At 42.7% G+C, this 282157-nt stretch overlaps 9 protein-coding genes and 2 long non-coding RNA genes across 21 annotated transcripts; 2 read left to right on the forward strand and 9 right to left on the reverse strand.

Moving 5' to 3' along the window:
* Positions 1-284: 284 nt before the first annotated feature.
* On the reverse strand, positions 285-141600 carry LOC147205231 (uncharacterized). 2 transcript variants are annotated; one of them, XR_015100947.1, is made up of 7 exons: positions 141520-141600; positions 141234-141400; positions 122742-122906; positions 59730-59836; positions 11931-11982; positions 1505-1801; positions 285-1226 (listed from the first exon to the last, which is right to left on the reverse strand). It is a non-coding gene; the product is annotated as an uncharacterized LOC147205231 (long non-coding RNA). The 2 variants fall into 2 exon arrangements; XR_015100946.1 differs by having other exon boundaries at positions 285-1801.
* LOC147205232 (uncharacterized) lies at positions 71362-72512 on the reverse strand. Its single transcript, XR_015100993.1, has 2 exons — positions 72322-72512; positions 71362-72237 (listed from the first exon to the last, which is right to left on the reverse strand). It is a non-coding gene; the product is annotated as an uncharacterized LOC147205232 (long non-coding RNA).
* Positions 141601-148841: 7241 nt separating the features above from the next.
* On the reverse strand, positions 148842-150727 carry gadd45ga (growth arrest and DNA-damage-inducible, gamma a). The gene is made up of 4 exons (XM_086112191.1): positions 150548-150727; positions 150355-150456; positions 150034-150244; positions 148842-149675 (listed from the first exon to the last, which is right to left on the reverse strand). The coding sequence occupies exons 1-4, from the start codon at positions 150598-150600 to the stop codon at positions 149562-149564; spliced, it is 480 nt and encodes a 159-aa protein (XP_085968317.1). The 5' UTR covers positions 150601-150727; the 3' UTR covers positions 148842-149561.
* Positions 150728-153426: 2699 nt separating this feature from the next.
* Positions 153427-161384, reverse strand: creb3l3l (cAMP responsive element binding protein 3-like 3 like). 2 transcript variants are annotated; one of them, XM_086111910.1, is made up of 10 exons: positions 161243-161384; positions 160487-160585; positions 159291-159660; positions 158503-158624; positions 158323-158415; positions 157527-157633; positions 157109-157177; positions 156960-157044; positions 156780-156873; positions 153427-156033 (listed from the first exon to the last, which is right to left on the reverse strand). In XM_086111910.1, exons 2-10 carry the CDS (start codon positions 160583-160585, stop codon positions 155621-155623), a joined length of 1452 nt encoding a protein of 483 aa, XP_085968036.1. In that variant the 5' UTR covers positions 161243-161384; the 3' UTR covers positions 153427-155620. The 2 variants fall into 2 exon arrangements, with proteins under 2 accessions (XP_085968036.1, XP_085968035.1); XM_086111909.1 differs by having other exon boundaries at positions 160448-160585.
* A 1745-nt stretch (positions 161385-163129) lies between these two features.
* nim1ka (NIM1 serine/threonine protein kinase a) lies at positions 163130-171789 on the reverse strand. 3 transcript variants are annotated; one of them, XM_086111784.1, is made up of 7 exons: positions 171673-171789; positions 170205-170324; positions 165424-165726; positions 165224-165336; positions 164776-164897; positions 164516-164662; positions 163130-164399 (listed from the first exon to the last, which is right to left on the reverse strand). In XM_086111784.1, the coding sequence occupies exons 1-7, from the start codon at positions 171741-171743 to the stop codon at positions 163644-163646; spliced, it is 1632 nt and encodes a 543-aa protein (XP_085967910.1). In that variant the 5' UTR covers positions 171744-171789; the 3' UTR covers positions 163130-163643. The 3 variants fall into 3 exon arrangements, with proteins under 3 accessions (XP_085967910.1, XP_085967911.1, XP_085967912.1); XM_086111785.1 differs by having other exon boundaries at positions 165424-165770; positions 171673-171701; XM_086111786.1 differs by lacking the exons at positions 170205-170324; positions 171673-171789 and adding an exon at positions 166612-166934 and having other exon boundaries at positions 165424-165770.
* A 652-nt stretch (positions 171790-172441) lies between these two features.
* zbtb35 (zinc finger and BTB domain containing 35) lies at positions 172442-178774 on the reverse strand. 3 transcript variants are annotated; one of them, XM_086111782.1, is made up of 10 exons: positions 178665-178768; positions 178425-178453; positions 177562-177697; positions 176922-177023; positions 176599-176743; positions 175651-175759; positions 175362-175547; positions 174454-174829; positions 174247-174377; positions 172442-173275 (listed from the first exon to the last, which is right to left on the reverse strand). In XM_086111782.1, exons 3-10 carry the CDS (start codon positions 177677-177679, stop codon positions 172745-172747), a joined length of 1698 nt encoding a protein of 565 aa, XP_085967908.1. In that variant the 5' UTR covers positions 177680-177697; positions 178425-178453; positions 178665-178768; the 3' UTR covers positions 172442-172744. The 3 variants fall into 3 exon arrangements, with proteins under 3 accessions (XP_085967908.1, XP_085967907.1, XP_085967909.1); XM_086111781.1 differs by lacking the exon at positions 178425-178453 and having other exon boundaries at positions 178665-178774; XM_086111783.1 differs by lacking the exons at positions 177562-177697; positions 178425-178453 and having other exon boundaries at positions 178665-178767.
* A 2784-nt stretch (positions 178775-181558) lies between these two features.
* Positions 181559-185896, forward strand: selenop (selenoprotein P). 2 transcript variants are annotated; one of them, XM_086111371.1, is made up of 5 exons: positions 181559-181661; positions 182814-183050; positions 183176-183388; positions 183614-183731; positions 183861-185896. In XM_086111371.1, the coding sequence occupies exons 2-5, from the start codon at positions 182845-182847 to the stop codon at positions 184161-184163; spliced, it is 840 nt and encodes a 279-aa protein (XP_085967497.1). In that variant the 5' UTR covers positions 181559-181661; positions 182814-182844; the 3' UTR covers positions 184164-185896. The 2 variants fall into 2 exon arrangements, with proteins under 2 accessions (XP_085967497.1, XP_085967498.1); XM_086111372.1 differs by having other exon boundaries at positions 181561-181661; positions 182817-183050.
* Positions 185897-187292: 1396 nt separating this feature from the next.
* On the reverse strand, positions 187293-227378 carry ghra (growth hormone receptor a). Of its 4 annotated transcripts, none has more exons than XR_015100936.1 (10): positions 212299-212760; positions 200406-200541; positions 200135-200307; positions 198932-199110; positions 197578-197737; positions 197380-197470; positions 197237-197306; positions 195622-195851; positions 193928-194690; positions 187293-193506 (listed from the first exon to the last, which is right to left on the reverse strand). XR_015100936.1 is itself a non-coding variant. In XM_086111368.1 (10 exons), the coding sequence occupies exons 2-10, from the start codon at positions 212408-212410 to the stop codon at positions 194006-194008; spliced, it is 1836 nt and encodes a 611-aa protein (XP_085967494.1). In that variant the 5' UTR covers positions 212411-212414; positions 227192-227378; the 3' UTR covers positions 187293-194005. The 4 variants fall into 4 exon arrangements, 3 of the variants coding, with proteins under 3 accessions (XP_085967494.1, XP_085967495.1, XP_085967493.1); XM_086111368.1 differs by adding an exon at positions 227192-227378 and having other exon boundaries at positions 187293-194690; positions 212299-212414; XM_086111369.1 differs by adding an exon at positions 213543-213561 and having other exon boundaries at positions 187293-194690; positions 212299-212414.
* A 9277-nt stretch (positions 227379-236655) lies between these two features.
* Positions 236656-240514, reverse strand: fbxo4 (F-box protein 4). Its single transcript, XM_086110811.1, has 7 exons — positions 240354-240514; positions 239195-239454; positions 238905-239125; positions 238476-238560; positions 238232-238404; positions 237687-237880; positions 236656-237538 (listed from the first exon to the last, which is right to left on the reverse strand). Exons 1-7 carry the CDS (start codon positions 240495-240497, stop codon positions 237446-237448), a joined length of 1170 nt encoding a protein of 389 aa, XP_085966937.1. The 5' UTR covers positions 240498-240514; the 3' UTR covers positions 236656-237445.
* Positions 240515-240660: 146 nt separating this feature from the next.
* rimoc1 (rab7a interacting mon1-ccz1 complex subunit 1) lies at positions 240661-244903 on the reverse strand. The gene is made up of 6 exons (XM_086110812.1): positions 244774-244903; positions 243582-243691; positions 242862-243008; positions 242545-242676; positions 241989-242103; positions 240661-241656 (listed from the first exon to the last, which is right to left on the reverse strand). The coding sequence occupies exons 1-6, from the start codon at positions 244865-244867 to the stop codon at positions 241421-241423; spliced, it is 834 nt and encodes a 277-aa protein (XP_085966938.1). The 5' UTR covers positions 244868-244903; the 3' UTR covers positions 240661-241420.
* Positions 244904-247565: 2662 nt separating this feature from the next.
* On the forward strand, positions 247566-280171 carry oxct1a (3-oxoacid CoA transferase 1a). The gene is made up of 17 exons (XM_086110810.1): positions 247566-247746; positions 248551-248659; positions 249553-249643; positions 250479-250614; positions 250806-250955; positions 251307-251413; positions 252205-252265; positions 262025-262132; positions 262333-262447; positions 262807-262901; positions 263351-263399; positions 263941-264013; positions 265182-265257; positions 272408-272497; positions 273061-273141; positions 279706-279807; positions 279883-280171. Exons 1-17 carry the CDS (start codon positions 247639-247641, stop codon positions 279916-279918), a joined length of 1587 nt encoding a protein of 528 aa, XP_085966936.1. The 5' UTR covers positions 247566-247638; the 3' UTR covers positions 279919-280171.
* The last annotated feature ends 1986 nt before the right edge of the window (positions 280172-282157 follow it).

Consider the following 282157-nt stretch of genomic DNA (forward strand, 5'->3'; position numbering starts at 1 on the left):
TAAGCACAATCATGAGAGAGGAGGAGAAAATAAATCACATCCTGAAGTTAAAATAATTCAACTTGGTCCTGTGAGGTTATTATAACAGCAAACTTTTCTCAGGAAAAAAAACCACACGAGTCATTGCTTTTGGCTACACGCGCTGGGCTGAATACACTAATATCTCACATATCCACGCCTCTTGCGATTGGCCCCCGAAACTCTGGAGGCCACGGTGCATTCATAGTGCTGCTTCTCACAATGCCAAAAAAAGTAAACATCAGCAAGCAGTGCTTGTTTTTTATTTTTAGGAAAAATTTATATGATAAGGGTGGGAATCACCCAGTTGGTGGGAATCATGAACACGCTACATCATAAACGTGAATGATTAGGTGCGCTTATACTGGGGAACGAATATTTTAACCAACGAATGTACAAATCATACGGAATGCCTGAAATACATGCTTATGTTGAAAAACAAAACACCTTTTAAATATACAGGAAATATACTTCACCTTCCGACCCCATTTGTCGACACTCCGTAACCCAAATTTTATCAGAACCCGCTTTAGCCTCTATCGCTAGTCTATGCTAACCCACTTTAGCCTCTATCGCTAGCCTATGCTAACCCAGTTAAGTGAGGAATTTGCATTTTCTCTCTTTTTCTTACACATCCCTGCCAAAAATCATGCCAGATTCATTGAAGACTCTCACATAGGTGTCAAAGTAAGTGTGAATGGTTGGATGTCAATGCCCAATGCCAGCGAGGCTAAACTCCCGCTTCGCTACGACACGAATGGGGGTATATGCTCCAGAAAATAATCGCCTGTCACAAATTTCTGACTCAAGCTTGACTATTACATGTAAAAGGTAAGCGAACAATCAAAATCTTTCCAATTCAGTACAATAGCTTCATTTTTTGATGGTTGAACACAATCAAAACAAGAAAATAAATAACGTTATGTTCACCCGTTGTGTGCTATCCGACATGCCAGATCTCCAGGCAGATGAAGGCCCATGAACGAGCGTGTGTTCTTGGCTCCGAGCGGCATACCCCCTCCTCCGGGTTCTCGGTGTGCTTGAGAGATATGAGATTAGACAGCTGCAAGTCACACTCATTGTCCTTCGTTAACAAGTGTAATTTGTGCCTCATTCTGTCATCCGGCTCGTCCAAGAGCGCCTAAATTCATTCTGGCTCTCCGCGGAGGTTGGAAGAATCATCGCGCTGGCATCCGCCGTGGCGCCATCTGTGATGAGGAGAGCCGTGTGCAGACACGTAAATAATCCAATCGAAAGAGTAAAAAGGCTCTCCGGTTGATAACATAAAATGCTTATCATCCTTAGGCACGCACGCACACACACACACACACACACACACACACACACACATTCGGTCCATACAGTACACTTGTATTCCCACGGTTGCTGTCGGTATGATCCCCCATTGTCATCGAATCCCATAATCCCCCCTCACCTAAACAAATTACAGCTGCAACAAATGACATGACGCTATTCTCTGATGTACCTCAAATGGGTGAGTTTGCACACGAGTGTTGACAGCCGATTGTAAAATAGATTCCAAATCACGCCATTGCTCAGACACTTGGAAGGATGTAGCGTCGAGTACGACAGCAGACAGGCTGCCAAGTTCACGCTCGGCTGACAGTTTTGCTGAATGGGCTGATTTCCTTGTTACTGCTTTTTAAGTATTCAATTGGCTCCTCCGATTCCCTTCTGCACAATTCACTGGCCTGCGTCATTCGGGTTTGCTTTGTGTAGGCCGCTTGAAGTCTTGCCACCGCCTCTGAATGCCGGCCCTCACCTGGCACAAGAGAGGAGAAAAAGGCGGTTTGGAAAACACTGACAGGATAAGTGCCAATGCATTCTAGAGTCAGATGTGGAGAATAATCTCTTTTCTTTAATTTCACAGGTCATCCCTCCATTTTTGGAAGGAGCGTATCCTCATTCACGTCACAGCTGAGCTGGAGCCTTTCATCTGACTTTGGGAAAGAGACGAGGCACACACCCTGGACTAGTTGCCAGCCAATCGCGAGACACGTTAAGACACCTTCACAACCGCAGGCACACCTGTGGACAAACTGGAATATTTTCGGGATGGGAAAGGAAGACGGAGTAACTGGGACAGAGTTCCTTATTCTACTGTTATGAACGTTGTTTAGAATCGTTCTTTATCTGGCTAATATGTGCTACACAAAGCCAAAGTAAAAGTACGTGTGGGTGAGCAAGTTTTTACTGTACCTCTGCAGATACTTCTTGTGAAACATTACTTATAAATATCATAAGAATACACTTAATGTTTGGTGGAGCTTGATGAGAGGCAGGCTTTGATTTCACATAAGAGAAATCAGGATGATATGTGCTCCTCCTCCAATCAGAGCTCAGCTGGTCCCACGGGTCACATTTGCACGACTTCAGTACTCGTTCTCTGTCGGAAAATATGATTTATAGTCCCTTTATACATGCTAGAATGAGCATAAATATTAGCAGTGTGACCTTCGTGTCCTCCAAACTGGCGCAAGCAATCATGGCTCAATTTAATGATGATTTAAATTGTCCCAAAGAGCTGCCGACCCATGGACGGTGTCACTTTAAGTCGTGGAAGTCGTAGGACGGAACCGGAGGGCTTTAATGAAATATGCAAATCTGGCGGTGAGGCAGAGTACTACTATTAAGCTTTAAATTTTCAAAACATAAGCTTGCGTCCTTCATATTTGGGTAACATTATCGAGCTCAGAGGGTTTAAAAAAATTGGAATAGCTCCTAGTATGGTGATATAGAATTGTACAACGCTAACAACAACACTGCACAGCGATGTGATCCGAGTCATTCATGTGGTACAGAGCAGAGACTTCCCAGCATCTTATTTTGAGCCGTCTGTTTGCGGTTTTGACAAACTTCATCGTGTCTTGCATGTGTAGCCGTTTACCCCAATCTGAGCAAAGGTGTGACTGTGAATTGTTTCAAAAGTGGGCCTCATTGTCACGACGAGAGCCAGAAGTCAAAACGATAACCTTGCGTCGCAAACCACTCGTCGCTCTTCGCCCTTCTTCTTCATATTGTTCATCCTTCTCAGTTTCGCTCTGGCTTTTGCTCCCGCATCCCCCCCCCCCCCACATCCATCCCCCGTCCACTTTCATGCATTTGAACACTTCAGTTGCCATTTAGGCCACAGAAATATGACATCTTGTGCTCTAATGATTTGCAGACTATAAGTGGAAATGCCCAGCATGAATCATGAAAACGCATTTTTCCATTTCCATTACGGAAGAGACGACATGCTCCCGGAGAGATTTACACCATCATTGCTTTCTCATCCTCTCTCGCTCTCTCTCTCACTCTGTAGCATCCTCTCATATCTCCCTCCCTCTAAAATGCACTTTCCTATTCAGCTCATTTACACTTTGAATAGTGCTTTGCGTCAGTCAAGTTCAGCCACGTGCGGGACAGGAAGAGTAGAATGTCTCACGATATTGCCATTTGAATGCGGTCCGTTTATACAGATCCATCCGAAAAATCATTATTTTAGCCCACTGGGCAAATCGACTTCAATGATTAAATGAATGAAAGATTACTTTGTGGGGTTTCAATTTGTGCAGTTGCATGCTTGAACGCAGACACACCAGACTAGAGCAATTATTGGAACTCGTGTTTGAAACATAAGACTCGGTCCTCGGAGCGCAACACGAGGTTTCTATTTTTTGGTCCTCTGAAAGACTGTGTGGGAATTTGCTTGGTAAGAAGGAATATAAGGGTGATAATGCCGCAGCTGGCTTGTTTGTAAATGCATATGCAAGGTTAAGCAATTCGATCTTTTGCGCAAAATGATGTAAATTATATTCAGACTCGAACAGAAAAAAAAAAGTTTAGGTCGTCATTTGTTACGAAATTAAATACATTTACATTTACAAAGACAAAAATACTTTACCCCCAGTAATTTTTTTTGTTGTAATTTGCCTTTGTTTTTTGGGTTCCGCACAACTGTATCTGGTTCAACATACATCCAAAAAAAAATAAGCAAATATTAGCTTTAATAAAATAGTGACACACAGCATTTATCTTTCGTAGCCAGTTCAAAGAGCATCTCAGGTAATGCATTGCCACTCTTGACACAAAAAAAAAGGAAAAAAAGGAAAGTCCTCTTTCGTCTACGGCCAGGAAATGAGCAGGGTTCAAATGGAAGTGTTCAACAGCTGGCCGAGCCGATCTATAAACAGATGATGGCGAGCCTGATTGCAACAGCGCACTGTGCTACGTGCGGCTAAAGTTTCAACCTTCTGCCGCGGACCGTAAATCATACGGCACAAGGTAACACAAGCCAGATGTTTATTCACCATAGAGCCTGTAAATGTGTGTGTGCCAATGTGAGGTTGTGGCGACTGTAAATGAGGTTAAAAAGCATCTTCAAAACGACATGATAAATGCAATACATTATGCACTCTTGCCCAGTTTTGACTGACACTGTGTGAGAGGTATTTGTTTAACGCCAACGTATGTTTAATATTGTGGTCGCATCGAGCAGTTGTGCACATCTGCATGAAATCATACCTGGAGCGGTTTGTATCTTTTTGTCCCAAACAAAATATTTGTGAATATCTTTTGCTTGACGTTGGATCTTTTGTAAGTGTAGTTCATGACTGCGGTTATGGGACAATTAAGTACTGAATGACTGCTGATATATGATTTTTAAACAAAGAATTGGAGATTTTCATCCATCCATCCATTGTCTGAGCCGCTTCATCCCAATGAGGGTCGCGGGCGTGCTGGAGCCTATCCCAGCTGACTTCAGGCAGTCGGCGGGGTAGACCCTGAACTGGTTGCCAGCCAATCGCAGGGCACACAGAGACGAACAACCATCCACGCTCACATTCACACCTAGGGACAATTTAGAGTGTTCCATTCACCTGTCATGCATGTTTTTGGAATGTGGGAGGAAACCAGAATACCCGAAGAAAAGCCAAGCAGGCACGGGGAGAACATGCAAACTCCACACAGGAAGCCCGAAGAAGCTGGAATCGAACCCTGCACCTTTGCACTGTGACGCTGACATGCTAACCAGTAGACCACCGGGCCTGTACATTCAGCGGTGTGTTAAGATCTAGTGGTTCCGTGACCACAGTCCTAACGCAAAACGCAAGCAAAAAATAAATAAACATTAAAGTCACCTTTTTCCATTAAATTCAATTCATCCATTTCAGCCACCCCAAAAATGCAATAAAACGTTTGTCTTGTGACTGCACAGAATAAAAGGACATTTTGCCACATTTTAGCTGGAATTCAATGGACATTTGAATGCCGCTCCTTCTGGTGTGAGCATCTTGGCCACCAGGGGCAGTATAATGCAGCGATTCATCCCTCCATTTTCTGAACTGCTTATCCTCGTGTACAAAGTACAAAAAGACAACTTCAGCAGTAGCAAGATCTTCACAAAGGATAAAGAGTAAGTGCCTGTGAGCATTGCTATATTGTCTGTCTGAACATACTGTGTGTTGTGCGGGTGTTTGTGTCATTAGCGTCATTAAGGCAGATTCACATTGTGCGCAAGTGCGTCGTCTTCGCTTTGATAAACGCGCCACTCACTGCGCTCTAACAGGACTTTTATTGAACTCTAATGGGTGGAGACAGCCTCTGTATTGGCCACTATGACGAGCAGCGAGAGGACCGGATGAATATTGAAGGCGAGAGCTGAAGACGCCGACAGTGATAGAAGTGATTTCAAAGCTGACAGGACAAAGCCACTGGAGGGAAAACAGACGACTGACAAGACTTCGGGCAGCTGATTGCACCGACGGCTGCACACTGGACTACAAACCTGAGCACAAATCGATCTGAAGTTAGACTTGGCCAACTTCTTCAGGGGCACACTTGCTAATAGTCTCCCATTTACCGGTAATTCCTTTAAATTACACTGCACAACAGCAAATTTTAATCAGACCTGGCATAATGTGACCCTCAACATATTTTTGGTGCTGATTTTTAAAAAATGTCTTTGCTTCGGACTGTGATGCCTGTGCCACATTCCTACATGACATTCTGGTTTGAAAGAAATTCTCTACGCTGAGGCCTCACATGATGTCATAACAGACTAAACTAAATCGCCCGATTTTTGTTGTTATTGTTGTTGAACTCCGATTTGGTGTTAGACTTTAGACTCCAATTTAACCTCACGTACCTCAGGCGTTGTTGTGCCAGATACATCGATATGTTTTTAACGACAAGTAAGTAAAGGAAAATGAAGTCTGGTAAAGATCACTGAGCACCAAGTTGAACACTAAATCCTGGTCCTTTTGTTTTGAAGGGAGCAATTAATATTTAGTGACTTGTTAGAAATGTGTGTGTCAGTGTCCATAAGGCGCTTAGAAACGTTGCACCTATCCTCATAATTAGACTGAAAAATGGAACCCTGAATGCTAAAAGAAATGTTTTACATTTAAAGAGCTTCAGTTCTGTGCCCCCATGAAGGATCCATTTGGTGCATTAGTCCAATATTTTGGCATTCTTCATTCCGGTATTCTCCAGCGCTCTTGTTCCTGCCTTCTATCTTGTTCCCATCAGCGACAGGAGGGACCATCTAGGCAATCTGCTTCGGTGACACTTAACAGGATGTCCACATTGACCCGTGACGTGTCCAAAAAAAAAAAAAAAACGTCACAGCCGTTGGAAATGTCACATGGATAAGCACCTGTCAAAGATCCATCTGGCGTTGATTTTGAGAAATGCTTTTCAGAGCCATCTGGTTAAAGGGGATGACGACTTAACAACCCCTTGCTGATTTTGACGACCCAGAGCACCTGTCAATCACATCTTCTTAAAATCTCTTCTTTGATGTGATGCAAAGTGCAAGTGACACGTCGGGCCTCCGAGGGACAAATAAGTTGGGTTGCCGTACTGAATTAATCAATGTTGACGGGAGCAGAACTCCCTGAGCGGGATCCCCATGACGACGCATCATTGGCCTCACCTCCTAATTGCTTTTGCGCGGGTGTTATTAACTCATAACAAAACACAAAAGGCAATATAGAGGCGATTTCAGACATTTCCGTTAATTGTTCATTTTAGTGCAAAATATTACGGAGATGTGTAGCTCGAGAAGTTGATTGATGGCACAATGGGACTTATTGATCTGAAATGAATACGAATGGGCAGAAACTATTTCACTCTTATCTGCTATTTAACAGAAACATTCAGCAACTTGGTGTAGATTCATTGCTCAGGGTAACTTCAGAGGGAAATCTGTATGTTCATTGTTTTGTCCATCCTCGATTTGCGCTTTGCTAAACTCAATCTCCGCTCTCATTAAAAAACAAAAAGGTTTCTTGTTGAAATGTCAAATGATATTTCCCATGCGTTTGAGGAAGAGCTGAGGTACTTTGTGTACTGGAAAGAAACATGGACGGATTTAAATCGTTGACAAATGTGACGCCTGGATCAGATGTAGCTAAAATTTGGTTTGATATTGCAACAATAGCAAATGTTGAGATGTGCTTTTATCCATTTTCGATAAAATTAATGAAACTTATAGAGAAGCCGTGAGTGTGGATCCTCAACAAAATATAATAAGAAGCAGAATGGAAAAATGCCACCCTCCAAAGTTTTGAGTCATGTTCGCTAACTTGCCAATTGTTCGATTTTTTTTTCTCATGCGAAACAATGTCAAATCAATTTATTCCAGGCTCCAGTAAAAGATGAACCCTTTCATACACCCTGATAACATGATAAGCTGTCCACTGTCGTAACCGCTGTCCCCGGAAGGGTTAAAAAATTATGTGGAATTTTAAGCAACGCGCCAACATTCCTAAATCTCCTAGAAATGTAAAGAGAAGTGAGTGATTGTATAAGAACGCACACTAAAACAAGAAGTGAAGTAAAACTATTGACCTTTTTGCAAGGTTTGAAAGACATTTAATGGCGAAGGAGTAGGGAGCAATTTTAATAACCGTTTTGTAATTGCTTGATCATACAAGTGAAAAAACAAAACATTTTTCCAGAACTGTTAGCTTAACCTCCACACTGTACAACTTTCGAGGCGCTCAACAATGGAACTCACAAACATCTAAGTGATAAGTAAAAACTGCCTCAAAAAACACACAAAAAAAGAAGCAAATGGACAATTCATCGCCGATAAAAACGTGACCGCTTTTGTGGAGATAAATAAGAATGTCCTGCAGCCATGTTTGCTTTTAAGAAAGGACAAAAGTCAAACAGACACTTTGTGTACTTGTGTAATTTTACCAAAGTATCTTTTGATCCGTTTCTACGTGGGCGTCTACCGAGAGGCCTGCTGACTTCATGCTGTTTGCATTATAGACTCCACGTGTTTGGAGAAAACGCAGAGAATCTCAAAATGAAAGGTAATATCCGCTGACCTTTTTTCGACGGGACCTATCTACATTATTCAAGCGAGACGCACCGACCACATTTGATGCGGAATCGGCTAAACGACGCGCCGAGTCATCTTTTATTCATGCGCCTACTCCCGAAAGCTGCTGCTTCCCAAAGACAAATGTTGCGAGATGCGAGTGGGTGACGCTGATCTGAAAGAGCACTTTGAAATAATAGTCCAAATGCTGCTAATCATAATAATAACATAAATTGCATTTAAAAGTCCGATCGGCGGTGAATGGTTTTGGAGGCTTGATAGGATTGCTTTGATAAACGTAGGCTAGTATTTTATTCAAGAGCTGCTGAATGAAAAAAAGAGCACAAAAGAACACATGCTTTCCTTTCAGTGAATAGGACTGATGACTAAAAACTAGTAGAGCAAACATAGTTAAGAAAATAATCAAAGTAATGTGTTCAGGACTTAAACCATTCTGTGATTTTGAGACTGGTCGCAGACTTTTAAATTCTGTTCGACAGCTGACTGGCGGCCAGTGTAAAAGGCTTTAAGAGTAGCATGGCTAATTGTTTAGTTTTCATTGTTTCTTAATACATGTTCAAAATTAACACAGAGAAAAGTGTATGTCGCTGAAGTGTCTTAAAGAGCCATATTTTCCGCACTATAAGGCACTTCGGAGTAGAAGGCGCACCTTCAATGAATGGCCTATTTTAAAACTGTTTTCATATATCGGGCGCACGGTATTTTTAGGTGCATAGAATAGCAGCTCCAAGAGTGGTTGCCTTATGCATGCACTAGATGGAGCTACGCTATAGGGAATACAATACAATCCATCTTATATACAGCTTCCACAACCACTACAGCTGTAACAAAGCACTTTAAAATACTACGTCCAAGAAATAAGAATATTTATCCATATATAAGGTGCATCGGATTATAAGGCGCACTAGCGGCTTTTGAGGAAATTGAATGCTTTTAGTGCACCATATAGTACGGAAAATACGGTATGCTAACAGCGTAGTACCGAGGGAAGGAACGGCCGTTTGACCCGATCATTTATTATATCAACGCTTGTGGTCGTACGATGAAAGCGTGGTGGCCTTTCCACGTCGGCCAGTCTAATGATCTTCATCTCAGTTACTCTTTTCTTGTGTATTATTAAGTCTCCCAGGGTTTGGCCCGTTTAACCCTAACCCGAATGCCTCCTGTCAGTCACGGGCTATGAGCCATCCATCACCAAGCTTATAATTATTCCATCCAGCTTCCTCGCCTTCTCTCACTGTGGCCTCCACAGGCTGCCTCGGCCAGTCGTTTACCCTCAGATGGTCTGCAGAAGCGATTAGAGCTGGATGTGGGCTGGACAGCTTCATCAGAGAGCAACATTTTGGGTTTAAAGACTTAGCTGGACCCAAAAAAAAAAAAGAAAAAAAAGTGAGGTATCAATAGAGTGAAAGACGGAGGGGGAGTTTGAGAAAACTGTTTAGGCCGAGCGTCTGTTTTACATGAAGAGCAGCATGCTGCGACATATGCTGGTCCAGGTGGACGTGGTATCCAAGCAACTGTATCAAAGCCGCGGGGGTGGGGGGCATTGTCAATTGAATCCGAAGGACTTTACAAAGTAGCAACAATGCCGCAGGTGAGATCACCTGCTCGCACTATTCCTCCAGTAACTCCACAGGGAACTCATTCCCAAGCAGGACTCGCCTCAGAAAGACCGGCGTCCGGTCTACCGAGACTTAGTGGAACATTTGTCAGCAAATTCAGCACTGACCAAGTAGAAGCAATGACAGGGACGTTGGAAAAAGTTTACATTTAAAACTAATTGGTTTATTTAACCCTTTCATGCACCAATAACGGTTAACCTGTAACTTGATAACATAATAGGCTGTCCACTGGAGTGACCGCTGTCCCTGAAAGGATTAATTTTGAGATCCTCATCAAAGTTGCATTGGTCAAATTGGAGAAAAAGAAAATCAAAATACAGAACCCTCAAAAATTGCGTACTTTTGACAACGAAACGCTTCTGCAAAGATTTATTAAATACAAGTCCCCCCAGAATTCCCAAACAAATATTTATTCTCCTTTATTTATTCTCGATTTGACATTTCACTTTTTTTTCTAGATGTTTTCAGATTTCAGTATCGATAATTTGCATTTATGTGTCCACAGCTCTTATAATCTGCTTACATTTTCTAATGAGATCAACAAGTGTTTATTGTTTACTTGAAAATTAAATGGATTTGTTCCGTAAGTCAATGCAACGACCTCTGCGGCGGAGCGGGAATTTATTATTAAATTAATTGGCTCCTTTATGAAATCAGATGACGCAGCACTCTCACGCTGACGCGGAGCTGGCCGGCCGAGGAAAAGGGGAAGTTTCGGAAAAAACTTGGAAGGAATAAACGGGCTTAATTGTGCTGATGAAGAATTGCAGAATAGCCAACGAGCTCCTTTTAAGATGCAAATGGATAATTTGTCTGCCAGTATAAAATGTTGCATCCTGTCTGGCGTATATTCAGCAAAACACCACCAGCAATCCCCATAAAATACTTTATATAATAATCATATTAGGGGGGGGGTAATTTTCTCTAATTGCAACCACCTGATTCCGTGGTGAGTGGCTCGCTAATTAAGGGGACTAAACATGGGAGAATGACGGATCGACATGGAACGTTTTCAGGCTTTCTGGAATAAAGCCCAGACTTGCAGCAGCCCAATGTTCTGAGCATCTCGACTTTCTTGCACCGGCGGGGGCCCCCGCCCCCCAAACCTTCTGCCATTGGCGCTCCGTATGTCTACAAATTGCATTTTCAGCCATTTCCACAGAGTTTGTAAAGTTTGGTGGAAAATTAATCATTGGACTTTGATGTTTGAATATGACCTTTTCAACGCTGCACGGAAGCATTCTCTCTCCTGAGGTAAGTTTCGATTTCATGACATTATATGCCACTGAACCATGTCGTATTTTGCTTGAGAATTCCAATATGAATTGTGACTCATCTTCATTTTGTTTCTGAAACATGCCAATATCAATCCAATATTTATTTATTTATTTATTTTTGAGGTGTGTTCCTGCTCACGCATAGCATGTCATAACACCAAATTCCCAATTTCTTCATTTGGGAACCCCAATAAATGTGACTGGTTCTTTCTATATTTCTAGTTCCTTGTGGAGCAGATATACTGCAGACTTACCTGTAATCAATCAGGGAGATTGACTGAAATATTTAGCACAAAACCAGATCAAAACCTGTGGCAAGTTAAAAAGGGTAGCCACAGGCCCCCAAAATATGCCATTGTTTTTTCATGGAATTTATTTGAGAAGAAAATGCGGATGGTTGGGATAATGGGATACATGTGGAGATTTAATTTGTCTGCACTTTAGCCTGCAGCTCCACGTTAGCCTGAGCAACTTTGTAAACTGCAGCTAAACCTTTACGGTGGGGGGTGGGGGGGGGGGGGTCCACCGTGCAAAATCCATGAAAAAATATGATAATCAGTCAGTTAAATAGCTCAGCTGGTGTTAGTACTCTATGTGATGTTTTTTTTTGGGGGGGGGGGGGGTAGGATTTGACAAAGTATCTGGCCAGTTTACCTTCAGCTCGGCCTCGGAGAATGAACACTTTCTCCTCGGAGATGAACACTTCCTGGAAGAGGAAGAGGAGGAAGTGAGGCGGGCAGCAGACAGACATTACGAGAGTGCACGGCAACACGCTGACCACAGGCTATGCATGCTTGAACCTCGTGGTAAACTTGGGAAATGAGGTTGCCATTCCCCCTATATTTTGCCTGCGACGCAAACCGCTGCCTATGCGGTCGAGCTTTGTTCCACTTCAAAGAGAATAGCCAATTAGACACAGTCATCCATTTTGGCTGTGAAACATCACTAATATAAACGCGGAACAGGAAAACATCTGCAGGTAGCCTTTTGGGAATTAACTCCACACCATTTGGGGGATGATAAGGTTAATGTGGAAACAAATGCCTTGCTATTAAGAGATATTACAAGGTCAAGAAATAATTTTATGTGTTCATTGGGTCTGGAACCCAGAGGGTGCAATTTTAAAGATAATTTAGCTCAATGGGACCGAAATAACTCCCTTCAGTCTCGAGGACACCCAAGAACTTTGAACTCGCGTAGACCCTGATGTGTGTATTCTAGCTCATGACAGGGTAACCCGATATGTATGCGTGTGGACATGGATACATTAAGAGGAAGCTGGGTTCAATTGACAGTGCTGAAATAAAGTAGTCGCTGTTATGTTAAGAGATCGTCTATTGTTGACTCTAAAGCAGTGGTTCTCGTTTATTGAAAAAAATTGGTTCTCCAAGTATTTATATCATAACCAGCATTAAAATACAGTAGTGTACTAATACCAAGTGTTCATAAAAAAAAGCAGAAGTTGTATTCCTAAAACGTATATTATTATCGTAAGTCAAGCCATTTTCGAATCCGCTTATCCTCACGAGTGCTGGAGCCTATCCCAGTCTGCATCGGGCAGTAGGCAGGGAACACCCACCCTGAACCCGATTGACAGCCAATCACAGGTTAATATTATATAAACATATTGTGCTTAAATATATGATAATCATAATTTTTACAAATATACTTAAATTATGATTTACGCTTCCTGCCCAGGTAATAACAATAGACCTTTGACTTTTTTTTAGCCGTGAATGAGTTAACATCTACATTTTATTCACGCAATGTTAACTGGAACAAAAGCTAATTGCCAGGCTTAATATATCGAGTAAAGTATGGAAATATCAAAGTACTTGCGGTAGAGTTACAGTATCTAAGGTATCTACTCGAATAAATGCTGTGGCTTCAATATTTACATACACACCTGGTAAACAATAAAGGACGTGTTGAAAAGTATTTGAATAAATCAAGGTCAAACGTCACATTGCGCCGTGTCAACCTGCAGTTAAGTTTGCAGATGGGTTTTGGCTTTCTGTGCGCGCTATCCTTGTGAGTAATGCTTTCCATCAACGACAAAGGTTGTTTTATGGAGTTACAGAACTGGATATTTTCACTTTTTTTTTCTTCTTCAACTGCTGTGCAGAAAGCGGAGCTCCGTGAACAACTGGAAAGTTCCACAATGCCGTCGTCTGGCTCTCGAGTCTGGCAAACAGACCCATAAAGCTAACGAGATTATGGGTTTGTCCCCTTCAGAACATTCCCTGCTACCGCAAGCATGAAGCATACTTAGGATATCAAAAACTGAAATTAGAGGCGTCCCTCTCAGAACGCCGGGTTGACTAATGCAGAAACAGCATGCACACCACATGACGTATGTATTCATTTAGGGTTAGGGTGCAGGATGAAATTACAACGCGAACGCAGCAGGCTGGCTCTGATTACTGACGGAAATGAGAAGGGATGATTAATTCTACGGGTAATCGTAAGAGATAAAAAGAAAAAGAAATGACATCTTTTACGATGGCAATCGTTTATATTTAGTTATGACAGTCATGTACAATAAGAGTGATCAAATCAAATCGGATCCCAGCGTGTTGCACCGTCTAATTTCTCAACCAGCGTGAGCTCTTTGATATTGTCCCTGATGACATGCTGGCTACAGAGGTTCGGCGACCGTGCAGCAGTCGCGATGCTAGTGGGGATTCTTTCTCCGATGCAAATTGGGTTGTAGTCAACTCCGGATGTGCAATGGACTTGCGCCATTTGGTTGGATCGCTTGTTTGAGGACAGGTGTGTTGGCGCGTCAGGACAAAGCTTCTCTGTTCTTAAAAGTCATATGTGGCATGAAATCTGTCTAGGGCTCGTAGGTGGTGTATTTTCATTTCTTTCCTATCAAAAAGCGTCATTTGAAGAGACATTGTTTTCACTGGGCTGTGACAATATGTTGATTTCATAAATGATATGGCATGCAAACAGCACCCCCCATTGCTGGACCCGGCCCCGGAGCAGTAAAACTATTCTCCATCATGCCCCTAAAGAGGACAATGCTGTGCTGACATGCTCACCAGGCCAGAAAGTAACTGACAGTCAATGCCAAGTATTCCGTTTCCGTTTGGTCATCTTCGTTTGGTCACTACACCCTTTACTTGTCCTCTGTCCTTCGGCCCCTGCTCTTGTCTGGAGGAAAAGGGCTCTTGTAACCTGACAGAGAGACACTGATCCCTGAGCACAGCATCTGCTGACAAGCCAGTCTCCCATTCAAGTCTTGGCTGGAAGCATGGGCTGCCGAGAAACCCAATCCAGCTTGGCAGGGTCTCAACAATCGTTTCCTGCCCCGTCCGGGCCCACACAGCTAAGTACTCTTAATTAAAGAGGTTAACTTGTCTAAGATGTGACCAGAGGAGGAAAAAAAAGGATGGGGGGGGGGGGGGGGAGTGCAGAACAATCACCTCACTGTTTCCTCTCGTCCAACAAAAGAGGTTTCCCCCTCTGACAAGGTAGGACATGAGCCTTGATACCTAAACAAATACATTAAAGGAGAAGTGAGTAAGGGATCCTCGTTAAATGTCTCTTAATAAGCTCGAAGCCCCGCTACACACAGACATACACACACACAGACACACACACACACACACACACACACACGCATTTGGCCCAGATGGAAGGAGAAGGGAGAGGCAAGGGGATGAGGTGAGCGGGGAGTTCATGATGTGCTCTCGGACAGCTTTTCACTCTCTGTGGTGCACTCAAAGCACAGAGAGGCTGTAACAAGAGAAGAGCAATTTTAATCTTCTTTTTCTTTTTCTTTTTTTTGGGTCGCTTGTCAGCATACATATTAATGAAGAGTTAGGTCATTGCCAGAGACATCTGTACTGGCCTGTGGGGCTGCCTACTAAATGCCAGAGAAATTAGACATGTAAATTTATACTCAGAGATACTGCATAATATATTATATTGTTGGTTATTTTTTTTTTTTTTAGATTTCAGGGATCTTTGAGTCCCTACAGAATTGGATCCTCCTCGCAGACCTACCAGACCGCAACTGACAGCCTGTCTACTGTCGACCTGTTGAGTCGTCACAGGAAAACATGTGGAGCTCAACTAATTAAGCGGTTATGCCTTTGCTGTTTAAATGAACACCCACAATCCTGTTTGCATTGACGGTGTAAATTCATCACACTTTTCCACAGTATCACTTCAAGGTAGAATTGCAGGAAGCTGCAAAGACCTCTCCGTATTGAAGGAATCACTCAGCAAGAACGTCTCTTGTATTTACTGCTCAGCATGTGGCTTCCGGTCATGGTAAGGAGATAAATTTCATTGAAGAGGAGAAAGAGTTGTAAGCACACCAACAAGGGGGGAGAATGCAATAGCGATTGCTTTTATTTTTGTCATTTCTTGCTACGTGTCTTCAAATAGTACCACACGAGAAAGAGTATCTGGAAGCATCCGTAGCAGGTTTAGCTGTGGTACGAAGCGGGCGCAAGAAAACTCACGCGCATGCAAGCTCTGTACTTTTACTTTCAGAATCTTTTCATAAAATACAAGTAGACTCTCGCAAGCTCATGTGCCAAGAATAACGTGATTTGGAGACACACACACACAAAAAAGGTCTTCATTGGCACCTCCAGCGAAGTTTGGGAAGTCCACAAAGGGCAGTTTCTCTGCGTTATCCAAGCAGCAAATGCATTTTTCCAGCATATCCAGTGTAAAAAAAAATGCCTCGTTAAATGGATCATCACTAATATTCGATAGGTCCCACAGTGCTTCTTGCACACTCCCCATAAATACTCAAGTAACCACTATTACGGTGACGCCCACCCAAATGGACCCCACACACACACCATCAGGCAAGAGAATCATGTGGTACCGATCGGCCAGTTACTTTGTTTCTTCAATTCACAGATGGACGTGCCATAAAGAAACTGTTTTGAAAAGCAGTGGAGGGATCTTAAAAGTAATTCCCCAAATATGTTATTGACATTCTTGGAAGTCGTGTTTGTGTATGTAAGCCGTCGCAAACCACAGCGCACAGTCCAAAGACCTCCTCATCAATAACAAATCTTACTTGCAATGAAATATCGATCAAAACAGGCAGCGTATCCACTTCGTTGCGGCCTCTGTGGGTTTACTGTTAGACATGGGGAGACAGCCGTTGAGTCCGACAGATCGGATTTTGCAAATAAATGTTCATGGGCTCAATCAAAATAACATCTGGCTCTCGAGCGGATCCTGACGGGACACAAAGGGGCACTTTGTTATCATTGACTGTCAGAACCTAAGTCATTGTTGGCTTCTCGCTGAGACACAGGAGCCCAAACTTCTCGAACAAAAAACAATAAAACAAAAAAACCAAACATTTAGGATTTGTTGTAAAACCATACAAAGATCAAGCCACGACTAAAACTTGGAAGACCTGGGACAAGGTCTTGTATGATGTCCAACATATTCTCTAGGACTGGGTATGATCTGAACTCTGTAAATCAGGACAAAATTATTGACCTTAGAACAGAAAAATGACAACATGGTGTATTGTGATGACAAATTAATTGGCTAAAGCTCTCTTTGTGAATCTCAGATCACCCGAAGTACTGTAATATATACAGTATATATACCGGACTTTAGAGCGCACCTGATTTAAAGCCGCACCCACTAAATCAGGTTGTTTTTCCTCGGGTGTGGTGATTTCTTCAAAATCTAATTAGAGGTAGAAGCCAGAGGGGGCAGATTTTTTTTTTGCAAGATCATTACACTCGTGCACGACTGTCAGGTCAACTGCCAGCTGTAACAAATCTGACAAGTGTTTTTTGTTGTTGTTGTTGTTGTTGCTTTTTCCCCCTACCCAAACCTCCCCTTTAAAGTTGACAAGGGGACAGAAAACATTTCCGAAAAAACAGTGGCGTTCCCGCTGGGATGCCAGGGTGAAGCGCCACGCTGTTCCGTTGCTTTTGTTCCTGATTTCACTCCTGTTTTTTTACCCCGCTGGGATCAATGTCCACAAGAGATGGTAATCACCACGACAACATGCAGCCGCACAGCTCATTAGTGTACGTGCATAGCTCACATCGGGGTACTTGTCTACTTTTTAAAACAGGCGCATTAGTCTTTGCCACCGCGTGATGAAGCACTAGCATTGATCCGAGCACTGTGGAGGCGAGACTGCACGCTAGCTTGCGGCAAATGTCCACGGTTGCACCAAAAAACAGTCACTTCCAAAGCAACCGCCTCCCCCTCGTTCCTTTCTCCACTCTTGTAGTGCAGTCACATAATAAGATATGATTGCTGCTCAATCATTGTCTTTCTCAGAGCCCATTGGAGATGCCGGCACCCTGAATTGAGTCGGCATGTAAATACTCATTACTGGCGGGTGATAGATGGAGCCTTTCCCCTCCAGTACTGTGCAGTTGTAATAAACAATCAATGAGGAAGCATGTGTGCACAAATCATGCAGTATGCCTCCTCACTGGCATCAATATTCTGGATGAGTGGTGTTGTTTTCCACTCTCAGGGTCAATACTAATAGACCAGTGCAAAGATTGGACATTGGTACTCCACAATCCATACCAAACAGATACGATGGTGTTACCACTAAGACTAGTGAACACCTGTATTTCACAACGTACGTTATAATTTAGCTCCAGAGGCAAGTCATTTCCAACCAATGTGGCATGGCACACTTGTGTACTCTGAGTACAATTGTGCCACGGGGAATATTTCAATTTCACATCATTAGTCAGAAAATTATTTATTTCTCCAAATGATAAATCTTTGTTCATCTCCGGTCTGTAAGCCTGCAACACGTAGTGACAGACAGAAAAACTAAATGCCCTTGCACAAGATGGAGGAAGGTATACAATTAGCCTGCGTGTGCACTTTTCCTAATATAAAGTATTTGTTTAGTTGTGTGCCGTGAAATGTTTTCAAATGTAAGATATGTATGTGCCTTGGCTCAATAAAGTATGGTGCCTTATCTTTAAGATAAGAAAACCTTTATTTGTATCACAATGGAGAAATTTAGCCTGGACAACTGGAGTCTGTTTTCTCCATGGGACCTATTTTTGTGCTCAGCGCAAGTCTCAGAATCTGTGTACCGGCACCTCAATCAAATCCTCGCCAAATCAGAATCAGAATCAGAATCAGAATCATCAGAATCAGAATCATCTTTATTGGCCAAGTATGTAGAACACACAAGGAATTTGTCTCCGGTATAACACGCTGCATTAGTATCATCGTAAACAACAAAATCATTGAACCATTTTAGAGTAACCAGTAGCAGTATTTGTAGTACAAGAAGAGTGACTACGTCAGTGACTGTTTAAGGAGTTAATGGCTAGATCAGTAACGTTGCTAAACAATGCAGGGGAATCCCGCGGTGTACACTTTGTTCTTAAGCAAGGTCGCGGCGGCAGCTAGCTTCCTACGGTTCATTGCAACGAAGGCCTTGTCACTATTTTGTGGGAGAAATCCGGTCGTTATAATGATGTTTACGTTATTAAAGGTGTTCGTTGTCAACAAAATCGGCAAATGGAAAATGAACTACGTGAAATCAATACTTTATGTGAAAGTTGTAGGGGTGAAAACATAAACGGGGTACTGTACATTGAAAAGTGGATCGACTGTACTATGTCGTCCTCACTACAGCCAGAAATAATGGTAATTGTTTCATCCTTACAAGAATACAAAGTGATTTCAAGAGTATTCTGTCACTGACTAAAGGAAGTCCTTTTTGTGTCCTTAAACTGCAGTTGCCCTGAGTTCAGCGGCAGTTCAGAGAAGATGCTCCAAAAGGTCACAGGACAAAAGCTAACAGTTAATGAAACAGCTAATTATATTTAATGGACTGTAGCACATGCTAATTTAATAGGTGATGGCTAATTTCCAAAAAAATAATGAGATATCCTACTTCCAAATTACTCGAATAATTAATAAACAGTGTTAATGAAGCTTTAATTTGGAAGGTTATTAGCAGTGATGAGGTGAAGTCATAGCTTGTAGATGGTGCAAACTGTAACAATTTAAAATGTGATGAAATGTGTGTGCAAATCGATGGACAAAGAAAAGGACGATATACCACCAAGAATTCTTCTGTATCATCACAACTTGAAATAATAATAGAATAATAATTACAGAGAATGACCACTTCATGGATTTGCATTAATTGTGCTCGATTATCTTATCTTCGATTATCTTGTTTTGGCGTAACACAAAGAGTTTGTTGCTCTGTGTATTACTTTTTTTTATGTTGCTAAATTCTAGGTCCACAATTGCTTTAAAAAAAAACAAACAACAATTTCCAGTCAAGCAGGACAGTGTTACATTTATAGCAAAACTAAGCTTTGTTGCCTTCATTAGGTAAGTCGGATTAGTTGATACGTCTCTTACTATATATTGGACCTCATTACTGCTCCTGGGCTGTGTATGTTTTCTCTGCTTTTATATGTTATAGTTCAATGCCTACTTGTTTCAGTTCCAACTGTTAAAATAAAATGTGTGGAAAAAAAAGTGGCAGCTCTCATACAGCGGGAGGAACGAGGATCTGTTGAAGTTACGCTTGTGTCTCCCCCAAGAGGCAGGTGGAATTCGTGCGCCGACAGAGAATGACCACTTCATGGATTTGCATTAATTGTGCAAAAAAAAATAAAATAAAATAAGCCATTACAAACACATCAAACTCACTCAAGGTAGTTGACACTGAATCAATAGCATCTCTGCAGCCAAGCAGGGCACGCCGTCGCACACAGTTGTTTCAAGACATTCGTCAACAATCCATTCCTGACAAATGACGGATCTCTTAATGATCGCTTGAATATATTTGGTTGACATTCCAAAACAAACAACAACTGTTATAAGCTAACTGTCAAATGTAAAATGAGTTCAGAACAGAATGGAACATAAGACTAATCGTGGAGCCCCTTTTTTCTCTTGGAGAGTACCGTATTTTCCCCACTACAAGGCGCACCTAAAAGCATGCAGCGATTGGGAAGGCTCTATATAAATAAAGCTGTATTGTATTGTATTCCCTTTCACGTAGCACAACCGCAGCCACTATTGTAGCTTCTATTCTATGCGCCTTATAATACAGTGCACCCGATAATTGAAAACGGTTTTAAAATTGGCCATTCACTGAAGGTGCGCTTTATAATCCGAAGTGCCTTATAGTGCAGGTAATACGGTAATCCTGTGTCGTATTGGTGTTCCGAGTGTTTCTCTCAAAGACCGTTTACTTTGAACTGCAGACCATAAATTGCCATTTTAGGTGGGGTAGGGGAGCTGCGTTGCGAATCAAACTGCCTTTTGAAAATATGACATAATATCTTTGTCGCAAGCAGTAAATGGAATACTGAAACTTTTGTACCTCGTGCCACCCACCACACGGTGATTCTGTGAGCGCAAATAAAAACATTTGGGACTCCGGTGATGAATACCTGAGGCTGTCCGCCCTGCTGCTGCGCAATGATTAATATGTTGCCTGAAATGATGCACCTGCATTTTCATCCCACGGCAGATTATTATGAACTACAAAAGGCAGGAAACAAGTTTATTAGAAAACACGAGGTCCTAATTAGGGCCCCGTTGCACTGTCATGAATGAGTAACACAATGCAGACTAAACAATGAAAATAAGGTTGGCATAAACAAACAGCTAGCTCCCCTTGAAGACTGAGCAGGCGGTGATTGTGTTTACAGATGATCACGCGTTGTTCAAAGAGGGAAAGAAGTGGATTGATATCAAACATGAGACAACACAGAAACGACATCGTCACTTCTATTCCTTTTCCTCACGCGGTTTTGAGCAAAACATCACCCCAGATGATTTGATTTGATGCAACCATTTGAAATAATAAAGTTGAGTAAATTCAACACTTTTTTTTTTTTACCAGTGTATATTATTGTTTTGTTTTGTTGCATTGGCTAGATATTCCTGAAGGCCAAAGGAAAGAGAAATATTATATGGATGGTCACACCAATGTTGCATGTTGGTTCAAGTGCAGCACTTATTTTTCTTTCTTTCTTTTTTTTACATCAATAAGTCATCACATAACCCATGAAGCAACGATCAAAGCTAACACATATTGCCATTGTTTTGGTTGCTTCTCTATTCTAGTATGCACTTTAGTTGTGCTCAACCTCAAAATGAACTATGGACACAAAAAAAATGTTTTAAAGCATCAGAATTCTCTTGAGATCTTCTGCGTTTAAAAATAAAGATGTTTTTGAACCGGGCCTGACAATGGTAAACATACAGTCAAGAAACAAAGAAAAGATTTTGGATATATGGACTAATGTGGCTTTAATGCGTCATCGCGTTCTTCCATTTGACGTAAGTATAATTCAGTGTCTTAGTCCAAAATGGTCGTCGAGGGTCCTCCTTGTTAAACAGTTATTGTTGTTATTGCGAAAACACTTCCCTCCCTGCAGGCGGCTCTTTCACTGAGAACGTCATGGGCACTGAGCAGTGCAACAATTCAGGAATGGAAAATACAGTAAATAAAAAATAAAAAAAAGGGGAGTGGGCACTTATGATGAACTAAGCTGTAATATACAGTATTTGATTTTAAAAAGCCTCTCAACATATGCAAACATAGTCGACATGTACACACACGTGTACTGTGGTTGCATCTTTAACTCTGAGCCTCATGTGCATAAATACAAATGCGTTTAGGTTCCATGGAACCGACATTATGTCCATTATGGGCAAATACAACAATATCAGTTCGTGTAGATTGGGGAAAAAAAAAAACTTAGATTCAGGAGCAGCAAATGGAGCACAGCGGCAAAATGGACACTATAGAGCTGTATAACCTCAAACGTTCTGATGATGTGCTCGGCCAATGAGCGATCAACAGTGGCTTTGCATCATCCATATTAAAAACAGTGCCTGGTAGCACCAGATTTTTTTCCAAAGTAAAAGCACAATAAGTCATTGCATAAGTCTACAGAACCTCCTCGACAGAAAAGCACTGTACTGTATACATAGCACATTTTACAGACGTCTGTCATGCCAACATGGTGCTTGCACTAAAAGCCAATAAAAGTGTCCATTTTGCATGGCTGCGACGGTATTTACAGCCAAGAACATAATGTCTGAATTTCACCATTTCAGCGGGATTGCAAAGACGAGACATTTACAAGGATGTCTTACGGAGGAGAATATTCAAGAAAGAGGAGCGCGTCTTGCATTAAACGCCCAACACCGTCGCTACATTTTATTCTATGCTCATTTCATTTGAATCCAATGCAGAAGAATTTCGAAAGAGCGTCCAAATGAGCCCTCTGGGCTCCTGTGAACTGAATATAAAAGCTGCAAATGACCTGTCTGTTGGAAATGATGTTCACAGTAAATGCGAGAACTACTTTTACTGTTCTCGCTATAATCACGCAAGCTCGAGTCAGCTTCATCCCATTATGCTTTAGCACGAAATACGGTGGGGGCTAAATTAAATGTAGCCAATTTAAAGAGAAACATCAGATTGTGATGAGAAAGTACACGGCCCTTCCAAAGATCTTTTTAGTGTCTCCCTCCTTTTTGACCAACGCATACAATAAAACAGACGCTCCCAGCCAAGCATGCGTGCACTCGAACTCACGCTCCTACTCCTTTGGGAGTGTGTGCGTCTGTCTGTGTGTGTGTGTGTTCTCCAGAAGGCGAAATACAAATCTGTTCCTCTGCCTCCACTAAGGCCTCTCAGTCTTTTAACAGGAGACAAGCTGACCCCAGTGGCCTTTCCGAGGCGTGTTGAACATCTGAAAATTTCACCTTCACAGAATGAGAAACTGATAAGGCATCTGGAACTCCCTGAAACCGAAGACAGGTGGAACGTGACTGTCACATTAATGGAACTCAAGAAGCTACAGTATGAAATAATTTTGCTGAATAGAAACTCACTCATTCGGCGACATTTTTTTAGAGCTGAGACCAAATCAAAAAGCCGCTCGGCCCGGTTGTAATGCAGTCCATTTGCTTGAATTGCTCCAAGAAATGCTGAATCATTTCAACACAACTGACAATATGTTGAACATTCAATTCAGTTTTCCCAGAGCGAAGCTTTGAGACAAATGCTTATGAAAGCAGCAATCACAGTTTGTCAAGAGTTACTTTTGACGAAAAACTTTGTAAATAAACGTCCCTGCGGGTGCACCGTTTGACTCACTCCTAGCAGAATACGTTTACCTTTCCCCAAGCCAGCAATGCTCAACGGGAACCATATTAAAAGGTCGTGAGAGACGCGCGTGACCGTTTCAGACCTGGCTTTGATTACAACCCACACGATAAAAACGGGAAGGCAGCCGAGGGCTGAGCTGGAGCTGCTTAGCGGCTGCCGACAAATTGAGAAAGACGAGAGAGACCCTTTAACAAATGCACATGGGCATTTTTGAGGGCACGGCAGCTTGCAAACCGAAAAAAACAAAGACGGAAGAGGAAAGAAGCTTCCCCCTTTCAGAAAGGAAGAATTAAACAGCAAAGTGCGCCAAAGGCCAGATAGGACTTGCTGAATCATAACCCGAGATGGAGCTATAAAGGAGCAGTAAAACTCCTGACAATCAGCAACTTGGTGTTTAGCCAGCAGTGATATGTCACGGCTTCATTGGGCCCCTAATCTGATCAGTTTTTATGGTTGCATCTGCTATTAGCGCCATCTATTGTCATTTGAGGTGGCATGATGGCAGCCCGTGGCACTGACCTCTCCCACAGACGCCCGATTGAGTTAGGCATCGCGCCTCGTTCTGACATCCCAATCTATCTGAGAGGGTGCAGGAAATGTGGAGGGAAGCAGAATTCGCATCAAACTGATGTGGATCGCTTAAGTCGTCTTTTTTTTTTTTTTTTTTTTTGGAAGCACTAATAGTTGCCCATAAAGAATGGGATGCTTATCTTCGATTATCTTGTTTTGGCGCAACACAAAGAGTTTGTTGCTCTGTGTATTACTTTTTTTTTATGTTGCTAAATTCTAGGTCCACAATTGCTTTAAAAAAAAACAAACAACAATTTCCAGTCAAGCAGGAATGTGAACACAAAGTAGTTAAAATTCTGCAAACTTATTTTTTGCTCGCTCTTTAGTTTCAGCCCCCTCTCCAATCTATGATTGAATTAATTTATATTAAGATCCAATCCAAGACAAAACAAAAGCAATGACAAAAACTTGGCTTGTCAAAGACAATAACACTCCACTTTGATCGACACTCTCAGATTTATTGAGCAATATTTTTTCTGGTTTCATGGATTCTATTTCTTGAAAGCCATTTTTAGTATTCTGCCCTTCCAAACACAAAAAAAGGAAACTGTTATTCCTTTAACTTTTTTGTCATAATAGGTACATTGCAAAATTATTAGATCTATGGAGTATACCTTTTCATAATGATACTCTAATTATCACTCATTAAAAAGACAACAATGCTAATTATTTATGGCAGCAGTTGTGTTTTTTTTGTTTTTATCTTGATCAATGTATTAATGCACGGAGCCCAGCCAGGGTAATTTCTTTGACTTTCTCAGTCTGACTATTACTAACGTTTGGTACTATGTACTTGTATATTGACCATCCACAACAATATTACAACAACTTGCAAAAATACACATTATAAGGTCATAATATCCCAAAATAACTTTATAATGTCAAATTTTGATAGATATTGTCACAGAGGTATATTCTTTTCACTGTTGTTGATGCCGTGACTAAGATTGTGAAACAATTGACGTGAACAAAATACACCACCAACTACGAACCAAAAATAAGCACAGTGTTACATTTATAGCAAAACTAAGGTTTGTTGCCTTCATTAGGTAAGTCGGATTAGTTAGTCTTACTATATATTGGACCTCATTACTGCTCCTGGGCTGTGTATGTTTTCTCTGCTTTTATATGTTATAGTTCAATGCCTGCTTGTTTCAGTTCCAACTGTTAAAATAAAATGTGTGGAAAAAAAAGTGGCAGCTCTCATACAGCGGGAGGAACGAGGATCTGTTGAAGTTACGCTTGTGTCTCCCCCAAGAGGCAGGTGGAATTCATGCGCCGACAAGACCTTCTTTCAGTGGGCGCTCCTGTCGGCCGCGTCCGCGGAAAGCAAAACAGCTACCGGCTGACCCTGGATTCCCCAAGCTCCCCCTCAGCTTGACTTGGTGGACCTCCTAATTATGAGATTTGATTTACTATTTATGTTTCACATGACATATGTTGAAATCTGTCTTGATTCGTATCTTGCCTTGCTACTTTCATGCAACACTAACGCAATGCAATTTCGGAATTGACATATCCCCCGCAGGCAATTAGGAATTGGGAGAGGGGGAAAAAAAAAAACGAAGGATAACATCTCTCAAACTGTGAAGAGATGCCAATCCCCTTCCTATATTTTCACAGCAAAATGATTGTTATTCCCTTGCAGTATTTATTTGATCTTGTTACTTCTCTCCACGCCTACGCGGGAAACTCTGAACCCAACACCACCACCACTTCCCTACCGCTCATGTGCTCCCACCCTCTTCCGAGGTCGAACTAACTGAAAACATGCTTCCACCCTCTGATAAGTATCGGAGGGTACGGGCCACAAGATGACCGTGCGCCTCAGAAATGCTTCTATTTTTTTAATATGATTTTTCCATCTTGGCCAGAAGATAAGAAAGGTCTGAACAAACACGCCGTACGCGCCGCCGCTCGAAGGTCAAATGCTTTTCCAGTATCCCGCTCAGAAAGGAAAACTTTTCCGCTTCATTTAATACGACTTCACTTAATTGAGTCAAAAAGAATAATTTGCGTTTGACATGAGGTATGCTGTTTTTTTGGTTTTTTTTATAAACTGCAGGGAATACTTCCACAGACCTGACTGACACAGAGGTATGGAATGGAATTCGAGATTTGTGCTGATGGATGCCAAGGATGTATTAAAACGATGTCTGGTAAAGGGGCACTTTTAATATTATGCTAAAAGAAATAAGACTTGAATGTTCCTTACCCATGGGCAAGGAAAAGCAGCACTCCAATGTTGCTTTAAAATAAAAAAAAAGTGAATCTGTCAACAGACTGGTTTTGCAAAGACCATTACAATCATCAGCAGAGATGGATGAATGGCACACAAATGGCATTCAATCATCTGGATTCAGCTAATTTTTTTAGATCATACATCTACTAATAAAATGTATCTGGATCCAAATGATTTTACTTTGTGCAGCCACTTGATGAAATAAAATTGAGTAAATTTTATTTTATATATATTATATATTTTGTGTGTACAGTATTTTCATCGAAGTGACTTCCAAGTATTTTCTGTCTTTTTTTTCTGTCATGGCAGTCGAGCAAGTGAGGTTTTGCATCACACATAATGAGATGCTCATGCCCCCCATGACAGTCGCAGTCACTTCAGGTCTTAAAATGATCAATGACGACCCTCTCTCCCCTCTGACCCTTATCCGATGGTCAAGCTCTGCATCTGGAAGAGACATTAGGTGCTTTTCAAATAGTTACGGGTGAGGACGTGACCGGACTCAAATCGTCACGTTACTGCCAAGCCACCAGGGTTGCTCACTTCCTCCACAAGTTTTTCCATCCAGGGAAAACTCAGTCATGGTTAGGTGATGTATGAAGCTAGCGACAGGGTACAAATAGGAATGTAATGGCTGCGGGGGGGGACGTAATGTTCATTACAACCATTTGGCCAGAGATAAAGTCTAACGGTTCATGCCTCTCCTGGATTGTGATGCGTATGTGGATACATACTGTATATACATACACAGCATTTAAGTTGTCTTTGGGCAACTTAAGAATTCTTAGCTTTTATCAGACCACATGTTTCGAGAAAATGTTATAAACATGGTTGTCCTCTTTTCCAGTTGGTAACAGAACTTTGAGGAGTATTCCGCTCAACCTGAAATTGAACCAATGTCTGATGTTGGGTTCAGTCGTCCGAGTGCTTCAAGCATCTATGAGGTTCGGTGAACAAGGGTTTACCTTCCAACTAAGCAAGTCACAGATGGCCTCCAACCTGATCATCTACTTCTGACGCCATTTGTCACACAGCAAACGAGAGGTACATTCAACCCGGAATAGATTCCCGGTGTATTGGATTTCAGTTCTCCATGTGGTTCAATCATCTCCAGGGATTACGGCGCAGGAGTTACTTGTCCCAAGGGTGCTTCCAAATGAGCGTGTCACATATGACCAGCTCACTTCTGACACCATCGTTGAAGCCCGCAGAGAGGTACCTTCGGCTTGGATTTAAATGTGCGTGCATTGGGTTTCAGTCATTCAACGTGATAGAGCCATACGTACACAATAGCAATGACAGCTCGCCTGCTCGCTCTCTACCCCCTCCCTCCAGAAAACACATCGTCGCGCTCACCAGCACACTTGCAGTCATTTTAGTGCCTTCCCCATCTCCGGTGTGGATGGCAGTCTTCCACATGAGACCTGTACAGATCATCTCACAGCAGACCATAAATCCAAGTTCTGGCACATTTGTCATTAAAATGCGAGGAGTGGGACCATCGACTCGATTTGAACCCAACTACTGTACACTGACCAGGGTACCACAGAGCCAGAAATGTCTTCTATCCATCCATCCACCCATTTTCTACCGCTTATCTGGGGTCAGGTCGCGGGGGCAGCAGCTTTAGCAGGGAAGCCCAGATTTCCCTCTCCCCAGCCACTTCTTCCATCTGATCCCAGGCCAGCTGGTAGACATAGTCTCTCCAGCGTGTCCTGGGACGTCCCTAAGGCCTCCTGCCGGTTGGACATGCCCGGAACACCTCACCAGGGTGGCGTCCAGGAGGCATCCTAATCAGATGCCCGAGCCACCTCATCTGGCTCCTCTCGACATGGAGGAGAAGCGGCTCGACCAGTAAATTGAGAGCCTCGCCATTTGGCCTCAGCTGCTTCTTCACCACGACAGACCGATAAAAAGTCCGCATCACAGCAGACGCTGCACCGATCCGCCTGTCGATCTCTCGCTCCCTCCTGCCCTCGTTCGTGAACAAGACCCCAAGATTCTTTCATAGTTTTGGTTTCTATCATGGCAGGCAAATTGCATCGAAAGCCATAGTGATGGCTTGCTCCATGACACAGTTCACTAATCTCTCCCCAGAAATGGTCTTCAGGGTGGAGCGCACTTTCAGCGTGTCTCACAAGATCTCCACAGCAAATTTGTAAATAAAATGTGAATATGGCGGACAAAAGAACTGTAAAAAGTTCTGATCCCCAGTTAGGGAGAACAATTGCTAAGCGCATTGAAAAGAAAATAAATAGCAAATGACTCATTCACCTCCAACTAATGAGTATTACAAATAAAATAAGGCGCTGGCTCAGAAGAAAAACTGAGTAATGTTTCCGCCAAATTAAGTCCAGTGACTTGAGGATCGTAACCATATCCAAGTAGCTGCAATCTTTCAGATTCTTTCTTCTCTAAATGCCCTCAAGCAAAACAAATGAGTGTATTTTCCAAAGCTGTCGAGGTTTTATTTCGCTAATAAAACCTTTAGTTGTTGCCGTGCCTTGTTAAAACCCTGATAAAAAGTTTTCTTGGTGATCTAAAGGCGTTTGCTGTCCAGTACGTCCTTACGACTTATAACGCAAAGCAGTCGCTTTTTGATGCGCTCGTTGCGATGCAGACCTATTTGCAGGCATGTGTGTGATCTCGCATGTCACGGCATAATTGATCAACAATTCTTTTGTTGCTGGAAGCCAAGGATCTCCCAAGAACAGCCTCCCACAACAAAGCATACTCAACGCCGGATATGTAACCACAGACACACAACACACCGTTTCAATTAGGGCTTCATATTAAGCCCCCAGCAGGAGATCTAATTGCAAACGGTGTACCAGAGTGTCTTGGACGGGGGGGGGGGGGTTTAACAGGAGGAAAATTTGCCCACATTATGGCCATTGGCAGCGATTGAAGGACCACCGTAATGGTTTCAAATGTGTTTGTGAATTTAGTGCATATACAACGCAGCCAAGGACACCAAATTTTCAAAGCATTCTTGGAGCTTGACATCAACCCTGACACAAAGGGATGTTTAGTGTCAAATGGGTCGGAAGCGTGTATGAGGAGTAGTCGGCTCGGGGGATCGACGGTGATGTCACAAAGGCAATTAGGATTAGTCTTCATTTCAGTCCACTCAGGAAGTTTTCGGTTTCCTTTTGTTGTTATGCCCGATTGTGAGACGTTTGCCTGAAAGGTCTTGGATGGGCTAATTAGGAAATTAAGTCAGATAACTTTCAGCACAGATATGTAGAAATGTGTGTAAAGGTCCACTTTCCACCATCATAACTTTCTTATTTTCTCTTCAAGTTACTCTTAAAGTAACCTTGGCACAATTGAATACCATGTACACACAAAACCAAATTATTGAGTGCCTTGACTTGAGGGACAACGATTCGTTTTGTCTATGACATTTTGTTTGGGGTTATGAATTGGCGCTCAACCAGTTTGACCATCAAACATGAGTTCTGAGGCTTTACTGAAATACTTGATGGAGAACAGTTTTGTTCCAAAATCGAAAGATCGATAACTGTGGCTAATAGAGTACAAAATCGAATGCTCTTCCTGCTAGACGTTTGCGCTCAGCTCACTCAGTCACCTTGCGTTAGATCTCTTCAGGACAAAGAGAAGCAATTCCTGAAAAAAATATTACAGCTTCATATCTCTATTTCCCGATGACAAAGACGAATGCAGCTGAAGCATTCCCTGGGAGTTTGAAGAACATAAATAAACAGTATTTATGATTCAGAAGAAACACGCTCACTGAATAGAAATGTGATACGACGTCAAGAACATTCTATTAACGACTTCACATTTCATCCAAACAAGCCGAGTTGTGTCGAGAACACCCCCCCATCTTCCCCCGCCCCAACCTTACCGTGAATCATCCAGCTCTTTTATTGCACCACCAAAATGGTTTCGCTTTGCGTCTGCGTGTGAAATATCGTAAACATTGCATGAAAACCGCAACAAAATCACTTCCATGCCTCTCACTTTTGCTTTCATTGTTTCCTCACTCATGGCGGCAGAGATGCTTTCTTCCCAATTAAGCCCACACCGAGAGGTGGCGTTTAATATTCATAGCCGCTGTGAATGACAGGGGAGTGATGATCATCATCATCATATGAGGGAGGAAAAGCAATTACAGTCACCGCGACCATAAAGCGTCATTGCAGAAATCCCAACCGCAAACACTCACTTTGCGCAGACACAAAGAGGTGTGCTTGCGAAGGGAAGGGGCTGCATTTCCAGAAGGTGTTCACCCTTCCTTTTTTTTTTTTTTGGTCAATGGAAGTGCTATTTGCCAACTTTTACCCCCCAAAAAGCTGTTCAATAAGCACTTCAACTAAGTGCTGGCGCATGTTATTGACTCTGATCAGTGTTCAATCTTTTCGCCGTTGTTCCAGAAGCGACTCTCCAGTCTGAAGCGTTAAACAGGAGAACAGAGTCAATTCCAAAAATCGCTGCATGCTAATGACTTGTCTGATGACAATGAAACGAAGGCCACATGCAAACGAGTTTGGGCACACCTATTTGCATGTGCGGTCGCAAAGACTTGCAAGATTTTTCTGTGGAGTCTACCCCTACTTGCTATGAAAAACTCACCTTTTAGTGTGGTTTTTTTTTTCTGAAAGCGATCTAAAATGCCACCAAAACCATGTTTTCATAGGAAAGTAGTACAGTAATTGGTGGAAAGTACTATCCTGAAGTGATACATCCCAATTTCAAGAGTACGTTCTATACATCGGAGTAAAGTTCAAATTAGCCTCTGTTATCAGTGGAAATTACGGAGAGTTTTTGACGCATTTACATGTACGCAGGCAATTTTGACGCATTTTTTGGGAGGGGGGGGGATCAAATAATCTATAATCAATTTTCAAATGGTAATTTTGTAAGGTAAGTTTTAAATGATATTAAACCCTTTTAAGATTGTAAACCAAACAAACTTTTTCAACATAAGAACCAATTTGAAAAAAACTTTTACAGCTAGGACACTGATTTATACATATGCATGAACAAGGGGAAAAAACCCCACAGGAGACTTTTACTACCACAAACATGAATCAAAAAGTATCCTGTCAGAAAGTAGACCAGCTTGTCAATGATCGAATAAAAACTGGTCGGGAAGTATAATTAGTTTCTCAATGAACCTTCAATACTTTTTTTTTTTAACGCATAAAATATCAAAATGCAAGATAGAGTTCTGATATAAACAGTAAACAGGGTCCACTAAAACTGTATGTTCTGCTGTTGTGACAAACAAACCATCCAATTTATTCCAGTGGGATACACTAGTAAGCCGATCCGACCAAATTAGATGGCAAAACGCTGCGTTGTTGTGGTAAAATACCGCGCAGCATGTTGCTCGGGTTTGCGTGCGAGTTAGCTGCCACAGGACTCCCCAGTTTTTCGGAGCTGTGCAGTCATGTTATTGTAAAAAATGTACCAGTCGGAACGTAATCGTGCTCAACTTCAAATTCCCTTGAGAACATGTTGCTCTGTGTGAGCGTCCGCTCGAATGCGGGAGGAGAGTGGAGTTTTCGGAGGCCATGATTTATAGCGCTCTGCAGGTTATTACTCATTTCAAACTGAATTTCCTGCCTGTGTGATTGCATCCTTCCGAAATGCCCTTGACAGACTGGAAAGCACAACCGTTGTTCCATGTCTAAAGACAGACTTTCTACTTTTTTTTTTTTTTTTTTTTTAAAGAAAGGGTGGGGGGCACTTTTGATTTTGCGGCAATAAATTACTCCCTTACAAGGTGAGTTGATTGGCGCATGAAGACAATGGGCAATCCATTCTTCCATTAGAGAAACCATCTGCAAATGATTTGAGGCTATCATCCCGTGTCATCCCGTGAGAAATTATTTATGGGTCAAAAATGGAATGACTGATGGTCCAGTGATTTAGGGGTCTGTGACGGCCTCTCGTTTTGACCTTTGAGCCATCTCCAAACAGATCATGTTTCACAGAGAAGTGCTGAAACCAAAACTGACAACAGCAAAAAAAAAAAAGAAAAAAAAGAAAATGGTGATTGGACCGTTTGTGAGCCAAGTCCAGTTGCACAGAGAAAATTTGGAATTGCAATCAGAGGTTAAGCCATTCGAAGTAGCCGCAGCGGTGGAACCCTCATGTAACTGTGACTTTATTTGCAATTAAAGGCTCGTTTCGCATTTGGGAAACAAGGCGGCCTGCTGCAAAGTAACGCCATTGTGTGCATGAGGCCTGCAGACGTGCACTGACCAACTCTTAAAATAATCACAGAGTGGAAGCTCAAACTCTCCCCTCCCTCTGCTTGCACGGTTTGGGATTGCGCAACATTTTTGTGGTTGAACCAGCACAAAGCATGAAATCCTTGTAATGGAACATTTCATATTGTACAACTGTTTGCATTTTTGTAACTCCACGACGAAATCATAACACTTGGGACAACTTTTTTTTTTAATTCTAGTTCGTCTGATCAAGAACACGAAAAGTGGAGGGATGAGCCTGACAATGAGTTTTCCCCTTGAGATCCCTCTTGAATCCTAGCCCACTGTTTTCCGTCTGACTAATTACCCATGTTTGAAATCCCCTCCTGGCCAGACCTTCGACATGCACGTTTCCATGTTGAAATGTCTGAACTCTTGGTAAAGATAATGTACGGCATAGGTTAATTTGTCGTCAAAGATTTATCTCAGGTTTTCGCGACTGGAACGAGTAAACTTTTCCACAACGTCACTGAAAGCAGTCACTCAGAGTAGTACGTAACTTCAGCTGTTACTTGCTTGTTACAGTCATGATTAAAGTTAAGAAAGTTTCAAACTGTTTTCTTTTTATTTTTTTAAATGAATTAGGTGGTTCAAATAAGTTTCCTTAACCGGCTTTTCCACTTGTCTGACCATTAACAAACATTTAATTTAAAACATTGTGCGGGGAGCTGATAAAAGCTTTACTTTGGCAGCACTTTGACCCTGGAAGAGATTAATTAGATTTCATCTGATTTGCAAGGGTGAATTTGTTCCAAACAAATTTGGTGGTCGAAAGCATTGCGTTCAAACCAGGGACATCGCTTCGAGCGCAACAGTAGCACATATTAAATATTGTTTTCTATGTGCCAATTAGTTTTAATGAAAGCTCAACCCAAAGTCTGCACTTGCATCAGCATTCAATTAAATAAGCAAACATCTGTGTGGGTGGTTTCACGGTGTAATGTACCGTACGGGTCAGGTCAAAACATACCAAACATGAAGCCAGAGAAGAGAGTGTGAAGGCCAGTTCAAGACACACACACTCTGACGTATTGTGTGAGAATGGCATTCCATTCCATGTGTCTAATTTGCCAACACATTACAGATAGAATGACCTTGTATGACCCCAAATAAGGGCCTAATGTCCCGCTATTGATTTTCCCTCCCTTAAATTGTACCTCAGTAATGGCTACATGTCTCTGAAAGCAGAAGGAACAAGTGGCAGAAAGTCAGCAATGAGAAGAAAGCAACCCGGAGTGAAAAAAAAAAAACACCATTTGATGCTACACGCGTGCGCTTCCTGACATTCATCGAAAGCTTGAAGAACACATAGGCGGAGAGGGCTTAGACAGCAGCGTCTACACTTCTCCGAAGACGATAAGGTACGATATATCATATCTTCGAGTAATAAGTCCATGATTATGGTGTGTTTTCTTCAGGCGTTATTGAAGAGAAAATATCACTGGTTCTTTATCAACATCTGTTTCCGAAGGGTGCTCTGTCACCGGTATCTTCTTTTATTGAAGCAGTCGGCTTTTATCGGTCCGTGGAAAGCCGCCTCCGTGTGTACGCTCTTTTTTTTTTTTGAAACCTCACCTTGCTGCATATTTATGCAATTGTATTCTCACACAGAGAAATTTGCCACAGAACAGTCCAACAGTGGCATCTCCTTTGCTGCAGCAGGAAGGTTAAATGCCAAGGCCAGCAGCTGCTAACAGTGCAATCAAAAATCTGTCGTTATCTTTTCTGGTCTTTGCAAAAGCGATGCATGAATCACGTAAAAGAGATCCTTGGGTTTTTTTCATTGGTTAATTACACGGATAAAAGGACAAAAGCACCGATTACAATGACAATTTCTTGACTGACCACGGTTAAAATTACCCATCAATTAAACAATTGTGACTTTTGAAATAATCTGTTGAATGGAAAGCCTGAACTCTGATTGTTACGAGTCCCAAACCCTTGGAATCCCGGAAAACAAAATGATTTTGGCCGTGCCTGAACGACTGAGAGAAAACAGGTCATGCGGAGGAGTGATTTTTCCTCTCTTTATTACAACAAATGAATAAATCAGTTCAAATGTATTATGCCGTTTTATACAAAAATAGGTTTTCCTAATTCTACAACTTGCCGCTTTCAACCATTATTTGAACATCAACATTTATAATGGCTTCTGAAATACTCAAATGGAGGCAAACTATACCTACTGTGATTCTACACCAAATAAATGAACAAACATTTATAATTCACAAAACAATTAAACAGGACTTTCACAACGTTGTATTATGACATATTCTGTTCATATTAACATCACACTAATGAAAAGAAATTGTATTGGGAGCTTTAGCGCAGGTAGCAACGCTACCAAAGCTGTTCAATTACGTGATCGGGCTCCGCGCAAGCTAGCCGTCGACGTCACTGTGATCATTAACACAGGTCGCAAAGGTTAACGCAGGTTCCCTCATTGAACAAGGAACCTGGGCGCAACAACACTCGAAAATAAGAGTTCCATTCTTTCGATTCCTATCTGCATGTCTCCAAATGAAATTGAAACTTATCGTTCCATCTACATTTGTTGAGAAAATAAATTCTGAGTCCAAAATATGCTCCTGTCAACAAAATATTTGTGACCACATATTTTCGAATGTCACACAATTCTACGCCAGGTTGGGGTTTTTTTTCAGACTAGTGTTTCCCAAGCTTTAATGACCCATGGCATATATTTTACAGTCATACATTAAAATGTACTGAAATAATGATGATTCAGAATACCCACAAATTACTCAGTGTGAAATCTAGGCCTGTTAAGATGAACACAAAGCTACCTTCTGAGCTAGCTGTATTCATGTTCATGTTCATGCCAACTTTATTGTCAAATGTGCTACATGTGCAACATATAGCACAGATGAAATTTCTTTCCTCAGGAGAGTGAGGAGCCGCTGCGGGTGCCCGCGCCACCATTTACCAGAAGTGAAGTATAAGCTCAAAAAGACGGTGATCTTAACCAAATAGATGTGGCCAAATTCCAAATTGTTGGCCTTTCAATAATCACAACATGTAACTGATAACTGGCATTGTAGAGATAAAGCTGACAGCTTTAAGTGTGGTGCATAATTATGATGTGGAGGGGAAGCGCCAACAAGTTTTAATGGTGTTCCAGCGTAGAAATGATAGTTCACATAAAAGATGTTTTATCAGAAGTGGACAATGCGTCTTTATGAAAAAAAGGCTTGTGCAAAAACTAACCCAAATAAGCCTTTTCTTGATGGAAGGGTTTTCATTCTTGAATGATTTCCGCAAGGGACACAGATTGCTTGACTGGTTGACAAGGTGCAACATTGTACACTTCTTTTCAACTGACTCAGTCATAACAATATGACAGAACCCAATCTCCTATTTTGTGCCTGCACTTTTTTCCCAACCATTTCTGTTCGCCCTTGCTCAGGTGAATATGTGAAACAATTTGTCTGGCCATGTCAGGTTGCCCTAACTCTGCCAGATTTGCTAAGATTAAATCCTAATAGGTAAACAAGCAGGAGATATCATTTTTATGTTGAGTAGTATTCAACACTGGAACCTGACTTGGGCGAGTTGCAATTTTGTGGTCCTGATAGAGTTTTACGATAGCCAGTGTTTTTGACCTTGGCCTCCACAGGCCTGAACAGAATTTTACTGTGGCTCAAGAGGGTTATGGAGTAGCCTATGTATCAGCGCCGTAAAAAAACAATATGCCGGATGGCTTACGGGACACTCAGTACAGTGTGTTTGACGGTGTGCACTCAGTAAGCGTTGTCTGTGTGCATGCGTGTGCCAAGCTTTATATTGAGGAGGGGTATGAGGCGCAAAGCTGCCTCTAACAACATGAAGCGCAAGTTCCAATGACCCCTAAAAGCTTGTGTAAGGTTGTAATATTTGGACAGCCAAGTCCAATTTAGCCAGTCGTATCTCCATCTGCTTGGCCGGTGTATTTACCTCAAGCTGGAATTGAAAACCGAGACAGGCCAGCTGTATGCATTTAGAACAACTCACGCTTCCTGAGCATTGCCGGTTTTAGTTTGTTTGTTCTATGCACCAAATAGTGTGCCTCGACTGCCTTCAGTGCCTACAAACCCCTGCAGATCAACTCATTAACTAATTCTAACCTATATTTCCGATTGGATGTTAAAGAAAGTTGTGACTTTTGACAGCATATCTATCTTATAAGGTCATCGCAATCAAATGAAAAATACAGAACAACCCAACGGACTCTATGTACCCATCATTTCCTCATGTGGTGTACGCAGGCGTGCTAACATCCGGTCGCTAGTCTGAAATTGAGTGATTGCATCAAACTCTTGAAAATGTACTCGCAATAGGCAGAAATGGCATATCTCACTAACAGCAGGATGAGGATAGATCCTCTCATGAAGCTTCGTGCGGAGCGGGCAACTTCATCGCCTCTTTTATAGCCACCGGGAAGAGATGGAATGGAAAGTGCACGGCTTCGTGACTCGCCAGAGAGCCAAGCATAGAGAAACACAGAGAAAGACGGGCAGACCAACTTTGTGGATTTGATGTTGCAATAGTAAAATTGTCTCATCAAATGTATAAACTTTCTTTCTCCTTTGTAGCGCCAGCGCACTGGTGAACGTGTTCAAATCAAAAGCTGAACATCATTGCCAGCGTCAACAAAAGCTCACATGGAAACGTAACCCAAAAATGGGGTTTGCTTTGATTTTGATTTCCTCATGATAAACTCTCAGAAATTCATGTGCCGCTTACAGCATTGAAATGATGCACCACTATTTATTATCAGTTACCTCAGCACTTTGCAGTGTACACATGAGACCTCTCTGTGTGACAAACAAGCCCTGTGAACAATGATGTACGACTTTTGTTACACACAACCACTTTGTTGGTCAGTTCCTCAAATAAAACATTTAAATTATGCGGCACAATGAAAGCAAGTTCAACCTGCTGCCGCCGCCGCATTTTGCCGCGGGCAGCAATCACACGGATGTATCTGTCATAGCCGTAGACAATAAAACCCAAATTATGTGCAGGACACACTGAGGTGGACGGAGACTTTTTGGATGGGGGGGGGGGAGATAAACTGACCATTAAAATTTGTTTTCATGCTCCTTACAGCAAAATTCTTCTCACAACACTCATCGAGACCCAACACTATTTTCTCGGCGTAATTGCTCGTAATTGACTCATCACACAACAAATAAAAAGCTTTTCGTGGTCATTACTTAGAGGACTTATGTTGTGAATGTAGCATATTTTCTGCATGCGCTGTTTACTTTGCTGACAGTTTATTTGGAGGATTGTTTTTTTGTATTTTTTTTTTTGTATTCCATTCGCAGCGCAGAAGGTCAGCCACTCAAAATGATTACAGAACAAGTTGGCAGAGGTGGCGTCAAATCCCCTGGATAGGTGTGTTTACATAGTTGTGAAATACGTGACACGTTTTGAGCTGCTGTGAGCACACAAGTGTCACACACAATATACAGCATGTTAGGAGTTACAACAACAGGGCAAGCCTGTTGACGCCACTGTTGCCAACTCAGGTGTTTTAGCCCCAAAGCATCATAACGTAAAAAGAAATGTGCCTCTGCTCATGTCAGAGTATGTGCGTGAAAGAAAGAATAGCAATGTAGTACGTGATGGAAGAATGTGTGGTTTAAAGAAAAAAAAAGTGACTGCTATGCCATTTTCCGGGGGCCGTGTAACATTTCTGCTGAGCGCTGGTCACAAATGGCGTTCGCACGTGTGACAGCCGCGCTGACCCCGTCGGTCAATCTAACTGCCGTCGCTGCTGACGTTTTACTTTCAGAGCAGGTTACCGTTGCAAATTCAAGGCTGACATCACCACATTTATCATTGTGTACAGCATGCGCCATCAGCCGAGACATCGCGTCTTATACACAATTTTCCTGTTGCTTCCAGTCACCAATAACAACAAAAAATGAATATTCGGTGCATACAGCAGTGGCATGTTGTGTATTTTGCATTTCGTTCATTTTTGGTTGGTTGTTTGTAGCAGAGTATATACTGTACATCAGTCGTTTGAGTCATGTGTGTCGATTGAAGTAGATTTTAAAAATGAAGTACTGTCATGCCTTCGGATGTGGAAATGGAGAACCACACTCACCGATGCACTTTCAACATTTTATTAAATGTAACAAGGAGCTGCTATCTCAGTCAACTAAATCCACCTGATTGAAGCTCCTCACATCATTCACTGGACTACACCCCTAAAAAGGGAAGTCAACCAAAATTTTCTTGACAGTAATATATCCTATGCACCTCCACGAGTCTAAAGATGGCATTTTGGTTCATTTTTGGTTTGATGAATATGAGTTAAGCACCAAGTTCCACCCGTTTTTAGTCATCTGAGAGGGCGGCCGTTTTTCACTTTCTGTCAAGTGAAAATGACATCACAGTTGCGCAGGGCTCAGGTAAGGACCGATCACGGCTCACCTGTTTTCTGAAACGGAGCCATGATTGGTCGTGACCTGAGTCTTGTGCAACTATGATGTCATTTTCAGTCGACAGAAAGTGGCAAAATGGCCGCCCCCTGAAATGCACAAAAATTAGCCGATTTTACTGCTTAATTCATTTTCCACATACACAATATGAAATTTGACATTTCTCAAATATTGGCAAGAAATAATTCTTTTGGCAAATGGAGCGCAGTCCGCCATGAGTATATATCGTAACATATCACGCAACACTTTCAACCACCATTTTGGAAATATTATCAGTACACTATTGTTGGTCTTGTACACTGACAGCGTATAATGCGGCTTTGAGGTTGTGTTTGCAAAGTCAAATAAAGGGAAGAATACAAATTTCTGCCTACCCTCCACCCGGTGTTGAATATGAATCAGTTGATGTTCCCAGTAACAAGCTGGCATCCAAGCCAAACAGATGACGGATGAAGGACCAACTGGCTATTCCTCTCCTCTCATCCTGCTTTTTCGCCAATATATTTATTTGATTTATCATATTCTTCTGCTCCTAACAAAGCTTCACTCACTCAACTCCTCTTCTTCAAACAGAAAATGGAATCACATTCATTTTATTCGTTTCTTCATTCTTTCCCCCTTCACTATTAAACATCTGAATCAAAACTCATCTTCTTTTTCATCAAAAGAGCTGTTATTTTGCTTTTTCATGTCCCGATTCTCTTGAGTTTGGACTTGATTAGAAATGGCATCCTAACTGAAGAGGAATGATGGCTTCATTCAAAACTTTGCCAGTAAACAGTTGGCACTGCTCTTTATGAGTAACTGCATTCCACTCTGAATGGGATCAGCCGTCACACACGTCACCATCTTGACCTCAAGTGCTAATTGAAAGACTTGAAAACATTTCATTGGGAGACTTGGAGGTCACATATCATGCTTCAATATCCCCAACAGCAGCTTTAAAATGTTTTATTTTTATTTTTTTTAAGATGTTTCCACCATGTTTCACCAACCTCGCCTTGGACCACAGAGTCTCTGTGCCAAAGACGGAATGAAATCCCTTCAATCTATTGGCCCCCTTGAGTACTTTTGCTAGAAATAACACTCTTTGCCGTAATCCAATTTGAGTACAGTCATATGTCATTTTCTTACTCACACAGACAATCAAGAATTAGGAGGATGTCTTCAGGGTAAATACAAGGTAAAGAAATTAAAGTCATGGAGGCAAAAGTCATTCACATGGACCCCATCAACTCGCTACGTGCGCCTGAAGCCATGATTTCACCACTGTTGGCTTCAATTAACATGTCGTTTTAAAGAAAGCTTATCGCCCCTGACAAAAATCCGAAATTCGCAGAGGAGGACTAAAATCCTTTCTTTGAAAGATAAAAATGATAAGAAAAGAAAATTAGTTGAGGTGTCACTGCTATTTGTTTTCCTTTTATCCGTCCCTGAATTGCTCCAACAAACATGATTAGTTCCCGAGCTTTGATAAGTGACCGCTGGGCTTAAAGAATGGGAGAAAACAAAGAATAAAAACGGGGAAAAAAATGATACCCATCAGAGTCGTTTATAGCTCTGACCTTTCATTGCACAGCCCGCACACTTTATTATCCCTCTTTGCGAGTGAGGACTCATTAGGGATGACAGTTTACTGTGGCATGTGGAATTCTTCATACGCATCCTCGTGAGCCATGACGCACAATCCGGCCTTGTTGGGCGTCGTTAATTTGGATACCGTGAGCGGGTTATGACATCATGAGTCAGGCGACGGTAAACACGCTTGATTGCTGGACAGTTGACACTGCCAAGAGTGTGGGTGTCAGTGTTGGTGGTCCACAGTGTCCTGCTTAGGGCACAGCAACTGAAAGAAACAAGTACAGCTCAGTCTCTGCTTAAGGCCAACAAGCTTGTTTTTGAGTGCTGGACTGATTGGGGATGTTGTGTTTGTTTGAAATGAGGCCACTCACATTCACCTGGTATGGCCACCCTGGTTTTAGGCTGAGGATGAAGTTGCATCTGGTGGTTAAACCTCAAGAACAAAGCAAAAATTCATTCGGTGCCCAAGCTCGTAATTCAATTTACCGTATTTTCACGACTATAAGGCGCCATTAAAAGTCTAAAATTTTCTCCAAAATGGACAGGACGCCTTATGATGCGAAGCGTCTTGTCTATGCGCTGAGTTCCAAAACCTGACTGACAGCCGACACGCTGTTTATATAGAGAAAAGGCGGAAGTGACTGTGGACAGGCATGCGGCAAAGACGTCGGCCAATCAGTGAAGGGTGGGCGTGTATATATACATATATGGAGAGAAAGAGAGCGAAAAGGCAGACGTGAGTGACAGGCATGCGGGGAAGCAGTCCGCCAATGAGTGAAGGGTGGGCGTGTAAGTGGACGCTAAAGGCACGCTACAAGCAGGTACCAACACCTGTATAGAGTGTGGCTATGTGCATTGTTGCAAAACAACTTCGGTTTTGGTTTCTAAGAACCCCCGAAAATAAATTCTACAAAGAGACACGCCTACGAAGCTCAGTTCAAACTTCAAGCCATCGGTTATGCTTTTGGCATGCGTGCCCATCTCACAGCAGCGGTGAAAAACCAAGTCAAGCAAATGAACTCTGAGCTTGCCGTTATTCCCGGAGCCTTGCCTATTCATTCATTCATTCATTCATTTTCCGAACCGCTTGATCCTCACTAGGGTCACGGGGGGTGCTGGAGCCTATCCCAGCCGTCTCCGGGCAGTAGGCGGGGGACACCCTGAATCAGTTGCCAGCCAATCGCAGGGAGCCTTGACTAAAGAACTCCAACCGCTGGACATCGGCATCAACCGGGCGTTCAAAGTAAAGTTGCGAACGGCATGGGAACAATGAATGATCGATGGCAAACACAACTTTACAAAGAGTGAGAGGCAGCGCCGGGCGAGTTACGCCACAATTTGCGAATGGATTGTGGCTGCTTGGACGAACGTGTCTGCTTGCACTGTTGTTCGAGTTTTTGGCAAAGCCGGCATCATTTCTGTGGAGCCACATGGCAATGAGAGTGACTGACAACGAGAGGGAACACGGCGTTTTTGATAGATTACCGGTACTTGCACAATTGTTCAATTCTGATACAGAGGATGAGGACTTTGATGGATTTCTGGGTGATGATTGATCGAAAAACGTGAGTACATTGTACGATGGCTAAATAAAATACAACGGAACTCAGTTTTCCGTTGCCTTTTTAAAAACGTGTTTTTAGCTTGTATCTGTATGTCTTGGCATGCTACAAGCTAACGTGTTTTTAGCGTGCGCGCATGCATGCCGTATGTTTAAGCTGGCGTATGTTTTACCACTTTAAAATTGCGCCCAATAATACAGTGCGTTTTGTCTATGTGTAAAATACAGAAATAGCACCCATTAATGAGACTGCGCCCAACCATACGGTGCGTCGAATGGTCGTGAAAATACGGTACTCGTATAAATAAAGTGAAGCTGAGTACATTGGGTCAGTTTTCCCGGTTAAAAAAAAGATTTTGTGTTTTTTTTTAATAAAGAAAAACAGGAATACAGTTTTCATATCGCAAAGGCTGTAACATGAGCAAATACAAAAAAATGCGACGAGAGAACTGTGAGGTAAGATCAAGAATATCAAAAACAAACATGCACACGGAACATGAGTCGTGAGCAAGGCTGAATAATGCAACATCTAGCTGTCGGTGTGGTAGTCCTTTTAAAGGCAGAAGATGAAAACACAACTCAGGTGCGGCACTGGAGGGAACGCCCTCCGATCCCGCATCTACTAAAGGACAAACGAACAGAACCATGACAATTTTGGTTGGGGGGAGAAAGAGAGAGAGAGAGAGAGAGAGAGAGAGAGAGAGAGAAAGACTTACATGCAACACACAGAGAGAGAGAAGAACTTACACGCAACACGCACACACATCCTAAAATAAATTTTCCTGACCTTTTGTAAAAACTTAAAAGCACAAATAGTCTAACATGGTGGTATTCATCGGACTATTTTTACACCTGGATCCTAACCTATGCCTCCAACTACCAAGTATCTCCTTTCGTCCATAGCTTGCCAAACAAGTGTAACATATCTGGAAGGACTTTTGTCTTAAGGTCCCCAGCCAGGTTAGTTCAACAGCTGCTTGCTTGTGTTGCTGTGTTTTGCTTGCATTTACATGGGCGTGTAATTGTTGAATTTAGCAGTGTGTTCATTCATTACTGGCTGCTTACCTCCGTGGTCCCTCTCCTCATCTCTCTACATTAGCTCTGACAGTAATGACTTGCCAGGCCTAACCTCTTAACTGGCCTGATGCACGCCTGTGGCAAACCCACTCTGGCCACGCGGCCAAAATGGAAACCTGCTGCTTAACTTTTTCCCCTCCGGCTCCCTTGTGACCTTCTCCATCGGACATTTCTGGCGGTCAGACGAGTCAGAAATTCAACAGGATATTGAAATGTGATTATTTGCATAACTCCAAAATTACCCATGAGGCAAAACCTTTAATGTGGAATGTAAAAGAATAGCCTTTTCATCTATTGAAGTTTTCTTTAACATTGGCAAATTTGCATTGCTTCTTATTCTGTGGCGCGTCTTGTCCGTTTATTTTTACATAAACGCAGTCCTTGACCAAATCAAATTCCAATCAACACACTCAAAAACAAGACATGCAGCATATTATTTGTTGTTTTCCCAAGAAACAAATCTGTTGGAATACAAAAATGATGCGTATTTGTGTCCAAAACACGGTGGATTATATTTTTCCATTATCAGCCATACGCTGCAGATTTGTGGGTTATATTCACCAAGGACTTTTATGCTTCTAGAGCCCCTTTACCCTCAGTCTGTCCAGAGGGTGGAAAAGATACACAGGTACAGCTATGTGATTTCTGACTGGACTGCAGAGATAAGCGAGCCCAAATAAATCTGCGCCCCTCCAAATAGGTTCCAGTGACAGTCCAAATAAAGAGGTTTTGGTTGGCCAGCTAGATGACTGACATCTTGGTGCAGTTCCCGCCTCACCGAGCAGCGGATAAACCTCAGCTTCGACGCCGCTATAATAGACTCTAGCGTGTGCACAAGCAGCCAGCGTGCTTGCACTAAACATGCATGAGGCCACACGACAAGCTTTGAAACAGCATCTATTCAAACATTATATAAATCAGGGCTGGGCGACTGGTGGCTCGAGGGCCGCATTCGGCCACACTGAGTGGTCCTTTGATTTATTTTTTTATTTTTCAAGAAATAAATATGGAGGCTCGGCGGGTGGTTATTATAAGCATTATTCCTCTACTAAAGTATAAAGCCCATATTCTCGCAGCTCGGCACCCACGGATTCACTTATTCACTGATTTATTTATTTATTGTTTTTTTTAATACATTTTCAATTATTTATTTATTTATTTTGCGGGGCAGGGAGTCGAGTTTTGGGTGTGGAAAATATACACAGGAGATTTATCTGTGTTTTTTGGGGTACACAAAAAAAAGCAAGAAAAAAAATTCCTAATGCATTTCCACTGGCCATCAATTACGCAGATTTTGTCTATTCATGAGCCGGCTCAGACCCTCTCCTCCTTGGGCAGTCGAGTCTGAGGTTGTAATTTCACCATTCACCATTAGATGGCAGTTAGTGTTACTTGCACTTACACTGAGTCTAATACTGCCCTATATTAAAACATGAGTAGGCCTAATATTGTTTTGCGGATTTGGAATGATATGCAGGTACCTGAATAATATGACATTTGAAAAAGTTGATTTTTGTGATTTTTTTTTTAATTAGTTGATTTTGGAAAAAAATGCACAAAATTAGTTCTTGCACCTACTGATTCAAAGTAAGAAAAAAACTCAGGGACTAAATAGAATATACAACATAAAGACTAGATTAACGTGACACATGACGGCAACATCAACAAAGAACGGAATAAGACTGAGCGAAAACAGGGCATTAAGTACAACCAAACTAATGGGACAGCGACATACACCTGGACAAGGCACGAGTGACTTGAGGGAGCTGATTGGTTGACACAAGGACGTGAACAGCTGGAGACAAAAAAAAAAAAACGAAGGAGTTGACAAGACATAAAAAAGTGACACACGCTAAACGTGAAACAAAGCTAAATCAAATCAAAACAAAGTCAACAAAAACATAAATCATGACAGACTAGTTAACTAGCCAATACAAGCCCTAACCTGCCAAGAAGAGACACCAGGCCCAGTGACACGACCGTGATCCCGGACTACCCGCCCATCTGTTGGCCAGGCCAATGCAGTACACTGGAAACCACAAGCAAACTGAGGTTGGCACTGTCTATCTATGCTTGAACCTCATTCTCTGTGGTAGCTGGCGACCATTCTGCCCTCTTTGACCACCTGTTCACCGTCGACATCACTATTCATCACAATCTGCTAAAATACACAGTTGCGACCAGGGGCAAAGGAGTGAAAGGAACCAGAAGGTGAAAGAGGAAGGAATTTGCCATGGCTTGAGAGTGGAGAGATGTTATCAAATATCAAAGATTCCATCAGAGCTTGCAGACTTCTGTTCCTAATCCTGGCACCCGACTTGAAATCATTCCAATCATTCACTGGTCGCAAAGAGAAGGCATCCAAAAAAAGCACCAAAGTCGCCTTTTTGTTATACTGAAGACAGCCATGAGGAAAATTAAGCCCCGGTTTCAATGCCAGTGTCGTACTGAGCAGAATAATGCCCCTCTAAGGAGTTGCCGTTGTATGAATGTACAGTATCTTAATTCCCCATAGTTAATAAGTTGTCTTCCTTAAAGAGCAAACTTGTTAAAAGTGACTCAACAAACTCTAGCAAAAGCAGTATACACAATTTTAGCTTAGTGCTTAAAAAGAAAGAAAATGTTTGTACGAAATTATCTCAAATTGACTCTTCCCTGCGGCAAAGGCATCACGAAGAAAATGAGTGAAGTCGATCAATGACGGAGAACTTTTAAGCTCTACTTGCAATGTCCCCCTTAAATGCCATCATTTTGACAGAATCGGCCATGGAAGCAGCCTTAACTGAAAGCGTGCCATTACAGCAGCAGGCATAAAACACTTAAACGGCTCCCATTTCCTCCAAATGAGGGTCTTGTTGAAGGACCAATGGGGTGGCCGTGCATGCAAACGACACGTGTAACGTAAACACGTGCACCCCTGAGAGGTCCGCTCTTCATTAATGTGGTTGTTCTAATCAAATTAGCCGTGCAGCCTGCTGAGCTTGCGGCTGCTCGGGTCATTCCCCTCGTTACTTTTCAACTTTGTGCGCACGTTTATGAATCACTGCGAGTGCAGCACGATCCGTTAGAGTCACTGAGATTTCAGTATGTTGTATGTGTTTAGCCTTAAAAAAAAAAAAAAAAAGCATAATGGTTGACATCTGCACCAGGCATTCTAAAGTTATTTCAGATATACACACGTAGGCAAAATTGTTGGCGCCACTAATGAAAGAAAAAAAAATTGTGGTCGCAGAGAAAATTTGAATCTGACAAAAGTAATTACAAACCCAATTCCAGTTTCATGCAGAGATGGCATTTGCAAAGAGTTGGTTTTGTTTTCTGTAATGTCTGTCCAATGGCAGAAGCTCAGACAGCTGATTTCCGGGTCGGAAGGTGTCTCTGAAGGCAGACTCCCAGCCAGCCTTACTATTTCTGGTTGTTCTCATCTCTTCAGCATTTCTTTTTTTTGAAACACTATCTGCTAGCGAACAAGAGGCACAACTACCGTCGGCAGTCGTAGTTTTAGGTCCTCTGACCAAGACTTGTAAGACAAGGTCAGTGAACATGAGTATAAAATTAAAGGGTGTATCCCATCTGCTATTTTTGTCACATTGAAACTATAGTTTTAAGAGCATATGATCCATAAAAATTAAAAAAATTAAATCAGCAGCCAAAGACTTAGAACTATCTACCAGTGAGGTAAAACACAAGCAAGGGAAGACATACGTCACATTGACATTACCGATTCAACGGAAAGCTCTTTTTTTACTCTTGCATATCATGTCCTATTCCAGCAGACTGTTAATTACCTCTTGACGATAATGTGGTCTGCACCCTGAAAATAACCCTGTAAAACTCCAGCTGCTTGGCGATTGCTCACCAGGGTGCCTCCCGGCAGTGTTTGTTTTTGTTTCGGTTCTCTTTTTCGGTGAGGAGAGGCGGTAATGTGCTGCGCGTGCTGCGGAACTCCGAGGGGCAGCCCTGGTCAATAGAAGCAATACTCGCTCCTCCAGGGAGAGGGGCGGCTTTCATTTGTTTTCATCACCCAAAAGGTTTTTGTGGGCGGTGGAGAGCAGCATTCATTTGTTTGCTCTGATTTCTGGCCATCAAGCAGCCGGGCCATTCATCCATACTTTGGAAGTAGATTGCCTGGGAGCACAGCAAAGGGAATCATGTTGGGAAATGAATGAGTTATCGAATGCCTTTTGCTCTGTTTTGTCCTCACTCACATAATTACCGACTTAAGTGAATTAAAAAATAATAATAATCATGAATAAGAAGGAGCGGCCCGGTAGTCGAGTGGTTAGCAGGTCGACGCCACAGGGCAGAGGTTCAATTCCATCACCGGCCTTCCTGTGTGGAGTTTGCATGTTCTCCCTGCGCCTGTGTGGGTTTTTTCCGGGTCCTCCGGTTTCCTCCCACATTCCAAAAACATGCATGGCAGGCTGACTGAACACTCTAAATTGTCCCTAGGTGTGGGTGCGATGGATGGTTGTTCGTCTCTGTGTGCCCTGCGATTGGCTGGCAACCAGTTCAGGGTGTCTACTGCCCGAAGACGGTTGGGATAGGCTCCAGCACGCCCCGCGACCCTTGTGAGGATAAAGCAGATCAGAAAATGGATGGATGGATGGATGGGTGGGTTACACAAACACGTTATGTATTCATTTCATGGAGAGTTTTGTTTATATTCTTGGGCGAGCCTATTTTTCAATTGAATAATCCTCTACTGACTCAATGTTACGTTCGTATATTACACCATGAAATTGCTGCCCATTTCGGTATGTGCCACCAAATCTTTATTTTTGAATTTTTTTTTGTGAACAATACAGGTAAACCCGAATTATTCTTATTGTGGTCAAAATCTTTAGCTACTTTCTTGTGTCATTTGCGGCCAGAAGATAATGATTCTCCCCCCCAAAAAAGTCATTTCAGCAAATATCGCCAGGGGTTGAATAATTGTTTGGCTTTAGTACTACTGCACAGGACTGTGTATTCATTCTAAATACATCACCATACAGTATGTCATACGTTAAAATTACCTTGCATCAAAAGCCCATGGCTCAGTTTTCAAAGAGAATTTGCAAGACCATTCATTCTTGAGTGCCACTGCAATGACATGTATTATTCCAGACCGGCCGTCTAATCGCAAAGTGTGTGTCCTTAAACACTAAACAGCCCGGGGAGGGAAGCACAGTTTTGATGGATGACATTGTGGCTTTGGGGCTGAAATAAGCGGCCACGTCTCCATTTTCTACCTGCTTTTGTGAAGGATTGTCCATCTGGTCGACTTGAAGGCACTGATCCATCCTTGTCCTGGCGTCGTGTTCCACATCAAACCCAAATGTCACTTTAACTTTGAGCCAGCACATGTCACTTAAGGGCGAGCATTTGCAAGCTTTATCCGGAGTGGCCTCCATCGCACATTAAGATCCTTTTGCCCTGTTACGGCTTACTCCCGTGGTCAAGTGTGCGTGTGTGTGTGTGTGTGTGTGTGCGTGTGTGTGTGTGTGTGTGTGCGTGTGTGTGTGTGTGTGTGTGTGTGTGTGTGTGTGTGTGTGTGTCCTCTCAAGAAATGCTAACAATGAAACACTACTCTGGACAGGCGCACCCACCAACACACCTGATAGGTAAACCCATGCTACATTCTGTGGCAGCAGATACACAAACTTTCTCGGAAGGATTATTTTCGAGGACAGCAATTCCCAACCAAAAGTACTGTATGAGCAAGCCATTGTTTGAGAAAATGAGGTCACTAAATAATTTCACCTAAATCCAACCATAGAATAAACATTATTGTAAATTCAATAGCAGCATTATTGTCTTCATAAGGGCAGAATTGTTGTTGTATCGGTTCGCATTAAAATTGTGACAAAAAGCAAGTGGGATAATTTGGCCAGAGTCCAGCCCACAATAAATGAATCAGTAAATGTAAATATGTAATATACTTGCAACACAGTCTTGTGAAATTTCTCCTCTGCGCTAAAAAATGCCTTTGGCAGCTTTATGAGCGTTCATAAAATAAAGTGGAGACGATATGACACAAACATATGCTCAGGCCCTCGATGGATGTTTCCCACTCCCCACTTAGTGCCCTTAAATACACACTTTGAGGCTGGCCGTCCCCCACCTCAATCTGTGAGACATATTGCAACATATGGCTGCTTTTGACGACGACTGTCCAGTTGCTGCCACCAGCCAATATCGGCCAGTTTTGAAGCGAGTAAGCGCCATCTGTCAAAAAATATATACACTGTATATCTTTTTAAAAAATGGATCGCCACTGATTTGGGGACATATCGGAGGGAGAAACACTGCCCATAAAACTAGATACAAGATGGTAAATCACACAGGCTTTGATAAACACATCAAAAAGAAAAGTTATGATTCGGGAAAAACAAGTGCTGTTTGTTGAGTTTGTGAAAGAAGGAGCAGAGAAAAATGTGCAACCTCTCAAGTGGAATGCCCCCTGAGATTGTTCACTTGGCAATTCAACCAGTGTTCTGCAAAATGTATTTCTCTAAAATCACACACAATTTCAGAATACAAACCCCGTTGTGCATTATGTGAGACCGCAGATCAGTTCTGCTGTCCCAATCACACGAGCAGCGGCGAATCTTAACATAGCTTGCAACTTAAGTTTTGGCTCGCTAAGCAAAAATTCTGAGCTGCCATAAGTCAAAGTGCCGCAAATTAATTGTTGATTATGAAACAGAAATCCAGTCATCCAAATTCAAGCGCCCAAATGGATGGTGACATTCCATAGCACACATGCGTGTTTCAAAATCGTTTTCTTCCGCGGGGCTGTAAAAAAAAGTGGAGTCGACCACAATCAGGCCAGGCGTGAAATCGGTCGCCCAGAAGCTCAGAGCTGTAAAGACCACCAAGATGAAGGTGAGCAGCGAACTTTGTGGAAAAGAATGATTCTTCCATCTGTGCTGGTGTTTATAATTACTTGTAAACGGTGAAAGGGGAATTGGGGGTGTTGGGGAATAGAGCTAATCTGACAAAGGCAGCATTAAATCGAATAAATTGGCCAGGCATGGTGACAGGAGGTGTAGGTGGGGTTAAACAATGTGAAAATTATTCACACAACCTATGGTAATTATTTTATGCTTTGGAAGAAATGCTGAAATGATGAAACCGGCACAAACAATGAGAATGTATCACATAAGCCAGCGGTCCCAACCTTTTTTGCCTCACGGACCGGTTTAATGTCAGACAATATTTTCAGGGTCCGGATAAATACAACAAAATAATATGATATGACCGGCAACTGTGGAATCTTCTAAACATAAAAATAAACATCCTATCTGGCTGCAACATTCTCTGGTCGCTATGGTAACGTTCGAACGTGCCTTCAAAATAAGATACACAGCACATACAAAGTGCATGAAAAATACGACTCACCATCGCCGCTTATTATGCAGAGTGGACTTGGTGCGTGGGAATGTCCGGTTGAGATAAATCCACATTTTAAATACTGTCTATCAAATGTAGCCTTCTTCTTCTCGGAAGTCGTAGGCGCCTCTTCTGTCTAATGGCTGGGCCTTTTTCCCTTCCCAAAGAAACTTTCCAAATACCTTTGTTTTGTTTTTTTACTCATTTTGCTAGCTCCTGGGTTTCATTTTAGCGGTAATCTATCACGTGACTGAGAAGCGCGCCTTCACCTGGGTCAAGAGTGACGTGTTGTAGACGGATGTAACAGAGAATACGGTAATTTTTCAAAATAAACCATCTATCAGATCCCGAAATGAATAAAACGAAGTAATGTAAGTTATTTATTCTTTCTGTGTGGCCCAGTACCAATGACCCACGGACCGCTACCGGTCCGCGGCCCTGGGGTTGGGGACAACTGATGTAAGCCACTGTTTGGTACAATAGTACATACAGCTCTGTCTGAAACTGTCCCGATTCTGACACCATCTTGTCAAGCTCATGCTTGAGCCTGCCACTGGGTCTATTACACTGAAGAAAATGCTGGGTTCAATTTACTCCATTTTATTCTGTCAAGTGGTTGCACAAAGTAAAACCATCTGGGTTCAGATACTTGACATGTTTTCAGTAAGAGACGAATAGGAGTTGAGAGCTGGACGACTGAGTGGTACATGAGATTTCAACATAACTGACGGCTGGACTTGTTTGTTTACATTCAGCCATCAGCTGCTGCAGCTCAACGCCCGTGATGCCGTGCATGCTTTGATCAACAGATTGCAATTTCAGCATTCCGTCGCACTCGCGCTGGTCAGTGGAGACTTTGTCTTCCTCTTTCTCTTCAACTAAGAATGTCATACACGGGCAACGAGAGCGGATAAAACTGTGGCGCTCCTGTACGCCAACGTGAGGGGAGAATACGATTCTTCTTCTCCCCGCCGTCCGATGGAATCTGACCACTCAATTCCGGTCTTCCTGTGTGGAATTTGCATGTTCTCCCCGTGCCTGCGTGGGTTTTCTCCGGGTACTCCGGTTTCCTCCCACATTCCAAAAACGTGTATGGCAGGCTAATGGAGCACTCTAAATTGTCCCTCGTGTGATTGTGAGCGCGGATGGTTGTTGTTTTATGTGTGCCCTGCAATTGGCTGGCAACCGGTTCAGAGTGTACCCTGCCTACTGTCTGAAGACAGCTGGGATAGGCTCCAGCACGCCTGTGACTCTCGTGAGCATAAGCAGATTAGAAAATGGATGAATGGATGGATATTATTATTTTTCAACTGTTTAAGTGTTTTATTTGTTTGGGTTTTTTTGTGTTTAATTGCCTAATGTTCAACCGTTTAATTTTCAAATTTTATTTTTACTCAGCATTTTGGTTCAGAAACATTTTTTGGGGGAGTGGTTAAATAAATAATGTTGATTGAGTTGCGGAATTGAAAGTCTCGTGGGTTGGCTTGGCAGACCTAGAGCTCTGCAGTGATCCAGTTTAACAAGTACCTTGAGGGTTTCCGAACACTTGCAAACCTTTTAATGGCTGGCGCTTTATTGCTGACACTTTAAAGTCTCAAAATGAAACGTTAAAAAAGTTTTCATCAGTTTTTTTTTTTGTTGATGGAATTAAATGACTGATGTGGACAAATATTTAGCTCGAGGGTTTCGTGATTATTTAGACCGTTTCAAAGTTACAATTCATGCACTTTCAAGAGCCACATATATATAAGCTTGTACAGAGCCCGAAATATACATGTTCACAAATACTTTGAAAATTTGTTTCTGCATCAAGGTGGCACGGCAGAAAATTGGTGCGCACATCTGTCATATTGCTGAGGTTCAGGGTTACAATCCTGGCTCCTGCCTTTCTGTGTGGCGTGTGCTTGTTCTTCGAGTGTTTGCGTGGGTTTTCCCCAGATACTCGGGCTTCCTCAGAAATTCCAAAAACATGCATACTATTTACTTCTATTAATATTATTCTATATTTGTGGCTTAGTTTGTTAGCACACACTGGCGATGCTAACGGCATGCTCAAGCCAGACGGCAATGCCTCACTGAATATAAAACTAAAAAGGAACACTCAGACGCTAAAACAAAAACGTATGGGTTAACCCACTGTAAGGCCTGTGGTCGTTTAAGCCACAAATGTGCTAACATTATAAGCTTCAAGACTAGCGTTAGCCTAGCTAACATTAAATACAGGGGAGGGAAGATAGGCAGATGAACAGACAGACGGATTTTATATTATATATTATCCACCAGCGACAGTGCGAATTCCCCCAATGCCTCTCGGGCACCGGATGAAACTCCTCAGAATGCTTGACTGAATATCAGATCCCAAAATTTTCAAAGTGTAACTGTACAACTGACTGACACTTACTATATACTCTTGCACGTCAGTGCTAGATTTGTTTGAAAGTCAGTCAGGCTTTAACCTCTAGCCCGTCTTGTTCTTCCGAGCTGTGAGAAATCTCCTTTGTTTAATATACATGAATAACTTCTGCCACATAGCGCTCCACATAAACTAGTATTTCTTCTCCGAGAATACCAATGATGCAGTGACCCGGCCTACATGAGTTAACGCTATTCTTGGAGTTCTATTTGTATGCATGACGCTGCACCTACAGGGAGGCCAGGTAGTGTTCTCTTCGAAGACAGGACCTCACCGACAGAAAAATCCTAATTACCGTGAACAGAGTCAGGTCATACGTGTCCTACTGGGGTGAATAGTTAGTCTCGCTGTTTGCATTACGCAGCATGTCCGTCGACAGCCCATTACGCACGCATCATTCATTGTCAAAGCAAAGGAAGTCGGGGCAATCGGCACAGCTAATCTCACATCAACTCGATATGCTCTGTGCACACACATGACCGGGACGGGAACCCCTCACCCAGACCTCTCGCAACATCTGCAGACATGTGGTCAATAGCATGTACACATGCAAATCTTTTGTGGTTCGCCTTTGCATATTTGGCATTTAAAAATACATAGAGGTAATACCTGGAAATGCTTTATGGCAAAAAGATTGAGCTCTTCATTTTATACGGTCCAATCTGGGGGGTTTTTTCCCCCAAAACTGGCTATGTTCTGCCACATAGTCAAACCTGCTGGACAGAGTTCAACCTCAAGATGAACCCAAAACATGAATCATTTCACCACAACACTGTTCTGTAAAAAATAAATAAATAAATAAAATAAATAAATAAACATGCAATGCTTATAACAAAGAAAAGGGCTCCTCAAAGGAAAACTAACAGAAAAAAATCACAGCAGTAATGAAGATACAGAGCAACAAATGTGTTCTCCTACTTGCATGGTATTAAATCAATTGGCAACCGAAGACAACATTCCTCTGTGCATCCATGTCCATTCCAAGTACAATTTGTCCGAAAAAAACATCCATAAATCGGGGCAAAACAGTAAGCATTTCTCATACTCAAGGGTACGTTAGTCATTTCCTATTCCAAGTAATAATAAAGTACACAATAGAAACCTATTCACCAAAGCTACAATTGGAAATATCATTTCAGTGTGTTTCCCAATCTACTCAGCCAAGGCATATACTTTATACAAGAAAAATCGCACAGGACCACCACCACCCCCCCCCCCCCAAACTGAAAAAAAACTGAATTCATGATGATTGAGTCTCAACTGACTCAGAAATCTACTTATTCAGACTGTGAATTTGTATGTGATAAATATGCAAAAAAACATAAATCAGGAAGAGGGCAAATACTTTTTCACGGCTCTGTATGTTGACGGGATACAACATCAAATAGACCAGAGGAACCTAACAAGATACAGACCAAGGCCGAACAAAGAGAAGGCTAATACTAATACACCATTTCTGTTGTGTTTTTATTTCTTTTTGAATGAAGCATTGCTTTGAGTTTAAAAACCGTCCCATGGAATGCCTTTGTGATTATTGACTTTCTATTTCAACTGCATTCAGTTACAAATCGATTCTTAAACAATAATTCGCTGCGCATGTCGTGAAATCCATTCCAACACAGCACTCTCTTGCTTATCAGATTGTTTAATTGACCCAATCAAACGGGTGACTACACACGTCGAAAGACGTGTTGTGTTTGAATGCAACTGCTACATCGGCGTATGCTTTTGTGTGTCTGCGTGTTTCCACTTTCTTGCTTTTGTACATAAAAGAATGCGAGAATTGCCCTTTTTTTTTGTCGCCCCTGCTCAGAAAAAGGCGCACACGAGACATTTTCTGCCATATCATCAATGATGAGTAGCTCAGTTAATAATTCACAGGGAATTTTACATGCTGAGGAGTGAGTTACTGTGTTTTTGTAGACCCATTCATCTTCATAATGAATAATGGGCCCTTTGGCATAATGGCACTGAGAGTTTTGTGGGTGGAATGGGACATTTTCTTCAGATTTAAATCCACCCAGGTGTCATACACCACCGATCCCCTTCAAACTTTCAATTTCTCTCAAATTTGGGTTCCAAAGAAGCTGCCTGTAAGCCGGTGTTAACACAGGTGCTCCGAGTGCCCTCGCCCCTCCCCTTCCCACTATTTATCTGCTGTAAGTAAGCTACATGTAAGCTGTTATTTATGATGAGACTCGGGAGAATTATGGGGATCTAAGTAGCTTCTTGCTCATTATTGCCATAATGCGCATTAAAGTGATAAAGCCAGCTGCGCAAAGGCCCCCGGTGGGTTCGCTCATCCATATTCACGAGGATGAGAGAGTCAGAATTGCTTGGCTGTCAGTACATTAATACCTGATATGTCTCATTCTGTGTCTCCGGTGAGAGATTAGCGTACTCATATGTAAGGTGGGCTATTAAACTTAGCTATATACTGCATTATGCTGCGCTGTATGGCTAAGCTCTCTGGAAACAATTACACCGGACAGACATTGACTTGTTTGAGCATGTACAAGTATGTTTTCTTGTGCACAAGTTACCTTGGCTCTCACGACACTCGAAATCAAACAGCAAGAATTCCAGCGGGAGATTGCAGTGTTGAAGCTGCTAGCAAGAGTTGAATGAAGCCTCATTCACTCATCCCTTTCCAACCCCTTGCTGACGTGCACCGGGGTGATTGTCTAAACGTCGCCATCCATAATGGGCTGCGATTATGAAAGTGCATCATTGTGAAAATAGTCACAGGGAACGCGTATCCGGCTTGGACAAAAGAGCAAGGTAAGCAATTCTAAGCTAGCGATAGCGTCACTTCTGAAGTCTCTTTGCTCCCTCAGGTCCTTTGGACCTGCTTCTGTTTGCCCAGCTGTTGGCAACGAAGGGATGGGAATTTTCATTTTTCATAGGTGGATACTACGCCATAGCCCTTTAGGAAAACTCCTGAAGCCCACCGTAACAGGTGAGTGTGAGTGTGCTAGCGAGTACATTTTGTATTCGTTTCCATTCTCCATATTATTTCTTCTCTTATATTCCAACTTTAGTCTCATAATGTTTCGACTAATCTTTTTCTGTTAAAAATTATGTCTTTCTAGTGTGGGATCTATATCTGTGCGTAATTTATTTTAGAAAGCTTCTAAATTAATTATTTAATTACATCTTGATATTAAAAGTCCCAAGAATGCATCAGTGTAGTAGACTTGGCTAACGGTGCATGAAGTACTTAAAAGCAAACACGATTGATGCATAAGTATGTCAATGGGAACTGTAATAGTTTGTTGCAGATCAATGGAGCACGCATTTATGAGGAACAACCAGACCATAATTGGACAATGACAAACAAAGCCTCGCCTCCCATCATTAACAGTGTTGCTGAATTGGAACAGCAACTGAAACGCGGGTAGTTATTAAGCAGATGTGGGCTTAAGGAATAGCCGCAATGGTCTGGGGTAAAAAAATAAGGGAGATTATTAATTGCATCTGTATGATGCATATAAAGCACTATTTACATCCAGAAAAAACAGACTTTTGCATGAAGTCATATCTCACCTGCCGCCATCTAACTTTCCTCTTCCTCCCCATCTGTGCTCCTTCTGACGTAAATACAATAAAGTGTGACTTCTCCACATCTCACTCTGCAGTTCCTCCCTCAGCAGCTGCTGTCTCAAATACTTTATTGAGTTATCGAACAGAGACTATTTATGACAAAGGCTTCGGTCTCCAGCCTTACCCAACACACTCACTGGGAATTCAGTGTATAAATCTGTTAGCAGCACCTATGTGGAGAACAATTACTATGCTTTTGATGACTCCGGGTGTTCGTCAACAAATATGGATTGTCGTGTGGAAAAAAACCCAAACCATAACATCTCGCATCCTTTTCTGCTGTAACTATTTACACTTCTCCCTCAAGTGGACCCAACCCCTCCTCCTGCCTGTCCATGGGGAGTAAATGGGAGATGATAGAGGGAAAAAGGGAAATCTGGAAAAACGAAAAAAAAAAACCCTCAAATATCTTCACGAGAGCTTAATCCATGTCTCCACCTGTCACACTTCTGAAGTTTGTGTTTCCACAAACTACATCCACAGCGGAAACTCCAGTTGTTCAACACTATTTGTTTCGCAGCCTACCTTTCCGCAAGTTGTTCTCATTTCAAAACAAGTGTTCTTGAAATCATCGCCCGTGAATTACAAATTTCCAGGCTCAACATGTAGCCACCATAAAATGCTATTAATTAACTTTACAGGCGTGGTTTCAATCACATGGGGACATTTAAACTGTTATACAAGTCTAAAGCAAAGTTACCCACAAAAGAGCGGGCTGCTCTGAGGGCTCTCTGTCGGCAGGCAGCTAAAGAACTCATCTCAAGTTTTGTGCGTGGTTTGTTGTCGTATCAACTAAAATCTTGCGATTAGCTAGAAACCGCAAGTGATTGACACCAACACTAAAATGTACACAACAAATTTCTACAACACTTTAATATTGTATTCTGTGTTTTAAAAAAAAGCTAACACATCTTACATTATCCTTAAAATAAAATATCCTACAGATGATTTGAGTTAAAAATAACGTGCAGCAGAAGTGTGCATGTACAGTACATCCACATAACACTCTTTAACTTCAACTAACAACCCAAGCCTAGACTCCTCCGGGACATGTAGAGATGGTAGCTATTAGCCAGGGCCTTGGTGACCTCTTGTGGCATTTTAAGAGTCTTCTAGAAAGAGATGAAACAACAAACCCACAAATAAGTCAATTTGTGAACTACACTGTTTCAGTAATTGCATGTTGGCATAGCTTCTGTAAAAGTAGTGTATCTATATCATGTTTATTTATTCGACTGAATCGCTCATATTGTACGGGACAGCCACACCCGTTTCGCTGTCCAGCGTCAGTGTTCCAGAGCACCCCAAAAAGCAAAACACTTGAGAAGCTAATCCAGGAACTGACATGACTTTAGGTTGGTTTAATTTCAAATGGTGCCATTTTGGGGGCAATCGACACAGACAGGAGGAAAGAGTACTGCCCTGTACTCTTCCTGGCCTACCTAAATGTTTTTTTATTCCATATACAGTATATTAAAAATGAATGCCCCTGACTGTTCATGTCTCCCTGTTGTTCCGTGAAGTCACAAGCACTGAACCTTTTAGTCCCAGAGAGCCTCATTAGCCGTTGCCATTTCAGCTCTTCTCCTCTTGTTAATCACCTCAGTCGATCACCTCTGTCCAATCAGTACCATGCTGGTGATTAAAAGCGAAAAGATGCATCTTCGAAGCACTTGCGCGTGAAGGCTTTTAGTCAGGTGTGTCGATGGAGGGTCACCAAAACAATGTTACGTTTTAAGAACTTCCTGGAGTTTTTACCGAAATTTTAGACACCCAATACTCTTGTTCAACAGCCGCATCCAAAGTTTAAAAAAAAAAAAAAAAAAAAGCTCTAAAAAGATGCAAATTGCACAACGCAGCAGTTTGAGGAAAGTTTAGAGCAGAGTTATGACCATTAAGTGCGAAATAGTGATCATCTCCATAAAGGTGAAACGGTAGCATTAGTTGCGCTGTTGCTTTCCTTCTCCATACTTTGCCATCTTCATCACTTTGATGCAAGTCAACCTTATTTTATTCAGTTTAATAGCTGGTTATCCTGCGCATCATTGTTACCCAAAGTTTGCAGTTAAACCTTGTTGTCTGATTTATCAGAACCCAAATGGCAAACCATATGTTCGCTCACTCGAACAGATTGTGCACACTGTGTGCAACAGTTGTTTTCATATTCAGAGGCTTTTGTGGTTAAGGCAGCTCTGATGGTTTTCACCATTGAAAATTTTGGGAAGCACTGAAAGTGTAAAAGGATGTTGAAAATATAAAAATACTTTGAGGAAGCCAGCAACCAAATAAAAGCTATGTTTTGTTTGATTCACTGACTGATGATCACTCTGATGATTCATCTGTTATTTATTTATTTATTTATTTTCATTTTCTCTGGACAGTCGAGTCCCAATGCCCCATGGGACTATGGTGGGTTGGCGACTGCTGGAAAAGAGCATGCTTTTCACCGAGCAAAAACAAAGCATGGAATGCTTACATTTAGGCTGAAAGCCTTCACATCAATCACATCTGAGTCGCCATTTTGGTGGTGAATAAGAAGACAAAATCTGATGATTGATGAAGAAAAATGGCTAGCATTTCACTGCATTCAATTGATTGCAGCGCTATTATTATTCACAATTTAAGCTATTGGCTAGTTTAGTCGATTATTTCAGCCCTCCTTGTAATGTAAATAAGAAAATACTGAAAAATATTATCGACTGTACTTTTGGGGGTGGTCACAATTCAAAACATTTCACAGGTCTCTTAATAACACGTCTATGGCATGCTTTCATCAAAACACGGCAAGAGTTATATATTTTGAAAGAACTTGCAGTTCTGGGAAGCACACTCCCCCACAGGCTGATTTTTTAGCCTTGCTAATATTGGCATGTTTTGAGGCAAATGAGCCACTGCTCACCCCGGCCCCTCTACCACACGGCCGCCGTCAAGTACACTGCTATGAAGTGGTATATCCACAGACAAACAACATCATCTAAAAAGCCTCTCTTTTTAACCTCGTTTTCTATCTTAAAAGCAGCTGACGGACCCTGCTCCCGTATCTAAATTGAATTTGTTCTCTTAATCGAACATGTATGCTTCTTTTTCTTTTATCTGCCCGAGTAAACACCCCTACGCTGTGGTACGACCACCCAGTTAACTCTTTTGTGTGGACACATGGCGTCTCGGTCAAGGGCAGTTCACTCACCTTATCCTTGATCACGCAGCTCCCCTCCCCGGTGAGCGCCGCTGACCCTCAGTCCGAATGCAGATGAGCATGCGACCGATGCCAAGTCCGGATCATGACCTTTACTCCTACGGGTTCAACAACATAAGAGATTATTTTTGTTGTTGTTCTTATCATCTCTCCTCCTTTCCCCAAGATACATTGATATCGTTTTTCCTCATCTCATTCATCTTTTATCCGCAACCTTCCCATCACCACTTGGATCCAGCAATTCACATGTCCTAGTAACCTTGACAACAAGGGCTGCCATCTTATAAAATGGCAATACAAATAATCTCATAAAGTCATCATAAAAACCCGTAATGAATGTACAGACAACACTAAGTAAAAGTTCAATTGTCATTAGAAGGTAAACAAAAAAATGGATGATCATAAACGGTTGCCATTATGTTCAACCGTACGATAATGCACAACATTCAACTTTTCCTCCATTTTACTGAGGAGTTTTATTGATGTTGCTGAATTTTATTAAAGAGCCGCTCTGCTTGCAGCACATGACAACAAGTGCAGCGTTTGGCCTTGTAAAAATAAAAATAAAAAATCCGAGGCCACTTTTATTCCTTTTTTTTTCCATACCTCCATGCACCAGACCCCCCCCCCCCGCACCCCCCACTACTCTGGAGCGATACGCACGTTCTTCTTTAAAATTGGCAGAGCGCACTAACCTTTCACAGTGCAATGTGATAATGATGAGTTTAATGTCATGGTGTCGTACGCTGAGAGCCGATAGGGCAATCCGTTAGGAATCGGATACAAGATTAGGTGAAATAATTAGACGTTGTACAATTATGAGTGACACCACAATGACAAAATCCATATCAATCATATTTCAGAGCGTCACACGCTCAAGTTTAATTAGGGGCCTCGAGTGATGCGAGCAAGGAGTTTTAGGTACAAATACAGCTTTCGGAGAAAACGGAGACAAGAAGAAAAAGGTCGCTTTTTGCTGAATTCGAATTGCGACCATGCTCGATAATTCTAGTCTACATGTACTGAGTGTAAACTTTTGATTTGATTATTTAACTGTACTTTTTGTTTGTGCATGCAACAGTGCACTCCTGTAGGAAAGTGGATCAAAGAGCATGAAAGTGTTCTCGAAAATGTGTTATTGTATTATGTTTTCTTTGCCGGCTCTGACGAAAGACAGAAAAGAAGGTTGAATAACTTAAGCCTGGCCTGCTCTACACAAAAAGAAGAGTTGAATGAGGAGAAGACGTGTGGAAAATGTGTCTGCCGGAGCGTAAAATTCACAATTACATTGGGTGTCATCAGTAATGACAATTTCAGCCCAGATAGAGCGGGTTAATGTCCAACGCTCAAGACTGTAATTCGGCGGTTCCACCTGTATTCAGTCAGTGAGGCTGTGTGCAGCGCAACATGACTGGAAAAACAACACCACACACAGATAAGCCAAGATGGCCGCCATCTGCTGGGAAAACTTAGCGGGGCAATTTATTTTCAAGGCCCATGTTGACCTTGATTGTGACAGAACACATTTGTAGTCTTGTGACTGTTTCTGTATGTCTGAGGTTATTGTTTTTTTGTTTGTTTTTTTCCCTTTGCCCTTTTTTTTTTTAAATCTCAGTTTGGACACTAAAATATAGAAAGCAATAATATGGGATGTTTTTACTTAAACCACCGGACAAAAACATAATTGCCTAATCTTAATTAGCAAAAGGTTTGGTGATATTTGTAAATTAATACACACTAATGAATGGTTAACGTTAGCAATGGTACTGAAAATCAGTCACAGCAAAACGCATGTTAATCTGTCAAACTTGACATGGTGGAAGCGGCATACATTAGCAGTGGCACTGAAAAACAGTCAGAGTGAACAAACGAGTCAATCAGCTACAGCTAACGTAACATTACATTAGCAACGGCACATAAAATCTCACTCACAGCTCACTACACTAGCTAGTCAACCTGAGGCTATTGTATGTAGCTAATATTAGCACTGGCTTGGGATTTTGGTCTCTACTCATAATAAAGTGAAATTTAACTCCCTCGAATGACTTTACAGCAAGGAGAACCGGCTAAAATAGATTCCGTCAACCATGTTATATTAATGACATACTGTAGTTTAGCGTCAGTATTGTATTCACCTCCTAATGTGATGATACCTGTTGGAAAGAAATGAAGATGGCAACTTTTCCAGGAACTCACATCATCATCTTTTCACAATTTACACAAGCTCCTTCTTCAAAACAGTCCCATTCATTTGGTTTAATTATCCTGCAGCTCTCATAAAAAAAATAAATAAATAAATAAAAAATAACCATCTGTCCTTCCTTTCAGAAGAAGCTCTTTTTAAAATCCCCACGCCTTCATTCATCAGCACAATGTCACATCCATCCCCATGGCGACAAGAATGCAAATGAGGTGGATGCGCACTCAGTGGCCTGTTGTAAATAATTTACTGTTTTGTTTTATTGGAAAATGCGACACAACATTATTTCCCGCGAGCGCTCCCCTTGGCCAAGGTCTGCAGACGCATTCATTCTGGGAGCGACCAGCAAACCCTTGACTTTTATTCCATGTTCCTCCTAACTATTATGGAGGTCTCGCATGGCCCGGACACTGGAGTGTTAGTGCGCCGCCTTAAAGCCATATGGCAAACGCCTGTAAATATGATGTATTGGTTATGATCTGCCGAGCACATTTGGACTTGTTCTATCTTTTTATTGGGAGGAAGCAGAGATAAATTAAATGTTACCCAGAAGGCAGGGGGAACATTGGCACCCCACCCGGCCGAAAAAAAGGATCCATATGCTTATATGCACCGAGAACTGCCTCATCCTCTTCATCACGCTCTCCTGTCATACGATGTAAGTCACTCTAGTTTTGTTCAAGGCTAATTTTAAAAAAATAATAATAATCCTGACAGCCCTTCATAACCATGTTGGAGGTTGCCTTTTGGTAAAGGGGCTGTCACTTATGGAAGCGCCTTTCTTCCTCGGGTACTCAAAGCGTTTACACTGTTATCACATTCGCCCCCTGATGATGGAGCATCAGGAGGTTCACTATCTTGCTCAAGGACACTTCAACATGGTCGAAATGGAGATCGAAGCACCAAGAGACGACCATTCTACTATTGAGCCATGCCGTCCTAATAAAATTGGCTGTTCTTGTCAAGAAGACTCTAAATATGGATCAACTATCATGCATTAAAACGACTCAAAATGTGGTGAATTTCCAAATTACCAGCAGACTCCTTACAATAACCTTCAGTGTTTTCGATATTTTAGTGGTTCCATCTAGTTCTTTTACTTGTATCTACACTGGCTCAGGCCAGCGTAAGAAACATTGAGCCAATAAAATTGTAAAAAACTGCAGTGTTAACACAGTGGGAGTTTTAAAGATGAAACAAATACAGACATATTTTTTTATCAAGACAAGAGATAGGAACATAAAAATTTTTGAGGCGCACACATTTAAAATGTCAATTCATGACATTTGCTGTTTTATCTCTCCATTTTTAGACATTTAGTCTAATTGCATACTACGTACTGTACATAAAATGGATGATGATTATTGTTCTTATTATTACTGTTATTAGGTGAACCATTGAAGGTTTCGCTGGAAAGTACTCTGCTCTCTTCCCTTGCATTTTTTCAATTTATTTTTTTTAATGGTATTTATAGGTGGCCCAAAAGTGAGCTCGCATCACAATAACAAATTTTGCAATCAGAGCAACTAACTCTCCCATCGTGGTTGCTCTTTCGTTCAGTTTGAAAGGGTTAGCTGTACATCTCCTTGTTGCACCACAGAACATGATGAATCACAAAATTGTTTATAATCCAGAGCCGGGAAAACGGCATATTCACTGGGACGATGATGATGATGATAATGTGTCTGTAGGCGGCCAGCATTATTACTAAGTGACATGTGGAGGACGATCAGATTTGCGCTTGATGTGTCTCTCTGAGGCCTCTTTATGACAGACGACATCCATTGTTGTTAATGATCATGAGGAGTGTAATGGGAGAAAAGTGGAATCGGATTTCTCACAAGGACATTTTGGCTCAACTTGAATGTGCTCAGGCCGCTTCGCAATCATGCAAAAGTGACACGTCGTTCTCTCCGTGTGCGTATGGCTGCAGAAACATTGTGGCTAATGCGATTTTCCTCCAATAGAATATTGATGATAATTACAGCGATGTCACGGAGGGGACGTCTGATATGACATGCATCAACCACCGGGAGACGATGGGTCGTATTAGTGTTTTCGCCACGTGTGGTCGTGGATAATTCGACGAAGGCATGCAGAATTACAGCTTTTAAAAACTCCGATAATATCCGATTTGATGAATGGAGCGTGGCAGGCACAATGTGACATTGCCATCCGTGCAGTTAAGACGTCATCTCACAGCTTAAGCCGTGCTCTAAATATGAAGTCCTAACTAAATCTCTCAACTTATCTGATAGCAGACACTTTAGGGAAAGTGCTGCGGCGGTGAGTTTTTCATCCCGACTCTCGCCGATTCGTTCGGGCCACCCCTCTCAACTCCTGATTCCCATCTGCAGCTTCTCTCCATCCATTTTACTATGGTCCGCTGCCCCCCATCTCCTGCGGGATTAGCTGGCTAAACGTACGGAGGCATATGAGAGACAGTTCCTCCGCGGATCATAAATTCGCCCGTGATTGAGAGGAGCGGCGCAGGGGCCCCTACTGAGCAAGCAGACGCTTTGAGGCAGCGCAGCGAGCGGAGCGACCTCAAAGTGACTTTAAAGTGACCTTGAAAGGGGGACTTAGTGTGACAGAGCTCTTGCTGGAACAAGATGATAAAGCTCCAGATTAACCGACGCGACTGCCGAGGATAACGCCACCTCCATCGGAGATAGGGGAAATAATCGAAGGCGCGGGCTCTCATTCACATTCATGTGGAATGCGTTGAAAGGGGCCGGCCTGGTGGGGTGAGCGGGGGGCGTGCATATCTGTGCGTGAGTCTCTCGGTGTGAGCTCTGGCACACAGCAGCTCCTTCATGAATGTGCTGATTGTGTTTGTGTTTCCTTGTTCTAAGTGTTCAATAAAGCGCTGAAAGGCACATTAGCGACCTTTCCGCATGCAAAGGGGAAGGACATAGCAGTCAATCCAGACAGACAGTTACTGTATGTTCTAAAAAGGAATCCGCACGATAGCAGAGGGATGCTGTCTACTGGATTCGCCGTTAATGGGCAGTTAAGGTGAAGGGTGAAGGTAGAATTTGAAACGAGACGACTTCCTCTCCCTAATGCAGAAACGCCATTAAGGTTCCGTGTTCACGTCGCCTGAGGACAGAGATCAAAGTGCATATTTTTCCCATTGACAACACAGGGAAGCTCATCAAAAACCAAGACCGCTTGTTCAGGTCTGACATCGTTGAGGACCAAATTGCAGGGAAGCAAGGCAAGTGCTGTTGGTTAGTATTTAATTGCAGAAATGTATAAAAGGAAAATAAAGCACTTTGGAGTAATAAAAAAACCACACACACACACACACACACACACACACACACACACACACACACACACACACACACACACACAATTAAGTCCCAAAAGCAGACACAAAGTAACAAACTCACCAGGACACAAGGAGGTAATAACTGAGAGGGACAAAAGCATGAATGCAAGGTGGACCAAATGTGGTCTGAACTGGCTCCAGCTGTGTGCGAGGGTGCAAATAGATACGACCACTCAAGGCCTTAACAAGAAAACATGTCACACGGTAATATAGCCTAGCTCAAGATATTTATCTAATTATGTGGGCCAAAGAAGCATAAATCTAATATGATAGCTCTCATAATACCCTTGAAGCTGCAAAATTGTGGTGCTCCTTACAGGCAGTTTGAAGGTGCTCGAGCAGAGCAGAGGAAAAATACAGCCTGCGTGCCACAATCTCCGACCGGTCCTTTCAAAGACTTCAGTGCACAATAAAATGTTAAAAATGTGGTGCTTTTGATTTGGATGTATGACAGCACAAGTGTGCAATTATGTCTATGGTGTTGCTATTTTGGGTGTTTGTCACAATATTTAGCGAATAATGAAGGTGCTCCCCAGAAGGCACGAGCACATACTGGCGTGCCATCACACATGACTAAACAAATATGCTGTGCGATACGCGCTCGACGCAAACGGTTGAAGCAATTAACCTCACGCTTACAGGCAACCGCAGCAGCAACAGTTGACGACATGAGACGTTGATAGATGTGCCGTGGGAGAAGCTCAACAAAAGATTGACTTCACTTCACTTGGTTTCCTTAGAACGAGATGCGTTTTTCAAGGAAGCACCTCCCCCCTCCCCCAAATAAATAGGACATTTAAAATCCAATCACTTAATAAACCATGCCACCAAGTAAAAACAATGAGGACTTTCTAACAGAGGATATTTATCAACGGTCTGGGTCCACCAGCCAGCAAAAGTTCGAAAAGGACCCTCTGCGGGGATTGATAACCAATGTCAGTCAGTGTCAGCCATTCTAGGGCCCACCCAGCTGTAGCCCCCGAGGTGACTGCCTGGCTTGCCCGCACTGTTGCTGCGCCTCTCCCCGGAGCAGATCTATTTTATGCCCTACTGAGTTTTAAATCCCCAAACTAAGTTAAGATGACTGAATAATTTGGAGTTTTGTGTTTACGACAGATTAATGCAGTCCAGTCCACTGAAGTACTTAATGCGGACTACAGCGTAGAGGAAGAAACTTGTTGGGTTGTGACGTTAGCACCGTCATGTTTGCCTGTGATCATGTCAACCGTAATGTCAACGTTATGTTTGCCACATGAGATCACCAGATCCATTCTTAATCTTTATTCCATCTCTGGCCCAAACAAGAGATGAGATTTAGCTGTCCTATCACTGATTACAATACACCGCAGTTAGATGATTGCCATGCGGGACATCATGTTTTCCATGAAGTGTAATCATGCTATTGATGAAGTTGCGCAACTTCTTAAACGCTCATGCTGCACATTTTATTTTCAAGCTCCCAAACGCGATGCATCTGCGTTTTTTCCGAACTCCTGTAAGTCCTGCTCGATTGGCGTCACATCTCACGGAAGGGATCACATCTATTGGTTACAATGTCTGGCATCGGTCCAAGCGGTTAGTGTGCAGTCAGCGTTGTTTTTATGAAAGCATTATGTTGAAAATCAAAGTTGACTGTGACATATTTATCTTTGACTGCGAGTCTGACATCTTGCTGTTATTGCAAAACCAACATTCTGTTTTTAACACGGTCCCCAAACTTTTAACATTTGCCAATCTACAGTGTAAATCCTCAGTTGTAAATGTTTTAAGTCCATGTTAAAAATGAGATTTTTTTTTTTGCTGACATTTGAGATATATTTTTAAAAAGTTTTAAAATCTTTTACTTTACTCATTCAGTAATTTTCAAAAGCAGTCTTTTATGACTATATTTTGTTTTTGAATGTCTTTAGCTTGCTTTTTCTTTTTTTTTTTAATTGCTTTTAAACGTCGTCCTCTTAATATTGTGAAACACATTGAGTTAGCTGATAGTGTATATGAAATGCGGTGTAAAAATAAAGCCGGTTTGAGGTGGGTACATTTTGCATCTTCCTCTTCTTGCGGGACGACTAAGTGATGATGCGCTCCTTCATCTGAACCCAACTTATATATGGTCAAACGCTTTTTTTGGCCACTTTTCCTGTCTGCTAGCAGATTCAAGGGTGACAACAAACTGTCGTCTGCAAAAATTGTTCATCTTGATCATGATCAATTTTGCAAGCATCGCCGTCCTGTTCTGGACTCACCTAGCAAGTTGCAGCTGCTGCCTCAACAAAGTGTTTTTCTTTCATCCGGACCTGCTGACCAGATGCAAGTTTTTTTTTTTTTTAATTCACATCTGATGAAGATGAATAGCGCCCCTTACAAGTGATGCAACAGATATGAGCTTCAGCCACAAGCTGTCAGCAAGATGCAAGATGCTGCAGTGATTAGCGAACACACAGGGCGAACAACGAGCCTTCCACGCCAAGAACCAATGGGAGTGGAGCAACTGTAATTTTTGTGTGCGCATAATGACTTAGGGGCATGGGAATGAAAAAGCAGCAATATAAAGTGCTTTTGTGCCGCTTTAGCATCACTGCACATCAATAAACGACGGCACTGGGAAACAAAGAGCAAACTCCCCGGGCAAATCTATAAGCAAATGTACAACTATGTATTCAACACACACTTGTATATTGGAAACGTGGAAAGAATACTACATTGAGATGCGAACGTCTTTTCTCGAATACAATGAGCACAATTTGTTTTAGTGTGACAGCGTTCACAAGCCGCTAGGCTGCCAGGCAACATTTACGAGTCCTCATTAAAGATTGTTCCTTTTGCATTGGGCTTTTATTGTCGCAGTCAAGCTAAAAAAGATGCCCGTGCGAGTTCTCATCGCTCACTCGCTCATTGTTGGCACCACCGGCGAGCAGCGGTTCCTTCGAGGGTACTCGACAACCAAATATTTTTAGAACCCGGTTTTCCTCGGGATACACAAAGCGGCGCCTCTTCACCTGTCAGTGTGAATACGGGGCCCAGTGTTTTCAACCGGTGGTTCGACTTTCCCACATGATGCTGTGGGAAGTCTTGGGAAGGTGGACAAAAGAGGCTTAACAAATCCCGCGTGGATTACCTCATACCTTGGGTCTCTGAAGTGGCAGTTAGCCTCTCTTCAAACAAGAAGAAAGTAAAGGAAACACAAGAGGAAAGCATCCGAAAAGAGAAAAAGGGAAAGGTGTTGAGTGGATGCCACCATAAGAGATGTGTCGAAGAAAACTCTCGTTGCTCAATTGAGGCAAGAAAAAGAGCATTGGAGAAAAGGAGGCGGCCACTGTTTAGTAGTCATTGGTGTTTTTATCACTCGGATAAGTAGGGCAACTAAATCAGATGAGGATGGCGACTTGGCTCCTTAATTCAGGTCCTTCGTCAAAAATCAACTTTCACCTGCCGTGAGCCTTTCATCCACAGCCGATATATTCATGAAGCTGCTTATCTTTTCGGCCGATCTTGATTCATTTTGAGTCAATTCCATTGACTTTCATATTGGTGCTCTGTTGCAAATTTATAGGCAAATCTGAATGACTTCCTCGCAGCCGTCGTCGACAGACAAGGCCGCATTTCAGTCGAGAAAAGTACAGTGTGATTCTCCAGCGGTCAAAAACCTGGAATTTGACCCAAAAAGTCTCATGTGAATCTACAATCGGAACACACGAGAGGGGATGAAGTGGCTCGCCATCAGATGATCTACCTCACATTCCAGTCCATATTTTTTTTAAAGCATGTTTGACTTTTTTTGGTGTGTTCTATTCATTTTCAGAAGGCTAAATCAAAGAGGAAAAAGGCAGCAGATGAATAGAACTAACGAAAAAAAACCCTCAGAAATCAGAACTCTGACAGTCACAGTACTTGTTACGTTGGGGGGTGTTGGTAAACGTATCTAAATGGGTTGGGTTTTTGGCCAATAGCCCAACTCGGAGACACTGTAGATCTCAGTTCTCTGAGGACAGTCCATACAATGTGAAATGTGTGAAAGAGTAAAAGGAGACTTGGCCGTTGCAACAGTGTTACTTAGACCCACATTAATGGAGTTTCGCATTTGAATTTGGTGGTATGGTACAGCGCAGCCTGAACCGTTAGTCCCATCCGTGCATTTTCTGTGACGCCTCTTCTCACCGGTCTCTTCAATCAACCTGAACTGTGTGTTTTTGGAATGTGGGAGGAAGACGGCGCACCGAGAGAAAACCCAAGCAAGCAAAGACGCAAACTCCAAAGAGAAAGCCCCAAGCCAAGATTTGAAAACCAAACCTCAGAACCATGAGGCGGATATGCTCAACCACAGTGCCAGCCGCCAAGCTGTAATTTATAACACTAAATTTAATCACCGAAGGGACTTTTCACTATTTTATATAGTCTGCCGCATGTGTTGCGCCACGCAGAGATGCAGACCGCCACTTGCAGAGAGGCAGGCGATGGGAAATGTTATAGAGATGAGTTGAGCTGAGTCCGAGGGTTCGGTGCCTTGCTCAAGCGCACTTCAACAATGGTCAGATGGCATTCGAGGAAGAATTGTTCCACTGGTCATCCAAATTGATGGAAATAGATTCAAAAGAAGCTAGGCCTCAGGTAATTTTTTTTAACGTGGTGGATGATTTGAGAGACATGTTAAACAAAAAAATGAAACACAACCAGATGCCCCGCTATCCGCAAACTATATTCTGCCCAATTATTAGTGTGTACAACATTTAGGGCAACCTGAGGAAGAAAGTACATTCTCTGCATAGCTACGAGGCTTATATCACATAAAGCCCACCGTGAATACATTTTTGTTGAACACTATTAATTAATACAAGCGAAGAACAGAAGCAGGTCTTTTCAAAAAAAATGCTGTTAGTGTGTTTGGGATAATTTGTACAATTGCAATCTGCAATAATTGAAAAAAAAATGTTTACCAACTGTTGGAGATAATTATTTTGTAATGGCTTCATTGTGCAATAATCAGTTTCTTTTTGCAGGGTTGGTGTTTACAATCTATAATTGAGGCGTTATATTTGAAAACATCCATTAGTGAATTTACATAACACACATCTATTATTATGTGAACATAAATGATGAAAGCAGAACAAATTGCATTTGGAAATGTGTCAATATTTACAATTTGATCCTTAGGACTGAAACATAGCGGCTAATAAGATATAATGAGATGTAAAAGTAAATATTGTTCATCTAGTAGGGCACAAATAAATTCAGCCATGTACTTGTGTTCCAAATCCTATGACAGGCCTACGACGACAAGATATTTTAATGTTGGCAATGGTGGTGGTACTTGGAGAGAGAAGTATTTTTAAGGGGGCAGGTGGTGTAAAATGTTGAGAACTACTATATTCATTCCCTATCAAACACTCATTCAAGTGTGTGTGTGTGGACATGACTCGTCAGTTCAGTGAGGCCAGATCCATCTTCAGTGGCATCTGCTATCATGCATGACTGTCGAGAAAAATACCTCAATGTGTAGACTAGCACACAAAAATATTCCCCCCCCCCTACCCTGGTGATCCACACGGTCCTCACATTATGACTGACAGAGCCAATCAGCCTATCATGGCTTCTGCAGATGGACAGACGCTCATTTACAGGTGCGCTGTGGAATGGCGGATGGATTTGATTGATTGGCAGGCCGTCAGCGAGCCACTGGGGCATTACAAAACCATCCCCTCGCATTAGTGTAGGCCAGCAGCATCCTGTTTGTGAGTGTGCAAACGTGTTGGTTGTGGAGTGTGTGTGCTCCGTGAAAGCGGGCGGTCAGGCCCGTGCAGATTACACATCCAGTGAGGTGACAGCTCAAGAATCAGGCTGTCAGGTGGGCCTCCCACCACCCTTGTTCAAAGGCAGACAGAATTAAACAGCCTATCAGATGATGTCTGACAGGCCTGCATCATATACTGCACTGATGTACATGGATGTCTTTCTACTTGCTCCGGTCAAGAACATCACACCCTCAAACCCATACCAGCCATTGCACATGGATAAACTATCCGAGCTGCATTCCAAAATAGTTCACCTGTTAGACACACTATTTTTTTTTATTATTTCATATTACAAGGACACTCATACTAGGTACTTTATTGGGGGAAGGGGGAAAAAAAGACAAATTAGGAAGAAAAAGAAAATGCCTCCTCAGCACACCAGTTAAGGCAATTCCCAAAGATTAAACAGTTGGATTCTCTCATATTCCCCACCTGCTTAAAAGCTTCTGTCATTTTTTTTTTGTCACGCTTCCTTTTTTTCTTCTTTACTCTGACGGTACTCATTGATGGTACACGTTACTTGTCGGCTACTGCCCTCATGTGGTCGAGATGGGAATATCAGCAGCATATTAAAGTCATTCGTCAAATCCCCCCCATTCTGTATTCTCGACATCAGCACCCTCATTAGCTTCCACAATACAAGTCTTCTTGGCATATGAACAGCAACCATAAACTATTTATCCTGACATTCATCAATTATAACATGAAAGAAGCTGTAGAAGAAGCCGAAAGCGAAACATGTAACAAATTGAGTGTCTAATGAGAACAGGGATTGGCCTGCGCTTCATTTTGTTGTAATTGACACAGATCGATGGGTGAACTGCATTGATGCTTCTCTTTCCTCGTGGTCAAAGTGAAGATGAGTGTGGTCCCAAATCTGTGCCAAGGATGGCATTAAGATAACTTAAACTCATAGGGGTTGTGGTGAAAAATATGTAATTTGACTTAACCCTTTGATGGCTAAATTTACATAACGGTGTGAGACACATTACTGTCATCTATTAACAAATAGTTTAATTCCAACAAACTTGTGTTTTAGGTTCATCGCGTTATGCCTTGGCTGTGGGCTTTGGGGCTTCTCTGGGTTCTTTTTTTTTGTTGTTGGCCGAATCCGATTTCAGCTTTGATGTTTTGCCATTACATGTTATTTTGCCCAATGTCTTCCGGACCTCGAGGCTAGACGTCGAACACACACAAACACACAAACACAAACCACTGAAATCACTGATTCTTCTTTTGCGAATTAGATTGTAGATTTACCTCCGGAAAGCCAGCTTGCAGACCCAGTAACGAGGAAGTGTTTCCGTCCTGTCATTGGTTCAGCCACTTTCGCTTCTGATTGGTTCAGATCAATGGGCGGCCAAAAGCTTGATTTACGATGAAGGATGATATCGGACCATTACTGAAAATTCGCTTTCAAGGCGTATTTCTCAAGAATGGGGTTGCGTACTTCAGGTTAACCATGCTAACCATGCACCAACAAACTTAACGGACGCGCATTTCCATGTTGCGTAGCTAAGTACGCTCGCGCTGGGTGGTCTGCTTCGAGTTACGTAAGGCGAGAGGAAGCATGAAGTAGGAACGCTCGCTCCGTGTGGACCTGACAGTGCGGTGACGGAGTGCGTCAGTTACTGATGTGCCGTTAACATGTTTCCGCGAGGGCAGTCACGGCCTGGTGCAACCTGCTGCTTCACACCTGTTGATTCATGTCAAATAAATATGCCGCACAACACAGGAGGTGTTACAGCCCGTGTGGGTGATTACAATCTTCCTTTATACGGTCGAGAATCGCTGACCAGAAGCTCGATGTCAAGCGAGGACACAATTGATTAGTTGTGAAAAGTGAAAGCCGGGCCAACATCTACACGGCGCAGAACATTGAGCCGCCATGTCTGCTGGCACCCGCCGCCAGCACATATGTTCTCGCTCTTCTGTTATTTGTCATGTCCGACCCTCTTGCAAGCCTGTCTCATTTGGATTATTTTGGAAGGCAAGCTGTTTTATCAAGTGTGCAACTCCCCACCTTGGCTTTGGCAGGCAGCGCCCCCCTCCCCTCCCGAGATGCTAATGACCCCACTGCCAGCACTTTGCTGTTTCAGCTAATAAATTGTCTGTCCCAGATGTGGGAAGAAAAATATACATTTCAACTTCAACCCTTTGACGAATGGAGTGCAACTTTAACTGGTAGTTTGTCCACTAAATGGCAGTAATACAAATCTTACCGAAATGAGAACACCCAGAATGGGACTGCATTACAGGGCAATTTTAATCTTATGAGCTCAGCATTAAAAAGAAACGTGCATGCATAACTGTATTGATGACATCAACGGCACGGCTTCAGAGAGGTTTTTGTTTGTTGCAGCTCATCTCACGTTATGACATAACATCAAGGCCAGCGCGTTACTGCTTTTGAGCAATGTATCATGACCCAAGATGTTACAAGTGGATGAGGCTGAAGGTCAGATCAAATGTGTTTTGAGTTGTATACATTGATTGAAATGCAAGTAGCCACTTAAGAGGCTTGAAGTAAAATATTCTTGCCACTCTTGGAACGTGTGCAGCAAATGCGCATTGCCAGTTGTGACGCTAGAGGGAAACAAAGCCTGAGTTAACACAGGCATCAAGGCGTCATTAGTGACCAAGGGGTCTTCAAAATCCTAACAGTGATAGTAGTAATTGTAATATGGTAGTGGTACTGTTTGCAGCAGCAAAAAAAAAATGTAGTACTTGTTCGAGTAATTGTAGTCATATATAGCGGTAGTAGCAGCAGCAACAGCATCCCAGAACACAAGGCTATCTATCTATGGCAGCCGAGGTGAGAAGGTGAATTGCCCTGCGGAGCTGGCGCTGTGCAAAAAGGAGCAGGTCACACCGAGCCGACTGCGAAGCGGTCACTCCCCTGATTTGAAATACTGGCTCACCAAAATCAATCGCGCGGTGGACACAACCCGCAGGAAGTGCGGTCTCGGGGAGACACGTTATCTACAACTGCCCCAGAATTCATCAACCCCCAGCGGAGGCCCCTCACCCCCCGGCACCTTATCCAAAGACCCCCGACTGACCCCACACAACTGGGAGAGATGGTTATCTACACCTGACCTGTCGGATGTCTCAAAGCCAGCCGACTCCTCCCTATAACCCTCCCTTCCCAACTCGTCGCTCAACAACAACAATAACAACAGCAGCCCAGCTCCGGAACGACCTCCAATCGGTGCTGAGTGTGCCTTCGGGCTACAAAAGTTCCCAATCAACAACCGACAACTGGGTCAGCAGGTAACCGGGACGCAGCATCTTTCGAAACAACAATCGGACCCAGTTGGAGGTTGCTCAACCGCAACAGCAGCAACAGCAACAGCAGTCTGACTCGAGAACAGACCTACTGGCAGGTTCTGCTGCGGTGTCGGGTGTGTGCTCTTCGGAGTACCGAACGTGTTCTCAACCTCACGAAGTCAAGGTGTTTTTTTTTAACCCGCCCGAGTCACGAGGGCCCATTGGCGACGAGTGAGCCCACCGTGCCCTCTGAGACATTAAAGCTCTGGGTCTTGGTGCTCAACTACAACAACAGCAGCAGTCATAGCAGTAGTTCTGGTAGTGGTTGCAAAATTATTAGAGTACTGTCGAAGTAATGGATTGCATATACTACAGCATCCAATGCAATTAAATGTGCAGTATTAATTATTCAGGAAGCTTTTGACGTTCCTTTACAGGATTTACCCTTGGAGAGTCATAAAGTATGTCTTTATCTATGCATGTGATCATTTACTCAAGTCATGCTCTGTGCATGTTACTTTCCAAGAAATATGTGACCGGACCACCAACTTGTTTTAATACATGCTGTGTACAGTACTGTGCAAATCATGGGTTGATTTTAGAAGAAACTATTTTACCGACATGTATATTTTACCCACTCTCGTTATTTCAGGGTGTGTGTTTTATGCATCGCTATATTGCATCGGGACCCAGGCAAACACTGAAATTTTCTTATACACTGTCAGGTGTCAATTATTAGCTCTTTGGTGCTCTTTTTGTAACAACCTTTAAAAAAAAGATGTCGCCAAGGTCATGCCCAAGTCAGAAAGTAGTAATAGTAATTGGTGTCAAGGAAGTATGTTGAAGTGATACATCTCGATTGAAAGACAAGATTTATAAGTCTGGGAGAAGCTAAGTTTAGCCTGGGCTGTTTGTAGAGCTTCCGGAGCGTCTTCGCCACACGTGTGTGCATGTACACACACTTAGGTGCTGCTCTTTTTTTTCTTTCAAAAATCAAATAATCTGTAAACCATTTATATCTAAGCCTAGTAAAATGAGTTTGAAATGATACTGTTTGGCGATCATGGTTTATGATATATTTACAGTTTAAACTATTAGTATTGTCAATTTTAGGTAGGCAGCGTCAATTATTTGCATGTGTGTTTTCTCGCTATTTGCACTGAGCCTCAGTCCCCATGCAACACATTGAGTGGTGCTTCGCCGAACAATATTCAATAATGACTCATATGAGATGCTGCGTTGTACGATGATATTTTTTTTCTTGACTCTCTTATGTCGATAATGCTTGCTTAGAAAACAGCCAGCACGATGGAGTAGCATTCAGTTCACCGCAATCACAATCATGATATGACAAAATCAATATCTTTTGCTCAAAACTATATTATCTTCATTTTTTTAAGGAGAATTTTAGATTCGGCTCTTGCACTGAAGCTTATCATGTAGTGCTTATTGCACACACCAGTAAATGAGAAACCTTGTGAATTTCTCTGCAGCTAAATTGCTTCTCAGCAAAGGCTTGGTCTTCTGATTAAATCTTCCCTCCTGTGCAATATTGCAAGCTGCCAAGAGCAGGAAATGTCTGCTGATGCACAGGAAGACCCTGCGCTGGCCTCGCCCACGGTTTGGCGGCCAGCCACAAATCGACACTTCGTCTTTAAGGGAGGGTGGGGGGATTCTGGGAAAGTGTGTGACAACGGCAAAACATCTTGGATAATTGCCGATGGTGTTTCTGTGGACATCTTTACTAGAACAGGCTGGTCCGATGTGTCCGGACCAATCGCGGCGAGGTGCATAATCGCGTTTCCTGGAAGAGCGCGGAGCAGTACCATCTGTGGATGTAGGATGCTCTGAGATCACTTTCCGATTAAATCAATCACTGCATCACTACGCTGCCAGTCTAATTTTAGCAAAGTGACTTGATTGCGCCTTTGAGTACTCAGCATACGACGTTACAATCCTCGTCCTCTCCTTTTTTTCGGGGAATTCCTTTTTCTAGTGAGTTCCAGTTGCACTTGTCTTTACTGGAAAATTGACTCGCTTGCAAGCTGACTCACGCTTGAAGAAAATAGAGCGTTGCTGTACTTTGACCAGTAGGGGGAAGCAGAGGATAACGATAGTTCACAAATCGCTCTTTCTGGAATATGACTCAACATTACGCCAGTGAAGTGGGACTCTTCGACAGTTGTCATTTCGATTACGTCAGCATTAGGCGCAAGCTAATGCAAGTGTTGCGTGTTTATCAGATAGATAGATAGATCTTAAAAAAATAAATACTGTATGTCCTACAGAGACTATAGGTTAAAATATTACAGATTTTAAAACAGCTATACAAATTCAAACAGCTATACTGTAGATGTCATAATTGATTTCACAGAGCTACACAAACAACAGAAATACCGAATCGAAATAGAAAATATGCACTCATAAATGTGAAAATATTGAGTTGGGCCAAGCCACAGATTCCCTGATTGTGAGGCAAAAAAAGAACAGTGTGGATAACATGTCAGAAGTTATTCACCGCTGCCCTTCGTCACCAAGGAGAAGAGTTTGCAATCAAAAATGTAGTTGTTCTTTGTATTCTCAGCAGATTTTATGCCCTGTGACACAGCAATACCTCTCTCACGGTCAGTCTTGGTGTTATGCTAAACATCTGGTTTTGGGGAGACCAATCAATGTCGGGGGGGGGGGGGGGGGGGAGAGATCTAGTTAAGTATGTTGTGTGGGGTGTTGGTCATCTCAAGAACGCCACACACGATAGCAGTAAGCACAATCTTGCCCATTTTCCCTGGTCATGTGTGGAGTCTGTCATGATTTAACATGTTAAAAATGACTGTGATGGAACAAGATGCAATACAAGAGCAGTATAACACATTCACTGTTTACAAGGATAATCTTCACTTTTGATTGATGCTGACAGTGAGCTTTTGCAATCTCCATTATCCCACTCCGCCGCTCAAGCTAGCGTTTCTCACTATTGACGTTTACCCTTAATGTGATGATATATAACGATCAATCAAAAATGATCACACGTTACAACACATTGCTGCATTCGAAGCATTTTTCGAAAGAGCTACTCTGCATATGCAGGTCAGAGGGCAACACGAAACCAGACGAGTTTATCTTGTCACATGCCGTCACATGCCAAAAAAAAAAAGAACACAGGCTGCTGATGCGCTATGTGTTCTGTGGCTGCATTCTTGAGAGCAGGAGGCCAGCCTTATGATGAGTGTCATGAGGTGTCGGCATGCATGCAGTGGAACGCCAGCGCCCTCCAACTCGAGAGGGAAGGCATGCGTTAGCAGCGACGTCATCGCTGCTGCCCTGCGGCCCATGTTTGGAACTGATGGCGTAAGTTGCCTGTAAAGAGCCGCAAATGTCATATCGATCTAGGCAAAGTGAACCTTGGGCCTCTTCAGGAGAGTTTTTGTATGTAACATCAAACCCAACTTGAAGATGGGTAGGAGGGTGTGTGTGTGTTTGATGATGTAACAGGTCGTATCCAGTGACACAGTACAGTATGTGAAGTGCAGGCTTGTACACAATCTTCTGCAAGCCTTTCTATTTGTTTTGAAGCGAAACAAAACATTCTCCTCTTGCATGCCCGCAGGTACTGTTAGCGTGTGAGAATTGTCCAATGCCCACTTTGTTTTATGTAAGACAAATAGCTAACTAAAGCACTGTGGTTTTTTTTGGACTTTACACATTTGGGAATAGCCCTGGCCAGCAGCATTGAAACATTCAACCCTGTTCAAATGAAAGAGGAAGATAACATTGTGAAATTGTGCTCGGAACAGCAGGCACAGGGTCAAGAAGGCCCTTTCAGCACATGCGCACGCTGAACACTTGCGAAGGGAGGGTGTGAGGTTGCTCATTTTACACGCTTCACTCGCAATCCAAGTGTAACGGTGTCAAATACGCTCCATTCTCCCATTAAAATCTGCATGGCGTGCTAAGTTTGATATCATGTTTAATGCTGCGCCATGCCCGAGAAGAGTCATCTCTAATTTTGAATTTCACTTAATTAGTCTGACATGTATTAGTTTTCTATGCAAGTGACATATACTGCAAAATCCTGTTTATAATACATATTATCATCTAGTGCAGGGGTGTCAAACTCATTTTTGTCGCGGGCCACAGTGTAGTTCCGGTTTTCCTTGGTGGGCCGTAATGAATTTTGGGAAACCACATCAATGTTTAATCACCTCCACATATTACATGCACGGCGCACAACAAATTGATGGATAACTTGTTTTGGAATCAGAAGTCAAGAATAAGGACTGTTATTTTAGATTACATATGGCAATTTGAAATTTTGGTTCACACTTTAGCATGCATCATGGAACTTGACATGCTTTCGCGGGCCACATAAAATGATATGGCGGGCCAGATCTGGCCCCCGGGCTTTGGCTTTGACACCTGTGATCTAGTGGCATTCGTGCAAGTGCCACAGGGTCTGGAAAACAGGACAAGTCCGCCGTTAGGCCACGACATTCTGCGAGGAAGAACTTCAAAATAAATGCTTACCTCTGCATTGAAGTCCATATAGTATTTGGTTTTGGTATGGTTTATTTTGAAGTTGGCCTTCTTCCCGCGTTGGCGGCGAGATGCATAGCATGCACAATTGTTGCTGCGGTGCCGAGGTGCTGTCGACTAGGCACTGATTAACATCTAAGGTGAACATTTTTTGTGTTATATTAACAGCCGTGCATAATACGAATGATTTTTTGGAGGGGGGGGGGGGGATTTGCATCAGATTTTAAGGTAGCGCCAGGCAGAACAATTAAATACTCTTCCACTACAACCACAGATCAACTTTATTTTAGTTTTGAGTGCATACTTTTTGTGACATTTGTGTTTGCAGTGTATGCAAAACATGTCAACTTCTCTCTTTACGGCAACTCATTATCATAGAAAACAGGTATGTACTCCACTTGACGGCTTGCCAATTTTTAGTTCTCGTACATTCCGCTAAGTCAATAGAAGTACTATTATGCGTAGCATGATTGATTATGACAAGGTCATAAGAACACTCGTGGGTCGAAAACTGAGATTTATATTTAATGAGAGTCGGTAGCTTGCGAGGAAAATCACAAGCACGTGTTAATCGCTCAAAATATTTACGTCCGCAGGGCCGTTAAACTTTAGCGGCTCTACTCTACAGAGAGGTCCTCGGTTTATGATGGTCCCGAAGAATCAAAGAACAATATGTCGTCATGTGTGAAGAAGGCACAACTTACGTCACGATTATTGTTTGTCATTTGATTGTTTTGTAATTACTGCATTAGCGTAGCTTAGTGATAGACTCCAGTGTGTTCCGATTTAAAACTGTACATACAAACATCCACGCAGTAGGAACGGGGTACTATCATAACATCTCTGCATATTGTGTGTCTTGCTCGCTACCCTGCGGAAACACTTTAGAGTTTTTCATTTTTAGCTACGAGCCACGACACGCGACATTGCCCTCACCCCTCAATGTCCCTTTCAATGAAGACAACCGGTGCACCGTGTCAGTGTGACTTCAATGTTCAAAAGCCCTCCATCGTCTTTTCACCTCCTCTTCGCAGACAGTGGGAGGTATTTTCCAACAAAGGGTTGACATTGGCGGGGCTTTTCCCTCACAGCAATGTTGATTTACAAACACGCATGTGGCAATGTGTACTGCCAAGTCCGTGCCTCACTATGGTTTGATATTGGTCACAGATGGTACACTTGTGCGCAAGGAGCAAAGAGTACCGACCATGGGGGAGTATGTAGGAGCAGGCAGGGGAGCAGGTAAATAAATGGAACAAAGAGAATGGTGCAGGACATTCTGACCCAGTGTGTAGAGAATGGAACAAACACCAAATGAGTGATTGTGTGTGCGTCCAAGCTTTTGGCCAACGTCATCTCCTCTGTACTGTCAGGACTTTCAAAAGTTCACCGGGACAAGGGTGGTTGCACAGATACTTGCCATTGTGACTGCACATATTGTACAGTCCAGGAACTTGCCCGCGCGCACACACACACACACACACACTCACACACACACACGCTCTTAAGAGAGGAAATCAATAGCTATTAGAATGCACTTTGGAGTTGTGTTACTCTTCCCTCTAATCTGCGCACGATGTGATTCGTGTCAGTAAATGCTCACAGCCGTTCCTTTTCAGCTCAACACTCTTATTTTACTGTAACAAGTATTACCAGCAGCATAGCTTCAATTACAGATTTCAGAAGCACAAGTTACATACGGTAACTTAGCTGCTAGCTTAAAATTAACATATAGCATTGTGAATGTACATACGTATTTTGGCCAGACATTATCGTTGCTTTGGTTTAGATAGACAGTAGTGGGGACTCTCAAGTACACAAAGTGGTGACATGTAGAATTTGTAAAATATGGCTGAACGGTTAAACTATGCAGTTAAAATTAGCTTTCAACTCTGGGCATTGTTTTGCATTCTGCTTTGGTTTTGGCTACCTTTTACCCGAGAATCTCCAGCCGCATTGAGGGGCTGTTGACAAAAGAATACGCAGTGCACCAGAGGTTATGTGAAATAAGCAGGCTGGTGTTGTAAGTAACAAGACTCCCTTTTTAGCGAGTGTTTTGTTGATGATATTCATCCAGAGCAGCTAACTTGACTGTAAATCATCCACAAGTGGAGATTTTTTAATGTGCCTTTAAACGTAGGCTACTTTGCACACCCGATTTCCTGCACTTACACGCCATGTAGACCGTGCAGTTCTCTCTGTGCTGAATTGAAAGGGAATGAGGGGAGCCATTTCGATTGGCCGGGAGTCGGGTGCATTCCCTCCCACAATGGCGCAAAATGGTCCAAAGGCCTTCTTCTAACTGTGCAAGTCTAGCAAAATACCAAAAGAAAGAAAACATTTCGACTGCACTTGGCGTACGACTTGTACTGTACACCAAAATCGGGACCTATGTGTTTTTGATTCACTGCCTTCATATTTAAGAGGGATTGAAATGCGTTTACACTGATGTTATTCAACATTTTCAAATGTTGCATTAAGAGCTGTATGTTCAATTAATAAAGGAGAGATTGAGATTAGTGCAACCATGTTTTGACTTCCAAACAGATTTAAGTTTTTCTTTTGGAAAAGTTATCTTGTCATGTCTCTCATTGAGCAAGTGGCCAAAACGTTGTGGCCGGTCAGTACATAGAGTAGCATTTATAAATAGAGGAGCACAGTGATCTTGTGGTTTAAGAGGCTACAGAAACACATGACTTTCTTTTAGAATTGATTTACAGATGGTAGTGGTGTTGGGGGAGGGGGGGACTCAAAATAGCCCGCCCACCGAGAACAGGACGTCTTGGTGAAGGCACATGCTTGCAAACAGGCGTGAACAAGCGATGTGCTGAGTCAGATATGTGATATTGGGAAAATGTTGGGAGACTGGCCACCAGATGATGACATTGGGAGCCCTACTTGGCACCATACGTTAACCACGGTTGCGTTTGTCCCTGTGTTGCTTCACCCACTGTTGGGAGAGCAATGAACAGAGTGTGCAGAAAGTCCTCCGCTCACCCTTCCTCCCCGCCCTCAATCCCATTGTAAAGACACACGCTGGACTGTCAATAAGAGGTGAAAGGTTAACCAGTAGCTGGCCAAGAAGTCAGAAGGTCAGCGTTCAGGCTCTGTGTTGTAATTATGCCATCCCCTGAGTTGTGTAAAAAAGGGGCCAGGCAGCTGTCCTTCCCCCGTAAAGTTACATTAACCCTGGCTAAGTACCAACTGGATCTGTGGATAATTCCTAATGACGGGAGCAGAAGTGGGCTGATGGTGATGGAAGCTACGGATGAGGAAGAGTGATATTGACATGTGGGGAATATATTATATAATATATAATTTTTGCAGCGTGCAATGTAACTCACTGCCCACTTCATTAGGCACATGTACAGACACTAACGCTAAGTTTAACAGCTTCATTTATTCCTAGGATGTGAGAGACCCCACACACGAGGAAGCAGAACGCCCGAACGGCGGTGTGGCGCCACAGCGCATGCAGAAAGCTAAAAATGCACAGCGCAAAGATGTTGTAGTCGTGGACAAAGAACGAGCAGGACAAAAGCTAACTGTAATATTCAACGGACAGAAAACAGTTTCGGGTCTGCTCAAAACACCCTTTTGTGCAGTGCCTTTTGGTCTATCGTTCCAAAATTGGCCGCAATTCGCCATCAGCGAGCAACAGACAGAGACTGGTCACGTGTTGCCAGCTTGCTTTGCTCCTTTGTCATCAACAAACAGGAAACTAAAGTAGGTGAAAACGTTAGCCAATGTGGTAACCAGGTTGCCAGGGGACAACTTTCCCACGAAAAGTATGAAGAAAGTGAATGCAGGAGGATTTTACGGTACGATTGGGAAGCGGAAAACCGACCGCCTCAAACTGAGGCAAGGCAAATATTCTGCGGTGTGAAATCGACCCTCGCGCTTTTAAATTGTATGTATTTATTTCTTTTTGACGCTATGAAAATCAATACACTTGTTTTAACTACAAACAGTTAAACAGTTTGTTTACAGCTCTTGCACTGGATCTTCTTAGCTTTGCACAGGTGTACCTAATGAAGTGGCCGATGAGTGTAAAACATGATTAAATAGTCCCCTTTTGCTCTCTTACAAAGAGACATATGCTTAATGTCATGCTTTGAACGCGCGCTAAATGGGCCTATCTTCCTTTCTGGTGCAGCTGTCGTAGTCCCCCAAGGGCAAGAAAAGGAGAGGCGTATATGAGACCCATCCGTGCTGACCCCTGCCTCCCTCCTGTCTTCCTCAATTTTCCAAGCCCACACGCCTGAATCACATCGGCACCCATTAAAAAAAGAAAAAAAATGCACACGCACGCATCCCTGCGATGATTCATCATTAACCCCTCGTTTCTCCCCGGGGAGCATGAGTGACTCAGGATGAGAGGAGGAGGAGAAGGAGCGGGGACAGAACATAATGGTGGCAAGTACACGGCGAACCAGTAGTGCCGTCGAGTGGCGGGGCGATGAGCAGTTTGGCCTTCAGTGCTCAGAGGGGGCCGCGCGAGGCAGACAGCTCGGGAGAGGCGCCGTTAGTCACCACGACAACTGCTGTGTGCCACTTCACTGAGAAACATTGTGTCTCTGCTTTCTGCAAAGTGCTGTTTGTCAGAATTCGCGGTTGATGATACGGAGGGGTTTTTCAGCACGCTCTCCGCTTGCTTTGATGCAATCTGCAGCGGAGTTCACAGATGTAAGTGGTCAAGGCCATCTGGGCATTCTCTGATGGCCTACAACATACAGTACATTTTATGTTTTGTTTTGTTTTTTAATGCAGCTGCATATATGCTTAGATCTATATTTTATGTTGCATTCTGTACTGCGTACGGTTCATTTTTCTGAAACGTTTATTTTGTGCATGCAATACTTCAATTTTGCTGCTGTAGATTGCAAATTTCACCATTGTGGGACAAATAAAGTTTTTATCTTATCTTATATTTGTCCCGTGAAGTCGTTTCAACTTATGCCCAACAGTCTATTCTCTTTATTTGTAGCGTTTCTCACGGTAGCATTGCTCGTCAATCTAATATGCACAGAAGAAGTAGTGCTGGCCCATGTTATGTAAATGATTAGCAATGGGACCGTTTCATGACCCAATCAGATTTAAAATTCATCCCCACAAGGTAAGAGGGCTCCCCTCGATGATGTCAGCGGTTTACTGGCCTATGATTGGTTGGTCAGAGCAGTACTTGTGCAGCCGACTTAAACTGACAAAACAGATTTGTATATGTAGCGATCGGAATTGATGAGTGAGTGTTATGTATTTTGATCTTTTTGTCTATTTATGACATAAATATTGATTGTAAACTGCTCCAGATGACAAAGGCGGCACCATTGTGTGCAGTGATATGGCATTTTTGTACAGTATCTGTATTATCGGTATCCATAATTGCAACATGATATTAGTGGTATTGAGAAGGCCCCCGGGTAGCAAATCCACAGCTTGCCGCTGGTAGTTCTGCGTCGTGAATCATAAAATCAATGTCGGTGCAAGAGGACCCATTTTGAAAACGCCGTGATCCTAATTGGTGCTCTTGTGAACTGCTACTGTGACCTTTTTGAAACCAAAGTGGAATGAGTCAGAGCACCTTCAAGCATGGCCCGACCGCATGCTGGGGGAGAAGAGGAGGGAGAGTGCCTCACGGCTAAGAAAATGACTCATGACTCTTTTTCTCCCTTTCAGCTCTCGAGGGCGGAAGGTTGGCGTGCGTGTGCGGACCCAGTGGGTGTGTGGCAGCCTGTAGTGAGCAGTCAGTGTGAAGAGCAGACCTGCACTGCCTAATATCGCTCGCAAAGGCACGATCACGTCCGATGAGAAATTGAGCAAACTGCGCTGCAGTGATCAAGGAAGTTTCCTTTCTTGCGTATGCAAAGGAGCTCGCCTGCGGCACCCATGATGCTGTGTAAGCAGAGTGGAGTTTCCCCCGAGTGGAGGAATCCCCCCGCCTGCACGCATCCACACCTTCACTCACCAGCAACAACATCAGCTACACTTTCATATTGTGATGACATATCGATTAACAAAAACTCATTGCATCTGTTTTTTAGAACACTTGTCCTCATCAGGGTCATGAGTGTAGCTATGTGAGCTTTTTCAGATCCGGTTCCCAGTAATTCAAGTCCTTGGACTCGTTTGTTTGCTTGCCTGACAATTCTCAATTACTCTTACATGGCAAGTGAGTGATGATGCCACATGCAAGAACTGCATCGATATCATAGTTCTGGTTTGAGTCCCACACATTATAAATTTCCCCAGTGTGGGACAAATAAAGGTTATCTTATCTTAGTTCGAATTGATCTAACCCTGTATTGGTGTCGCCGGCCCATGAATAGCAAACATCAGCATATATATAGATCTCTCTCTCTCTCTATAAAAAAAACAAGATAGATAGATAGATAGATAGATAGATAGATAGATAAAACATTCAGGGGAAAAAACTAAAATATTTTTAATATATTTTAAAAATATTTCTCAAAATATTAATTTTTTAAAATATTTCTAAACATATTTTCAAAATATTTTATCTGGCCCACAAACAGCAAAAATCTGCATACATACATACACACACACACGCGCACACACACACACACACACACACACACACACACACGTGCGTATTTTGTACACACACACACACACATATACAGCTAGATAGATGGATACTGCATATATATTTAAAATATTTTAAAAAGAAAAAAAATGCAGGTCCCGAAACGCAAGGATGCTGGGCTCGGCATCGTGTTAGTTCGGTTGCTACCCTAATGTAGCATCTGAGACTGCAACACAACACCGCCTTTCTACTATATCATCCTTGTGCCTCACTCGCTCGGCATGATGAATTGATTTATGCTCAATCCAATTGTTTCACGAATCTAACAGTTGGATTAAGTGCGAGTTGACTGCAGTTGGCAGGCAATCAGTCCAGGTTGCTGCCGGGCTCTCGCCCCCCAGTCAGCTCGGAAAGAGGCTCCGGCTCATCCTCAACCCTAATGAAGACAAGCAGTTGAGAGAATGGAGGGATGGATGAACATGTCCATTTTCCTCTCTTTGCTGCAAAAAAATGTATCACTTTATTGGTATCTAAAAAAATAATATCGTGCCGAGACAGAGAATAAAAACTTCAAGACAGAGCCTGGCTATAATTCAGTGTTTCTACCAATAAACTGAAGAGGGTGGCGTTAAATCTGAACCAAGCAGTTCTTCAGTTGACCACCATGTTGTTTAAGTGTGTTAATTGGCTCAAATAACATCCTTTTCCCTTGACTGCGGTGTCCACGTGGTGGCAGGGGGCCATAAAGACGGGAGGTCATTATCGAATTGAACCCTCTAATGGAGTACGATGACCTTTGACCCACACCCGACCGGAGTCCGTATTGACTGAGAGTCTGCACCCTGAGTGAAGAAGGAGAAGCTTGACCCGGATCGTGTTCGTGTCTGCATTGCCGTGGGCGTGGCTTCCGCCGCCAGAGGAAGTGAGCGCCGTGACTGATTGTTATCTGGCTGGCAGGAAGTTCTTTTGTCTGTCGGGGTTATCTGGCTGGCTGCAGAGGGGATGATGTGAGTGCATTGGGGTACTGACAGGCCGCTTTTGCAGCCACAGCGATTAGCTGGAGCTGGTCGGAGTGTACGACTTAATACGTCATGCAATCGACCAACCTAACAATGCACAAGTTCTCAAATGCTCTCAGCATGGAACTAGACATGCTTTCCGTTCGACCACCATGCTTGCCCTAAGAAAATGTATTTTCCAAAAATCGTCTCGGAAACCAAACATGTCTTCTTATTTATTATTATTATTATTTTTTTAAGTGTGCATAATTACATGTGCAGAGTGCATTCCAGAACACATGATTAAGGACCTGAGCAGTTAAGTGCGGTTCTCCCTTCATTAGCACGTTTGCGCTGTATTTTATGGTTCGAATCTCGGCTCCGGCCGGCCTGTGTGGAGTTTGCATGCACACCCTAGACCGGTAGCCAGGCAACTGCAGAACACATATTGACAAAGAACCATTTACACTCTCCTTCACATTCATTGACAAATTTGAGTCTCCAATGAAGGTGGTAGGAGAAAATCCTACACAAATTTAAGCAAAGAAAGCATCCCCATACACAGGAAGGCCCAAGCCCAAGATTTGAACCCATGACCTCTTTGATTGACGGTGAAGACGGCATACGACTCACGAGACCACCAATATGCCCTGCAATCCGCAACAAAGCTTGCTATACAGTGCCAAAATTTGTTGTCGTGGGCTGAACTGAACTGTACAATTTGGTTGCAATTAAATTGTGAGTGTGTGAGTCTGATTACCACATAGCCGAGCGTTCTATTCCACGAGCTAACAACATTGTGTGTCTCGTGTGACTGGACGCTAGCACAAACATTCCCTTCATTCTTCGCCTCCCTGGCCCTTTGCCTCCTCTTCCATCTACTCCTCGGGTAGTTTTTCTTTTTTTTCTGGCGTCTTAAGGTCCCTGTCAGTTCTCATTGTAATGCTTGCCCCTGCTGAGTCTTTTTTTTCTTTTTTTTTGTGTGTGCACTTTAAATTTCACAGGAATTTTGAGTTATGGGGACCTCACAGTGTGAGCAGGCGCCTCCATGGTGGTCTCGCGTGAGCTCTCGCGCTCTCTGTTTACCTTTGGCATGTGTGCCTGTCTGTGACAATACACACACACACACACACACACACACATTTTGAGCGCAAAAAAAAAAGAATGCCACGTCAATACAATCTTCATCAAAGATAAACCCACTGGACACTTCATTAGGCACACCCGCACAATCTGAGCTGTATTTAAATGTAAGATGTACCCACGTGAAGTACTTCAGCTATCATTCAAAACAAATGGAGTTCTTGCTTCTACATTTGGGGTGAGCTTGTGACAAAATATACGTAATTAACAATGGGGAAAATTAACTATTGATCTTTTTTGGGGGGGGGGGTTCCAATGTTAAGGGAGAATATGCAAAACATGGACTAGTAGTTCACGCATCTGCCTCACAGTCGTAAAATTCTTGGTTTGAAAGTAGGCTCTGACATACATGTCTGGATTTGGCATGTTCGCCCTCCGGTTGCGTATGTTTACAATGGGTACTCTGACTTCCTTCCACATTCCAAAAACATGCTTCTTGGATGAAATGAATACTTGAAATTGTCCTTAGGTTTGAATGTGAGTGTGAATGGTTGTCAACATATGCCCCGTGATTGGCTAGCAACCAATCTAGGCTGGACCCCCGCTTCAAGGGTGCTTTGACACATAAGCAGAATTTTTTAAAAAATTGGATGGGAAGGAATGGATGGAAGTCAGTCCGCCAAATCCTTTGCAATCGATTGATTCATCACATCTATTTTTTTGTAATTACCGATCCCATTTGACATGGACAAATGATTCATGACGCTTGAACTTGCAGTGACTTTTTTTGTTGGACAAAGCTCAAACTTCAGTAAGAAGGAGAAGAGAAGCCTCTTGTTTGTGCAGGTGTCTCTTTGCTGGTGGCGGGGCTCTCGCGCACCCATCATTTGACACGTTTCAAGTGGCGACTGCGTCTTGTCCGTTTGCATGCATACGGCACAATGAGCCTCACCAAGCCAATCGAAATGAATGCGGTGGAGGGAGAGGCCCGTTTGGATCTGTATGTCGGGGAACACTCGGGATTATAGGCTTCGTCTGGCATTGGTTTTTACAAGGCTGTCTTTCGCCATATGCTTGCAGCAGTGATGTTAACCACAGACAGACATGTAACGTACACATAAGCAGTACTTTCATAGCCGCAGCAAGCATTTTGAGCAGCAGGGCGGCTTGGTTCTCAGTGGGATCGCACTTTTGATTAAGGTCTTTCATGCCATGTCCAAACCTACTCGGTCTTTTCGTGTGCCGCTGGAAAATATGTTCCGACCTTTTGGAAAACCTCGAAGGTCATTCCAGGACTCGGGTCAACAACCATTTGGTTCTCATTTCGGAATTCCACTTCACCACTTTGATCTTCTTCATCCATGTTTTACGTTTCGACACGGTTGCATTGTGGAGACTTCCAGAGAGGCCTCGCTGTCTCTTGCATACGAAGATTGTGTAAGAGCTCTTTGAGTCTGTTAAAAGGCTTGCAGATTGCAGGGCATCACACCTTGATCTTATAAAATAAGGCCCAGGCTGTGTGGTGAAGTCAGGACACCGCTCTTAGCCGCAGATCTGCTCAGCCAGTCTGCTTCGAGAGCTCTCATCTGGTTTGCGTGTTGGGGTTAGGGTTAGAAACCCCACACAAAAGCAGCTTGTTTAAGACTATTTGCATGTTGCAGCTGAGCTCTGCACCACTGACATGTGGCTTCTGTGCTTGCATTTTGTGTCTTTTTTTTCCTTTCCAACAAAGGCTTTTTTCTTGCTTTGCATGTCAAAATGATAGAATCTCATAAAGGGCATGTCAAGCCAACCACTCCTAAATTGGATCGGAGTTTGTGAACCTTCAAAGACATGCATAGCTACCTCCTACACATGCCTCCAGTTTGTCATTAACATCCATATATGTCCCGGTAATTTATCTTTGCGGACAGAGCAAGAGCATGCGCGGAACACAAACCAATGCCTCGTTAGAAGTCGCTAATCCGACCGCGGTTTACATGATTCAATATTCGGGTTTAGAAAAGGTGTGCCCCAGGGGTCTTATTCCGGTTTTTCAATTTCTGAGGAAGAGCATAGAAGGGCTTTCGTGCGCATTGACATGGCTTTAAAAAATCTGAATACTGCCAATATCCGTGTTTTAAAATTTTATTGACTATATGTAAACAGTCAGTGTCCCACCCTTGTAGCTGACTATTACTTCTTTACACAAACCCACAAACGGACTGTTCATAAACATAGACTGAGACACAAACGAAGCCCACACCCTCAGACAGACGGTTCTTACTCTTTTACACACACACGCACGCACGCACACACACACACACACACACACACACACACACACGACTACATTTCCATTCACATGCAGCAAGTATCCGCGCTCCAGCCAGACAGCTTGTTGAACAGATATTCTTTTGATGTCGTCGCCGCACAGTCACAAGGGAGATGATTTATTCAAGGCTTTTCCCGCCAAATTTTTTTTTGGGACTGAAATTCAACGGCTGGCGTGTTAACAAAGATCCCCCCCCCCCCCCTTTCTGTCAAACTGGTCTTCTCCCTGAAGGGGCTTCTGCGCAGAGACAGACTTTGGGAGTCATTAAATGACACACGGTACGGGGAGAGCCCTGCTAGACAAAACTAAAGCTGGAAATAGGAAGAGCTTCAGACATACACTCATGCAATGAAGTAGGTGATAGCGGCCCGATGGGAAGGCTGTCATTTGGCAAACTGCATTGGGGGTGTTTACCCAGCAATTAAGAGTCTGAGTAACAGTCTGCTGCCGTGACAGACCATTTTAATGATCGTCTACAAAGCAAGCAAATCCGATGAAGGATGGATATTATTCAACGTTTGTCAGTGTTTTGTGGCACGATGTCACTCGCGCGTCGCCGCGCGACTCCCGCTGCAGAACGCCCACGCATGGCATGCCCTTATTCCAGACAGGAGCCGTTTTTGGCCTGACAAGCTTAGATGCTCGATTAGGAAACACTGACAAAGACAGAAACCACGTGATGCCGTCTGCTAGAAATAGAAGGGAAACTTTCTTTTTCAAGCAACCATAAGACCCAAAATAGACATTTCCAGGCTCAAGCCTGTGAGGGAAGGTGGTCGGAGGGCAAGGGAGGGGTATCTTAAGGGGGTTATTTACTGCTCTCATCCACTTAAAGAAGCATGGATTCCCTCTCAGGCTGCCCTACATTCAAGATCTCTATCTCGGGGCAGCTTTGTTGAGCAGACAGATTACCTACAGGATCCAGGTGAGAGGTGGACCAAATAGGATCTCGGTTTCTAAGCTTGGCACTTGTTGATGTTGAGCGCAGCTACGTGTGCAAACGCCATGCAACTGTTTGGCAGTCGTGCATTCAACGGTCAATACACACCGAACATATTTGATTTTTAGCAAAGGGTCTTAAAAGACTTATAAATGCATCAGACACCTTATTAGGTACCCCTGCAAACGCCAATGAGATCCAATACATGAGCTGTATCATATAAAGCTCGCCTGTGGTTGACAGTCAGAGAATTATTTGTTTTGGAATATGTGCACTATTATTGCAGTGCTGTGCAAAGTGAACTGCAACATACTGCGAGCTCGTGGAGCTAAATGGGGGAGCCAAAATACAATGTGATCAATAAATAAGGTTGAACACAATCTGTTCCGGAACGCTGCAGGAAATAATGGAAATAGATTGTTCTTGGACTAACTGTCCAGGAAATATTATCAATATCATCCCCGGTAGGTCGATCGAAGACTCTAAATTGCCTGCGAGTGTGAATGTGAATACTTGCTTGTCTATTTGTGAGGATAAGCTTGACAAAGAATGGATGGATGGATTCCTAACTTTCATACGAGCATAAAAAGAAGTGGGGTGCTGGAGCCTATCCCAGCCGTCTTCGGGCAGTAGGCGGGGGACACCCTGAACCGGTTGCGCACTCACACTCGCACCTAGGGATAATTTGGAATGTTCAATCAGCCTGCCATGTATGTTTTTGGAATGTGGGAGGAAACCGGAGTACCCGGAGAAAACCCACGCAGGCCCGAGGAGAACAAGCAAACTCCACAGAGAGAGGCTGCAGCCGGGGTCGAACCCATGACCTCTTCACTGTGAGGTCGACGCACTAACCATTGGACCACCAGGCCGCCCAGAAGTTAACATGCAAAAAAATAAAAATAAAAAATCATACTCAATGCTCTGCCTTAACTTCAATTTATTACTTGGCAATACATTTACTTCAAAGTAAGCAGACACAACTCCAGTTATGTGTCTGCTTACTTCACATTCCTTGCGGTCAGCCCATCCAAGCAAAACATGCGCTCGTCATGTTTGATGCTCACTCCACCGACAACCAATATGGTGGACTGCGGTGCTGCAAAATTTTGCAACTTGTACAGCTGTACTCTTTTTCAGAAACAGTCTCCAAATTCACTTGAGAGGTTCCACTGCATTACACAAAGCTCTAAATACGATCATACCCGTCGTTTGCGTATTGAGCTCATGGCAAAAGTGTCAGAAAAATGAATTTGCGATGAGAGGAAGTGTCGCTTCCTTCCTCTTGTCACTATTATTTTCCCCCAATCGGCCTCTCGCTGCCACGCTCGCGTGTTGTTCAGCCTCAGTCAGGCGTGTTGGGAGTGTCTCTGTCACATCCTGCTGCTGAATCCACTTCCCACTGAAATGCTTCATTCTTCGCTCGTTCCTATGCCTCGATACATGTGCGCACTAAGTGATGTGAGTGATGCACTAGCAAACGATCGGAGCCTTCATCTTTTCCCACGCATCTGTCAGCAAATACTTGATACCAATAACCAGCGTTATAATCACACAATCTGCTCCCTCGGCGGTTTCGATGCTCGCACACTACGGGTGTAAACAAACTCCATCTTTCAAGGCGATCGCTATCGTCCGTTTGTATCCCTTTTCTGGTGACACACATGCACACCTTTCGCATGTCCGGATGTGGGTCAAATCGTGGGCCTGTATGAAATGTAGACTTCGGAAGCAGGTCAGATAAACCGTTACGCATTGGCCCAGATATCTTAACCTATATTCGCTCTTTTGCGTCAAGAGGTGGGAAAATGGAGAAAAATGGCAGCGGGGTGGAATTGGAATGTCATCAAAGCTTTTGTCCCTCAAAGATTGTCACAGCCAGAACTGACTGTGCAGGAATATGGAGTGTCCGGATTGAAGGGAGGCTGTGAATTTATATTTGAACTCGAGCTCTGTTTCGTTCTGTCCACATCCTTGTTGTCGACAGCATTAAGACAGTCAAATAAGGTTGACACGTAACCTCCCTTTGTCCCTTTGCTCTGTCAGTCCTTCTCAACCTAACCGGTCGAGAGAGACAGTCGCCCCACAGAGCGTTTCTTAAGTGGATCACCCCCCCACCCCCACCCCTTTGCTCACGTGTGGTTTCGTTGGGTTTCTTATATTCATTTAGAGCAGGGATGGGCAACTTAAATGCTGGAGGGGACCACAATTTTCCATCTGAGCTACTGGGAGGCCTCAAAAGAGCACACACTTCCTAACCCGACGTATGACAAAAATGCAATTTTAAATGCAGGCAAAATACATACATATGTGCAAAACAAAAAATGGGGTCTTGATATATTTCCTTTTCAATGCGGGTGGAAAAAAAAAGATCCAATATCCGAGCCCAACAACCAAGGGTTTGAAGAAGACAACGTAATGGCCACCTACTGTAATATTTTTTTTTCTAGTGCAATGTGCTCAAGCATAAGAATTAACATTCAAGGACAGCACATAACTGCTGAACAAGAACCCACTTTCTTCACAAAAGTCATTCACTCAAAAGGTTTGTTATTGAGGTACTTATCGTTCCAAATCCACATAATAAGTATTAAGCCTCCTGACATTTAAGTGTTGGGCAGTATAGAGACCCAGCGTGAGCACAACTAAGACATGGCTGCATCTAGTGGTAATTGGTGGTATTACAACTTATCACTACTGCAGACTCCTGCATATTTGAAGTTGGGCAGATGTGGATTTGTCCAAATTTTATGCTTTCTTCTTTTTCATATTTTGAATGTTCCCTCCTTTTTCCTTTTTTAATGTATGGTTAAATCACCCCCCCCCCCCCCCCCGCCAAGGATAACTTGATTCAACTCTTGTTTAAGTTACGATCATAAGGGGTTTGGTAACAAGAAAATGCTTGGAATATCTCTCTTATTTATTACATTTGAGAATTAAAATTTTCGGAAGATATTTTAGAAAGCATCGTGGAAGTTAACATGGTTGATCTGCTTTCGCGGGCCACATAAAATGTGGCAGGCCAGATCTGTCTCCCGGGCCTTAAGTTTGACACACGTGGTCTACATGATAATCTTATTATCCAACTGAACATGCACGTATCAAAGTATGGCAGGAAGCCACAACACCTGAAGGAAAGCATCCAAACTGGAGATTCAAACCCAGAACCTCAAAACTAAGGAGGCAGACATGCTAACCACTGACACACCGTGCTGCCCTGATCAGTTCTTAACTGAAATTAATATGCAACAAGGATAAGCCAAAGGACATTTGGAGAATATTTTTTTTAATATGCGTTCATTTTGTCGATGTTCTAAGAAGTCAAATAAAAGTTCTTTTTTTTCTTCTTCTTTGCAGCACAACCCTGCTTTTAAGTCTTTTGCGCGTTACAGTAGTCTAATAACTCATTTCATTAGCATAAAACAGCGAAGGAAGGCCGCTTTCGGGGGAAGATCCTGTTTCAAGTCGTCTTTGATTCGCGCATTTACAAAGGCCTGGCAGAGTACAACAGTAGGAGTCCCGCGACTGGCCTGTAATACAAGAAAACTTAAATTAGAGGGAACAGGAACGCTTTGACATGTCAAATTGTCTCTCGTGGAAGTTCAAAGACGAGCGGTTGCAGACACGCCGAGCGTTCGAGGTGATGTTTGCTCACGTGACGGATTGCGTTGGACCCGATTGTGCCGCATATGGACAAATAGAGTGTGACCCAGAAGAACCTCGTTGCTAAAATACTCCGTTCAGTGTAAAGTCATGCATCACTCTCGTTTTCAGCGAAACACGGGCTGGACAGGAAAAATGTTATCTCGGCTTCCTGTTACGGCCCATAATACTCGAGAAATGATGATAGCTGCTGCAACTGCTTTCTTCCATGAATCCCTTGTGTTGCAAGAATCTGACTCATTCATTCCTTTCCATCAAGCTCTCCTCCCGGACAAAGTGCAGCATGGGCCAGCATTCTTAAGAATAATCAGTCTGATGGACACAGTGGCAAATAAACAGGAGCAGGTGGAAACTGTGTGAAGACTGTCATGATTTTTCGCTTTATTTGCAACAGACTTTTTCCACCCCCCCCCCCTCCCCTAAAAGATACAATTTAAATTTTTGTAAGGCATGTCATATCATTCCAGGACTCGCACATACTCACTGCAACAGGAGAACAGTTTGTAAATGTGTATGAAGTCGAAAAAGTCTTGGGTGAGGAGGAAAAAAAAAAAAGGGGATGTGTCACTGTGGAAATTATGCGCTTTTGTAAATTCGTCAAGTTCCTCTCTTGGAGTTTCGAGGTTAAAGTTAGCGAGGCTCCAGTGAGAAGTAACCAAGGATGCACACATGATTGAAACTCACGAGTAAAGCTGGAGCCGATCCCGACACTGAGGTTTTGGACGAGAGGTGAACGACTGTACATTCTGGGCCGGACACAAAAAAGATGAACGCAAATTCACATTTGCACCTTTTAGGGCAGTGGTCCCCAACCCCCGAGCCGCGGACCGGTACCAGTCCGTTGGTCATTTGGTACCGGGCCGCACAGAAAGAATAAATAACTTACATTACTTCCGTTATCTACATTTTAAAATGTATATATACAATTATTTGTCACTAATTTTCTTGTATTGTTTGAAATTCATTAATTCACTAGCCTGCATTGAAAATAATTAAATAAATAAATATGCATAAACAAAGTAGCCAACAACATTTTCATGAGCAATTTCGGATGTAGAAACCTAATACCTCATTAGTTTTGCGTTTGTGTGTAATTTGATATTTGTTTAGTTCTTTCTAGTGTAAAAGAAAATAATTGAGAAGCACTGAAGGGACATGCGTCCATCAATTTCCTTCAACCTAGACTGGTGACCAGTCAACCTCAGAGCACATAATAGACAAACAACCGCATTCACATTCACACCGACAGACAATTGAATTTCTATTCTTCAAATAACCTAACGTGCCTATTTTTCCATGGGAGGAAACGGGAGTGCCCAGAGAGCGCAAAGGGAGAGCTGGCAAAGTCAACACGGAAAAGCCCCAGACGGGATTCCGGAACCTCTGACTGTGAGGCAGACGTGCTAACCACATGCTTCACCGCGCCTGGAACAGACCGTGTTGAGCCTCAGACGTTCGGCTATATATTCCTTTTGGAGTGCTCCACTCATAACTTCTAGCCCTTGAAACTTTCCAGGAAAAACTAAACAGGAGGTGGAAAGTGGTAGGCGAGTTGCTAAAAAAGAGGCCCGTGACTAAAGGACCCCCGCATTTGATTCCTCTAACTCCCCCCGTTTGCTTCCTGCGCATGGAGAAACTACTCACTGCTCCTGTGTGTCATTATTATATGTGCTTCGGAGGTAAATTATACCTCGTGTATTGAAACTAGCTCTTAAAAAGTGTAATCAACACAATGATTCTAAATGGCACCTTTCAGGCGAATTGAGATGGCAGTAAATGTGTCCTGTTAATATTTCATCAGCCTGCCGCTGATTTTTCTCACTGCCGATCAGACACGCCGTCATCTGCAACAGGTTCCCGGCTCAAGCTAGAAGCCCGACATCTCACAACATGTTTTGTTCCTTTGTCCCTCTCTCAAAAAAAAAAAAAAAAGCCTTTTAGTGCCGCGAGTTGAAAAACACCCTATGACTGGATCCCGCCCTCAGTTGGCTGCAAAACAAGTCTGCGCTCTTACTCACAGCCACGTTACCGCACTGATGACGTCGCAGGCCCTCGCCTGGCTAAAAATACAATACGGACTTTTGTGATTCGCTCGCCGCGCGCATGTCACGGCAGTCCAAAAAAAGACCCGCCGTTCTAAAAATAGACCACAAACAATAGGTTAGTACTGGCCCTATTAAGGAGCCCCGGGCCTTGCCGAGATTAGAGACCGCCAAGGGAGACACAGAGGCATTGTTGTTGCTGCTGACGTGCCACTTGTGGTCACAATGACTGTGCAGAAACTAACCCTGAGCTTTGTTTTTTGCTGGTGCCGCAAAGTCCAGGATCAGGGTAAACAACACACTTTTTTTTTTTTTTTTTTGCTCTGCTTTAATCCGATCCCACACCAAAGTTCTTGCTATTTATAGATTGAGGGGATTTTGGCACAAAAGGTGAAAGCCCCATCTGTTGTAAGCTTTTATGCGCCCTTATCGCCCTGAGTTATTCCTTTCGAGAGAATTTCCCCTTTCTTCTTTTACAAACGTGCTGGATGTGTTCCAGACACTCCTTCCGCTTGGATTCTGCGTCGTGCTCCCAAATGTTTGGGTTTCCTGCTCAGGGCTTGATCCCCTCTGGGCCCCGCTGACCTTTACACAAACAGGAAGAGGCGCTAAATGAATATGTTTTAACAAACCCACTCGCATAATCCTGCTCAATCCCGTATTTTTTCCCCACCTCCAACCCTCCCTACAATCCAATCCTTGATTAATACCTTAAAAGGCGGCAGCATATGGGTAGCCTATCAGATAGGGGTACGCGCACACAAAAATCACTCAAACCAGGATTAAAGGTGCAACCGTGGTGGCTTTATTACTCATTAAGTGTAAATCTGATGATGGGGCAGATGCGACGTACACAGAGCGATTAGCCCCCTCCAGATGTTCCTTCGAACGTATTTTCTGCAGCAAAACAATGACTTGTTTTACAGTTGATAGCGTTTGCATGCAAATGAAGCACGTTGGACTACTACTGAATTATAATTGACTTCTAATTGGTGCCAGAATTGATACTAATGATTCATGTTGACATGCCAGGCTGATGATTACCGTTTAAATGCTGCCTGAACTCAGTGACATCTGCGGCATGGAAGCGTTGAGGTTTATGGTGTACTTTGAAGTCGGAAATGTTATCACCTACAGTCAGTTTTCAGTTTCTTAACGAAAGTGGTTTGACCCTGGAACGGATTTTGATTGTTTTTTTTTAATTTCCATTCAAGGCGGACTTGACAGAGCACAAGGAGGAACAACCTGCCAGAGACAAAAGACTGTGACAGAAAAGGTGTCAATCATTCGCTGTGCACTCAACACTCAGAAAAAAGGCTATCAACAGTCATCTGTCAACAACTGGGCATAATTTTCGCAAAGAGAAACAGGGTGAAGGGACCTCTGAGAAGATTTATGAGCAACTTCATGCAACCAGTGTAACAGCTATGGCTAAATTTGGCTTGTTTACGGTGTCAATGCTATCTTATGGCTGAAACAAAGGCATGAAGTGGACATTTGTGGTGATATTAATAACTCTGACACGCAGATGGTTGCCATTGTGACAGTGGTCATTGACGCGACGTCATGATTAGCAGAGATCTCTTTCAAAAGACGACATCGAAGAGCAATCGTCTCATTACCCCAAAGCAATCTCTGCAATTAGACAAATGAGATGAGCCCTTAATATTGCGACCGCTGTTATTTTGTTGAAGCTGGGCAACGTTCTCTGTGGTTATCACAACTGCACACTTTCATAAGGCATGCATGCCATTGTGAGCGGCCATAATTAACAATTACGCATGTCAGTGAGAGACATGGCTTCAGTCAGACTCAAGATGGGTGGGCGGAATTGAACGAAGGGCGGCTACATTAAAATCTTACGAGCAGTTTTAAAACTGAAATGTCCCTCTTTAATTTTTACCTTTCGAAAATATAAATTCAGAGGTCAACGGGCATTTTGAAATGACTTGTGATCTCAGAGCTCCCCTTTAATATGAATCTCTGCCAAGCAGTGCCAACCACAATGAGTCTTCAAATTATCTACATCATTAACTTGCGGACAGAAATAAATAAAGGCAACTGGACGTTTGCAAGATGCAAGTCTGCTTTCTGACAACTATTAAGGCATGTGGAGGTGTGTGATCCGGTTCTACATGTGGTGCGCAACACAAAAATATACAGCAGAGTGGAGGCTAAATTTCCTCTCAAGTATTTTAACCAGCACACCAAGTAAAAAAATAAATAAAAGGCAATACTGGACAAAAGGCAGAGTTTTCATGCTGCTCTTCATTCAATGGCTCCAATAGCATAGGTTTCTCTTCTCTACATCATTCATAAATCACAAACTTTCTCGACACCCGTGCTGACTTTTTGCTGCTTGCCAGCAGTCGTGCATCGGGATCGCAGTGGATTCACATTGAAACCGTCAATGATGAACCTGACTCCGAAACATGGCTCCAGCCCTCGCCAGTTCACCGGGTGCAGTGCACATGGGCGCCGCACCGTTTCAACCCACATCAGACTCTTTCCTCATGTCTTCCTTTTCATCTTTGTCCACATGATACATTTCCTCTCCTGCTATTTATTTTCATCTGTAGGTTTGTCCCATCTAAAATACCTACGGCGCATTTATGTATTTCCTTTCATTGGCGGCCGGCGCTTTTGGAGCCACGCCCGCCCGAGGCCGAGAGCATGTGTGCGCTGCCAGCACGGTGTGGAGAGAAGAGAAGGGAGTGAGGTGGATGAGAGGAACAAAGGTTGTCTTTGGACGCTTTGTAACAGAGAACCTCGGCAGCTGTGCTGCATTCAGCAAGCCATTTGCGGTAGGGATGAGTGATCGTTCAATACACAAACGACGACAACATCGTTTGCGTTGCGCGGGTCAGTCGCCTCTGACGAGTAGTCAAAGCTAATGGCCAAACTGTATATGGCAGATGGAAGACCACAACTTGGTGGTCATGTACGTTTCGAACTCCTTTCAGTCGAGCATGCTGAGTCCGTACTAATCACTGCTGGTCATTAATTGGTTAAACAGATTTGCTATCGGAACCGAATAATAATAATAATAATAATAATAAAATACAGTGGTACCTCTACTTACAAAATTAATTGGTTCTGGAAGAAATTTCCTAACTAGAAAATTTTTGTAAGTCGAGACACGTTTTCCATGTAAATGCCCTAATCCGTTCCAAGCCCCCCCAAAATTCAGACAAAAATGTTTCCTAAACCATAAAAATGCATCAAAATATGTAACAAATACATTTTACAGTAAGATTATTGCACAATAAATGAGAGTTGTGCATAATGCAAAGAAAAGCGTACAAAGAATAAAGAATAAAAATGATGGTCCTTCAACTTTTAACTGCATTCTCATTGGTTTTTTTTTGCCCTCTTGAGTCCATGTTCACCCTCAGAAGTGGTTTTTGCCTGGTGTTTTGTCAAGAACTGATCCACGTTGTCTTTTGTTGGCTTTTAACAATCCTTTGAAACCGTCCAAGGCAAACAACAGTATAGTGAGCGATCACCTGACTGGTGAATACTTTTTCTGGGTGATTCACATTTACGTAAAAGTATCGTAACGCCTCATGGCCCGATGGGCGAATGACGAGGACGCTGCATAGACACAAAACTACAGTCAGAGACACATACGCTACCAATGGGATGCCAGGATGATGCTCGGTAGTAGCCAATGGCAGAGCAGCTCTAAGTATGTTGCGTTGAGGAAACTCAGAGCTGCGAGTAGCAGCCCATACTGTATTTTTCCCTTTCGTATCTTGAAATTTCTTTCTTTTCTCTATTTTCCTGTTTAAAATTTTACTTGATTTTCATATCCCATTATAGTCGACTACAAAAAATTCGTAAATCGTTTAACCCCTAATCTGCGCAGGCTACGGAGCAACAGTCATCAGAAATCTAGTCATGAGCATTGGCAAGATCCTCCGATGGCCACGAGGTCATCATATTCTTTGAGCTGAAACATATAGGCAGCTCAAACGAGGTCAGTGTGTCAGGCGGCGTCTATTTCACGTCGCACACGCTTCGTGCACCAGATTATTGTGGTCGTGCTGAAAGGCCCCCTTTCAACCGGCTGCCCGGTGACATCTCACGTCTCATTAACTCCCAGCCAACAGGTGAGAGCGCAGCTGCAAGAATCTGCATACATCTGTCGGAGGGGAGGCCAGCGAGAGCGTTCCGTCAGCTGTAGATTTAAGATAAACGGTGCCATGTACGTACACAGCCTGGGGGGCTCAGTCAACATTCATGACCTCCAAATAACAGCGTTGTTCTGTTACATTTGCCCTTTGAAATATGAGAGTAAGTGGAAGGTCTTTTTTCTTTCGATTCTAAAATTAAAAAGTTGATGATACAATGGTGTGCAAAAGTCTTGGGGCATCACGAAGCTTGTTTTAATAACTCTCTTTCTCATATTGACAGTAGAACAGCACATAGTTGGACAGGGTAACGCAAAACAATATTGTAGCAGAGTGGCACATGGGTCAAAGAAGAACCCATAATATTTTAGGGAGAATCTGGACAAAGATGCAGATGATGTGCATGTGGTTCACTATGACAATGATACCAAATGGCAACTCTTCTTCCTCCAAGAAACAAGGAAGTAGCATGCCAACTAACAAAACTGAACAAAGATCATTTCTAATTGTTTTTGTTTCCACCTTTGTTTTGCAGAGGTCAAATTTATATATATATATATATTATTTTTTTTTAAAGTAAATAAATTTAGAGGGAAAAAAAGTGTTTGGTCACTTTCAACACAAAACTTATATGTATGAACTTGTTTTCATGAAAAAAAAAACAGTAAAGTGAGATCATCGACTTAAAAAAACCCGTCTTATTCATGTTTGAAGGTCATTGAATGAGAACTGCAGTATGTAGTACTAAAGTGTGGCGATAAAGCATCAAACTGTTTTACCCCATTTCAATTTTCCTGATTTTTCTTTTGAGATGTGGCTAAAACGGCGGGCAGATGACGCACTTGGGTGCCCGCCGTTATTCACCCCTCAGCCCCTCTCTATTAGAACTTGGGCGACTTCAATCAAATCAATGGTAATCCAGTCAATTTCTACCACTACACCAGCGAATTTGCTAGGTAGCTAGCTATGCCTACAGTACAGTAATGCATCTTCGCGTAATGCCACCATTTTCAGAACAGCAGGTGTCGTGATTTAATTGATTTAAATTCCGATACGAGGAGGTGATGCCACAGACGAGAGTCTGCTACTTCTGTTCGCAATGTTTCTTTTGAGTCGTATCCCAACTCAGATCTCGCAAAATGCTCAACTTTTTGTCCCGCTTTTGGGGCTCCGATAACAGTCACGCATCACGGTTACTTCTCTTTTCTTCTAACCGACTGTTTTCCTCCAATGTCCACCGTGGCCCAGCTGATAAATGAGATTTAGCCGTACCACTTCCTCCTTTGACCTTGACAAATGGCGTCCTATCAGGCCTCAGTCCCACCACAGCTGGGCGTACGGGTCATGGGTCAGAGTGAGTGAGATAACCACCTGCTGGAGCAGTCTGGAGGCCCTGATATATCTGGTGTTTTGCATAGCGGGGGTGAAGACGTTAGGGGGGCTGCTTACGTTCGCGTGAGCGTGCGGACATTTGGGAGGCACCCTCAAAAGAAAATTCTCTGAAGGTAGCCTTTGTCCTGGAGCTGTAAAACAAGCTAACAGATGTTTGACTTCAGCATGATTTTCAGGCGATGCCTGGAGAAAAAAAAGGCATGAAAAAGACCGCTGACAAATGACAAGAGGTGAACTCTGTCAACTAGAGAAGCACTCAGAGGACTGCAGACTTCCGCCTCGAGCCAAACTGGTGGCAAAATTAGATAATAAATACCTTTTTTGGGTGGGGGGGTCTCGATAGATCAGGCTAATTTAAATTACCCAGTGACCTTAAGCCATGTTCCCACCACACGACATTTATTTATGAATACATTTGGATGTGAATGATCTGATAAAAAAATATATATATATATATATATATATATGTATCTTGTAAATGTGTGTCTGAGTTTGGTAATTTTGGTCACAATAAACGTACTGAAGAATTGCAATCAAGCTGATTATCTCAAGTGTCGCTCAGACACAATAATGACCCTACGTTGCGCGATTCATGAGTGAAATATAACATATTCCTGCAATCGTACATTTTGTTTTCAAAGCATTTGATTTTCCATGTTTGGGTGAGTACTATAAGACGGTATTTAAAAACTTACTTTGGGGGGGATTTTTTTTTTTAAATTATAACTATAAAGTATAAATTAGGGCGGCCCGGTAGTCCAGTGGTTAGCACGTCGACTTCACAGTGCAGAGGTACCGGGTTCAATTCCAGCTCCGGCCTCCCTGTGTGGAGTTTGCATGTTCTCCCCGGGCCTGCGTGGGTTTTCTCCGGGTACTCCGGTTTCCTCCCACATTCCAAAAACATGCATGGCAGGCTGATTGAACGCTCTAGATTGTCCCTAGGTGTGAATGTGAGCGTGGATGGTTGTTCGTCTCTGTGTGCCCTGCGATTGGCTGGCAACCGATTCAGGGTGTCCCCCGCCTACTGCCCGAGGACAGCTGGGATAGGCTCCGGCACCCCCCGCGACCCTAGTGAGGATCAAGCGGTTCGGAAAATGGATGGATGGATGAAGTATAAATTTCCCCCAAATAATGTCAATATAAAAATGTAAAGTATGTCTTTTTGCCTTTTTACTTCCTTTATACAACCTCTAAATGTGATGTTTCATGTTTTCGATCAGGTACCGCAATAGTGATAATTTATTTACCAGATCATGTTGTATCTGATTTTCTCAAAAGTGGTAAGTGTAATATAGTATTTTACTTGAAGGGAAAAATTGGATTATTTTGATCAGCTATTTACTGCGGAACAACTATTTTACATTAGATGCAAGCAGACGGCAACTGATTGATCTTTATGTGGATTGAACCGCATCTTAACATGTATGGCCGCCTCAAAAAAAAAAAAAATGGAGTAGGTGTAATTTGCATACTAACAAGCTTTGCACTAGGTGGAGTAAACAAAAGGTGCCAGCCCGATGCAGACATCTCAGGCTTGCGCTGAACACGACACATGCGGTAATTAGCCCCTCCTTTAACAAGTTTGCTAAGTGATTAGACACCATTATCATGTCAATGTCAATATGATTTTCAAAAGGGGCGGGGCGGGGGGGTGCCTTTACAGATGCCGTCACTATGCTCCTCATCTGTATTAATACAGCATCTGCCTTTAGCTTTCTTAGCCCCACCCATGCCTGTGCGCTAACCCCTTTTTGAAAAGCCATCTTAAAACAACCGCCCAGATAAACGCAGGAAGTGGACTTCGAAAAGAAGCCGAAGACAGAGGTTTGCGGGAGGCGGAGGAGTCATTTCTAAGGAACCCCTGTGGTGAAGAGACAAAGAAGAACGCCCTGACGTTTGTTCATGCAAATCGCTTCGAGGCCAAACAGCTAATCTGCTTTCGCGAAGTTGTCGAAACCCCTAGCAAGAATGAACATATAACTGACTTGTGTTTGACTCGCATTTGTCCTACTGGAATGAACATTGACCCCTTTTTTATTTTTTGTCAAGTGCTGCCTCAAGCCGACGTTAGAGCACAGCGCGTTTGGTCGAGGCGTGTTTTCACACAACCAGCACGTGTGTTGTTATCCGTGTCAGCATATTCCTGTTTGCGGGAAGAATTTGGAGATGAGCCTTTTCTGTCAAACACATCAAACGGCAGCTCTCCAACATCAGTCGGCCCTTTCACACGGCCTCCCTGGCAAATTAGCCCATCAGAGGCGTAACATTCGAGTCAGCATTTATTTCACCTGTGCCTTTCAGGCAGAACTTGCCGAAGCGTGACGTTGCTGTCTGTAGTGCGCATTCACACAGCTATCGTCGCTTTGCGCATTTATTTGATTAGATGCATTCTCTATGTCGGCGCCGACGTCCAGGACAGAGATGACTGCTTTCAATGGGAAGGGACACGGGAAACTTCACACTCTGGGAGCCCCTTACATACTGGCCGCAGTCCTTAACTGCCATTGGAATGTAATTTGCAACTTAACTATTCCTGACCTGTTTAAGAGGAAAGGAACTTGCTAAATTAAACTGAATTGAACTTTTACCTAGCCCAGAGCTGAAATAGGGAGGAGTAATTGTTTTTTTTTTTATGTTTATCTGTCTCACTATTCTATATGCAGTGTAGATTAGGGGTTGAACCCAACAACTTCTCAATGTTTCATGCTTTAAGTCGACTCATCGCTAATCACGTGTTCTTGGGAACGTGTCTTCCAATCAGCCAAACGGTGAAAGACGACACAGTCTTTAAATATCTGCACTAGTCCGGGAATACAAGATGGTGGTGGATGAGGATAGCTGTTAGCATCGCTAGTTTTAGCTATTCTGTTTTCATCTAGTCTTGAAAGATTTATATGGCTATTCAGGACGGGTGGTGAGGAACAAGGGCTTTACCGCTAGGTGAAATTCCTCTTTCATTGCTTTGTTGGTAGATTATTTTCCTGTTCAAAAAAAAAGTCTTCCACTCCCGCAACGGCAACAGACAGGAGAGTCAAAAGTCATCCCTATGGACCAAAGAAACATGCGAACGACTCTCACTGATTACATCTACAGTTAGCGCTATCGTGAATTGTGTTTTTAATCATTTGTTTTTAATGCCTGTTTGAAAGATGTCTTCACGTAAACCCGGTCCATGGCACGAGGAAAGGTTTGTGACATCTGGACTGTGCTGAAAAGAAATTGACAATGTTGCTATGCTAATGCTCGTGGACCCCAGTTTGAGAACCACTACCTTGCACGCATGACAAAAACCCGGGAAAAAGCTGCGGAAAAGCCAGATCTGAGGGTTGTGTTAAAAAGGGGCTACTGACTTCTGACCTCATAAATGCTCTTCTTGGATGACTGAACAACAATTCCCTCGGACACAATCCTTGAAGAGTCTTCCCAGCAGAGTGGGAGCTCCTACAGGGGGTCCTGAGTTTACGATGGGACTGACATACCGTGGTTGCGAGATAACCTTAAGTAGTCTGCGCAGCACAAGTAAGCACGTTCAGTTACTGATTGTTTTTCATTGGATTGTTTTCTCTTCGCGGCCCAGTTTTTTCCATGCCAATGCTTCTTTAGCAGCGTTTTGGTTAAGTGTCCAAATACCCGGTACCTTTATCTGAACAGCCGGCCAGCAGAAAAAATAAATAAATACGCATGGTCAGGGGAATTTCCTGAGCATCTGTTATGAAATTACACATTCACTCGTGCTAATCTTCCGGTGGTGCGTGCTAACAAAGATAATGAGCTACTTATCAGATGGTTAGCTGTGGGATTAATTGCTTGGTCAGTGTTATTCCAACACGGCACCCTGAAGACACCCCGCCGGGACGCACGGCTGGCTCGTCCGCGCAGCACCGCGAGCTGTCGTGAAGCTCATTATCGTGACTGGATGTGGGCACACACATGCATGCGCACTCACACACACACACACACACACACACACACACACACACACAATTGAAGTGACTTTAAACTGAGCCGCCGCTTTTTCCAGCCTTCACAGTTGAGCAGATTTACCATAAAAGGCAACCCTTTAGCAGAGAGTAAAAATGTACTTGAAGGAGAGGATTGACCGTAAACGCGACCTGCTGAGAGTGGGAAACGTAGCCTGGTCTCTCTTTTGCATTATTTATGACTCGCTCACTCGTCGTCCTTAAAAACTGCAACAAAGTGCAGTCATTTCTGAGGAACATTTGTATCCAGAGGACCTTGCAATGAGGTCTGCCACGTGCATTGCATCCATAGGATTGGCTAGGCTATACGTTTCAGGCAAAGCCCTATTGATTTTCAATCACATCTGACACAAGTAGGTTGCTAGCTAGCCGCGTCGCCGCCCCGTCACAATCCAACTCATCTCCTTTCAGGGATTATTCTTGTTCTGTCTGTGCAACAACTACTCATTTGAAATGACATCCAATCCAAGATGCTTGACATAGCTGGGCTCAAAGGTCATCCGAGAACACGCCAGTTACAATGGTCAGTGATGTTACTGGCTGCTAATCCGCCACAGCATTTTTGACCGGAGTCAAATTTTCAAAACAAAAGAATATGAATGTTGTATGCAAATGAAACCATAACGCCGTTCCCTCATGCCCCCGCTTTAATGATTTTTAATATGTGATGTTTCATAAGTCTGTGACAAAAAAAATAAAAACGAATTTCTCATATCAACAAACTGGGAAGGGTAGCGAGATAAAAATCTTGCAAGATTTTCGCTTAAGGGAAAATTCTGCGGTGGTCTTGTTAGGCCATTTTAACGCCACAATGAATGTTTTTACTTGTCGGCTTAAAAACGTGGTTCACACCGATTTCATTGCTATTTACTGATAATGTCGTTCAAGGAAAGGGATAAGGCGTTTTTGTGTCTTGATAAGGAGGAGTCATGGACGTGTTCAAAATAGATTTCGGATTGTATTTTCAAAACGTTTGGCAAGAAATGGAAGAAAGTTTCCATGTATGGCATGTAACCAGGGGCTCGCGTATTGAACATGTAATAAAAAATGAATTTCCTGTTTTTTGGGGGGGGATTTTTGCATGTGTCTGTGTTTGTTCAGATTTTTGCTCAAAAAACTCATGATCAATATATTTCAGGAAATCTCAGTTGGGTTGTCATGTCTTCATGAGACCGACTGTATACGACTTGTCTGGATGTGTTGCTGCTCTGTGAGTTTAAGTAGCAGTAGTTGGAAGGACTGCATTATAACATCTATGCTAATTTCCATTCGTTTGTCGACAGAGTTTCAGTATCAAGCTAGCGGATTTTCATTTCATAATTTTGTAATACTGGTTGAAAATTCTGGTGTTGAAAAAGACCATGTTTCACTATCTTTTATTTTCCGTGTCAGTTTTACAGTAAACTTCAACTGAGAGTGACAAATGAATAGCTTGAAGCAAGCACACTTGATCCCTTATTTAAACTCATTCAGTACCAGCCAATTCTGGACCAAGTCTGAAAAGACGTTTAAAAACGTCTTTGGGAGTGAATGAGTTAATTAAGGAACTGTACTAGCAAGAGTGAGGATACCCATTAAAAAGTATTTTTGAAGTGTTTGATAAGTTTAAGTGTGGTGACAGTGTGGTAGTCGTAAATTGTTTTTTCCCCCCTTACATGACTTCTATCGTGCACATTTTCACCTATAGCTCAATAAAAATGTGTTCAGTGTAATCTTATTCACTGCGCTGTTATCAAAATAAAATACAGTACAGTGGAACCGCTGTCAAAAGCAATTCCATATAAAAGAAAAAAAAAAGAAACAGGCAACCTTCAAGTCAGATTTGAATATTCTCAACTGTCATGTGTGTGAAAAAAAAAACACCAATATTAATGCATCCAAGCTGCGAGTCTTAACAATGAATGACAAAGGCGTAATGTTCAGTGACGTTTCTGGCTTGCCTCACGCATTTTCATCCTTCTTAATAATCACCTCGGCATAAAAAGAATGTATTTACTGTCCTGTAAAGCGTACAACAAAATGGACTGACGTAACATCGGTGAGAAATTCTAATACATGGTGACTCGAACTGCTTCTTGTGTAAATTCTGCCAAACTCGGTATGTATTCATTTGCCACGTCAAAAATCCCGTCTCATCTTGTTTAGCTTGTCCCTAACTTTTAGGCAATTTAATTTAAAAAAGAAATAATAAATGCTTTGACCATTGATAATCTGTGTTGATAATCGTTTTTACTTTTTGCAAGGAATAATTTGCATGCCGCATTTTCAGCCAAACAAGCTCAACCCCTTCAGTTAGGGAGGTGTCTCCGCAGGAATGTCATGCTCAGCTATGTGTGCTGCAGACACGGAGCTTTTGAGGCTGAGGACGCATACCACCGATTCCAGTCATTTTCGGCTGCGCGCGTGGCCCCAGGGTGGTTAAAGGAATGCTCCACGAGGCCTTCTCTTCATTAAATGCTCACAGCAGCAGCAGCAGCAGCAGCAGCTGCGGGCGCAAGTGTGATGTTGTGAGAAACCTTCCGTCCAGCAAATACACACATGACATCGACGTTAAGCCTAGGAGGAATCTCGATGAACTTGAACGCACATTCACATTTTAGGCCCAGGGAAGATTTGTACGTGTTCGTAGAGGCATAGTGGCAAAAGTACTTGCACACTGTACTTGAGTACAAGTACAGATGCTTTCACGGGTAATCACATAAAATAACAGGATGTAAACAACCCTCTTTTAAGAACGTATATAGTGACATACTGCGAAGAAAAAAAACGTGATCTAATCTGAGTAAAAAGAAAATACAGTGGTACCTCTATGAACGAACGTCTCTTCATACGAAATTTTCAAGTTACGAAACGTTTCAACTGGAAAATATTGCCTCTTGTTACGAAAGAAATTTCAAGATACGAAAGGTAAAAATACAGTATGGACGGCTACTCGCTACTGAATGCAACATACTTATAGCTGCTCTGCCATTGGCTATTACTGACCATCATCCTGGCATCCCATTGGCTAAGAGGGACCTCTACCGTATGTGTGTAGATAGATAGACATGTGTCTATGTAGCGTCCTCGTCATTCGCCCCTCGGGCCATGAATCGTTTTCATAGTTTTACGTAAATGTGAATCACCCAGAAAAAGTGTTAACCGGTTTCGAAGGATTGTTTCGAAGGATTGTTAAAAGCCGACAAAGGCAAACGTCGAATTTTGTAAAACCGTATAAATGTTTAATCACCTCCACGTATTACATATTCGGTGCACAACAAATTGGTGGATAACTAGTTTTGAAATCAGAAGTCAAGACTAATGGTTTGTTCAGCCATTGTACGTACGTAACAACATAATGCTTGCAATAACTCAATGCGATGATGGATTGCATATGACAATTACAAATTTTGGTTCAGACTTGAGCAATCAACATGGAAAAGTTGACATGCTTGATTTGCTCTCGCGGGCCACACAAAATGATATGGCGGGCCAGATCTGGCCCCTGGGCCTTGAGTTTGACACCTGTGCACTAGCGCGTGACAGCGAACATTTTTACTTCATAAATGGAGAGGGGAGTTTCCAATTTGCTTTAATCCGCGAGGTAATCTCCATACATTCGTTATCTCCTCCTCTTTGCTTGAGCGCGTGATTACAACTTGGAAAACAATTGGGTTTATTCCCATTGTTGTTAGATGCCACCCTTGTTTGCAAGCTGGGCGATTTAAGGGAGACAAAGGATAAAAATAAATTTAAAAAAAGCTGCGGGTTACAATACCATCTCTTCTGTAGAGATGATCCACTTTAAGTGATTTCCTTTCATGCTTTTTTTTCCCCGCATGCGGAAATCCTTCCGGCAACCCTCGGTCTTCATCTTAACACCATAAGTCGCTTCCATAAGGTTATTCATAAACGGTTGCTCAGCGACCCTCTCCTGCGGTAAAGATTGTAATCCATTAACACTACTTCCATATTCCTGGTTCGAGACAGAATTAGAGACGGGTGAGGGAAAGGATGCATGTGTCATTTAAAATCATGGCCCCCAAGAGCAAAACATGAGTTATTATACAAGGAGGCCTTTAAGTAAAAGACGTTGATCCCCTCAGCCATATTTAGCCGTTTTAACCCCGCACTCGCTTCCTTTCTCTTTTGTTATGCCCGATACATAAACTCTTAAGGACACGCATAAATCACCAGGGTGCCTGTCAGCCGCTGGCCCTCACAGCGGCAAACACCCCGGGGGGGGGGGGGGGGGGGGGGGGGGGGGGGTTGGTTTTAAGCGGCACTGATCCTGTGAGGTTGCCTATGTGTCGATATGTAAACACGTGGATGAATTGCTGCTCCGTTTTCTTTTGTTGTTGTTGTTGTTTTCTGCGACGTGGCATATTGAAAAGGTGGTGTTGTTGACATTCCACCGGGAGATTCTGGCCAGGAGGAATCAGTTAAGGGGGAGCTTCACTTATGCAACGTTTGATGTTTACGCGGCGGTGCCTCATAAGCGTGCCGGTTTTCATTAAAACACTCGGCAGCTAGTGTTGCTCTATTACGTGTCACGGTGGAGTCATTCATGACTTGTCAAGTACAGCAGATAAAATATCAATTTATAATCCTTGTGCCATTCGTATTTGCAATGTGTGTGTGATTTTTTTTCCATTGTGCTGCTCGTACATACTGGAAATGAGAGGTTCCAGAGCAGAAAAGCCTGCGATGTTTGCACGCATTCTTTGCTTTTCGTGAGTTGTATAAAACCTTGACAATAAGAACAACTTTGGTCTTGAAAAAAAAAAAGTCATTTAAAAAGCAAAACCAATTGTAAACAACTAAATAGTTGTTGAGTGGCCACATAACAAAGACAATGGTTCTTTGTTTTGTAAGAAAAATTGTTTACCGTATTTTCCCCACTATAAGTCGCACCAAAAAGCATTCAATTTTCTCAAAAGCCGACAGTGTGCCTTATAATCCGGTGCACCTTAAATATGGATCAATATTCAGATTTCTTGGACGTAGTATTTTAAATGTTCTGTAAAGGACTTTGTACAGCGGCAACGGTTGTCAAAGCTCATTATAAATAAAGCTGTATTGTATTGTATTACCTTTAGCATAGCTCCATCTAATGAATATTGTAGCTTCAATTCTATGCGCCTTATAACGCGGATCGTCCTATACAGGAAAACAGTTTTCAAATCGGCAAGTCATTGAAGGTGCGCCTTATACGCCGAAGCGCCTATTCGTGCGGAAAATACGCCACTTGTATTAATTTGAGACTTAACCACCACCAACAACAATGTTGATTTACAAATAAGACAATGGTGTGCAAACTCCGTCCCAGGGCCCATTTGCGGGCCCGTTGCCTGTTTTTTAGCGAGTAGCCTTTTTGCAGCATCTCAACCAAAAAATATAGTTAGCTTGAATTTGACATAGTCCTTTTTAATCATCAAGGATTTCATATCAATACAATGTAAGCTTTACTTCACTCCAAGAAATGTCGCACCAAAGAAACTATTCGAAGGCCCACTTAAAACACATTATCGGAACTTGTGACGCTCCCCGATTGAGCCTGCTCTGCATAATTTGTGGCGTCAGGCTCCCAAAATGAGCCAAGGAAGCCTTGAAAACGCTCCCAAAAGCCTGGAATAATGACTTCCATTTCCGACAGCTCTATCTTTGTGATTTTCGGCAATGACGGCAACCACAACAAAGTTACAGACTAGATTGGACGCAAGTCTCCCATGACCCCAAGATTCGACTGGCTTGTTGAGGTGAGGGCAGGGCCCCCATTAATTACAACAATTACACAAGATGGTGAGTTATATTTGGTTTTATGTGTTTCGATGTCGGTCAGGCAAACTATTGCTTTCCATGAAACTAGTCCGTAGCACCCAAAAAAAAAAAAAAAGTGGCGCTGCTGATTGAAGACATTTAAATGCTTATTTGCCAATTGTTGACAATGCCCCAATGCATCCTCTGCCGTTCTTTTAATAACGTTGCCTCAGCTGATGAAACAGCTCCAAGTTCAAAGGCGATGTGAAACCATGCAAATTGCTACATGTGACCCAGTTTAAGCTGCCCCCTCTAAGGTCAATGGTCAGAAAGTCATCCACAAAGTGCAAACTTTACAATGCAGCGCTAAGAAGTGCGGAGAAGCGAGCACACAAAGACGGCCCTGTGCTGATGCAACAAAAGGCAACAGAGAACATCAAAGACATGCGTTGGAAGAACCCAGCCAGAGGCAACTCGGCCGTCTGCGCGCATGTTCTCATGTATGCATTTGTGCACGGGAGGCAAAGCACACATTAGGCTGTGTGTGATTGTATCACACCCGCAGCGCTGGACTCTGAGTCCCAATGCGAGTCCCACAGAGGGGGTGGCTATGCTCCCCGGATAATCAGCTGCTATCGGCCTTGATTAGCTCGGGAACATTGTCACCGTTATTTAGCTTCAGCTGTCCTGCGATGGATCTTTGCACGTCACAGAAGAAATTCTTTGTCTGCCCGAGGGGAGTCGTGTGTGGAGAAGGCCTTGTTCGCCGGTTGTAGGAAGTGGGGGGGAGGGGGGGGGGATAAGAGCAACCCCGCGGCCCCCCTCGATGGAGAATTCATAGTCCACCCAAACAGAGTTGTTTGCTTGCTAGGCTCTCACAATTCTGCCACTTCTTTTCTTCCTCCTCCGACCAGCCGCCATTCCCTCCTAAACCTCCACACTCAACACAAGGCCAATCGTCGGAGATGATAAAGAATGACACATCTTCACAAACGCCATGCAAACACAATCGGTACATTTTCTGCCGCACAGTGGACCTCCAGTTGCTCCTCCAGAGGCGCTGTCATGTGAGACCACAAGACTAATGACAGCAGATGGGAGTCATGCTCTTCACATTGCCAGCTATTGATAGTCATAGGAGGCTGAGCTGTCCTGCCAGAATGAGCGTGCGGTTGAGTGGCATGACTGCTAGATGAGGCGGCGCGAAGTGGGCAGCGGTCACTGCAAAGCACAAGACATGGTGCAGTGGTAGGACAGTGGGAACTTGTGTGCGTGTGTGCGTGTGTGGGTGTGTGTGTGGGTGTGTAGAACACAGCAGGTTGATGCTTCAAGATATAACCAAGTAAAATGTTTGCATTGTTTTTAACCACCACGCAGTACAGAACAGACAAATAATTTTCATTCGGATCGTGCACCACAACGTGTACCATCATAGACAGCCACTTATTGAATTGTACCAGTTTGTCAATAGGCATCTTTGAGAGAAGAAGGAAAATTACCAAAATTGCACCATTATATCAAATGACCAGGCTGTTTTATCCTTGGCCCCATCAGGAATGATAGAAGCTGATTGAGGGCGGAAAAAAAAGCACACTATGGAAAACAGTTATATTCATTTAGATTTTATCATATTATCCACCAATGGGATTTTTGCCATATCCATCTTCAATTTATGAAACTTTCATCGCTGAAACCATATGATGATGACTTTTTGCGAACTCCAATCCTGACCACGGCATGGTTCTTAGTTGCAAAGGGTTCTGAGGACATCTGTGTCGCCTTTCATTAGCCCCTTTCACGTTGCTCATTCAAGGTGGCCCTTTTGGAAATCAAACTGCAAGTTTGCCATGTAGCATCAGAGCCCTAAAAACCAGAGACTCACCGCCCGTGACCATCTCTGTTGAAAGCAATTTTCGCCGGCCGTGCATCTATCTCAATACGGGAAGCGGCAAAAACTAGATGTCTTTGTTCATGTGACTCGCATGACAACATAAACACGGAACCACAACAAAGACTGAAAGAAACCTGGGAACTAAATACAGTACAAGCAATCTGACAAGACACACCAATAAAGGAGAAGCAAAAGAAATGGCGGACAATGGTCTTCAACCTCTTCGAGACAGAAGCTGAACGAAGATCATCATCCACAAACAAACCAACATCACGATTTCGATCCTTCTTATCCGTCGCTGTCTATGCAGCCAAGGATTTCGGCAGCATAGGCAACGTGGCTTCGATGTGGTATCACCGTTTTTTTTTTCCATAGCTCATACATTGCTAACCCTGACGCCGTTACCACAGCAACTCATGTCAATAAATCTGAGCGCTGATGTGTTGACGTGACAATTTCCACCCAATCATGTAAATTGGTAGATGTTCGGGATGAACATGACCTTCGAGGTCAATCACCATCAGGAAAAATCTCAAAAATGCAATGCGGCATTCTTTCGAAGATGACAGCAGCTTCTTCCAGTGGCTTGACATAGTGGTAAAGATGTTGGTGAGGCCTTGAGACTTTTTCCGAGTCGCAACAACACCTTCCTTAATTCTAATACGTTTTTCCCCCTGAATGAGCAAATAGGAAACATGCCAAAGTAAAGCGACTGGTATGGTTCGGACACCCCCCCCCCCCCACCCCCATCGAGGGGGATTCACAGGAACTATCTAGAAGTAACACACTGACTTTATTCATCGACACAAGATCATAAATAGCCAGAGTATATCTGGAGTTGATGAGTCACGGGAACTTCACATGTACCTGCGTGGTGTTATTTGGATCTCCATAGCAACAAATCCACTCACAAAATGGTTTCCGTTTGATGTTGATGCATCATGTCTCAATTCCACAGTTAACATCCCTGAACTCCAGCACGAGAGAAACATTTGCATTGAGGCAACATTACAATCCCCTCCACGGCGGGGTTTACTCACACTTCTAAAACAATTACAAACACATTTAAAAGGTATCATATATAAAGAGAGCCCGATCAATGAATAACACAAAATGGTTGTGCAATGTCACACCAGCAAAGTTGACGATGACGACAAAGGTGGTGAAGCTGCTGTGATACGTTACATTTCCATTACAATGCCAAAATAACGATGTCAGAAGTGATCAGCAGAGCAAGCAGCATGCTGGGTCTGCTGACAACACAACCGTCAATCAGATGCTGACAAAACTATAACCACGCCGTGATTGGGCTCTGAAAGATTCCAAAGTCGCCCTCTGGAAGTCGAGGCCATATACAACAAATATCTATCAGTATGAACAGTGAAATCACATATTCTAGTGTAAAGCTGAGCTGTGTGCATGTCATAAATATAATATTAATCATTGTGTCCACTTTCCAGTAATTCAGGAAGTAAGACTTGCTAATTCAAGAAGAAATTACAAATGACTGACTGGTAGCAGGGTAGTCACTTGAGAATGAGCACGTGGTCACATGGCTTCTCGGCGTTCACTCTGTATTTCTGGCAGGATGTGGACAATTGCTGCCCTACTTTTCACACAAAAAATGGATCATTTTTGTATGTTGTCAGGCCCACTGCAGATAACACATAAAGAAGTACAAATAAATCCAACCAGATGACACACTGGGTAAAGTACACATAACCCAGCACTTCATTTTTTTAAAGACATGTTTGAAAAAGCTTAATCTTTAAGATAATGTTTGCGTATTGTTGGCTGTTAATGCACAAATACTGTATGGGAGCTCATTATGGTTGGATTTGTTACACTATGTCTTCATAGCCCATGAGATGCCCCTATAGTACCAAACACTTTCATTGAGAAGGGGGGCCTTACGTAGAAAAGCACCCATCACATGTTTATTTATTTATTTAATTGGGACAGTGCACATTAAATCAACACAAGAATAAACAGTGTAAATGCGCCAGACTTAGCATAAATGCTAATTTTCAGCCGTAGTCCCAAGACAGGTTTCTTAACATAAATATAAATAGTTAACATAAAATAAAATATAGCACACCACAACATAAACACGGAGGGTTTATAGAAATGTTGCCTATTTATTGGTTACAACATCCATTTGTCACCTGTAGATGATGTAGCATATGTAAGTACTGTATTATGTTACACTGTCGGTTAGCCATGTAGTTGGCTAGCTAGCCAAATGTTCGCTGTTTCACGTTATTACATCATGATCATGTTGGGGAGCAGTCGAATGGAGTTTGGAGCTCAAATAAATGTACTCTATGGAACAATGTCAAAGTATGAGATTCTTGTACATTAAACACAGTCAATAGAAGTGACTCATGATGATGTCATGTGTGTGCCAAGTGCAACAATTTTCTTCAAAGGGATTTTGGCGAATGCAAGGAAGGGCACTCGTGAGGGTTAAAATGAAAACACCTGTCAGGAAACTGCTGATGCGGGTGTTGATCAGCAGGGGATTTTTCTGCACGTTACAGGCAGGAGGGTCAGCAGTAACAGTTTTGCTTATGATGCAGGGTCTGTGATTATGGTGACATTAGCTGACCAACGAGTTTGTCAGACGTTACAGATACTACCTCAACAATGAAAGCACATTTCCTTTATCAAGTACAGAACACAACTAAAAATGTGGATTCCGCCCCCCCCCCCGAGCATAAAAATGTGTATTGATAGTCGCGACAAAATAAATGAAACTATTGTCATAGGAACTGCCACGCAAATTCTAACAGATAGGAAAGAATTTATGATGGCTTCCATTACTCCAATGGCGGCGTAACCTGAACTTGTTAGAACACATTTGTTCACCCAGTATTAAAATCAATAAATATCGGCATGTAAAACAGTTTTTGGCCACAAATATCCAATATTCCAACGGAAAGCAGCCAGTGCACAAATGAGTTGACTGCACACTGTTTGTAATCTCCAACCAATGAATGCCGCAACTGTAAAATATTGAGGACACGCTCTTTGGAAAAACAGATGTGTCTCTTGTGTTGGGTCTCATAACATTGCACTGCCAGACAAACCACCCAATTCATAACCCAAGACAAAGGCAAATGACATAAAAATACACACAAACTTTTCTGTCCTCCCTTCGTCTTTTCGTCGCGCCAGTTCATGTGAGGATGCTGTAACAATGTAAGCAGTGTTGCCCAGTGCAGACGCCATGTGACGGTTCACATTTCCTGTGTGTGGCTCCATATAGGAGAGTGTGCACAGCGCCCTGCCAAACAAACAGCATATGTCCCCAGCGCTCCCGTTAAATTACACAACGCTGCGATCACATTGTCAAGCGGGAGCACATGTGCCTTGCTGTTACGCCGCTAAATCCTGCCACATTACTGACACCGTATGCTGTCGGTGAGCTAACAGCATGCGCCTGAAAATGCAAGCAACATCATTTGATAGCCAGGTGACTCATGTGCGGGGGGGAGCCACGTTTCAAGTTATACAAATGGATTACGGCCCCGATCCAATTCCGTCAACGTACGTATGAGACATAAAAGAGTTTGAACGGACCCATCAAGCGCCAGCGTGTCCTTTGTGTGTGCGATCGTTTCAAAAGAAGGGGCAGCCTCAAAAACTGGTATTTTAAGAGGGTAAAACTTGAGAGCGAGATAACTTCAAACCAGTTTAATATCAACCTGTTTGTGTTTTTGTTTGTGTTATTGCTAAATAAAAAGATGAGAGATAGCTTCCTTGGTACAACAGTGGATTCTTGTGTCGAAAAACAGTATGTGCTTTGTGAATGGGGCTCAACGAAGAACTTGTTGTAAACTAGCTGGATCATTTGGGTCAAATCAGGCAAAGCACTCACCCTAAATGCCTATGTTGCTTTATTGGACATTCATCATGTGCCCATGAGGAAAACGCAGAGCATAAAATGAACATCCGGATCTGTTCACTCAAACTTGTGAGTCCACTGTACTTGTTCAAATTCAGCGCATCTCCTTACGAAAAAAAAAACTAACCCAGATGAGCATTTGCCTCAGGGGACTTCCACACGAGAATCTATGAATATTTGGTGAACTCAACTTAAATGAATTAAGCCATCTGACCTCAGTCTGCCTCAATTTACACAAGTCGTTCATTTTTACCCTAAATGACTCCTTAGCGGGCTTCTCCTTCTATCCCGCGATGGTGCTATGCGCGCAGTCGCACAATAACAACAGCGATACCATCGGCAGCTAAAAGGATGAAACGAGATGTTATTGATTTGCTCCTAACACTCATTAAGGTGAGTAACTGAAGATAAACAAATGAAACAGCTGACTTAACAGAGACGTCGGTTGTTCAGTTTACTGTTAGCATACTTGCTGCCTTGTTTTTTTGTTTCGACGTCTGATAGCCAAATATTGCATGTTTGCGATATGAAATTAAAAGGTTAACGTTGAATGTAACCGGCGACAAAAAAAACTAAACATCAGACGACAGGTGCTTGTCCACTCAACCAAAAGTTTCATGGAAGAAGACAGAGGTGAGTTTGTGAATGTGGAAATTCCACGACACACAATCCCTCATCCAATCGCAACTCCGACAGCAGCCATGTTATATTTGAGATTCTGTTGGGAATTATAATCCGTTTCTCTTGCACACACTTCTCCTTGTCATCGTCATACAAACACTCAACACAGTCTGTTGCTAACTTTTCCATTTCATCTCACGACAGAGTTTCTCGCTTTTCCACCCTTGGTGTTGAACACACGGTTAAGGTTTAACATTTTACGATTCTTGGCTAGACGTTTGCTGAGCAGATGGGAGAAGAAAAAAAATCACTTCTAATACACCTCACACCACAAGCAAGGGATTATTTGCAAGCGTGAAAATACCCTGGTTAGCTTAGCACAAGCTAGCAGCTAATGGGATGCAAGCAGGTGGATTTGAAATTGGTCTAAAAAAACAACACTGTAATTCTGCAGCTGGCCAGTGAGCAGTGAGGAATCCCGAAGGTTAAAGTAAGCTATTTTAAACTAAAAAAGAAAAACACTCTTCATAGGATGACGCTGCTGCATTTATCGCCGATAGTTTTTCAAAAAAGTGAATATTAGGCTTGAATAGCGCTTTAGACAACATAGAAAAAGTGCAAAAAGTGCACTCAAAATTATGATCCAGTTTTAGATTTATTTATTTTTTGAACAATGACATGTTTTTTCGGCAAAAGTAAAATTATTAACACATTTGTGTTGATTCCAGATTCACTGGTTAAACAGACTTGAAAAGCCACTCTCAATCCAAAATAGAAATGGAGATTAATGGCACAACATGACATCATTTTTGTTTTGACATCATCTGTAATCTGCAAGAACAACGGGTGCTGCCAGGCCGTGCTATTGAGCATCTGGTACATCCTTGTGCAAACCCTCCCAACCTGTCATCTACGTTTGAGAATCAGTCGCTATCTCCCAGACAGACAAGAGCCTATTCTCCACACATCTTGGAGGCCATTTGCAGCCCTCCTGTATTGAGCCTGAGATGAGATTAAGTTGTTTATTCGACATACATTACCTCCGCTACATGCAATAGGTATACCCGATGAGGCAAATATTTCATACAACACCGCAAGAACTCCCTCATTGATACGAACGCTATTTTGTCAGCCAGTATTTACCGTCATTTGTCTAACCGGACCTGTGATGGGAAAAGGCTGACCTTCAATCTAATAAGCGATTTAGCTGGCAATCTCATTTACAACAGCAGCTGCGGACAACGGCAACACTATAAAAGAAAGACGAGAATGATCCGAAACTATAAAGTCCCCCCAGGGTGCCTGAAATGTTCCGTAAAGTTGAGTGAAGGTGAAAGAAATAGCATCGTCTCTTTGATCCACTGTTCCCCAACCTGTATTGAGCCATGGCAGACGCTTTGCATGAGAAAAATTGTACACGCCATCAAACAAAAACGTCACAAATGGCTACACAGATAGATGGATTTGAGGGAGAGCGCGAGAGAGAGAGAGAGAGATCCCAAAACTTAACATGTCTCACAGAGCGGCGAAGGTTTAAAAATGTGTGCGCATGCACAGGGTTTGTTTAAGGTTCCAAACTGTCACACAGACGTCAGCCAAGCTGCAAGAGAAGAATATGTGACGAGGAGGATCATTTAAACTTGAAATGACATCAAGTAACGTGCCACCGGAGTCGGCCCCTGTTGCTAGCTGCTAGCAATAATCGTTGAATAGGTTGTTTGCTACAATGTCCGCTCTGAAAAGTGTGTTTTGACTTTCATGTTAGTGGTTAAGTCCATTTTATGCTTGTGGAACTGTCATAAATGTTGAAAAATTAGGCACGGCTATGGCATAACTTTTATCACACACTCCTCTCCCTCTGTTCAAAGGGTGTTTTATTATTAAAAGAATGCTTAGCTAATTTGTACTTTTATGAGGCCAGCTAGCATGTTCAAATGTTACCTCCACATTGCGTGTTGAGTCAAAAAAGGCAACATGATGAAAACAGCTTGATTATTTCCAATGGGAATCTCATTGTTTTGTAATCAGTGGTGGTACAAGTTTGCAGCGACATATTAAGTGGACAAAAAGCCAGTAATTAATTAAATATCCCCCCCCCCCTCATGCTCCTTCTGTTCCTGGCAGTCAAACTGTCCTTTAGTGAGTTGGCGGATGGCAGAGAGTGTGTGTGTGTGTGTGGGGGGGGGGGGGGGGGGGGGTTCACAATTCCTTTTCATTCTTTTTTTTTTTGCTGCGCATCCATCACCAACTGTACAAAAACCACCAGAAAACAAATCCCTTGTCGGGCAGCTGTCGCGTGCAGCTGGTAACTCGAGACCGGCCCCACCTCTGACAAGCCTTTTAATTCCACACATGTGGCGCTACCTGTCCAGTGTGGAGAAGACCATTTTATGCTCTTGGGGGCAGCTGCCGCGGTTTGGGGGTCTTAAGCATTCTTAAGCAGGATCCATCCATCCGTGCACGCACACTTCCCTCAGCCCCTTTTCGGGTAATTGCTCACAAGTGTGCGGATAAGTCGGGAGGGAGGGAATTAGTGAATGTGTCCCCTCAAGTGTCGGTGTTTATGAAACCTAAACGCTGCCTGCTTGCTTCACAGTATGTCCTCCAGAGACGCCGCAAAGGGGCACTTGAGGAGCTCCAGGCAATGTGGGAGGACACTATTCGGTCATTGTGGTGATTATTTATACGTAATGGACTAAATTTATGACGGTTTTACACAGACGTGTGTTAATTAGTAAAAGGCGCTTGGTTTTGGCTGTTCTTTCACCCCTAAGGAGGTGACGGACAGGCAGCAGGGGTGTTGCTGCACTTATGATTCACAGCTCCGGGGAACACTTTTGTCTGATGGTGGGAACTCTTAAGGGCGTAACAAACTATTTCCATCGCAGCTTTGCAGAACGTCTGCAGAGTTCCATCGCCTTGTATTGCTTTTGTAAGGTGTGTCCATAAACAGCTCTAGTATGGGAAAACAATAACTCGCCACTTGAGGGGAGGGAGTGAGACATGCTGTCCTACTTGGAAAAGCAGGCACAGAATGTACTTCTGAGAAAGTAACTGTATCACCATGGGCTCCGCTAAACAACTCCACAGAGACGGTTTTCTTCGCCGCATTTCTAGGATGACGATTTTAGCTCTTCAGCTTTATGATCAACAGTGCAACATGTGGAAGTTTTGCCTCAAACGCAGCCTGCGATGTACCCTGCCTCTTGCCCACAAAGTCAGCTGAGTTAAAGCTGCAGCGAACCCCAATGAGGACAAGCGATAGACAGCATTTTTTTTTTTTGCTCTGACAACCGGATGCGCATAATTTTCTTCATAATCATTTATGAGAAGCCACGAGGGATGTTGTACACAGAGAGCACTTTTATCCCTGCCTCACCTATGAGCGTGTCATACGGTGTTGCTGTCCTTATGTTCACTGAACTGACCGCGAGATGAAAACAGGACGAAGGTACATTTTGTCATGTTGACAGGAGGCGACATTCTGGTTCAAGGTAGACGTCCTGACAGAGACCTCGCTTGAGCCGCAGCAGTAAAAAAAAGCCCACTTCAGTCCGTTTTTGATGTTCTTACGTGCTGTGTCGCAGCTGGCAAAATATCGGGAATGAGTCATTTACGCAAGATTGTGCCGAAATATTCGAATAGCGGCCTCACAGAGGCGGAGCTTCGAAGTTTGGGTGTACCGTGACCTGATCTGATCTCTTCATTTGCTGCCAATTGACACTTAGAGGCTTCCAAGTTGGATTCATAGAAGTCTGTGCAGTTTGTTGCATAAGATGGGAGGCGACATTTTCTCTGGGCAGGCTGGCTGGGGCAATGAGGGAGTGGGGCTCAGACATGGTGTCATTGAAGGTAGCGTGTACTCTACAGCGGCGCATTGATGAAGTATATTCGGCAGCGCTGCAGACGAGCGCAGAGGGAGCTTGCGCGAAGTCTCCACATTCTCAAGTATTCCGATATTAAATACACATTCGGCAGTAAGAGCCAGGCTTTTGCGAGAATGCAGAAATGCCACGTCACCAAGCATCCCCGTACTGGTGGCTACTGGGACAGTCACATTGTTTTGGTTAAGACCCAGGAACACAAGCGGTTATTAGTGTACCGATCACAGGCCTGCTATGCATGTTCAGAATGTTCTGTTATTTTTGCAGGCCCGTGCGAACGGGGCCCGTTTTTACAATGTCGCAGTCCGTACGAAATTTTATTGGTGAGTCAGTGGTCAACGTTAGTCTTATCTCCCCCCCGTCACGATATGATGAATGCGTCACTTGATCAAGGATTTTGCTCTCTTATCTCTTTGTTGTGTCTTCCTTCTGAGAAGATCTTCCAAAGCTCAGATCGCCTCAATTAATCTGTATCCAAACACGACCAAAGCACTGTATTCCGCCGCCAAATCACTGACGGTTATTTTAACTCACTCATCTCGGGAACAAAGAGCACAATGCTCAAGCTCATGATCAAAAGGAACTGATCTTCAGATCCCTTTTCACCATCTTTTAGGCTTCAAAAGCCTTCAAATGTCTTACAAAGGAAGGGATGGGTGGGGAAGTTGGGGGCGGGGGGGGCGCCTGCTGTGGGGGCAGCTGCCTGCGAGGTTAAAGCAGCCAGAAAACATGAACGCGTCTAATAATACCTCAGCTGCGTTTTCAGACAGCGCGCCTGCTGCCTCGCCGTCTGCCTTTTTCGCTCGTCGTGTGTGCTGGCTCGCTGCATTCTGGAAGGGTGACGCCGCGTTGAGTCAGCCCGGACTTTCCAGACTCTGCTCCACGAGGCTTCGCTGGAACTCACGAATGCTTTCCTGTCAAATACAAACACACGAGTTGCTTTATTATCCCTCCCAAGTATTTACTGTACCTTCATACCTTCCTCTTCCTATTAGTAGAATCCCCTCCCCCCTCCAAAAACACCCCCATATCACGGATCATCGTTCACACAGATATTTAAGATTTTTTTTTTCTGGGATTATCATGTGTACAGACACTCCCCTACTCACTAGCGCTCACATTTTGCACATAAAAAAAATTCTGTGTGAGTCAAAAGTTGTTTTTTTGTTTTTCTTACTTCCAAAAGTCCGAATTTAGAGTTGCCCCACTTCCGTGTAGCACCACTTTGTGCCTAAGGTCTACTAGGAGAGATGCAGATCAGTGATGAAAGTTCCCCGAGCAGAGACAATAAATGCATGCCTTTGATAGTTGTATCCTACTTTTATTTGAAGAAATTAGAGTCTTCCCGTTATTCACAGAAACGAAAGGCCGAGCCCTATCCGCAGGTAATTGTCAGCGGCAAAAAGGTTTCTAATTGCCTATAGAGAGCACAAGATGGTGGCTCCGGCCTTCCTGTGTGGAGTTTGCATGTTCTCCCCGTGCCTGCGTGGGTTTTGTCTGGGTACTTCGGTTTCCTCCCACATTCCAAAAACATGCATGGCAAGCTGATTGAACACTCTAAATGGTCCCTAGGTGTGAGTGTGAGCGCGGATGGTTTTTCATCTGTGTGTGTGCGCTGCGATTGGCTGGCAACCGGTTCAGGGTGTCCCCCACCTACTGCCCCAAGACGGCTGGGATAGGCTCCGGCACCCCCCGGGACGCTTGTGAGGATAAAGCGGATGGGAAAATGGATGGATGGATGGAGGGATTTCTATAAGGTGTTTGTACATCACAAGAATATCCCCAAGCTTAAACAGCGGGTTAACTGTACTGGCCCTTTTCCTTGAAGCATTTGCTTGTTGACCTACGAAGAGCCCTGGAATGCTCCCCCACTTTTATGAATCAGTGACAGCCTCATGTCACACGCAAGTGCGAGGCTTGGCTCTCAGCTCGCACCAACACAGTCTGGACAGGTTGAGTGTACTGTTACTTGAGTGTGAGAGTGTGCCATTTCTTCGCAAGCTAGCGTGAAGCCCACCTGAGAAATGCCGAGAGTTCCTTAGATACGGCAAGAACAAACAAACCGCTGACCTCCCGAGTCAGCTGCGGGCGGTCGCTTCTTGAGGTTAGGCACGCGGTGTTGAATGCTGTGAAGCGGTTTCATGTGCTTGTGGTTTGCGACTAAAGTAGCGTATTTTGGGTGAGTTGCTCGAGGACTTGAAAAAATATAACGGCTTGCCCGCAGCTCTCGCAATGACCAGCGACTGACAAATATCGCCACCGTCACTGTTGACAATCTTATTCTTGCAATTAAAGTCTGAGCAGAAGAGAGGAACGGTTTCAAAACCAATTCATTTCACCCTGAGCTAGCCAACAATTCGCTAGCCAACAATTCCAGCCTTCGGTGAGTGTCTGCTTTTCTACGTCACCTCTTTTTGTCATTCCATTTGAATAGTTTCCACAAGGTCATCTGGAATGAAGTAGGAATGTTGGAAAAGTTTTTTTTTTTGTTCAGATTTCATAGACAAACGCAGACTGGCCACACTTGTGGTTGAGTACGCGTCTCTCATACTGACGCAAAACATGCTAGCTGCTAGCTGAGTTCACAAGTCACAATCACAATTTTCAGTCCAACAGAGAGCACATAAGCTTGCAAACAGATACTATATTAGTTTTGTTTGGTTCTATTATACAGTGACTAGCTCTCTTTTTGTTTTTTAGCTTAAAACATCGCCATTCCAGGTAATAAAGTTTCAATGGTGACGACACGTTGACGTTTCATTCACATTATTAGTTCCTTAGAAGCTCCGGTTGTATTCTGAGCACTGACGATCAGTGGGATAACGCCCGGCCGCGTGTTTGCTCAGCAGAGATAAAACGCAGCTCTGTTTTGGTCGTAAAACATTCATGAGCCGCACATCTGGCCCCGCTGCGCGGTGTTTGCACCCGAGACGCACACACTCACACGCAAACACTCAGACGCACCTGTCTTTGCCAGAGCAGTTTTTATGACGACACTCATGCTGCCTGGAGCTAATATCCACTTGCCGCTGTGTCAACGCTGCGCATCTTTATGTGCACTTGCAAGCTGCAGGCCGTGCGTCTGCCGCTTGTTTTAACCGATGAAACCGATAAAGGTGTCGGAGTTTGCCAAAGTTGACGACTACAACTTGATACCATCTGACTGAGTGACAGAAACAAGATTGAATCAACTGTTAACAGGCTTCCCTGGAGGACCTCCAAGAAGGGAGCTGGGAAGAAGGTGTTTGGTCCAGTCCAAAAGATGATTGGAAAGGAGGAAAGTAAATCACATTGAGAAAAGTCGGGTGAGTCGAGAGGGCGCTCCAGCACAATGATGTGTTTCTCAGCCAGGAACTGTCAGATGCTCAAGGCATCGTGAGCACCCCCGTTGTCACGGCGTAGCAGTCAAGAGTTCTCCTGCCACAACTCTCACCCCTTTGACGAGATCACCTGGCCCGTAGCGAAGGCCAAAGCACGTAATGGCAGTTGAAATATCTTTTGTGGCACCAGTCTTGGAACTTTTTTTGACACACCTCACGTTCCAGGAAAGCTGGCTTCTATCCCAGCTGGCTTTGCATGAGAGGTGCGCTACACCCAGGATTGTTCGCTACAGAATCACCCAAGGACCATAAAAGGACAATTTTGAGTTTTCAATGAACCTATTGTGCATGTTTTCGAAATGTGGGAGGAAGCTTAAGTATTTGAAGAAAAATCCACACGACCACGAGAAATTGATGCAAACTCCACAAAAGCTAACCACTCGACCACCGTGCTGCCATTTTCCCCATTGTCGATCCAGAAAATTTGCTCCGACGTTTCCATCGGCTGGAAGCAAAGCTTCAGATAGCAAAATCGTAACATGACTCCTTGTTGTCACATTTATGCTCTTTTTTTTTCCCTTCTTCACCCAAACCCTACCCCTCCACTGTAGCATGAGCCTCCACCCATGTTGTCTTGATGAATTCCAGGTGAGGAGACAGCCTGATTGAATCACGCAGGTTAAACGAGGCGAAAGGAGCAAGCATGTGAGATGGGTGGCGACGGATGAAATTAGCCGCAATTAACCGCAGCGCCGGTGTAAATACCGTTTGAGGATCCGCTCTCATTAAAGTCATCTGGTTAAAGCGAAAGGCTATTGTTAGAATGGCCTGACGATAATGGCAGGAGGTGGTGGGCCAGGTTTTTTCGACCGCTACGCCTCGTCTCGTCTCGAGAGCGACAGATTGTCATCGGCGTTGCGGCAGGACGTGTTGTTGTGAGTGCAAACAGTTCCAGTCGACGGCGGCCGTCGCATCGAGTATGGCCTCCGTTGATGCATGCGCGCGAGAATCCATACGTGCGCGTGTTTTGCAAACACAACACAAGAAGCGTGTGCGCTATTCGATGTGCAACAGGTGTGCGTTTGTTTGCGCGTCGGCAGCAAACGTTATAGAGACATAAAGTTGTGTTTGCTCGGGGTGGGGGGCGTGCCTTAGCTTTCGGGGGTGGAGGAGTGGGGAGGTGACATCTGAAATACATGCGAGTCATGACGTCTCAAGGCGACTCGCGGGTTTACAGTTCGGGCATGGTGACAGTTACAGTTAAGAGTCTACACAATGATAGGTTAATAGTTGGACAAACAGATCTCTGTGTGTGTCTTGGCATGGGGAGATGTTTTAATGCCGCCTTTGACCCACTTACGTTGTCACGGGAGGCTAATGCCGAGCCGACAAACTGCAGTGTGCGACAAGCACTAATTGTGTGTATTAGACCTCGATGATGAGGGGTTCACGAATGCACGAAAAGCGGAATGAGTGAACAATTAGTCAAATGAACCATTCGAACAAAACACGGGTCATTGATCGTTATAGTCAGGCTGTTAAATTGTCCGTCAGATTACAATGGTCACTGAATGACAGGATGAGCATTTTTATTTTATTTTTTTTTGTATGATCAGTTGTGGGGAGTGAGCGAAAAGATGTGCCCGGCTAATATCACAATATTTTGGCCAGGATCAATTTAATGTCACAAGATTTTAGAGCTGCAACTCATGATTGTTTTGGTAATCATTTGACGTGTCTTTTTTTCCGTTTTTACTTTTTATCTTTCGTCTCTTCATCAATAAAAAAAATACAATAAAATTGACAATACAGAAAATGCACAAGCAGAAACCTATTCCGTAATATTAAAACACGTCTCACGAAAAGCTCAAATATTCAAGATAATTCAATTCAAAGAACCCACAAATCAGCAGCAGCATCGAACCGATTTATACTAATTCACACCTGGCTGTGGATATCTCATAAAAGATTATTCGATACGTATCTCGACACGTTCAAAAATATTTTAAAAACAGTACATTTTAAAAGTTAACCAGTCAATTTGAATCCAAATCGTTTTTCCGATTCTAACTGAGTTTCCTGATCCCAGGCAGCCACGTGAGCTCGACATTTTCCAAGACGTGGTCTTTTGTCTTGTTAAACAAACAAACATCATTTTGGTGTGAGACAAAAGCACTGTCAAAGGCGCTCTAATCTCATCAACCGTCAATCTAATTACTGGGGCATCGTCCGACCCAATTAAATGTCACTCGTTGGTCGTCACGGGAGGCAATGACAACTTGAATAGAGCCGTCACTCTGGATCAGACAGACGTGTTGCCTCGGCAACAAGGGGGTCAGTGGGTTTACAGCGGATAGGGTAGATGAGGATAAAAGTGCGATGGTGTAAGAAGAGTCATCCCAAGTCACTCGTGTTGGATGTGTGTCCAAAAAAAAAAAATGTAAACAAGACACACGTGTCCTGAGATGCACTACTCGCGATCGTTCACCTTAGTTTCCCCGCTTACTATAGATAACTCCCGAATTGTTGAACTGGTCTGGCTTTGATATGGTGAGTCATTTAAGGCCTTCAGCTCAATGCGTTTGTCACACTACTGCGAGGGAAACTGCATCTCGATAAAATGAATCGAATACCGTCTCTAAATCTCACTTCGAAAATGGCGTGGTTGCACTGCTTAGAATGGCCTGTCTGTGTCAACAGACTGCAGCAGAACTGGATTTGTTGCATAAGAACAAGCCTGGAAATGACACTTAACAGGCAAAGTCTACTTATCCCGGGGGTTGGCAACCCGCGGCTCCAGAGCCGCATGCGGAGCTTTTTCAAAAATGTTTAAAAATGGAAAAGGATGGGGGAGGGAAATATATTTTTGTTTTAATAAGGTTTCTGTCGGAGTAAAAACATGACACAAATATTATTAACTTTTTCCAATGCTGTAAAAATGTGTAGAATAAATATTACATTTCAACATTTCTGTCAACGAAGATTTGCATCATAGCCTGCGACACACGTTTCTATTAGCAGGACGGGATGCCAGGCAGAAGGCTGGCATCCCATGTTGTCAAAAATTTGGCGTCACGGGCGTACTGGCATAGAATGGGAACCTGAATGGCCGAGAGAAGCATTTTTAAACGGTGCATGTGAGCTTCGATCGTTAGCATGTGGGAGACGTTTTTTTCCTGACACCATCCAATGTGGGTGGAGCTTTGATGTTAATTTCATTTTTGCGGCCATGAAATCAGGTGTGGGAGGGCCGGTTCATTGTTGCAGCTTTAATAAAAAAAATGTATCCTCAAATAGACAAAAACATGTCTGAACCCTGGCTAAAGAGTGACGAGATTAGGTAAAAAAAAAAAAAAACACACACTACCCCCCTCCACACCTTTGAATCTTGGTTTTGCACCGTTAGCTACTTTCTATTTCTTTACTTTGCTTTCAAATGTCTGCGATTGGCTGGCAACCGGTTCAGGGTGTCCCCCGCCTACTGCCCGAAGACGGCTGGGATGGGCTCCAGCACCCCCCGCGACCCCTAGTGGGGATTAAGCGGTACGGAAAATGGATGCTTTCAAATGTCTTTAACTCCTTTGTTTGTAAATGCATTTATCTTGACTCTTAATTTGTGTGAAGCGCATTGAGTTACCTTGCATATGCAATGCGCGATATAAATAAAGCCGCCTTGCCGTGCCTAGAAAAGGGACCTGCTCGTTCTTTGAAAAAGCATCAACAGCGAGCAGAGCCGTTTTGTGCTGCTCGGGTACCGTGCGGTGGGAAAGCATGCAAGTGGCATCTTGTGGTTAGTTTTAGTGGATCACAATAGTCTGTACAGTTGCAAGGATACATTAGTGAAGTTGTGCCATGATACACCTTGGCACGAATCCAGGGCCATCTTTTGCCTCTGCACGCACAGCGGTCACAGTCTTCATTGCGCTCCTTGTCCTGTTTGGCTCGGATATCATATCGGCAGGGCGAACAGCTGCTGCTGCCAAGCCACGACGGCTGCCCTCGACTCGGCTCCCCAGCAGAGTCCCACAACTCTTGGTGTCTGTCATGACCTTCATCCCCGCTGTCTCCTGACCCATCTTTGTTGTCTCCTTTTGTGACTGTTTTCAGAAATAAAATTAGTCCTTGTCAAGTTGCAGGGAGCCAACGAGGTTCTGTAAACAAGATACCCAGACAAAGAAGGCTCCTTTAGCGGCATTCTGTCGTGCATTAAGTGCATTGACCACAGTTGCGTTAAAAAGCATGCACGCACGCACGCACACACGCATTGCACCCCACCCCTGCAACCCTCTAATCTGCACGGTTCCACCCCGAGGGCTTGAGGCCAGGGCAGCTGCCACTGATGGAGCCACAGCAGAGCCAGCTGTCCTCGCACACTCGAGCCCTCCTCACGCCCCTCGACTCATTCATTTGGGACAATGGGTTGTGGGCGCGTGTGAGGCTCATGATTTCGGAGTGTGCCGTCGTCAAAGGGAGTCGGCAGGGGGCAGGGGGTGGTGGTTGACACAGTATGGGAGGTGGGCGGTGGTGGTCTGCGGTTTGGCAGGGCTTCACAGTCACTAAAGTGGGTTTTTTATGTTCGCTTTGTGTGCCGGCAACAGTTGGCAGCACGTGTGCCGATGACACGCCTCTAAGCTTTATTGTCCGTGCAGGCCGAGGGTTCAGCCCCGGTGACCTGGCAGCAACATACTGACAGGTTTACAGGAACCTAAAGAGGCTGGCAACAAAACAAAAAAAACACACAAGAAGCTCAAAGACGGATGCATCTTTTTGCGTCATTGATTGTCACGCGAGCGTCTTTGGAGGAAATGAAATTCCGTGTTCAACTGTTGAAAACCAAAGGGCAAATTGATTTTCTTTCATGAATGACTCCAGCTACTAAATCACAATCTGGATCGGGTTTTTTTGTATCGTGGTCGTAACTCACATGGCAGTGAGGAGATTCCGATGCAATTCGGTACGGCGCTTTGGTACGAACCATGACCCAACTGAGTCTCTTGGTGCGCTCGGTCAGCGCACGGCTTTTTCCAACCCTGGATTTGGGTTCAGGTCTGGGTTCTTCTGGGTGCTTCTTAACAGAGTTTATCGCCAATGTGATGTCACAAGTTGGATGGTCAGTTTTGAGGCCAAACTCCAAAAGATGGTGAGGCAGGATTGCGCTGAAGCCAAGTATGTCTGACATGGGCCTGCATCGAAGTGAGAGGTAGTGTCATGGTGTCATCACCATCTGGCTGGCATAGAAGAGGGCTTTTTTGGTATATGATCAATGTCCGAAGCTTCATACTCCTCTGGACATTCCCGCTGTCCATGCCTTGGTAATGGGGTGTCGTGGTTTGGGATGGTACTCGCGAAATTACTTCTTTTGCACCCTAGACATTTTATTTTCTAGTTTGATGATGCATCTGTGGATAATCAGTCCCTAAAAAAAAAAAAAAGGTACAAAAAGTTGCCTTGGTATGAATTCCAGATGTTGGAAACCAGTTGACTACTGTAGCCCAATCAGTACTCACAATGTCAATGGTTTGACGGTGGAGGAACAGGGCGGTTAAAAAGTGCAACGCAGCTTTGGGGAAACCCAAAAAGATTTATTCCAACCAGAAAAAAAATTGTCAATGGGGCATAAAATTTAATTAGGGATCCCACAAAAGTAACCAAAACCTGAAGATGTCAATGACGGATTAGGAGGCAAGAGACAGCTGGCTAAAACACAAGGGCAGCAAAGAAACTGACTGACTGATTGTGGAACGTGTGGATGACAAGACCAGGAGAACTACTTACACACTTTATCAAGCACACACACACCAGGGTTCCCACTCTTGCACTTGCTTTTTATTTATGGACCTTTTAAGGACTTTTGAGAACTAATTTAAGATAAGATATGCTTTATTTGTCCCACACTGGAGAAATTTACAGTATACAGCAGCAAGATTGTGGGAAGAAAGAAGAAAAACAAAGTGTTTGCATTCACAGATATAGATAAGGTGGCTGTGCTATTTCCAATTAATTGTAAAATGTTGCCATTTTTAAGGACTTTTTCTCCTTTCAGCAGGGGATTCACGGTGGATTTATTGAACAGAAAGCCACATATCACTGAGCGGGTGTTCAAAACAATTGCTGCCAAAGGAAGGGCACATCTTCATTTTTAGGGGCAATCAGCTAACCCTTTATTTGCAATACTGTATGCCAAATTGGCCCAAAGTGATCACGTGATCATCATCAGAACTGATCGGAGACGGTGGGAAAAGCAGAGCGGGAACCAGGAAGGCATGTAGGCCCACAGCGGGGTTTGAGGGGAAGGGCGCCAGGCTCAATTTCCGACAAAACTATTCATGGGGAAGGGTGGGGAAAATGAAATAAACACCACAGGTTAATTTTGAGGGATTTTTATTGATTTTAGAAACTTTCCCTGAAAATTAAGAACAATTGAGAACATAATTTTACAACTTTTTTATGGATTTTTATTAATTTTAAAGGGAATGTGGGAACCCTGTACACACACACACAGACAAAAATGAAAGTGTCTCGAGCTACTTCGAAACAGAAGATCAAGAGTCCAAAAAGCATCCCGACAAGTGAATGTGAGCGCAAGTGTGCCTCTGCTGATTCAATAGCCTTGCCCAGTCAAACTGGCAGCTTTCGTTACAAGCCTCCTTCTTCACCGCTCTTCCCTCAGCTGCTCCAGCAAGTACGAACCGAGTCTTTAAACTCTCGCACGTCGTTTGATCAACTTCCAGAAAAGCAACAATTCATCATGTTTTGATTGCTTTAATCTCTCATGACCGACCGTTTTGCAAACACCGGTTCGTGCCGCCGCTGGCCTCAAGCTCTATTCTTGTCCCCCGATTGGCTGAGCTGCTTTCAGCCCGCTGCCACCTTGATTGGTTTTGTGTCAAGACACCAAACACTGCCATTCGCCGAGCAGAGCGTGCTTTCCAAATCGTGCAGCTGCTTGGGTGAAAGTGTGAGTGAGTGTGTGTGTGTGTGTGTGTGCGTGTGTGTGTTTGTGCGGGGGCTGCTTTGAGGTGGTGTAGGTGTGTAGTTAGCAACTAAAAGGGACCATATGGCTGATGACACATTCAAGCACACCTGATGGCCGCCACACACCTGCTGTTCTCGTATATGGCTGAGTAAGACCCACATCAAAAGGAAACAAGCCCTCGGGGTGGGGGGGCGTACGTGTTTGAAGAGGCATCCACTGACTCTTTGCCAACTAAGAGGATTGTCTTTGAATGAAAGGCGACTCATGTCTGTCGTGAAAGGACGTAGTAGAGAGAGTATGCGGGGTTGTGGAGCACACACACACACACACACACACAGTACTCGAATGCAGCCCGCAAATAGACTCATGTGCACCTACCCTAGGTGGTACGGAGGCGGCGAGAGGGAGGGAGTGGAAGATAGTAAGCGAGCTGTCATCACGGCACGCAAACACCTACGAACCGACGCACACGCGCACGCATACGCGGCCAACGAGCGAACACTCCGACACCCACGGAGGCAACAAAGTGCGTCTTTGTCGTTCCTCTTTTGTTCAGAGTCAGACGTCAATGAGTGTTGCCGCTAGGTTCGGCGTTACAAAAGTCATCCAGCGCGCGGCCGTCAGCGCTCTAGTGACCTCCCACGCACCATGCGTGCATAGTGGAAGCTACTGTACTGGGAAGGGTTATTTAATAACAGTCCAAACAAAGACCCATCGGCTCCTTCGTGGGCACCGACAAAGATTCGAATGTTTTGATTTCTGAATGCGCACAGGCTGCAGTTGCCGGGTAGAGCTGAAAAATCTCGGGAGGGGCGGGGGGGGGGGGGGCAGTTGGCTCAACCCTTCTTTGTTTACCCCACACTCTGAATTAGATCTTACACGAGAGATTTGATCACAGTTGAACATTAATTGTCAAAAAAAATCCGGATCCAGACGCTGGTTGGCCTACAATTTAAGTTAAGATGGCACGACTGTCTGTTTTATGTGTTGGGTTGTATTGTTTTGTCGTTTTTTTTATTTTTATGTTAAGTGTTCTTTTGATGGCGGCGCGGGCACCCGCAGCGGCTCCTCTTGTTGTCTGTTGTCTGTTTAAGAGGGAGGCAATTTCATGTGTGCTGTATGTTCCACATAATTTGACAATAAAGTTGTACTTGACTTGACCTGACTTGAATTTGTTTGGCTTCTTTTAAAAATCCTTCAATGCAAATAATCATGAAAGCGACACGACGGGCGATGCTGTAAGTCTCACTTAACATTCTTAAAGTCTCTTCGCAATGTCAATAAACAAGTCTTCTAAATTTTTACACGAACAAGGCGGTCATGTATACTTAACACGTTGAAAACATGCCATACTTTTTATTGGACTTTGGTTTGAAAAAAAACAAAACGTCTGTGAGGGGTGAGGTGTCCAGTGATTAAGCAAATGGGGATTGTCCTCGCATGCTCAGCAGGGATGGTCAAGAAAAAAAAGAAGAAGAAGAAAGCACTGATTAAATTAACTCTCTCCCACCGTTTTAGACGTAAAGCAAAGCGGATCGCGAAAGCTGATGACAAAGGCTGAAACAACGGAGCGCACGTTGGCGTGCAAACACCGAAACCGGGAAACCGACTCGGTGCAGCTGCTTCTCGTGAGGCGCCCTCATACATGCAAAGTGGATGAAAATCACAAAACGCCAAAGAGCGCCCACTTTGCCTGTCTTTCTACATTTCCTGAACAATGCGTTCACCGGCCACAACATTGGGGAATCAAAATGGCACCCATCAGGCAAACATAATATTTTCTGCAATGCTCCTTCAACCAGGATGTAGCTTTAGTTATCAAACTACCAACGATAAACAAGACGCTTCACCAACTCGTTCCGATCGCCTCTGTACACGGTTTAACCTTTGGTCTTCTGCGCTCAGAGTGTTTTGCTAACCGCATTTATATTTTACGTTTCAAATGTTCGCAGCTCAAGTTTGTTTGACAGTCTTGGATCTTAGTGCATTGTTCTGGCCACCGGGATTTCAAAATGGGCGGAACAAAAACAAAATATTTCAATGACACAATTATCAAATCACTTTATGAATCAGTTGAAACTCAACTGGAATTTTGTCGGAATGTGCTGTGCGAAATGAATATTTTGATTTTGTCAGGCAGATGTGCTTTTGACACAGGTCAACTTTTGTCATATTTCTCGATAGCGCCTTAATCAGTGTCCTGCGCTGAGCAACACGTTGCACTGGTTTTATTCTCCCGATTCTTTTTATCTTTTGTTGAACTTTCCGGTTATTATCTAATCAAGCATGCAAACATTCAGGTTATTCCTGTCCCGTGGGCTACCCGTGGAAAGTTTCTTTGACCTTTCCCAGGATTTTGCAACCCTTTCGTCTCGAAAGATAAAGCAGCGAGCGGACCATACGCGCACAATGTTCCGTTCGAGTCGGAACAACACGGGAGAAAACACCGCCGCCGCTGTGTTCTTATGAATGATTTTACAACGGGTGGTAGTAAAACAACAACAATCACGGGGCAGGTGTCACAGGCAGCCGTCGGACTCTGCCGCGATAACAAAAACAGCATCGCGCAAGAGCACGTGTGCTGCGCCGGCCAGCTCTTACCGCCAAGTGCACAAAACAATACCACGCGTCTTCAACAAATTCAAGAAAACGATTCGAGAAGCCGCATGTTAGCGATCGCGCGTGCACTTTTCATAAAGGAGATTACACTGTTGTTTATTTAATTGGCTTAGCAGCGTGTGCTTGTTTGATCCCGGTATTACGGAACAGTGTGTTTTCTTCCTTGAGTGAGCTGATTAAAAGAAAAAAAAAATCTCCACCTGTCAACACATGGACAGAAAGGCTGTTTGATTAATTCAAAAGCACACGTGATAATCCCCGCCCCTCTCATTGGCCGCCGCCTAGGCACCGTCTCCAAAGCAAAACAGGAATGCCTGGCGTGTGTAGCCCCGCCTCTTTCAGGAAGGAGTCGAGTGTCAACAAAAAGCAGCGTGTGCGGCAGCGGTGAGCACCGTCTGACTCGGCGGTAAACAGACTTCAGCCGCTACGATGCAACATGTTGTTGTGGTGCCGTTCAGGACGTCACATTGTTGACCTCGCCTTGTCTGACCAAAACAAGGAGGGGGGGGGGGGGGGGGGCATGTCATGTACACTCATTGGTGTCCTCAGCCGACAATATTTGGTTTAGGTTGAACGTCGTTTGAATGCGCAAGTGAATATCGGCAAATAATAAGATAACCTTTATTTGTCCCACACTGGGGAAATTTACAGTCGACAGCAGCAAAATGGGGGGGGGGGGGGGGGGTAAAGTGTTTCATTGCACAAAATAAATGTTTCAGTACTTCAATAAGAAGAAATAAATAACAAGTAAGTTAAAAATGGTTAATAACAACAACAAAAAAGTTGGTAGCTTGGGCGAAATAAAGTTGTGATGATGCCAAAATAATTTTGCGATATTATGAAGGTGACAGAATATAGAGCGTATAGTACAATTAACACATGGTTTTACGAGAACAACGGCATCGTTGGAGAAAAAGTCGCAACATGACAAGAGTAGTCATAATGCCAAAATAAAGTTGTAATTTGCAAAAATGGATTTGTCGTGTTATGGGATTAAAGGCAAAGTATTATGAAAATAAAGTCATGTTTGTGGACAAATGTGTAAAAGTTTGGCAAAAAAAAAACATGTTACAAGAATGCATTTGTATGTTGCCAACATTAGGTGTATAAACTTAAGTCATTATTCTGGTTCGAAAAGTGTTCCTGGAATCACGTCATATTTATTAGAACAAACAAAACAATGCTAGAAGGAAAATTTGAAAGCTATGAGGGAAAAAAAATCTAAACCAAAATATGGGAAAATAAAGCTGATATGGTACAAGAGTAACTGTAAATTTGCAAGAGTCATTCTATAAGAGGATTTTTTTTTTTTACAGGAGTAAAGTCGAGAGTGACGTTGTCCGAAGGCTGAGAAAACAGTGCAGGTGCGTCATGGACCGTGCGGCGGTGACAGCGACCTTTGCACAGGCGCCGCATCGTAACTCTTGCGTGTGCTTGTGTGTGTTTTCACTCTTGCAGTGCCGCATTCCCTTCTGCACTTTGGGTTACAAAAGTTCACAAATGGACGCATTTTGTCATGACGGACCCTGTGTTGAGGGGCATGGATGCAGGCATGAGAAAATACGCCTTGGTGGATGACAACAACAAAAGGGGATGGAGGTGGCAGGGTTGAGAGAGGAGTGGGTTGGGGGCGTTTAACAAGGTTATTAAAGATCACAGCATCAAATAAACACATGGAAAACATCAGTGGAGTGCCCCCCCCCCCACTCCGAGACACCTATCCCATTGAGCAAGCACGCCGGTGAGCCAATCACAATTCTGTTACCAGCAGCAACAGCTCCTGTTTATCCTTGCCTCGGCTTAATCCCGCGTTACAATTGGCTGCCGGTCGGTCGGGACCTGGGAGCGCTGCCCCCACCTCCCTCCTACACCCGCTCCCCCTTCCTCTCTCTGCCTGCTTTTCCATAGCTACAGATTAAGTAACACCGGGCAAAACAAAAAGGGCTTATTTTTGTTTTTCATCACATACGGGTGAAGCCGCGCAAATACGTGGGCTTATTCGGATCCGAACGTATTTGCCGGAATGTAGGGGAGAAATGGAGATGGATGCACAAAGTGAAAGATGATGGCAGAAAGGGGAGTAGGAAGGGAGGGTGGGGGGGAACTCGTACGCCTGTTGCCATGCACCCTCAGTGTGTTACTAGGTTAAGTATGGTGTGTTGCTAAGAAAGAAAAAAAACACGTGCAAGAAAGAGGGGCAATTGCATCAGCCCCCTCCTCGCAAAGTCCTTGAAAAACATCTCGCGCTATGCAAATGTATACCGTCACTTTGTGGAATTTCAACATGAAAAGGCGGCAGCATGAAAAATACATGTTCCCATGCGCGTGGCAAACTCTGGCAACAAGTTCTTCGAGAGGGTCTTACAAGGTGTCTACGAGTTCCAAAAGATTGGAGTGTTTTACATTCATAGCCCACGAGTGTTTGTATACAAATATTTACTGTAATTTTGACTCTACATTTGTGCTGGCAAAGTTTCGAAAATTTGTGTCATGTCGCCACCCTTGGATCGAAACTGTTGTAATACTTGCTATAAATTAGGATTTACCATGATCAGGATTTGGGAGCTGATCATGATAAGCATGTTTAAAAAAAAAAAATCACAGCTCACCGATCTGATCAAAAGATGCACCAATCTATTTAAATGTATTTACCGAAAAGTCGTCGCCCTGGCTATTTGCTGAGGATTAGGACTGGCCCCGTCCACGAACAGCCAAACACTGCCTATGCTAATGGCTATTGAAAAAAAAGGGAAAAAAACTATTTAAAAAATATTGGTGAAAAAAATTATCCTGTATATCCTGAGAATCATTTAATTATTAACAAAAGCACCACAGAATATCCCTGGAGTGAATGAGACTATTTTTGCCATCATGTCTTATTTTGTGCATCTGATCAAAAACATCATTGATTGATCAACAAATTATGACATTCCAATTGATCACCGATTTTGCATAATCTGCCATATTGATACATCCGATCAGTCTGACATCACCAACACTGCATCAGAGACTCGACAGAGGTGGGATGGCGCCGGGCGTGTAAAAGAATGAAGCAGTTATGCGACAGGGGTGTGACTTGTAACAGCCGATACTCAACGTCGCTCGCCGTGTTCTAATTGTCACCGCCTGACAAGTATATTGTACTTCAGAACAAAAGCTGATTATAATATCGCAGGATGCCGCGTATCGCTTGGTGTGGCCCATATCCTGCTCCGCTGGTTTTCTACGTAGAAGGCATTCATGTCGGATCTTCTGTTGCAACTTCACAGAAGATTTAAAATGTCTTTTTTGGGGGGGAGTGGCCAAAGTCCTGCTTGAGGTTGATTTTTTTCCCCTCAAAAATATCATTTCACGTAGCACGTTTTAAAAATGATGGTGGTCTATTCCAATGTACAATTCAAGTAACATCTCCCTTCTGGCTGATTTTAAGTGAATTCAGGAAGTAACCTGCATGCACATGCCCAAATTGCACGTCCCGATGATTGATATTCAAATTCTGTCAATCTCACTGAAAAAAAAATGGAATTGTGACAGTGTTGGGTAAATCCAATTTCTGATGCAACTGTTTTGCAGGAAGAGGCTCGTTTGGATCTTTCCTGCTGTTAGTAGAGCAGAGTAGAGAACATGCTGGGATAAGATACCGTACATCGCAGCGAGGATGGACACTCGGTCCAGATCGAGTTTCTGTTATGCGACACCCGAGCTAGTTCGGGGTGGGTGTTTTGGAAAAGGCACTTGAAAACAAGATGTGTGTTCAATGTAATCTTTAACTTGTTTCACTGATCTCTTTGGCTGCTTTTGTATGTTGAGGGAGTTGAAGCGTTTGTGCACGGGCGGCAAAACGCAAGGCTCTTTTATGCAGAAAAAACACAATATCGCGACATCAGAGTAGGTGGCACATGACGTCGTATCGTTTAGTCAAAATTGAGTTTTTGCAAAGAATTGAGCAAAGAGGCCATCTCACCATCATATACTTCAGCATTTGGTGTTACGTGTAAAATACGGTACACACGCCACTCGACAAACGGGAAAGACAGAACATTCACACAACACCGTCACAAATTATTACTGTATATATGTTTTATGTTCAATAAACAAACAAACAAACAAACCCACAGAACTGCCACATAGACACCACGCAGAAAAATTACCATGGTAGCCCCTTTGAAAAAACAAAATAATTTACTGGCCTTTTACCATGTATGCAGAACAGTGACACAGAAAGGGAGTGAGGGTCACCGCTTTGATTGGCTGTGAATCACGTCGACTGTGTTCACTCCCACAACAGCGCAAACGCCTACTTCTACCTGCACCCGTCTACGAAAATGTCAAAAGAAAGAAAATTCCACCCGTGTGCAGCAGTTTGCGCTAGACTTGCGTTGGCACAAAAATAAGGCCCCATATGTTACGAGAACAACATCACCACTGACTTATAACTGACTCAAATAAACTTATCTTACAAACACGGTCGCACTGCTGGGTAACTGCTCACCCCTTCCCTCTCTGCTCGTCAGAAAGGCGGGAAAAAAAAAACTGGCCCCGCAGCTCAACTCTGCAAGCAACCAATCATATTTGGCCCCTGTTGTTGTTTTACTACCACCCTCGGCTCATAACTGGTGACAGCCAGCCGTCGCCGTTATTGAAACCATGAATTTCTAAAGCCAGGCTAAACGGTTAAACTGATAATCGGCCCATGCCTAGTGGCAATATCCTACTTTGCTGGATCGTGTGTCATATGACAAGGTGGTAAATTTGAGCTGTTAGGTTCTTTTTTTTCTGCTGACATTTTGCTTGAGCACTGTGTGAAAAAAGGCTTTCGGCTGTTTGCGTACGAGGAAGTTCAGTTCAACGACTTGCTCCGGTAACCCTGACCTGCGCACGAATGACGACAAACGGCAAGACAACATGGCCTTCACACGCCCTCCCCTTTTTGCTATTTCCTTCACTTTACTGTCCCTTTTTTACGGTCTTATTCGCTCCTCCTTGCAATCAGTCTCTGTCTGCTCTGCGCCTCAGGTCACTTGACCTCTTTCGAGGTTTCGGCTGCAAGAGAGCCGTAAGCAGATGTGTGGAAGTCACATGTTTACTCGGCAGCCCCTCTCTTCCTCCTCGCCTGACTTGCTCTCGAAGAAAACGAGTCTGGCTGCTTCGATATATTTTCATTGCCTCTGCAAAATCACCACAAGCCTTAGGCAGGATTTTCACTGCACGTCCGAGTGCACAATTTCAATTTAATGCCGATATTACATGTCATTTGACTCCGATTAATGGCCAGGCACATGCTCGTTTGACGGTGAAATGGATCGCGCACTGTGAAGATGGCTAGCTAGCAGTAAGCAACAGTTGCGTATTGCGTTCTGTATACAGTAACTATGAGTGAAAAAGGTTTCTCAGTCGATGAAGGCAGATACAGTACATGTGTAAAGTAAACAAACCGAAATAAGTGGCGTGTTGAATTTACTCAATTTTATTTCATCAAGCCGTTGCACAAAATAAAATCCTCTGGATCCAAATGCTTTTTTTTTTTCAGTAGATGTATGACCTACTTAAAAAACACTTGACAAAATATAATTGTGTATATGAAATACTGTTATGGAGAAAGGCATCATACCACTTAGCAAATAAACGTATCAATTCAGGTAACAATTTACATGAATTGCATCATAATTTTTTTCCCCTCCTGATAGTAAGATGGCCACAAAAAGGCGCCAGTGAGTGGTATCCGTGACTGGTATCGACACACTTTGGTAGGCCTCGATACCATGAATTTAGGACGATACCGTGCCAATACGGTAATACTGATAACTGGTATTGGTACTGGCCCATCCCAACTTTTGGGGTAGATCGCATCGCAACCACAAACAAAAAGAACATTTTTGTCAACCTTTCAATTAACTTTCTGCCACCCAGAGATACTCTGGCGACTGTCGTTTATAAAAGTGAAAACTTAAGCACCACTGCAACTGCAATATGTATATCCTAATAAATGGACATTTTACTGCTGCAAAGGCAGAATTTTTGGGATGCTGCTTTTGTACTGGCCCTCTTGCATGTTCTTGAATTTATCTCGGGAGGTAAAAATGAGTGTGACTACTTCAACTCCCCACTTTGCAAGGCTGCAAATAACTGGCGTGATTGCATTTGGAATTTCCTGCAGCCATGCAAAGTGTCCTGACATTTCTTCGAGACACTTTCCGTCTGTCCTTGAATTAAATCAAGGCTCAATAACTGTCCACATGCAAGGTGAGCAAAGTGCTTTTTGTTTCTGTATGTATGCACACAACAACGGGTGAGTTAGTCCACGTCGCCTTCCTCCAAGTGTGTACCTTGTGTTCCGGGAATTCCTAGCGTGGCTCAGAGTCCATGTGCCCGTGGACCGATAAGCTCAGCTATGCCAGTAATGTGTCAGCCCCGCAGAGGTTGCAGGCTACTCCCCATATTTGGCGAATCACTTCAGCGTCGCTCCACCTCGGCCGGTCTTGGTTTCTGCGCACTAACCACAAAAATATGAAGAGAATGTCAGTCCAGGCCGGAATGCGTGCACAAGGAAAGAACATGCATTCATTAAATAGTTTGCGGTTAATGACTGGAAACGTTCAAACGGTTTTCTACCGGTCTCATCTCCTCGTGTCACTCCCCATCTTGCATGCAATTTCATTTGCTCAAGCGTGCGACATGTTTATACACCTCAGTGGGATTCGGATCTCATTTCCTGTAATGTCCCCTCCGTTTCACGCGAAACGCGGAGGGGAGGGGCGGAAATGAGAATTTGTTCAAACAGACTCATGTGATATTTTGTATGTATGAAGCGAAACCGGGGAAAAACACACACACACATGCGCACACGCTGACAGTATGCCAGCAGTCTGCAAAACAGTCTCCTTTTCCAAAGCAGAGCGATTGCACTGAGTCGTCACACGTTACATCCACTGGATTTATCCAGATGCCAGAGAACAAACAAGCCTGATGCAATCCCAAGACATAGCGCTTTCCAAGTGAGATCAAGCAAAACACCTTCCACATATGTCTGCTCTGACCAGAATTTAGTAGACGGTAAAACAAAAACACAAGGCACGAAAATTGGTAACCCCCGAGAGACCATATAAACAACATTTTCATCGTTGTGCACCTTCAACTTGCTTGAAGCATATTTTACCTCATTTAAACACGTAAACTTATTAAAAGATACTTTTTCTTTTAAAAGTATTCCTTAGTGGCTGTTTTCACTCGATCGCTGTCAAGAACTGGTCGACAATTGTATAGCATCACTTTGAGGAAACGAATAGTCTCTCCAATTAAGAGGTCAAGTGTGCGTGCTTCAAGTTGTTTACACTGGTCAACAAATGTTTACTACATTTGATTATAATACCGAGTCCATTTTTTGGAGGGGTGGGGGGCAGCGGCATTTGTCACTCCCAAGGTTTCCTGTAAAACTGACACAAAAAAACTAAAGAGAATTAAACATTGATATTCAAACTATTCTACCAAGCCATAAAGTAACAAACATTTACTAGCTAAGCACGTTTCATATATAATGTGAAACTCTGCAGACAGGAAATGTTACAGTAATTGGAAACCTTCAAACAACTCTTACTTTAACACACAGAGTAGCAAAACATGCAAACATAGCATACAGCAATACTCAATACACTTTGATTTATTTGGACGACGATGACTTTATCTCCTTATCCATCTACAAAAAGCATCTCATTATGGGATCAGTGTGTATCATGCCCTCATCGGCAATGACCTGCTGTGTGTATGTCACCTTACACCCTTCCAGGTACACAGTGGATTTCAGAGTGTAGGTCAGGAATGTGTGTGTGTGTGTGCTTAACCAGGTCACCCTCTCCTCACAGCTGTTTAGCAGTGATTGTATGCTGTGCAAAAACGAGTGCGATCATTGCCTTTTTCAGGTGAACGTCATGTGACCTCACCACAAAGTGTGGTGCGGTCATACCAGGTGCGGCGCGGTTAGTTTGTTTTTTTTCCCCAACCTCAGCGGATGATTTTATCATGTGAAAGAGGCAGACAATAAATACAGAAAGGTACGGTCAATGTTGATTGATTGCGATCTTAAGGGTCTTTACCCTCCTCTTATGTTGCGGGTCAAAATGACCCATTTGTAAAATCTAGAATAAAGAAAATGGATTAAACTTCTGCTGGCCTCTGTTTTTTTTTTCATTTTTGTTTTTCTGATTGTATTGCAATATGAGACATACTTTCATGATTAAACATGAGAGCGGGTCACGTTGGCCCATAAACATTGTTGTTAAAAAAGGAGTACAATAGGAGGGCTACGCCGGACAAAACACCATCCCTTGTGAAACTTTGAGTTTAATATCATCACACAACACATTTATGTGACATATCGCAATCATATCTGAGTTTTTAATTCTCCTATAACGTTAACGCCAGCGAGGAGTATGTCTGGCATCGCATTGACAAGAGTGTTCCCACAAATGTGATGTACACGGTTGTGCGTCCTGTGTTTGGCTAGCAACCAGTCCATTGTGTACCCCACCCGTCATCCTGATGAGGTCAAGCAGTATGGAAAATAGATTGATGGATAGATCAAGAAAAAAAAAAGGGAAGTGAAACCAATTTGATTCTTTTGAAGGATGTATATGTGAAGACATTTTAAAGCTGCCCCTGAGGGTCCAATGACTGACAAACAGCAGATACCCAACACCCTGCTCTTTCCTTCCACGAGGCAGCCAGTTGAGCTCATGGTACCGTCGCGGTCATGTGAGTGCAGGCTGGGTTAGAGTGGGGTCGGGTGATTTGGGTTTAGGGGCGTGGGTCCGGTAGGTGGTTCTGCCTGTCCTGTAATCTCATCTCCCATGCGGTTACAGTAAGTGATCTGCAGAAGTGGGAATGGGTCGCGGGGACCGCAGGAGAGTGAGGAGTCGGGGAAGGGCCGTGTATCGCCATAGCAACACACCACATAAGTGCGCCCCATTTACAGTCCAACCCCGACGTCTGGGAATCTGAGGCGTTCCCCAATACAGAAGGAGCAGAAAATAGCACACATTAGGGGGTCGGTGAAAAAAAAAAAAATCACTGAGCTCATTAAGCATAAACAACACACAGAAACTATAAATAATAACACAACTTAGGAGCACCCCTGTAGAATTATGAATTCAATTCCATCTACCCATCCATTCATTGATCTATCTGCTAGCTTTACTATCTAGCTAGCTAGCTATGTATCAATCTGGCTAGCTAGCTAGCTAGTTATATATCTATCTGGCTAGCTAGCTAGCTAGTTATATATCTATCTGGCTAGCTAGCTAGCTATGTATCTATCTAGTTAGCTAGCTCGCTATTCTTTTAGCATTCCATTCTCCCATCCATCCATCCACCCTTCTTTCCTTCTGCTATGTATCAATCCATCCTTCCTTCCCTCCCTCTCCCTCACTATCCTTTCAGCCTTCCATTCGTCCATCCAACCTTCTGCTATCCATTCGTCCATCCACATTATCTATCTACCAAGAAGCCCCCAATCAACTACCGTGTGGTTTCACTCAATTTGCCAGATGACTCAGGCCCTCAGAAAAGATCTGATTGTAATATTCTATTTTTAGCTGTGTTGAAGTCATCACCAAACATGTCCAATACATCTGGTATGCATTGCTTTTTTTTTTTTTTTTTTAAATGCACTTGTGCTTTTTCTGCTTATTTCTGCTTCTGAGAGCATCAGTTGTTGTGTGTGCTTTATTCATTTGCGTAAGATGAACATGGGTTTTATTGACTCCAAATTTGTGGAAAAAGAGAGCGGGCCCTCTGCCGCCTGATGTTTACCATCTTTCTGGTCCCACTTAAGAGAAAAAGAGGAGTCAGAGGACACGTGTCTGCTGCCACGCTCACGCAGACGTCTGAGCTCGTCTCGCTGCAGGCTTTGGGACGCAAGCCATCAGAGGAGAAAAGATGTTGGATTTGTACAAATTGCACTGTCTGTTTTTCTTCTCTGTTCGTCTAGCCAAAAGAACAAGGCCGGAGAAAAACAGACGGTGTTTGCTCGTCTTGCGTCATGCTTGAGTTGTTCCTACACAAGTTAAACCGAGAGTGGCGCAAAGTTGAAGAGTTAAATAAAACACGGGGCAGAGCTGTCTTTGCATTTGTATGTCGTATTGTAACGTAATTGAAAGCTACAGTTTCTGCAATCGTCAGCCTGCGCTCTGTCAAAAGTTGAGGCAGTAGATCATGAAAGGCAGACTTGTGAAAAAAAGACATCATTTTTAAATAGGACAACAACAGTAGCCATGAGGATTACCGGGATATTTTTTCTATTATAGAATTCTGTCAAATATATGCACATAGTTTTTTGCTTTTGATGCTTCCTACAAGAGCTTCTCTCTTCTGGGAACTATCATCTAGTCTCTTATACACTGATTCGAGTAATTGTTAATTCAAGAGAAAAACTGCCAATCATCTCCTGGTTTCATTAGACACAATAGCTTCTGGTATAACTTATTTTTGTTTTGAAAACAGTGTCCCTTTTCTATCCATCACAAGACTATCCAGTCAGAAAATATATTTTTTTGCAACTTTCATTTACAGGAATTTGCATGAGTATTCCAAAGAACCTGCTGAGGGCCACACGAAATGTCCACGGAAAGCCCCTTTCTGCATGGTGGCACACTTTCTCACCCTCCTCCCTCAACAATCCCCCCCAGAAAAGGTTTTTTTTTTTTTTTGTTCTTAGAATATGACCTCAGTCTGAGTAAGGAGAAAGTGCTCCGTTTGCTAGTTGCGGCTCGCGCGCACACAGGTGTGCATGTGTGCGAGTGTGTATGTATGCGCACGTGGCCAAGTGGTTGGCTGGAGACCTGAGTGAAGACCTGCCAAGAAGCGAGGCAAGTTCCTGTGAAGTGTTTTTTTTTCTCTTTGATGAGGCCGCTTTTTACTGTCAGCCTTCACCGCAACATGCATGCGCACCCCTCACCTGACCACTATTCTGCCATTAAACTCCACTGCACTCATATGTATGCGCAAGTGGGTGATTACACAAGCAAAAGAACATACTCAAGTATTTGAACTATGTTTCTTCCCACCAATATTTGTGCGGCATTTCGCAAAGGTCGGGTAGAATCCTTGTACTGTACCTCCAAAATCACCACTTTTCAGGACCCCCTGCGCCCCCAAAATGTGTGTACACCCCACATTGCATCCGCAAAGAAAGTAAGCCATTTTAACACTTCCGATTGGTCAATGCTTTTGCACCCAAACATGTGGATTGACAAATTGTATAGATGGAGGGGGGGGGGGGGGGTAATCTGAAATTGACAAAATTGTGAAAAAAGGCAATTTTGCCAGCGATTTAAAGGCCTTATGCAAAGGCCTTTAAAAAAAGGCTTATAAAGACAGCACGAATACTCATTTCCACTTGGGTGCACAAGATCTCAGCTAAACACACAAAGAGGCTTCTCGTGCCTGCTCCGAGTGTGCATTTAAATAACAACCATCTACTAAAAGTGCACTTTGCCAGAAGCAGCAAGCCTTACAACCGTATTGTTTTGAGAGCTGTTTCCAAAGTCAAGTTTTTTTTATTTACAATGCGCCAATTCACAAGTTATTTAGAGGCATTTTACACATCGGGCAGGGAACCTCACTCCCATTACATTTAATATAGAAAACGATCAAGTGAGCGCCACTTTAAGTGAGCCCCTGGTGACGCAGAGTTGACAGGGTGAAGCAGAGTCAGGGAACAGCGCAGAACAATGGGCACAATAACATCCGTGTCAACAACAGTAGTTGACCCCATGATGATAGAAACAAACATACCGGCAAAGGTGTTATGGATGACAAAATTAAAAGGCAACAGTGGATCCAAAAGCGAATGGGAGACAGTTGGCGACAATGGCGGCTCGCAAACAAAAAGGTGAAGCCCCGGCTTAGGGTAGGTGAAGTGACGAAGAGAAGAAGGAATGGCACCAAAGTGTAGACTCAACTATCCCGTGGAGGGAAACGCAGAGCCAGGTTGGGTGGCATGCGGAAAAAAAAAAAAAAAAAAAAGACAATCAAAATGTTACGCACCAAAGTTCAAAATGGCAACTCAATTCAGCATGCCCAGTAAGTAATAATGGCCGGAACAGGACTCAAAGCGCGTGAATCATCTGGCAGCCGCTTGCAGATCAGCAGAGGTCTTATACACCGGACGTGATCGCTGATCAACTGCAGGTGTGGAGGCACTCTCCGGAAATCACCCCGCCCAGCCTGATAATTAAAGGCAAGTGATCACCAATACACAGAAGGAAGAGGGTCTGTGACAACACATCACAAAAGATTTGTGTTTTCAGGCTCTGAAAAAAAAACCATTGGCACATACGCCATCCCAAAAAAAAAAAATTCTCTCTGAATTTGCAGTGAAATATAAACAGTAAAAATCATGTAAAAAACTGCCCCCCAAAAAAGCCCCTCCAGCATGACTTGCAACTTTTCGACTATGCAAGCTGCCAAAGCAGCGCTATTTTTGCCTCGTAAGAGCACGTGTTGCTGTAACTCATGATCCATCACGTTGCTACAATCTTTTTTTTTTTTTCCCCGGCAGAGGAGGAAGAATGATGCCATGCCAACTTCCGGATTCTTCAAGCTGAAGCTCCCACACTCCAAAACTCTTACTTGATAAGTGAAAAGGAAATACATTGTTGGGTGCCATTCTATGGTAGTAAAAAAGCACCTTTTTAATACATTTTTGGAGGTACCGACTAGGCATTGCTTGTGGCTTTCTGGAGAGTACTTTTGTATTTCCTCATATAATCACCTAAGCGAAAATAAATGCCACGCCCCAATTAGTCTTTTTCCCACAACTGCATAATAAGAAACTACATGGCATGGCTTGCAGATGAGTCTTTCATTCTGCTTTTGTGATATCGCCTGATATCATATTTCTTCAAATAATGGCCTCTGTTTTCTTCGACACCGCATCTCAATAAATCTTTAGGTTACCATCTTATACGATAACCTACCCAAGCATGTGTTGCTTGCAAACTGCTCCAGAATGTCTGCATGTCCGTATCCTCATATGCTGTACTTCCTCAAATAATCCTCTACTCAAATTAGATGCCTTACCTCAATTTGTCTGTTCACAGGGCAAGTAATTAATGACCACTGTGGTCTTGCTCCATGTGAATTTTTGCATACTGTCAGCACCACTCTCACCGGAATACACTTTGATGTATATTATGCTTCCTCTGCTCTAATAGACGCCTTGCCTCAATTAGTCCCTTTGCATTTGGAGTAATGACCACCATGGCGTTGCTTCCTGTGGAGTTTTGCATACTGTCTGCCTTACTCTCTTTGGAATACACTTTGGTGTATATTGCTCTCTTCCACCAAGTTTTCTCTGCTCTCATAGACACCATGCCTCAATTAGTCATTTTGCAGGGCAAATAATGACCGTGACGTGTTGCTTGTAGGTCTCCTTTTGCACATCAGCTTTTTAACTCATTCACTCCCAAAGACGATTTTAAACGTCTTTTCAGACTCGGTCCAGAATTGGCTGGTACTGAATGAGTTTCAATCACCTTTATTAGAGTATACTGTATTTACTACAAAGGTGGGCTCCACTCTAATTGACACCACACCTCAGGTCGTCTTTGTCTTTTTGAGGGACTATTAATAGCGCAACATTGGTTTAATATCAGTATTGAGTCCTGCTCTCAGATGCGTTTCCTCAACTACGGTAATGTTTTTGCAGGATTACTAATAACCAACTTGGTGTTGCTTCGTCCTGGGAGGATTTGCATGACTCTCTGTAGGAGGCCTTTGGTGTGGATTCTTGCTCAAATAAACATCACACCTCAGTTAGTCATGCTGCATGACTAATAACTACCAACATGATTTAGCTTGCTTTTGTATAGCCTTTTGTTACATTTTCTTTGCTGCAGAAGCAAAAGGAGGAGAAAAAAATCTTCGGAAACAAGCAGTCATTTGATTTCAAACATTTATTCACAGGTCATGAACAAAATGTGTGCAAATTCAAATTATCGTCACGTGGTTTTGCTTGCGCAATTACAAAGAGAGTCATAACTCGTATCAATGTTGATCAAATGTCATTTAAGTGCAGCTCAAATCAAGATTTTCCACAAGTCTTTTGCTATTGATGTCTGCACATGAAGAAAACGTCCAGTCTTTTTTTTTTCAGCCATTCTATTCCCGGATCAGCATCACTCCCATCTGATGAGCTCCCGTCCGGCCTCCGCACGTTCTCACATCCACCTCTGCACAGTCTGATGTGGTCGTGCCCACACACCGCCGACGTCTTCTCGCTAATCATCGAGTGGGCCGTCACTGGCTCTCGCAACGCATCCCCGAGTGTCCGTCGTGGTGTCCTCACAGCACACCACCAAGCCACCCCACATGACTGGCTTCTGAGTGGTTGTCCCCTCAGGGTATAATCCACAACGTCCTGACCCCAAAATGCACTGACTGGAAGGCTGCTTCCCTCTGCGCATGTAAGCATGAATCGGGCACGGGGAGGGGGGGGATGAGATGGTGAGTTTCCATCCCGGCCACGCAGCCTACTAATCCAGACAAACGGGAGGCAGAAAGGCCCCGGAACACTTTCAAGTGATGCCTTGACTTTCTTTCTTATCATCATCGTCATCATCGCCGATGCATTTTCAAGGGACCGAGGGAGAATGGCTGACTCAGCGCTCCGGGAAGGTGATGGTGGGAACCCAGTCACACATGCTGCGGCTCTGCTCGCAGAAAAGACTCAGCTTGTCCAGAGCGGGGTCTTTCCATGGATTGGCACTTGGACTCTGCAATGGAAGAAATAAGGAAGATTTTAAATAAATTAATTATAATGCCAGCAGGCTATGACTTAGATCATCTGTTGCACTTTGTATGGCAAGAAACCATATTGGGGTCACTAAAAGACAGTAGAACCATGTGATTACCAGTGTATATCCTTTGTAACTAATGACTGTAGTATTAGTAGTGTGTAGCATATGGGCCTTTTAAGGGCATGGCCAATTGAGTGACGTCAGCCGCTACAGCAACTCCTTGCCATGTATGTCTCTTTTTGTATTTGACCTATTTTGGTATTTTTAGTGTCCGTTTTTTTTAACAATCGTTGATCAATTTCTGTCGAGAGTGAGGTGGGAGCCAAGCTCTTACCGTGACGAGGATGCAGTGGGCGTCCTTGGGCTCGCCGCCCTCGTCGGCGCCCACCAGGTCGGCGAGGCGCTCGATGTCGGTGACGCGCACCACGTTGATGTCGTTATCGAAGCAGAACGCCTGGATGAGCGTGAAGTGGATCTGCAAGGCGATGTCGCACGCGTGCTCCTGGTCGGTGGCGAGCACGCAGAAGGCGACGCTGTCCGGGTCGCTGTTGGGAGGACGAGGGGGACGGTTAGAAGCTGCAACGACGACTTGTGCGTAAAATGTTACAAATTCATGCGTTTAAAAAAAAACGTTCCAATGCGTACAAATACTCACACATTCATGACTTTAGCCGACTCGTAAACGCCGACCGTCAGGTAGTCTTGCTTCTTAGCGGCGAGCAGCAGCTCTTCCAATGCTGTGCCTGGACTTTGCACCCTTTTCCAGGAGAAAATGAAAGCACATTTAGACGACTGTGCGCTTCCGTAAAAGACCACCACCCATTAAGAGAGCACCGTCCAAGACTCACCTCTCATTGTGTTCCATCGTGTTTTCCTGTCCGCGAATCTCCTCAAGAGTCATAGTTATAATCCACGCGTGATCGTGTTGCGAATAAGCACGGGATAAAAAAAGACCAGGCAAGTGGAGCTCAAGTATTCCAGTTCGGTATCAGCTGTTCTGTTCTCTGGCGTCATTCTGAGCTCGGAAAGAGCAGTGGGTGATTTTATAGTCAACCCGGCGTGGTTTCTCGGCAAGGGGCGGTCTTTTCCGCTCACGCTTCTCCCCGATTGGTGGACAGAAAGCCGACCAGGAGGAAAGCAAAAGTCCCCCTCCTCCTCCACACTCGCCATTTACTGCTCAAGGTTTTGTTGACAAGCCCAATCGGGGGAGGATTATGAACTTTCAAGAAATCACCCCCACCTCCTTTTGCCTTTGTCAACATAACCACCGTGTACAAAAACACGGTTAACAGGGACAGTGAGGTTTGAACTCTACTTGGCCGATTACTCAGTAAAATCGATCAAAAGTGTCGCGTTGTCTCAGTGGGGATTCTAAAGTTAAAAGGCAGTGCATTGCAAAACATGTTTACGCTCTGCGTCTTAATTGTGTTTTTCAAGAATTCCCCCAGACGTGTTTTTTAACGGCCTATTTACACAACCTCACACAACAAAAGACCCCAAAAAAGTCAAGCGTTTCGTGTAATGCCCTTTGCTCCATGTTCTTTAAGGTGGTTATATAAGTATCATGCGTAGCTTTCCCAAGACTTGTTGAGATTTAGAATGCATGAGAGAACGCAGAGAAAGGTTCACAGAGGTGATCTCAATGCAACCTCCAAAGTGCAGGACTTTCCCAGCTCAGGGAATTAACAGAATATAAATAGTACATTTTTTCTAAAACTCACTGGAAGCCAACAGACGGTCAGTAAATGAGCTGGCTTGCTTGAAAGTGTATTAGAGATGCGCGTGCAACCCGGCTAGTCGCATTTTTTTTTTTTTTTTTTTTTTTTTTGCTCAAATGACGGGAGAGACAACGACCCTCACTTCCGGGTAGAGGCTCGACTTCTGCATGACGACATGTTAGCGCAAAAAAAAAAAAAAAATCACGACAGGGTCTCGCCAGATAAACTGCTCGCTTAATTAGCGGTCTGTCGCCAGGCGTATTGTTTAGACACGGGGGGCTTTCTCTGACAATACAAAAAGCCCCCCCCCCCCCTCAGCCGTTTTGTGTACTCCCCATTCGTTAACATACAACCATCCAAATTAAAAAAAATGGGTAATCATACAATCATGCCTACATTATTATATTATTAAATAAGGAATATCACATAAAATGCAGAAGTCGTTTTATTGAATTAATGATTGGTTAATTATAACTGCATTAATTATAAATAAAAACAAAGGGAGCATGAATGAGTTTTATTTCCGTATTTTGAATTATATTTACCCCATTTGAATGAAACCTATCTTTGTTTTAAAAATCAAAAAGACACGTGCAGTGTAATGCTTTTTATTGTTTGTTTTAAAGCACCTTTATTAAAACGCGTTGTTATTGCCAGGATTTGAGTCTTTGTGCAGAATAGTTAGCCTTACATCGCCACCTCCAGGCGACTCAGATTATGACCTTTCCTCCACACAAACAAGTCCGGGCTTGTTGCTTCGTAATTGTGAGTCATGACTGGTGATGAGTCACCTGCCTCTACTTCCCACTTCAAAAAAAAGGGCTGATGTCATGTCGAATGCATTACAAATTGTTTGCCCAGCACGGGACGGCGCAGCAGCGTGCACGTGGCAAAGCAAACTCGGACCACTTGAGTGAAACTATTTTTTTTCCTTGCTTGATTGTCGTCAGCAAAGCAGTGGCGGTTCTGGGGGGGGGGGGGGGGGGCAACGGGGGCCAGTGCCCCTGTAGCACCGATTCTGGCCCCCCCTGTGGCCCCCCCTCCGAGCAGTGGCGGTTCTGGGGGGGGGGGCAACGGGGGCCAGTGCCCCTGTAGCACCGATTCTGGCCCCCCCTGTGGCCCCCCCTCCGAGCGCAGATTACGCAGTCGTGCCGAGTCGCCGACACGAAAGGTGGAACCAAAGTGCGTGATTTAACATTCTAGTCGGACCCTTTAGTGTGCTGCGCCATTTAAAAATGAGCGGGAAAATGAGAAGCAGTCCCCAGAGAAGGAAATTACCACTACAAGAGTGCTATTTGCGTGTGAGTGTGAGTGTGCGTGTGCGCGTGTGTGTGCGCGCGCGTGTGTGTGTGTGTAACTTTTTTAGTCTCCCTTTTTATTTTAATTTTTATTTAACAGGATCAATATATAAGACATTGCCTTTTAAAATTTGGATAATTATATGCATGTAAAACATCTAGCTTCAGTGTATTTGCAATTTTTGTCCCCGGCAGGCTGGTACCATATCATCCCCTGGCTTGAATATTCTCAACAGACGTATTGTTACGCTTGCAGACATTTTAGCCCTCCTAATACTGTTTTTTTCTCATCACTGTAATGTTATGACTACAATTTCAAAGTCTGAAGAAATAAAAAGTCAAATAAGATTTTGAATCTGTCTTTTTAGCCCTGGGTTGAATGTGCCCCCCCCATCAAAACCCCTGGCCCCAGCCCGGCCCCCTCAGTGAAATTGATCCAGAACCGCCCCTGCAGCAAAGTACTCAATTGTTGGTTGTCTCTAAAAGATAATCACGAGCGATCGTGCTGCGGTGTGAGGTCAATTAAGGAGTTACTTTTTCCTCCCACGACTGCTCAGAAAACAATTGGTAATGTTACCTTATGTGGTAATTTATTTCTGGGCTAGACTTCTAATTGTTGATGGTGATATTATGTGTTGTGTGCTGTGTTGGTTATGCGGGGTGCATGTGTGTAAAGCTCGTGCACATCAATATACAAACGAAGAGGACTGCTTTGGTACATAAAATTTTTTTTATTTCCATATACGTAAAGATGTACAGAAAAGCTACAATCATTTGAACTTATTTACACTTTATTCTTCTTAAATCAGTGCCTTTCCCCTCCTCACGTTTAAAATCTCATCTGATCATAATACAGAGCAGTTGCCCTTTGTACGGCATTTCTAGTAATAGTCACATAGAAATAAAATACACTAAAAATGCCTCACTGACAGAACAGCTCATTACATTTTTGGGTACAGTTAACATCACAACATTTTTGCAAGCAGCATTATAGTTTGCACAAATTGAAGAATGTAATCTGGACAGGTATACAAAAAAGGTCTCCTTATCTTAAAAGTAAAAGTGGGAATCGCCAGTTTATCACTTGACTGCCCACACAAGGGAACGGAAACCCTTGTTACAAGGGAAACGCTAAACAAGTCGTCTACGTACATGGCCAAATGTCCTGCAATGGCTTCATGGTGCAAATGATCCAAAACACTTTAGTCAAGCGGCCTACCCTTCTATCAAGCTATGACTGATGGAAGCCGATTTGCTATCGAGCAGCTTTGGGTGTGTCATTTATCTATATTTTTTTTCTTTTGCAATGAGAGTGGGACCTTTTCAAATGCATGCATGTATTTTAATATTTTTATGACTGCGCAAGTCATTTTCGCCCTTTACAACATGTTTAGAAAAGTGCAAATAAAGTAACAGTAGTACATCAGAAGGCTGCTAAAATGACCGAAAATCCACCTCCCCTCAAAAGTACAGTGGAACAGTCAAAGTTCAACATGACAGACTCCATGCCACTGGTTCACTTAGAATGAGTTCAAATTTCCATTTGTTTAAACCATCGGAAAATAATGTAAAGTGAAATAATTTGGTTTTCCTATTTTCATCACCTCCTGTGGTGATTTTGTCCACAAAACATTGAAGTACAAACTGTACTACCCCACTGTGGAGACGTTCCGCCGTATTGAGAGTGGTACACAACATTTTCCACCTTCCGATCCATATCAGCAAAAATCGAAAAGATTCTTCCGAGAGATTATCCTGTGCAATCTTTCTAAGAGTGTTTTTTTTTCTTCACAGCTGGGGCCGACAAATGTAATATTAAACCTGTTTAATATTTACAACAGCAAATCCATTTTACAGTTACGATTACAGTAATCCCCCAAATATTCACTGAATAACACGTTTTTGTGCATGATCGACATAAAAACAATTATAAACTTTTTTTTATTTTTTTAAGGAGGGGAACAATTCTTTGCATTGTTCGACTGTTTATGACCCATTATAGAAAAATGAATCGGAATTTATACGGGTAGATTCCGAGATGAGGCAATCATGGTTCACTCGGTCAAACCTCTACCTTTGATTGATAAAATAAAGAATTGAGTAATTATTGCAAAATATAGCATAACAATAGCTCATTATTAGGCAAGGGCTGATTACCGGCTTAATGCGGTTTTAAAAAGTCAAGGTTTTAATTACTGCTAAGACTGACGACTGTCACCGGCAATGAGCTTTTCCTTTGGGCTTTTTTTTTTAAATGTTTTTTGCGGGTACTTGTAAGCAGCTATAACATGCTCGGCTGCTTGCGGAGATCACTTGAGAAGCAGCTGAGAGCGTTCCTATTTTCGATCGGGCCGAAAACCTCATTTGTGAAACGTGGGTTCACATTAAATCATTTTGCTATGCTGGGTCATTATCCCGTTCAGTGGCCGAGTGGTCGTTTCTCAACCGGAAGGTCGGTGGTTCGATCCCCGGACCATTGCGAGAATATCTTGAGCAAGATACTGAAGCCCCGGTTGCGCCTGATGGGGCTTCATCGGTAGGTGAATGAGGTAACGGTGTCAATCGCTCTGAGTACCCGAGGTAGAAAAGCGCCTATATAAATGAGACCATTAACCATTCAAATAGTGGGCGGGGTTATTCAATGTGTGACTGCATATACCCTGCTTCAGCTTCCCTGTTCCTTGTGGTACAAATAGGATTCATGTCTCCCCTATAGTGCATCGGAAAAGTATTCACAGCGTTCGCTTTTTCCCCACATATTGCAGCCGCATCCCACAATTTCTTTTTCTGAAACTTCGACACACATGACGGTCCGAGAGCCTTGTAGAAATGTTTGGCACGACATAAAGTGTGGAAAAAGTCAATCGGCGTGAATACCTCTGGAGGCGCTGCGTACGTAACCGCGCTACATCTCATCCGAACGATGCTGCTGTAATATAACAGACGGAGGGTTCCGGTCTATCCAGTTCCCCTTGGACCCGGGGACCTCATACGCCACAGCGGCCACCACTACGGAATCTAAGGAGCCTTCCTGTAACTCCCCGGCCCCCGTGCCCACCCCCGGCGTCACTTCCGCCGCCTGCGGGGCGGCGGGGTAGTCGGCTGAAGAGTTGCCGTTGACGGCCGTCTCCGAGTCGGGCTGCTCCACGCGCTGGTAGTCCGGGGTGTGGTTTTTCTTACCGCCCGCGAAGATGACGTCGATGTTCTCCAGTTCAGCTTGAGGAAGCAGGTGAAGGTCTGGCTCGTCATCTTCGGGTTCTAAGTAGGCCAAGGCGTCGGTGCTCTCTGACGGCAGCGAGCGCAAAGTTCGGGAAATGACTGCAATTGTGAATGCACCAAAAAAACAAAAGAGGACAGTTACAGGAAAGTTGAAGAATAGAGCATCGCTATGATAACGCGACTGCCGGATTCAAAAGTTGCCTTTTTCATTGTTTAGATAACAATATGCATCATCTTCCTACATCAGTGATCAGAGTTAGATTTGTGTATGAATGACATGTACACTGCCACAAAAACTACTGAGAGGAAAACAAAGAGCAACGAAATGAGGAGATTGATTACAACAGCGAAACCCTCACGGTCGTGGTTTGGCAGTCGTAAATTCACCTCTTTTTGGGACAAACCAATTTTCGATTGACTGCCATCATCACCGAGTGGGAAAATCACTCTTCACACACCTTTCAGTCATTCACTAATTTGGTTTTTGCTGGCTTTGAGCTGAAGGCGTGAAAAATGCTCAATGTTGTGTATGTTTGCGCCTCTATGTTAAATATGTGTTGAAGGGGGAAAAAAATCATTTTGAGACATCTTGGTGCTACAGAACTATTTTGAAGTGAGTGGAGGAGTTTTATTTTTCATCTTTAAGCAATTAGAAAATTGTTTTCGTGGGGGTATCTATGACTCCGTTGAAGCAGATTTATCTTCGATAAGGAGAACTGGACTTGGTAAGACTTCAAATGTTTTTTTTAAATTTAATTCTCTTGTTTTTAATCCTCCTGCTGTGTTTTGTTTTATGAGCCCAATAAATGTACAATATAAGGCGGGTGCAGTTGGCGAGCGCTTACTGGACGAAGGAAGGTAGAGTTCCTTCTTCTCCGTGTTGTTGCCAAAGGGGTTAACCGACGGGAAGACAATCAGACAAAAGGAGAGCAGGAACACCTGGGAGGGTGGAAAGCACATTGCATGAAGAAAAAGGAAAAGCAATCTTTTAAAAAAAAAAAAACAAATAGGGGACTTTGTCTCACCATGACACACGTGCTGGTCGTGCTGGCCTTCAAGGTGGACATCTTCACCAACGCCTGCAGTTTCCTCAGCTGCTCTATTAAAGATCTGCGAGGGGACGACTGTGTTAATTTGTATGAATGTGAGGTTGGGCATCATCAAGTCTTCTTACATGTTCTGTTTTTGCAGCATTTGGACTTTCTTCTGCAGCTCCACGTTGTGCGCGGTGCAGACGGCGACTCTGAGCGGGGAGGGAACAGACGAGTTTCACTCGCTTCATCATGGTCAAGTCATTCATTAGCACGAGCACCTTTTGACGCCCTTCCGGATTGTCTTTAATTTCGGAGAATGTGATTTACGTATGGATGACCTCTCCTCCTTGTGAGTGAGCATTCTGAGCAATGCAAGAAAGTTTTTTTGCATTTGAATGGAGACTAAAGAGCGAGCTGGCTGTAAAACAATCAACCACCCGCTTGCATGAGTGGCCTTCATTGTTTAGGTGGGGTTGGGGTGTGGGGGGAGGGGGTGAAGTTTTCAGGCTCTTGTCTGCCTCTCATTCCAAAGTACAAACAAGAAGAAATTCACCTCACCTGCTCTCTAAGCCGTCTACGTACACCTTCTTCTTCTTGCGGCTCTCTTGAGCTGACTGCTTGTTGCGGATCTTCCTCCGAACCCTCTTCAGGGTCCTCTCCTCAGCCTGCGTCCGCAGCATGAGAAAATGTCACTATGAACGCACTTTCTACATGTGGAAACGAGTTGATATACAGTTGATATACCGTGTCGACGTGTCATGTCAAAAGACCACGCCGTGTTCCGAAGGACACGCAAATTCAGATTGTGTCGCGTTTCAGGCCGCAACTAACTTCTAACTATCTAACTAACTATCTTTCGGTGACTGATCTCATGATCGGGTGATGCAGCGGGACGTCACGATTGCGCGACACAACAAATCGACAAGGAAATTTGTTGCCAATGCTTTTGATGATCGATTTTTATGGACTGGATGGATGCATTGTTTCAGCCCGCGTCGTGAGCTTGCTAACGGAAATCTGTCGCACGGCGACGATCTCGTCACGTATAATGATGCGGTGCCGTACGACTCTCAATTATATTAACATAAAAACTCTTGATGTCACTGAGACACAGCATACCTAAGTCAACTACATGAGGTAGAACTCAAACCGGCAAAACTAGAAAATATAATGAGAGTTTGGTCAGTCTATGGCTGTCGCTCCGAGGAATGCAACCATCTCACATGTCAGTGACGTGCGTGTGGTGTGTTTGTTACTGTTGCGCGTGTTGCGTGCCTTGATTGGTGTGTGATGCTGTGATGTTTGCAAATCCCATCCTTACTGGCTGCTACGTTTACCCACTGGGTGAGGTTACCTTCGTAAGAGGCATTTGGGTGGGAATAGTTGCTCCCTCTTTCGCCAAAAGCCGTTTCTCCTCCTCAGAGAGCACAATCTCCTTGAACTGGAACTACAAAAAAAAAGGCCCAAGAGCAGTTTTTGCATACAGTCCTCCACATTGGGATGATGACAATGGGATGATGGCGAATGAACTGACCTGTTCCGTGTAGTCGTGCTGCACGTTGTCCAGCGGCGAGTCCTCGATGGCCAGTGCACAAGGCAGCTCGCTGGCATAGTCACTGGCAAAGTCCTCCTCCATTTCCTCAGTCACCAGATTATCTGTGGGCGTGACTTAACGTAGGTAAGTTTTGCAGCACGCGGCGACAAATACACTGTTTATAAATGTATTCAGCGTGCGCGCGAGAGGCGCAACACAAGTGATTTCGGTGACAGGTGTCAATCACATTAGCGTTTACTTGCCTACAGTTAATAAAAATGACACGTGTACATGACACTGGCTGACGCACATTGTCGTCTTTGATTTCCGATTCAAATTCCCAAAGGCGTGAGTTATGATTAGCAATGGCCGCTCATGTACATGTGCCCTACAATCGCCTGGCAGCCAATCCAAAATTGACCCTGCCTCTAGTCCCAAGTCGGCTGGTATCGGCTTCCGTTCACTCAATGAGGACAAATGGAAGACAAAACGCATGGATGGCAGCAACCTGCAGACGACGTACTTGGGTCCCTAACGAAAGAGGCTGCCTGAGAAATGAAAACAGGAAGAAGGCCTACACAGGAAGAGATTGCTTAGCATAAACAGTTTTTAAGTCGAAGACCAACAGAGCATTCCAGTTAACAAATGACTCAATACCCTGAGAAAGAAATGACCTGGTTGAATGAGAATATCCACAAGCGACTAAAACGTGATTTTAATTCCTGCCTGCTAGGACTGGCGAATCCTGACTTGTCAAAGGATTGTTTGAAAAGGATGCTGACACATACCCAGATCGATGAAGACATCCATGTCAGGCTTCTCGGCCCACACGCTCTGCAGGGCATCCATGTCTTCACATCTGCCCCCGAGCAACGAGTAGCTATGATCCGCGTGGACTTGCAAGGCTTCCGGGTTCTCTGCTTGCAGCTCCTCGGCAACTAAGCCAGGCTCAGAGCACACTGGGCTCGAGTTGGAATAGGTGCGAGTGCACAAGACGTCGAGGTCGCCGCCCCCAGGGCTCGCGCAACCCACGGGAGTGCCATTGTCGATGCGGCCGGTGCTGCTGCTGGAGTCGGAGATGCCGCTGTCGCTACCCGTTGGGGAATAGGAGGGACAGTGAGTCTCTATGTTGTCCTCTTCCTGAAACAAGCTGAGCACCTGAGGAGGGAAAACACCGACCGATGACAAACTTATACAACTGACACATATCAAGTAAATCAATCACTTATGTCTTCAGCTAATGATACAACAATGTTTGTGCATATGACGCAGAGTCCTTGAGCATGTTAAAGAGTCCAATGGTGTGAAATAGCAATCAACAACAGTTGAGGCAACGTTTCAATAATTTAAAAATCTGTACTGTCATTCAGATATAAGAGAAATTAACCATTGCCTCATAAAATGAAATAAATAAATAAAAATATGGAAAACCAGTTCTACTTCTGAGGATGGAGAGTTAACAAGAATGTGTTTGCACAGTGATACTGTCACCTAGTGGCGTTTTATGGGTATTGCTGGAAATCATGCGAGTAGTGAATAGTACCGGTAAGTACTGTATAATTAAGTTGGCACCTGCTTGGTGAAATGAATTTGTAATTGGAATTAATATGCAATTGGTCCTATTGATCACATTGTATTGAGCAGCCAGTCTCTTTTCAGCATCACAGAAAGTGCCATTATTGGTTTGGTTTTGGTTTCCCATCATGGGCAAACATTCTCAAAATAATAATAAATAAATAAATACTTTTTTTTTGCGCACACAAGATGCATTGTTTATAAAAAGTGAATTATAGCCCTCTGAATTATAATCAAATCGTCAGGTGGGTACACTCTTGTGCACTGCTTCAGATCTGAACTCAAGTCATGCCAACATCACAAGATTTTTTTGTTCCCATTTTTAGATATCAATTCATTCATTAAAAACGAGACATTTTAAAAGCCTTACATCCTGTTCGGAGTGCCACGAATCAATGAGCGTACTGACGTAGTCAAATAGCTGCTCCTCGGATGATCCATTCAGGCCGTCATCAAACTCCAACCCGAGAAGGTCATCCAAGTTTGCCTGGTCTCCTGTGATTGCCATCTGCCATGGACATATTTCAAATAACGTCAAAACCACATCAGGCCATGTCACAAAAGAAGACAAAATTTATCTGTTATGTAAGGGTAATTAAGTATGGGATGTTGCCAACAGTATGTTGCAGGATTCAAAACTTTTCACACGACATAGTAGTTATTAGACGTTTCTTCATGTTGCATCACTCTGAAAATGACCTCATCTTCTAGTGTGCCCCGCCCCCTCACGCCTCACGTGATGCTCAGGCAATGTCAACACAAAGGCGACATTCAGCATAACGTGCAGTGAATTATAATGAATTCAAGACTGAATGCTTTTCACCTTAGAATTCTATAGTGAGATTGCGGACTACAGTGTCATGCAAAACAAACTTGCATTTGTTTGGCGTGATTACAATACATGATCTAGTGACGGTAGGGGGGGGGGTCAAAATTATCACAGCGACATGCATTTTTGTGCACTTTTAACTCATGGCTTACATTACAAAAGCGTCCTTTTATAAGGACAGATGGACGTGCTACACCAATGCAGTATCTGCAAGCCATTTGAGCTAATTAGCATTAGCTTGACTAGCAAGGTACGATTATCACTTCAATGTTCTAATGGAACACGCCACAAACTTCTTTCAGGACACTGACTTCATATGGGAATCAAATTTCTTACCACAGAAGTTAAAATGCCACTTGAATGAATATATCTGGGTTTCGCCGTCTATGTTTTTGTTTTCGTCGTCGGTGTCTCTGCTCAATCGTTGCTGTCAATTCACAACGTTTCCTGTTCCTGTGGAAAGCGTCCTGCTTCCAACAAGGCAAAAAGTGCGTCATCGCGTGAAGGCGGAAGTGGCAAGCATGACCTCAGACGTAAATCTTACACAATGCATTGTGGGAAATGAAGTCTTCCATGCGCTCTCCGCACTCCAATTAGAACTCCCGAATGGGATCGAAAATATCGTATTTTGCGTCCAACAAGCTCAAGATTTAACGACAACAATAAGCAAAGCAACTTGCGCATAGGTTGGTTTTTTTTTGCGATTAATGTTAAACAACGTTTGCGAAAACATTTGATATTCCCAATCTGCTACAAGAAATTCAAGAGGTAACATTAAAATAAAATAAAATGTCAAAAAAAAAAACGGTGACAGCCTGTAGTAGAACCTGTCAGTGGCGGTTCTGGGGGGGGCCAACGGGGGCCAGTGCCCCTGTAGCACCGATTCTGGCCCCCCCTGTGGCCCCCCCTCCGAGCGCAGATTACGCAGTCGTGCCGAGTCACCGACGCGAAAGGTGGAACCAAAGTGCGTGATTTAACATTCTAGTCGGACCCTTTAGTGCGCTGCACCATTTAAAAATGAGCGGGAAAATGAGAAGCAGTCCCCAGAGAAGGAAATTACCACTACAAGAGTGCTATTTGCGTGTGAGTGTGAGTGTGCGTGTGCGCGTGTGTGTGCGCGCGCGTGTGTGTGTGTGTAACTTTTTTAGTCTCCCTTTTTATTTTAATTTTTATTTAACAGGATCAATATATAAGACATTGCCTTTTAAAATTTGGATAATTATATGCATGTAAAACATCTAGCTTCAGTGTATTTGCAATTTTTGTCCCCGGCAGGCTGGTACCATATCATCCCCTGGCTTGAATATTCTCAACAGACGTATTGTTACGCTTGCAGACATTTTAGCCCTCCTAATACTGTTTTTTTCTCATCACTGTAATGTTATGACTACAATTTCAAAGTCTGAAGAAATAAAAAGTCAAATAAGATTTCGAATCTGTCTTTTTAGCCCTGGTTTGAATGTGCCCCCCCATCAAAACCCCTGGCCCCAGCCCGGCCCCCTCAGTGAAATTGATCCAGAACCGCCCCTGGAACCTGTGATGCCATCATATGCCAACACTGTGAAGCTGTGTGCTCTTGCCAAGCGGACACACCCTTTAAAATCTAAATCTGACTATTTGGAATTAACACTGTAGATAGCAACAAAGTCATTCTGTCTATTACAAATTTTAATTCAGGATACCTCATGTAATAATGATTGGTCATAGGGATCCCAGACGTCCACCATTTAGCGGAACGCTGTTTTTCTTGACCAAAAATGTTTTCTTTAAAAGATCAGCAAAATGTTCAGTTGGATTGTTTACTAATGTGTTGGTTGACTTTGCCTGTTCACTTTGCTTGTACTCAAAACTATAATACAGATAAAGGAAAACTTTTCGGTAAAAACGAAGCAATTTATTTCCAGTTTGTATATTTTGATCCTGCAATTAGATTAGATTGTGAACAGCTATATTGTAGCGTAGAGGCTCGTTGTCATTTGGGGCTGATGGATTGGAAGACAACGGTACCTGTTTAATGCTTTAGTAATAATGGTATTCATCCTCAAATACACCAAATGTGCGCCTCTTCTTTACTGCCACGCTATTATATTGCATATAATTTTAGTTTTTATTTTCTTTTGCAGCATGAGGCATTCACCACGTATAAACATTTTTTGTTCACATATGTATTTGTAAGTAATAGTATAAGCATATTATAAGTATAGATTAAAAGTAGAGTCCAAACAAATTATAAGTAATTTATTGGCTTTTCCAAACCTGTGGATCATCTCATAGAGATACATCAGGCATGATGGCAATGAAGCGTCTCTAAAGACATTGCAAAGGGAAAGCTTCTCCTGAAGTCAACACGCGTATGTGCATGCAAGCCTTTGCGCACTCTACAGTGATTTGATTATTCCTACAGGATGTTTTGTGCTCCATCGTGCCAAAAGTCAAGTGTCAGCTACATTCACCCATTCAAAATGAACCGAAATCTTTGAGGACATCATTCTTTTCAAATCTTGTGGATTAGATCGTCTGTGTAAAAAAAAAAAAAAAAAGGTAATTAATTCCACATTCTCACAGAGATTAATTTCACCAGCTAAATGAAAGATATGAAAATAAGAAATCCCAGATTCCATTTTGTACTATAATTTTAATGGACTGGCCTAACTGCCGGACATGTTTTTTTTTCTAACCAAAATGCATCCTGCCAAATGTGGACAGTACTGAATATAAAATTTGATCGAGCTTCATGTCACAGGATCATACAGAGTTTGGATGTGTGCCGTAAACTGCGGTACACCTTTAGACGCTCCTTTTTCGTCGCTTTTGGTCCAGCTGCCTGCGTGGCCGTCGGTATGCTCACGAGAGCGCGTCTCCTGTGAGCGCCGTGCAGCAGGATTCGATACACTCCCGTGATGGAACTCCTGCAGTCCTTTCCTTGGTTGTTCAGGATGTGTTCTGAGGTGATGCCAAGTGTACCTAGTGCTGTAACTACTTCCATCTCCTCCAGCCCCAACTCGGATGGATCGTTCTCTGCGAGGTGAGACGGTTCCAGCTTGAAGGGTTCCATGGGCCGCGGGAAGTCAACATGATGCATCCAGTCGCTGCACATCACCTGTTCTACGGAGCAGCGGTCAGCCGGTAAGGGTTGCAGGATGGCCCGGATCAGTTTCTGGCATGTGTCCGGCAGCCAGGAAGGCAGCGTGAAGGCGCCTTCCAGGATGCACCGCTTCAGTTTAGCCACAGTGTCCGCCCTGAACGGCATGGTGCCCGTCACCATGAAGAACAGCATCACTCCCAGGGCCCAGATGTCCACAAAGACACCCACGTAGTTTTCATCCCGGAAGAGCTCGGGGGCAGCGTAAGGCGGGGAGCCGCAGAAAGTGTTGAGCATTTCGTCACGACGGCTCATCGTGCTGAAGCCGAAGTCGCCGACCTTGACGCAAGAGCTGCTGGTGTAGAAGACGTTTTCTGCCTTCAGGTCGCGGTGAATTATGTTGTTTTCATGCTGTTGACCAAAAAGCGGGTGGGTGAAATGTTAAGTCAACGATCACACAATGAGGAGCAAGCGTCAACTCGAATGGCAAAGTAGGATGGCAAGATTTCCACAGGTATGATACCAACCATGTGTTTAACGGCAGACAGAATTTGAGCAAAGACAATTTTGCTGTCGGCGTCAGAAAGTTTCCCTTCACTCGTGATTTTGCTGTAGAGTTCCCCACCACCAGCGTACTCCAATACGAGGTGTAACCGTGACAATGTCTCCACCACCTTAGGATTTAGAAAGAGGGAAAAGGGTGATCACAATGGCTTGATACACTTGAATGCCGAATGCCTCTCAAGACGTAAACGGGTCAATCAAAAAACTACCAAGTGAATCCAACCTCATAGAGGCGTATGATGTTCGGGTGATGTAGTTTCTCCATGCTGGAGATTTCTCTGGACAACAGACGCTGGGTCTTTTGATCCAGCTTGGTTTTGTCAAGGATCTTGATGGCCACTTTGTCTGGTGTTGCAGAGAAAAAAGGGGCGATAAAGATATGGGGGTGCAAAAGACAAGGGCTGGGTGATATGAAGTGTATCGAAATCGAAATATGAACATTCAAGATATTCAAATCGAAATGAGGGTGATATCAGTCGCCAGCCAATCCAATATTTTCATTGATGGACAAAATCATGAACATTGTTCATGTTAACAGTTTTATTGTTTTTGTTAATATTGGAAATTCTTTTATACAACTAAAAACACTTTAAAGTGGAATGTTTTCCGGTTAGAAACAGAAAGTGTTCATGTTCAGCCAAAGTGTTGATTCAGCGTTGCGCCCGCTGTACCTTTCGTGAGTGCATGGATTCCCAGCTTGACATGGGAAAAATTTCCACAGCCGATCTCTCCTCGAATTTTGTAGAAGCTGATTCTTCTGCCCACTGTGAGTTCACGGACCACCCTGTTGCCAAAACAACAAACGGAGCGCAGATTGTAGTGTAGAGAGAAACTGAAGGGGAAAAAAATAAAAATAAAAATCTGCCTTCACCTCTCATCTTGGCACATATCCAGGTTGAGTCTCTCCAGCGGAGTAAGGCGGCGGACGGTGGCGCCTTCTTCATCCGTGTTGATGTCGCAGCTGTCCTGGTTGCTGTAGCGCGTGTACTTCTGCCCGTGGGCATCGACCGCTTGGTCTCCAACAGAACTTCCGGCAGAATCTTCAACGGACTCCCCGGTGTCGACCCCGGAAACGGAGCTGCGCCCCGTGGCTCCGGCGGCCCCGGCCCCTGCTTCGGACCCCTCCGGGCTGCTCTCTGAGCGGCAGACGGCGGTCATCCTGCCAACGGACACCCTGGGTGGGTGGAGAGGGAGCGGGAGGGGCTTACCTCATGGCAGCTAGTGATGGAAAACAAACCATTCGATTTCAGTTTTATATTGCACTTGACGACAATGATGTCAAACACGGTCGTCGTATTTCAATTCGAGGGTGTTCTGTGCAGCGCCTGTTTGAAGTCGTAATCTGCTCATGCAAAGATGCGACTGTAAATACATTGCAATGACACTCCATTTCAGCAGTGTTAATACAACACCAATTTTCCCCACTTCTGTCTAGGAAATAATACAGTAATCCCTCGTTTATCGCGGTTAACGGGGACCAAAACCACCCGCGATAAACAAAAATCCGCGAAGTAGTGACCAATTAACATATACAGGTAATTTTTTTTTTAAGTCCGCAAACAGTCCGTGAGAAGCTGCAAAACAACAGCGAGCCACATAGAGCATATACAGTACTGTACTCCATGTATATGGATATGTTTGAAAAAATCCGCGATGCACCGAATCCGCGATAAACGAACCGCGAAATAGCGAGGGATCACTGTATCATCAAGTTAATTTGTTCCCGGCTAATAAGTGTAGAACCTTTAATAACTGTACGGACGAGGTCTGAAGTCGTATTTAACCATTATCAACTGCCATACAGCATCAAAAGAAACAAAAGTGTAAATGATGGCTTCTATAAGCGAAAAATGGCTCCCCCATTGATACGCAACCAACAGTCAAAATGTGCAGTCATGTTAGCAGGCTTCTCTGGAAATGTTGAAATTCAGTTTGGACCGGTTGGATTTTTGAGCTTTCCAGTCCAATATCATACACATATAATATCTATGTTTATATAACAAAATAAAATAATGATGGACAGGCAAATAATCTTGCAAACAGTACGAAAAACTCTTACCATGAGCTATATGAGCCATTCGCATGTGAATCGTGCCAGTGTCTTTATCCAAATGTCAACCTTTAAAAAAATAAATAAAATAAAAAGTCGCCTCAACAAAAATGAGAACACTCCAAAGTGTCAGCAGCACTTTTCCTTTTAAGTTTTAAAGTATTTATAATCTTGTCAGGGCTCAAAATGAGTCTGTGGGCGACCGTCAGTCGTAACCTTCGCTGCGTGGGCGAAGAAGCTGGAGACTGGAGACAGGCGAGAGGAAGTGTCAGGAGAGTCATCCGCAATAGAGGCGTTGACCGAAGAGGTTAGTGTGGCTTAAAATGGGCTCATTTGAGTGTCCGAGGTTTAAATATAACACAGATTGAAGACGAGGCTGAGAGGGGATGGGCGGGGGGGATGGAGTGGGGAGGGGGTAGCAAAGAGGTGGAACAGATGATAGTGTCAGGGGTGCGGACATTTATTGCCACAATCGGGAACAAATCCAAGACCGAGAAGTCATGATTTCAATTTCTTAATCCAGACATTTATGGTAATGAGGAAGCAATCGAGGTCAGCGCTAAGTGTGAATGTGCGGTTGACACCGTGCAACGTCAACTGCGGGCTAAGGTTGCTATGAGAGCCAGAACAAACAAGACACACATCCTCATCACCCTCGTGCACCATGACAAAAGGACCCCACAAACCCGCCTCTTGTTTACACACTCCTTTAGGGGAAATTCATCATATAATACAAGTCAAAGACCATTGCTGGTCATTCCACAAAACTAAGGATGGACATTGTTGTTGTTTTTTCATCATCTCGATCAGAAATTGAGGATAAGTGCTTGGGAGAATGACTGAACAAATTTTGGGGGGAAAAAAACGATGTGAAAGCTGATTTACCGAGCAAGGTCAGGTTTTTTTTTTCTACGACAACTTCTGAGTTCCTCACTCGGTGCTCCTTGCTTGGTTTCAGCCAAGTGGGGACATTCACGAGGTCCCCAACGCCTTGTTTGGTATATAAACAGTCAATACAATTCAAACTGTGAACATCTTAAGAGGTCTGAAATTCACCAATCCATGTACAGTAAACGCAAGGATCAAACCAGACAATTTACGCAAGCATCTATTTAAAACACCGTATATTGGGTGGGAAAAAAAAAAGAATGAAATGTGCTTTACTATTTGTCTGGTAGTGGAAAAAGACAAAGTAAAGAGAGATTCTCTCATTCATCTCCATATTAAAATGAGCCCATGTTCCACCCGCCGCCACAAAATCAAAGGCTCTTTTTTTAGATGTGCAATCTCTGCGCAATCACACACCACGGATGAATATTTCAGCATTGATCTCGGGCAACCTGACAAGGACATGAAAAGAGAATAAGCAGCCTTTTGTGTGTGTAAATTTAGAGAAGTAAAAAGGACGAACACGCATGAGGTGTGCTCTGAAATGAGATCTTCTTGAGAATTGCCACTACTAATACAAAAAAGGAAAAACAGGGTGGGTGCACTTTTGCAATAATGGCTTCAAATAGCGCTCCACACACCCGCTGCATGCAGATGAGCAGTATTCTCCACAGTGTCCCGTGCTCAATCCCTCCGAAACAACAGGTTGCTTGGCAAGGGTGTTTGTCTTTGTCAGGCTGAGGACCGAACACCCACCATTAGGGAGTGTGTCAAGAAAGAGAGCACACATGCACCATGTTTGTCGTCGCACGTCGCTGCATTTAACCTGAGCGTTTTTTTTTTAAACGTTAAATACAGCAGATGGCGGATTAGTGCACACAAATCAAGCATCAGGGATGATGTCGAAACGCACGACCCCCGTTCAAATGAGCATTCCTGAAGGAGCTACGAGTGGGGCTGTCACTCTCACTATTGCGATGGACATTAAAAATAGATTGAATTAAAAAAAAAAAGAGTTTTGGGGAGTCGTCAAAAACAAAATTTGAGAAATGTTAAATGACGACGAATGACGAATAAAATCAAAACAGTAAAGAAAGTGGAATGGCTACGAGTACAGCACAGGCCTCTGCTGAAATGGTAGAATCCAACGTCAGACTTTATTTTGTCCATTATCAATCAATTTTTTGGTGAAAATCTGCATTACTTTTGCGTGTCATGATTGCTGATGAAAATGCTGGAACTTGGAATCAAAGCCGAGCTCACAACAGCCAACTCTGCACTCTCATTTGCTGACGCACGTGCCATTCACTGGGCCCGTCTGCACCCTCTAAAGTAGTGGTCCCCAAACTTTTTCCTGTGAGGGCCACATAACTTTTCGCTTCTCTGATGGGGGGGCCGGGGTCAGTTTGTAACAGCAAAAGTGTGACTGCAAGAGTACCTAGATGTAAAAATGTATTGTTTCCCAGAAACCCACACAAAATCAAATAACTTTTTTGATACACTCGCGGTATTAAAGACGTCTTTCTTCTCGGGACACACCACCTCCCCGACAGCATTCATGCATTTCTTGACAAACTCTCCTTACCGCTGCTTGCTATCAGTTGAGCAAACCGAAAGCTAGCCCAAACAGATGGCTGGTTCAGCTGAGCTTGGCGTACAAATGTATTTTGCTGAGCTAACGTTCCTCTTTTTAGCGTTGACAGTTTATCTGCTCTCATTTGCCCATGCAAAAAATCATACTTGTTGTTGTGACGGGATTCATAGTGTTTCCGCAGATTGTATTCTTTGAATACCGCCACCGACAGATGAGACAGACAATCTTTTCTTTGCATTGAAAAAAAAATCGTTTCTCCATTTTGGGTTAAATTCCCTGTATTCTGAATATTTTTTTTTCTCTTACCTCACCTTTTCGCCATGATTACGTTCTCTTTGAGAGGGACGGGTTTAGGATTTTTTTTTCTGGGGTTGCCAGATAACGGCACAGACCACAGAAGGATGGAACAAATGTCACGTTATACTGTATGTGTTTATGAAATTGTTACTAGCTAATAGTTAATCATGAAAATAATTCATAACTAAGGAATATTTTATTGCAAAAGCCAAATTTTATGATAAAATACAAATATACATAGATGAAAAATAAATCAAAAGACTCTCTGGTATTGTTCAGGGGGGCCGGACCAAATGTGGAGGCGGGTCGGATCCGTCCCGCGGGCCGTAGTTTGGTGACCACTGCTCTAAAGCCACACACACACTCAACTTCACAAATATTAGTCTGGAAGGAGAGAATGGCGCCCCCACGTGGATAACAATGATACCTGCACAGCACATACACATTTTATTGCGAATACAAAAACAATTTTTTTACCAACTTCCCGATTAATCAGTGGGAAAATTAGTACTTGATTATAAAAATTCAACACCCGCAGCCCTAATATGACACGACTTGCATTCCAAGCACAAGCACGAATCCCCCACCATGCAAGTTGGCCGCGGTGTCCGTCACATGTCAACGTTTTGGGCGAGTACAGGGAGTTGCGGGTTAAAATCAAATTGGAAGTCAAGCAGCGTCCAGCAGATTGTGTTCAACTTTATTATAAAGGATTCTGTAATATACCTTTCGACTGACTGCTAACATTTCTGATGACCACTTATGATGGCACACAAATAGTGTGCCCTTGTCCTTCATCAGCCAAGAATGGCTCCTTACTCACCAGGTGATTTGTCTGAGGGTCCCGGAGGGGGTTTGCGCGGTGCTGCTGAACACACTGCTGGCATCAGCAGACTCTTCACACACTTCAACAATGGAAAACACTAGAGCCCATCCATCGCAGCTGTGAATCAAAAAAGAAGCACAGTTTCCATTTGGGCACACTGTTCCATTTGTATCATTTTGGTTTTACTCTTCCTGCGTCAATTGGATCTGTCTTTGCGCCCGTGTACTTTTGCAGTCATTGCAACATTTTCACACCACAGGCATGCATCTAGGCGCAAAGGAAACACACACACACTCAAATGCTGAATAAGTGCACTTGAGTAAATATAGACACAAAAGTGCTCTTGCAAACACACGCATGCAGCAGGCCCTCTCTACACAAAGCTCCCCGTTGTGTTAATTGAAATGCACGGCGGTTGACAAGGACTGAGAGCTCAGCAGCGCAACAATGGAGACTGAACAAAGGGAAAGGCCTTTTGGAATCCATAGTGCAAGTATGACACATTGTCAAACTGCATGGTGAGTGATGACACTCAAGCATTTGCAACAAACAGAGTGGGAACTATCTTGTGCAAGTTTGAACCTGGGGCCTTCGTAAAAGTGACCCTAGCTCTTGGTAGGGAGTGCGGCAACATCTACCATCCATTTGGACAAGAGAGACGTCCATGGTTTGCATGTTATTGCATTTCAAAGGGTTTGCCATCAAACATCAAGCGCAAATACTGTATGACACACAAACACGTGCTCTGACTTTATGCTTGAATACAGATATATATTTGGCATCCAACACAGTGCAGAAAAAAACTGAATAAGAACCACATATGGTACTTTGTAGGTAATTGCCCATGAAGGTCTGCATCTGATTTAATTCCAAGGTAAGGAATTTTGACTCATCTTCGCCTTTTCTTGTTTTTCAAAAAGTAAATAAATACTCGTCGTATTTTACTGTGGAATTATCCCGAACAAAAAAGAAGACTGCGTGGCATCCATTTTAAAATTCGATAAACAGGTGTTACAGGTGCAAGACCAGTTTCCATGTTCATTACCGACTAATGTAAACTTGAAAACAGATATACTGTACTAATGTTTTCGAATATTCTCAGTGTTTTGTGGCTAGACAAACTCTGTTAACCACCAAGCTAGCTTGAAAATCAGTCTGATCCTAAATTAGATTAGTGTGTGCGTGTGCCAGGTGATGATGCACACAATTCAATTACATATTCTGGACAGCGAAAAAAAATCGACAGGCGGCTAATCAACGTCTGTAGTATTAAAAAAAAAGAATGCAAAAAAGACTTCATTTCACGCATGTGTGACAACACAGCGTGAAGGTACATCACTCTTGCGTCCAGTGAGTCAACTGTTAGCACCCACACACAGTGGCCGTTGCCCGTGTGCCGCCAGTGCTTCTACTCAAAACACAAATAAGCGAGCCAATTCGTGATGGTTCCACAAATAGCGGTTACCTTAACGTATTTGTTTGGGAAAGCTCCACCGGATTTCTCGAAGAATCATTTTGCCGTACGGGTGGTGACATTGGCTGCCGCGTCTGCTACCCGGGTTGATTCTGTTGCCAGGGGAAAATTGTTTTGAGCGGCTGCCGAGTGAGCCAATCAGAGCTAACTTCCGGATTGTTTCGCGGGGGTGTTTTTCCGTTCGACCAATGAGGATGCGTGAATTGCCAGGAGGCGGTTTGGCTGATGGACTGCATTAAAAAAAAATGAACCAACCTTACGATAAAAAATTGGGAAAAAAATCCACTTTGTTTGTGCCTCACATCTAATCATCATACATTACTCACCTGGGAAACTTTACTTCCACCCCATTAAATACCATGTCCCTGTACACAGATATATGGTACACATCCCTTTTAGCAGGCCAGTAACATTTCCATTATCAACACGACCCCACCGCTCATAAATGGAGCAGAATAGAACACATAAAACGAGAGTGATTCCCAACCATTTATGTGCTGCTTCAAATTATCAAATTTTACCCGCGTCCATTTGATTTTTAACAATTATTTATTTTGCACAAGTAAAGCATCTTGTTCGTCCATGGCAGGAGGTACCATAAAAGCTCTGGATTCACCTGTTGCGCCTTCATTCAACAGGCTCTAAGTTCAGATTGAGACCAGATCATTATTTCAGGATATACTTTTTGTGACAATTTTGTCTAGTTGTATGCCAAAACTTTGCGAAAAACTGCTGTGCGAAGGGGAAAAAAACGGATGTATTCGAGTATACCAGTTTATTTTTACAAAAAAAATATTTGTTATCGCTTGAACAAAATGGCAGCATGACCACTGAGGAATAGAAGGTGTAAAGCAAAATCGTTTTACCAGGTGAACAAAGAAAAAAAAAATTAAAATCGCTCATAGCTTCAATTGCGATAAGATGCCAACTTTTATTAAATAAATTCAACATTGTCCATTTGTCAGAGTTCAGGGGGTGAGATGATGCAAAAATGATCGCAAAAAAAAAAAAAAAAACGGAATTTGGTGTTTATCATCCTTCATGCATTGTTCAGCTCGTGCTTTCATACGACCACTGCTTGTACGGTTTCCTCCATGTTCATCATCTCTTCCTCCAACTCAACTTCCACCTGAGGGTGGGCCACCTGCTGCTCGTCGTCCATGTCGCTGGAGGCCACGCGCACCATCTGGATCTGCACGCCAGCCTGCTTCAGTCTCTCCACATCCTCCTCGCACATCTCGGCCACGCCTCCGTCCTCCACCACGACCGTGGCCGTCTCCTCCATTTCCATCACCTCGATTGGGTTCACCGTGATGTTCTCTACCTGGATGCCATCTTCCAGGAGCACAGTTTCTGTGGCCCCGATGGTCTGCGTGGTGATGGTGAGCGCCGCCGTCGCTGTGGCGTCAGTGATGGCCAGTTCTTCCATGGACTTTTCATCCTCTATGGAGTGAACATCTTTGAGGTGCGCTTTTAGGTCTTGGGGGTCAGTGAACCACAAGTCACACATGGTGCAGTGGTTGGGCTTGTCTCCCGTGTGGCTCACTAGATGATCTTTGAATTGGTCCCAGCTGTTGAACACACTGCTGCATACCTAGAGAACAAGGACAACCCCTTAAGACAGGGTACACGCAAACAGCATCTCATGCTACTTCTTACAAATAATTCGTGTAAAACACTCCCTCACCAACTTTTGTTTCCGTTTCTAAATGTAGCACTGATACAATTGCACTGATTTGCACCATGTTTACATTTCATTTGGAAAAGAGGGGGACCTGAAATGCTGTATGTAATCCCATTTATTTTAAAAAAAAAAAAAAAAAAAAGGGAAAAAATTTGCAAATGCGCTTGAATTTGTCCACTTTTACAATACAATACAATACATGCCGATTTATATAGCTCACTATTAATGGTCAACAGTGAATTTTAGTCTGAGATGGCTTTGTGTGTCCCTAAATGTATTTTTGATGTTGATCTCAAAATGTTTTTACCTTTATCAAACATATTGGGGGGGGTGCGAGCGGAGGGTGGGGGAACTACAAAAGCTTGTACAACACATTTTACCAAGCGTTGTGTACTTGTTTATAGCTATGATGCTTCGGGGGGGGGATACACCTGTTGCTGAACCTAACCCTTAATTCAGAAATATGACCAAATACATTTACATAATTTAATTATTACATAATCATTATAATGAAAACCTGATTTAAAAAGTAATTGCAGATTCAGAATCAACGGGGGGGAAAATTCTCGAAATGTTTCGTGAAATCTGATTTAAAAAATCAAATATAAAATTGTTTTGACCAGGGTATTTGATCAAGGAAATTTTGTAAAATTCCTGATAAAAACAACAGTTTCATTTTAGTCATGAAGCTTGATGCATTTTTTTTTCTGAGAAATTAAGGGAAATGTTTAAGGCTCATAATGCTAACCAAAAACAGACGAATTAAGTCGGTTTGGTTCAACCTTGATAAAGACAACATATCAGTTCTGCTCAATACATGACAATGCAACAAATCTATGGCTCCATCTTCACTCATGTGGCATCTCGATGCGGTCAGGTACCTGGCATTCATAGAGTTTCTTGCGTCCTTTCTTGGCTCCAGCCCCGTTTTGACAGGCCGCCATATGGCACTTCAGCGTGCTGTTCCTCGCAAAACGTTCATGGCAGTCAGGACATTCGTATGGTTTTTCACCTACGGATTCCGCACAGAAAAGGTAAACAGGATGTTACAAAACGGCAACATTATCGACAATCAGTTTCTGCCTCACCGGTATGCTTTCGTAGGTGCTCCTTAAAATGTCCAAAGTGGTCAAAGTGCTTCTTACAGTACTCGCAAACGTGAACTCTCTTTGGGGCTTTCTGGTTCTGAGCTTGCTCCTCTGCGTCAAAATGGAAGGAGGTCAAGTGCTGATTCAAGGCGCCCTCCCGCGTGTACGCTTTGCCGCAGTGGCTGCACACGTGCGGCTTCTTCAGCAGACCGAGGTGCGTTTTCATGTGCTGCTTGAGGTGGTAGTACAACTTGAAAGTTCGGTTGCATTTGCTACACCGGAACGCGTTGTCCACTTGAGAAATTTGGACCTCCACCACTTCCACGTTCTCCAGTACCTTGGAGGCTGTCACCATTTCTTCCTGATAGAGGACTTCCTGTACCAACATAGACAAAGGCATATCGACGGACGGGTTAACGGGACTTTGTTATCACTTTTGTGATTATTACATGCTTTAATTATCATTACAATGATCATCGCACATACTTTGTGGCACATTTTATTGGGGATGATAAAAGGAAAACAAATAATCACGCATGCATATCATTTATTAAGCACTCAGAGTACAAAAAGTCATTGCAGTACATATGCATCAAGTGAAACTGACATATTGGGATGAGAATTATAGGATCTTATTATCTCTGATGCACATCATTTCATCACTTGTTTATACAAAGTAAAAAAATATTGTTTTGTTTCACTATGATGAAAACAATGAATTTTGATACTCATATTTTCATTATTACCGTTAAAATGAAAAAGAAAGGGCCATTGTCAGTTATTTTTCACTCATTATCATTATGACGATCAGCATAGCGAAAATGACTACATCGCCGTTTTCGAGCTTGGTTCGGAAAGCAAATAAAAATCGTGTCACTGTCGGCTGGACAAAATGAAGCTCAACACACCTCTTCTATGTCTCCCTTCTTGATGACCTCGAGTGAAGGTTCCCCCTGCTGATACTTGCTGGTGATGTCTGCAAGCAGAGCCAACGCGGAGTCGTTTGATTGGGCGTTCTTTGCGGCGTCCACCACCTCCTCCAGCCCCGGGTCCTCCACCTCGATGGCACCGTCTGCTAGCATCTCTATCTCCACCTGGGCGAACATAACCCAGACCAACCGACTTCATACCTCGTCAGCGTTTAGAAATAATTTTCACAAAAAGTGGTTTTAACCCTGACAACTAAAGAACACGAACCGGTTCCCCTTCCACTGTGGGTAGGGCTTCTGTGATGACACAAGACGTCTCTGCGATCTTCCTCTTTTTGTTGTTGCTCTTTGGCAGGACTGAAGAAGGCTCATTTATCCTGCAAGAAAACATGCTCGTTTTATCTTGTGTACTCCACAGCAAAATTAAACTTTCTTTTTTTTGAATGGGGATTCCAAACACGATAACAGCACTGCATAGACAAAAACGTAGCCAGGTCTCGCGCAAATAATCTCCAATTTTAACAAGACGTTCAAAGTTGAACTACAGTTGAAGTTAAATGTTTTGCTTTTAATTAGCAATGAAAAGGCATTTTGATTGTTATGCTCAAACAGTCAAAACAAGAGTGCCCAGCGTGTATTTTTTGAGGAAATTCTATAAAGATGACAGAAAAAAGGCAAAATGTTTTTTGTGTTACAGGCAGTACACATACTGAACATTTGTCAAGCTATCTGGGTTTTTTTTGCCTCAAACAAGTACTCTCTCAGATATTCATCTTTCAAATGATGTCAAATTTTGAGCAACAACCTATAGTTCCTGAAATACTGGCCTGCGCCCATTCAAATAACCAACTCATTTTTAATATTCCAAAAACATTTTGGACCACGACGTTGCTGTACTTACTTTTACTAAGAATGATACCACCCTGTTTCATCACAAAATACCTGTACAGCCTACAAGGCATCTGGAAAGCCGAGGTTTCCTGTCTAATGAAAGAAAATGATGCTGCATGTAGTTTTCTGGAGCGCACGTTGCAAAACCTGTCAATAGCATCATTTGCTAAAAAGAAAAATGAAAGACCCATCCCTAAATAAGCACAGTACTTGGACTAAATACATATCCTCAGCCACAATATGCGGACACGTCATCATCCTTTTGGTCAAAGAAGGCGCCTTTCAAACACCAATTTCAAACAAGTTCATTTTAAGCAAGTCTCACTTGTTTGCGAGTGCCTTGATGGCTTCCTGCATCTGGAGGTATTCGGCAGCCTTCCAGACGTCAAAGGCTTCTTCTTTACCCGCCACGGCTAATGTGGCCGTGTACGTGAACTCCATCAGTTGCCTGAACGCCATGTTACTCACTCCTGAAAGAGAACGACAACGCGACAGTGGCGGGTTCATTTTTAGGAAACCAAATTACTTTCAAAATTTTATTTTCATAGTTTCTCATCATGTTAAAAAGCTGAAAACCAACTCCCAAAAAAAAAATAACTTGACAACAAATAGACGCAAGCGACATTTGCAAGTTACCAGAAAGCGTACCTTCGATCTCCACCAGTGGTTCCTGGGTAAAATCCTGGAAAAATTTGTGAAAAAATTGACTGCAGGCTGCCAACACCGCCTTATGTGCTCGAAACTGGTGCCCTAAAGGAAAAACACTTATTTAGGATATTGCAGCAGCACAAACTTCAGACTTGCATGACACAGCTTTAAATTTGATTTTATTCCTCTCAAGTGACACAATTTGTTTATGTGTTATCGCAGCGTAACTAGAAAAAAAAGGGAAAAGAATTGGCTATCGGATCGGAATCAAGCCCGTTCCGATTAGGCCTCTTCTGAATGCAGGGTAAAAATCCAATACGTTGTCAGGAATCTGACAATGTGAGTGTAGCATAAATGCACAGATTGAAAATATTCATTAATAGTGAACGTGACGCTGACATAAAATACATTTAAAAAATTGTGACTATAATGTAGATTGGACGTATGAAAAAAATGATCATGTGATCATTTTCTTCATTGCAATATCATCCAGCTCTATCATAAAAGTATCTGTGTCACTTATACATGTAGGGAAAAAAATAACACATTTATTTAGTTTTAACCGTATGGACATCGTTATTGACCACTTGGTCCTGCAGTGAAGTTTCAGCCACAGAGGATGTATCCAAGATTCACCTACCATCTACAATCAAAGTGATATCTGTGAACTGGTCTAACTGTCGCTGTTCATTGAGTTTGTCCATCATGACTTTATAGTGAGCGGGGAACTCACTGCCTCCAATGATTTCAACCGCCATTATTCACCAGATTCTTTCCTATCAGAAAAAAAATATCAAAAAAAATTAATTCATTCACGTGTGAAAAGAAAAAAAAACACCACTAGTCTTGCTCTTCATGGGGGGGGGGGGGGGGGCACATAAAAATTTACTTTTTGATTGCTTGGACTTGTACTCGGTTCGGTTTCTGGAGTATCTGACCATGCATCAAGTGTGAAACCAAACCACCAAAGTAAATCTTTTGTCAGGGGCCTATTTCTGTAAGGCAAGAGCATTTGTTTAGATTAGCCCGCAGTGTCTTCATTTGCCATCATTGCAACATTCGGAGAAGCAGGCAGGATGTAAGTGTTAATAAGAGGAAAACTATTTTGTATGTATCAATTCCTATTTTTAAATCGTGTAACTACATTTACCACCTGTTTACCGTAGGTCACCTAGAAGCAGAAGTTGTATTTATATGCCCCGAAAAGAAATAAGGTGATGCAGAATGCAGTACACATAGGAGAGATCCAAATGAGACACAGGTCGTAAAGCAGGAAAGTGTTGTTTGCACAATGCCTAAAAAAAAAAAACCGACTAAGTTTAAAGCCAGACTATTTAAAACCTGTGTGCCTTGACTATGACGGAGACAAGACGGATTTCATTGTGGCGCGACATATTTAATACCACCATGCTAGCCTGACTGCACTTCCACGTTAGCACGCCCAAATGCAAAACAACTACATCCAAGTGACTTTCTGCAATAAAATTCTCCAGATTGACTCACCTGTGTCGAATACGTCTATGCCATCATCCCTGTAATTGAACATGGCCAAAATAACCATTGAGCACCAGCTGAGTGTTACCGATAACATTAACAGGCCCCTTAGCATGCTCGACATTTCGCGTTTGACAATCAACATTACGTCATCAAACCGCGCATTAAAATACACTTTTTCCCGGACACATTTTCCGATTGCGACCGCCACAGATCACAAAATGCGAAGAAAAGCGTCGCTAAGCATACCTCGAGGTCGTTTATGGTGCTTTGGAGAGTTCTTTGTCGGTGATCATTCCTTCGACGCATGTAGCGCTGGCTGTGCTTGTCTCGCTTGCTGCAAAAAGGGCGGTCGTTGGACGCAAAGGCCTCCGATTCCCAGAAGCCTTTGCGGCCTTAAAGGACGCCTCGTTGCTTGGCGACAGCCTTGTATTTTTTACGATGAATGAATTTCATCGCAAATTAATAAGCCTTGTTAGATTTTACCACACTTTCATTCATGGACTGCTTGATTTTTAAACGAACAAACATTCTTGTTATTAGTGTAAAACATCAATTAATTCTTCTATTTTTAAAAAAAATCTGCGAATATCCTGTGCAGTCTGTCGACGGCCAGCAGAGGGAAATTGTAATTTTTCAATTAAAACACTTTTTCCACCCCATGGTCAGCAGTCACTCCACTTCATAAAAAGAACATTGCGGAGGTCATTTGCTCCCTTGAAGTGCAGTAAGTGTTTAAACTATATTATTCGATAATAAACTACAGTTGACCATTATGTAATATAAACTATAGCCAAACATTATTATAAGATTGTAATAACATCTGTTGCCTATTCATCTTATTGTTGGATATCCCCTGGTTGTAATACAGTTACATGTGTAAACGAGATTAAAGGTTTTAAATGTGACAAAACACAGCATGCTGTACAGTTCTTTAGATTCTTCAGAATTTTCGAAGTACCTGTAGCTCCAGCTTCCTTCCACATTCAAAAAATATGCATGTTTGGGTAAACAAAAAGGTCCCAGCTCTTTTGCCTGTGCCCTGCGTACAAAGCAAACAACACTGTACCTAGTGTGAAACAAAAAGCAGGCTCTGCTAGGACATGAGGCCGCTTGTCTTGAACCTGTGGTGGGTCCAAAGAAAGCCTCAAGGCCAACATGGCATTCTGGAGCAAAACGTGCTGCCCTGAGCCAGAAAGCTTGGTTACAGTTGCAGGTCATGGGTTTTCCATACATACATCCATTTTCTGATCCGCTTATCCTCACGAGGGTCACAGGGCGTGCTGGAGCCTATTCCAGCTGCCTTTGGGCAGTGGGCGGGGTATACCCTGAAGTGGTTGCCAGCCATTCGCAGGGCACACATAAGACAAACAACCATCCGTACTCACACTCACACCTAGGGACAATTTAGAGTGTTCCATTAACCCGCCACGCATTTTTTTTGGAATGTGGGAGGAAACCCGAGTACCTGGAGAAAACCCACGCAGACACGGGGAGAACATCCAAACTCCACATAGGAAAGGATTGAACCCTGGACCTTTGCACTGAGAGGCCGACGCGCTAAACAGTCAACTACCGGGATAAAGACACGGCTAATTGAAAGAAGAAAACAATAATAATGGCTAAGAACAAAATTCATTGGACAATTTTAATTAAAATAGTGATATAAACACGAGTGGACATCCGTGAAAAAAACGAAACATGCAGTCTGGAGAAGGCACCAAGTTAAACTCCCAAATTTGTACCATTTTGAGGGCGCTTTAAACATATATTGTAGCCATTGTCTTTGAACCTCAGAAGGTAAATAGCATAATGAATCATAAAGCTCAGTCATGTACCCTTGATTTGGAAATGAAAGCTAAACCTCGCCTGACTTTCTTCCTTTAAACCAAAGCCCTGTGCCTCTCACAATCAAGGGGCCTTTTTCAGCCGAGGGTATGAGAAAGCGCTGATGTCGAACAACGGCCACAGACGTGCTGAATGCGATGCTTGTTAGGTCGATGTGCCCTGTGCGATGCCAGCCTTTGTCAATGAGTGACATTAAATTTCAGGAATCATCTTGTTCTGGCAAGGGCACCCTGGATCACGCCTTGCACTGCAGTCTCTTTTATTCTCATTGGGCTCATCTGCTTTATGATCCGAATAAACTCAGACAAGAACTTTGATTGTCTTGGCATGCAAGTAAAATTATGCAACGCATAGTTTTACACCTACTGTCCTAGTTCATCTTCTAATGAGTTACAGCGGGTCCACTTGTGTGATGACATGCAAGACTTTGGTAAAGCTCACGAGGCTTCACAATGACTCCCAAGCCTGGAACAAATTAATTCTCTGTTCTATCAAATAGGGCAATGTTTTTAAAAATTAGAACTAATCATTTTGTAGAATTTCACAAGTCCACCAATGTAGTTAGAAAAGTCAAGAGCAAGACGGCATATTGTGTCCACATAGTCGTCAAGGTTTAGGAAATGTCGATTTTCACTTGCTGATGTCTTCAAGTTTATCGCTTCTGCTTTTAAAACAAATTTGGGTCGAACACGGCTCTGATATTTGACCGCAGTGGAGCCTCCACCCCCTTCCCATTACTTCTTCGTCATGGCCTGCCTCTGCATGCACTTAACATGTCAGCTCAGACTTTGAGCCTTTTTATGACAAGAAAAAAAAACCTTACTGGTATCTTCACGCTATTATGATCAAACCTTCTCTCGAAATAAATCAATGTATCTAATTGTACCACAAGCTGAGGAGTTCAATCTGCCTGTCTTTATATGGACTTTGCACAAAAAGTCTGGCCCCCCACCAGAGATCCACCCTCTGTTCTTTTCCAGCTGTCCTCTCTCCAAATGTGTTGCACAACTTGTTTTTTTTCCACTACCTCCATGCCTACAAAAAGCAAAGTATGAAAGGTGTTGCTTCTGAAATCGCAAAACAAATACATGCACGGTCTTCAGCATCAACATCTTCTTGTCTTGAAATCATTCAATCGGTCAGCCTGTCAGCGATTGCTCATCATTTCCAAACAAAAGCAATGTTCGCAGTAATACTGATGTGATTTATAAGGTAAATAAAAAAGTGTCGCTCTCAGCAAAAAAAAAAAGAAGCTCAGATTGACCTTTGTTCTGCTTTTGGTCGGACAAAAACAGGCAGAGTATAAAAGGAGGGGGGAGCAGCTGAAGGGCACACTTGTTTTCGCACAAGGGGCTGCTGCAACTCAACGCTGCGGAGAGACAAACTTTCGACGAACAGGTATAAGACACATTTTTAAACGACGTGAATGAGCATTTGTAGCTTTGCGCAAACGCATTTTGCCACGTGTGAAATAATTTTTTTTGGTGGGGGGGACTCATTTGTGCTGATTATATTTGCATGGAAAGAACACAAAAACAGATTGCTTGCTGAAATGAACGCGAGTGTAACGCGGTGGTCTATTAAGTGGGGTTTGCATGTTCTCCCCTTGTTGCCGTGGGATTGATTTTTGTTTTCAGGCTTCCTTTCACATTCTACCAACTTGCACTTTAGGTTCTTAAAACACGCAAACTCCACATAAGAAGATCAGAACCGTGATGCCCTAAAACTAGTTCATAGTTCTGCCTGACAGGAAAACACAACACTATTAAAAAAAATCATAATCAAAAAAGCTAAAGGTGAACTTAAAATTTCAAGGCGACAACCTTTTAAGTTGGGAATTTCAACTAAATGTTTTCAGCTTTGCTCCTGTGAAAACTGGCTTATGTGCATTTCGGAACAAAGAAATAAAATTTGCAGAACTGTTGTCGATTTGTACTCAACCCGAACTTAAAGATTTTAGTGAAAACAACTCTTAAATTGTTTTGGAGCATACAGCTTGCTTGCTTTCTTGTGTTAACTAAAATTGTTATCTTAAATATCAATAATTAAACAAACAAACAAACAAAAAAAAATCAAAGTTAAATGACTGTTTTCAGCCAAAAATACAGGTTGTGCTTTTTACAGTGACGACAATTAATAATCAATGTGGCAGGCTGATTGAACGCTCTAAATTGTCCCTAGGTGTGAGTGCGGGCGTGAATGGTTGTTCGTCTCTGTGTGCCCTGCGATTGGCTGGCAACTGATTCAGGGTGTCCCCGCCTACTGCCCGAAGATGGCTGGGATAGGCTCCAGCACCCCCCGCGACCCTAGTGAGGATCAAGTGGTTCGGAAAATGGATGGGTGGATGTATCTCACTATAAATAAATCCAACCAAATATTTCAATACATTCATTCCGGAAATGTACCTTTTCTGATGATGTCCACTACAATGTGAAAATGATGGTGGCGCACTAATTTCCATCCCATGCCCTAAAAATACGCTTCAATTTACATGAGGGACATTTTATCACTAAGGGGCATCATAACTTTGGTGTTCTCTTTCTCTCTCAGAAGATAAGGGAGGCGAGGAGGTGCAGGAGGCATGTGGGCCAGCTTCAGCCTGCTCCTCGCTCTCTGCCTGCTCCAGCGGGGCGCGGCGGAGAGCGAGGAAGGCGTCGGGCCCCGCTGCCAGCCCCCACCCGACTGGAGGATCGGTGGCGTGGAACCCATGAGGGCGACAATGGGGCGTGTGACAGTGGTGGCCCTTTTGCAGGCCAGCTGACTGTTTTGTTTGGTGCAGGCATGCAGGTATGCATCCTGGTTCATCCGTATCATGCCAGCAACATTTTGTGACAAGCGTTTATCATATACTGTATATATATGTATATATATATATATATATATATATTTTTTTTTTACTTTGTCCTCTCTAGAATGGATAGCCTGCGCCTACAGATGGAGAGTCAGGGTTTGAAAGATGTTACCTACATGGTGGTCAACCATCAGGGAGCGCACGCACAACAGCTGCACTCTATGCTGGAGCAGAGGTTGTCCGCCAACATCGCGCTCTACAAACAAGAAGAGCACCAGCCGGACGTTTGGCAGCTGCTGAATGGAGCCAAGGATGATTTTTTCATCTATGACAGGTTTGAACAACTGGACGTGATCCTCAATTCGGCGGCATTCTCAATTTACGACAGCGTTTTAAGGTTACGAGCCAATTGAAAGAAAACGCATTCACACGGCACATCGTGTACATTTAAGCGCTGAAGGTTGGTTTTTTTACTTGACTGAAAAACTGGAGGGGCGGACTGTGGTCCAGTGGTTACATATCCATAATCGTCTACTTTTTTTTACCTCTTGACCAACAGATGTGGACGCCTTACTCGCCAAATTTCCCTTCCGTATTCCATCATTGGCCAGGGCCACATCGAGGGTGCCATCAAGGACACCTACTGCAAGCGATTATGTGGCACTTGCACATATGAGGTATTATTATCATTATCACACACACACATTTGTCAGGTTCCTGGGTTGGTGCTCGAGTGTCCCCTATTGACAAGCTGCCACTGATTCAGATTTCAAATGCGAACCAATTTCATGTGAATTTTCCACCAGAGTGCCGAAATCCCATCAGAGTGTCAAGTAACTACAGAAGAACAGCGTCCTGATGCTGCCCCGGCAGTTGACGCAGAAACTGGACACCACCGTCAACACCATCATGGGCATCACCACCATCATCATCATCAGCATGGTCAGCATGGGCACCACAGCCACGACCCCAGTCTGGGTCATCATCACCATGGAAACTGCCAGATGCAAAGCCAAAGTCACCACAGTTTAGGGCCACAAGCTAGTCAGGGGCAGTCAAACGTGGCTCCCCAGGAGGCGCAGGGGATGCCGGTGATGCAGCGACCGTGAGCGCCCGAGACGTCGAGGTGAAAATCCAAACACGCTTGACGTTGGGCCGCCGCATCCGACAGTGATGCCGCTACTGCGGCCAGCTGATGCTGACACTGACGGAGTCTGTTGGGCGAAACGGGCGAGCCGAGCTTGTGACGCTGTCAGGAGGCGCTACCCGCCACATGACGGTGACACGGGCAGAGCGAGGCCGATCACGTCAGCGAGACCTGACAGTGACGCTCGCATCCGGCCGACTGACAGCCGCCTCAGCCGGACCAGTGAGCCTGACTTCCGGGGGTCGTGAGCTGAGAATGAGGCCATCTGTAAAGCTGGCCGTGATGTCATTCTCGAGTAGGAACACCAGCTCACCTCACCCGTCGTCCAGATAGGCCACCATGTTTCCAAATGACCCTTTCCCTCTTTTGGACCCTTCCATCTTTTATGAAACCAGGCGCATAAACTACGCTCTAGTGGCGTCTGGCTGAAGTCAGGATGGCAGGGGTGGGAGACGAGTTCTTCGGGAACATGGTCGACTTGGTTTTTCAGAACAGGTTTTCCCAACCTATTTTCAGCCAAAGCACATATTTTGTTAGGAAAGTCTCACGACATATCAGCAAATAAAAATGTAATTGTGATATGCGCATCCTCCGCCTAGTCACAGCTTGCAAATAAAACGTTTTTTAAGGGTATTTTTTAGGCGGGGCGGGGGGCTAGCCTCCATTATTCATTGAAAAACTCTTGTATTCGCTGTTTTTGCGCTTTTTGTGAAACACCCGAAGATGCCACAGGAATATGACTGACTTACTCTTAAAGGGGAAGTCAACTCAAAGATATTCTTTACAATATGTTCTATGCACTCCACGAGTCTAAACATGGTATTACAATTAAAATTACATTGTGGAATATGTATTAAGTAGCAAAAGTCACCCGTTAAATTTTTTATTCATTTTATTCATCACAGTGCTAAGCGCTCATATCAATGGTCACCTATTTTCTGGGTTTGGTCATGAAATGTTGGGCTTTGATGCCGTTTTTTACTTACCGGCATGTGTACAGTACAAGGTGCAATGGCCGTTGCCTTCGATGGACACAAACGGTTGGATTTTTCTGGTTCATCTGCAAACACAATATACATCTGATTACTGTGATTAGACTCGTCGGGGGCGTGTAGACGATATTGGAAAGATTTTGGACTTGACTTCCCCTTTAAGATTGATTTTCTTGGAGACAGTGCTTTGGTGTCATCTTGGGCTCTTTCAGAAAGGGCACAAAAAACGACAAGTGAGTTTTTTAGTGATGGGTGCAGGATAGACCCCTCCAAAATAAAACTCTCGCCTTGGCTACACCTTCTCCAGTCTAAGTATCGGTTCATCATACCTCCATAGCCCCCACATTTAAAATACTAAAGACCATACACCACGAAAGAACATAAGACCCATTAAGGGACATTAATTCAAAGGTGAATCTTTTTTTTTTCATGCCCATAAGTTTTGTTTTCCTTCCTTATACTATATTTTCTTGCAAATTGCACACGTCAAAACAAAGCTAAATGACTCCACTGTCACAAAGAGGGGGCAATGGAGCAGGAATGACTTTTGTAATACACGCTGTGCTTAATGATGGTTTCTGCGGGAAGGTGAAATACCACTCAGAAATCTGATGCCTACACAGAGCAATGTATTGTAAAGTGAGTGTGTGAATTATCCAGTATGTGAAAAGACAGTGGAATAAACTTTAAATGGATCGCTTAATTCTTCTCTGTTTGCGCCTTTTGGATCAAGATGGCAATATGAATTGTTTGAATATGTTCAGATGACATTAAATAATAGTGTCAAACAAAGCACCTTCATTTTTAACCTTGTTTAAAAATAACACTGATCAAGAGCAACTATTAGCTATTGACGGTATTTTATGTCCGAATTGATACTATGACACACGTACCAAAGGTGTCCAGCAGATGGCAACAAAGGTCCACAAAGGAGACAAAATCAAAATCTGCTCAAATTAAATGTCTCAGGATCTCTAAATTATGGTTTTACTGAACACTATTAGGTACACTTGTACGATGTACTGAGAGTACAAATCTATTTTTTATTTGTTTGTTTTGGCAATGGTTTGCTATACACTAAACGCAGAATGTGGAAAGACTAGTTTGCCCAACCGTACTGCATAGAATCTAGTTGTGTATAAGCAACAAACATCTCTGAGACAGGACACAGTGTAGTTCTACAAACGACACCATAGTACACTATACATTGAGTGATTAATAAAAGTAACGTTTCAGTATTAAATGATAATTTACTCATGAAAAAAAGATTTACCAAATTTGTGACAGCAAAGCCTTACTATTTTATTGTAATTTTTTTTTTTTTTTTTGGTCATTTTAGTAATGATACACTACAACGGCAAAGTGCACCATGTTCAGCTTGGATCCGTGCATCTGAATGCCCTGTCAAATTGTATGTCCGAAAAGGTCAACAAACAAAAGGAGGCGATGAGTTAGACCGAGGTGCCTTGCCTATGTGGGCGTAATTGGGCTGTGATTCAATCAGCCCCCCATACAGAGCAGCGGTACACAGCCTCCATCTTAATTGGCCAATAAGCTTTCTCCGGCTGGCTGCGGCAACCCCTCCTCCATCTTTTTCACTAACACTGAGAGGCCTGGAAGTGAGAGTGAAACTCACACACAACATTTGAACCCATTTACACAGTGTTCCTCTATGTGGATCACAAACAAGCCTGTATTCTCAGGTCGCGCACACGCACACGCGCGCGCACGCACACACACGTATTGGACATAGACACACTTCGGGTGAAAGGTGCTCATCCTGCATTTAACGCACACACACACACACACACGCACGCGCACTCCATAGGGTGAAAGGAGGCCATGATGCAACTTTTTGCACACAAACAATAAAAGTACGAGTGCACATGCGCAAAACGTGAAAGAAAGTGTCCTGCAAATTGTACACACACACACACACACAGTGAATTAGGGAAATATTCAGCTGTCCTTTGCTTTGAATGCCGGTGTTCATCCTTGTTAATGGCAAGTTGTGCAAAAAATAATGAAACACTGACCAGTTGGACATCTCCATTCACGACTAATGCCGAGACAAACAAAAAGGATCAGTACGATTAAAATGTGGCAAATTTACATTTATTGTATCGCAAGCTTATCAATCACAGATACAACACTGACAAGGCTTAACTGCTAAGATAAGAATATCACATCATTGAAGTCCAACATTGTTCTTAGCGTTCTAACCCCCCTCAAGGTGGATGCAAATATGAATGCAACTTGAAACAAGCTCCAATGGTACCTTGGCTTGTTACAAGTGTCCCAACTTATAATAAGGGGATTTTTTGCTCTATTTTGCACGCAAAAATTAGATTTACTAGTTAGTTTTTCTCCAACCATGTCTATTCTGCCCTCCCGGAGCATGCTGTGTGCGGTTTGGCAGTTACAGTAGCAAAGAGTTCTTTCAAAAAAAAAAAGGCCAGTGTGCTTGTTTCAGGGTGTTCATTGCCAATCTCGGCTGTTTACTGAGAAACTAAACATAAAACAAAGACAATTACATGCTGTGTATTTAACTAAACAACATGAATTTACTCACGAAAGCCTGCTAGTTTAATGCTAAAAGTAATGCTAATCACCCAAGGAAAGGGCTAACAAAATTAGCATTGATCTATTGTGGTTGTAACATAAATTTTGAACAACTGCTATTTGGACACAAGTGGTGCACACACACGAACCACAATACTGGTAGTCACATTCTTTCTATTTTGCGAATAATGACTACTATTAGCCAAGTCGTGAGCATACCACAAGGTGCCACACATCCACTGAATGAAGGCCGAAAAAAGTGTCCATTTTTTTCATCAATGAATGGGATTTATCGTGCATGTCAATGGGGAGAGTTGATATCTGAGTGATTTAAATTAAAATTGTGGAGCAAATTTAATTTGATAGTCAAGATACGATTGAAGTTGGATGAACAATGCTGTTGAGCATGAACCTGGTTGGCATAATCGTCTGTTGGACTTAATCATGAAACAACAACAACAGCAACAACCCCAAGAAAAAAACTGAGGCCCAAATTGCCCAATATGTGATCAAGAAACGACTGGAGGCCGAACACGTCACTCAGCCACACTGCCACAAGGAAATACGGAAACAATAATGACAGCAAAGCAGTATAAGAATGCTTGCAGTGTAACTATTGAAACCAAAGCCTCCTTTACATCAGAGCCTTTTACACAAAACCCAGAAAAAGTGAGATATTGACACAATCACATCATATTTGTGACATAAAATACTATCTGGATGGGAGAAGTGAGAGCCAAGGTGTTTCCTTTCAGAGACACCCCCCTGCCACTGCCCCCCGGCATTCCCCTCCGCAACATTCCGCCCCGCCTGAAGCTGTTGCAGGGATGGAAAAAAGCTGGTTTTGAAAGGCAGTGTGATAGCGGCTGACACCTCCATCCAGCTATTCAATCATCTTTCAAGCAAATTATTACAAATACACATCACAGTATATGATTCCATCAATCTGGTAGTATAAAATTTCTTGTATAAACACAAATTCAATGGCTTAAAACTGAAGCTTATTGATAATAAAGGTTCCTCATTCTCTCATTATTAAAAAAAAAAAAAAAAAAGAAGACGAAACTTAAGATGTCAAAGTCGAAATATTATTTCAACATGTGTTGATGGACATGTTGCCATGAGAATTTAGTCGGAAAATATTAAAACATCAACAGTAAATGATATGACAAAAAAAATAAAAAACACACTCCTCCATAAACAATTTAAAAAAGAAAAATCATGTAGCATAATGGGGAAATGATTTCCAAATTCTTTATAAAGACATCAAAGTTTTTCACTGAATACTCACTGTACAGTATTATCGAAATTTTTATGAGAATGTATCTAAAAATAATACCAACAACCCCCTACAAGTACCAGTTTTCCATAATCAATAATACAAACTAAAAGTAGACTGCGCTGGCATTTTCGTAAAACTATTTTTGTAAAATTCTTTCATTAAGAAAAAATTGTAAAAATACATTTTGAGTAAACCTGGTCATGTTTTCATTGCATGCTACTCATTTCAGATAATTTGTAATCCAACTTTGTGACTACGATTATATCATTAAACACTTGTCAGGAAAATCACATACAAATGTTCACTATATTTCATAAACCAATTGAGTATTGAGGAAAAATGACAAACCAAATGAATTCTCATGACATTGGAAACTTGTCGACAATGAATAACTCCATTTGACAAAATGTAGCATTTCAAGAAATATTTCTAAGTAAACCATTTATGTCAGCTTTAACCGTTTTGTTTTTTGTTTCTTGGTGCTCAGCTGTTGTCACCCTGGGATACGCAGTTTCCTCATGTTGCCAAGTCGCGATCCATTTCATTAGAAGTTAAGAACAATACTCCTCAAAATAGGCCTCAAAATACACCCCCTGAAATCAAATGTACAACGTATGATTTTTTTTTTAAACAAAACGAGTTTAATGTAGCGCCGAAAGCCATGACATTGCACTGTATTTGTTTACAGACTACACTATAGTTGCTAGAACACAAGGAAGTAACATTTCTAGCCTTTACCTTATTATTTTGTGTGTAAATTTGGTAGCTCCACCTCTGTACTGTCCCGAGGGATAAAAAAAATATACATGAATAAGATAAGAAAAACCTTTATTAGTCTCGCAATGGAGAAATTCCCAATTCACAGCAGCAAAGTTATGAAAGGAAGAAGTAGAACAACAAAATCTAGGAGCTGCTGGAAAGGCAGCCACTCTCGCGGCGCCATTTTGAAGTCAAAATAACACAACACAACACATAGGACACAGACAATCGTGCAATCTTCACCACTTTTCTGCATACACTTTGTTGTCTGAAGCAGTTCTAGATGAAAGAGGAGAGGATCAAAGTGTCCTTTCACCAGTGGATCAGAGACGTCATGCTGAAAATGTGCACACGTCTGCTACAAGCTAAGTTTTGAAAGCAAACACGAAGCTGTAGCGTCCATTGACGAAAAGAGATGAGTTCACTTCTCCTGTCCCACGTAATCCGCTTCAAACTCCAAGCCGCGACTCCCAGTTCCACATCCGCATCGGCGCTCCGCGCTAACGCTCCTTTCTTCTCATCGTCGGCTCCTCAATATGAATATGAATACATGCAACATTTTCTACCGTCCACGACCCATCAGTTGACAACCCTCATATAGAAAACCATTCCAAAAAAAAAAAAAACAAAGAAAAAGAAAACCTGAAAAAAATTACCCCATTTAAACACGTAATTAAAAAAACAGTCAAGAAAAATCACCCTTTTGTATCTAACCCTACTAAATTCTCACGTGAAGGCGCGATCTGTCGAACGTGTACAAAGTGCTCAGTTGAAAGTGTCTGTCACATTTCGAAACAGTTGCAATCACCATATGCACGAGGTTAAGAATGAATTTATTGTGAGCTGGCAATCACACACACACTTAAACTTAAACACACTAAAACTTGCACACACAGTTTGAAGAAATGATCTCTCGACTGCTCGTCTCTGATTGCATTGCATATATTCCAGTTTGGACACATTCACAGTGACTACGCTGAACAGAACTGCATTAAACAGGGGGTTCCCTACTGGGAATTTCCTTAATTTTTGGGGGCGGGGGAGGGGGGGGGGTTTGCCATACAACGGAAAACTTGTCCGTGTGTATCTGTCCATTCATAACCGAGCAAATGGCATACTTGTCATAGTCCACTGACATGCGCTCACAGTCACATTTACGCAAGCGTACTCACAATTAGGCATGCACTTAGTATATGTACACACCACTGGCGGAGACGGGGGGAGTGCCACCCATGGAATCTGCTTGGAGACTCCCAGGTGCCACTCCAGATAAATGACATGTCACAGCGACGTGGGCTTGCACTGTTTTAGATGTTAAATGAGCACTCTTTGGCACGGAGTTACAGTATATGTATGTTAGCGCCCTCTACTGGTAAAATGTTCGTACAACTTTTTATTTATTTACAGACGTGTAAATAAGTGTGAGTAACTCTGAATATTAAGTGCACACATACATGAGTGTGCAAATTTTATTCAAGATTAAAATGGATGTTGATTATTGACAAAATATTTCCAATTTTTTTTGTTTTGTTGACCCCCCCTGCCCCTGAAATACCCATCGACACTCGCATCCATACAGTACATTGATGCGCACAGGCTTACACACACGCACACTTACAAACTCAGAAACATGCACACACAATCTCACAGGCACTGACATTCACATGTGCTTAAATGTGAACAAGTACACACTGCAACGTAGTTGTGCACTTATGCACACACACACACGCACACACACACACACACACACACACACACACACACACACACACACACACACGATAAAGGCAGAAAAATAAAAAATATCAAACATTTTCCCTTGTTGTGGGGTATCTGGAGAGTGACAAGGGGTGACCATGGCCCAACCCTAGCCACCACGTCGCTCTGCCCCTGACTTGTACGAAGGCACTTAAACACGCACACGCACACACTAACACATGCGCGCACACACTATCATACTCACACAAACATACTGACACATGCAATTCCATACACATGCACTTGCGCAGGCACTTTAGCGCAGACGGACCATTTCCAGGTAGCAGGCGAGCAGCATTATTAGCTTTGCAGTCTTTTCCCACTAAATGTGAACGAAGCCACAATACAGTACTGCTAGCTCGCCCTTAAATGAACCTTCAGTGAATGCAGAAGTACCAGGTAGCAACATTATACAGGGTTGCTGTCACGAAATGAAATCTATTTAAAATATATTTTCTTTGTATTCCCGATAACAATTAAAGAAAAAGCTCTTAGAAAACAATTACATTTTTGTCTGTTAATGATCATATTCAAATGGCGGACAGCACAAGGCTGAATTAGTTTGATTTGTCACCGAATGGGCACTTTTGTGAAACACTATCACAGCTTTACAATCATCACCCTCCTCCTTTCAAACACCCAAAAAAACCAACAAAAAAAAACCAGTTGCAATCAGGCAGATTTGTGTATACAACCCTCCTTTGTAACTTTTAAATCCATATGTAATTATAACCTGGTCGACTGGTTAGCACGTCAGCCTCACAGTGCAGAATCCGGTCCCGTCCTTACTCTGTGAAGTGTGCATGTCCTCCACCCACACAGGTTTTCTCCCACATTCCAAAAAAACATGCACGGTAGGTTACTGGAACAGTCTAAATTGTCCCTGGGTGTGATTGTGACTGCGGTTTGTCTGTTTGTCTATGTGTGCCCTGCGATTGGCTGGCAATCAATTCAGGGTGGAACCCGCCTATTTGGCCAAGACGATCCGGGATAGGCTCCGGCACGGCCTCGAACCTGGTGAGGATAAATGGATCAAATGGCAAATGGATTTTATGAATGCGCACGAAGAGATGCTTCACCAGTTCACCTAAACACATTGCCGCCTCTGCAATTATTTTTTTTTTTTAGCCTAGTCTAAGGCCTATTGCGATTATTATGTCTACTATTTAAGCATTCGTCAAAACAGGCACGACAAGCATTGAACGCAACCGTGGAAAAAGCAGTTGTTCACACGGTGTCAACTGACACACCTTCACATTCTTTGGACTCAATCCATTCGCCGTCCCTGAATTATTGGACATAAACATATAGGAGCACATTTCAAATAACATCATAAGGGTTGTAGTAGCTGAGCTGGTATAGGTTGATATTGTGTGTGCGTGTGTCCGTCAGCTACATGTACAGCAGCTTTCAAAGTATTGGTACTACAAGTTGTTGGGGTTTTTTTAAACGGCGTAGAAAGCCATTCCTTCTGTTTTAAAGTACAGCTTCTAAGATTCCTTTGCGTAAAATGGAATTAAACGTGGGCCAGGATCAAAGGGGGGAACTCATTCCCGTCCATGAACCGCGTTTCAGGATTTCCCTTTGGTCAGCCAACATGGCAATTTCCTTAGCATCACCGAACGCCTCATAGCGACCTCCTGCAAGGCGCCATGACGCCGCGTAGAAGCTCGTTTTATCACAGTTACGTTGAAGAAATTGTGTGCGCGTGTCTGTGTGATCGTTTGTAAAATACATTCATGCACAATGTTATTCATTCCCAGTCCACATTTTCAATGTAAAGGTTTCGGCTGCGATTTCGGCCAAAGTCAGCTGGGATAGGGATGTCGACAAGTGCGATAGGAAATAGATGATCGGATGAGAATCCTTTAGCTGGAAAGCACACAAGCTTTTTGACTGGATTATTTGTCGTCGCGTTGTTCATTTTTATCCTGCAGGGTTGCGGTTTTCAGCTAAAAAAACAAAAACAAAAAAACAACAAAATCACAAATTCAACAAATAAACTACCTCGAAATTTGGCCAGCACGTGAATAATCGCAGTTGTGCAGCAAAATAAGAAAAATGTTCTACTTTCTTGCTCGGTTTGAGCAACTATGAATCGTTCGACATGTCTTGAAAGCACACATCCTAAAGTTGTGTCAATTATGTACACTATTTAAGAAGTAAACAATGGCAGACGCTTCTTCCCCTGCCGTCTTCGAGCCAGGGCAACTGCGCGACTCTTTGCACTGTTAAGACTTCGGCGATTACCTAAAGAAGCGTCAAAATGATTGCTTCTTGAAAAACGTCTCTCCTACGTCGCTTGCAAGGAAACACAAAGCGCATGAAATACATTTCGGCGGCGCGGATGTAAGGCAGCGGGGGCAATTTCACCTCCTCTCCCGCCGTTCGCCGCGAGTCAATCGGCCTCCAACGGGAGTCAGCTAACTTCCCAGTCTAAACGTGTTGCGTTCAAGGCGAGAATGTCCCCTGCAGGTCTGGGGTCACGTACCCCCCGGGCATGGCGGGGAGGGATTTGAGGGGGTGCTGCGACAGGCACAACGGCGCTGACTGGACGGGAGGCGGGTCCAGCAGAACGCTGCGCTGGCTATCTAGCTCCTGTACAACCGTGTAGTCCGCTACGGGGGCAAAGAGCTGCGCCTGGGGGGAGTCGGGAGAGACGTAAGGCGACTGGTAGGCTTCATTCGCCCGAGGCTCGCTGGGCTGGCAGCTCTTGTCGGGCATGGAGCAGTAAGGTGGGGTGCTGCTCTCGCCAGCCGGTTCCAAATCCAGGAGCTGAAACTGACACTCCTTTTGCTTCTTCTCCTCCTCGCAGTCTTTCTTCCCCTTCTTTGCGTCTTCGTTCGAGGCCGGGCCGCCTTCCTGAGTTCGTAGTTGCTGGCCGGGGGACAGCACCACACCCCCGAAGGGCATGACGTTGCTGACCTGGGCGTAGAAATCCATGGTGACCCAAGAGTGAGGAACTCCGCTTTGAGGGTGCGCCGGGGGTCTCTCTATTTGCTCTGAGTCCACGTAGAGGGACGCTTCTCTGTCGTCGAGTTGGCCCGGGAGCAGCGTGGACGTCAGCACGGTGCCGTCTTCATCGGGATCATTCGATGCGTAAGGGCGGTCGCTGTCGCCGCCATCGTCAGGAAAGCTGATGGGACAGCAGCATAGATGCATGTTAACAAGTGGGTAGGGCTACATGATTTACAACAATAATCACAATGGTGATATATTGTGCAGACCTAATTCTGATGCATTTTTCCCTGAAAAAACAAAAAACAAAAACTTTCCCAATAATATTGAGACATTTTCTCACCAGAGCGGTGGTTCTCACAGTCATTGCTCCCTCTAGTGGTATGCAAAAGGGTCACTGAATTACTTATATAAATTGTTCTTTATGTTCCATCATCTTTAACTTTTTTTTCATCCATGACAGGACATTTGTAAAGTACAGTTCAGTTGTATTTAACTTTTAAGGTCAGCGCACTTGCAATTACATCCACGGGTGTCAAACTCATTTTTGTCGCGGGCCACATTTTAGTTACCGTTTCCCTTGGAGGGCCGTTATGACTGAAATCATATCAAGAAGTCAAGAACTGTTGATTCAACTCTTGCTTAAGTTACGATCACGATGGGTTTGGTAACAAGAAAATGCTTAGAATATCTCTCTTATTTATTACATGTGAAAATTAAAATTTTTGGTCGACATTTTAGAAAGCATCATGGAGGTTGACATGTTTGATCTGCTGTCGCGGGCCACATAAATGATGTGGCGGGCCAAATATGGCCCCCGGGCCTTGAGTTTGACATTGTGAATTTTGTTTTCAAACATTGCCCCAGGTACAAAATTTATTTCACTTGTGTGCTGAACATTTAACAGAATCATAGAATATTTACTGCGATAGGCTGACAACCAGTTGAGGGTGTACCCCACCTACTGTTTAAAGACATATACCTCGTGATGGACATTATTATTATTATTATTGTTATTATTTTTATTATAGAATAATAGAACCACTGCTTTTCGAGGCCTACTTTCCCCCCCCCAAATTGTACAACTCTGGTAGAAATACAAGAAGTACCTGAAAGCGGTGGAGCACCCGGCTCGGTGTCCGCTTGACTGAGAGCCCCCTAACAGCCTGTCGGTGTCCGAGGTCTGGTTGTCCTCCTTTTCCCCAGTGTCCGGATCCTTCACGTCCACCTCTATGAATTCCACCCACGGCTCATCTTGGTAAAAGTCTGGCGAATACGTGGGGCCGTCAACAAGACCTCCACCGCTAAGAATGAAATTCAGCTCATCCAACTTCCCTTTCTGCATGGAAACAAAATAACATTAGGTACATTTGCAAAATCGAATGAGATCCAGTGCAAGAGCTGTAGCAAAATGTTTATTATTATGGTTTTAGAGTGAGAGCTGCACAATGCTGAACTTACATTTGCTTTCGTCTCTCACAATTAAAAACAGAGCTGTCCAACAGAACTTGTTTGTATTATAATAAATTATGGTCTGTTCTTTTTTTTTCGGCTTAATAACAGGCTCACACAATAAACAATGAGTGATGTGGCAAGGAGAAGTGGGCATTGTGATGAACAATGACACCAGCCTGTCAATAGAAATATTATTTACAAAATGGGTTACATAACACATTTTATGTTTCATCTTCACTTTGTTATGAGGGCCTCTTAGAGGCCCCGTAAAACAAATTCATTTCTTTCCAAATACGTTTGAAGATGATTGCTGGAAACGTACGAACAAGAACTACAGTATGTAGTCCTCACTTGTGAAGCTACAGCATTAAATGTTTTTTCTCCATTTTGGTTTTTCTGATTTTTGGAGGGGAGTGGCGGAGGGGGGCGGGGGGCATAACTAAAGCTGTGCTGCATGACTCACTTTGGAGAGCGACAGGAGTCGTCCTCCTGCCACAATATGTAAGAACTTGAGCGTCATCCGGCGCAATTGAGACATGCCTTTAGCAAGCTAGCGAGGCCTACAGCAGGGGTATCAAACTTATTTTTGTTGCGAGCCGCATTGTATTTACGGTTTCCCTTGGAGGACCGTTATGAATTTTAAGAAACCATATCAATATTTAATCACCTCCACATATTACATTCACAGCACACAACAAATTGATGGATCGACACTAGCTTTAAAATCGGAAGCCAAGAATAATGACTGTTATTGTGAATTACATGACAATTTGAAATTTTGGTTCAGACTTTAGCAAGTCTCATGGAACTTGACATACTTGATTTGTTTTTGCGGGCCACATAAAATGATGTGGCGGGCCAGATCCGGCCCCCGGGCCTTGACTTTGACACCTGTGGCCTACAGACTAAAAAGCAGCCATTTTTCTAGGTCGTAGCAAATGTATTTGATTGACAGTTGACGGTCAAGTGGGATATCGTTAAAGCACATTTAGTGGGCACGGCTGCAGCATTTGAGAAGGGTGACAATGACTGAAGCCTCATTTCCTTGATTTGACAATGTTTGTAATCATTCAAATTTGGCAGGGCTATTAACAACGCTCTTCTCTGTGGTGTGTGAAATTTAGAAGACATTCATTTTCACAGTACATGGTCTTTACTAGCGTTTCCCAAGGCACAATAAGGGTGCCATAAAGAACATAGATAATAATTACAATGACCAAAAAAAATGACATTAATTTAAAAAAAAAACCCAAAAACAAACAGAGGTACCTTTAACAGCTCTGGATCCACGCCTTTAATTTTGGGCGCCGGAACCGGTGGCAACAGAATGACCATTAATCTGCAAAGAGGGCAAATCCCACTTGGTTAAACACCAAAATATCTTCCATATGTGTGCGCATCGGAGTTCCTACCTGTGCTGCTGTGAGACAGCAACCCACATGATGAGTATGACGGCGGCCACAACCCCCAAAATGATAACCAATGTGAGCAGTGAAAATGCATCTACAAAGATGAACAAAAAGAAAAAAGAAAAACACCATTGCATTGCATTGCAACCCACACAGGGAAACAAAACTACAAATGCACCAAAATTTGCGGAACAAGCTTACCTTTGTTTGGAATGCGAGAGACTTGAATGAAAACAGATTCACTGAAGTCTCCGAACTTGGTGAAGGCCTTCATCCTGCAGCGGATGTGCACCTCGTATACTTTTTCGACATGGAGTCCGTGGATAGTCTGCTCGGTTTGAGGCTGCAGCTGAACCTCCATCTGAATTTTGTAACAGAGATCCATGACATTAGATCATGATCATTTAGAGGTGCCATCCAAAAACTGACACCCATTGAGTATAACACAAAAAATAATTTATCATTTGGATAATACAATAAAAAAAAAATCCAATTCCAGATCTCAAGAAACTAGCTTGCACAAGAAACACCTCAAATGATTTTCAATACAATTTTAGAATTGGGCATTTGAGAAGCATTTGCCCAGCCACAGGTGTGAAACTCAAGGCCCGGGGGCCAGATTTGGCCCACGAGATCATTTTATGTGGCCCACAAAAGTCAATTATCTGCATTGATTTCATGTTTCTTGCTAACATACAAAAATTGCTAATTGTCGTCATCTCATATTTTCTTGTTACCAATTCCCCCATTAAAATTAATCTGATAATGTTTTTACAGTTTTTACTGGCCACTGATTTCAAATCTATTGTAGTATCTGCAATATAAGATAAGAAAAGAAGATAAGAAAACCTTTATTAGTCTCACAATGGAGAAATTCCAGATTCACAGCAGCAAAGTTATGAAAGGAAGAAGTAGAACAACAAAATATAGGAGCTACTGGAAGGCAGCCGCTCACGCGGCGCCATTTTGAAGTCAAAATAACAAAAATAATATGATGAGATGATGAATTTATTTAAGTTGACAGTCATAACGTCCCTCCGACGTAAACCATAACCATGACGTGGCTCGATGCATTTGATGAATCGACATAAAACTGTATAACGGTTCCACTGAAGAGCAGAAAAATGAACCTTTTTACCGTATTCCTATTTTTAAGATGCATCTGCTTGACGCCATTTTCATGCATGTATTGCCCAGTAGACGTACAGAATTTCTTGGCCAGTAGGTGGATATTAGTTAGATTTACAGAGGTTTCAGATTTACAGGTATGCAGCTGGAGAAAGATTTATATGATGAGATTAGCAAACCAAGCAGACACACCATGACCTCCGAACCAAGCGCTCCCACCCTTGACGTCCTTCAGTAAACCCGTGTTTTCCCAGGAGGCCTTGCTCAGGCTTCCAGTGGCTTTAGGAGGAAGGAAACATAAAACTACGTGTCCTGATTTGATCTTCCCCTTTAAGGTTGGAGGACACACATGTTGCGCTTGTGGCACCGACTTTATAACATTTGAAAGAAGTGTTGTGGAATTTACAAACGAGAAATGACGACTCACTGTCTCCCAGGTGGTGCTGTTCTTCTCTCGGTACTGGACCTCGTACACGATATTCATCCAGCCCATCCCGACGTCAGCGGAGGCGGGTGGCTCCCATGTCACCATGACGTCGTAAGTGAGCCCGGAGGGACTCACATTCAGGCAGGTCCAGTTGAGAGCCACCGGAGGGTCAGGACGCACTGCCAGAAAAATGTCAAGACATTTCAGCAAAGCAAATGTGTGCAAACGTCACGTCACCCGATGCAGCCACACATAATCCACATGCCAGAGATCACTTGCTGTAAAATATGTTCAGTTGTACATTTTAATTGTATTGTTCATATGCAATTTAATACAATTAACCAACATATAAGGAGCGTTAGTGCGCAGCGCCGATGCGGATTTGGAACTGGGAGTCGCGGCTTGGAGTTTGAAGCGGATTACGTGGGACAGGAGAAGTGAACTAATCTCTTTTCGTCAATGGACGCTACAGCTTCGTGTTTGCTTTCAAAACTTAGCTTGTAGCAGACGTGTGCACATTTTCAGCATGACGTCTCTGATCCACTGGTGAAAGGACACTTTGATCCTCTCCTCTTTCATCTAGAACTGCTTCAGACAACAAAGTGTATGCAGAAAATTGGTGAAGATTGCACGACTGTCTGTGTCCTATGTGTTGTGTTGTGTTGTGTTATTTTAGTTTTTTTGATTTCAAAATGGCGCCGCGAGAGTGGCTGCCTTTCCAGCAGCTCCTATATTTTGTTGTTCTACTTCTTCCTTTCATAACTTTGCTGCTGTGAATTGGGAATTTCTCCATTGCGAGACTAATAAAGGTTTTCTTAACTTATCTTATCTTATTCATGAATCTAAATACAACATTTTACATGTTAAACCATGACATGCAATTATATGCATTGGAGAATTTGTTTATTTATTTGTTTTAAACACCCCCTCCCACATAAAAAAAGAAAATCTTCAACAATGCCGATAAAACATTCAATCTGCATTTTCTACAGGACAAAAAAAAGACCCGCCCCTCTTAAAAAAATACAATTAATAAAATACACTTAAAAAAAAAGGTAAAACATCCGTTAATATTTCAAAACCGTGGGTGTCGACCCGGTCGACAGGTTTCAAGCTGAAAAACAAAACGTAGGATGCTCATTGATCACTGCGAATTTAAAAGGAGGTCATAGATCGAAAATCGATACAAATTGCAATACGAACCAATGTTTTCCACAGTGAAGCAGTCATCCGTGTTGAAATAGGTAACGTTGTCTCGGCTGCGCAGTTGCAAGCAGTAGGGGGTCCAAATGGACGTGTGGGTTTGATCAAAGAAGCATTCTCGCCTCGAGTGGAAATACTCTGGACACTCTTTCCATTCGTTCTTAGTGGAGGCGCTGAAGGCAGGATTTAAAAAAAAAAAAAGCAGCGTGTCAGTCACAGATATGTTGCCTGCTTAACGGCATTTTTTTTTTTGGGTCACTTCTTCTCTCACTCTATAACGCGCTTCTGATAGAAGACTCTCAATGCTCCGGGGTCAGACAGGTTGTGGAAACTGCCGGGACTCCACCAGCAGCTGAATGTCATTTGATCCTGGGATGTACACTTTGTGAAGTGAGGTTCAAGAGGAGCTGAGGCACGCATTTGACAAGAGGAAAAAAAATTAATCAATACATGAAATCAACTTTATTCACCTCTGTGAACTACAAAAAGCTTTAAGTTTCAAGCATGTCCTCACAGGCTTTTGAATCAATGGATTCCTACAAAATGTGTGCTCAATTAATAGATGTGACATATTGTTCCAAATTACTCGTGAATTAGAAGTGTAGCATGTCAGCCACTTGTTGGGGGTGTGGGGGGAGGGGGCAGCCCTGGTGTGTGGCTACGCAGAGAATTGGAAGGTTGAGTGTGGTTGTGTTTCTTGTATGTTTTGTTTCGTTTATCTAGTTTTATTTGGAATTTATAGAATCAAAAAAAAAAAAAAAGAAGCACAAAGGAATGTCAGCCCAAAACCAAAAAATAAAAATGATAAACATAATCATAGAAACTCCTGTTACCATTCCTGGAAAATCAAGCACAAAATGAATCATAAAACATGCCTGAAAACTGTTCTTTTTGCACGTGTAGAACAATGAATACTTCCACATGACTTGCCGTCATATGCCTTCAGCTTTCAATAAAAGCCAATAAAATGAAAAACAGTACAAAGGTAACCTTGAAACTTTGAACGTTATTACAGGGATCCCCGGTACTTCTATTCCCATCCGTCATCTCCATTCAAAAATCTGAGGTCAACTCACAACGGCTATTCTTCGACTTCAAACGTTAATTACAAAATGCTGTTCCACAAATGCACAGACTTCAAAATGAGTTGCCAGTTGCTGGGAGAGAACATACAGTACATTCAAGTCTGATGATGACGATAATGATGATGATGAGTTGATTCTTCTGACAACTTTCAATTTGTAGCTGACTCTGATTATTCTCCTCTCAACCAACACAAGCACCAAAAGACCTGATCGAAGGACTCCAATAGGCAAGTATTCCACTCAATGGGGCCTTCTATGACATATGGCTTTGTTCAAGCTCTCTCTCTCTCTCTCTGGCTTTGTTCAAGCTCTCTCTCTCACACGCACAAACGCACATTGACTTGGTTCTCAAACCCCTCACCACAGCTCACCACCGGCCTGTTTCCCATCAAGCGGCGAGGCACTGAACTTGGTTGCGGCCATTAATAAGCAAGTGAAGGCCTCATTGATTTCTCCTGCGGCCGCTTTCTGCTTTTGGTAGCCACGGCTTGCATGAATCACACACGGGCAGGAACACAAACGCGTTACGCCCAACACAAAAATAATTGCAAAATGCCTCTGAAATGCCACTTGAAGAGGATAAAACAGCATCTTAGGACAAAACAAATGGCTTTTGCATAACCATCAAGACGGTACTCTCTTAACCCTTTCATGCACCAATAATGATAACCTGTAACCTGATAACATGATAAGCTGTCCACCGTAGTAACCGCTATCCCTGACAGGGTTAATATTCATTTTTCATATTTTTATGCATAAACAACGCAGACCTATATACTGTATATGTGATTTGTTGTGACCATACAGTGTCGACAACCAACATGCAGCAAGACAGCACAACAAATCAGAGCTTTTCTTGTCATGTTTCATTTTTACCAAGTCACTTGTTGCTAGGCAGAATTCACAGAAAATGAGCGTGACAATTTCTGTTATTCTGCCCAAAAGAAAAAAAAAAAGACCTCACAAAATACAAGCAAGTCATGCCATGCTCCCTGTGCCGTTTCAACAGCCCAATGCAGGGGAGAAAAGACAGGAAAATCAGGTATTCATGAATAAGCCTAAAAAAATCCTTTGTTAGGCCATAAGCTTGAGTAGCCACCTGTTTCTAAGGTGCAAGGTTCACGATGTGCAAACTGTTTAATTCTGTTCATTCCGTAATGTTGTTGTTTTTGTCCTACGTCCATTTAAGTTCCCCATCCCTGATTTAGTTCTTTTATGACTCGCCCCATCCAGAAGAGGAGCCAGAAAGTCGCTTTTCACTCTAGCTGTTGCCTTTTACCCATTAAGGGCCACACTTTGAAAGGCCCTAATGAGGCACTTCCCTCGCCACAGACAGGCTACATCGGTCGCCATATTGTGAAATGGTCCGTGGTAGCGGATGAGGCACCGACGGCGTACATCATATTCTTCTTCCGGCTCATTTTGCAGGTTGAAGTCAAACATGAGGTAATGGCACATCGAAAAAAAAAAAAAAAGAAGACGACGCAGGTCGATGGAATAAGAGAAAATATGTTGTACTTTACATGACCAACTATAATTCTTAAAAATGTGGCCAGGACATTCTTTTTTAAATTTGTATGTTCTTCTGTGGTGACAGAATTCCCATTATGTAACCCAAATGGAGAATGTCAGATATGTTTCGTCTGCGCAGGTCAGAGTTGAGTTAAAAGATGCTGACTAGTAGAGCAAAGTGAAATGAAAGAACCGCCCGTCCGACCCCACACCCCTCGGCTGGCCAAAGTGCATTCTGGGACATTTAGAAGGGATTTGTGAATGGAACAGACTGGGAAGATTTGAACAACTAGAAATTACAAGGGCAAAGATAAAAATATTCAAGGTCCTGAAAAGGTCAAGAAAAGGCCCTGCAACAAGATAAAAAAAAAAAAAGGCAATGGAAACAAGTGATATAAATAGCTGTCAACATGATGTGAATTTGCACCTCCAAAACAAAAGGTCGTGATGAACATTAAAGTGCCATTGTCCAACTGCCGAAATGCCTTTTTAGGGTGGGGGGTGAGTGAAGGGGGGTTGGGGCAACCCAAGCAAGGCCCCCCACCAACAACAACTGCTACATTGTTTCTTTTACAATAGTGGACCATAATGCAATTACCGGTATATGAACGTCTTAAGGACAAAAAAACCCAAAAAAACCCCCACAGATGGAGCAACTCAGAAAATCATGAACTGGCTCTCACAAATAAGTTTAGAGCTTTCAGGAACGTTACAGGAATGTTTGAGTTGACTGATGCACTAATTTTTCTTGAAGATCCAGTCTCTAGATAACATGAAATCAGCTTGCATTATCTTTCAATGGAAACATGCATTACACCACTTTAATTCATCCACAAAACTGTTGATGTGCCTATGTAGGTGCTGCTTTTTTTGGTTAGCAAGTGAGGTCAAATAGCCACAGCGGTTACGTGCTAATGAGAGTGTCGATGAACTAAGATATTTACAGTTACTCGCCGGTAAATTTTCATAATGAGTAAAGGGAGGCATCTATTTGATGACCCATGGGGCAGGGCCTCCAACCAGAGGCGGTTCTGGGGGGGGGGGGGGGGGGTCAGTGCCCCCGTAGCACCGATTCTGGCCCCCCCTCCGAGCGCAGATTACGCAGTCGTGCCGAGTCGCCGACACGAAAGGTGGAACCAAAGTGCGTGATTTAACATTCTAGTCGGACCCTTTAGGGCGCTGCGCCATTTAAAAATGAGCGGGAAAATGAGAAGCAGTCCGCAGAGAAGGAAATTACCACGACACGAGTGCTATTTGCGTGTGAGTGTGTGTGTGTGCGTGCGTGTGCGCGCGCGTGCGTGTGTGTGCGTTTGTGTGTGCGCGTGTTTATGTGTGTGTGCGCGCGCGCGCGTGTGTGTGTGTGTGTGTGTGTGTGTAACTTTTTTAGTCTCCCTTTTTATTTTAATTTTTATTTAACAGGATCAAAGACATTGCCTTTTAAAATTTGGATAATTATATGCATGTAAAACATCTAGCTTCAGTGTATTTGCAATTTTTGTCCCCGGCAGGCTGGTACCATATCATCCCCTGGCTTGAATATTCTCAACAGACGTATTGTTACGCTTGCAGACATCTTAGCCCTCCTAATACTGTTTTTTTCTCATCACTGTAATGTTATGACTACAATTTCAAAGTCTGAAGAAATAAAAAGTCAAATAAGATTTTGAATCTGTCTTTTTAGCCCTGGGTTGAATGTGCCCCCCCATCAAAACCCCTGGCCCCAGCCCGGCCCCCTCAGTGAAATTGATCCAGAACCGCCCCTGCCTCCAACTGAGGAAAATCGGGTTTGTTAATTACCTCTGTTGCCTTAAAATTTCCCTGCATACATTTACTTTGATCACATCAACGGGAACATTTTGAGCATACCACCTGCTCCTGCACACACAATGCATGCAGCACATTCCTCTTAGCGTTGCACTGCAGAATATGTGACATCATCACACAAGACAAGCAAACATTTTAAATGTAGCTGGCATCACAGTTAACTCTTTTGATGCCAGCCATTAAAAAAAAAAAAAAAAAAAAAAAGAATCTCTTGACTGCCAGAAATTTTGAACATTCTGACTGATCTTTCAAGGCTCAGAGAAAATTGTTTTATCTACGTAAACACAGAAACTACCAAATGAAAGATTTGACTCTATTTTAGTTGGAGTAGTAGCAGTAGTACTTAGTAGTGTGTTTTTGCGTGCTTACTTGCCGTGCACGTGTGTGTGTGTGTGTGTGTATACACTACATCATTGCTTCTTCTTCTAAATTTCGATAATTTCCATCATTTTTTTCTCTCTTTTGTGACTCTTTGAGGGAGATTGTAACAGTTGCATTTTCATGTTTTAGAAGCAAAAACGTTGGGACACACGTAAGCTCCTTCTAAAGAGATCCAATGCTGCCAAACGGAGCTCACCAATACTTTTCTTCACCCATTCCCATTAAACCCCCCCCCCCCAAAAAACAACAACAACAACAAAAACTTAGTTGACGGAAACTGATGTCGATGGTGCTCCTCGTTACAATTCTCATCAAGTATGAAATCCTTGTACCTGAGACTCTAGACCGACTCCTTTGCTTTCTATAATAGACTACCACCAGGTTTCTCCACTTCTTGTTTTGGGAAAGAAAACCAAAGATGCGACGCGACACTTTTTCCTCTACAGCACAGGGTAAACCACTGATTGATCACCTGAAAATATCAAATGATTTGGTTACTGTGTGAATTTCAGCGGCTTAGATGAAAATAATATTAAGGCCCTCTCCATTTGTGTCACTCGATATCGAAAACTTTAAAGGTACTTTGGCTTTGACATCAAGATGTTAGTCTGTAAAACAAACCAGAAAGTACCACAATGCTATGATAACTATCAATTATTGAATACAATAATTCTTGACAGCCCCCTAGATGTGAACATTCATACTATTTCTTCAACAACAACAAAAAAACACACCCGCTCGTACGGCTAGACAGGAAAATGTGAACTGCAAACAATATGGATGATTTATTTTGCGCTCCAAGGCTCTCCCTGCAGTTGTCAAGTGGTAAACATACATTTGGTTTGCAAATAAGACACGGTCAACATTGGAAAACGCTAACAGGAGGACTCATTACTGTGTTTTGTAATAAACATTGTTGAATGTGGCCAATAAAGTTAACAGATGTTGCAATTTAAGTTCTCCCTTCAAGCAATCCATGTGCATCCAGGGGTTGTGCGAAAGGAGTTACACATTTTAAGAGTCACCGTAGTTATACAGTAACTCTTAAACATTTAGCTTATTCATGAATATCTTTCATCATGTTTCTTTCCGGATAACCACGGCAGTCAATTTAATCGACAACAGAAATGGGCGGAATTTCATGAGCCAATCTGTAAACTTTTTGTCTACTTGGTCGAGGTGTATCTTCAGTCCATTTCTTCAATCCATTTCTGTCAAACCTTTTCAGTCTTCTCTGTCTTGCAGTACTCTTTGAATAGTCTCTCTCTATCGATCGATCGATAGAGAGACAGACAGATAGATAGACCGATAGATCGATTTTTTGGGGGGATTACTTTGCACTTGTTGTCAACACACACCCAGAACTCGTCTCTGTGGAAATGTGTGCACAGGCCGGCCGGGTCTAGTGACCGTGTCTGCGGTTGCTGCTGGTTACCACCTCTGTGGTGTGGAACACACTGTCATGCAACAGCATCAATCATTAGGCCTGACAAACAGATGGTGGGGGTTGAAAAGAAAAAAAAAAAGGCAACTACTAACTGGACACTTCTCCACATCTCCAAATGTCTTCCAGCTCCGGGACTGGAGTACAAAACACTTGAGAGTATGTTTGCATGACAACAACTAAGTCAAATTGGGGAGATGTTTTTTTCTTTGCCTTTTTGGGAATGTTTGACATACAAACACAAAAATGACAAATATGTTGTGATGTGCAAGCCAAGCCAGAAATTGGCAATGCCACTTTGAATTTGACGCCATGGGTCGACGTTTTGCTACTAAAACGCCGTCGTCTCCTTTTGGTTTGTTCCTAACTACACAGTATGAGTATTTCACTCATTTTGTCCTCCATTTTCACAGTTGCTTTGTGAAAACGTTCACCCATTTACAACTGATTCCAGGTTCCAAGACCGGTGTCATTAAAACAAATCAATTTTGTTACCTACCTGAGATGCAGAGCCTAACATAGGATACACACAGACCAAAAATTTGAACATTTTTCCCTATCATTGGTCTGCTTGTCGAATATCTTAAATAAGTTTTTCCTCCGTGGTTATCCTGTGGTGTTAAGAGTCATTTTTCCTCGAAAATCTGTTCAGAAAAGAGTTGAGACAATCGTAAAAATGTGACCGTTATTCACAGTGCTGCCTCTCACAGGTAAGTCTTGGTACTACAACAGACTCTGCATGAAGGACACTCGCAATTGTCAGTTGAGATATTGTTTTATGGTGTGTTGTGTTGCTCAACCCGCGCGCCACCCACTAAAAGCATACTCAGTCTGAAAATATGCATTTTTATTTTTTCCCCTCATCTTGTGTGGCGTTACTCTTTTCTTTTTTTTTTCTTTTTTTTAAAGGGCATGCGAGAGCGGAACACCATCTTGCTCAAACGGATCTTTAAAGCACGTGGGTGGACTGCGTGCGACAGGCATAAGGTTGGGAAAGGCACAAGCTGTGCTTTTGTTTGCTCGCCCTATCAGTGTTGACGCCTTGTTTACAGATGCTTTAACGCTTGTTAAGGAACGCCAGCACAGCACGGCTATTGATGGAAGACCATTTGAACCAACAACGGTCGATTCGTCCAGGCGTTATCATCGCTTGTCTGAAGGCTTATCGGAGAGGTAACGCAAGCTGGAGATAAGGATATGTGTGCTGCAGTTTAGGGAAAAGTACAGTTGGGTGCTGATGTGTTTCCAGCAATTTTACACGTGCAGCTAAAACATTTCGACAAGAGTTGCATCCCACAACTAATCCTATTCGCTCCTACATTTTAATACTCAAGTGGAGGAAAACACAGTTCGAGTGTACTTTCCTTTCTTGTGTTAATTCATCGCCGGGTGAGTTGTCAACTTGCAACAGATAAGCGCCTATCCCCCAAATGGACTGTAGCTCGGCATGCGCTTCGCTTGTAGATGTTGTTTTGCACACACCAACTTGAGAGAATTAACTGCGGAGCCCATTTGAATTCTGTTGCTAACAAAAACAGTGGCACCTACTGAGGTATGTATGCACATGGTTTGGAAGATGAATTCAAAGGGGAGTCTAATTGATGGCTACTCAGACGCTACGTGGATGATTTAAACCGGTTGTTCTCCAACATTTAATGCCAAGTACAGTCAATTAACGAGCTCTCCAAGCACATAAAAATACAGTAGCATAGGAGGCCTAAGTGTTCATTTAAAATAAAACGAAGCTGAGGTTTTGTTCATAATTCCTCCATCCATTTTTCGATCCACTTTATCCTCACAAGGGTTGCTGGAGCCGATGCCAGCTGTCTTTGGGCAGTAGGCAGGGGGACACCCTGAACCGGTAGCCAGTCAATCGCAGGCACGGGGAGAATTTGCAAACTCCACACAGGAAGGCCGGAGCCGGGTTCGAACCCTGCACCTCTGCACTGTGAGGTAGACGCGCTAACCACTGGTCCACCGGGCCGCCTTTATTTATAATTAATAATATTTAATATGACTGCACAGCGTGCAAGACACATTTAAGTTTGCATTCCACTCAAACAGTGGTTCTCAACCTTTTTCGAAGAATATAAAACAATTCAATTTCAATTTTTTCAAATAATGATGATTAGCGTCGTCCATAATCACAACAAAACATTAAACCAATCGTCTTCTCTCTGCCTCCGGCTTCACTTGCTTTCTCCCCGCCCCCTCGACTGCCTCGTCCAATCACAGATCACCCTCGGTTATTTTCACGATCTTGCAGACAATCGGAAATGACAGATCTCATAAATATTCTGCTCAACCCAATTGCAGGCTTGCAACAATCAGTTTCACTCAGTCTGTTTCAGTCCAGCCTCCCTTGGGTCCTGTCATTTCTCTGCATTCTCTCTAAAAATACTCTCTCCATAAAATTCCTCTTTTTTTTCTGGATTTAAACTTCATTTTAAGTTCCCGGGTCCTCTCTGTAGCCGAGGGAAAAAAAAACCACCCCATCTATAAAAGGAAGAAATGTTTTTCTACATTCAGAGAGGCTCGTATATTCCAGTTTTGTTTTTTTAACTTTAAAACCTGCTTTTTAATGAGTTTCTTCCGTAAATATTCTGTTCTTTTGCATATTCACATAGTGAGGCCTGACAAACACGTCCACCTTCGGCTCACATCGTAACTATTGAAAAGAAAAAAAAAAAAAAAAAGGTTTATCTGCTATCAGAATGTGTTGTGCGTGCCATCCGCAGTCGAAGCCACAGTAGCCAGGACTATTTCATCTTGGCACTTCGGACCGAGAACAAACTAAAAAAGCACCACGTCCACAGCGCATTCTTCCGAAAGCTCAGCACCATATCAGCCGAAAAGCGTTGCCATATTTCATACCGTCTCAGTAACAGCTCTGCTTTCCATCTTCCCTCACGACAAAAAGACTAATAGATTCGATTGTCAAATAGTTTGTCCTTAGCGCCAAAATATGCTTGGCTGACAAGTCTGTAGAACTTGGCGGCTAAAGCCCTCGCAAATTTGCCAGTGAGGTTCTCTGAGGACACGGATTAATCGTCATACTTGATTGATTAATGAATGCCAGCATATTTACACCGGACTATAAATAGTTTTCAGGTGCGGGTGTGTCTCATACCTCCACGGCGCAAACGCCCAAATCCAGAAAAACCTGCATTTGTACCAGCTATTTGACAGTTTTGCTATCGGGCATCCGACAGTTCCAAAGGTGCAAATGTGCATTTGTGCAACAACAAAGACGTTGTCAGAAGAAGACGAGTCACGGAATGTGCACGCTCAACACCAAGTCTTTTTTTTTTATGGGTTTGGACATGCTGTCTTGAAATAAACATGCAACTTGGATCAAAGTTTGCATAAATCGGCCCCATATTATGGCCATGGGGGTTGGGGTGTTTTTTTTTTTGGTAATAGTAATAAATCTGTCTCATTCCACGTCGATCACCTTTTGAATTATACCGGTCAGACAAACACTTGACAAGAATTTAGACCAAAGTTTTGGGGGGTGCTTCTGAGCCTGTGATGGTGAAAAACACTTTCAACTTGAAGTGAGCGAGAAAAGAAAAGAAAAAAAACAGAAGGAACAAAAAATAAAAGAACAGCCAAACCACTAAATTGAACATTTTGTTTGTTTTGTTGCCCCAATCGCCTGCACAACACGACGCCAACAAATTCCATGAAAACCGCCCCGGTGAAGTTTGTGTAATCCTGCTGCGAGTCCAAAAGACAAACAGACAGCTAAATCAACATAACCTCTGTGGCCACGTCGTCCTCACTTGTACAGTATTGATTTTCTCCAATGGCAAAAGGACTCCAATCTGCATTCGAAGCACTTGTACCTGAAGGCGTTGTCTGTTTGTCCTCCACCAAACCAACCAATTGAAACTCATCCCACAAATATTCAACGGAGCTAGCAAAAACTTTGAGAAGGATTGACCACGCTCGAGACGAATTCAAGCACATTTCAAATTATTTTCAAGCTTTTTTTTTTTAAGTACACTACAGCCTTGCTAAATGAAATGCAGCACGGTTACAACTAACAATTATTTTAGTAATTGAGGAATCTGCTTGTTATTCTGTCGATTCATCAAAGAAGCAGATTAAAAACAAAAAGTTTTCATTTCCATCCCTTTACTCCAAAACAGGATATTATTTCAAGTGGAAAAAAAAAACATAAATGGATGATTCAGTCACCGGACTGCTCGATAACATCTCAGGAAAAAAGGGCAAAAATATGTTTTTTTTCCCCAAAGTAAAAGCAGATGTTTGCAAATGTGTGTGTGTGTGGTTTTTTTTTTTTATTCAACACAAAGATAATAAGCCTGCTTGGATGCAGGGGTACTGGCCAGAAATTCACTGGTTAGAGACAATTCAGAGGATTTGGACAATTTGAAATTAAACTAGGTCTTGAAACAAGTAGTCAAGGATCAAAACTGATTATCAATTCCTTTAATTATTTTCCATCAAGGGATTCATAATTGCAGATCGAAAATGTTGAAAAACATTCACCTGTTTAGACACGACACCATATTTCCTCATAGTTGCTGTATTCTTACGATGCGGCGCAAATTAGTTCCAGAACTGAATTTAAACCGTGCAGAGCAGTAAACCATATTTTCCTCTCTAGAAACATTAAGTGAGATTTTGTGCTATGAGACGAAAGCGATGCCAAGCCACAGTAACGGGACTCAACACTGCGACCAGTATGCTTGCAAATGCCCCCATTTTGTGTGCGCGCATGTGTGTGTGTGTGTGTGTGTGTGTATGTGTGTCTGCTGGTAGAAATTTCATCTGGTCACACTGACAGGATAGCATGTTTTAATGCTCTTGCCGGTACATGGGGTTGGTGGTGGAAATTTAGAAACCACACGCATGTATAGTGCTCTCTCCACTCAACGTTGTCAAGGCAATGCCAAATCACTACAAGGCTTTTCCCCTCCTTGCAGAATGCCATCATTCTTTTACCTCAATGTTTCAACTGGCTGAGTGAGAGTTTTTTCCCCCCCACCTTGCACCGTGTCCCTGAACTGAGCAGTCCCTGGACTTTGATAGAGCGGGCCCGGGGGCCGTCCGTGCGTTTACCCCCGGCGCTATACTATCGATCAGGAAATCGCTGCGTTTGCTCAGCACTCAACCTTTCCACACGCATCTGCGCAAACTCAGCATTCTGCAACTCACGTCTGACATAAGTGTTGCACTTAAACGAGTGTGTTAATGTTTGATAAGTCACGTGCAGACAGTCTGACACACTGACTGTTTATTTAGAACCTGACGCAAACTTATAACCTCGAGCAGGAAGGTTCTGTTTCACCTACAATAAATTATATTATTCTGATATGTGATTCGGACAATGAATATAATGAAGGTATTTTAAAAAAAAGGCTCTCATTATATTTTTCAAGTTGTTCAAAAAAATGCCCAAAAACTCGGTTAATTTTACTGGGTAATTTGCAGCTGCCTCCCCCCTTCCCCCACACCCATCTAAAAACCAAACCATTCAAATGTATACATAATGGTGACATTATAGAAAATGTGAAAAAAGTTACCAAAAAAAAAATCTAGAGTACAAATGAAAGGTACACAGAAATAAAAAATAAAATACATTTTTAAAACCTGCAGTTAGAACAAACCGTGCCAGCTGTATGTAGCTAAAAAGCTAAAATGACAAATCAGATTTAAAACAGACTGCAGACTGGGCAGCAACTGAAATCAGGCACGTTCAAATCAGTTTGTAATTTATCATGCTTATTTGTGATCTTGTTACATTGCATTCGCTTGGATCCAGATGAAACCGAATAACGTGGCCTCTCCTATAATGCCGCCAGGAACATAAGCTGAATCGTGTAGCTTTGACCTGAGTTCTGCGAATTTGAGTTCCAGACTACCAGAAAGCGGCGCGTCCCCCCTACCTGATGGCGTGATGTGGTGCCAGTCGTTGACAAAGGCCGAGCCCGGAGACGAAAGCCAGGACGTGAGGAGAAAGAGCAGGAGGCCGAAGGAGGGTGAGGACTCTGCTGCCATGATGCTGGGGAAGAATGACAGAGAGAAGAGTGAACGGGTAACACAGTGATCATAATTACCAAGTGCTCTCCAAGATTGCATGTCCGTGTGTGTGTGTCTGTGTCTGTGTGTGTGTGTTTGGGGGGGAAGAAAAAACTTCTGCCTTCCTCCCTCCCCTCCTGCCCATTTTCATCTCAGAAACTTTTCAAACTTTGCTGCTGCAACTAAAACTGAATTTTTTTGTGTATATGCCATTTTAAATATAATAATTATATATATATATATATATATATATACTGTATATATACAGTATATATAAAGAGAGAGGGAGAGAGAGAGAGAAGGAGAGGGAATAAGTGCCATAAATACATCCATCTCTGCAATGCAAGCCCCCTCTCTCTCCGTTATTGGTTTGGCGATTGACTCCCCCCATCGCAGGAAACTGATGACAGGCACTAACGACTGGCCCCGGAAGACAGCATTTCTGGCTAGGGAGCAACATCCCCTGTGTCTCCCAAAAACGGAACAAATGGCTTTCCAAAAGCTGCATTGCCACGGACTTATGTGCACTGCTGTCTGATGAAGCTCGTCGGTGAATTGGCCTTGTGTGACTGAGAAAGTTTTTGGAACACCAAAATATAACGAGCTGTGCTCGGCATTGTTTGTGGGGGGGGGGGGGGGGATCCCCCTGTGTTACCCCTTTCTTTGCAAATATGCAATTTTATAACATTTATATGAAGCGCCCAGTGTATGTAGAAATTTGGTTTTATGGCATTTTCTTTTGCGGCTTTTAATCAGGTGCTCCATTCAGGTCTAGAGTACGTATTTATTCAAATTTAATTGCCGCATACTGCAAAAGCTCAACTTCACTGCCCGATGTTGTCAATATGTATATGGTATATGGAAATTTGTGAATCTCAAATGTTTAATAGTGTGTTTCTTGTGCAGCATTACTAATCACTTCGCTACTTAAAGGCGTTCACACTTCTTATATTTCATTTAAACATTTAGTCCTTGTGCCCATTCTCTGGGAGGTGACTGGTCACTTTGGACTTCAATTCATGAAAAATAACGCCGTTAAAAGTAATTGTATAGCATCAGTCATCAATAGAGACAGGCAGCGCCAGGTCCAAGTAAATAAGCATCTGCTTACAGAGTGCGAGTTCAGTCAGTCAAATCCAAATATAGGCCAAACTCTGCCCACACCCACGGCTATTTACAGCTGTGTCCCCGCAACTTGTTTCTGAGGAGGTAAAAAAAAAAAACACATCCAAGAGACACACTCTCTTAAACAGCTATTAATTCTCACAGTACATCAAATACAACATGCTTTAAATATCACCGCAGAGGAGACACTGTTTGCGGGCAAAAATATAGAGGCAGATACATCGTGTTATAATGTAATTGACAGAGACGCATCTTCCAAACATGGAGCCCAAAAAAATGTTTTGTCTAAACTAAGCATGAGCAAAATACAAAATTTACACTGGTTCAGCACGGCAGATTGTGTGCAGACGGTGAAAGCAAATACGATGCCCAAAAACGAAACGTAAAAATGCAATCATTTGACATTAATCAATCTTTTAAAAAATAAATGTGTCAGTAAAGCATGAAAGAACCAAAGCAATAAATCATTGAATGTGTGTGTATGTGTGAGGGGTGGAGTCTGGAAAGATTCCAGAGGCCACACAAGGCCAAGTCATACGATGCAAGAATTCAAGCCAGAAAGCTATCCAGCCATTCACTCATCTGCCCTGACAGAGAAGCTCCATTTAAGAACAATTATTTTCCAAATTAGTCAGTCAGCAGCTCCTTTTATCCCTCGGCTCATTAAGCTTTCATCAGTCACTTTTATTAAGGGGATGAACAAAAGAAAGATGTCAACTGATGCATATATGTACAGAAAAAAAACCTCAACTAACTAGAATGGCTTTCAGTTATACAAAGAATATTTTACTTGCTGATTTCCATATACATCCACTGTCTAATGCCCATGCGTCCAAGACAAATGCCCTTTCAAATGATTTGATGGCCCCAGAAAAATAAATAATTCTTCTATGGGTGGCCATTGAAATAGTTTAGTCAAAGCTGTGTGTGTGTGTGTGTGTGTGTGTGTGTGTGTGTGTGTGTGTGTGTGTGTGGCGGGATGTACCCTCACGTGGATCCCGAGAACTGCGGCTCACCTTTGCATGCACCTAAATTTAGTCTGCAGGGGCCGTGGTGGCTCCAATCTAAAATATCTGCCTTGGCTCAGTAAAGGTTGGGAAACGCTAGCTAAGTGCATTGGGTTAAACTTTCATTGGACGATTTCGACCCAGTGACTACATATTGTCACCCTAAACTGACCCCTTACCCCTAATCCTTGTCATATACCGTGTAGTAAATAACAACCTCAGGTCACCATAACGTATGCTAATGCTAGGGATGTAACGATAACGGTGTCTATTCCCATTACAACGGCAATATCGCAATATTAAAATTGCCATGATATCGTCATCATGTCACGATATTACACACAGCACAATCAAAAAGGCCAGATTATTTTCCATTTTTGCAATTTCGGCACCCTCTGGTGGTTTGTTTATTCATGCGGTTCAATTTGAATTAGGCATGTTTTGACCACCTATGTTGAAGAACCCGGGGCGGCCCAGTGGTCCTTTGGTTTCCTCCCACATTCCACATTCACATTGAACACTCAAAATTGTCCCTTAGGTGTGAGTGTGTGCGTGGATGGTTGTTCGTCTGTGTGTGTCCTGCGATTGGCTGGCAACCGGTTCAGGGTGTCCCTGCCTACTGCCCGAAGACGGCTGGGATAGGCTCCAGCACCCCCCGCGACCCTTGTGAGGACAAAGCGGATCGGAAAATCGATGGAAGGATGGATGTTTAAGAGCCACGCTAAGCGCCAGATGAAGGGAAACATAAGATTTAGTTGATATAGTATCGCGCGGTGTCTAAAAATAGCAACGGGGTCACTTTCAATACCGTCATAAATAAATGCAGTGGGCGGGGACCTAATATGATATTAAATATAATTGTGTTGATAGCACGTACAAATGTGCAGTTGTATTTTCAAATCAATATTACTAATCGTAGGCCATAAAGTAACTGCATGTGGTTTGACATTCAAGTCGTCATGCAACAGCCCATAGGACCCCATGAGACAAGGGACAAGACTAGCTGCACAATACATTTCGAAATGCCTCATGAGCTGATGATTGTTTAGAAAAAGGAAACAAAATGCATACATTTCAGGTAGGCGGTTGTCTGCGCAGAGATATTGATAGCTATAGCATAGCTATTGATAAATGTGGCTGCCATTTTGAAATGAGACATTATAAAATGGCACGTCACTTATATCACAGCTAGCTGTTGCCGGCGATTAAAAAAAACGTGGATTAAAAAAAAACTAATTAAAACCAAACTTTTTTTCCAATATGACTCTGTATATGACCCTCATTAGTTAAGTTAATAAACCTGTACAAAATGATATGGTGGTTCCTCTACCTCACGCTGCAGTTAGTAAATTACACAAAACATTACCATCAAATTATTTGATTTATCGGTCCAAATAAAATCCCAATCACTGCAGTCATTTTTCGGCAACAAAAATATGACGCTCGAGTAATAACTGCTGCTTGCACACAAACTGGCAGAGTTGTGTTTTTGCATGTAGATCTCAGCCAGCGACAAATCCCAACTCCCCCCTAAAAAAGTCTGCCAGAGCCAATCAGAGAAGAGGGAGGCTTTACATGGGTCTCATGGGGTCCTTCTGTAAACAGAAGGACTTTACAGTCAACTTTATACTAACACTACCACTCACACACACACACACACACACACACACACGCGCACGCGCACGCGCACACGCACACGCACACGCACACGCACACGCACACGCACACGCACACGCACACACACACACACACACACACAGCCTAATTAATCATGTGTTTACACAAGACCAGCTGACATGAAAGGGGGAGTCTACCAGTTGAATGTAAGATGTAGCAATAGCGAAAAGATAGACTGAAGGTTATGAGGGGAAGAAGTCACATCATTTGCGTGTTGGAAAAGTGCACGCAGTCACAAACGCAAAAAGGGCCCTGGAAGACAGTACTCAGTTGGCCCAAGGTTGGATTCATATTTGACTGCACCTTGTTTTTCTTGTAACTGACACCGAAAGTATCTTTCAAATGTTTTCGTATTTTTCCCCCGAAGGTCACGTGGCATACTCAACAATGACAAATCGCGCCTGTCACTATTGCACGCATCCAGATGACTCCTGATTTTTCCCCAGAGGTTCCCGCAATTTTGGCCGTCCAAAGTCCCACCTGATCAATATCTGCATGATATTCAGCAACAACTCCACTGCACATGTAGGAGTGCTTGGAGAAGCCGATGTAACGCATGCGACGCACTTTTACAGCGTGTTAAGAGCAGAAACTATCGCACGTACGTGTAGCGATTGAAAATGTTTCTACCGGCGCTCCAGATTCTCATTCTTTGCCAGTGCCATTGGTGAATTGCAGATGAAACAAAATTGATAAATAAAAAGATTATATTCCAACAATTACCGATAACTATGTTCTTCTCTCGAAAAAAGACACCCGCACTACAGCCTTCGGCAGAAAAAGACGCTACGAATGTTACCCCATGCGATAAACAAGAGTTCACTGTATTTATATATACTGTATATATATTTTTAATGGCATAAAAAAAAATCAATAAATAAATCGGCCGCTCACACCGGCCATCCACTGTGCTTTGCATCCCACCGGGCAGAAATAATCTGATTTATTCTTCTCTCTGCTTCTTTTCATGCTAATTTGCACTTTCATGTCAATATATTTCTCCTTTTTCTTTATCATAGCTAAATTGATTTTTTAAAAACCAAAAATGTAATTTTGAGACCAATGATATAGATCACAAAATTCTCCTTTTAGCGCCTTTAGTGATAAAGATGCTTATTTTAAGTGTAACTTGTTTGCAGCCAGAGGCAGGGATTGGTTACTTAGAGCAGTGGTCCCCAACCCACGGGCCGTGGACCAGTACCGGTCCGTGGGTCATTTGGTACCAAATATACACTATACTGCTGTGTACAGTCGTTGATACGACAGATTCTGGGTCAGTCGGAAGAGACCCCCCCCCCAACCCCCCAAAAGCTTTGCCTGGAATCGCAATTTTGATTAAAAATGGAAAGAAATTGTTCGGCCCTAAAGCATTTGCATCTCGTTTTGTATCACAAAGAAAGGAAAGCGATGGGAGACCATGTGGTCATTTCGTCGGCATTCATGACTGCGCAAGTCGTATTTTGCTGTGCATGCACACTGTGAAGTGACAAACAGTCAAGCCGCCAGCTGAACACTGTCTGAGAAGGTGTCGCTAATGTGTGAAGAAGTTTAATCATGTGCCAGTAAAGTCTGCAGACCGGTGGATTATTTTAAATATCTCGACAAATAATCTGACGCACTTGTTGGAAAACGGCAAATCTTAAAAGTCAATTGAAAGAAGCATCAGATTGAAGAAAGAAACCATCTCATTATACAAATAATTACAGGCAAGGCTTTCGACTTCACGTCACCGTTCGTTAACATAATTACATGACTAATGAATAACGTGCATGCACATGACAAAACTGGGCCAGGTTTTGATCAGATGAAAGCAGTGCGACAACTCTCGCTGTTGTCAATTACAATTTCCTAATAAACATACCCTTGCCAAAGATGAATGAGAAAACATCCCTCTATTTTCAAGAAAAATCAATTGCATGTTGGCACAGACACAAGCGAGGGAGGAACATTAACATTGAGTACACATTTACTGACAACTGGGTCGAATTTGAGCATTCTTCGCAGTTTTATTCAAAGTCAGCAAAGGCCGATTGTTCGATGTTTTTAAAAGAGTATCCGGAGCGATTTTCTTGTGGTGGGAGTTGTGTCAAGAGTGATTTTTTTTTCTCCCCGTCTTCCCAATCTGCTCGAAAACAGTCGGGGGGGCCAAAGATCAGAGATGAGATAACCTTATTCGACATTTATGATGAACCACAGACTCCACGATTGTAACCGAACGTCAGCCAATTCGGATCACCTTGAAGCTTGTGCAATTGGTGGATACAAATATGTAAGTGTCACCCAAGTCATTCACCATCAGGACAAGAATTTGCAACTGTGATGCATATTTACTGTGTCAGACAAGCTAACCGTTAGCCTACCTTCTGGCATCTCTGTCTGGTCTTTCATGTTACAAAACTGGGTTGAGATATTAAAAATCTGGACACGTGTACCCCGCTGCCCATTACAATTAAAGCTACTAAGAAGTCAGTTGGTTCTGGAGCATTCTGTTCCATGCCTGCGATGAGCCTCCCTCAAAAAATTGCTCCTTAACATTTGATAGTTGCTCCTCAAAATGTCATTGATTAGCAAAACTGTTCCGCAAAAAATAAATATTTCGAGCCTTGTGCAATCATGCCTGTTGCCCTGTATTAACCCCTGACATGTAGGTTTTGGCCTGTTTTAGTGCTCATTCTCCTCCCCACTCTAATCCTGCTCAAAGATGAGGCTAGGTGGCATTTACCGGTAGTACTGTATTGTATTGTATACTGTACTATTCCACAGCGCCACATCACGTGATAAACGTTGCCGACTCAGCATTGATTGTTATCGGGTCGTCCTGGAAGGGTGATTCTCCATCTGTGAACCCTTCTAGAGGTTCTTCCTGTTTTCTTCCAAATGGGTTTTCTCCGAGTTTTTCACAACTGCGGGCCTGAAAAGCACGTTTGAGACTCCTCTGATTAAGGTCTACAGAAATAAACCCGACTTGACATGACCTGAACAACAACAACAAAAGCAAAGAAGTCAAAACAATCCCCGTTCACACAGGCCTGAATGCCAGGCCTGTAGTTGGTAATGAGATGATGTTTTGTTTTGTTTTTTTAACTTACTACTTGCTAATTTGGCTTGCAATACGTATACAGCTTCTGACATTTGGTAAGCGTTGAACTTAATTCAACCGCTTCTATTTGAATATTTTAATCAATAGCTTGTAAAAGTTAGCCTTTGAAAAGTTGTTCGATGGGGCTGAGGTCGATTCTTCCGTCGCAAAATTCCTCCAAGCGTGCCTTTATGGACTTCACAGAAAAGGCCCTTCCCCAAACTTTTGAGGAAAACAAACAAAATGTCTTGATGCAGATGTGGATCCATGAGGATGAAGATTATCATGAGGTACAGAACAAAAATAGTCAAACCTCCGATTGCTTAACTAACTGATTGGGATGTCTGCATGGATATGTGAGCCACCTAAATCGCATACAGACGCCACAGACAGTGAACATGAGCCTGCATGTTGCAGCAGGGAAGCTTTAGGAGTAGTAGGAGGAGCCTGGAAGGGAAGCAGCCAGCAGCTCTGCCTTGTTCCAAGTCCCCCCACTCCTGCCCCCCCCACCGCCTTCAGACACCCACTCAACCTGCGCAGATAGCATGTACATGTGTGTTTTATACGGATGTGAACACGGGAAGAGGTTTTTTAACCTGCTCGCATTCGGATACGGGACAGCTACGATGTTTCTTCCCGTTTCGAAAGAGAGAGTGGAAAACTCAGAGTCAGCACGCTGGCATGAGAGCAGCCACGGCTGGAAGGAGATCAGCACACACATCTGCGGAGCACCCTGGAGTGGGTGTCTGTGCGCAAAATCAAGTGTGCGTACCAGAGCAGGAACAGCGTGAGAGCAAGTGTGCACTCTTCCGAAGTGAAAAGTCAACTTGGCGAGCGCAGACTTGCAAAAAGTTCAGTTTCGAACCAGCAACTGATAAATACAATTAAAAATGATAATGATAATTTCTCAACCCCCCTCCCCTCCACCCCTCCCGTCCTCTGGCCTGGCATTTTTCCAAGTAACTGGGAAAATCTGCCATTTCAGAGAGTTATCCTTCAGGAGTTTTAAAATGTCATTTCTGATCCATCTGGATTTGAATTGAGCAGTTTAGTTTCATGTGAATGCCGCATATTCAAGCCTAATGCAACAAAGTTTAGATATTTTGAGGAGACTGTAATATGAAACTGTCACAGTAATTATACTGTATGTATATATCTATATATTGTTTGACCTTGGCATGGTTCATGTTTCAGTGAGTGCTATCTTTGTTTTACAATGAGAATAAAGAGGACAAAATGTTTTGCTTGTTTTTTTAATGCAGTTTCCCCATCAGTCTTGGCCAAATTGTGTATTTTCTTTTGTTCATGTGTATTTCCACGATCACTTCGACAGACAAAGTGGCAGCCAATTTGGGCATCAGGAAAAAAAAATGACTTCAAGACATCAGTCCTATACAAACATATTGTGCTAGTGGAGGGGGGATTGATGATCATAATAAACTATGGCTGTGCTCTCCAAACATAAAATGTTCTGAACCGGTAATGCTCACTATTTTACATCTAACGATTGAGACAAATCAATCACTAAAAGGGCAAAATAACCTGGAACAACTTGTTCGTGTCTTCATCTTCTCATTTCCCTCCTAATTGTTGTTGGCAAAGGGCAGCCACAGGAAACAAAGTCGCTCTTCTGTCATGTGACAAGAACAACAACAAGCCTCCGCTCACATCTCCTACCTGGCGGACACTTGAACCCACTGTAACATCTGTCCATCCCTTTTCTATAATGCTTTGCTTATCATTATTACTGAAGATATCGAATATTTTGGTATTCGGATATTCACCTGAAAATTCTATAGAATAATTAGGTATTCAGATATTTTTTTTCTTGGATATTATTAGGACTGAAGATTTAAAAAACATTTCCACTTAATAATGAACACCCATTTGGATTACATTTTAAGATATTCAACATTTGATACTTAAAGATAAAGTGTATAGAATTCAGTGCCATCTAGTGGTAAACTAATAGAATACAACAACCAAAGCTCGAAGTGCCTCAGACAGACCAAACTTCGGGAGCCTACCACCTTTCTTAAGCAGCGGAGCAAGCAAAATACAATCCCAAATGACTTCTCGTATTACCTCAAGTGACAGAGAAAGTGCATGGAAGTTGTTACGCATGCTGCAGTTATAATTTGGAGGAATTACCTTGGCTCAATTTATCTCCATGTATTCGGAGCAGAAAGATGGCGGTGAAACATGGCAGCCTCTTGCGGGGAGGCGCGCCCCAGGTAACATAATTAGCGATTACTTCACCCACAATCACATTAAAATATTATGTTGATGTGATAGAACATCATTTTTTACACATTATTAAAATTCTATACTGTATATATATATATATTTTTTTAAATAATGAACACTGGAAAAAAAAGCAACTAATTTTTGTCCCATTAAATTTAAACTGGGCAAACGAGCACACTATTTTCCTTTCTATAAACACTGGTAAGAATTTAGACAAATCCCTCCCCATAGGCATAGATTTTGGCCTCGAAGACAAAGGGATGTCAGAAGCACACACATTTTCCCGGCGAAAACAACACACTTGAGTAAGCCTGGTTTGTTAAAAAGCGATCAGCAGGAACGGCAACTGTGTCAGGCTGTCAACATCCAACTGTGGTTGGGAGCTCCCTGATGTTTTTGTTTGAATTTTAAAACAAAGAAGTTTATTGTCAAAGAAAAACACAGTTAAATGTTTAAGTTGCTACGATCCAAAATTGTGACAGCAATATTTTTCCCCTTTACTGCAAATTAATATCGGCTCCAAATATCAGTTATCAGTCTCCTTGGCAGCTAATACTCTGTATCCACCCTAGAAAAAAAAACATATTGGTCTTTCTCTTGAGAACATGCAAACTCAACACAGGGATTCAAACACCCAACCTCAAAACTGTTGGGCAAACGTACAAACCACTACAAACCCCCATTGTTACAAAGACATTTTAAACAAACAAAGCTGAGAGAAGCTTGAGAAAATTGGAAATGCTTTTCTCTATAAACTATATTTTTCTTTTACTTTAAATAAATCCAACACACCATTCAACCAAGCATCCACTTGAAAAGAAACTAAAGTATGAATAATAATGCTATTATTAGACTTCCTTTGCAATCCACACCTTATTTTAAGACCAGCAGCCAGCACAATGACACGATTAATCATTATAAGGAACAACAAAGAACGATAATAATCAACAATTATGTTAGCTTGGCAGCCAGCTAACTAAGTAGCTAAAGGAAACAGAATTTAGTTTGTGGACAGCTTCATTTCTCACCTATTCTAAATAATGGACAAATACAAAGGAAAAAGTGACAACAATCAATTGTAGAGAATAGAGGAAGATAATACAACTAGTAATATTCAAAAAGGCTGGCTAGAAGGCGATATAAAAAGCTAGCTTGAACTAGAAACACACACATGAAGCCACTTTATGACAGTGTAAAATTTTCAATGAGTTCAATGAGACAATTGGCTATGTTAAAATAATATTTTTCCACGTTGTCTGACATATTAAAAGTTTTAATGAATCTGAAAAATATTGAGAATCATAATGACTTGGCCGCACCAAAACAGCACTCCAGGATGCATATTTAGAAAAATAGGTATGGTATTGATATAACATCCATCCATCCATCCATCCATCCATCCATCCATTTTCCGAACCGCTTGATCCTCACTAGGGTCGCGGGGGGTGCTGGAGCCTATCCCAGCCGGCTCCGGGCAGTAGGCGGGGGACACCCTGAATCAGTTGCCAGCCAATCGCAGGGGTATTGATATAACATGGAACCAAATCTGCATCATGTGTTACCATCAGAGATGTGTTCCTCGAGCCGGTCCTTGGCCTCGAGGACCGGCTCGAGGACCGAGGGGCGGTCCTTGGTCCTCGGCCTTGGAGTCAAGTCCTTGGTCCTTGGCCTTAGCCTCGGATTGCCGGTCCTCGGACACAATGAGGGATAAGAGCCTCGAATCCCTTGTTTAAGGACCGCAAATATCACGAAGGAATCTGATAAATTCCACCCAAGGAAACCCATATTGATAGATTAACTCTGGCGCTTTAAGAGGGGCGGGTCTGCCACTGACGCGTCACAGGTAGCGCAACGTATAAAGAGCGGCATCACAGTTAGTTTCAATCACGGTTTGTTGCATTCGCGATCGGCAGTTTAAATAGCGTGTAAAGCCTTTCTGTAACAGTGGTGTCTTTTATTTAGTTATTTTTGCACAGTGGTCACGTTTGTGCGGTCGCACTAGAATGTTTGTTTGAACCAAGTAATTTGCGTTACAGCTGGAGTCAATAATGTCGACAGTTCACTTCCGGGTTTGGCCGTTGGGATTTGGAGTCCTTTTGCTCGATTCCAGTTATGCTTGCTGAATGCTTTCTCATGTTTGGAATAATGAATATTGATAATTCATAGTTTAAAATCATGGTTGATTTAATTATTTATTATTATTATTATTATTATTGTGAAGTTGAAGGTATTAATTAATGTAGTATTAGTGGTAGTGGTAATAATAGTAGTACTCAGAGAATGGTTAGAGATTCAGCCATCTCGTTACCTCTGCGTCCGAGACGCATAATTTTCCCACGGGACGCACAGTTCCAAACAATGTGTGTTTTTGGGACGCAAGGAAATTTCTCAGTAAAAACAAACAAACAAAAAAACTACGGCAAGCCTGAGGATTTCACAGTAACAATCGTTACTTCGTCAATGGATGCTACAGCTTCTTGTTGACTTTGAAACTTAGCTTGTAGCCGACGTGTGCACATTTTGAGCATGACGTCTCTGATCCACTGGTTAAAGGACACTTTGATTCTCTCCTCTTTCATCTCAAACTGCTTCAAACAACAAAGCGTGTGACGGAAAAGTGGTTAGGACTGCACGACTGTCCGTGTTTTATGTTATGTGTTGTGTTTATTATTTTACTTTATGTTAACTGTTTTGTGAAGCGCTTTGTTACAGCTGTCGCTGTTGTGAAAGCGCTATATAAATCAGCATGTATTGTATTGTATTGTATTGTTACCGGCAGCGTGTCGTTTCCGTGGTGTCATTTTCACGGTACCGAAAAATAGTTTAATTATAAAAGTCACCGCACTTGAATTGACTGTGATCCACGCGATTTCACGGCGCCTGTATGTGTGTTTGTGATGTGGTGTGTGTGAGTGTGTTTCTTCTAATTTACTTTCGTTTTGTTTTGTTTTGATTTCAGTGTTGGGGGGGACACAACAGATGACGTTATGTGCGCATGCGGGTTGTTATTTTAGTCCGCAAACTGAGGAATCGCGCGGATGAAAGTTTGAGATGGCGGCGAAAAAAACTCACCAAGGTCTAATAATCACGATATTTAAGAAATGGGAATGCTTGTCTGATTTTTCATATGGATCCTCCAAAGGGCGTATCACTAAACTCACCTGTGACGTATGCACAGAACGCGAGAGCGAAATACGATGCGAGGCACGATTACGAGGCAAATTGGTCATTAGATTTGTAGGCTAATCGCTGTGAAAAATACTATGAAACAGTCTTGGTTATTCTATAATTTACTGGTTGTACCATGGTAACTTTATGAATAAAACATTCCTCACAAGGTGTAGTAATGCTCATGTTAACTGTTGGTAGAACTCATGATGACGTGTGTTAAATTCTTTCGTCAAATTGATCGTAGATTATACATGTATCGTTTTAGGAAGAGGATGTCAAGCCACATCAATACTTACCTGTATTATTGATTACCAGTCAATTAATCTTTGCAGTGTAAGATTGGAAAAAATACTCTGATGATGCCACATGAGTACACCAGTTTTTGATCCATTTATTTTTTGGAATAAACCTGGAGTACACAGCTGCTGATGTAATGTTCATTGTTAATGCACAGTTTTCAAACATTGACCCTTGAAACATTATACTTTTGAGTTTCGGAATTCTTGATTATCAATATCAGTCAAAATAGAAAAATGGGTTCCCATGATGAACGTTTACGGAACCCAACATTTGTTATCGTGGTTTCCCATTGGGTAATCCGATGGAACCGAAAAACGGTTACCATGAATTTCCGAAATCCTCAGGCCTGCTCCTGAATTATTTAAATTTTTGCAGCATTTGTTTATCATTGTATGTATATGTTGTTGTTTGTGTTATTATCATATGCAATTGAATAAGTAGACCCTTTCAGAATTCGAAATTTGGGACTCTCTCAATGCATAATGGGACTCATACTTTTCTGATCAGCGAGTCCCTGGGACTCGCTGCCGGTAAACTGTAAAATTATCACTGAGAGATTACTGCTTTTTCTGCAGTCAGTGATTGACTTCTATGCAAAGTCATTTCTCAACTTGTGTTCCGTGCCACGTCATGCCTGTTGAGTGTTGATTTACTTCATATTAAGAAACTACTGCACTAAAATATTAATTCATAAATGTATACCATATGATTTTATTTTTTTTCTCAGTATAAATAACACGTACCCTGACTGTTCTACTCTTTGAATAAAAACACTTCATTCAAGCGTTAGGGAGTGCAAAGGGTTATGATGGAGGGGTGTTGCAAATCATGAGGATCTGCCAAGTGGTATGATAGCATTGTTTTATACATGTCCTCGGATAGGCCTCAGTTTCAAAATCAGTCCTTGGTCCTTGGCCTTGGCCTCAGAGGCAAGTCCTTGGTCCTTGGCCTTGGCCTTGGCCTCGGAAAATTTCTCAAGTCCTTGGCCTTTGCCCTGCCCCGGAAAATTTTCCAAGTCCTTGGCCTTGGCCTTGGCCTCGGAGTCAAGTCCTTGGCCTTGGCCTTGGCCTCGGGTTGCTGGTCCTTGGGCACAACACTGGTTGCCATAACATCAACATATAACCTACCGTACTTAAATGAACAGTTAGGAACCGAAAATACATTCATTCACTGAGAACATATCAACCACGTGCCTGCTTAATGATTTACCTCCAGAGACCCCTGACCCTTGGTTTGAACAACTCTGGAGTCCGATATCAGAAGTCAGCTTCAACAATGAAAGGGAAACACACGTTGCCTCCCATCCAAGCACATGCAATGTATAACGCTACGACATTTCCTCCATAAATTGAATCACATATCTTCCATTGTTATTGTATTTTTTTCTTGTTGTAATCAATCTACCCAGGTAAGCTTGATAATGAATGCATTCTGTGCTCTACATGAAATGCAAAATTCAAGTTTTAATATGGTGAGTATGAGCGTGAGTGAGTATGCAGCCCGTCTGTAAAGATAGGAAAAAAATTACAAAATCTAATGATGTAGAGTTAAAGAGATCCGCTTTTTAAATGTATTGGACCTCTGGATATACCGCATTGCAATCATCTTCATGTCTCTTTTTTTTTTTTTTTAATTTTTATCGTAACATCATCACCATCACCATAAAAGAAACGAAGTTAATTAGTGCAGCTGCTTGACAATGCACATTCGTGGACCCAATCAAAACTGACCAGTGACCCATTTTGCCCCCCGATCCTCAGTTGGACAACTCAAAGTCCACAAATAGAAGTAGGCTTTGTTGAGGGCAGAGGACAAAATAAAAGAGAAACACATGTTGCTTTGCATTTCAACCAAAACAGCATGAAAGCCCATACAGTATTATTTCAAATACATTCAATCACATCATCGACCAATATTCGATTTTTTATAGTTATGATCAAGCTACACAGTTACGCAAATAGTTAAATACATTTTGTACGCTAATCGTGCAAAATTCAAGTTCGAAATGGGGATTGTGTGCGTGAATGACTGTTGCAGCCTACTTTCTTTAGGTTCGGCAAAGTTAACCCACACAGCCAAAACTACGAAAAGAAAGTGACAAACACCGTGACAAAACCAAAATACGCGCTATTAAAACAACAACAAAATGCTTACTTTACACGAAGCGTCACGCTGGAATCCTGCAAGGGCTAGATGGACTTTTTTTTTCACGACAGGACAACTTGCTCATTTACACACACGAAATTCACTTCAAGTCTCCTTCGCTTGGTTCAAGCATGAGTCCCCTTTAACTTCCACTCGCTTGTTTCCATGCAGGAGAGACTGCTTCTGCTTCTTCGATTCCTTTCGGGAAAACCCACGCACAACTACGAGTACAAAATACACTCGACCACGTCCACGGGGCTCGGTGAGTCTCACATGGCAGTGAGGCGCCCCCATCCGCCCAAAAGAAGTCCAGCCTCCTTCCGAAAACGAGCTGCCAACTCCAGCCGGAGGCCACCCTCGCCGAAATACATCCGCCTCTTAAAGCGCTGCGCGCACACTCACGCAACTACGAACTGTCGTTATATCTTTACGTCAACGCTTCCAGTTCGTTTTCCAAAAACTTATTTGCGTCTCCTAAAGAAATAACAGTTACATAGGCTAACGACAGCAAGGTAGCTATAGGTAGATGACGATAATTTTGCAGTGATAACAATTTCATATCTTCAAATGTTATACAGTAAAAAAAAAAAAAAGGATGTCGTAGAAAACAGCTAGCATATCGTAGTAGAATAACTCTAGTCCTAGTCGGTCATGTCAATAATAGAATCTAATGCGAGCGGGTAACTTGTTCAATGCATACATTATGTCTCAAATGTGATAAGTAGATTATACCATGTAGTATAATCAATCACGAATATCACTAGAATAAATCGTGATTTTAATCTTTGATGCTAATGCTAGTGTAAAAGTGGCAATGTGCTATATGGCCACATTAAGGCCCAATCACCCAGTTGGATGTCAAGTGCACCGACTGCGACATCGCATCGAATAATGCAAAAAAGTTGACACTTTATAGTCAAATTATAGCCATGGATAATATCGATAATTGATGCAAATGCTAGCAAGTAGCTATCTTGCTTGTTTAATGAAACTGAATTTTGCGTGTCTAAAACACAATTTCACATTTAATATGATGAAGTAAAATGTATTTCAAGGAGGGAGTAGTATAAAGTACTGTATAATTATTATGAGAGAGTACTATACAGTACTGTATAATTATTATGAATAGCTACCTTGCTAGGTTGATAGAACAAACTAAACTTAGACAGATATAGACATTTGTCCTCTTTTGAGGCTCACGTGGAACTTCCACACCAGTGACGCTGTCTGAGGCTCGCTTGGAATTTCAGCTGTCAATGGAAGAGCCAGTTCCCCCCGAACCAAGCCTCCCCCTGCTCTGATCCCCCCTCTAGACCCAAAAGCCATCAATTGAGGTGGAAGAGCCCGCCTTGACACATGAGAGGGAAGCCGGCATCTCAGTTGCTATTCACACTGAATTGCAAGATGTTTTTTTTTCTTCATGGATCTTTGCCTGTGTGAACTTACTGTAGCTTACTGAATTTTAGTGATTAAAAAAAAAAGTTGGCTCTGTAGAAAAAAAAGTATGCCCTAAAAAGAAATGTATATGTAATGGAATTCAGTGCTGAAGCATTTTCAATGATAATGCATCTTTCTGTGTAATTAGGTGGTCTGTATAATCTGTTGTTATGGAGTAGGAATCCCTCTGATTCTGTGCCCCACTTGATCATGTGGTCTCATGTTGTATTAAATATGAGAAGGTAACAATCTAGGCCAGTGGACCTATGCAGGACAAGCCACACCCTCGGTGTGATTATGTGTATAGACGTCAACACTTAAACAGTAAAAGGAGTAACTAAATGTGACAAAATGAAGAAAAAAAACGTTGAGTTTCTTATTTAGGATTATTTTTCTGGTAGCTACTTACGGGTTAATGTTTCAAATGTCATGACATGACAAAATGTAGAATTTTGTTTTCACCCAGGCTACATGAATGGTTTTATTTTTTAAATGTGAACAGCAATATAAAGAGGAGCTGAACCGTTGAGGAAAATTTTAACATATGCTGTCTTAAAAAAAACACACACACAAAATAAATTCCGTACACTTTCCTTAATCAATGAAAATTATACCCTAAAAAAGACTACATTTAAATAAAAAAAATCACAGTTGAGAGTAAAATATGGATATTTAATTCACTATAATATCCCGTATATATATATAGAGAGAGAGAAAGAGAGTGAGATACACACACACACACAAACACAGTTTATGCTGATGTTTCTTTCCTCTCATCTTGCTTGAGCCATAGTGCAGTAAATTACATCCCCCCATTCCTCGAACAATGTTTGCTCCATCGTGTGTTTGTGTTCCAAGCATAATGGAAGAGTGGCCTTTGTGTCATCACCCTTCAAGTCCCCTGTAATGTATTTAGGGTGCTTTCACATCACAAGTGTGACACTTCCCAGTGTTCTCGACGGCCGTGCTGCCAATTGGATTAGAGCCAGGTGTAAGAGATGCCTGCAAGGGGGGGAACGCACAAACGCATACATGCCTGCTCTGTCATCTATTTATGGACCTTCATTGTTATAAAATATACTCCAGCCCCCTAATATTCTCCAGTTTTGGACCATTAGTGGTAAACAAGCAGTGCTCTAAAATTGCAATTGTTTTTCTCCTGGTACTCCAGCTTCCTCTCACATTTCAAAAACATGCATGTTAGGTTCAATGGAAACTGCAAATTGTCCAGAGGTGTGAATGTGAGTGGGAATTGTTGGTGGGTGATATGTGCTCTACAAATGGATAAAGATTCGAAAAAGTCAGATTTGATAGGCTCTAGATCAGCAAGGGGGAACTGGCCCCCCGCGGGCCAGATGGTAAATTTAATGCCAGAAAGCTCTTTGCACTGGACAAAAAAACAGTATGTGGTTAGTTTGTTGTTTGCTTCAAATCCTTTGTTTTTGCGTTATTATTCTGGATCTTTCATACATTTTTATATGCTTTGAAAAAATTGTACTATCCTGTATTATCAAAAATGAAATATATAATTAACACATATTTGATCCATACATAAAATAGCAATTAAATGCATGTACGCGCGTATGTCTAAAAACAGTGCCCCTCTGACAAAACCCCTTGCCCCAGTCCAGCACTCCCCCTAAAATTTGTCTAAAACTGCCGCTGATGGAGATTCGTCATAGGACCTAAAACCAAGTCTATAAAACTATAAAACACAATAATAACCCTCTCTTAGTGATTAATGTCAATGTCTTTGAGGATGATGGGGTAAAACTTAAAAAATAAATCCATCAGTGAAAAGCTGCATTTGGTCTCGTGTATCTTAAGCATATGCCCCTGAACCATGATCGACGATTACAAACATTGGTCTGCATAAAGGTGACAGCAGGAGGGCAGCAAGGGCAAGTGGCGAGGAAATTAATGAGAATTGGCGAGACTGCACTAGGCGAGTAAGAACCACAGAGTGTCAGCATGAGAGACCCGCCATGTGCAAAACAAGACAATTAAGTGAGAGCCTTAACCGTAATCAGTGGAAGCGTCATCCAAATGAGTTTTTGCTTTAATGTCAGTCGCTATCACAGAATACAAATCAGGGACTTAATATTGATGAAAAGCCTGTAAGTGAAAGGAGTGTGCAGTAAAGATGCTGTAGAGTAGGTAATGATGCAGTTAGAGAACTTGATGTTAAACAACTTCAGTCTTCCTTTGCTTTACTTTATCCATCTTATTCCTGAGGGTTCTTATCTAAAAACAATTACGGGAGCGACTTCCTGTGCAACACTGGAAGTCGTCATGTGTTGCAAGGCTTTTTGTTCCAGAGCGTTGAGTTTTGGATGCTCTTCATTTCCTTTTCTCAACGACGATAAGACCCCGTGGCATTTCAAAATATCTTGAGAAATTGTTGGCAGAAGAAATTGAGTCTATGGCTTTAAGAGCGATGTTGACTCATTTGAGCATGCACCCCTGACGAGGAGACCATGTTGTCATCGTCGATAAAGTTCCCAGCGCCTACCTGGGGATGAACACGTGATTAGGCTGAAAAACTTACTTTGAAAGGACCACCTCAACGTTCGCGTCTTCCGTTCAATTTGTGGATAAAAGGCAAAAGCCTATGGAACAATACGCACATCTAACTTTGTGAATGTTCGCCGGGTGTCACTTCACGATTGAGAACAGTCTCACAAGAACATCCGGGCTGATTTTTATGTGTATAGGAGACACAACTATTCGGTATTAGTCAGGCGACAACATGTAAAGTTTTTACCTTTCTCTTAAAACAGTCGTGGCGTGCGTCAGTAATAATATTTTCAGAACAGACATAATAAATTGTTAAATGAGTCAATATTTTCATCTGCATTAATCTTGTTGCTATTATTAAGTATCATGATTTCCTCGGTTTTTTGGACCACTCATCTAATGGTTGACATGCACTGGGAGGGTTGATAAGATTAAGGCTTCGGCTTGTCAGAACAAGTGAATAAGTGACCACCTACCTGTTTTTGCAGTTTTTCATAATTATTTTGATAGAAAAGCTAAGTCAACAACTCACATAACAGAAATAAGACTAAGAACCCAACGCTCCACCGATGCCTTTAAGCAAGACCTAGAAAAACAAAACTGGACCGAGGTCTACTCAAACGAAGACCCAAACACAGCGTTTGAAGTATTTCAGTCTACCATAATCTCCTTATATGATAAACATTTTCCATTAACTAAAGTCTCCAAAAAGTATAAAGACCCAAGTAAGCCATGGATAACGAAAGGCATAGAAAACGCATGTAAAAAGAAAAACAATTTATATAAATTGTTTTTAAAATTGAGAACTGAAGAAGCAGAAAAAATATATAAGACCTATAAAAATAAACTAGTAAATATTATAAGAACCAGTAAAAGAGATCATTATCATGCACTATTAGAGCTGAATAAAAGTAACACACAAGAAATATGGAAGATACTTAACCAAGTAATCAGAAATAGTCCTAAAAAAATGGATAATCCAGAGTATTTTATCAAAGGCAAAAATACTATTTTGGAAAAAACTGCAGAAATAGCAACTGAATTTAATGAGTATTTTGTCAACATCGGCAGTAACCTAGCAAAACAAATTCCTGATCCAACAAACTTGTTTGAAATAGATAGATATGTAGAAAAAAACTCCTCCACGATGTTCCTTACTGCTGTAAAACAAGAAGAAGTATCAAATATTATAAAAACTTTTAAAAATAAAAAGTCAACTGATTGCTTTAATATTGATATGACAATAATAAAGCAGATTATAGAATATGTAGTGCGACCTTTCACGCACATATGCAACCTGTCATTCAAAGCTAGTATCTTTCCATCAAAAATGAAAATTGCTAAAGTTATTCCAATCTATAAAAGTGGAGAAAGACATCGGTTTACAAATTATAGACCAATATCACTACTCCCACAATTTTCAAAAATATTAGAAAAACTATTTTCTCTCAGACTTGATAGCTTTGTACAAAAGCACGCGCTGTTAAGTGAGAATCAATATGGCTTCAGGGAAAAACGGACCACCTCAATGGCAGTTATGGAGTTTGTGGAAGCAATAGCCACTAATATAGACAACAAAGAATTTACTGTTGGGGTTTTCCTAGATCTAAAAAAAGCTTTTGACACAATAGATCACAGTATATTATTGAAAAAACTAGAAAGATATGGCATTAGAGGTGTAGCTTATAAATGGATAAAAAGTTATTTAGAAAACAGATATCAGTACGTGCAAGTCAACAATAAAAAAACAAATCAACTGAAAATCACTCACGGAGTTCCTCAGGGGTCAGTGCTTGGTCCAAAACTATTCATCTTATATATAAATGATATCTGCAAGGTCTCAAAACAATTTAAATGTGTCCTATTTGCTGATGATACAACTTTCTACTGTTCTGGAATAAATCTGAAACAGCTCCTGACAACCGTAGAAAACGAATTAAACAAATTAAAAAACTGGTTCGACAGAAATAAATTGTCACTTAACCTGAAAAAATCGAAGTTAATTGTTTTTGGCACAAGACCAATCAAACACCAAGCTAAAATTATGGTAAACTCAATTGAGATAGAAAGAGCGTATGAAACCAAGTTTCTCGGATTAGTAATAGACTCAAAACTATGTTGGAAGCCACATATCGATAACGTAAAAAGAAAAATAGCCAAAACCGTAGGGATCCTCTATAAAACCAAGGAAGTGCTAAATAAGAGATCTTTGTACACATTATACACTTCATTATTATTACCATATATGACCTACTGTGTGGAAATATGGGGAAATGCCTGCAAAACAAACACACTCCCTATTCTCAACCTACAAAAAAAAAGCAATTCGAATTATTAATAGATCAAAATATACGGAACCCACAAATCCACTATTTATCAAATTAAATACGATGAAATTTTATGACCTGGTTGACTTTAAAATCGCCCAATTAATGTACAAAGCACACAATAACCTGCTCTGCCAAAACATTCAGAAGTTTTTCGAAATTCGAGAAAGCAGCTATGATTTAAGAGGTACCAACTTATTCAAAAAACTCAAAACAAGAACAAACATCAAGCAAAGAAGTGTATCTATCAAAGGTGTTAATCTGTGGAATAATCTCGAAACGGACCTGAAAATGAGTAAATCGCTTGCTGAGTTCAAAAACAAATTCAAAAAAATAGTACAAACAACCTACATCAATCAGAGTTAAAATGATAAATTCAAAACATTAAATATAATGATAAATCAGAACTAAGTTGATAAATAGAGAAAGGTATATAAATATCCATTATGAATACAAGAGAAAATTGACACAAGAGTGTCAGGGTGTGGAAGTATATAATCCCGATACAAACCAAAAGTTGTAAAAATATCACGGTTAAGGGTAAAGTATGAGCCTTAATGGAGACTTCTTTCTTCTTACTTTTTTCTTTTCTGATTGATATAAAAATGATTTATTAGATATAAACACATAACGTGGTAGGACTAGATAGGTTTTTTACTTCTTCCTACTCCCTTGAACATAATAACTGTGTTGAATGAAGATTGATTTCTTTCTTTTTACTTTTTTTATCTACCTTATTTTCTGTCAAATTATTACTGTATATATGTTTTATGTTCAATAAACAAACAAACAAACAAAACAAACAAACAAACAAACATGCACACAGAGACACACAGCGTGGTGATTGACGAAATAAAAACACGGGACACATGTCACCGTGTTCTGTGGGACTCCAGCACGCCCGCGACCATCTTTCGCCCATGTGTTTGCGTGTCAGATGTGCGGCACATGCGTGTGACGTCGAAAAGTCTGTTCTCGACGCAATTTGGCTATCGCGGACAATTCGTATGGACTGGGCCGGCCTGAAATACAGTACTGATGGCAACTTCCTGACGGACTTACCGGACTGACGATGCCCACTTCGGTCTGTTACTGTCATAGGAATGGACACCCGCAACCAGTTAGCATGTAAACAAATCGCCTGTTCTGATTCAAACCAGAAGTTGCTCCCACAGTTCACTCAAAGGTTCATGGGAAATAAGGTGGCTTATTGCACAATGTAAAATTTGGATGGGCAGCTTTGGATCTTTATTTTTGTACAACGGATGCAAAGCAAGCCTCTCCAAGTATCATATCCCCGTCTGATCGGGCCTGTGGATGTCTGGGGCCACAGCCCCGTTGCTTCCCCCCTCTCCCCATTCCTTTGCATGCCACTGCCATTCATCCATGTGTCATCAGCCTCATTTGGATACATTACATAACAATCTTAAAAAAGTTAAACTCATTAAAAAACATTTGCTCAGATAACGGGTAACAAAATGTCCTTTTGCTTTAAAAAAAAAGCTACACATGTGAGCCAACAGGCTGTGCAACATTTCCCAATTTTTTCCTACTGTTGCAGCCTCAAGTTAATGAACAAATACAGCAGAGCTTGAACCGAGCAGGCCTGCAAAACCTATGCACTCATGTCGTTTCAGTGCCATCAAGGTCAAAGGGTGCGCTAAAGGATTCAGACCCAACATTCTCAACACAATTATTTCCAAGAGGCTGCTTCCCCGGTGTCTCTAAACGCATTGGACATGAATGCTTTGTGTCTGTAAAGCGGCTGAGGTCAGGTTAACTGTGGTTCCATCATCATGACATCATACCCTTGAGGCCTCTGTTTTGTTTGGAGAAGACAAGAGGTGCTGGAGGTCTGTTGCGTGAACACTCATTCATCCAACATGTTACAAGGCTCCACACACACACTGTGTACTAGGCAAGTACACACAAGCGATTATAGTAGAGCCTCCAAACCTCTCCACCCAATGCATGATCATGTATGCTGGTTGACCATTTAGGCCCACTTTCAAGCAGATCACACGATTTTAAGTACTATCATACAAAAGCGTTATCAAGCAGGAACACCCACATCCCCCATGTACGAAAAACCCATTGTCATTTCAAGCCAAAAGGTAAGCAGAGCTGCAATGAATTTTGTGACAGATTGCAGCACATACTTGATTGCTTGGTTAAATTGTTGAAACTGGTGTCAGTGGGTAGTGTGTGGTGTGGTGATTTGTCCATGCATGTACACACAGAGTAGTGTATGAAGTGCTGCCTTGATCAATGAAAATTATTTTATTGTCTTTATGGGTGGTCAGTCATAAAATCTGTACTCATCGTTGGTCCAGCATTGTGTAGAGTGTACAATCATTTACTTACTTACTGAGGCAGGTTGTAAAAAGGGGCCGATTTCAGCCGGACATGAAATAGGGTGTGTCAAGCATGCTACAATTCCTGATGCTTGGGGTATTTTGCCTAAAGCGTGTCACAACATGTAGTTAACCGGGGAACTATTTAAAATGCATATGTCTCTTTGAGGTAAATAGTATGATGCAACATTAACTGCTACACAAATTTAAAGAGAGGTTAACCAATTCACAATAAAACTAAAATAAAGCTACTCACCCTTTCAAAACACCTGACCGGTGCTCAAAATTCATCTCTTTTATTATTTATAATTTTATCTGTGTTTTTATTGTTCTTGGTTTTACTGTTTGGTGCTTTGTACCGTCTTTATTACCGATTTGTTTTCCTGTTTATTGTATATGTTAAATTGCTCCATGTACAGCACTTTGTATGCAGCGATGGCTGTTTGAAAGTGCTCTATAAATACAGTTGAATTGAGTTGAGTTGTTTTGATTCTACGGTGTCCTTGAGTGTTTTGAAAGGCGTTTATAAATAAAATGTATTATTATCATGAAGGAATTTTTTTTTTTTAATCAAGGAAAAACAACTTTAAAAAAATTTGGTAGGCCTCAAAGATAATTTCAGTGCGAGTCACTAGCCATGATGCTTCTAGCGGAATACTGTTTACTTTAGCATATTTGATAAAATTAAAATTAATTGTATTGCTCATTTTGGACTGAGCAGCCAGATCCTTTCCTGTGGTGCAGTAAGTTCAATTTCCCAACTACCATTACATTTTACTCTTTGCCATCACTACCATACTACTGTGACTAAAGTAAAATCAAACCACACTTGGACAGATTCACATTGGGCCGACCTTTAATGCGGTACCAAATTAGGTGTTGAGGTGTTCGACTTCCAAGGTTCCACGATAGCTTTACCACAAGGTTATGTGGTAAGGGAGCCCCCCCCCACACACACACACAGGGGTTGCCTCCCCCACATCCCTTGAAAATTCATTTTGGGGAAAAACAAAGCACAAGTCATGCGGCCTTAATGCCCCTAAATTGCATCAATGGGCACACTATTACCAAACCTGCACGTCAATAAAAATGATTATGGAGGCTTTGGAACATTTTGATAGGTAGATTGGTACTTTTAACAGATTATTTGCAGTCACCTAGGAAACCAGAACAAAAGAGGGTAAGGGAGGCACATTATCTTGTCAGGACTGGCAAAATCATTGTGAACTGTAAACGCAGAGAGGGCTAACCTATGAAGCATCAGCACACAAAAAGCACACAGTAAAAGCATGCATGATGTGCTGCATTTATTCTGAATTTACCACACACGCGAAAGACAAAGGTGGCACGGTGAGAAACTGGCTAGCACGTCCGTTTCACGGTGCAGAGGTGCAGGGTTCAATTCTGGCGCCGTCCTTCCTGTGTGGAGCTTGCATGTTCTCCCCGTGCCTGCGGGGGTTTTCTCCGGGTACTCCAGTTTTCTCTTTTTTCAGCTTTTTGCTTTATTTGTATTCATTTTATTTGATTTTCTCTTTTGTGTTGCTGTGCTTTAGAAAGGAAACACAATTCCTTTTAAAATAGAAGGATTTTCGTGATTAGCGTGTGTGTCCATGTGTTACTGGGTTACCCTAGCCATCATACACTTTGAGACCCGAGGATCTCAGCAACCAAGAAATACCATCCAGAAGACCCGACAGGGATTCTGCAACTGTGTCCTGCACCTAGTTCAAAACAGACAAAGACAGGATGCACCAGAGCACTTCGAAAGAAACCAGGAAGCACACAGGAATTTTGTCCAGAGCGGGTATTGAATCCACTTGATGAGCAACAGCCCCACCATTCAGTCATTTATTAAATTATGATAATTACCATCCAGGGATTAGGTAACTGAGGCAGGTTGAGTCTCTTTGCCATGTCAATACAGGGTGTTCGACGCCAAGTTTGCATTCTAGTGGTCCCGACTGCTTCACTTTCCTCTCTGGAGACGCATGAGAGCACCAGCAAGGGTTTGGAAGCGGAGCACAGCAGAGCACTGATTTGAGCCCCCTCAGACTCTCCTTCACCTGTTTAATAAGTGAAAATCATGGCACTTTACAGAAAAGGATATAAAATGAGTTCATGTAATTCCACCAGAAATTGTGTTTGAATGCTGAATAAATTCTAAGTTGATTTAGAAACAATCACACTGGATGACAATATAGAGTGTTCCATTAACCTGCCATACAGGTTTTTGGAATGTGGGAGGAAACTAGAGTACCCGGAGAAAACCCACACAGGCACGGGGAGAACAACTCCACAAAGGAAGGCCAGAATAGAACCCTACACTTCTGCAATGTGAGGCCGACGTGCTAACCAGTCAGGGAGGGACTGCTTTGCCTTATTCGCACAGTTAAACCCAATTATTTGTCTCTCACCTCTCCCCAGTTCGGCGTTCGCCACATAGATAACCCCTTCCACGACCTGGCACACCTGCTGCACTTGAGGGGCCGGCCTGTAGATCGGATGGCCCGAGTCATTGCTTCCTACCAGAGTGAAGAGTTTACCACTCATATACTGCTTCTGTAGTTTGGCGCGGTCCCTCTCTGCTCTGCACACAAACAGCTCCATAACACAATCACCATCTTACAGTACATACTATTCAAGGTACGGAACACTTACTTGTTAGTCGAATAAAGTGTAAAGATGTTGAACTTGTGCTGGTTGTTGAACATATAAGTGATGCCAGAGCCGATCACTGAAGGTCCTGAAGGATTAGAAAGTGGTTTGTTTTAGTTGAGGAAAAGTGGGATGACATTGAAAAAAGCCAAGACTGCCACCTTTTGCAGCACAAAGAAAGCACAGAGCCAGGCCTTGCATCATGTACTCTTATGTTATGTTGTTACATGATGCTTTATCCAGTACAGTACATTTGTTTATTACAGTTCAGTAGTATTTAACTTTTTAGTACAATACTACTGCAGGCCCAGATGTCACACTGAGTAAGTCAATTTGTGGGTAAACGGAGACAACTGATTGGATTCATACTCCGAAAAATGAACGGAAGTGACTTCAGGTATTCGAAGATATGAGTCTGGTGTGCGTGTGTACCATTGATCTGACTGCTCGGAATGACGGTCATTGGTAGGATATCAGAGGCATGCATCAGCCTGGTGACTAGAGAGACATCCAGTTGCTCCATGCCGTGCCCGAACATGACGTAACGCGGTTCGGCTGAGGGCACCAGAGACTGCAGAAAGGATGTCAATACTCGGTACCGTGGCCACGAAGGAAGCCATCTTTGTCTGCACGAAGGGCATGCTTTCAGATACCTGCAGGGAACACATGAGTCAATGAATTCTCTTAAAATGAAAGTATCAGCTGATTGCAAAGTCACCCACTCTGCCAAGTAGTCGACTTTGGATTCTGTCCTCTCGTAATCATCCTGTTCGGCGTCGTCACTGATGACCGGGTCTTCTGGAGCCTCCAGTTGCGGCATCGTTACGTGATCAATGGAGGTCCAGGATGGCATGTCTCTGAGAAGAAAAAACTTCCACAGCAACGGGTCTTGAACCAAGGCCCTCCAGTAGCGGCTGGTTGCTCCCAGGCGACAGATGTCCACAGACGACAATAAGGTCATGATCTGGAACTGCACGTCCACCTTTATAATGGACTATGGTTAGTGTCCTCATTTATATAATTTGGGAACTCCATCTATCAATTTTTGATAGTGTTTGCCCTCCTAAGGTTATGTTTGAGTTGGATCCTATCCCAGCTGACCTTTGGGGAGACACAGTAAAAAATGGGGAGGCCACACAAACATTATTCTTTGATGGTGGCTAGGGGGTTGCAATATATCATCCACGAGTTTGAGACCATGTGGTAGGGTAGTGTTAATTTGTTTATTTTTTGTTTTGTTTAGTTATGTTTTTTAGTTGCTGTTTAGTTTCTCATTATTTTATGTTTTTGTTAAATATTTTCCTTTGCAATTGTGTTGATATTTTTAGTTGGTTTTTGACTTGCTGTTTAGTTATATGGTTTTGCTTTTTGATTTGCACTTGTTTAGTTTTTGCCTTTATTTTTTATGTTGTGTAGTTTGTTTTAGTGATTTTGATTTGTTGTATTTATTTTTTGTACTTTTGCACTTTCCGTTTCAGGTTATACCTGTAGCCAGCACCATATAATGGCCTTGCAAAACTTACGCTGTATTATGACATGTTCTATTGTTTTCTGGTCCACAATAACATTTCCTGCCTCATGCGTTCCTATTTTGAAAAGTGGACTGTTTTATCCGTGTCCAAATACAGTATAATTCTTGATTTTATTGTTGTTTTGTCTCTCGTGCTGTTCAACTCACCTGTCTCAATTTTGTTCTTCAGGGGAACCACCTCCCATTTATTTGGACATTTTCTAACCACTTTGTACTTTTAAGATAATAGTCAATACAGTACTGATTCCCCTAAATAACGATTTTTATTTCAAATGGACGACCATTTTTTTACATGTGGATCAGGAACTTGTCACACAAAAGAAACTTTTCAGACAACAGTCAAAACTCACAGGTAAACAATCCAAAAAGCCGGGTTCTTCCTCTTCGTGATCCAAAACGATGTCTCTCACGCCGGAAGGCCAATAAATCTCTTTTAAGCACCGTAGGCTTCGAATGACGACTGATTCGCTCTGACAATTAATCTTCCCTGCCATGACTTGTTGACACTTCGGGTTTATATGGCGGTAGTGTAAAAATCACGGCGTTCCAAAAATGTGACGTGCCAATTTTGACTCACTTCCTGTCGATGGCAGCAGCGGTGCGACGTGGGAATTGGAGTCACTACAATCGTTCAGCTCCACGCACACAACACGCATATCAAAACAACACGAGCTTTATTGTCACCAAGGACATAAAAAAACTGAAAATTGAATCCGAAACAGCACGTTCTCTATTAAAAGCAAACAAAGAAATGTAATTAAATGTTGAAAATTTTGCAATAAAAGGGGAATACAAGTGATGGGTTATGAATAAATCTGAGCACACTTTCTGGAAAAAACTCCTTTGCTTTGTGTGTATTTTATACACATTTACAAACTTGTGTATAGAGTATAAACAGATGTCAAAAGCAAATATTAAAAGCATACCAAAATGGCAACTTAAGAATAAATAAAAATGTTACTGTGCAATGTTTCATTTCAGGCTGTTATGAAATAAACAATTCTTAAAAAAAAGGAAACATTTTTACGAAGAATATTTTATATTAATGTTATTATAACACATTCTTAGGGCAAAACAAGTGCCCTAGTCAACAGTCTAGAATGAAGAGAACTGCTTTCTTTGTTCAAGCAGAATGGGTAAGAAAAAAATAATAATAATTGTCAGTTTCAACCACCTGTCTTATAATGCCATTGGCCTGGATCATGTGGTGTGGAGTGAGGTCTAGCTGACCTTTGGCCTTTGCCCAAATATTTTTTTTCTCCCCATGCCTTAACCTTCCATTACACACACTCTCACCTGGTGGGTTCTTTTTTCCCCCCCATTTTTAAAAATTTAATTTCGGGATTAGAAAAAAAACATTGAATACTGATGTCATATCTGTGTCCGGGGACGACCTGGACACGGAGGCGGCTGAGCTTCACTGTAAAACACTGAGGATCTCCTTGGCGTTCTCCGTATTCCAGCCCTGGCCCTGCAGAGGGCCCTCGCAGGCAAGCACGTACTTGTTGAGGATCTGCGTGCCAATGTCCCTAAACTGGAGGCGGTCTTCTTTACAATCCACCGTGTCGCCGCTGTAGTCTTCATACTTTACGGCCCAGAAGCACATTTCTCCAATGTACATCATGGTTAGCAGGTGCGTGTCTGAGAAAATACCTTCGGAAACAAGGGATATGTTGTGATCACATTATTCAAGTGATGTAAAAATCAGTGGTGGCAACCAGTTCAGGGTGTACACCGCCTGCTGCCCCAAGACAGCTGGTAGAAGCTCGAGCATGCCACGACCCTCATGGGGAGAAGCGGTTTGGTTAATGATCGATGGTGACCTCTAAATTTTAGAGTCAACTTTCATTTTACATTTAATTAAGTGAAGGAGTAGAATCAGTACTTCTACAAGTGTCTTTTTGCATACGTATTTATGGAATATGAATGACAGAGACCGAGTACATTTTTCATCTCTGCAAAATATGGATGGAAAAAAAAATTACCTTCAGATAGGAAGCCTGCGGTTGCAGTGTCATGGAGGACCACCCCATCATTGAGCTTCACTGAATTCCTCACCTGCAGCATCCGCATTAGGTAGCGCACCCCTTCCTGAATACACTGCAGGAACACATCAGGGTGACATGAAGCATACAGACAAGCTAGCTTGCATTCAGACTTGTAAAGTAACACAATTCCACAAATAGTAGCCTCCGCTGTCATATTTGATGTGCTCCTATTAAGTATTGTGTTTTGTCATCTTGCATAAAATGCCCTCCCCTTAAGGCAGGTACACGCACACAATTATTATCTTGCCCGATCTTTAAAATGTGGGAGGTACATGACAAGGACAAAACGTGCACGTGTCTCACAGTGCGGACTGAGATGACCAACGGAGCTCGTCACACAGAGATCCATACCAACAAAACTAACCCCATCTCCACCTACAACCGCGGATCTCCTCCCCAAAACCAAGACTGTTGTACAATCAAATCTGACCCGTGAGAGGCAGCATGTTTTATTACTCTTTAGTACTCGTCTGTAGCTTTGACCGTAGGGTACCTTCAGGAATGTCTCCTTGTTTTCCTTGATCCATTGCTTCCGTTGATGAAGGGTGTGGCAGTACATGTAGAGCAGCGCACCACGTCTCCAATAGAGGCATTCTAACAGCTCCAGGCCCAAAACAGCTTGCACCTGACAGACCAAATAACAATGTCACATTGTCACGGTCAACATAGGCCACATAATTCACTTCGATCACGGTATTCAAAAGGCACATCATTGGTGGACTTTGTCACTCTCCTCTGGTTCAATGTCACTACAGGCCATGCTGTACAAAAAGAAAAGATGCATTTCACACACAGGGGAACCAACCACACCTCTTGAGATGGTGCTAGTCTCCCCACCAGAACTTCCGGCTCAGTCAGATCTTGCAGGAGCTGCTGGATTTTGAAAGGTGAACAGTCCTCCGGAAACTCTTGATCCACCAGCTTGTTCTCTTCGTAAAATGTGATATCTAGGATCACCTGCCGTGCACAAACAGAATGTCATGTTAATATTTTTATTTATTTTTTACTACAGCTGTATTTCACTCCATGGGGGCTCCTCTCGGTTCGAAGTTACCAACATCACACAATGAAGTTTTTTGGTTAAACTGACTCTTCGATGTGTCAACTTTACCAATTTGCAACGACCGTGAGAACTTGACTAATCAACAATCACATGCTTTTGCATTAACAATGTGTAGACCTCCTAGATAGCAACAGGTGAGGAGTGTAGTGTAACCGCGCAGCCAAGTAGCAGCAGTGCCTCAAGTGTGTGGAAATGTTTTCTGAACAATGAGACTGATAGTAGGCAAGTCTGTCCTCTACTATCATAAAAAGCACACGTCTTGTGCATGATTATGTGAAAAGGCTCCCGCTAAAACATTGATAAATGGTCACTTTCCCAAGTCACTCATAATGGAGTAACTCTGCACAAAAATGGCAATTACTAAATGGTAAAACAGTTTAATCATAGCTCAAGTGTACACTTCGATCACACCCTAAACTGAGGATTCCCTGTAAAACAAGTATGGCATGTTTGATGCAATGAAGTACCTGTGTATAATCCTGAAGCAACTTGGAAAGGCTGCTGCTTTCCCCTCCTTGTCGGTAATAGCTTTTCAACTTGTCCAGTATGACAGATGCATTTTGTAAATAGTCATCATCTGTGGAAAAATGTGAAAGTAAAACATTATTCATTGCAGATGCTTCACTACTGGTCACTGGCAGTAGTGAAAAATCAGCAATCCATTTTGAGGAGTGCTGTCATCCATCATTGGGGTTGAGGGTGAGATGGCACAGATCCCAGCTGACGTCAGGCGAGGAGCATAGGCCACAAAAAGGCAGACGGCATCCACACCTTTGGGCAATATGGATTCTTCAATTAACCTAACATGCATGTTTTCGGGATGTGGGAGGATGGACCTGTAAAACAGTCGAATCTTTGACCTCCACACTTTGAAGCAGCTCTGCGAACCACCGTCTACAATGCTGTTATTTGTATTTACATATTTTGGACTTTACCACAGGAAACAACAGACGAATAAATGTGAAAAGAACTTAATCACCGTAAAAACAGACACCACATGACCAAAGTTCATTTATTTATTTAGAGCTTATTGGTTATGAAAACAGGTCAAAACCATAAGATCGCAAATACACCCCGACGGCGAATTGTCTTGATCGTGCATGTTTTTTGGAAACTGACATGTTTTTGAAATGTGCGAGGGAGAATGGGGGTCTGAGACACGATTCGAACCCAGAACCTTACAACTGCGAGGCAGACGTGCAAACAATTTCTTGTTTTAGAATGTTGTAGTGAAAACCATTCAATGTGGAATGACTAAAAACCGAACCAAACAGACATCGGCAGTCGAAAAGTTGGCTGGGAACAAATAAAGGCAGCCTAGTCACCACGTTTCGAACGTAAATTGTCACATTTTAGCCTTAAGCCAAGGTCGCTAGCCAAATGTTTGCATCTTAATGTTGACATTCAGAAACCATCAATAGGTTGAAGAACCGCTTTACAATAGTTTGATATTATTGCCAGGTATGCATACATTTAACGCTGACTGTTAGTAGGTGATCAAAAGTTTTAAACGTTCCATCGGTGCAGCTGCTGTGGTTGCATCGCACGATAACGCTAACAACAGCTAGCTCGTTAGCCGGCTAATAACGAAGCACTGCAGCCAGGCGACGCCAACAGAGAGCAAGAATTATATTCTTGCCAAAATGTTTGAAGCGTTACCTTGCTTCTCAGCTTTGAGAGCGGAACACTTAGCGTCAAACTCAAATATTCTTCTCTCCAAGTCGAGGCCTTGTCGCCTGTAGTCGTCGGCCATGACTAAAACTACTTGTCACGTGAGGGTAGGTCACGTGTCCAAGCAATGTGACGACGTTTTGTTTATATTACTGTTATTATATAATTCTAATATAATACTGTTTCCGAACAGGTAGTGAGGTACATATGAAAAATGCATTAGTAAGAATTTATAGTAATCGGAATAAGAATGCAAGCACGATGAATGAGTCTTCCTAAATATGTCGAGTGTGACGTCACACAACGTAGGCTCTTTTGTTGACACGTGTTTCGACGAAATAACGTGCATGTATGTGTTTATTGTCAGAGGAACCTTCCTTTGTTACATAGCGCAGTTGCAAATTGTGTGTGGTTTGAGTTTAGAATTGGATTCGTGTTGTCATTAACACATGTTTTGCATTACGTACTTACATGTTCACAAACTCGCTCACTCGATTCCATTATCATTATTATGGATGTAAGTCTCTCCAATAAAAGATGATTCGAAATGGAAACGAACAGTTCCACTTTAAATATATAAAAATACGCATCAAATCGTCGCCGAGATATTGTATATCTTTGACGGAAATGACACATTTTAAAAGACCGTGAAGTTAATGTATATTTACAGTAAATGTAAAATGACAACAAGAAACTCATTGCATCGTACTCTCTTGAATTGAGCAATACCATATCAAATATAATCCTAATCCCATTGAATAAAACAGAATCAAATCGTTCCACTGTAAACTCGTAGATTGAATCATACTTGTATCATATCGTACCACATGTATGGAGATGCGTACCATTTTATATTTTATTGGAGACATACATAGAACTAATAAAGTGAAAAAAAAATCATATCAAATTTTGCAGGTCATGGATGTGTGATTAAATCGCTCCACTTTGTTTCAATCGTCTCAGTTTGCTCCAACATGGAGAAGACTGCAGACTTGATAACTACCCAGAAGACAATCATTGATACCCTCCATAGGATGGGTAAACCGCAGAAGTTCTTAGCTCAGGAGGCTGGTTGTTCATAGAATTCTTTGTCAACCATATCAATGGGAAGTCGAGTGGAAGAGCAAACTGTGGCAAAAGATGCACCGGCAAAAGAGATGACCGTGGGTCTCAGGAGATTATCAAACAGAGAAGTTTCAACAATGTGTCAGAAAACCATAAAGAGTGATTGGGGTCACATCCGAGCGATGGGCTACAACTGTCAGGTTCCTTTAGTCAAGGCACTATTGATTCTGAGCCGACGTAAGAAGCCTCTCAACTGGGCCACGGAGAAGAAAGATGGGACTGTTGTCCAGGGGTCCAAGATAATCTTTTACAATGAAAGTAAATTGTGCCGTTCATTCGGGATTGAGAATATATGGTGTATTATCAAGGGGGCCACCAGACCCAAAGAAATCGGAGTTTCCATAACTCCCATTGTCAGAGTCTGATTGCTGATTCCCAACCATATATTGAAGACTGACATATCATTTGGTAAATGGTCTGTCACTTATATAGTGATTTTCTACCTTTTGGTACTCAAAGCGCATTACACTGTTTCCTCATTTACCTACTGATGACACAGTATAAGAAGCAACTGGGGGTGTGGGGTTCGGTATCTTCCTCAAGGACACTTCGTTCAAGGGCGCAATGGCCAGGGATTGAATCCCAACTTCTGGGTTGGGAGATGACCATCCTACCAATGAGACATGCCACCACTGATGTGATCTTAATTTCTTTTTTTTTCTGCAAAAACTGAGAAATACAAGACGGTTTCTTCACAGTATTCCATTATTATTATTATTTTTCTGTTTTTGTGGGGTTCATGAGATGGAAGCCCAAATTAGGTAAAAATAAATAATCATTTATATGTGAGTCCGGAATCTATCGTCTATGAAAGTTTAATTTTTGAATGCAATGATGCAAACAAACCTTTCCATGCGATTCTTAATTTTTAAAAGGGTCAGGTTTCTGAGTTATTCAAACTAAGCCCACTTATTTTGACACTTAAAACTGGTATTTTATAATTAGATGATACAAATGACATTTGTGTGTACATGTTGAATATAGAAAATAACAAAAAATATTTTTTTTGTTATTTTTTTGATATTTTCTATATTTCTATATACAGTGCAGAGGTACTGGGTTCGATTCCAGCTCCGGCCTCCCTGTGTGGAGTTTGCATGTTCTGCGTGGGTTTTCTCCGGGTACTCCGGTTTCCTCCCACATTCCAAAAACGTGCGTGGCAGGCTGATTGAACGCTCTAAATTGTCCCTAGGTGTGAATGTGAGCGTGGATGGTTGTTCGTCTCTGTGTGCCCTGCGATTGGCTGGCAACCGATTCAGGGTGTCCCCCGCCTACTGCCCGAAGTCAGCTGGGATAGGCTCCAGCACCCCCCGCGACCCTAGTGAGGATCAAGCGGTTCGGAAAATGGATGGATGGAAGGTTTTAGGTGCGTTTATGTACTGATATAAAAATCTGAAGTACTGTAAATATTTTACTCTTTGCATAATTTGGATTTGAATTCATGTGTATAGTATCAACTAAGATCGTGGACACACAATTCTAATTTGAAATCTGTTCATTTTATACAATATTCCATCAATAATCAAATGATGCAGTTTCGTCGTTCCAAACGAGAAGCTTGTTGATTCCGATTATCGCGAATGCATCAGAATACCTGCCCACAGAGCCAGCCAATGAGATTGCAGCATTGACTTTTAACTGAGCTCGAGCTATTATCCATTAGCCGTATGCTAACAGCTCGAGTCTCTTGTTACTACGCCTCTTTTCCTGTCCGCTCCCGTCCGCTGCATGTGTCTTAACATGGCATTTAAAGCCTTGTGTCGAGCGGACACTTTTAAATACCTCATTGGGCCATGCAGAACCACGTTAAACTTCGATAAGCGTCCATTGAGCAAGGTTTGTATTTGCCTGTCTTATGTTTGCTGCACAATTAATGTGGTTAGAACTGCGCGGAGAAGGTCAGAACAAACACATTTCCCCCATACATAGGTGTCGTTTTGCTTTTCATGATTCTTTTGGTACGTGCTGGTTAACTTTATTCTGAGGCTAGTTACTTCATGCAATGTTTATGTGGTGATATTTGTTGCAATAGAATGAGCAAAAGCATCAGGGCAATGTAGTGACTAAAATTTCTGCTATTGGAGGTCACAGGGGTTTGCATGATTCACCTCTACTGCCACAAATTAACTCCCAAGCAATGTTTTCCATCATGTTTGCCCGTGATGATTGAATGCTATTTATATCAACTAGTGTCACGTCAGGCATCTGATATAAAAACTTTTCAGGCGCACAAACTCGAGGTGAATTTCTGTTATTGAATCAAAACAAGAATTTCCATTGTGAAATATGCATTGTGGTATGTCTTTCCTGTACCTTTTCTTGTTCACATTTGTATATAGTATTGGCAGTATTACTGCCAGAGACACATGATTCAAATTTAAGAATTCTGGATTCAAGTTCCTGGTTGGGACTCTTGTCATCACTAAAATAGGTTTGCTTTGTTGCAAGGTTAGGTTTGTTCAGTAGCTGATCTTATCTTGACGACTGGTGTGCAAACAGCTCTTTATAATGGACAAGCCAAATTTACATTCTAAAAAGCTAATTTGTCATGCCTTTTTTCCCAAGATACACACACACTTGTATGAATTTTTTTTTTTTGTGTGTTGGTTTAAATCTGTTCTATTTCTTTGCTGTTTACAGACATGTAGCTGCTACTTTTCGACCTCCAGCCAAAGAAGTTCAAAATTCTACTCCGATCCTACAGAGGCAGTTAAGGACATTCCAGATGGGGCGACTGTACTGGTCGGAGGTAAATACTTTTCCAAACCTTTATCCACAACATTCAGTCAATTTTGGAGATTACATGTTCTGCCTGTGCTTGCGTGGGCTTTCTCCTGGCACTGTTGTCTTCCTTCCATAATACAAAAACAGGCATGTTAGATTTATTGAAGACTAAGTTGTCACTTGGTGTGAATGTGACTTGGACAGGGTCAGTAGCTTTAGATTACTACTTCTAAGGTTTAATGTATCACAACAAAAACCCTACTTAAAGCCATTCTTGAGACACACGTGTGCTTTGTTTTTGTATGTTTAACTTTCATAACCTTTAATCCATCATTGTAAATAAAAAAAACAACAGAAGTCCTTCCATCTTGATGGATTGAGGTGTCTTAAATACTCTTGCGACGTTCTCGCTTTAATTCCCTTGCCGTCAAGTTGTAAACTTCTCAAGCGGACTTTTCGATTTCGATCAGCAAACATCAACTATAATTGTGTCATTTTGTCGACTTAATCCATTCGTTCTGGTCTTGACTGGTGTCTGATCAGCACATGCATGCACATTCCACACTCCACTCTCCACACTCCACAGCTTGTATTTATAGTGAAGCCAGCTGAGACAACCATAAAAACATTTCCATTGTCCTTGCCTGATTTCAAGGATGACCACATGGAGAGAAATCACCGTGACGCAGTATAGAATTTGGAAGATAGACTGGGGGAAAATATTCAGTGTACATCTACATTTGTATTTCTCTTAAACAGCATAGCTTTTGTGTTCAGGTCTCTAGATGCAACGATGCATTTTTAAGTCCTGAAAAATACTTTACATCACACTGAATACTCAGTTGATGTGGTAGCTCAGATAGGAAACCATAAATGCTGGCATCGGAGCTATAAATTTCAGTTTTCCCTCAAACATAGGCTTTGGATTATGTGGCATCCCGGAGAATCTCATCAACAGTTTACTGAAGACTGGCGTGAAAGGACTTACTGCAGTCAGCAACAATGCAGGGTAGGTGACATTCAACATTCACGCACATGTGATGAGACTCTTCTTTTTTGCAAATATTAGAAAGCTTTTTCGATACAAAACCAACCGGCTGTGAATGTGGAGTAGAAAATGCTGTTTTGTTTTACCAAGATGAGAGCAGTACAATGCTTTTTCCACAAGCTCAGCTGGTTTGTGGCCAGTCAGCTGCTCGCTTGTACATTTCAACGCCCTCAATATGATGCATGATGGCGGGGGGCCATTAAAGGAACATTTAGAGAATGGGACTCTCCAACCTGGTGAAAACGAGAGCGCTGGTATTGAATTATATGATATATCGAAAACTATGTTTTACAGATTTCAAGACTAATAGCTCTGTATCTAAATAGCATTCATTCACAAGCCGGTGCATCTCATTCCAAACCAGTAGGTGGCAGCAAACCACTAGAATCATATAAACGTCAGACATAAAAGTTCTCTCCGCCACGACGATCTACAGCATTATGTACGTTTATAACCTTAATAAAAATCGACTTTCTCGACAGACTCGCGATCTAGGCATAGACAAACAGGATACCGAAACGCATAATTACGTACAGGTACACGAGAAGAAGCCCAAGAAAAAAATATCAGCATCTAGTATCATGTAGAATTTAACCATCTATGTTTTTCAGTGGTTTAATTCTTTATCCAGTTAAGTTAAATGTATCACTACGACGTTTTAAGTATTGACTTTTGCATTTATAAACATTTCCCTCGTCCCAACAAGACCATCAGTGACAACAGTATCATTTGACCACAAGTGTGCAGTTCAGAGGAAAGCGCAATGTAAAAGTCCGAATATATTTTTGCTCCTCAGCGTGGATAACTTTGGACTCGGCCTGCTTCTTCAGACCAAGCAGATCAAAAGGATGATCTCCTCTTACGTCGGGGAGAATGCAGAGTTTGAACGACAGTATTTGTCTGGGGAGTTGGAGGTGGAACTCACTCCACAGGTTGGTCAGGAAAACAGACTTTTAGTTCATGTTTTGACAATTAAGAGAAATTCCTGGTTGTCAGCAACTTTCTGGACTGACGCTGCTAGTTTTTATGACACGTAATTGTCAGTTTTGTTCTCTGGAAAGAAGTTTATACAGTACACATTTTTGTGTTGCACTCCTCCTATTTTGCTACATTTCCACCACAGGGCACCTTAGCGGAGAGAATCCGAGCCGGGGGGGCAGGGATTCCCGCATTTTTCACCGCGACTGGCTACGGCACGCTGATCCACCAGGGAGGCTCTCCTATAAAGTACAACAAGGATGGCAGTATCGCCATCGCTAGTGAAAAAAGACAGGTAAAATTGTTGATTTCACTCGTTTGAAGACTTGCAGGAATATGTTTTGTGTGGGATGATTGTAGGAAACAGATAATGACTTTTGGAGTGGTTTTGCTAATGAGAAATCCACACTAGATGGCCAAAAACCACAGCGCAAAAAACACCTGAATTGCCATCAACCAACCTTTTTAGTTAATTGTGTCTTCCTTGTTTACACTCAATATTGTTGCAAGATGGCTGTATTTAAAAAAAAAAAAAAAGAAAGAAAGCAAGCTACAACTCCTAGTTTATTTGTCTTTGTGCAATATTTGACCACGTTAGTTGTCGGTACTGAAACTTAGGTTTATCTTCAACTGTGTTTCCAACCAGGTGCAGGAGTTTAATGGCAGACATTACATCATGGAGAAGGCCATCACCGGAGACTTTGCTCTGATAAAGGCATGGAAAGCTGATCGGGCTGGAAACGTTGTGTTCAGGTAACCACTGTCACGGAACAAAGAAAACAAAAATACTTGATCAAATACAGGCTTACTTAACAATGTGACAAGTGGCGTCCAACTTGGCAGAAAAAAACCCAGCATAAGCACTTGAGATGCCTCCAAAATCCCCCATAACAAAGCTAAATTCACCCCAAAAAAACAATTGTTGAAGTACATGACCTGTTCCACTGCCCACATTTCTCTTTTCACGAATAATGTTCCATTTGTGCTGGTTAAGTCGAATATTTGAACTGTTTGATATCGAAGTAGCAAGCCACTCATTGATTTTGTAGTCTGTGTTCTTTGAGTGTGTTTATTTTTCTTCTTTTTTTATGTCCTTGCAAACTTTTATTTAGTTTAGTTTATTTAGACCTTGACCAGAGCAGCATCAGTGGCTCAATTGAATCGGTACAATTTAGGTCGGCAATAGCTGTGATCTGTAATCAAGACTAACATAGCAAAGATAAGGTTGAGGAATGATTTAGCCTTTCAATTAGACAACTTTTTAAAGTGCGATTGCAGCAGAGCGACATTCAGAATCACCAATTACACCGTAACCTTTCCTTCTATATCAGATTATTGCTTTGTGCAACCTAACTGAGGTCCTTCTCATCCACCTGATTGCAAATGACGGGTTTTTACCTCAAACACTATTGTCGCAAAGGTCTGCGGTACCACTTTTAACCACTAGAGTGCAATGTCTAGCAGGACACGACATGCAATCGCTTTAATTTGTGCCTTCCAGTTTGAAATAATTCTGCTTTGCATTTTATTTGCCTTTGTCATAGGAAAACCGCGAGAAACTTCAACCAGCCCATGTGCAAGGCGGCCAAAACCACAATAGTTGAGGTGGGTGGCGTCTTATTACACGTCATGTTCAAATAGCCTGACAGAGCTCGCATGGGCCCATCTTTTAGCATTGTCTTTTCAAAACCACACAGCTTAGTTATTTTTTTTGTCTCCTTAATGCACTGTGTAGATTTCTACTTGCTGTGTAATGGCTCCACGAAGAGCATGCATCTCCATAACTGAGGCCAATGTCACATCATCAGACACTGCTAGTGAGACATGACATGATCCACAAGCAAACCCCTCATGCAGTGCAATACAACTTGACAGAATTTGAATCACCAAAGTAGAATATGACACACGATGGCGACCCCCCCCCCCAAAAAAAAGTACACGTGTTTCTTTAATTACCGTTTTTCATGTCATATGCGTTGTTGGCAAATGGAATTGGATATTGTCAAATCTGAAACAGGCCTCTTCCTAAATGCGGCTCGTAATCAGATTTGTATCGTGTATCTGCTAACAGCGACATCATCTGTACCCTGCCAATGCGAGCCTAACTTGCTAGGGATATCATTGATCGTGTATACTGTACATACACACACGCACACATGCACGCAGGTTGATCAATGCTACAGTGAAAACGTGGCCTATTAAATATGATGCGCATTGGAGGTGCACAGACTATTCCCAAAGGAAAATGTAAAGCTAATGCTGTCAGTGAAGGCCAAACGAATGGCATGTAATGTTTCGTATTTGACAAAAGCATGTAAATAGACCGTCAGATGGCATAGAGGATTGAAATGGAGCACCAAGAACCCTGCGTTGTCTACCCAGCCACGAGACAATTTACATATCAATGCAGTTATTTTCTAGTGCTCTCGAGACAACAGTCATTTCCTGCTGGTTAGTGATACGTCAACGTCACTGTAAAGAGCACATTCTCTTGACAATTGGAGTTAAAAATGCCTTCATATATCCTCCTGTGAGAGAAAGTCAAGCAACACGAAAGCAGCATCGGCCTGTGCAGCACAGTCATCACATCTAACCACCTACAGAGGACAAAGGGTCCTCTCTTTCTTTTTCTGGCGTTGTGTAACTCAGATGTTGCAGAAACATTGGAAGTTTTAATATCTCGAGTGACCTGCCGCCTCGGCTCATTTATAGTGTCAGGTCGCTCGGCTTCGTGTCACATCTCATTTCAATCTCTGCGTCTGGTTATCCGCTGATCTGCCATTTGACAGGAAAGAAATGTGAGGGCCAACCTCTTCTTTCTGTGTCCTCTATGTGCATTCTCAGCTTCACACCTCCCAAACACTGCGGGCACCCGTTGAGTCCCTCGGGTGTGAAAAACCTAAATCGCAAGCTGAAAATGAATCAATGGATTTTGTCAATATCATATCGGCAAAAATGCTTTTGGTTCCATCGATGCTGACTAGAAAACGCATTGCAATTCAAAAGGTTGTTACTACACCGCGCGGCTCTTGATATGCCCGCAATACTCAAGAATGTTGTTGCTAATTAGTTTGAAGACGGCGGCGTCACAGAAATGCTGTGACCAGCCAAGGATGAGTCTGAGTGGTATTTTTGAAGTCGGCGCTACACTTCCCCGAAAGAAACAGCCCGGCACTGTCCTTCTCCCACCGTGACAGAATAAGAAGACATCAGCATTGGTGCCAGCAAAACGTGTTAATGTCTGTCTGAAGTTGTGATGACGATGGGAGTGACATGAATGACAATGCATGCCTCAGCACGAGAGAGAGACAGAAGGAGAACTGTTGGCTTTTAATATCGAATTGTCTACTTTGACCCGGCAGATTGAAGCTTAAGGGAGTGGCGGGGATGAGGTTCACCGCGTAAAAAGCTGTTTCGGTCACCTCCGGTATCCCAGATGTTGTATGAATAGCTCATGCGTGACACCAGTTTTGCGTTACTTTTGCGTTCGTTTTTTAAATATTTTTTTTTTTGAGTAACGTCCAACAAAACAACTGCAGAATTCACAAAGCAAAAACGTGCACGGAGAAACATCTGGGCTCTATCAGAAACCCAAGTCACATCAAGAGGAGTTATGCGTGCGGACTACACGAACGGAAGACTAGTTTTGAAAACAATGGTGAGAGTTTTATGCCCGGAAAGACACATCATTCATTCCAGTAGCTTGGAAATGTCGCTGTTGTAATGAGAGCACATTTAATGCTGATAAGGCACCTCCAAGAAAAAAAAAAAATCAGTCAGACTCGAGGAGGAGAAGGATGTGACATCTCGTGGGCGATATTTAATCCCACATCCAGGATGCACCTGCCATTGTCCACTTAACAAGGTCTGACTGGGAACAAGAAACGCGTGGTCGAGCAGTGTTCACGGTGTATACTAAATGCTTGAGGAAATTATTACCTTTTGGTTTTAGACCAATTATATAATATATATATATATATATATATATATATATATATACACACACACACCTGTATACACATTTATATATATAATAATATATTTATATTTATTATGTTGTTGTTTATTATGTTTATATATATAATAAACTAATATAAGGCGCGCATTGCACATTTCCTCTAGGATTGTTCAAATAACTTTTGGGTGACTTGACTGTACTGTAATTCCTCGCATATTGGCGGTGACCTCATCGTGTTGACGACAGCAAAGGAGTTGTGGTTGGATTCTAAACTTCTGCTTCGAAGCGAGTAATCCTGTACACAAATCGATTGTATACTGTACATCTTGGGTGTATTATGAGTCATCACTGTATCATAAATCACTTTCAATAATATTATACTTCCCACTTATCGCCCTGATTAGGAATGTCTACAAAGTGCAAAATTGTTATCATTTTTAAAGATGTAATTTTAACGACCGCTTATGATTTAAAAATCTATTTCCTAATTACGACAATATATATCATATCCGCACACGCAGTAATTTATTGAGACAAGACAAGAACACGTTTTTCGAAACATGTTGACTTGGCTCTCAGCAAGCAGTTCCAGTTTCTCAGTAGCCCACTTTGCAAAATTAATTACCCACCTGCAATAACAAAATAGCCCTTTCAGACACCTGTTGTGCACATAGTAAAAGATACAAACCTAAATGGTGTGTAATTAAGATATAAACATTATCTGCGTCCGACCGGCTAATTGGTGACAATAACTCGATAACCCTGCAATAGAAGAAGCACCTGTCAGATAGTGAGGGAATTACCATCTGGCTGAAAATAAATATAGCCTTGGCTATAAATTGGCTGTCTGTATTGACACGACGGCCACATCATGGTTATTTGAAGCCACGGAAGAAAACAGTAGCTGGTTTGGTGTGTCGATTTGAGCAGGTGTTTTCTGCTGTTATTCTTTATGCTTGACATGTAAAATGATCTCACGGTTAGTCTTGCAGTGTCTCCAGATCCAAATTTCTTCCCAAAACGGCGTTCGTTTTGTCGTTGTCAATTGAATTTTAACCACTATGCATGAAACTGTTTGTTTCTTTTCCATGTTACTACTAATAATAATACTTTAATTTTATTTATTAGCGCCTTTCAAAACACATAAGGACACCTTACAATCAAATAAGAACAATAAAACCATAGATAAAATTATAAATAATAAAAGAAGCGATGAGTTTAAACTGACTATCCAATTTTAAATAGGTGGGTTTTGAGATGAATTTTGAATGTGGAAAGAGAGTCAATATTACAGATGTCGGGTGGGAGTGAGTTCCAGTCATAGAAATAATGCATTTTTCCCTCAATGAGCATAAGAAATGACACCTTTAAATGAAAAAAAAAATGAACACATAGGATAAAATAAAACAGTTTGACAATTGCCAAACTCCAACCAGCTCTTTCTATGGTTGCCTGGCAACCAAAGACTGCCATTCAATTGTTGAATGTACCATGGTATCCAGCTGGTGCCTTATCACAGGTACACTGAAAGGCCCTGGTGCTTGGTAGGACACTACACACCAGAAGCCGCATCAAAGCAGGGCTTTTTGCTGCTGCACACACACATCTGTCCTACCGAATGAATTCAGCGGTATCCGTTTGTGCATCATGGCGAAGCATTACGTTCGTGTGTGTTCACAACTGAGCAGCGACCATTAATTACAGGACGATAGTGTAGGTCTGCACGCTTTGCGTTTCAACCAAAGCATTAGTTACCTTGCCTCAACCATGATGCTGTTTTGTGTTTTTAAGTTGATGCTTCCTTGGAATGTAATTTATAAATGGCGGCAGACATTCGGCAAGCTTGCATATTTCTAATGAAACCCAAAGTAATAGTTGTACTTAAAAAAAACATCATGCTCGGTTGTAACTTGAACTGTATGAAAGGAAATCTTTTGACATGTTGGTTACCTTTGCTTCGCATCAATCCTGGAATTTTAATGTATCAATTGTCTTTATAATCTCCTATCGAAAGAGGTTTTTGAATGAGCCTTTGTGTGAGGAATACGTGTATTGAATGCTGTTGGCACGTTATGCAAATTCTGACTGTGTTTGTGTTTTGGTAAGCATGAGCAAAATGGACCAGTGGATCCTCCCTCTCCTTGCCTAATCTTGTTTTTCCTTTTCTGGGCCACTGACAAATTACCTATAGCTTTGAATAATGGGGGGGGGGGGGGGGGGCACACACGTTTGCTTAACATATGCACCAACTGAATGTTTGAAGTAGCATATTTGCACATCACACGTTGTGACTGTTGGTTCAAAGTTCCATTGCCACCTATCATCTGGAACTGAAGCAAATGGTAAACAGACACTCGTGTCATTTGAAATGTCACCATTAAAGTAGCACATTTCAAAGTGGTGACACGTCTGAATTCAAATGTCCCCAAAGGCAAGTAAGAATTCATGAAAATGTTGCCCCCCCTCCCTTTTATTTATTTTTTGAACACAACACGTATGCCCCAAAATATCCCAGCTTCAACAAGAGATGCTTAGAGGATACTTTACCCTGGAAGTTAAATAAATAAAACCTACTTACTTGAAGCACATTGAATATTTCAGTGCCATTCAGAGATGATGCAATGTTGACATGACTAACATTAGCCACACGGAGGAAGATTGTGAGGCTGAAGAAGTCCACCTGGCGGGTTCAACTTCCACATCTTAATTCCTAGCGTTAGTTGCTAACTAGCTAGCCGCTTATTAGCTAGTTGCTCTCATCCGTTAGCAAGAGTAGAGTGCTAGCGAATGATTTGTTTGATTGTAAAATGTGATAAAACACTGGATGTGCAGGTGATAGCATTATATTTATTTCATTATTGGCTTTAATTAGCAGTCAGTCTGATTAGAAACATGTCATTTTTAGTTTTTGTGATATTTTCTCCCATTCCTTTGGATACCGGACCGGAACCCATCCGCTGAGAGGAAATACATTTCTGTGTTGTCAGAATTCTGGGCAGTGAGAGAGTATCGGTGCTAAGTCCCCCCTAAATGTGACAGTAAAGCCCTGGCCAATTGCCCGCATGTAGACACACATGGAGGGAAGATAGAGGGTCTATAAATACACGGGGATAATGAGAGTGTGGTGTCGCAGTCCTCCTCATCCACTTGTCGCCTCTAGCCACCATCCCTTTGCCTACATGTTGCATCTCTGTTCGCCTGGCTATGCATAAATCTCTCCAGTGTGACTCGTGGTAAAAGAGAAACTGCAATTAACGTACAAATTATCCACTCGAGAAGTCAAAACATGACAAACGTGTGACTCTTGAGTGCCTAAAACGTGAGCACAAGAGATCTTTTTTTCGGTGTGGTGTGCGTGTCACGAGATCACACGAGGTGTGTCAGCATCACGGCGCGGGTGTCGAAATGGAACACATTTGTCTGCCTGGTGCTGTCTTGTCATTTGAGTGAAGTTGGAACCCGACGTCTGACATCATTCTCCAGCCTCACTACTTCATCATGTGTGGGAAAGCATGTAATCATTTTATATAGATTCGATTAAATTCGCATCCTCAAATTAGCCATTCAACGATTAAATGTATGTGCCCAAAAGTTTTATGTTAAAGCACTTATTCTGGTTTTTCCCTTTGGAATGTACAGTAATAGGGGAATTGAATCATTCTTCCTTCAGGAAAAGTTTGCTAAACTTCAAGTCATCTATAATGACTTGCACCTGTCGCATTGTTACCTTCATCAAGGAGCTCTCCCTTGCAAAGTGTCCTCTATACAGTTTTTGGTATTGTACCCCAGTTGATGGTAACAACCCACACATTGACGATTACATTTTCAAAACGCAAATTAGTTCTGGGATGCTGGGCGTCCGATCTCAAACGCTTTTTCCAGATCGAAAAATTAATGCAATTAGAAATCATCTGTGCCTTGGTCGAAATGTTGCGTTCATATTCTACAACGCTTCTCCTCACGAATGTGGTAGGGTGACTTGGAACATATCGCAGCTGACTATGGGCAAGAGGTGGAGTACACCCCGAAGGACACATGTAGACAATCACTCACATTCACACCGAATGGACAATTTAGAGCACAGGTGGAAAACTTAAAGCCAGATCTGGCCCACCGTGTAATTTTATGTCATTTGGCACCATTTTTCTTCAACTTCTGTTCAAAACCTGCTATACCTATCATCAAAGTGATGGCATTTACGTGATTTTTTTTTTTTTTTTGGGTGGTGGGTGAAACTGTTGGCATCAAACATTTATTAACGGTGTAAAAATAAGTTAACCGCTGTACTCTGGTTGCAAAATAGATTATGAATGGCTCTCACACATGCGTGCAAAACACCACCCAGTCACAAATGAGAAAGTCTTTCGTACAACAAAAAATTGGTGTGAGCTCGATTTGGATTAAACAGAATTCGATTGTAGTTTATTATTATATAGTATTCATCCTGCAAAAGCCAGCTACTCTTTCCCAGGACTCAAATGACCATGGTTTTAACATAAGCGCAAGCAGCCTAAACAACATTTGAGCACCCCCCATACACTGAAAGTCTCTAAAAAAGCGTCTCTCTGAGACATTTTGATTCCCAGAGCATCCCAGCTAGCTTGCCTTGTTCTGCTGTCATTGATGTGAAAATCGACTTACTCCCTCGGCACACCTGCTCATTTGCCTTTGCGTTTTTTTGTTCTTCTTTTTGTGTGTCTATGTTGTGCATTTGTGTGTTTATCATTCCGCTTTTTTCCCCCCGAAATTAGCATTCCATGTGTTCTAAGGCTGCTGTCTGAACTGCATCTGAGCACTCCATTCAAGCTAGAACACAACACACAGATGAAAGATTTTTTTTTTTTGGAGGGCAGGGGGGTGTTTTTCTCCACACTCTTATTTAAATTGGGTGAGCTTTGTATAATGTTGCGACTTAGCCTTGGTTGGCTAATTGAAAATGCAGCCCAGGAAATGTCAGGTTTGTGCAAGTAAAGAAAAACACCAAGCTTGTTGACTACTTTTCAATCAAAGCGACATGATTTTTTCCTAATGGTAACTAAATTGTCATTAATGTTTCCCTTGGGCCTATCTGCCCTAGTTTAAAATCGTTGTCAGCGGTGAGCTCAGTCTTGCTTGTTGAAGGCGTTTATGCAAATCGTCAGTTTCACAAAAGCAGGATCAAGCCAATCGCAAAGGCGTAGGAGGCTGTATGGGACCACGCTATCCAACCCCACCAATCTCATCTTGCGTGGCCCGGTTTTCACGGCGGAGCGGCAGATTTACCATATCCCAATCAAAAGGAGAAGGGAAGAAGACTTGAACGATCCTGAGCGGCAGCTTCCTCAATGCCGACCAAAGTCTGCGTATCCATGACAACGCCAAGACCCACTCTTAACTGCTGACTCCTCTCAGTCAGCGCTGAGTGCTGAGGGAGGAAGTGGAGATAAGAAGCGATTAAATTCAATTTGCGCTAACGGCTGCTTGCCCCTCATGTAAATGGGATAAGTAGGTTACACAGGCAAGTACTGTAGATTGTTGGGGTGGGGTGCAAGAATTATGTTATGTCATGCGCAAGTCTCCATTTGCTCTCTTGTGATTGGTTGCTATGTCCTGCTAGAAGTGTGTTCACTATCCAATCTTCGGGAAGGAGGAAAATTGTTCTTGTTCCCACTGGACTCAATGTATTGGCTGCTCTCTCCCAAAAATAACAAAAAAAAAAAGAAAAGAAAAATGGAACTACCGGCATCGATTCTCCCCCTCTGCATGTTGACTCGGAGCCAAAAGCCATGTTGCAGACATGGCCTGCTGTGAATGTCAACACAGTGTTTTAGACGCTCGAGTAGATTCAATGCCAACAGCAAGCTGGTGCTGACTCCTTTTTGAACGTTGTTATCGAAGAGGAAAGGAGCAGGTGCGTTCGTGCCTGGACTTGTATCGTGTTGACCCACCTCACCTCAAATCAATGTCTCTTTGCAGGGTCTTGTTAGTTAGCTACAAAAGACCTCTGACATTCACTCCGACCTTGCTGTCACCTTGAGTCCACTTCTGCCACTTGCGGTCACCAAAACAGTGGGTTGTGATGCAGTTGCAAAGTTGGTCTGCGGACATACTTGCTTCGAGGTTCACAGTCGGCTTTGTTAAATAAATGCCTTCTCCCCCAAATCCCATCCAAACACTCATAGTCTCTGATTGCTGCTGGGCGGTTTTTCAATTCTTGTTAGTATATTTTTGGCTCTGGATGACCCCCCCCCCCTTTTTTTTTTAGCAACTTCCATAGTTCAAAGCATGTCTTAATGGATGCTCTGTGCTTGCACAAACAACATGGCTGTGAACAAAGAAAAGTTTTTGCTGCCGCACCTTTTTATCTGGTGTCCTTGAAGATAACTTTCTTTTCCTCGTCTGTTTTTTGTCAGTAGCCCAGAATGTCTTTGTACCTTATCCCAGCCTAAAAGAAAATTACGACCATATCGATTGTCTTTAGTCCCAGCCTTGTACCTTTGCCTTCCCGTTTCCATAAAAGGAGCTCTCCATTTGCCACCCAACTATGCAGCCGAGAGCTATGAATTTGTAATGCAGGGCCAAAATTAGCATTTTGCGTACACGTTATATTTGTATTATTTCCTCAATGATAATAATAATAAAATGTTACACGTGCCCTCTTTTTGACTTTGAGCGTATGTCCCACTAAAATAAAGGTCTCTGTTTAGTGAGATTGCTCACCCTGGTGGCGGTGGCAACTATTTTCCAAAAAACGGTCTACAAGAGTTTAATTTCCGCTATGAAACGGACACCATGAGCAGCATCACTTTTACAAACCGTACTCGTCCTTATGACCTGAGAGGAGCACGGTGGAAGGTAATCACTGAGCCGCTCACACTGACATTTTCCTCCAAAGGCGTTGTTCGCTTTTATATGTTGAAAAGCAGTGATTTATCACTGTTAGATACTTTTGACTCGAGGTACGTGCTTCTAAGCTGCAAATATTTGACCAAAGTTGCTTTCGACCATCTGTTCAGTTCTACACTGGGGAGGAGATTGAAAGTGTTCAAATTGACGATGTTCAGCAAGCAGACATGGAGGCATGCAGCGTGACGCCTCTTTGCAATGTTAAATTACATTTCATGTTTAAAAGTTGAATACATTTAAAACGTTAATTTTCGCATGCTTTGCCTTGAGAGCTATTTTGCACTTCCTGTATTATCACATTATCTGCAAAGAAAAAAATGTGTTTTTTCTGTGGATATTGATGATAGAAACAAAGCAAATTTTAGAATGGGGCAAAAAAAATTCTGTTTTGAATATGTCATTGTCGTGCTTGTTTGATTTTTAAAAAAATGTGAAATTGGATTTCTGTGAAATAAAAAACATTGATCTAAATCTAAAATATTGCCTGAATATAAAATGTTTGAAAATGTTCTATTTTGCAGGTAGAAGAGGTGGTAGATGTCGGCACTTTTGCCGAAGAAGACATTCACATCCCCAGCATTTACATCCACAGGGTTGTCCAGGGAGGCAGCTACGAAAAAAGGATTGAGGTAAATAAAATTAAAAAAAAATAATAATAATCATAAAAATGGGTTGGAACAAAGTGCTTAGCAAATGCATTTGGGTGATGTCAATTATGTCCGGTTGAAAATTTTCCAACGCGGCATTACAGTTCCTTGAACTTTGCGGTTTAAATGTTGTCATTTCATATCCGGACACATCACTTAAGCAACCTTTTGACTGTTTCCAGAAACGCACAGTAAAGAAACCCCAAGAAGAGAAGCCCAAACCAAAGAAGGATTCCGATATTGTCCGGGAAAGGATCATTCGTCGAGCAGCTTTAGAGTTTGAAGATGGGATGTATGGTATCCTTTGTTTCTGAGATTACCCGACAGTCAACCGGTTTTTGCACCGCGTCATTGTTGCCGTCACTCCACCTCATTCAAATGGAAGCCATGGGAAGCTCTGCACCAGCTTGCTCCTTTCCCCACGTTTGTAATGAATTATCTACCCGTTGCACAACGGTACCGATTTATTTATTTCATTATTTATGTTGAGTGCTGTGGAATTTAATCAACGGGCCATTAAGAGCTTACGATGGGGAACAGGGAAGGGTCCACATTAGAGAGAGTGTTTGTTATATGCCACTGGGAGTGAACATTCAATGACCACCTTTTAAATCGATAAGTTTCTCAATCTGATCCTTCAACAAAACGTTGACCAGCTAACCTCGGGATTGGTATCCCAATGTTGGCCAGCAATTTCATTAAGCCAGACATCACTGTGCACCTGCAAAGCGAAAATGGAATTTTAGGACTGGTAAGTTTTTCATTTTTAGCATTTCATATTTTGGTGCTCTGTGCATAGGGGGAAAGAAAGCCACGAGGGGCCATTCTCCGGTGGGGCCCTCAATAATAATATTTTCAATTTGTTATGCGACACATTGTGGTGGCTAGACTAATTTTCTTCATTTGTATGTGGGAAAATCATTATTGACTGAGTGAGCCCAGAGAAAAGAATTCTGCTGCAGAGATGGAATAAATTGCAATCATTTTTTGACAGGCGAGTGTAGGCGTCCATGGCAATGCCTTATTTGTCAAAACGTCTTAATTATGTGTGCCAGCTTTGAACAACTAAGCTCTCCCCCTCAAAAATCAAAGTCTCGTCGAGTGAGAGAAATGCGATTGTCTCCAACCGTTCTGAGTCACTCTGTGTGTGCACGTGAAGCAAATCCCAGTAAATCATGTTTTGTTTTTAAATCTTTGCAGGGTCCATACCCCACTGATGCCGAAGTGGATGCAGACCTGATTAACGCAGGTCAGGCCAATCGATATGCGCCCATGCTGAATTGAAGTCTTCAAAATGAAGCCTGTACACAAGCCTAATAACATGAATACAAATTGATTTCATTGGTTATCTTTGGCGGCCCGGTAGTCCAGTGGTTAGCACGTCGGCTTCACAGTGCAGAGGTACCGGGTTCAATTCCAGCTCCGGCCTCCCTGTGTGGAGTTTGCATGTTCTCCCCGGGCCTGCGTGGGTTTTCTCCGGGTGCTCCGGTTTCCTCCCACATTCCAAAAAACATGCATGACAGGCTGATTGGACGCTCTAAATTGTCCCTAGGTGTGAGTGTGGGCGTGGATGGTTGTTCGTCTCTGTGTGCCCTGCGATTGGCTGGCAACTGATTCAGGGTGTCCCCCGCCTACTGCCCGGAGACGGCTGGGATAGGCTCCAGAACCCCCCGCGACCCTAGTGAGGATCAAGCGGTTCGGAAAATGGATGGATGGATGGTTATCTTTGCGCATTACCATTCAACATGTATTCATTTACTGGAGTTGAGAGTTGTTTCAATGTTCTGCAGGAAAGGAGACTGTCACAGTGCTTCCCGGAGCTGCCTATTTCTCCAGCGATGAGTCATTTGCCATGATCCGAGGGTAACACTCAAAAAGTTCTGCGAATCTGATATGCTTGGCATATGAGAACATCACTTGCCGAAGTTAGCCTTCGCGAATAAATTCTATGTTCTCTTCAAAGTATGTGTTTGAATCAGAGCCCATTTGATAAACACCAAAGCGAGCTTCAACGTCAATTACTAACCCGGGGTATTTGCAAACAGCATTTCGAACAAATGCGACTGCACAGCAGCCTGGCCAATATTTCCAAACACCTTGGTTACCATTGATTTGTCAGCTGTCTGGTATTGCCCACCTGCACTCGCCAAAGTTGTGTACATGCGTGCGTGTGCATGCAAGAATGTGTGTGTGTGTGCGCGCGCGCATGCATGGACCACCCCGTGGAAATCCAATAATGCTCAGAAATAACCCTTTGCAGTCACACAAGCAACAACCACACAGTGAACCTCACTTTTGGCCTTTATGCAAGATTGATGGAAGTTTGGGAGGAGTAACTAAAAGCGAGATTCATTTTTATTGCCCATCCGACAAAGTGTCGCCGTGTAGTCATTACTGCACCAACAACAGATTAAACCAGACTCCCAAAGTAAACATTGTGACCCTTTCAAGAACACATCGAGTACTTCGGTGATGCACAAAGCAATGCTAATACTAATACTAAGATAAGATAACCATTATTTGTCCCACACTGGGGAAATTTGCAGTCTACAGCAGCAAAATGGGGGGGGGGGGTAGAAAAGAAAACTGCACTTGCACATACTGTATGCTTAAAATTTATATTTCATATTGCATTCTGTACTGTGTACAGTTCATGTAAATGTATTTTGTGCATGCAAATACTTGTGTTTTTTTCTTATGTTTTTCTACTTTCTTCCCTCCAAATGTTGCTGCTGTAAATTGCGAATTTCTCCATTGTGAAACAAATAAAGGTTTTCTTATCTTAAATTTTGAACAAACTCTGTATAGCAGGCTAAATAATGTCCTAATGAAGATTCAGGCTAAAACCCGTGTACCCTAAAACACCATCACATTCAAACCCGACCTGGATTTGTCCACATTTAAAAGGCAATGGGAAGATTTCACCTCGGATGCCAGTAACAAAGATGTAAAAAAAATAATCGTCTTACTCCAGAGCCACGGCTCAAAACGTTGACAGCTGTCTTCTGTTGGATGCGACTTTTCTCTTCAGGGGCCACATCAACCTGACAATGCTCGGAGCCATGCAAGTGTCAAAGTACGGAGACCTCGCCAACTGGATGATCCCAGTAAGATTGTTTTTCATCTTCCTTTTTTTTTTCCTCATTTGGCAGGGGTTCAAATGCTGACAGTCCATTAGAACTGCCACTCGTCTGGCAATCTTATTGGATGTCATTTTGTCGAATTGGCATCACTGCTGTATTGGGTGTCGCCTGTGAAGGATATTTCACATTTTTATGACTGCCTTGGGTCAAAATCATTGATACGTTAACACAAAACAAAATTGACCACAGAAGAGGGCTTTCAATGTTGATGAGAATCTGGATGCGATTCGTGCATTTTTGCGAGTCACTGTGGCATCATTAACCCCCCCCCCCCCCCCCCCCCCAACCCGACCTCCCCTCAGAATCATCATGCCACCGCCAGTCTGATTTTCCTCCATGAACCAGGAAGTCGCCTCCAAAGAAATTTATGGAGCGGCACTTTATGAACTACCCCCCGCCTCCCAGTTAATCCTTTGTGGTGTTTTGCGCTCTCGTCAGTCGTAATGTATATATTTGGAAATGGTTCTTGTAGTATTGCGGCAACAGTAAATCTAATGGTGACGCAGGAGGGGTGCTTTTGGCCACACCGATGCTTTCCATTGACGCCGTGTGTATTCCAATCTTTCCCATTTGAAGCAAGGATTTAAATGTGTCAAGTGACAAAATCTCACATCCCCTCTCAGTGTCATTTCCACTCAGCCGAAAACAAGCGTGAATAGCCTGATTTTATAGAATCCCGTGTTTCTCTTCCTAAACAACAGGGCTATTTGAGGAAAAATTACATGTTCCTGGCAGTGCCGAGGTGCTGCACAGGCTTCAAAGAAAGCAGTTTTTTTTGGGGGAGGGGGTATCTCTTATCTGATATGGTTTCTTGTTGTACCAGAGTACATATCGATTAGATTTTTCATCACCATTGTGTTCATTTTATGCACAGTGGTGTTCGCAAAACTATAGGCTGCTCATCGACTCCTACCAGAACATGGCAATTCTTCTTCTATGGGGGTGAGCTCACGGGCGCTTACAGTGTAATGGCTGGGGGTGGGATTTGAGCAAGATGTTTGATTAGGTCAATTGGTCTCTGGACCAAGGCAGCCACAGCCCTTCTCAATGATTACGAAGGTCAAGAACCCAATAAAAAAGCCTGTGCAGACTGTTGGAGAGGGGGGTGGGGCTGGACACAAACGCCCCCGGCACATGGTAGTTTTTCGCTTGACTGAAGTGTACATGTTGCTTCGGGCACTGCATTAATTTATAGATGCAGCTGTCATCATTGGCAAAGATGTGGACAGCAATTTCACAGTGTTGGTTTATTTTGTGTTGAGCTCTCCAGTTCTGTTTTTTGTTTGTTACCATGTTGAATTATCTTGCCACTTGAATATGCTGGATTTCTACATCGCAGTTATATTTGGCCATACCAAGTTACGGACTGCGCACTTAAACACCAGCGTCCTCACCTATGCCTCAATTCTCATTATCTCCCCCTTTTTGAAAGCATGGATGAAGAGAATTACAACCCCCCTCCTCCGTCTCTGATAATGAAAATTATTCACCATCTAAAGATGGGTGCACAGCGTGAAATTGGAAATGTTTTAACGTAGGAGTCCGGGATGCGGCACTCTCGGCGCGATTTTGATTTTGAACGCTTTCAATATGCAAATGCAGATAAACGTTTTCCGGTTGAAGGCTTTGAAATGCTTTTACATCTCCACTCGGGCTGAAACATCTGGATCAACAATCGCTTGTGACAGAGCACGAGAGTATAATACAGTTCGGGATTTGCTACGTTGTTTCATCGTTTTGGGGCATGAGTAAGCTCTCCTAAATGCGGGGGGACCTGCATTCAGCCGTTCATACGAAATCAAGATTTTGTGTCATACCCTGCTCCATGCTGGACTTTTGAATCGGACACAGTTTTGGCATGCTGTCACAAGTATCTGTGAATTACAGTACACTGATTTGTAAAATGTAAATGCGTGGCTGTCATCAAGTTGTGAGTTTTGTGGAAGCATGTGTAGCTTGCTATAAATTCACATATGCTGTGAAATCATAAAGAACTCATAGGCCACATTGATTTGTGCTGTCTCGCCACTCACAAGCACTTACCACTGACCAATAAGAGAAGAGAGCTATGTCATCTTGGTTAGTCTGTCACGTCTGTGATTGTCTGAGTGGAAAAAGAACCATAAAAAGCCATTAACTGGTCATACCCCAAAAAGAGAACTATCGGTGTCAAATGTACTGTTCATTCTAACCCCAATTTTTCTGAGGCTGCCACAAAATGGTAGCTTGCGCGATGGAGCTGCTTGAAAGATTACCTGTCAGTTTTTGTGCATTTTAATCGTGTGTGTGCTTTGTTCCATGCGGATGGCAGTAGAATTAACCGTGGCTCAGGTTGAAGCAAAATGGTTTGTTTATACAGCTCCGACTGGCTCCTAATCAAAAGCCATTGCATAACTCATTTGAATGCAGGAATCATTGGAAGTCGTGTAACACACAAACGCACACACGCAGAAAAAGAAACTGAGCAAAACGCAAGCCTGGCTGAATCCCACCGGGATGCATTGGAGGGTTCGTTTGCCGGGATCGTCCCCCCCTTTTCATCCAACGCTCGTCATTAGTCTTCCGCGGAAGCAAGACAGGCTGTAGCCTTTCGCTTGGTAATTAAATGGAGAATCTTTCGGGTCGGACGCCGGAGATTGTCAGCCATTTTGAACGGGTAAGAAATGTAGCGGCTTCGAACCCACAACCTCTGCACTGTGAGGTCGACGAGCTAACCACTGGTCCACCGGGCCGCCTACAGTATTCTTAGTTTTTCAATTAGTAATTGTGTGAAGCTTCCTTTTAAATCAGGTGACGCCGTTAGCGTTGTTTGACTTCTCCTTGAAACAGCCCGAAAAGGAAAAGCATAGCGGTGGCTTAAAAAAACCCCAGCAACAACAACAAAAACTTGGGGTGAGCGGTGACATCAATGTCATCTGCTCTCTGTCACTTGTCCTGATCGCCGCCATCCTAGCAGCACGTCAACATCAGATGTCTCTTGTAATTTGGGTTCGACGCCACAGATCCAGCCTCCCCTCAGCCTCCCACATGATCTCTCGCTTTGAAAAAGACATTAAGCTGCTCACATTTTCCCTTAACACCAATTTAACTCGCACAAGCGGAGCTGCCCTCAGGCAAGGCTTAATTTAAAGAGCAGGCGAGTATGTGTATGAGTTTATGAGTATATGAAAAAAGAGACAAGAGAAACGGTTGGCTAAATAGCTTCAAAATAAACATGGGCTTATCAAAAAATATTTGGAATGATAAACTAGTGCGGCCGGATATCTGATCATAAAGGTGAGATGTGTGATTGCATCAATAGCAGACTGCTCAGGAGTTGCAAAATCTACCAGGAAACCTTAGATACTGTACATCAGGGGTCACCAACTCCGGTCCATGAGGGCCATTTCACAGTCGCGGACTCTCTGGGTCAGCCAAACCCGTATAGGATTTGTGACTGAAAATATTGTAATGTTGAACATTAACAATTGGCCGTCCTCTTTGTTAATTGCTTGTTTCCAAGAAGATCAGGAAACAAAATTCTCTTCACACACCCCACACCACAGGATAATCTTTCGGGATAATCTTTCAAAGACATCTGATAGTCGGTCCTTGGATGACTTGCATCAGAAGTGGGTGAAGTGCTCACACGTGGTCCGGTTTTTGCCATGCGTGGATCTGCTTTGGTCATAGACACACAAGCATACGTACAGATCAAGATCAAATTGACGTGAAGTCTGCAGATCAGCAGATGCGAAGCTGAAGATCAGAAGGAGCCAAATGTCAGTCGCCCCAGCAATGTATCGATCACGACAATAGCAGGCGCACTTAGGCAGACATTTGTCCTGACTCACAGATTAACGGCAGCTAAGGTCATTGTGAGGAAGGAGTGCTCACAGGTGTCTGGCTCACACTCATCATCACACAAGTCAGACTTGCTCGTATCAGGTCAGGCGTGGTCATCCCGGAGGGCTTGTGCGCGCACTGGCGAGCTCTTTGAATGTCAGAATGTGCATTAGCATCGATCGTGTGGAAAAAGGACGCCCTTTCTAGCTAGAGTATCCTATTAAAAGAAACTGCGCATTAAATAAAAAGCAGAGGTGCGCACTTGACGAAAGTCGCAGGGCTTTATTGGCGTGTTTGAAGGTTAACGCGCAAAGTGGATCCTTCCTTTCATTAAAGTCATTTTGGGGACTCATTAACAGCTTTGTACTCGGTTGCTTCCAAAGATGTTGCGTGACAGTAGATTCAATTAAATCAGACTTACCCCTGCGCTCCTTTTTGCCGCCCTCGCACTGCGCTGGGTTGATATCTTTCCGACCCAGCTGGCCTCCCTGAAGGCACTCGGGATTCTTATAATGCACACCACTTGGTGCATACACACACACACACACATACACACGCACACCCATCCATCCATCCATCCATTTTCCGATCCGCTTATCCTCACAAGGGTTGCGGGGGGTGCTGGAGCCTATCCCAGCTGTCTTCGGACAGTAGGCAGGGGGACACCCTGAACCGGTTGTCAGCCAATCGCAGGGCACACAGAGACAAACAACCATCCACTCTCACACCCACACCTAGGGACAATTTAGAGTGTTCAATCAGTCTTTGATGCATGTTTTTGGAATGTGGGAGGAAACCGGATTACCCGGAGAAAACCCACGCAAACACCACACCGGAGGCCAGAGCTGGAATTGAACCCAGTATCTCTGCACTGTGAGGTCGAGGCACTCACCACTGGACCACTGGGCCACACACACACACACACACACACACACACACACACACACACACACTGTATATATATATATATATATAATATTTATAAAGAAGCTTTCTTTCACTGGGGACACCGAGGCACTTAAAAAAATGTTTTACCCAACTGAAAGCCGAGATGAGGTTTCAGATTTATTTCATTTTGAAGGTCACATTGTCTGCTCTCACTTAGTCATTTGTTGATCTGATACTTAAGTAACACGGGGAGCTCTATAAATTTGGAAAGTGCATTGAAGCTGCCGAAGTGGCTTTTGGTGCCTTTAAATCCTTTCAAATGCACAACAAATCAGACAAACATGCTTTTGGGGATTAGCTGGGAGTAAATCATTAAATGCTTTCAATTTTCTTTATCCGTCCATCATATTGTTTTGCAACAGTAGAGATACAAAGTAAATGTGCCCCTTTTGCAAACATATTTTAAATATTCAAGAGTTGAGGTCACAAAAGACTCTCCGAAACAATAATTGGAAAAAAAACATCATATGAACAATTTACGGTCTCAAAAAAGGAATTACATCTCGGAAAAATAAAAATGTCTACTGAGTTGATTGTGTCATGGTGCATGCGCACTCCAAAACTATTTCATTTTTTTAAGCACCTTTTGATTTAATGACAGCCTTCAGTGTTCTGTGTAGGAGTCATATCTGCATGGCACATCGTGACTTGGCTATGGTTGCCCGCTCTTCCTGGCAAAAGCTCTCCAAATGTATCAGATTGCCGGGATGTAGCCCGTGCACAGCCCTCACCTGATAGATTTTTCTTTGGATTGAGTTCTGTGCTTTGGCTCTACCCATTGCAAACTTAACTTCCAAAATCTTCCTGAAATCATTCATTTTGTTGGTTTGAATGAATGCTTGGTGACATTGTACCAGTTTTACACTTTCAGTGTAACATCAGTGAAGGTTTTATGCCCCAATTGACTCGTTTTGTAATCTTGTCAGATCTGGAATGCTTTTGCTAGGAAGGTCAGGCAAATATGGCCAGCGGAAAATACCAAAGATGCGGCAGCGGTATTTTAACTTTCTACAGCCACGATAGAAATACGAGTGCAACTTTGAGTGTTTTTGCCCATTTTTCTTCCATTCACTGGTGTCCCCCTCGGACAGATGGCTATGCTCTCGTTTTCTCAGTGCTTGACATGGCTTCAGCTGACATTTCTGCCAAAATACAAAAATGTCATTTCACATCGGAGACAAGTTAAACGTCTTCACAGCTGCAGGCTCTCCAGTTCAGATAACGTGCAAGGGAACATGACAACTGTTTTGTTACCGGCAAGACCTTATATTTAAAGTCGGATTTAAGTTTTGGTTAATCATAATTGACACTTCTGAAGAAGAAATTTGTTTTCCACTTTTTTTTTCCAAAGTATTTCTCTGCATAGCACGGTAAAATATTGTCATTGTTTCCATTTGAAAAAAAATGAAAAAATGATTATAATCAAATACTGGCAAAAGTATGAACACTACTTTCCAATGCGATTTTACAATTTTAACAGTAAGTGCAACAAATAAGTCCAATAAGTCAAATTTCTTCACAAGAAAATTTTGTAAGTAGACGCGTTTTCCATGTAAATGCCCTAATCCGTTCCAAGCACCCCAAAATTCTGACATAAATGTTTTCTAAAGCATAAAAATGCATCAAAATATGTAACAAATACATATTACAATTAGATTATTGCACAATAAATGAAAGTTGTGCATAATGTAAAAGAAAACAATGAATAAATGACGGTCATTTAACTTTTAACTGCGTCCTCATCGTTTTTTGCCCTCTTCAGTTCATGTTCTCTCTCAGAAGTGGTTTTTGCCTGGCGTTTTGTAAAGAACTGATCCAAGGACATTTGCTTTTGTCGGCTTTTAACAATCCTTTGAAAATGTTCAAGACAAACATCAGCATAGTGAGCGGTTCGCCCGACTGGTGAACACTTTTTCTGGGCGATGCACATTTACGTAAAACGGAACACCGAATGGCGAATGACGAGGACGCTGCACAGACACATATCTATCTCTCTACACACGTGGACACATACAGTAGAAGTGCTTCTTAGCCAATGGGATGCCAGGATGATCCTCGGGAATAGCCAATGGCAGAGCAGCTTCAAGTATGTTGCGTTCAGGAAACTCGGAGGTGCGAGTAGCCACCCTTACTGTATTTTTACCTTTCGTATCTTGAAATTTCTTTCGTACCAGGTGGCAATAATTTCCTGTTGAGGCGTTTCATAACTTGATAATTTCGTATGATCATTCATTCATAAGTAGAGGTAAAGCACAATAGATTGTTCTCGGCACGTTTCTATTCCGATGTCCCGTTCCAAATTTATTGCTATTATCATGAATATTTATCTTTGCCATTTCAGGGTAAGATGGTGAAGGGAATGGGTGGAGCTATGGATTTGGTGGCCAGCGCTGGAACAAAAGTGGTGGTCACCATGGAGCACTCAGCAAAGGTTTGTATCATTGGAGTGTACCGTATGTATGTGTGCATTCCCTCATTTTTCTTTGTGCCCCCGTGTCTACTTCCTGCACTAATGACCGTGAGTGTTCTGACTGATTAATGGTAATTCTCCTAATGGTTTGCTTAATGGCTCTTAAGCAGAAAAGGGTCAGCATACATACCAGTTTGCTGCTCGTTTGTCTTTAGCTAATTCAAACACCAGTCGAGAATTGGAGTCAAGAGCTGATTAGTCAGAGTGCTACACTTTTAACTTTGGCTTCATGTAAATTGGAAAGTAAGAGCAGCGAAAACATGCACAAACTCGCTCAACAATCGGAGCATGTCTGGCGCCCAGCTACCGTCCAGATGGTACAGCAGGTGAACGCAAACTCACCGCCCTGAAGGGTGTTGTCATTCACGATGGAGAACGTGTGTAATGTGTGTGTTGTGGAGCGACATGGGAGCCGCTCTCACTTTGAGATGAATGATGGGTATACTGAGAGGTCTTAATGGCTGACTTTGAGTGCTAACTTTAGACCGAGGCTCTCTTTGAAATGTTGTGCTGCTTTCATTTAGGGAGGTAAACACAAGATATTGGACAAGTGCCTTCTGCCGCTGACAGGGAAGCAGTGTGTGGACAGGATCATCACGGAGAAGGTTTGTATTTGTTTAGTTAACATACACATTGAAGAAAAAAAAACAACTTCCGGCCATAGAGGTAGAGTTCTCTAATTTACTGAGATCAATTTTTGACTTATTGCAGCGTTTTCTTAAGTACCACCTAAAAAAAATGCTTGGCTTTGCTAGTACCCCCCATCATGACCCACATTAAAGCATAGTTGACCTACGTGTTCATCAAAAATGCGATAGATTTTGTCCCTAAAATGTATTTTTAATGGCGGCCCAGTGGGCGAGTGGTTAGCGCGTCAACCTCACAGTGCAGAGGTTGTGGGTTCGATCTCAGCTCCGGCCTTCCTGTGTGGAGTTCTCCCCGTGCCTGCGTGGGTTTTCTCCGGGAACTCCGGTTTCCTCCCACATTCCAAAAATATACATGGCAGGCTGATTGAACACTCTAAATTGTCCCTGGGTGTGAGTGTGAGCATGGATTCTTGTTCATCTCTGTGTGCCCTGCGATTGGCAGGCAACCGATTCAGGGTGTCCCCCGCCTACCGCCCGAAGATGGCTGGGATAGGCTCCAGCATGCCCCGTGACCCTTGTGAGGATAAAGCGGTTTGGAAAATGGATGGATGGATGGATGTATATTTAATGATTTAAAGGCATTGTAATACTATGTGGTTTGAAAATTCCTACAGCCCATAAATATTGGAACAGCATGCCCATATTTGGAAGTGTTAATGTAGCAGCCTACCAGGAAGTAAAAAGTGAGGCTTTTTTCACCGCTTTCGACGAGAAGTAGACCATACCTCGACACGTGTCTGTCATTGTTGCAAAAGAAAGCCCTGAGGAGTTTGCTCATTTAAAGAAGGGTGAAGCGGATGAGACAAGATCATCTTTCATTGTTGATCAATGCACCGTATTTCTTCATGCCGTTACATATAAATGAGTCTGCAGAATAGCAGGAAATCGCGTAGCTCCCCCCGAACGCTTCCTGATGTCACAGTGACGGCTCTCTTGAAGAGAATAAATATATATATATATTTTAGAAGTGACTTACGTTGGCAGCAGACGTCCTACAGCTGCGCAGCGGCGCCAAGCAATGCCCCATTCTGTGCTTCCCGCCCGTCACTGCATAAACAATGAACGAGGTTCATGAAAAGTCACTTGTGAGATTTGCTGTGGTAATCGGCAGCAAACTGAGAAAGATGCTTGGTGCAGGGTATTTTTCTGGAAAAAAAAACGTTCATATTCTTATCAACTTGATTGGGGGTTGCGCTGTAAATGTGTTATCCATGCAAGTAAGGCTTGATCACTTGTGCATCAGAGCATCTTCTCAGATACTTAGATAACATCATAACATCATTACCCGTTGGTAATAAGCGACTGTTGCGACACACACACACACACACACACACACACACACACACACACACACACACACACACACACACACGCACGCATATAAAAACAAGTTGAATGATTACTGTGATGCACCAGGGGTGGACCGATATGACTTTGATTCAATTTAGTACCAATTAGTGTCTTTAGAGGCTCATTATTGATTTTGTTTTCGTGTTTTCCTTTTCACACCGAGGCGCGGCTTGCCTTATTATGTCATTTCTTGAAGCCCTTCTCCCTGTCTTGAAACCACTGCCTGGCATGTTGTTTCTCCGGCTAGAATACGACCGCATGCATATTATCGTCCTATTTAGTGTCACCGAGCCAAACATGTCAGACACACGGGCTTTAAACACAAATGTGATGTGAGGGTTTGAGGAGCTTTCAAACCTCCGACTCCCTGAAATCTTTTTTTTCCCCCATGGTGTCTTTAGTTAAAATAGTACTACTGCAGAATATAGAATTTCCTGAAATTGACGTCAAGGGTATTTTTTATTTTTTTGCCTTTTAATAATGAGACAAAACTTGTACAGAATGGAAGGAATCGAAAAGTGCCAGTATTTTTGTTTGTTGAATTTATTCGCGAGCCAGATGCTTTCCTGCTGTCCTGAAGTCACACTTTTTGCTGAGCTCACCTGTCACGGTGCCTCCTACACACCAAATGCTCGTGTCGTGCAATGTTTCTCAACCTGTATTGCCAAGGCGCATATTTGAAATGAGAAAAATCGTATGAAAGATAACTGAACAAAAAAGGTCACACAAAGTATATTTCATGGAATAACGTCTCAATTTTCTCACAGATATACTCATGTAGGCCTGTTTTAATAAAAAAAAAAATCTGACTAATTAAGGCACTTCCTGATCCCTCATGGCACAGCGGGTGGGGGATCACGGGTATAATGTACTCAACGGAATTGAACATTTTGTTGTAAACGTGTATTCATGTGTATTACATGGCAAATGTCATTCCAGCCAAATAATGGCGCTGCATGTTGATTTCTCGAAGAGTGAAGTTATATGTTGATAAAACTGACCAGACGCTGGTCAAAGTTCGACAGCGTTTCATCCCTTTCGCTCTTTCTGCTAGACTAAGGAAATCTATAATTGCGCAAGATTTCCCAGTGAGACGTTTTTCGGTCCATAAAGGTGAAATCTCTTTCTCCTGCCCCTGCCAGGATGGTGCCGCCCCCGTCATTGCCTTCCGTATTTCATCTCCTGCTGCTTTTCTCGATCTGTCAGACCACGTCAGAAATTCCCTTTGTGCGTCTTTTGCCACAGTAGAATGTTTTAAGGTCAAACACCATCTGTTCCAGTTTGTTCCGATTTGGCCCGTTTTCCCCATTTTAAGTAATGAAAATCTAAAAATCTTTAACGGCCTTAACAGCCATATAAGAGTAAAAATAACTTTTTCCACTGTTAATAATTATGAACAAAAAAAAGAACAAAGAAAGAAAACTCAACCAGACTCATTTTTGCGATTATGACAGCTCTTCCGTGGCATAATAAGTTCCATTTACTTGTCCTTCTGTGGTTTCATCATAAACACAAAGACAAAGGATTTGTAAAAAAAAAAAAAAAAAAAAACTCACTTTAGCGACAATATCCATCCATCCATCCATATTCCGATTAGCTTATCCTCACACGGGTCGAGAGGGGTGCCGTAGCCCATCCCAACCGTCTTCGGGCAGTAGGTGGGGGACACCCTGAACTGGTTGCCAGCCAATCGCATGGCACACAGAGACGAACAACCATCCACACTCACACTCACACCTAGGAACAATTTAGAGTGTTCAATCCGCCTGCCATGCATGTTTTTGGAATGTGGGAGGTAACCGGAGTACCCGGAGAAAACCCACGCAGGCCCGGGGAGAACATGCAAACTCCACACAGGAAGGCCGGAGCTGGAATTGAACCAGGTACCTCTGCGCTGTGAGGTCGACGCGCTAACCACGGGCCGCCCATTAGCGACAATAATAACACATTATTATTAACAATATCAATAACAAGAGCAATAATAATAATAGTAATAATATAATAATAAGAAGAGGCGGCACGGTGAGGCACCGGTTTGCATATCCGCCTCACGGTGTAGCGATGCAGGGTTAGATTCCGACTGATTCAAATGATCAGCTCATCGTGAAGCTCTGTAATATCCTGATACCGATTCTCACCCACAGTCGGAAGAGGCAACAGTAACTCCATGAAGTCAGGTTAAAAATCGACCGAAGGTCTATATTCTTCCTCCGGTAATAGTTTACAACCAAAGGTCCTGTAAGTTGAAAGAATGGTTTCAATCATTCCTGGCTGAGGGCAGACAAATGAAAAGATTGCAATGGTTTTGGCTTTTGACCTCAACTACCTCCGCCAATCTGTGTCTATCAATCAAATTAAGTCGAGTTCTTGCTGTGAACGGCGTGCATGCGGGAGTTGCCCTTTTGCCATTGTGAGCTTGTGGAGGACATCATTTCCAACTCAAAAGCGTTCTTGGTTTGACACAGAAAAGTCATCTGTGCAAGTGTATGGAAAAGCCCCCCCAAAAAACGAAAGTAAAGTAAATAACAGAGTTACGCACTTGGAGGTAATTACCAGAGGAAACGGCTTGACCCCTATCAGCTGTAGGAAATGAAAGGCTATAAACACAGCAAATGATGCCTTTAATGAGCATCATAATCCTCGGGCTGTTTTTATCGTGTGCCGAGCTTCGCTTGGGTCCATCTCTGCTCCAACACAGACAGGAGAGAGAACGCTTTGTAAACGGAATGAGTGTTGTACTTCCCTTGCACTCACGTGTCGTCCTGAAATGGGACCGGGCAACATATTATCTTTTGTGTTTGTTTCCCGTTTGCCAATGTTGAATTTATTTCAGGGGTTGATTGATGTTCGATTTGCACCGCGTCGTTTAAGGCACAACCGTTGTGATTTATTTTACACCTCAAGGGGGGCAATTGGGGTACTTGCATCCTGTCAAAGTGACCTTGATTGGTGACACGTGCACACTCAAATCAAACAGCACAAATGAATACATTCAAGACCTCCCTGCAAATCTAAACTACGATGAAAGGAGAAACAATTAAACATGGTGTCAATATGCTATCTCATCATCGTGTCCAAAATAATTCCAGGCGAGTAATGCAGTTATGATGTGCAGAGTACCTGCATTTCAATAATTCGGGGGGGGAAACTCAACTGGATGCAATGTTTTGATATGCGTCGCTATTCACTTAAGTCCTGTAGCTGCTGGCCTGGTTCCTTGTAGATTTCCTCCCGTGCAATTTGGGCTTATGAGCGTATTGGTTGTTTCATTTTGTTCCCTTGGGGTAAGCGCGGCAATATTGGATATGTGGCACTTGAAATTGATCGGAAATTCTATATAGGCATCAGGCAATGAACAAGAATTGGGCACTTGGGCTTGCAAAGTTAATACAACTTTGGTATATTACTGTCGGTGACCCGGTGGTCGACTGGTTAGTGCGTCGGCCCCATGGTGCCGAGGTGCAGGGTTCGATTCCGACTCCGGCCTTCCTGTGTGGAGTTTGTATGTTCTCCTGATGCCTGCGTGGGTTTTCTCCGGGTACTCCGGTTTCCTCCCACATTCCAAAAACATGCATGGCAGGTTAATGGCACACTCGAAATTGTCCCTGGGTGTACGAGTGTGAGTATAGATGGTTGTTCGTCTCTGTGTGCCCTGCGAATGGCTGGCAACCGGTTCAGGGTGTCCCCCGCCTACTGCCCGAAGACGGCTGGGATAGGCTCCAGCAACCCCCCCCCCCCCCCCCCCCCCCCGCGACCATCGGAGCCACCTAATGCGGCTTGTAAATCTGGCGGTCTCCACGATTTCTGTATCTGTTGCCAGCTGCGCACACAGTAATTTAGTTGAGGTGCACGCAATTTTGCACACGGCGTTTGAGATCTGAATTCATCAGGCCCAGACTTCTCAAGACTGAGTAAAAGTTAAAACGGTGTTGAAATCCCTTCATTTTGAGTGCTCTATGTTCATGATTAATACATTTTTGATGCCCCCGTCATGTGTGAAAACACCCTTTTTTTTTCTGCGACGACCGCTATTCAATGTTCCATAATGACTGAGAACACTTGCGTCACATGAAGAAACGCGTGTCGGAGCCCGTGTCTGTGTATCCTCCTACTCCCTATGCCGTTCCATCTGTCTTGCTATTTTGGAGTGAGATGTCAGCCTCCTGCCGCGCACAAATCTAATGAGCTGAACCGTGACGGGCTTTGTGTGGACGAGGCCTCGGCCTGTCACTCCCCGCTGGGAGAAAGCAACAGGATTCGGGTCACTTTGTCTTTTGCGCTCCTATTTGTGAAGTATCTTATGTGGCCTTCAAGTACGTCCTCCACGTGGGAATGTGTTTGAGATGGAGGCTCAGTTTTTTTTTTTTTTTTTTTTTTTTTTTGGGACTGTGATTTAGCAGTCTTATGTTTGAAGATGTAGAAAAGTTCACTTTGTCAATAGCTGAATTCAAAAAGTGAATGTCACATATACAGTATATTCATTAAACTCAAAGGAAAATACTTTTCACAAAGCAAATTGCTACACAATTTCTATCTTTAAAAAAAAAAAAATCATTCTTGCTTTCTTATGTAAAATTCAAATTTCTTGAGCCGGTAAGTTTTCATATGCTGTGAACTATTACCGTCAAAAGTGAAAAATGAAATATTTCACTTTGTGTCGAGCTGGAATTGAACCTCTGCACCGTGAGGTCGACGCGCTAACCACTGGACACCGGGCCGCCCTACCAAATATCATTATCGATATTTTTAGTGGGCTAAGGGGAACTGAGACCTGTGCTCAGAATTGGGTTTGTGCGTGTGAGTGCTCAACGCAGCTGCATCGGTGACGATTGTAGGCAACTCGTCGCGTCCATTTAATGATTCATGTTGTCCGCAATTAATTGCTTACCTGCTGCGTCACACTCAGTGGCACACACGCAAACACATACGCAAGCCGGAGTTTCTCAGCATGGCTGACCTGGAAGGTCTTGTCTCCATCCTCGTGTGATCTGAATTCTTTTTCCAGAACTTGACGGCCCCCTTAACAATCGAATCCCCCCGCCCCCACTTTCCCGTTCTGCATCTTCAATTGCATCTACTAAACAAAAAGATATTTCATTTTTATCCTGCTTTGCCATGGTGTTTCTTGGGGGGGGGGGGTTTTCTCCGTAACACCTGCTTCTCTTCACTCAGGCCGTCTTTGATGTGGATAAGGCTAAAGGGCTGACTCTCATAGAAGTGTGGGAGGGAATCACTCCAGAAGACATCAAGGGGTGCACCGGTACCGACTTTGAGGTCAGTCCTTCAAAACATGATTAAATAGTCTCATGGATCATTTGGCTAATCTCTTTTTTAATTGACACTTTCTAGGTGTCCCCCAAACTGAGACCCATGCAGCAAATCTAGAAATGAATCCCTCTCTCTTCTAATATCCTCAATGAAGGCCAAAGTGATGTTGAAGTGATTCTCGGTAAGCTCGAGTTGAGCAATCGGCAAGAGTTCTTATCCAACAAGAAGCCTGCTGCTGTAAGTTTGCGAGTGGCTTCAAAATGTAATCACCCCCAACTGTGGCCGTCCCTCCATCATAGAAGCCGGTTGCATCATCCATCAAAAGGCAAATAAACACCTTCCTCCCATAAGCTTCTTGGGAGAAAACCGATCTCAGTTTCACACATGAATGTTGAATACTTCACTTCTAGAACCTGTCTGAATTCTGTTGCGAACCAAAACAGCAGCGCTGACGATTCCCTGACCAGTACAGAAACGTGTGATCGCTTCAAAACAGTGAGTGCGTCCATGTTTATGGTTGAAGGAGCTACATGCCCTATTGCGCCCAAACTGATTTATTTCTTACCGTTTCTTTGCCTTTCTTACTGATTAAGCTTTTTTTTAAAAATTAATTTAAACTTCAGTTTCACTTGACATCAGTATAATCGGTTGTTAACATTGCGAATCAACTCCCGCCGCCACCTTTTGCAGTACTACAATATTCTTTTTCTGTTCTCGTTAGTCAAATACAACTCTTCTAGTGTTTTTGGTGCAATAAATGTAATTCCCGGAGTCCTAGCTACTGTAGAATCAACTTGTTACTGAAAAAAAAGTTTTAAAGCAATTTGTCAGGACCTCACACAGCATACAATGAATGAAATGTTGATGTAAACTCAAACTTGACCATGTCGACGTAAAACAGTGTTTTGTTATTTTTTTGACAAGACTACAAGAAGAAACATGAAGATGCCTTTGTTTTTTTTTTCTTATATTCATAAATCTGCTCTTCCCTTCAAGCAATAAAAGGCACTGTTGGTTGCTTTGTGGAACAAATGTGTTGCTTTTTTTTTTTTTAAATTGAATGAGCTGATTTTTTTTTTCCAGGTGTTCCTAATCGGCAGGTAAAGCAAGCAGCTTCAGGTCGGTGTCTTCTATAAATGGAACGGTGGGCTCGCGTCCACGTTCACCATGCGATTGCCTCACGCGAGTCGAGAGGCGGTAGCGTTACCTGAGGCCGGTTACGTAACTGTAAGAATTTTGCCCCACGGGCGTATTTTGGGTTGAAGAAGATCAGCTGGGTTAGTCCATCAAGCGGAAAATCTAGACGAAAAGTGACAGGGCCTGTGGCGGCCGGCTGTTGATGTTAATCCAGCAAGCCCCTACATAAATCAAGAGCCCCCTTAAACCTGCATATTGTAACCGAGTTAGCGCGGTGGTGCTGGGAAACAAAGTGACACATTTAAAGGGTTAAAATGTCAGAAAATCCTGGAATGATTTTTTTTTTTTTTTTTTTTTGCGTAGGATGTTGGCATGTCTTGTGAAACGCCAGCAAATTTTGTGAGACGTCAGTGCAATGAGGGTCGAAAGAATTAATTACTTGTGATTTTTTTTTCTTGTGATGCCGCCACAAAGTAAAATTATTGATGACAACGGGAAAACTGTTGACAAAGGAAATTGAATTTCTTATGCTGTATTACTGGTACATATGTCTCTGTCCTGGCTGCCCAACACAGTTTTTTTTCTAATATACATTGTCCCGTTTTAAATAATATTACACAAGAGGGGCAGACCCAGAAAATTCCCACGTCCTCGGGGCGAGTTAAATCAAACCAAACATGGCTTTATGCGGTTTCTGGTTTCCTCCTCTTTGAGCCACCATTGTCATCTCAATGAGCATCCAAAACCACTGCTCTTGACGCGTATCATTAAAAGCCTAAAACAATATCAACAGTTTTCCTTGGGTCTTTGGGTGACCATGAGCTGCCAGAACGCATTTTGGAATCACCCTGCAGGAGACCCGGCTGGAAGTCGCTCAGCACATTATTGCAGCCTGTCACAATTTAGGTCGTGAACGTTGGAAGTTTTGAGGCACATCATTTTTTTATACTCGTCAAAGCCGCCGTTGATCTTTTTCAGGATCATGTTTGTCTCTTATTTAATGAGGTTTAATGTAACCTTTAATTGTACATCTTGGACATGAGTCACTCGAATGTGACTTCAAAGCGACACTCCTGTTAATATCCCCCGAGGGGGAATTTTACATACTGTGCATATAAAGTTCATCATATGGAATACACGTCCGAGGGACACATGCTTGCTCAGGATGTCAATGGGAATTTCTTCAGCAATTCCAAAGGTTTTTGCAATGTATTTCTTT

Source organism: Hippocampus guttulatus, chromosome 5 (genome assembly GCF_054856545.1).
Source record: "Hippocampus guttulatus isolate MCC_2025c chromosome 5, RoL_Hgut_1.0, whole genome shotgun sequence".
Lineage (NCBI taxonomy): Eukaryota > Metazoa > Chordata > Actinopteri > Syngnathiformes > Syngnathidae > Hippocampus > Hippocampus guttulatus.

Bases quoted from the DNA above. Each gene is read 5' to 3' on its own strand.
- rimoc1 (XM_086110812.1), bottom strand. From the start codon at position 244,867: ATGGCCGACGACTACAGGCGACAAGGCCTCGACTTGGAGAGAAGAATA. The intron at 243,692-244,773 runs GTAACGCTTCAA...ATTTTTCCACAG, and splicing joins TCTCAAAGCTGAGAAGCAAG to ATGATGACTATTTACAAAAT. The intron at 242,104-242,544 runs GTACCCTACGGT...GTGTTCCTGCAG, and splicing joins ACAAGGAGACATTCCTGAAG to TGTATTCAGGAAGGGGTGCG.
- creb3l3l (XM_086111909.1), bottom strand. From the start codon at position 160,585: ATGGCAATCACAGGAGACCAGGCAAACTTGGATGACCTTCTCGGGTTG. The intron at 159,661-160,447 runs GTAAGGCTTTTA...TTCCCTCCTCAG, and splicing joins CGTGGCACTCCGAACAGGAT to GTGCTCAGCTTGTTTCAGGA. The intron at 158,416-158,502 runs GTCAGTTCATTC...TTTTTTTTGTAG, and splicing joins AGCACGACTACACGGAACAG to TTCCAGTTCAAGGAGATTGT.
- oxct1a (XM_086110810.1), top strand. From the start codon at position 247,639: ATGTGTCTTAACATGGCATTTAAAGCCTTGTGTCGAGCGGACACTTTT. The intron at 265,258-272,407 runs GTAAGATTGTTT...TTGCCATTTCAG, and splicing joins TCGCCAACTGGATGATCCCA to GGTAAGATGGTGAAGGGAAT. The intron at 279,808-279,882 runs GTCAGTCCTTCA...GACACTTTCTAG, and splicing joins GCACCGGTACCGACTTTGAG to GTGTCCCCCAAACTGAGACC.
- ghra (XM_086111367.1), bottom strand. From the start codon at position 212,491: ATGCAATCTTGGAGAGCACTTGGTAATTATGATCACTGTGTTACCCGT. The intron at 197,471-197,577 runs GTAAGCTTGTTC...TCATCTTTGTAG, and splicing joins CTCTCGCATTCCAAACAAAG to ATGCATTTTCACTGCTCACA. The intron at 197,307-197,379 runs GTAGGAACTCCG...CCCTCTTTGCAG, and splicing joins GCTGTCTCACAGCAGCACAG to ATTAATGGTCATTCTGTTGC.
- zbtb35 (XM_086111781.1), bottom strand. From the start codon at position 177,679: ATGGCGGTTGAAATCATTGGAGGCAGTGAGTTCCCCGCTCACTATAAA. The intron at 175,548-175,650 runs GTTCGTGTTCTT...ATGTTCGCCCAG, and splicing joins CCACAGTGGAAGGGGAACCG to GTGGAGATAGAGATGCTAGC. The intron at 174,830-175,361 runs GTGTGTTGAGCT...ATGTTGGTACAG, and splicing joins AGAAGGGAGACATAGAAGAG to GAAGTCCTCTATCAGGAAGA.
- nim1ka (XM_086111784.1), bottom strand. From the start codon at position 171,743: ATGTCACCACCCGTACGGCAAAATGATTCTTCGAGAAATCCGGTGGAG. The intron at 170,325-171,672 runs GTAACCGCTATT...TTTGATTCACAG, and splicing joins TCCCAAACAAATACGTTAAG to CTGCGATGGATGGGCTCTAG. The intron at 164,400-164,515 runs GTTGGTATCATA...TTTGGTCAACAG, and splicing joins TGTCTGCCGTTAAACACATG to CATGAAAACAACATAATTCA.
- gadd45ga (XM_086112191.1), bottom strand. From the start codon at position 150,600: ATGACTCTTGAGGAGATTCGCGGACAGGAAAACACGATGGAACACAAT. The intron at 150,457-150,547 runs GTGAGTCTTGGA...CTCCTGGAAAAG, and splicing joins ACGATGGAACACAATGAGAG to GGTGCAAAGTCCAGGCACAG. The intron at 150,245-150,354 runs GTGAGTATTTGT...TCCTCCCAACAG, and splicing joins TCGGCTAAAGTCATGAATGT to CGACCCGGACAGCGTCGCCT.
- fbxo4 (XM_086110811.1), bottom strand. From the start codon at position 240,497: ATGGCAGGGAAGATTAATTGTCAGAGCGAATCAGTCGTCATTCGAAGC. The intron at 239,455-240,353 runs GTGAGTTTTGAC...TCCATTATAAAG, and splicing joins GCTTTTTGGATTGTTTACCT to GTGGACGTGCAGTTCCAGAT. The intron at 237,881-238,231 runs GTGAGAGACAAA...CTTATTAAACAG, and splicing joins GAACGCCGAACTGGGGAGAG to GTGAAGGAGAGTCTGAGGGG.